Here is a 288,358-nt window from a genome sequence, read left to right as displayed (position 1 = left end):
GAGCATAGCACATAGTTTAAATATTTATTTTTATAAGCTTCTTTCTCTTCTTCATTTTCATCAGAGAGTCCCACGGACTGGCTGGGTATACAGAAACGTTGAGAGGCCGGAGAGTGTATCAGATCACATGTACAGGATGGCAGTTATGGCTCTGGTGACCAAAGACAAACACCTTAACAAAGACCGGTAAGCCGACATGAACTCTGATGCTTGTTAGGATCTCTGGTCTGTGGGTACGCGCCGCTTCCCGTGACTGATGCCTGTATCCAGTTCTTGCAGGTTAGTTTATCTGTCAGGAGAAATTATCTGGTTCAGGCTGTAGAAAGGGGAATTATGTGTGTTGATTGCTTCAAATTGTAAACTTCAATTGCTTCAATTGTAAATTCTGGGTTTTCTCTTGGCAAGTGACAGAGCCTGCCGTGGTCTCAAAAAGATGTAAGTGTGATATCAGGATTTGCAGGGCCTTGACAGTGAATGTGGTATGTCTAAAATCCTGTCATTGCATTAGTACGCTGTGTGCTTTACTCTAGCCCCTTTCATGAAAACTAACACCCATTTGTGGGGTGACGTTTTGGAGGGGTATGTGCGAGATGTAGCTGAGAAAGAGATAGCCTCTCCTTCAGTCAACAGGTGCCTAAAATGCTTTTTGAGCACGGGACAAAGTTTCCTAACAATATTAAGATGGTAAGGAAGTCTCCCATGAATGACACAGGTCCCAACTGGCTTCTATAAAAAGTCCAAAATTAGTGATATTCAAAAGTTAGCAAGATTGGGGCACCTGGCTGGCTCAGTCAGTAGAGCATGTGACTCTTGATCTTGGGGTCAGGAGTTCGAGCCCCACACTGGGTTTAGGGATTACTTTAAAAATAGATAAATAAATAAAAAGCTTAAGAAAAAACTGGCAAAGTATTCTAATAGAAGAGATCACGTGTTCTTGAGTGATCTTAACAGAGGGGGTGGCATGAATCTGAGGTCAGCTCTGAAGAGTTGACTGGGTAGAGAAGTGGAAGGCACAGTGCACAGAGGAGGCCATCACAACCAAAGCCCCAGTGGTAGGAAATGAAAAGTCTATTTTGGAAAAGATAAGTAGATCAATTTGATTGTAGCAAAGGTTCATTAGAGTTGAGAGCTGTTACTCGGTAGCTGATGTGGAAGTGGGATTTTTGGCAAAAAGTACAAGACGAACGCGGTGCGGAGCAGAGATAACAAACTTGAGAGTGGTTGGAGATTTGACCGGGATGTCAGAGACAGGCTGTAGATGGAACACCTGTGAGGAGATTGTTCGGCCTTGTGCTGCCTTGGACATAGTGGGCACGTGACACAGACTGGCCCTTGGGGGCACTTGGATCATGACCTGCCTTCATTATTTTGACAGTGTTTATCCTCATCACTAATAATCATAGCCATTTGCTTAATGACCCACATGTGCCAGGAATACACATGATCAAATTTAGTGTTTATACCAACCTTATGATGTATTGCTGTCCCTTTTTTACAGATGATAAAAGAATCGAGCACTTAAAGAAATTAGGTAACTTGGCAAAGGTCACACAGCTAATAAAAGGTTGCTGGGTTTGGACCCAGATCTGTCCTACTCCACCCATTTCTCTATAATAAAGAGCCTCATTGTGACATCTAACTAGTATATGGGGAAATGATTGTTTCTGAATCTTGTATCAGTAAGTAAATGCTATCACCAGATCATCTCCTCCTGGCTGTCATCTGAAGTTATCAACCTTTTAAAATGATATTTGAAAAACCAGCCATTTAAAAAAAAAATTCATGCTAACAGTTTCCCCTGCATTCATGCATTATTGTGTTGAATATTAACTAGAAGTTTCGAATTGGAACTGTTGGGGGCTAGAAGAATACAATTACTTTAGAAAATACTGCATTAACATACCCTGTGAGGGTGGAGGACAAAAATGCATCTTCAAAATAGTCTAGAGAAGGAACTTGTAGTGAATCTAATTTTGTGTCATTATTCACATTTCTCGCCTGGTCAGATGCGTACGCCTAGCCCTGGTTCACGATATGGCAGAATGCATCGTGGGGGACATAGCGCCAGCAGATAACATCCCCAAAGAAGAAAAACATAGGCGAGAAGAGGTCAGTGTTAACGATTGACTCTACCAGAGACCGCCAGAGACACCTGTTGCAGAAGCAAAGCTAAGTTTCTTGGACCCGTGGCAGTAAGGGAGAGCACCTTGGCAGAATTTGAGCAGTGTCTCAGGCAGGGGAACTCTGGAGAGGGTATTTATAGAGTCTGAGAGCCTGGGCTGGAGGATGGTTGGATGGATCTTACGAGATGGGCCACTAGTTAGATTGCACGAGTGTAGGACAAAATAACCTTGGACTGGTAGGACTGGTGAGGCAGAGTCGTAATGAGAGCCTTGAGGAGTAAGCTGTAAGCGCTTACTCTACTTGGGTGGTTGACGGTCTTATCTTCCAGAAGCAAGGATTTCTTCCTGGCGTAAGCAGCACAGCACACTGGTATTGGTTTTCCTCAACCTTGTTTAACGCAAGATCAGGAAAGTATGCCTGCTCCCAGCCTTGTCTAACACAGGGACAGGAAACTGCTGGGTTTCTGTTCTCATTAGTAGGTGGACATAGACAGTATGGCTTTCATTAGAACAAGAGAAGTAGCTAGAACTGGAAGGAATTCTCCATGCTGGTTAAGCTCTTTGGAGGAAAGTTCTATACAATCACAAGTCTAATCATTATTATAATTACTTGTGAATTTTCAGTTAGTCTTTTAATTTATTGGTTAGAAGTAAAGAAATATATTTGTAATAGTAAGAAACGAACATCAAAAGAATACTAAATCAATATCAATTTGGGCTCTAAATTCAGAACCCAGGGCCAAAGAGGAAGAAGACACATTTGGGGCAGAGATTGGAAAATCCAGGAAGGTTTTGTGTTTTGTTTTTGTTTTGTTTTTTAATGTTGAATAGCTGGTCCTCTCAGGGATTATTGCAAGCTACTTTTATTATAGGAGATCGGTCCTAAATTGCTAGGTGGATGGATCCTTCATAAAAATGCTTTAACAGGACAGGTGGGCTTGAACAGCTGTTCTCAGAGCTGGAGAGACTGGAGTTCAGTAGCCAGAAGTATTTTTATCCGCCCAGAGGCGAGAAGCTCTGGGAATACCAATTTAGGAATTCCAACATTATGGGAACAAGGGAAATTGTGTAAGGAATGTGTTCTTCCTGCCAAAATACAGATCCAGAATATAGGCTCAGCATCATGACAGCCTGTAAAAAGGAAGAAGGTTGAGGCATTGTTCTTCTGTAGGAATCTGTGTATAAAGCGTTCCTAGATTGATTGGCAGAATTAATATGAAAAAAAGCCAATTAGTTCAACATACCAAGTGTTGGAAAAGAATTAGCCCTGACCCAGAGGGTGTCGCGAGACGACATGACATAGAGGAAAGGGATGGGGAGAAAAACACCCTAATTATACAGCTCATTTCAGGATGCAGGGTAGTTTTATCCAAGGGTCAGTCTGGACATTGTGGAGGAGGAATGCTATGTTGAAGTACCAGAGGGTCCTCGGAGACTGTAAAGTGACACAGAGCAAGAAGAAAAGGCAAACTGTCCCCATGAAGGTGCATAATGAATCTGAGGCTTCCTCCACAGAAGAATAAGTCAGAGCCTCTTGGAGAAGAAAGCGTCCACGGGCAGGCTCTCCAGCCACTGGAGGTGAGAGAAGACCGGCTGCTGTCTTGACAGGAGTGAGGCCTGGCCAGTGACACCTTGTGGAGAGTGCCTGGTGGGGCTGAACAGAGCGTGCTTCTGCCCTCCTGGACGCCCTGTCCTGACAACGAGGTGAATTTTTCCGGCCTCATTGTACCTCCTGGCTGCCTCCCACTCCTGTGTTTCCCACGGGCCTCAAGGCCATAATCAGGAGGGACGGGGGAAGCATGTTGAAGAACCAGAGGTTCTTAGACAAGAAACCAAAGGCTTGGAAGAGGGCTGAGGATTTGGGAACAGAGAGGAAGATCTGGAAGGTGAACAATTCTTTATGCAGATGGAGTTTATGAACAAGATTTGGATGTCTGAACCATGCCTTAAGATAATTAAATGAGGGATTCTTGGCTCAAGGTGGAATGCACGTAATGAGAATCAGGCAGCGGGACTCGCCCAGAGGCCAGCCGACTGCCTCAGGAAGGCTTAAACTGGAGTCGGAGGCAGGGAAAATACTCGGTGAACTTGGAAGGCTGCTTGCTTTGGAGGAGAGTAGGTATTAAGATGAAAGGGAAAACGAGGGCATGGAAGAGAAGATTTAGGGCCAAAAGCAATACTTGTTGTCTGATCCCCTTCCTAAATCAGACAAAACAGACTTTACACCGTAACCCGAGTTGGTGAACGAAGCGTCGCAGGGATCATCAGGGACCCGCGGGGCGGAACTCGAGGCTGGGATACAGCAACGGCAGGTTATTCTCTTCTCGAAGAGAAAACCATGCGGTCGGAAGGCTGAGTCATGGTAGGCATGTATCCGCCAGGGTTAAAGTTGCTGAAAGTTGCTGAAGAACCAAGAGGTTAAAAGGAGAAGAACCAAGCTTTATTACGGGAGTGAACCTGGTGAAATTGAGAAACTGAAAAGTATCGTGAACATTTTATAGATTGCTGATCATGTGCCAGATGCCACGAGCTTTGGCGCTGTGACGAGCTTCATCCTCATGACAGCCCCCTCGGGGATGCTTGCCATTACTAACCCCGTTTTACAGATGCGAGACCTGAAGGACAAAGAGGTTAGGCACCTTGCTGAGGGTTCCACAGCCAGTCCTAAGCAAGTCAGGCTCCAGACCCCATTCGAATCTGTAGTTTGCAGTGAGCTCTACACTGCTCAGCCTCCCCAGTGAGGTCTGAAGGATGCGGGATGCTTTCTGGGGGCTTGACGCAAAACTGACCCAAGACGTTTGCTGAAATCTTATTCAGCTCAGGACTTTTGGCAAATTCTTGGCGTGCTTGCTAACGGGAAGAAGCTAGGAATATTCCCACCTTAAATCTGTGTGGACAAGGCGAAACTCCGTATAGAAGTGGGAGCAGCGGGGCTCACCACCGGGAGGACAAGTCTGGCATATGCAGCCGGGTACCCTGCAGTGTAGCGAAGTCGTTTTCGGAGGGTTCATTTAAAAGGTAGGCACAGTTCTGTGGTGTGTGTTGCCAAACAAGGAATATCGACTACCGTAGCAGCCTCAAAGAGCGATCTGATTGTGTAATAACAGATGGTATCAACGAGTGTAGATCCGGAAATTCATTGTTCAATTTTTAAGAAGAGAGCAACAACGCATTTGTTGTGTTTTGTTTTTTTAAAGGACATGATGGTTTTAATCAACAGGGAGTTTATCAGTAAGTCAGTAATTGGATGTGATCTCCAAAAAGCTGATCTCAGTCTTCGGCTACCTTTGCGTAATAGAGTATCTGGCATGACGGAGGCATTGGTTCCGTCCTCTCCAGCCGTGGTCAGACCACTCATCAGTCACTGTGTTCGGTGCTGAGGACATCACCCGAAAGGAAATAAAATAATCTAAAGGTTTAGGTTTTTATATACCTGTAAATACATATTACTTAGTTAGCTTTTTCCAAACAAAAGCAATGGACAGGCTTGTGTTTTTGGAATAATGTAGAGAAAGGCAATCTATTTATAAAGACACCTTTAATTTTTGAAAATGCAGAGATTTTCTCAAGCATTTTACTGCTTTATGAAAAAGAAAGAAAGGCAAATGCAGACACAAAATAGCATAAATTTGATACACTGAGGGTGGTGTGCTACAAACCGTTGGAGGTGGTGATGTTTGTAGACACTGGCACATACGGTTTGCTCTGGAAATGGTGGTATTCCGTGGCATTTTTTCCCTAGCCTCTGCTGGACAAATCATGCAGGTGCCCCTCAAACGGCTGGTCTGAGTCACATGGCCTTCCCGTGGCCCAGAGATTCTGGCCCCACTGGGCCCCTGCCCACCTACTTGATATTGTGTTTGTGGGTGAGGGTGGCACGCTGGGGGGCTGGGGTTGGGCATAGTGGGAGACCTGCACGAACAATTTTCAGCTTGATGTAAGAAAGTATTTTCTGTCCATGCTGCTTAAAGCCCATTTGGGCAGCCTCCTGAGGTGCTGGATTCCCACCCCTGGACATGGTTACAGAGGGAGGGCAAGACGTGATCAGGGATGCTCTTGAATGGTTCAGATAGTACCTGGATGGTGTGGCTAATTATCTTCTTCTTTTTTAAATTTAATTTATTTATTTGTCAGAGAGAGAGAGCGAGCACACAAGCAGGGAGAGCGGCAGGCAGAGGGAGAGGGAGAAGCAGAGAGCCTGATACAGGACTCGATCCCAGGACCCCGGGATCATGACCTGAGCCAAAGGCAGACGCTTAAACCAACTGAGAGCCACCCAGGCGTCCCGCTAATTATCTTTGAATACCCCCTTTCAGCCCGTGTGTGTGTGAGCCTGCAAAATCCTCTCATGCCGTTTCCTGTATGCTAATGACAATAACTGCCCATTTGTGTAGTGCTTTATGTTACACAATAAAAATATTAATAGAAAATGAATTAATAGTATATGAGCAATTTCTTTGAGCTTTGTAATTCAGTGTTACTTTCCTGTTCTTGTTCTCAGGTTTGTTTTGAACTTTTGTATGTTTATGTTTAAAATTCACGTGGCCATCTTGCGATTCATCCATAAGATGTAAAATCCTTGGCCTCACTTCTGATATTTCTGTAATCCTCTCACACCCTCCTCCTTGTCCTTTTTTTGGTGTCTGATGTGCTGCAGACCACAAAACATATGCTCAGCGAAGCCCTGTGAATAAATACACACGTTTCTTTCATGCACACAACTGCCCTCCTTAGAAGCCATAAATATTGCCCAATATTCCACTGCCCTTTGGGGAGCTCTGTGTAAGAGTTTGAGCCCATTATTCGGCTTTCGTAGTTGAGTTGTTAACTAGATAAATGTGATCATGATTAAAATAACTGTTTGATATTTCAGGAAGCTATGAAGCAGCTAACCCAGCTCCTCCCAGAGGATCTCAGAAAGGAGCTCTATGAACTTTGGGAAGTAAGTACATATGATAGGTTGCTTTCTAATGTATTGTGATTGAGTTTATATGGCTCATCAGTGTTTTCGTTGACTTAGATTATTATCACAAGCTGTCTCTAACTTACTACTTTCTGGTTTGTGTCTGTTTCTCACCTCCTGGCTGGTTCAGGAATTTCTCATGGCTGATAAAAATTTTTCTTCCCTCCAATTTCCCCATTTCCCTTGACACCATAATGCCTGGTACAGATCTTGACTCAGAGCCCCCTGGATTTCCTGTTGCATTGCTCTCGTTCCCCCCTACCCTGACAACCCCATGCCCACCCACCCATTTCTGGTCCTTGGAAAGAACGTGGGCCCTCGCCACTTCCTGGCTCCGAACATGGGCGTATTCCCCTCTCTGAGTCTGATGCTCATCTGTGAAACCTTGAAGGGTTGTTCGGGGCTGAGTCTGGTCCAAGTAAAGTGCTGCCATGATGCCCAGCGCAGAGCGGGGACCCTGTGGGTGCTCGTTCCCTTCCCAGTGCTTGACAGCAAGGTGGGAGGCCCGTTGGCCGGAGAGAAAGGGCAGGAAGAGTGGAAAGAGCAAAGAAAGCCATTGTTCTCCTGTTGCTTCCCCCTCCTAGTGCTGGTTTTCATTTGTGAAGGGAAAACAACAGCAAAGAGACCCTCGTCTACTGCAGTTTCTCACTTGCCTCCAGTCCACACTGGCCCTTCCTTGCTTGAGCCCCTGGACCCCCACCGACCTCACACTCTCACTTTTCACGGCTCCTTCAAAGCCCCACCCCCTGCTCCTGCCTTCAGAGGCTGATCTTCCACCTTTTCTCTTACATCTTCAGGCTTCCACCGTGCCTTGCTCTCCCCAGAGCCTCCAAGCTGGCAGAGTTCCCTTCCCACTTCCTAGCGTGCTGGTCAGCTCTTTCCTTGACTGGGGAAGACTGAGGGACAAGTTAGGAAGTGTTGAGGTGTTGTATTCAGGTGTTGAACCCTGAATAAATGTTTCTCCTAAAATTGCCATTTTACTCAGTGGTCAGATTCTGTGGCATGCTGTCATTTCCGTGGGTTAGCTGGATTAGGGGATGAAATACGCATCCCCTCTTGAGGCTGTAGGCTGTGATGCAGAGAGCAGGACTTGCCACCAGGGAGACCTGGGTTTGAATCCCACCTCCCTCGGGTGAGTGGCTTGGCTCTCGTCGGCCTGTTTCTCCCAGAACATGAGACTACAGCTGCATATGCCCTTCACCATAATTAGGAAATCTACAAAGTTCAGGGAGCCAGTTAAAAACAACAACAATAATAACAACAACAAACTGATCTAACTTGACCTCACACAGTAAAATCTTACCTGAATCAACATGAGGCTATTTAGAGCCCCCCCCCCCGTGTGAAAATCAGTGTGCTTTGACATAGAAATATTCATCTGTTTGTCAACTGAGTCGGCCCTAGACCCCCCTAGGGAGTTTCTGTAATATGTACTATACATACCATATTATTTTCTAAATGAAAAATATGCTGAAAACTGAAACAGATTTTAAGGTAAAAGACCGTGGCCCGTTAATACCTGCCTTGCCAAATAATTGTGAAAATTACATCTGGCAAAGTATGCATGGTGTCTAGCTGGAGGCTGGCCCAGGTGGCGTCTGTTACTAGGTGTGACGGGGTTGCTTCAGGGAAAAGAGTCCCTTGTGCCAAAGTACGTACTTGCAAGAGAACTTCTGGAACACTATGAATTGAGGAATGATGGAGTGGAGTTGGGTTGCATTTCATACATAGAAAGAAAAAAAAAATGGCCCTGAGCTTATGAAACTAATCCCATGTCTCTAAGAAGGAAAGACTCCCACAATTTGAAAACCTTTTATAAGAATTGGTACCCTTGTGTCTCCTAGTTATTGTAAACACAGTGGCAGTATCTGTTAAATTATTTTCTCAGTTAGCCATCAGCAACTGACTGAAAAAAGCTTACTGCAAAATATGCTTTAATTACAAAAATTAATTTAAATTTACTGCAAAGTCTCCTTTAAGTAGCTTCCAAACAAAAACATGACAAAAATACTTTGGATTTGGAAAAAATATAAAATAAAGAGCATTAAATGACTTGATAACCCCCAAAATGAGTGACAGTTTTATGATCTTGTAAAAGTCAGTGGTTGAATTAATTAATCTTGTTAAAGATCTCAGGCCAGGTACACAGTTGGCCCCTTGGAATGTGACAGTCCTCCTTGAGAATTGTTGCTGCCGGGCCGGCCAAGAGCTTAAAAGAAGATAGCAAGGATTTAAATTACTTTGTTGGTGAGACTGTGGGATGTTGATCGATGCGGAGGAGAAAAATCGTGAGCTTTTTTACTTGCTGACATGAACATCATCTTTGCATGCTCTGGAAGGGTTGGGAGCTTGTTTTTCTATTAAGAGCCAGAGGAGGGGAAGTGAGGACCATGTCAATAAACAGCAATACGTTTTTCAGACAGAATTATAGGAATTTATTCACAGAGAATAGTATTCATGGGTCTTCAGCTCTCCTTAACCAATTCATACACCCCTATGAGTGAGGTAGCCGCCTCAGGCCAAGAGGTAAGGTCACCAGGGCCCTGCAGGCACAGACTGAGCATACATATAAGTCCCAGTGTTTACTCTCCACGGAAGTGTGAGCATGTGTACGAGGGTCCCAATGCTGGTGGGCACATGTATATTTAAGTTTATTTCGAAATCATGAAAACGGGCGCCTGGGTGGCTCAGTCGTTAAGCGTCTGCCTTCAGCTCAGGGCATGATCCTGGAGACCTGGGATCGAGCGCCGCATCGGGCTCCTCCCCTGGGAGCCTGCTTCTTCCTCTCCCATTCCCCCTGCTTGTGTTCCCTCTCTCGCTGGCTGTCTCTCTCTGTCAAATAAATATATAAAATCTTTAGGGAAAAAAAAAAGAAATCATGAAAACAGAGCAGGAAAATTGACATCCCTAATGTCTAATATCATTTTGGAAAGAAGAGTGTTAAACATTAGAATTGTCCCTAATTTCTTTGACCATTTCTCCCCATCCTATGCCTGTTAAAGCCTGTATTTCAAGAACTGGGGTATCACTTTCCACAATACATGGTTTTCACAGTCCACAGAATCTTTTGGCGAAAAAGCCTAGCTCCCAGCGGTACCTCAGAAGAAGATATCCCTCTCCCCTCTTCTCTTTTGGATATGGATTGAATCGTGTCCCCCTAAAATTCATATGTACCTCTGAATAAGACCTTATTTAAAGATAGGATATCTTTTTTCTTCTCCATTCAATAGTTTATTCTCAATACCTAGTAAAATATAATATACGACATGGGCAATAAATATTTGTTGAATGAATTGACAAGGCTTTTTAGTGATACTGTAAAGGAGGTTTTTTTTTTTAAATAATTATATTTCAAATTTTTATTGTTAATCTTGAAATATAACTATATCATTTCAAGTGTTCTCCAAAGAGGAAATAATAACTGTGGAGAATTTTTTTTTTTTCCTGAGCTAGGATTAAAAAAATTTTTTGGAGATAATATTTTTAGAGGGATAATTGAGTTAAAATGGGGTCATTAGAGTGGGTTCTAATCCAATATGACTGGTGTCCTTATAAGAAGGGGAACTTGGACACAGAGACACATATTGGGGGAGCACCATGTGAACATGAGGGAGGCCATGTGAAGCCAAGGAGAAGGGCCTGCAGCAGACTCTTCCTCACAGCCCTCGGAAAGAACCAGTCCTGCCAATACCTTGATTTCCGAATGTCTGTGCTCCCCACAGCCCACCACGTGACTCAGGCCCCCACGCGGCTCTTGCTGAGGTCACAGACTTGGCTTGGCTGCATCCTGGAGCCCTTCTCTGCCCAAGTGCACCTGACACCTGGGCCACACAGAAGATGGGGCCTCGCGTGGTTCAAGTTCTCTGCTCCCTCACGTCTGTGCCCTTGCTCCCTCCTGAGTTCCTTTGTACCTTTCGGGCTCTTCTTTCGGAGTTTGTTCAGGTGTTCCTCTGGCTTGGCTGACTTGATCAGAGCCGATGTTCCCTTCCCAGGACTGTGTCCTTTCAGGTGTTCTCCTGAAAATCTTCCTCCTAAGCTCCGGACTTGCAAGGCCAGCAGCCTAAAGGACGGCTCCACCTCAACATCCGGCTCAGCCAGGTCCCGGCACCCTCATTTCCTTCAGCCATTGCTACTGTTTTCAAGGCCATCTTATTGAAAAGTAAAACACAGAAAAGGACACAAACACCTGTGTACAGCACAGTTCCAGTAATCCTTACTGGAAGGATAACACCCTTGTGACTACCACCTACATCAAGATTTGGAACTGTGCTGGGCGCCTGGGTGGCTCAGATGGCCAGGCGTCTGCCTTCGCCTCAGGTCATGATCCCAGGGTCCTGGGGGGAGTCCCCTCCTCGGGCTCTCTACTCAGCGGGGAGCCTGCTTCTCCCTCTGCCACTCCCCCTGCTTGTGCTCTCTGTCCGTCAAATAAATGAATAAAATCTTAAAAAAATAAAAAGATTTAGAACTGTGCCACTGCTTCCCCCCAGAAGCCCTTTCTTGTGCCCCAACCAAGCCCAACCACTCCCTTCCTCCAAAAGTGACCACTGCCCTGATTTTCACAAGGATCCCTTGATTTTCTTTATGGTTTTATCCCCTAAGCAGTCATCCTCCAACATTTTAGTTTAATCCTGCCCATTTTTTAAAAAGCTTAATGTATCTTTTAAATCTCCTTTAATCTACACCCCCCTTCCCCCTCAACCCTCATCCTATCTCTTTCTTTTTCTTTCAAATTATCTGTTGAAGAATCCAGACCATCTGGCTTACAGAGTTCTCCGCAGTCTGGGTTTTGCGCACTCATGATGTGGTTCTGGTCTTCTGTTCTGTTTTCTGCACATGGGCCTCTGGATCCAGAGGCTGAATCAGACTCACGTTGGATCTTTGGCAAAACTGTAGATGGTGTTGGATTCTTTCATCATGAGGCACATAATGTCTGGGTTTTCTTGATGATTACATCCCTTCATCCCATTGAGAATTGTAATAAACTAATGTTTTTGTCTTGCTTTCATTTAGTAGCTGAAATAATTGTATTAGCAGAGGCTTTTTCCTCATCTACTCTGGTTGCAGGTCATACAGGCGAGGTGGGGTAAAAACACCTGACTTTGGTTGCTTCCCTGACAGCAGGAATGGCAGGATGGTCCAGCCTCATTCATCTCGAACACGCTTCAGCCAGACCTCCTATTTTGTTTTTTTGTGTTAATAGGCAGTGTTATTTCAAGGCCACAGTATGTGCAGTGGGGTACTTGCTGCTACTGAGTTGGTTATGGTTTTTATGTTTTTTAATGGACAGAGTTAGGATATATATGTGTGTATGCCTCATGGGTTCATGGTGATATTTCCAATTCAAATACAGTACTGCACGGTTTTTACTTAATCTCTTGTATGGTATGTCTTAACCTCTTCTATATTCTTTCTTCCACACAAGGAGTCCTGATTATAAAGGCTTTATCCTTCTCTACTCATGCACCCGTCTCAGAATAACAATTGTATATTCCACCATCATCAATTCCAATCACTGAAAACAGTTTAAAAAATTGTTTTGCCTGTGCTATCTCAATTCCTGTATTTTTTTTTTTTTACAGTTGTACTCTACCTACATTGTTCTCTATCTAGATTGTTATATTACCATGACATTACATTAACCGTAACATACCGTTTCTTACACCTCACCGAACCTTAGTTCTGCAAGTACCTGGTGATACTCACTAGCTGTCCTTCTGTCAGTTTGTCCCGGTCATTTTGGCTGTCTGAAACTTTTTCTCCTGTAGGTTCTTCAAGAAGGGCTCCCAGGAACAATATGCTCTAAATCTTGCCTCTGTGTTCTTTATACTGGAAGGCCACTCTCACTTGATAAAAAGTCCTTGGCTCCCAGTTTCTTTCCTTGAATATCTTAAATACATTGCTCCCATTCTCTTTGGTCATAAAGCAAAGTCTAATAATTATTTTCCTTATATGTCCAATGTTCTTTCTGCATTGGTATCCAAAGGATTTTTTTTAATATACGTGGTAATTTTATCAGAATATGTCTTGGTGTTGGTCCTTCTGGGTTAATATCCTTAGCTACTTAGTGTGTGTTTTCAATATATACTTTCAAATTAAAAAAAATTAATTTCAAGAAAATTTTTTTGAATATAGTTTTACTTTGGTTTCCTTTTTTCCTCCCAAACGCCTACATGTCTGTGTGTTGGTTCTTCTTTGCCTGTTTTTAATATTTGTCGCCTTCCCTCAATTCCTTTATATCATCTTCATTTCTTCTTGACTTTTAAACCTAATTTCCTTTTCAATTTCTGTTTCTCTCAAAGTATTATTTATCATGTTTAAATAGCGCTGTGTTTCTGTTTGCTTAGCCTTCGCTGTGAAAATTACTTTTTCTTTTCTCTCTAATGTTTTTTATATGATTCTTTCATGTCTTACCATTTTCTTAGCATCTTTTAGTTCTTTTTGAAGTAGTTTCTTATAGATTTGATCCTTTAAAAAAAAATAAAGAATGTCTGTCTGATGTGAATTATCTGTAGCGAGGTCCTTCCCTCCTTGCCCTCTTTACCTTCTCGCAGGCTTGTGCGGGATCTGATCTCTGTGCTTTTCCTGTTGCTCATTTTGATACACAAATAGTTTTCCTGAACTTTTGGAAGGAAACTTGATTCAGATAACTTTTTTTTTTAAGATTTATTTATTTATTTATTTATTTGAGAGGGGAAGGCAGGGGCAGAGGGAGAGAGAGGATCTCCTAGCAGACTCCCAGCTGAGTGCGGAGCCCAACGCAGGGCTTGATCACACGACCCTGAGACTGTGACCTGAGCTGAAATCGAGTCAGACGTTTAACCGACTGAGCCACCAACGTGTCCCCAGATAAATTTTTTGAACTTCACAGAGCTACCTCGTCTGTCTTGTGTTATTTTTTAATGTAAGGTTAAAATGTATGGTGGCTTGTGTTCAGAGATTCCTTGGCTTTGTTCTCTTTCCCCACTTTTGTCTGGACTTTTTCTTTCCTTCATCTTGTTATCCTTACCCCACTCAGTTTTGATTCCACCCCCAGCAGTTTCTGTTTCTGGCCCTGTCCTGGGGTAAGCAGGTCAGCCTGGTGAGTTCACCAGGGCTGCGCTTGCATCAGCTGCTACTGGAGGGAGAGGTTCTTCTCTTCTCAGGTCCATCAGATGCCCTGTTGCTCCTGCTGATGGAAAGCAGGGCTTATGGCTGGACGTGATTTGTCCCCGCTTAAAGTATATTCTGTGATTCATGGTAATGTTATGTTCCGTAGTTTTGTTATATGTGTTCATTAGGTTTTGGTTTTGCTGTTTCTTTGCTCTGTCAGTTTTTTGGGTCTGTTTCTCCCCTAGCTCCCTCTTGAGTTACCCGTGCCAGAAACTAGGAAGTCGTTCTCAGCTTTTCCTTTCGTTCACGTTCACGTTCTGGTTCACTTCTTCGTCCTTAGTGTTTTTCAAATCTGCCCACTTGTCCCATCTTCATTGCCACGAGATTAGGCGAGATCAGACTCTCCCAGCTGCTCTGCTGGTGCTGCCACGTCTCAGAGCCTGACTGCTCTGCCTCCGGTCTAGCCATTTTCCACACTCAAGGTAGGATGATCTTTCTAAAATGCAAATCTGATCATGACCCTCCTGGCCTGAAACCTTTCAGTGACGTCCAGTAGCTGCAGGATAAGCAGCAGCCCCTTGTCACAAACCACGAGGCCTTTCAGGGGCTGACCCTTCCTCCCCTCAGCCTCTTCTGTCTCCTCTTCCTCCTGCAATTAATTCTGCATCCTGTCATGAGAAACTGCTTGCAGTAAGTTCCCCAAAGATGCCATGGTGTCTTCTTCTAGAGCTTTCTTGGCTTCACTGTTCTCCTTGCCCTGCCTCATTGTTGGAAAATGAAATTGGGAAATGCCTGTACCATTACTTTTTGAGGAAAAACCCAACAATTTATATTTTTAAAAGAAACATGTAATTTCACCAGAATTTGTTACAAAGTGTGTGGTCATTTCCTAATGGTCTTGAAATCTTTTTTTCTTACTTTCAATAGAGAAAAATCCTGGACTGCTATGCCTCGAGTATATTCCACTTCTTTTTTGTTGAATAATGAACTTGAAATTATTAAATATAAATATATAATTATAAATGTGAACAAGCATTTAAATAAAGGTAATTATTTTTAAGTGCCTTTGAAATAAAACAAAATGTATTTGGTTTTGTATTAAAATGATTTCCCTGTACAATTTCAGCTCTATCAGAATCCAAATAACTGCCTCTGTAAGAATAAGGCATCTAATAAAAACCGAGAAACCTTCAGTGATTCACATCACATCACTCTGCCAAGAAAGCATGACAGGTTCATCATCCAGACACATCTGGGGTGGAATTACAAATGAGAACATTGCAGGGAAACCAGTTGGGAACACTTTGGTCTTAACAGAAAAACGATTCTATATAGTATTAATTGGGGCTTGCGGTCGTGTGACATGTGTCATGCTCTACGAAGCAGCCCTCCCGGAGCTTCTTGTTTCAGGTTTGCGCTGAGGAGGGAGGGACCAGAAGGCAAAATGCTTGCTCCCCGTCCACTGGCTTCAGCACCTCTCTGTCACCAGTACGTGTGCACATGCCATTGCGCCAAGAACCCGCAGATCCTGACAGTGTCCTCCAGAGTCATACCCCAGGGGCCCTGTTTGGAAAGCAAGGACAGAGATTTCCATTGTAAAGGGACAGCCAAAATTCAATGAGAAAGCTAGAAATTCACTTGAAAAGGAAGCCTGACCATTTTTAAATGGGGAGGGAAATAATTTGAGAAGCATGCAATGAAATAGTAGCTTGAAGTTAGAAAGACCTCTGCCACTCCGGTGGGTGAAAGAATAATGACCTTGAAGACAAGGTACCAGACGGGAAGGAGAACGCTTGGAGTGTCGCTGCAAACAGATGAGACTTTGCAGGCATCCGGGGGAATGCGCAGAATCGCGGCACATCTTGCGCGGAGTGCTGAGAGCTAGCGGTGGTTACAGAGGCAGCGGCTCTGCGAAGGGCTTGTGCCCAGTCAAGGGGGCGTGGCCAGTACAGAAGGTGCTTTTACCCGCGAGTCTGATTTCAGTACCAGAATCAAAACTTTCCCGGAATACCCTGCCCCACAGCTCTCATCATGCTGCTTTCGTGGTCCCTTTCCTCAGGAGTATGAGACCCAGTCAAGTGCAGAAGCCAAGTTTGTGAAGCAGCTGGACCAGTGCGAGATGATTCTTCAGGCATCTGAGTATGAAGACCTGGAGAACAGACCTGGGCGGCTGCAGGACTTCTATGATTCCACAGCAGGTACTCCGTGCGATTTTCAGTAAACACCATTTTAGCTGGGCTTACTCCTAGCGGAGTGACTGACGTCGCGTCAGTGAGATCCGCTGTCGTTACCTTCTGATGACGCTTCCATATGGAGCATCTGAAGGGGAAGTGGTGGGCTTCCTGGTGAGAGGCAGCCTGGCGTGGGCGAGCACGCCCCCCTGGGGTCTGAGCAGCAGGCCAGGTTCGCGTTCACACCTGCCTCTGTGCCCCTGGGCAGTGTCCTGGCCTCTCGGTGTCCTCTCTGAAAAAGGGAAAGCATAAAGCTTACCCTACTTGAGCCGTAGGTGGATTTCGAGACTCAAGAGAGAGAATGTCTATGAAAGCGCATTATAATCTGGAAGTGATTTATAGAAGTAAAGTCATGGAAGATGGAGGTAGAAAAAGAGATGTGAAAAGTAGATAACCCTAAACCGTCGAAGTCACCGTTGGCATTACAGTGCTTCATAGCGCGGACCTGGAGTTCAACTGGTTCTAGTTCTGCCACATATAACCCACGTATTGTCCAGCAAATTACTTACCCTAGCTCTGGGCCTTAGTTTCCATATTTTTAAAATAAGGATAATTATAGGGGCGCCTGACTGGCTCAGTCAGTAGAGCATGCAACTCTTGATCTCAGGGTTGTGAGTTTGAGCACCATGGGGTATAGAGATTACTAAAAAAAAAATCTTTAAAATAAGGGTCATTATAGACTCTACTTTGTAGAGTTATTTGAAGATCTAGTGGAGTAGTTCACGTGAAGTGCTTACAATAATACCGGGCGTAAGCCTCGGGTGTCTTCATGGTGACACAGTTTCTGGTGAAGCTCAGTTCGCTGTAGGAGTGCTGGCTGGGGTTCGTGTGGCTCCCCAGAGCACAGCCCTGTCTCTCGTCCCCTGGACTTCCTCAGTCTCCCCTAAGAGCACTGCCAGAGATTGTCTGTCTGAGACGGCTCGGGACGTCCCGTGGCTCCCAGCTCAGGCCGTGCTCTAGAGCGTGATGTGCCTCACCCTGAGGTTGATTCCATCTTCCTTCCCTCTTTCCGGCCCCACTTCTCTGCCTCAGACAAGGCCCTTGTTATTTCTGTATTGGATTCTTGTCATTACCTCCTGACTCTGCCAGCCGGGCTCACCAGCTTATCCTGCAGGTCTCAGTGAGTTTCTTTGTAGTTCCCAGTAGAAGCATTCAGAGGCTGCCTGGTGAGGTTTCCCCTAGCTCTGCCTAATGGGACAGTTCTTTGTCCGATTCTCATCCCTAATGCTTGGTGGCATCCGGGGTGACGGACCATGATCTCCACGTGGTCCCCTCCCTAGGACCTGGAGTTGTGTTCTTCTGCGTTGGAGTGAATCTCAGAGTCGAGCCCCTGAAAAGCCTGGGATCAAGCTGGATCCATTGATGGATTCTCTTGTATCTTCTTCCCTGTCTTCTTGCCTTGCAGGAAAATTCAGTCACCCAGAGATAGTCCAGCTTGTTTCTGAACTTGAGGCAGAAAGAAACGCCAACATAGCTGCTGCCCCCCGTGAGCCAAGCTCCTGACGTGTCCTCTCTGTTGCCGCACTCCTGTGACATTGTGTTTTTCCCTCTGTGGTGCTGTGTTTTGCCACTGTTGCTGTGTTGATTCCCCAGATATGAGTCTGTTTATATTCCATTGCCTGGACTCCAGTAAGAAACGTGTGATACAATCTGGATAATAAAAGAAGCCACAGAACAGGATGTGGTCCTGAAAATGCCCCGGATGAAGACTGGGGGCGGCGAGGGGGAGGAGGGCGGGACGTTTGTATAAACTAAATAAATAAATTTTTAAAACCTTAAGCTTTGGAATATTTATTGGAGATTTTAAATCATTTTATTCTAAGCTAATAACCTACAACCCTGAAGGCCAGATTCATGGAATGATGGAAACTTAAGTTACAGTGACTTTTAAGAACGGATTCTTCAGCTGACTTAGTGACATGGATGCAAGGAAAAGAAGGTATCACGGGGCACTGACGAAATACTGCCTTGTTCAGACTACCACTCCGTGGAGCCACATTGTTTGGCCCTTGATCATAGACTTGTAAACGTGTTAACAGGTTCTGCCTCTCCCCCTCGTCCATCTGGGGATATGAATTCAGGCACACGGTGTCAAATGCCACTTGTCTTCCTCTGTGTAATTTTTCCCCACCTGATTTATAAATATTCAGACCTTGATTTATAAGAACACTGATCACCAGGTAAGAAATCTGTCATCAGAAGAGTATTCCTGGGGTCCTTGCGCCTTACGTAGGGAACACAGACCTGGTTTCTTCCCCTCATTTGCTTTCATTGGGTAAGTAACCTACCCTGCTTGCCTTTAAATGACGCACCACCATTGAATGGTGAGGAAAAGAAGACTAGCCATGCCAAGCTGCCCAGGATTCTGGTGGGAAGCAGTGCCTGTCCCTTTAATTCAAATGTCAGTTTCCACGTGAAGGCCTGTTAGGCTGGTGTGGTAATATTCTAGGCAGCGTTTCTTTGGAAACTCTTTGCGGTATCCATGGATACCCAATCTGCCAGAAGCAAAGAGCATGATCTCTTCAGAAGCAGCGCACGTGTACGTGTAGCTGCTCTGCGCTGAAAAGAGCAATGCCGCTTTGCTTCAGCACGCTGTTGCATCCTACCAGAATTCTGGAGGTTTCTTTCTCCTGGCATGAACATACACCCATAAGATAATTGCAGATAAAAATTCAAATATTTATAACCAATTTCCTGTGGCCCTGAAGTTTTACTTGGGATGTTTTGCCTGCTGTAATTTTCATGAATTCATAGATTAGGAAGCCTCTCCTGGGTCAGGCTTGATACTACTGGTCACCCACCGGTCATCATTACTCACCTGTTTTCCATCTACCTACCAAGTTCACGTGTAGTTCTCAATCCTCCTTCCTGGGGTATTAGGTTTAAGAAGAGAAAGAAAATGTAATGGTGCTATAAATACCATTTAATAATAATGAAGATCAATAGAAAAAGATAGCTGTTGAATTCACCAGCCAAGTCTACAAATACTTGAGCATTATCACTTAAAAAAATTTTTTTTCTCTTGGAAGATACCTGTTACTTGCCTGGAATTGACCTTCTGAATAACAAACCCTACCATTATGATGTGGTACAAAAAGTTATTATTGGGTTGAACTCAACAAAAAAGAATATGTTACCTCCTCGCAATGAGGAAGAAAGACTACCTCATTCAAAAGGAGAGGGTGGAAAGGCAGGGCTGCAGGGGAAGATGGAGGGGGCACAGCTCAGGCCCGTGAGCTGACTGGGGTCAGGGTGGGGGTGTTCTTTTTCAAAACACAGTTCCTTGTTTCTCCCTTGTGGACTGGCATTTCACCAGCTGTTACATAATTCTCAATGCCCTTCTATTTGAAAAATGTCAGTTCTAACAGGATGTCCAACCTGTTCATCTCAGTCTGGCGATGATACGTGCTCTACGATACATGACTGATGATGTGCCGTGTGGAAAAGCATCCTCTGTACCCAGCAGTTTTATTTAAGTAATTTGCCAGTCTTCATACTCAAAGTGGGGTTGGATTCCTGTGGGAGACTTATGATTATCTTATTTTTGGATTGCCTTGATGCATACTCTTTATGGTATGAACTAAAAGATGTGTAGAATAAAGAATGTTACCATTCTTAGAGATTTTCAACAGTTCATAAGATGTTGCCAAATATTATAGTTTGAAATTGTATCTGAACACCAGGTTTGAAGTCGTTTGTTTACATTTCATGTTGAAATCACTTTTTCACCCTACAGCCATTGCTCTTTCCCACATCTGCCCACACCCCAATTTGGTAATGTGACGGGGGAGTGTTGTGGTTCAAATTCACAACCACCTTATGCACCGTTTTGCAGTTGCAACCGCTTTCAGGTCGACAGGTAACTTTGGAACAATGAACAGTGACAGCAGCAGCTTAAACTTCAGTTTTCTTCACACTGACCACTGTAAATGACATGGTCTGTCATTTACATGCAGTTTGTTTCCTATGGTTCAAGAACAGCTTTGTAAGAAATTGTGTAATTCAGAGTAAGAGGCAGATTGCTTTGCTTGACATGACCTACCAACAGTCATAGTCTTCATGAGATGGGAGTTATAAAGTTGTAGGGTGAGTTTATGCTACATCAAGCAACAGTATTTAAAAAGTGGCAAATGGTTACGTGACAGAACTGCTTACTTTTTTTTTTTTAAGCCAGTTTTTTTTTTTTTTAAGATTTTATTTATTTATTCGACAGAGTTAGAGACAGCCAGCGAGAGAGGGAACACAAGCAGGGGGAGTGGGAGAGGAAGAAGCAGGCTCATAGTAGAGGAGCCTGATGTGGGGCTCGATCCCATAACGCCGGGATCACGCCCTGAGCCAAAGGCAGACGCTTAACCGCTGTGCCACCCAGGCGCCCCTAAGCCAGTTTATTTTTTAATCACAATTCACATTGGAATTCTAGGTTATTGAGATTTTTGGGCTTGTGATATAATTTTGTATACATGGTTTTGACCTGAAAACATTTTGATTTTTTAGTCAATGGTTAAGCCCAATGGCATGCAAATAACCTCTGAGCACTGTGGGAACACTTCAAACCACTGCATGTGAACTGCGCCCAGCCGGACATAATAGGGAAACTCCAGGGACAGTCAAGTCAGGAGGAGCTTGCCCGCGCAAAGTAAGGGAGACAAAGGCCACTCTTGAGTGATCAGGCAGGGAGGAAATGAGAGGTCTATGCTACGACTACCCACCTACCCACAACTGGAGTAACGTGACTTATTCACATACTGCATGACGAAATGAAAGACTACTCGTGTCATGGTCCCTTATCTCACCCCGAGATCAGAGTGAAGAATAATCAAAAAACCCTTTCAGTTCATAGACCTGACATGAATATAGTTTTTATAAAACTGATGAAATTCAAAGTTTTGAAGAACGGTTTAAAATAAGAAGCTAAAATGTATTTGAAGCTTTGAGACATTAACACTAATTATCTGGATTGTTTTTCTACCTACTGTTAATACTATGTTTTCAGATTGTAAGGCTGAGACTTATCTGTGCAGAAATCGGCTGGTGAATGAAGGTATTTGTGTATGGCATGGGAACTCTTGCTTTTTCTGATACGGTGTAGTGTGCTGAGTGCAGTCAAAAAGAATGCAGTCAAGAAGTGAGTTTATAAAAGGTGACCATTTCGAACACACCAGGCAACTGCAGACTGAGCACAGACTGACCGCCACATGCAGCAGTGGGGGAGCAAGTCACAAGCCAGCTGGACAGGGTTTGGCTTCAACCAACATGCTGGAAGGTTAAATTAGGGAGACTGCCAATGATCCTACTGGCAGGGCTTCATTGTCCACTGTGGTTCAAGATTATAGCCTCACACCTACCTCTACTAAGATTACAAAGCCTGGTTTTGAACTAGCTTAATTTTCAGTTAGATGTGTGTATTGTCCTGCTCCATTATTTTGAATAGAATTTTTCAGACTGGCTTTATTTTGCTATGTCATATATATATGATGTGATATATATGTATGTGATGGGATATTCTCCACTTCTATCTAACAGTAAATTAAACAATGAATAAATACTAACATTATATAATATATATTGCATGGATAATATAGATATACATATTAAACTGTGCTTTTTTTTAGTTAGGTCAATTCTGTGTTCATTTAAAAATTGTATCTATAGAGAAAAATTGCATCTATAGGCTATGTCTGATACCTAGTAACAAATGTATGGTCCCATTTAGAAGAAAAAAGCATATGATGTGGAAGGTAAAAATTCCTGCAGAAATCTGATTGTATTAATACGATGCTTTTTTCATTCATGTGAGCAATTTGCAAAATGGAAGGGGAAGCAGAACTCTATCTCCCATTTTTCTGGCCACCCCCTTTCAGATCTCCCTTACCCGAGTTTACTACTCTACGTAGATTAGAGAGAATTTTAGAATTGGTAGGGTCGCTGAGGTTATAATTACTCACACATCCTCTTACGTTCACCAAATTAACAGTAGACGTTAATTTAAAATAGCATTGCGTAAGGGGCGGGAGCCCCGCTTCGCTTCAGGCTCCCGGTTCAGCGGCGAGTCTGCTTCTCCTTCTGCCCCTCCCCCAGCTTATGCTCTCTCACTCTCAAATAAAATCTTAAAAAATAAAATAAAATAGCATCTGTAGATTCATAGCTACCACCTTTTAAAGTCATTATCAGCCTCAGAACGTAAAGAAATTAAGAATTCAAAGTCTTCATTAAAACCGATTATTTTAATTGCTTAATCAAACATATATAATTGATGCAAGTGGGGGGATCACAAGCAGTTTGATGAAATTTGCAGTGAGCCCATCCTGTTGCTGGAGAGGGTCAGAAAAAACTCCATCTCGCCCACCCGACTGACTTGGAAGGGGGTGTTCACTCTCAGCCTTCAGAGACATGCACATCATAAAGGAGTCCAAGCGAAAACCAAAGCCGATCATTAATAGTTACATGATTGGAAAATATACGCTGAATTACACAAAGACAAGGGTTATGACCAATTGCATACCTGTTCAAGTGGGGACATTTTAAATTAGGACTATCTACGAATACCGAATGTGATGGTCACGTGGTCCATCATTAACACAAATACAAAACGGAAATCATTTTATTAAACCCCGTGGAGAGGCCATTTGAAGAACAAGGTCAAGGCCTGGGTTTTTCCCAGGGGGATTTCGGCTGGCCCCGAGGACGGTGCGCTGGGCGGGGCCGGGGCTCCGCGGCGGCTGCAGGGGGCGGCCCTAGCACTGTAGCTCCTCCTCCTCGGCCCGCCGGGGCCCGCCCCCCGAGCTCTGCGCGCTGGCGTGCGCGGTGGAGCTGAGCACCTCTTCAAAGCTGCCTCCGCCGTGGTTCGCGCCGCCTACTTTCGTCTGGAAGGGCAGAGACGCAAACGTACAGTTAGTTCCTCAGGTCTGCAATGTTTGTGTAAGACGGACTACTCTCAAGTTCAGAATTACTTTTTTTTCTTGAAAGGGAACGTAAAGGGTGTAGAGAAGTTAGTTTCCTTTGGCAGAGTGCTAGAATGCCATTCATACTTGGGATCTGGGATAGGATCCAAAACTTCAATTCTGTACAATTTTAGCAGGTCTCTTTATCCCTTATATTAAGAAATACGGTTAAAATGTTTTGAAAAATTCCTTATTAAAAAGTCCTTCGAAAGAATAGTTAATGCTGAATGCAAGTCTTATTAATGTCGCATTGGTCTTCCTCTAACCATTAATGTGAAAAAACATGTTGAGGAAAAAATACAGAATAGAAAATGTTGCCATTCCCAAAATGCTGTCTACTCCTCACTGCCACCAAAGAGATCACTCACAGGACCATAAGCCACGCTGGGGGAGGTATCCACTTACTGCCTGGTCTGCCCTTTAAAAAATGTAACCAGGTTTTAAAAGCAGTTTAATCATTGCAACACAAGCACATGCTTTTCTCCAATTGTCACTAAAATCCCTCTCTGCCTCTTTAAATTCAATTCCTAAGTCTAATTTTCCACTCTGCTTGGGATAAGGAAACTCATTCTGGAGAGTGACAGATAATTCATATTTTAAGCTTAGGAATCACATAGTCTCTGTCACAGATACTCAAATCAACCATTGTACAAAGCAGCCAAAAACAACACATAAGTGAATGAGCATGGCTGTGTTTCCAGAAGACTGTAGGTATGGACACTGAAATGTGAATTTCATGTCATTTAATTTTAACATGTCACAAAATAGCATTCTTCCTTTGATTTTTTTCAACCATTAAAAAATATAAAAACCATTCTGAGCTTACTGGTCATTCAAAAATAGGCAACCAGCTGGATCTGGCCCACAGGCCTTAATCTGCAGGCCTCTGGCACTAAGCATTGATTCCTTCTCCACTCTGTCATCTCAGCACTGGGGAGAAGCAGGGGTTGCTTTCAGCTATGTGATTTTTTTTCACTGTGCTTATTTCTTTCCGGAGAGAAACAAGATTAATTCAATGTAATCTACTCTATTAAGAGTTCCTATTCTCCTCTTTATTGTATTTGCATTCTGTTTCGCAATAGAAGTCACACACAGTTTTGAATCAAATGAATACCAATTACTGATGTTTTCTTTTGGGCTTTGTTGCTTTCTCTTCTCCTAGTTCTTGATTTTTCTCAAACCAAAATAGAAAAATAAAGGAGGGAATCATTTTAAAATAAAGCAATTTGGCAAAAAAAGAGCGTGCAATGAAGGGATTTTCTAACCAAGAGGGCTGAGTGGGATAAAGGGGTTTCCTAACCACGTGGGGATGACTGTACCCAGCGATTATCTAGGTAAGGAGTTGCTTCAGCCAAGATGTGAACAATAAACCTCTTCTGGACCCTTCCCTTCATAATGGCTCTTCATTCAAGCATTTGTCACTTTACCCCCAAAACTATGACTGTTGTTTGCATAAAGTTCTATTTGAATTATTGAGTTGGGCTGCCTAATCTCTCATAATAATATGGCTGGTTGAAAAGACACAAAGAAGTAATAAGTATATCTTGTCTTTTTCTTAAGGTTTTAAATCAGGCCATGCAAAGTATTCATCAAAAAGAAGTGCACTAAAAATATGGTCGGCTTGACATGGTTTGAAGAATAATTGGAAGGCTGAATGATAAGCATCATTGGAAGGGATGTAGTTACTCATGATTCACTGGAACATAACAAATATGGTTGGTTCTTGGTGTGCTTGCTTGTTTGTTTTAGAGGAAACAGAAAGTGTGCTCACTGAGCAGATAGGTGAAACCAGCTGAGATATCATCAGTGATGTATTACGAGGATCTAGGCAAATAGGACTAAATTTTATATTTAAATATCATTTCTAAAGAAATGATGATGAAATGGAAAATTTCTCATGGAAAACCAAGCTATCTACAGAACTGGGTATAAAGGAAGAACCATCAGTTGGGTATAAATGCCACACGGTGTGTGACAGATTGTGTGAGAAGATGGCAAGAACGGACCTCTCTTCATAGCAGAACATTATTTCTAATAGACCACAAATATGAACAGGATTTCTTTTGAGCGGTGTTTTAAAAATCAAGCTTAAAGCAGTACGTGTGAGTAGAACCGCAGCACAGAGACCTGCGAGGCATTTCCTTACTGATTCATCCTTACTGATTTGTGAGTCAGCCGGAAACGGCTCCAGGATCCATAATTAAAGAACATTATAGAAATTTCAGAGAAAATTTAGAACACAAAACTATGCGGCAAATGAACTATATAAAGAAGGGTTAAACATCTATTATTTAGTCTGGAGAAAAATGAAGAATGAGAAATTTGCAATGACTGAGTGAGTGGGAAGTTTTATACAAAGCACAATTATTAGCTATTTATTCTCCATTGCCTGGGTGGGCAGAAAAAGAGGAAGTAGGCATGGACTGTGACATAGGAGGTGGGTGGATGTGAGTCTTGTTAAACCCGGGGACAATCATGCAGACACGGAATCCACTTGCAGGAAGTCTGTGTACACAGGCTAGGATCTGGTCGCCTGAGTTAGTTTTGTGCGTGTCTGCGGGAGGAGGCAGGCTCTACACCTTCCATCCCAGTGAAGTGACAACAGGGAGAGGCTCAGAGTGTGGATCAAACACTGAAATCATACGTGAGCTGGGAGCTTACCAGAGCTTCCTAAAAGCAAAGGGAAATAGGTTGTTCTTTATTCTTCTTTTCCTTCTTCGTATCTCCTTCTTCTAAAGAAAACCTAAAAAGTACAACTTCTCCTATGTCAGAACTGGTCTAACAAAAGCAAGAGAATCCATCCTCCTTCCACTGTCTAAGGCTGAGAACCAAATGCTGAGAAATGAACTCCTAGGATTTTCTGAACGCTTAGTTCTGAAATTTGATACCTAGCAAGAGAAATGTTTGAGGCACTGCACGTCCCTCCTTATCAAGTTTTCCCTATGCAAGGGGGGCAATTCAATGGCTCCTACGGGTCCCTAGATACTCGATAAGCAATGATGCTGACAAGCAGCGTCGTGGAATCACATGACTACAAACTGCTGGTAAATGAAAGCAAGGCCTGGGAAGTGCTGAGTAATAATCTCATTCTTGGGCCTGAACCATCTAACCCCAGGTCCGATAAAGCAGAAGTAGGAGACGGTGTGAAAGAGCCTCCCCTAAGAGGAAAGACTCTCAAGGCACCAGCAGTCAGAGCACGCCGGGGCTCCGGTGAGGACTACCTCCCCGCCGCTCGGGCTTATCCGGCAGCACGCAGTGGCAGATGACTCGGAAGCAGCTGGACGATCCGTGTGTGCACACCTGCTTTTGATCTGCTTCGAGATCATCCACGTTCTGCATTTTCCCAGACAGGGAAGTACAGAACTGGCCTGTCTACGAAATAGCCGCAAGAATATCAAGACTACTTAAGGCACTGTTTGGCTGGTATCTTTAAAAAGAATAATCTTAGTCGTTTCAATGATTTTTCCTGTTTTGAAAGTTCTATGCATGTTAGGACTACACTGATTTTATTGGTGCTTTCTTCCTCTGTGGTTGAACTCATCTACAATCAAAGGATAAATTCAATGAAAAATTTTTTAGCACCTCCCATGACACAGGCATATTTTCAGTTTAAAGCTGGGGATCAAATGCGTTATTACAAAAGAATGCGCGTTGTGACTCAGTCTGGTTTTCCCTCCGTGATAATCACGCCGTACTGTGCTGTCTGCGAACGGAGTAACCAAGTCCTGGTGGTTGGGGGCGGGGGGGTGCGCAGTACAATGCTGGGGGCCAAGTTCGTTTTTGCCAGCCCATGTGCAAACCAGAGGGGCTCTGAGCTGTTGGTGACCCCTCACTTACACTCTAAACTCAGAATTCACAGATCCTCGATCCTACCCACAATCCTCTCTCGCATACCAGTTTCCGAGGGGACAGCACTAAGAGTTCTAGCCAATCCCAGTTCATGTTCACAAGTCATCACCCCTGAACGGTTTACGGGAACAACTCTGTGAGGATCCAGCAACACCCTCCAATACTGGTTTTACTGACAGATTTATACGTGAAGACAAAGACGGACTCTGTGCAGGGCTGCCTTCTTGGCGGCACCGAATGCTGGTGGCCCCGCCTTCAGAACCAACATCCCCATGACTAGGCTGTCCTGATTCACGGGACCCCATGACACAAAATTCACTTCATCTGTACCTTAAGGCTTGTGACAGTTGTCTCAACCCTCTCCTCAAATGATTTGAAAGTAGGAGAATTCCTAAAATAACAAAAAAAGAGAGGTCAGCTCCAAAGACCCAGCTGTCTTAGCAACCGAGCTGCCTGGCTTTCTGCTCTTAATTGTAAACATCATCTCTGCACCAGAGCCAGCTGTCGGTTCGCCACCTACGACAAGCATGCTTTAAAGTATGTGTTCGTTTCTGCTAGTTTAGATCCACAAACCATACCCTGACATGGAAATTTTCTAAATAAAATAGTCATATGAAAAACAGGACAGCATTTGTTCACGATGCCGCTGTAATAATTCCAAGGTACACTGGAAATAATCATTTCCAATGAGTCAAAGGAGTGATAGCTTCATTTGTCATTTGCTAATTAACTGTTTCTATCACAGCCCTCCTTTTCCCAGCTCCTTTTTTGTTTTGTTTTGTTTGTTTATTTGTTTGGTAAGCAATGAAAAGTCTATCTGAAGAATGTCATGTTAGAGTTTTTCCACTTGGCATTTTAAAGTTATTTATTTCAGTAAATGTGAGACAAGACAGAAATAACTCAAGGGGGAAAAAAGGTTCATAATTTTTTCTTTTCCGTGACTTAAAAAGTAATCATTTTGTCAATTTCCATGAAGCAGTGTTTCTGAAAGTCAATGCTTTCACTATTTTAAGTCGAAATATACTTACTACTTATCTAATGCTTGATCAAGATAGTGTTATGAACACGTTATTTTTCCTCCTAAAGAGAATATACTTTTGTTCTCTTATCAAACAAAATCTCTGCAGTCTATTGACAATTTATTTGTGACTCATTCGTTCTGTTAAATACTCTGTATACATCATCTTGTTACTTTAAGCATTAGATGCTTCATTTGGTGCTTGTTGGTTTCCTATACTGGATTTGGCCACATGACATGATTTCATGACATAATTACCATTAAAAATGATGTCCCCAGGTCCAACTAAAGGAACACGAACCAAGAAGGAACTAAAAATGTATCTTAAATCTTGTATCCATGTCAGCATTCAGCAACAATGATTGCCATCATTTTCAGGTCAAATAATTCAACTGAATGTTACTATATTTGATAAGCCACCTGTTATTCTTTCTTGAGTGCAGGGGAAATGAAATAGGAGGAATGGCCCAGAGGAATTTATAAAGGAGAATGGCGTAGTAGATGGGCTTCTTTGTATGGTGTGGAATGAAGCATGCTCTAATACTATCAAGAGGAACTAATGCACATAATATGTTTGACTGATTTGGCTTTGTTAGAGATTCTCTCCAGAGACTCTGACACTCCAGGCGGTCAGAAATGTATCTGCAGCTATGCTGTAGGACTTAACGATGGTGAGTTCAGAGAGCCCATGTTATGACATCACATCTTGCAAGCAACGCAAGCATGAGCCAAATTCCTATGAGTAATCCTCCATAATATTGCTGGTTCGTGATGAAATACTAGTGAATTTGTGCCTGAATGACTCAAGGGTATATATTTATTGGCACCTTACTTTCACTGCAGGTTTTATGTGGGCAAGCCAGCTCACATGCCTGCCTATCACTGATAGTTACACAAGCCCCAGTGGCCAGACAGTTCAGCCTAACGGTTCATGGGTAGATGTTAGATGAGTAAAATTTTTTTTGAAGTTAGTTTCAGGCAAGATCACGAGGACTACATTTGACCCATAAGCCACTAGATGGATTCACAAAGCGAAGCTGTGTTAATTTTTTGCAAACTCTTCTTTGGACAACCAGACTTAAAAACTTGACAAACAGGGACACCTGGGTGGCTCAATTGGTTAAGCGTCTGCCTTTGGTTGGGGTTGTAATCTCAGGTCCTCGGATCAAGTCCCACATCAGGCTCCTTGCTCAGTGGGGAGCCTGCTTCTCCCTCTGCCTGCAGCTTCCCCTGCTTGTGTTCTCTCTCTCTGACAAATAAATAAGCAAAGAATCTTTAATAAAAGTAATTAATAAAAGAAAGCTGACAAATAAAGAAGCTCAGAGCTGTAGGCTGCACTACTCAACTTGAGTGTTTTAATGCTAGGGGGTGCAAGTCACTCAAAGATGGACTAAGCAATCTTGAGTCTATACTCCCTATTTACCACCAAATTAGGGAAATCAAATACTGTGTCTAAATTTCCAAAGCAACCATATAACTTCAGTGTGGAAGAAACATCATCAGGATAATAAAACAGACATTCCCCTAATTCAATTACACTAGAATGTGTTGCTGGAGAACAGGGAGAAACTGTTTACTCAGATTTAATCAGATCACATACAACTACAAATGACCCTGGAAAGAATCTGGCTGCAGTGGTCTCAAACTATTTAGAGCAACTGAACCCCCTCTCTAACATATCACACAATACATACTATAAAGCAGGCAGAAGAGGCACAGTTGGACTGAAGTGGGGAAAGGTCTTAGAGGCTCGATGGCTCCCCAAGCATCCCCCACCACGGAAGCCTAGGGCAAGAGCAGCGGGAAGAGCAGTAAATCTGGTTTTAGCCTCTTATTTTAAATGTGATGAAACTGCTATCACTGAGGTGACTTTCCCAAGGCTGCCAAGTTCATTCTGGGCAGAGCTGGGTTACAATCTGCATCTCCTGACCAAGCCCCCCCCCCGGAAATCTGACATTCATTCTTCCATACCCTGTTACTATTAGTGTGCTTTTATCTGATTGCCTCACTAAGCTATGCAAACCGAAGTGGGGAATGTCTTTCTCAGAGGCTGTCATCCAGCTAGTAATTTTAACGACATTTTCATTGCTTAACAGACACCTCACCTTAATATCTACCTTAAAAAATCTTGGTGATATCCATATCCTACAACTGTAGTCCTCACAGTCTGCTATTCTCTTCATTTAACCTTTCTCCCAGGCTTGCGTTTAATTCTGCTGAAATAAGGCACGTATTTCTGCCTTTGCAGGCGTGCTGGCTCCAAGCCCTCTGCTAAGAAAGTGCTTCACACAGGTTACTTTATGTCACACAACCAGTAAGAGAATGGACATCGAGCTACGTAAGTAACTTGTCTCTGGTCACACAAATCAGGAGACACTGGATTTAAACCAGTGGGTTTGGTCAGAAGCCGAAACCCATCATACCCTACTTCGACAGAACTGTCCACCTTTTCTCCTGAAGGCCGTCAGAAAAGATAGTAAGGAAGGTCACTGCATTTGAAAGCATAATGGGGCGGGGGGGGGGGGGGACTCTGCAAAGTAAGTATCAATAAAGTAACACTTCATACACATTCTGCATTGATATTATATGAAGTAATCTATACACACATTACCTCATAGCCGGCATACTTATGGAATGGCGAATGGAGTAGCTTCAGGGCAAAAGCAGATTAAAAGGAAAAAACAAAAAAGAAGATAGCACAACATAAGTATGTGAGAAACTCCCTATTCACAGTTCTAAAACAGCAATTTCAACTGTCTGAAGTATTTCTTGCCCACCCCACCAAGATGACCTTTGCTTTCATAGGGTAGGTCAGCTTTCAAGGGTATAAAGGAGGAGTACACTGTCCAAGTTGGGTGTTATTTTACTTCCTGTGGGCTCCTGTAGGCCAGGAAATCCGAGGACAATGTCTGCTTTCTCCGGGTGCGCCCAGGAGCCCGTGGACATCCTCCCCAGGTCCAACTCCCACTCCCTTCCCTTCTTTCTTCTTTCAGGAAAAGAGGAAGGGCTGTACCTAAGAAGGTACAAAGGCAGGTAAAAGCTAATCGTTCCGTTGTAGAGAAACTCCCCAGAGGAATATATGTTGTTCACAGAAGACATTCAAGGAAACACATACCAGGCAAATACAATCCACACAGCCCAACATGGGGGCAGGGATCTCTGCATCCACTCTGGGACATCTGGTACAAATACATCAACATTTCTGAGAATTCCAAGAATTTCAGCCTCTCACTCTATTGATCCTATGATAGCTGGCTCATCTTTCCTCTGGTGGATCTCCTGTTATTTCTTTGTGAGCTCCACTCAGAAATCAGGCTGGGTGGAGGGAGGAAGCCCTGTGTATGGCGTCCATGTTCCTGGGATAGTGTTCTCCCATCACACTTTCCAACACCATCCCTGCGTCTCTCCTCCCAAGAAGCTAACAGTAAGGGATCAAACTCCTCACCCTTCCCTAACAATATCCACTGAAGTCATCAGTATGGGCAGCACTTCACTAGAACTCAGAAAGAAAAGGCCAAAGAAATTCAGGGAGTACTTATGTTCTCAGACACTCCACTTAGAAAATAGAGACAAATATTTCCCCAGAAATTACATTAAAAAAGGAATTATTAAAAGAAATTCATCAGCATTATCAATCTATTCATCTCTTTAAATACAGGCAGTTTTCTTAGGGAAAAAAATCCACCCCCCCCCAAAATATTTAACAAGATTCCCACTAAAGGAGGGTTTAATTGGACAACTGCACACTTCTGAACATGTGTGTGGTCTTCTGGTAACCTTTCCCCTCTTCAATTTCAGAAGGTACAGAAAGTTGAAGGTAAACCATCCACATAAGAAACAGTTACAAGACGTTCACAAAAACACAATGATCTAGAGAAAACAATTTTCTGCTTCTTGATTTTACTTTTTACAAGTCTCATAAAAACATATAACTCTCACTTTCTGCTTTTCTTTTTTCTTCTTTCAATTCTGAGGACCTCTGCCAATGCAGGCAGGATTGAGAATTTGGGAAGCGATTCTTAAGAGACCGCTCCGGAAGTGAAACTGGTAAAAATGGTTCAGAAATGAGAGAACGATATGCTTAAATAAATTCAAACACATTAGATGCCCTACGCTCTGTAACTCCCTGGTCATGAACCCTCTCAGGAAAAGAGACCCAGTGTTCTGGCTGAGGTGCACCCACGGTGTGAGGGGAGCAGTGGACTCTGGGAAGGAAGGAGCCGCGAGGGGCCGGCAGGGCCCCAGAGACAGCGCTTACCCGATGGAGTGAGATCTGCAGCCCGGGCAGCACAGGAGAGAGCAGGACCAGAGTTAGCATATCAGGACCACAGTGCCCTTGCCCCCTCTTCTCAGGAGCCCCAAAGCAAAGATGGAGAGACTCCATTCATTACTCTTTTGGAGTCTACTTTTTAATGTGTCTTAACAATTACTGTACCAACCTGTTATAAGCTGTGCTTCTAACTATTGTTCTGATGACTATAGAGAGATGGCTGGACTCCAATAAAAGTTCTATGCTTCCTCCAAAGAGCCTCATCTCCACCTGTTCACACGTGGTTTGAACAAATGACTGAGAAGTTCCAAGATGAGGCCAGTATTATTATAATAAAAATGATTCCAAGAGCTTGCATTGCTTCTGAGTACTTTCATAAATGTGTCCTCGTTTTAACTTTGCGGGAAACATTTTAGTTAGGTAGCTGTTAACAATGTTATTTTACAGGTAGAGAAAGAGGGGGCAGTTCCCTGATGGGGCTACAGGGACTCAGTCAACGGCAATCAGGGTAAAATGAGAATCTTAGCTTGAAAAATATGACTTGTTTTTATAAAACACATCAATTTAAATCCTCACAGAGTGCTTTTCATTAACTTATTAAAAGGCCCAAGTTCTAAGTTTTTAAAATCTGTAAGTATTAGCTTGTAATAATTTAAAAGAGAAACTGAGAGGTATCTGAACTTTGCTGGCAATGTTTCTGAACAACTTCAGAAGATTTTTCCCAGAATGCACAAAAGAATTTTATAGTATAAATAACAGGAATATAGGATAATATGATATTTTATACTAAAAAGGGGTTCAAAGTAAAATGTGATACAATTTTTAAATTTCTCTTTCATTTTATAAACTGGCAAATCAATTTAAATGAAAAATAAAACCTTACTTTTTCTCATTTAAAAGTCTTTATTATACAAAATTTAAGTAATTTTCAAATATGACTTTCACATATGTTACTTTGTTCTAGTATAATTTAAAACTGAAAATTTTTTGTAAAACTCGTTGCTTTCACAGGGACTGATCCTTAGTTATATACGTTAAATGTTTTCGTTTGAGAAAAATATAGGTCTGAATTCTGCAAACTCCACAACCTACTACAGGACCATGTTTGACCCTCCAGTGACACAGGCTGTACTTCCCAGTAATTTTAGCCACAGTTTATAATGAAAGTAGTGTATCCTCTATATATAGAAACAATTAATGAAAAGTTTGAAACTTCTGGAAAATAGATCATTCATTACCCTAAAGCAAAGCTACACGGAAACAGAAGAAAAAGAAGTCAACACAGCCTTGATGTTACAACCAATTAGTGTATGAACATGAGTATGTTAACATATTGCATAAGTGAAACAGTCTTCATTCTTTCCCACTTAGGAAAACGAACAAAACCTTTATGAAATACCACAGTGCACTCCTGTTAATGTACACTCCCTCATTGCCATTATGTGGGGTCACCTTGTAACTGAAATGGTCACTGAGTAAGGGTAAAAACCAGCATTTCTTGAGTGCTTAATAAATGGCAGGCTCTCTTCTACAACTTTTCTAATAACCTCATGACGTTGTTACTCGTACCCCATTTCGTAACTGAGAACACCTTGGTACAGGTGAGCTGAGTTACACGTGGCCTCCAGGTAACCTGACCACCCCGCTGAACCACTTAAGGGCGTGTTACAAATGCAGATTCCTAGACTCCACCCAAGACCCACTGAGGCACGATCTCCGAGAGGTGGAATCTGGAATATGTACTTTAAACAGGCTTCAGAGGTGTTTGAAAAGTCTCCTAAATTTGGAGAAATAACACTCTGGTATCATGCTGTGGTCCCAGTGTTCCAGTGAAAGGTTTCAACTAAGTATGTGGAAGACAAGTTTTATAAATGTGGCAAAATATACTTTCTTGGATATAACATGTAAGAGGGTATTTTCAGTTTTGAGAAATTATTTAATTAGTTTAGATAAATGTTTTAATGCCATTGACATGACAGCAAATTTTATTTGTAATAAAATGAGGGTTAATTAATAATCCGGGAGGTTTACCTATTCATCACATGCAGCCTCTGAAAAATTTCAGCTGCTTTTCATTATCGCATTATTCATAAATATGAAGATAAAACAATGTATTCGGATTCAGGTACATGTACTTACCGAACTCTAGCCTCATGAATGCCAACTTGTTAAGAGAGGACAAGGGCACAATCCAGTAATGTATGAAGCCGGAGATTAAGTTAACTTAAACACAACAATATAAATATTCGCCTCTAGGTATCAAAGTTGTAGGGTAATAAAGAAATAGTTTCAGAATCCAGTGAAATTATGTGCAATTTTTTTAAAAAGGAAGAAATTAAAAATGTATACGTCAAAAGTTTTTAAAAAATGAATTTGATTTCTAAAGAGAAAAAATTGATTTGTAAAGAAAAATCTCCTAAGCCTATCACCAAATTCAAAATAAACTATGATAGGTATTTAAACAAGCAAAAAAAAAAAAAAAAAAAGAAAGAAAGTAACAACTCTATTTGAGATAACTTACTAAAACACAATATAAAAAATAAAAATGGTTAAAACTGCACTGTTTTTTCTGGAGCCTATAGTGAGGATATTCGGTTCTCAGTTCAAAATCTTGATGCTCACCCTACCTTTATACATAATGAAATACTGAAAATAACCGAAATGTGCAAGGACTATATACCACGGTACCTTTCTGTGGAATAAAAGAATAAATATGTATGTATCTAGCATAGAAAAAATACCCTAGATGGATGTATACAAAAATGTAACCTAGAATAGCTTATCAGGGCTTATTCCACTGAATGCACATTTTAACTTACTGTTTAAATTTTAATGAATAAAATTCAGTATGTGCTGCATTCTTCTGAAATCCCCCCTTATTACCAGTAATTAAAGGAGCCCTGGATCTTCTATTTTACTAGGTCACGTCCTAGCGGAAAGGGCATGTTTGGGACCAGGCTCCCTAAGCAGACCAGCAGGCAGAAAACTCTTCATTATAAAAATTGACCTCCGTCACCAATCACTATCAGCCGCATAACATGTTAATCCAATTAAAGAGCAACACACGAGGAAGACCAGCCAGGAGAGAAAGCTCCCCTTCCCTCAGAAGGCCAAAGGCCGAGCAGCGTCCCCATGGTTCTCTCCCACAGTACCTCATGTCTCCAAACTTCTTGCTGATGGCTGTCCCAACGTTGCTGAAAGCTGCGGTTGCCTTCTGCCCTGCGTGACTCAGGGTTTCGTGTGTTTTCTTGTAGCTGCAAATAAAACAGAACAGTAGAAACATAGTTCATACGTCACGATCACCCACAGAACATTCACCATCTTTTTCCCTCTTTACTTTGAAAATTCCTTTCCTAAACAGCTTTAGGAAGACGCTGATCCAAAGAAGTCAGTGATTCTATTGTCTGGGATGATGGGTTGGCCGCTGCTCATGGGTGGGAAAGTCAGACCATTAAATCTGAATTCAGGAAAAATATTCATATGCAAGTGTAATGTGCAGATCAGATGCGTACTCACAAACAGAAATGCTCTGAGTGCAGTTATCCTTAAGGAAGTGTGGGTTTTAACACTATGAGGAGACACTCGCAAAGCAACAGTTATCAAAGGTAACACAGAAACTAGAAAATGCGTGTATCAATGGGAAGATTCAGCTTGCACTGTTCAGGGGTAAAATTAACCAGAAAAGGGCAAAATATAACTAGTATTTCGCTTATTTTTCTAATATTTATGGCTGGGAACAAGAAGGGCACACGATCTTAAGAGAATATAGTGACTTTTTTCAAAGCAGTTTTAGGAATATAATAAGGCGATTGTTTGTTTGTCGTCCTATGTTCCCACTAGACTGACTCCTTCAGGACTCGGAGACAAAGTCGAAGTCCATACAACGGGCCTCACGACGATCTTACACAAGTGGGTCCTCTCGCCCTTCTCTTGCCTTCGCTCACGCTGCTCCTGCCACTCAGACCTCCTGGCCGGTCCCCTGACATGCTAGGCCCCACCCTGCCTCAAGTCCTGTGCTCCAGCCGCTCGGCCGCAGGATCCCATCACACCTGGCCAAAAAAAGGGTTTTGTTGTTGTAAATGCCCCACTTTGAAAAATTAAAAAGACCAAAGCGTGCACCCTTAGTAAGACCGTGAAAGCCACCTTTTGCTGTCGATCACGCCCAGAGATCCCTGAGGCCTTGGCCAAGTGGGTGTTAACAGAATAGAGCTGGGCTGGGGTGGGGGGGGCGGGGAACAAAGGTAGAAAAGGGAACCTAGGAAAGGCGAGGGAAGAACGAGCACTGAGCATCCACCCAGCACTGATTCTGTACGGCCTGAAAGGGGCTCAAGGGAAAGTAAAGAAAGACCTTGCAACATCTGTGACCTTTGCGTGAGGCTGGGACCAGAGACTAGATCGAGAATTCTTTCTTGCGTTGCTCCTGCATTTCTACAGGAATTTCCTGCAACTAGAGTAAGTATTTAATTTCCTTGTAGACTGTTCCCTATAGTTGAACTTTATATATTTGAGAATGCTTCAAATTTTGAGACGAGGTGACTTTTGAACACTTGTGTGTATATTCTGAACCGGACGGCTTAATTTCAAAACAGCTAGCCAGGGAGAAGTACATCTAGGAAGCAGTAAGTTGTTCTACATTGTTCTAACCACACTCCTCTAGAACAGTGTATGGTGGGTATACACAGACATCCCACTACTTTAGTGAAGTCTTGGTGACGTTAAGTCCTCACCGTGAAAAATGCAACTCTATACCTATGTGAAATTACAAAGTTTAAAATCAACCATATGGGGTGCTTGAAGAAGTGTGGAAGAGAGATTTTTAGGACTTTTGACTTTATTTTTAAGATTTTATTTATTTGTCAGAGAGAGAGAAAGAAAGCGCACACACAGGGGGAGTGGCAGGCAGAGGGAGAAGCAGGCTCCCTGCTGAGCAAGGAGTCCAACGGGACTCGATCCCAGGGTCCTGGGATCATGACCTGAGCGGAAGGCAGACGCTTAACCGAGTGAGCCCCCCAGGCATTCCAGGACTGCTAACTCTTTATTTCTGAGAATTACATAAGGTTAAATCTGGAAGGCACTAGAGTCCAATTTCTTCAAACTCCAGGTGATGGGACTGAGGCCCAGAAGAACTGTGTGACTTTTATTTTATTTATTTATTTATGTAATTTTTAAAAAAGATTTTATTTATTTATTTGACAGAGAGACAGCCAGCGAGAGAGGGAACACAAGCAGGGGGAGTGGGAGAGGAAGAAGCAGGCTCCCAGCAGAGGAGCCCGATGTGGGGCTCGATTCCAGAACGCTGGGATCACGCCCTGAGCCGAAGGCGGATGCCTAATGACTGAGCCACCCAGGCGCCCCTTGTGTGACTTTTTTAAAGACAGAGACGGGGCTACGACTAGTGTGCCTACCGTCCTGCAGAACGTCATCTTGCCTTGGAGATGACAGACATATGAAGGCGAGTTAGGTCAGCTGTCTACAGCTCCAGTATTTGTGGAGAAAAGTACTAATACTGCATTGTAAGACTTCTAAGCTGTGTCTCTTTCCCCACATTTTTATACTTCTTCTCCCTAGACTAACAACCGCCTTTCTTAAAAACACTTACTAGCCATCCTACATACATTAGAGACCAATAATTGAGGGAAAGAGATTTGGGTGGGGGGGGCAACAAGAGGGTGATATGTGAAGAAGTGGTTTCCCAGAACAAAGGAATGGGGGATCCCGTGAGAACTAGGCTCAGAAGCACTTAAAAGCTCTAAGAAGCGCTACTCACATCAGTGTGAGCCCAGGGTCCCTCCGGAGCTGTGTACCGCACCGACCCTGTAACCTCACACTGCATTCTCACTGGGCTCGATCTCAAAACTGAATGAAGTCACACACACCCTTATCTAGAGGACAGGCGCCCACATCTTGACAAAAGACCCTCCGGACAGGCCAATGGAAACCCTGAAGGATGTCGTGGTATTTACATCTTACTCCCTTTACCGAGCCACGGGATTCTGTATACAGTCCGGACTCCTAATTCTCAAAACTGGTTTTCAGCCCTATCGTATAAAATTACATTCAATAATATTCAAATAATGAACAGCAACTTAAACACCAACCTTCCGATTGACCCGACAACCTCGTAATTTAAATGGAAACGGTATTTAGCATTTTAGATGATGTCTCTTATTTTAAGCTAAATATAAAGTTACACCATTGCTGAGTTACGTCCTTGATGCCTCAGGAGACAACACATTCTCCCAAAACAAACGTCAGCATGTTACTGGACCCACAGCTTGCTGTCAGTTGTGCAGTGGGAGGCCGAAAGATGGGAGCAGGTGCTCCCCAAGTCTGCACTATGTGCCCGTCCTCTGTGTGTCCGTGATCCACTTGGCACAGCTCTTTCTGAACACGTTTCACTCTGCTGCAATGACGGTTTTCCACTGTCTCTGTGACCTGCCTGCACTTCCTGAGGGCGGGGCTGCACCTCTTTCATCATCCCCGTGTCCCCGGGGCCTGAACACGCCAGAGCAAGAGCCACAGGAGGCAGAGGAAGGAAACAGAGCCCAGGCTGCCGGCCAGACTTCAGCTACGGATACCGGATACCGAGTCAGGACTGCGGCGTGCGGCTCCCGACTCTGGAGGAGGGCCCTGGAGAGGGGGCGGGGGAGGGGACTTGGTCCTCCTGGGCTCCAAAGTGATTCCAGCCAACAGCAGCTTCGTAGGAACCCGCGGTTCCCAACAAGCCTGGACTCTGGTCCAGGGCTGAACCTTTTTGTTTGGTAGCAAACAGAAGCTCACACTTATGGCGTATTTATATGCATTAACTCGTTGAAGACTTCTTACTAGGAGATTTTTTATTTAGGGTATAAGAAAACTTTCTAGTTTTCAATGAAAGTCAATGGGAACACAGGCTTTACTTTTCAGAGATCCTTTGGCTACAATGGATAGCCTTTTTTTTCAGCTTTACTGAGGTATGAATGACAAAACTGTAAGATATTTAAAGTGTACACCGTGAAGATCTGATATACATTTACATTGTGAAAGATTCCTCCCACTTAGTTAATTAACACATCCATCACCTCGCATGTTTTTATATATATTTTGGTGAGAACATTTAAGGCCTACTCCCTTTGCAAATTTCAATTACACGACACTGTTATACATTAGATTCTCAGACTTTTATTCATCTTATAACTGGAAATTTGCATTTACCAACCTTCCCCTATTTCCCCCCTCTCCACTGCCCCTAGCAACAACCCTTCTACTCGCTCCTTCTAAGAATTTGACTTTCTTAAAAAAAATTTTCTTTAGATTCCACATATGAGTGATGCCATGCGGTATCTGTCCTTCCCTGACTTACTTCACTTAGCATAATGCCCTTGAGATTTGTCCTTGTTGTCCAAAGGCAGTATTTCCTTCTTCGTCATGGCTGAATGATATTCCATTGTGTATAATACATGCCACATCTTTTTCTTTTCTTTTTTTTTTTTAAGATTTATTTATTTATTTTGAGAGGGAGAGAGAGCACAAGCAGGGGGACAGAAGGAAAAGGAGAGAGAGTCTTAAGCAGACTCCCTGCTGAGCACGGAGCCCAATGCAGGGCTCGATCTCAGGACCCTGAGATCAGGGCCTGAGCCAAGACCCAGAGTTGGATGCTTAACCGAAGGAGCCACCAGGCGCTCCGAGGCCACATGTTCTTTAAGGAATGGATAGCATTTACTGGCCAGAACAGGTGAGCTCTTTGGCCACCACACTGACTAGGGGATGTTCAGTAGGGAGAGGTAAGGTCCTCTGCAAACCAAATAAAAGGCATCCTATTGACTTTTCATGCAGTTCATCTTGTCATGTCTTACTGATCTGAAAGTAGTGTTAATAATCAAAAGAAGAGAGCATGTCTTCTAAAACGTTTTGACTTAAAGCGTTTTTTTTTTTACACACAAATAGAAGAATTAAAAATTCAAAGTCTTTTTACAGGAAGATATTTTATAGCACAAACACATTTTCTGTTATGGGATTTTTAAGAAGATTATTATTTTAATAGTTGCCATGCAGCATGTCAGCAAAGACACAGAAGTATTCAGGTTTATCTTCTTCCGGCGGTTCCCTACATATGTTACCAAAAAAGATTTACCACTTGAACCTGGAAAAGAAGAGTCTGCTTCCTGCTCTGTGTGATCAGATGAAAGGCAAAAGGTAAGCAGAATAAACAGGTGTCTGAGAGATTGACTATGTGTGTCTTTTGAAATTAGGTCTTTAATCTTCACTGGCACTTCCCAAGTCCACGGTGCTGCAACAGGCTCCTCATAAAAACAGGGGTAACAATCATTACTGACTATAATGGTTTGGAAGTCTTAGAAGCAGAAAATCAAAGAGTAAGTAAATCATAAACTAAACTTCAATTTTCAAGCACTGCACATTTTTGTTAACGCTGCATTTTACTCCTCTTGATAAGAATGAAGTTATTAATTGTTCCAAAGGGACGGGATAGTTTAAATTCCTTCCCAAACCTTCTCCCCTTGGCAGGCCTACCATTTGGTCTGTGGTACAGCTCAGAGGGGTTTATTAGTGGAGAAAGGTCATGGGTTAGCGAAGGTTGAACACTTACTAAATGAAGCCTCTCAGTCTGAATAGCCCATGAGAACGTTGCATTTCTCAATTCCTAATCCTTCTACCTACAGAAGATCCTCAATTTCTCCTCCGGTGGCCTCCCTACCTCTAACACTCCAGTCTCCCACCGCCCCCATGCCTATTTAAAGTCTAAAGACAACACAAAAAAGCTGCAAAGAACAAAAACAAAAACCCCTTAGGACAACAACAACAAAAAGGAGGTGGAAGGAATTTTTGGTGTGTGTTCTCAAAGTCTCTCAAATCAAAGCGAGACAAAACTATGACAAAAACAACAGCAACAAACCCCGAATACAGATGATCTTTTGACCCGCTACTGTACGGTTAGCTTTCCATAAAGGAGATAATTTCAGGATGCTGTGTAATTATTTCTACACATTCAGTCCTATTCCTACTTGAATCCTACCACAGGCTAAAATATGCCAAGATCCTTCATTAACATATCATAGATTTTCTTTTCAGTATAAATCAAACTAAATAGGTCATGATTGCTTAATCAGTATGCAAAGTATTGCCTCTGGGAATCACCTTCAATCCTCTGACAGCTAAAATTCTTTTCACTGCTTTGAAATTTAATTCTACCCAACCTAACCCCACCCAGCTCCTCATTCCCTCACATCAAAATTTTCATCCTATGAGGTGTAGATCTTGTCCTAGAATGGGTATCCTGGCGCTAACGGCAGGGATTTAATTAATCAAGGGGGAAACAGATTCTGTAACCAAGCCCCACCACCACCATGTGATGAAGACTTTTCCTCCTCCCTTGGCAGCCAAGAAAAGAGGGTGGGAGGAAGGTGCGCTCCCGAAATCATGTTACTGATATACTTATGCCTCTCTCTTAAGAAAAGGATTGATTCTTCCTTACAAAGAAAGGCTCACTTCATTCCTAAAAGAGTGAGGAATCCATGATCATCCACATTTATTAAATAATCTCCGTGGAACTCTCACGTAGTCCTGTAGCTTCTAATGACATCAAAATGCAGATGACTCCCCATGTTTATTTCCATCCTGACTCTTCCTCCCAGTGGCCCTCTTGACATAGAAACCTGTTTGTCACCAAAACAGAATTCTTGGGTCTCCCCACCAGACTTGTTTTCTAGAACAGCAAACAGGCCTACGAAGTATCAGACACTGTTCTGCCTGCTTTACAAATATTAGCTCATTGAATCCTCACTACGTATGAGAGGTACTAATATGCTCTTATCTCACCAATGCTGGAGACCTAGATTTCAATCCACGCAACCGGAGTCCACAGCCCATGGGCTTGGCCATGACGTGTGTAATGCCCACTGCTCTGAACAGTCCCAATGCTCAACCAGCTGCCCACGTCAAAGACCCAACAGTCACGTTTGATCAGTCTATTGGCCTCCTCTCCCACCCCCAAACCTTTGGGAAATTCCTCTGGCTTGGCCTCGAAGTCCCATCCCCTCTCTGTCCCTCACTATCATCACCAACGTGGACTACTGCAATAGTCTCAGAAATGATTTTCTGGTCTCCACTCCTGCCCCTCCGCATTCTGTATAACACAAAGTAACCAGAGTGATTTTTTTTAAAAAGGTGAATCTGAACAGATTACTTCCCGCTTCAAATCCTCCAGTGGCAGCTGGAGCCCTTGGAATAAGATCCCCAGTCCTCCCCCATGGTCTGGGAGGCCCCTGAGGCCCTGACTTCCACCCTTCTCACTACACTGCAGACACCACCCTTTCTTTGGGCTCCTGACACCTGCAAAACTGCTTCTGGCCTTGGGGTCTTCACAGCAACTTTTGCCTCAACCCCAAAGCTCTCCCCTACATCATCACAAGACGGGATCCTCTTGGTCCTTCTGGTAACCTCCCAGGACAGCACTAGGACAGGATAGCACTAGGACAGGCCTTCCCTGACCGGGACTCTGTCACAGTGGCTTCTGCTCTCTCCTCTAGCCTGTCACCTGTGCTGTTCTCATCCTAATACTTCTGACAGCCTCTCCGTGCGGTTGCTTTGTTATGGGTTTCAAGCTCTTTTCTCTCTCGACTCTCTAAGAAGCTAGGAACTTTGTCCAGCTTGTTAAACCCACACCCCGAGGGCTTCGATTCACTCCTGGGTAGTAACGACTAATAGTAGACACACGTTAAGACATGTTGGGTAAATGAACTGTCACGACCCCTTTAATGGCTTTCTAGTGCCTGTGGAATAAGAATAATGCTATTAACAGATACCATGAGGCCCTGTGCAACCCCCTGACACTTCTCCCTGGCGTCTCCACAACGCTAATGAGCTGGACTGCTCTCCCGGGGGAGAGAGAGCCTTCTCTCCTGCCAGCCACCACCAGGTTGTGCCCCTCCCCAGGAAGCTCCCCCCAGGAGGCTCCCCCTGCCCCTCCTGGCCTGATGAAATTTCCACTCATCCGTCAGAGCTCTGCGGAAGCATCTGTCTCCTGCCTTGAAAACCCTTCCCTGAGACCCCAGGCAAGGTTCAAACTCCTGCTTCATACATAACACTCTTATTTTCCTTCACATCACTCTTCACACTTACCATTTAACTGGTTATTTGGAATAACTTGTAAAATACACAACAAAAAACCAAACTCTGTTTTCCTGACTAGTCTTTCAACTCCGTAACCCTAGGGAATAAATCTATTCATTCGACAAAAAGCTTGATGCTAACTAGACTGCCAGACTATGAAACCAGCTTGTTTTGCAAACATGAGAAACTCAGAGACGATATATTCTCCCGTGTGGGAAGAGGCTACCCACCCTCCGTGAACTTGCTCACTCTAATTCCCTGTGTCTGACTACTGTGACTCTCTCCCCACTCTCTCCCCTCAGACTGAGGGCAAACGTGACGTGCCCTCTGCCCAGATAGGGGCTGCTCCGTCCATCCTTCAGCAAAGGGGGCGCCGGAGTGGTCCTGCCCTCTGTTTGCTTAGCTCACGCCTGCAGTGTGGACAGGGAGGCCAAGCGGAAAGATCTGCCTGGCTCTTACACCCCGGAAGGAAGTTAGATCAGTGTGACAGGAAGTGCCCAGGACCAGGATACCGGAGCTCATTCCGCCTCACTCTGTCAGGGCCATGACGTGGTATAAGCCAGAAGACGGAAGCCAGAACTACGGACAAGGAAGCTCATTTCATAGTGTGGCAATATAAACACCAACGTGCGGACTCTTACTGTCTTCCACAACTGTCACTATCGGGTTGGGGAAGGTTAATTTGCCTCTGGCTCCATCCTGCCCTACTCTGGGCTGTGCTCTGATGCTGTCTTGATGAGCCCTTGGGGGACGCAAGCATAGGAGCAGACAGGACTATGAGGCTGTGATAGAGGGAAAGAACATTCTCCTCTACATGGAATCCAGGGGAAGGAGAGTGGGGAGACGTCAAGTTCCTCTTGGATGGAACTCTTCATACGAAGGGCACCTTCACTGAGATCTTAGGGCTTAGTTTTCAGTAACCAGCAGGCGAAGCTGGCGGCCAGCAAAACCGAAGTCCTTGCTGTCCATCGCTGGTACTTATTCCTACTGCCAGGCTTACCTATGTCTGGGAAAAAAGTACCTGCCAAGAGAAAAATGGATTTCCACTAAAATATTAGGAACGTAATAACTTTACCATCCAATGGATAATGCCGGGGAAGAAAATGCATAACACAAAGACAAAAATTGGGGCTAATGTCAGGGCCAGGGATAGGAACTTTCTCCATCAGCCTCTGCCCCCCCACTCACAAAAAATAAAAATTTACATCATGAGGTGGACACTTTCTTCTCTTGATACAAGAATACCTGGTAAGCAAAATATTCTAAATCATTCGAAAAGCACCACAATAGTTGAATATCTCATGTAACTTAAAAAGTAATCCAATAGAAGTGTGATTCTAGAATACCCCAAGTTATTCTATATCTTGCCTAATATCAGACAAAAAGATAATGGGGAAGCCAAAACCATTTCTGGTGATGGGAGCAGGAAAAACTCATTTTTCCTGTGTCTCCTTTGCTCTCGGGCCGACCACCACACTCACAACACATCTGACACCAGACGCCAAGCAACTCTGTGACACTAGCTGGGTGTCCCAAAATTTAAGACACTGCATACCTGGAGATAGTGTCAGCTCCCACAGGTGAAGGGCTCAATCCTATAAGACCGCCCCCCTCATCCCACTTCAGATGCCAACGGCAAGTCCAGGTTATCCTGTGTGCTTCTGACTGATGGGCAATAAATCGAAGGTTCCCATGACCTCCTTCTCAAGTTTGATTAACTTGCCAGAGTGGTTTACAGAACTCAGGAAAACGGTTTCCTTACTAGATGACCGGTTTATTATAAAAGGATATGACAAAGGATACAGACAGGGCGAAGTATGTGGGGATGGCTGTGGGGCTTCCATGCTCTCTCCTGGTGCGCCCCTCTCCCAGCACCTCCCTGTGCTCATCAGCCCAGAAGCTCTCTGGACACCATGTTTGGGGGATTATTATGGAGGATTCATCATATATGTATGTCCAGTCATTAACTCCATTTCCAGCCCTCTTTCCCTCTCTGGAGGATAGGGCATAGTGCTGCAAGTCCAAGCTTCTAATCATAGCTTGGTCTTTACGGTGACCAGTCTCCCATCCCAGAGCCACAGAGAGTCACCTCATTAGAACAAAGGATGCTGCGAACACCTTGGAAATTCCAAGGGATTTAGGGACTCTGTATCAGGGACAGAGAGCAATACACACACACACACACACACACACACACACACACACACACACCCCACACATTTTTCTAGTATCTCACATGGCCTTAGCCCAGCTCTAAGTATTCTCTAGAGTAGAAGGGATGACAAGCACATCCTCAAAGTATAAGCATTTCTTTTTCAATTAATGGGCAACAAGTCTGTCCTAAAACGGCCAACCATTTGGTATAGAAACTGAAAATCTGTAGTGAATGCCAAGTATTCTGAGGAATAAGCACCTGTCCCTTTAGAATCGTATGAGAAAACATAAAGAAAAAACATCTATTTAACAAATGTTTAAAAATATATAAAACAGAGAAAAATACAAACCCATAAAAGTCATCCAGTGAACAGTTTAATTTCATGAAGCTACTTTTTAGAGTCTGAATCATGCATCATATTTAATGATTATTCATATTATTCATATTTATTTCTAGAGAAAATATTTTTCCTAGCCACAAGTACCAAATCAGCCGTATAGGAAAAAAAAAAAAAAAAAAAAAAAAAACCCAGAAGAGGTGAGAGACAGCAGTAACTGATTTTTTAAAAATTCTGTTGATAGACTTACGCGGTCGTGGTCTGCACGTCGTGCCAGCTTCTGCTGAAATTCTGTTTTAATTCATTCATCAGGTTCATGCCGAGTTTTTGTTTTATCTCAACCAGATGCCTTTCTTTCGCTGATAAAACTTGCCGTAAAGTTGTGATTTCGTCTTCTAGCTACAGATGGGAGGGAACACGGTGTGGGAAGACATGAGTGCAGCTGAGACACACACCTGCAAAGCGCTCGGTGCCCCAAAGCAGCCCTCTGCGCCATCGTGTCACCAGGCCCAGGCTCACCTACTGCTCACGCACCCCACAGAGATGACAGTTGGATACTTTACAACAGCAATAGATTATTTGAGTTTTAATGATTACAAAAGTAATCACTGCTCCTCATAAAAAATTCACTCAAACAGCAAAATATAAACAAGAATGATTACCTATAATCCACTAGGAAATAGCTGCCGCTTAATTTTTTGGCTTCTCATCTTACAAAAAAAATTTTTTTAAACGCAGGGCTTGAACTCACAACCCTGAGATTGAGAACTGAGCTGAGATCAAAAGTCGGATGCTTAAGCAACTGAGCCACCCAGGTGCCCCCCCCACAATGTTTTTTCTAATATTGTACACAGATATAATTTTTAAACAAAAAAATTGGTTTTGTACTGTATGCCTTTCTCCTATAAGCAACTTCAAGTGTCACCGGTCAGTACCGTGTGCTTATTTTTTTCCCATCACACAGAGCTGCACTGCGGAAGGCACAGACTGGGCACACACTGTGGTTTTGCCACACTAGTGCCTCAGGAGGGGACGGACGAGGGAGGAGAGGATGTGTGTAAGAACAGGATTTGCGTGGCTTTTTCTTTTTAGCCATGTATTGACATGGAATTGATGTATGCCCACATTTATTTTTTAATTATTATTCACATATAATGTATTATTTGTTTCAGGGGTACAGTCTGTGATTCATCAGTCTTACACACTACACAGCGCTCACCACAACACATGCCCTCCCCAGTGTCCATCACACAGCCTCCCCCTCCCGCCACCCCCTCCCCTCCAGTTTGTTTCCAGACATTAAACAAACCCTCAGTTTGTTTCCTGAGATTGGTTTGTCATCCTCTCTGGTTTCATTTTGTTTCAGTTTTTTCCTCTTTTCCTCTATGATCCTCTGCCTTGTTTCTTAAATTCCACGTATCAGTGAGATCATATGATAATTGTCTTTCTCTGACTGACTTATTTCACTTAGCATAATACCCTCTAGTTTAAAGTGTATATAGTCTGTAAGTTTTGACATGTGTGCTACTCTTGTGAAGTCATCACCGCAATCAAGAAAGTGAACATATCCGTCACCTCCAAGAGTTTTCTAGGTCCTCTTTGTAATTCCTCCCTCTTTCTTCTCCCTCCTCCCCCAGGTGGCTGCTGATCTTTCTTTCGCTGCACAGCATATACTCATTTTTGTGTGGCTCTTTCACTCAGTCTAATTATTTGAGATTTTGAGACTTATCCATGTCGCTGCACTAACAGGGTTCTTCCCTTTTTATTGAAGAGTAGTATTCCTCATATGGACAGTTTGTTACCTATTCACCTGGTGAAGGGCATTTGGGTTTGGCCAATGCAAATAAAGCTGCTGTGAACACTCAGGTACCAGGTTATCCTATGGACATATTTCCTCTTTCCCCTGGGTTAGCAGAAAAGCAAATCTGTTCAGCTTCATAAAACTGCTCCGCACACTATGTAAAACAGTATGAGGTCCCTCAAAAAATTAAACATAGAACTACCATACCACCCAGCAATTTTCCTATCGGGTATTCATTCAAAGAAAATGAAAACATTAACTCAAAAAGATACACACACCCCCATGTTCACTGCAGCATTATTTACCATAGCCAAGATATGGAAACAGGCTGAGTGTCCCCTGATGGATGAATGGAGAAAGAAAATGTCACACACACACACACACACACACACACACACACACAGCAATATTATTCAGCCATAAAAAAAAGAAGGAAATGTTGCCATTTGTGACATGGACGGACCTTGAGGGGATTATGTTAAGTGAAATGTTTTTGGACAGAGAAAGACAAATACCATATGATTTCATTTATATGTGGAATCTAAAAAAACCCAAAGCAAATGAAAACAAGGTAATAGATACAGGGAAGAGACTGGTGACTGCCAGAGGTGAGGGGTGTGTGTTTGGGGGGGGGGGTGAAATGGGTGAAGAAGGCCAAAAGTTACAAACTTATAGTTATAAAACAAGTAAGTCACACACAAAAAACTGCTCTTGCAAAAGTAATTTCTAACAAAGCAGCTCCGTAAAATGCCCAGAATTTAGAAAGTGTTGCTATAACCTGTGAAAATCAATTTGGAACTCCACAAAGTCTTCGATTCCAATTGTCATATTTTATTCTGTTGGCATATTTTATAATGTATTGCCCTGGTAATATTGCTTAAATTCACATCGTTGTTTTCTGAACAGTATAAATGATAGTGACTTTCTCTGCGAAGCCAGAAGAGAACTATTAGTACTCCCTTAGCATCTCACATGCATACGGGTCATAAAAAGCCTGCCACTTTGACTAGATTTCTTATTTACAAATGTGGCAGCTGTGTCTCACTCCCATTCAGAGTATCGCTCTACTTCTGACCAGAAACCACATTCACACCAACACCATCAGGCATCATGCAAAGGTGCTCCTTGGGTTACCAGAGATGCAGCTGCTAGAAAAGCATCTCAAGAAAGACAAGTACCTTCGCACAGATTAGCCAATTTACTAGTGCGAGGAAGATGTTACCCCCAAGGTGGACGGATCGGAATAGCGTGGTGAAGCTTTATGGACACAAATAATCACTTAAGCAAAATGGGCAAAACTTGAAGTCGGAAGCCTCTTCTATACTACGGTAGAAAAGAACAATCTCTTGGAGTTTTTAATATCAGCAAATGTCCTAGCAATCTAGCATTATTCATTTCTTATGTTTATGGGACAGTTTTCTAATGTTCCCAGAAATCTTTCTAAAATGAATTACACATTCCATAAACATGTTATAGTCAGTAGCACTCTGTCTTTTCTTGATGAGCAGGTCTTCAGTATGCAGAAAGAGACTCGTTCCTGCACAAGGAGGCTACTCGGGGACCTCCGAAGGGGGTCATGCTTTCAGACTCCCCATTAAATGAGAACACATGGTTATTTTAAAACTAAGCCCTCTATTCTTTTGCGATCGTGTCACATCCCACTTTTTCATCTTTGTCAATCTGTCTTCCTGCGTTTATTCTGTGGCCTAGTATTTCTCAAGGTTATATCTCTAGCTCTCTTTCTGTAGCAGCCGTTTATTCTGTAAAAAGACCTTTTCTGCTTTCTTTTGCATAAATAATATGTTTTGAGTGACTGAAATTACTGGGAGTTTTGGGTTTTTTTTAATGCATTGGGTATGACTATGGTTTTCACTGTGTAATAAAAATAATGGGACAATTTTTAACTGGTAGAAAGAACTTGCAGATGTAGAGGAAAGGGGCTTAAACATCAACCTCATATTGATGGGACCCTAGAAATTTATTCAAAATTGGGGGGGGCAGTAGGAGATTCATTAGTTATTTGAGGGAGGTAAGGGATTCATAGTTTTCTAATGAAAACCTTGATTCCCCAAAAGTGAAGTGACCAATTTACTAAACACCAACCTAAAGAAAGAACAATAAAGTTCTACGCATAATATTTTAAACATGGAAGCACACATTAAAAAGCATTTGCAAGGAACAGACTTTTAACGATGGAAATGTGAACTTGGTTACTCAGTTGGGTCTACTCTCAGGTTCTTTAATGAAATTCTCATCATTTCAATGAAACGTTGAGACTCACACTTCTTGAAGCTTTTGGTATATTTATCAGTGATCTAAATGTGTGCCAAGAAACCTACAAGCAAATCCAGAAATTGAAAAAACACACAATCTTAAATTATATTAGCTTGCAAGAATGAAAATGAGGAACACATCTCTTTCCACAGAGCAGAGAGTTCTGCCCATGGCAGAGTCTTTAATCACAAATATTTTAAATGATGCTCATGGTGAGAGTGTACCCCTCGTTGGACTAATGAGATTTTTTGGTCTAGTTACACCAGTGGTTTTCAATTTCAGTTTACATAAAAGTCACTCACAGGGCATATTTAAAATGCAGATTCCAGATGTATGCCCCTTTTAATGCCCTAAGAGTCTGGTGTCTTCAATCTGGTAGGGCCAGGCTACACACATTAACAAGGGCTCCCAGATACTCTGAGGCAGGTGGTATATGGAAACCCGATATCATAAGTATCTCTTTTTGGGATGAAGTGGAGTACACCTACGTCATTAACTGAAGTATTTAATATATCCTTTCCCCTTTAATTTAAATTAGTCATTTCTTTATTATAAACTAATAGTCTGGTTCTTTGGTCTCTTGACTCCCTAGAAGATCTCCTTGTATGACCAATATTTATGCCTGATATTAGATATTTAAACTTGATTATTTAAATATGAATTAACAGGCACATAACAAGTGTCGGTGAGGATGTAGCAGAATCGGAACCCTTGTACACTGCTGGGTAGGAACGGAAAATGGCTCAGCCTCTGTGGAAAGGGAGTCTGGTAGTTTCTTAAAAAGTTAAACACAGAATTACCATATGACCCAACGATTCCACTCTCAGCTATATTCCCCAAAGAATATAAACAAATACATGTATACACACGTTCCTAATAGCACCTTTCACAATAGCCAAATGTGAAAACAGCCAAAATATCCATCAAAGAATGAACAGATAAACAATTGCAGTATACACAAAAAATGGAGTATTATTCAGCCATAAAAAGCAATGAAGGATTGAGACATGCTACAACATGCATGAGCCTCAAAAACAACAGGCTAAGTGAAAGCCAGACATGAAAGGTCATCTATTATATGAAATACACAGAATAGTAAATCCATAGATACAGAATGCAGAAGGGGAAACGGGAAGCAACTGCGTAACGAATGTGGGTTTCTTTCCGGGGTGCTGAAAATAGTTAGGAACTAGAAGTGGTAGTTACACAACCTTTTAAGTATACTAAATGCCGTTGAACTGTTCATTTTAAAACAGTTGATTTTATATTAAAATAGTTAATATTATACCTCAATAAAAATGCAAAAAAAAATAAATTAATCTGAATTAGCTAATGAATTACCTTCAAAATGAAATTTATGTTAGAAGATTGAAAATTTACTTTCCTATTTTATCTGCTAGATTGCATAAAATAGCTAACATATCCGGGCAAAGAAATCTTTCATAAACTATTAAATCATCCGTATGATGCTTAGGAATAAGAGTATTTGGTCTCTTGCATACACTGCTTCAAGACCAGCCTCCTCTCCTGGCTACTCATGACTTTGACTCCTAAGAACTAAGATTAAAATCCAGATAGCACTTGAGAGAGTGCAATGGTTATTTTTAGGTGTCAACTTGACTGGGTCATGGGATGCCCAGCCATTTGGCCAAACATCATGCCTTGTGTGCCCCTGAGGGTGTTTTTGCATAAGATTAACAACTGAATTGGTAGACTGAGTAGAGCAGATTGTCATCCCAAGGTGGGTGGGCCTTGTCAAATCAGTTGCAGGCCTAAATAGAACAGAAAGGCTGACCTTCCTTCAGTTAATAGGGACTCTTCCTGCCTGGCTGCCTTTGAGTTGGGACATTGTTTTTCTTCTTCCTTCAGATTTAAACTGTAATATAAGCTGTTCTTAGGTCTCGAGCCTATGGGCCTTCAGACTGGAGCTATACCATCAGCTCTCCTTGGTCTCTGGCTTGCTGACTGTACATTCTGTGATTGTCAGCCTCCATAATCACATCAACCAATTCCTTGTAAAAATCTATCTATCTATCTATCTATCTATCTATCTATCTATCATCTATCTATCTCCTATTGGCTCTGTTTCTCTGAAGGACTCTACTACAGAAGGGTATTACAATAAGACATTACTGATTATGAACACTTCATTTGTTCACTACTCAGTCCAAAAAGAATGAAGAAGGCCTTGAAGGAAGCAACTAAGAGAGGAAGGCCCAGAGCCTAAGGCACTTCTCTGTAAGTCTATGAGGCAGGTGGCTTGAGGGTACTGTGTTCTTCCTGGGGAGCCACACACCAAAGGAGGGAGAAGGACCCAAAAGGAGATGAAGGGAGCCTGAAAATAGGCTTTGCCTACTTGATCACGTTTCCTGGTGTTTTTCCTACTCCTATTAATGCTTATTTTTCTTGAGTCATTTTTCTAGAGGACAGTGGCAGTATATAATGATGGTTATATAATCATTAATTTACAGTACTAATGCCAACACTTCATCCTTTTCCAAAGCCCAGGCACGTTATGGAATACAAAGCGTAACACGCAGCTTAGCGAAGTAAAAGTGGAATAGGATGGAAGCCGCACAGAAATAGTGGGCAAGTTTATTTAAAGACAGAGAGAGATAGGGGCGCCTGGGTAGCTCAGTCGGTTAAGCATCCGCCTTCAGCTCAGGTCATGATCTCAGGGTCCTGGGAATGAGGCCCATGTCAGGCTCCCTGCTCATCGAGGAGCCTGCTTCTCCCTCTGCCCCTTCCCCAGCTTGTGTTCTCTCTCTCTCTCTCAAATAAAGTCTTAAAAAAAAAAAAGGAAAGAGAGAAAAAAAAAATCCCCAAAGAATAGACGTGTAAAGACCTCAAAGAAGATGACTCAAGAAAAATGACTCAAATAAAAGGGAAAGAGAGGAAAAAAAACCCAAAGAATAGATGTGTAAAGACCTCAAAAAAGACATCAGGAGAACAAATAGCTGAAACAAAACAGTACGTCTTTATACATTGGTACGGTTTGTAAGAAAGCATATTCAGCTTCTGGTATTTAAAAAGGTAAATATTTTGGGGGACCTGATTGGCTCAGACGGGAGAGCATGTGACTCTCGATCTTGGGGTCATGGTTTCAAGCTCCATGTTGGGTGTAGAGGTTACTAAAAAAAACAAACTTAAAAAAAAAGGAAATATTTCTTTAATCTATAAAATAATTCAAGTTCATTATAAATCCTAATTGCGTACCTTCTATACCCAGACCACTGCACCCAGATCAGAGGCGATACTGGCCTCACAATGAAGGAACTTTTAAAAATACAAATACTGCATGATCACAATAATAAACTAAAGACTAAATTGTGTAAATAACAGATTGCTCTTTTAAAATGCAAACTTCATGTCGCCTTTTGGACAATATTGGTTTATTTTAGGTCTTCTGACATAAGGACAGAACTTCTGTGGCCAGTACTTGGTAGCACACAACAATATGTTACAAGCAGAGTTACGAGTTTGCCCGAAGTATCAGGGCATCCTCATGGGCGTATAAACAACAAAACAGAGCAGGATAAAGCAGTCGGCGGACGGGGAGGATCCAGCAGAGTCACGAGACAGTGGGAGAACCTGAGGACATGAGGGAGAGGAGCACACTGAGGAGGAGGTGGGGTTCCCAGAACATTCCAAGACCCCTTGTAAGCAAGAGAGTCAGAGATAAGAAGTCCTCGTACACCAAGCTCTTGCTTTGGGTCATGGCCACCAATGACTGCCTGACTCAAAGGCCATCTACTAGGCTGGCCTGTGAGGTGTCCTGTGACTCAAGTGGCAAATGGATCCAGTAGGATCTTCTCTGAGGCACAGAGAGGGGTTGCTTGCGACCAGGGGCCCAGGAAGAACGTCTGAGGAGAGCTGAGGAAGTTGGGCTCTCTAAAAGATGTCTCTGGTCTTTGGAAGGCCACTGTGGGAAGGCTGAGATTGCTCACTGTGTGTCCTTGTTGTAATGAAACATTAGCATCTGAGCTAATCCGAATGCAGAGTGATCCGAAAGCACCTGGTTTGGGGTGGGTACATGAGTGTGAGTGTGAGTGTGCATGCATATGTGTGCGAACGAGTGTGTGTAACGTGTATGCCACTCTGGCAACACGCAATACTTCTTCATTTCTGAAGAATCCAGAAATAAGAGATAGGAAGCCCTCTAAAGGATGAGAACATGAATCCTGGTAACTTGAACAAAGTAAGAGGGTCTGGCGTTATTTTCAGAAACCAGGCTCTAGAGTCTTCGTAACGAGATGTGGTGGAAGCTTAGTAATGTGGCCAAATGAGACAGGAATTCCTGGAAACACCACTGGTTTTTTATATTATAGGGACACCCACTTAGACCCAAGGCTCACTTTTTCTTGATTAGAAAAGTAATGCATGCTCACTGTTGAACGTTTAGAAAATAAAGAACGCGCACAAAAAATACACTGATACATGTGTGCGTGTATATCCCAGCAGTCCCAGAACCCAGAAAACTCGAGGCATATTCTCAAGTTTGGTTGGCTACAGAGATTTTGTCTGAACCTAAACTTGCACTATCACAGTGAAGGAGTTACATTCTAGCTTAGAATCACTTAGCTTACACCGGTCTGCACAACAGAACTTTCGGACACCACAACTGACAGGAACAAGCTGGTCATGAACCAGAATTCCGGGCCCTAAGAAAACACGGAGCTAGGACATTCTCCTTCATGGCTGACTTCGGACCATGCGTGCCGGCATGTGCGGCCAACCAGAAGTTAACTGGATGGTTCTAGATCAGTGGCCACAGACAGACCCAGCTAAAGAACCAGGCTACCTGATTTGAGGCACTGTGCTTACTGAAATAATGCCTGCTGTACCAGAAGAACAAGCTACTCTTTCATTTTATTTGAAGTTATTTTTGGGCGTGCTTTGCGCAAGCCCCTGAAAAGTCGTTAATATTATTATAAGCTGTCTTACACAAACACCGCCAGAACATTGGGTAAGGGGAAGCTCAAGGCTCTGTCCTCAGCCTGCGACTGAGCCCAGAGCCTTGCTTCCAGCTGGACCAGGAGCTTTCTGCCCTCGGATCCAGGGACGCAGAACGGGCAGGAACATGGGCCTCAGCCCTCTGGCCCTACTGCTTCTTCTACTTGAAAAGCTCCCTTTCTCCAGTGCTTTCCTCCTGCAACGTAAACGCTCGTTAGCAAAGTGTTTGAGGGTTGGTGGGTGCTGCAAACAAATGGCTTTAACCAAAGCTGTATCCCCGAGGAGCCAGGCATCCTCCCCGCCTCTAAGCCCAGAGGCCTGCAGCAACTACCCAAGATTTCAGGAAACCTGAATTCATCACAGCGTTCCTTTCTGCCCCCAGAACTTTATTCTTCTGCAAACGAGTACACAACTTAAGAAATCCAGTTGCTTCTATGACTGACTTCTTCATTACAAAAATAAACCACTTCGAAGTATTTGCTGAGCTAAGTTGCTGACCTAAAGCAAGTCCTGCTATTAAAAAGGAGCTTGTACCTGTACCTATACCAAGGTCTTGGAGGAATTCATCAGGTCTGCAAGTGAGTACTGTTCCCATAATATTGTAAGATTAGAAAGAGTAAGAGGTGCAGGGACGCCTGGGTGGCTCAGTCTTTAAGCATCTGCCCCGCATTGGGCTCCCTGCTCCGCTGGGAGCCTGCTTCTTCCTCTCCCACTCCCCCTGCTTGTGTTCCCTCTCTCACTGGCTGTCTCTCTCTCTCTGTCAAATAAATAAATAAAATCTTAAAAAAAAAAAAAAAAAGAATAAGAGGTGCCTATTTACAGCTACTTGTCGTTGTTGCTTAAGAAACATAACTATACCTTTTTCTACTATAACCAGTGGGTAATGGACAGCTAGCATTACAAAAACACCGTAGAAAAAAAATGAATCACCTTACAATATATCATTTATTAAATTTTATTAAATGAAAGACAACAAGAGCGCGTGGGTGGCCCAGTCGGTGAAGCATCTGACTCCTGATTTCAGCTCAGGTCATGATCTCAGGGTCATGAGATGGAGCCCCACATGGAGTTCTGCGCTGGGTGTGGAGCCTGCTTAAGATTCTCTCTCTCCCCCTCAGCCCTGCCTCCCACCCCTGCCGGCGCTCTCTCAATAAATAAATAAATACATGCAAGACAACATAATTGTAACACGGGACTTATACAAAACTAACAATAACTCCTAAGATCCTGAGACAGAACAGCAATAAGATGACTAAACGTACCTGAACTAATTCTGCCTTCAACTCTTCTCTTTCCTCCTCAGACAGCATGCTAGACAAGTCAGCACGGGCTACTGTGTCTTCATCTCGTCCTTGCAATGGTTCGGTCTCCAACAAACCTTCAAGCAAGATTGATAAAACATAATGCAATTTTTAAAAAATGAATTTAGCCCACTTCTCTTTCCACACTCTGGAGAACTAGATACACTGACAGACCCTCCTGCTAAAAACAATTAAAAATTCCTGGGGCGCCTGGGTGGCTCATCAGTAGGGCATCTGTCTTCGGCTCTGGTCATGATCTCGGGGTCCTGGGATCGAGCCCCATGTCTGGCCCCCTGCTCAGTGGGGAGCGTGCTTCTCCCTCTCCCTCTGCCCCTCCACCCCCCACCCCCAGCCCGTGTGTGTGTGTGTGTGTGTGTGTGTGCGTTTTTTTTTCTCTCTCTCAAATAAATGAATGGAATCTTTAAAAAATAAATACATGAAATAAAAAACAACTAAAAATTCCAGAAAAAAGAAATCTTTCTAAATGTGTAATGAGCTGCCAAGAAAGTAAAGAATACTAAGAAGCCAAAGAGCTAAGTGAAAGTGGGAAGCCAGAGGTGTAAACAAAAGAAGTTCTCATTAGTTTCACATTTTCCACCAGATGAATTCCAGCTTCGGTATTCACTGTCCCCTGGGGTGCAGGGGGCAGAGGACAAAGCCCAGGGCCACCCAAGGAGAGGGGACCTGCATCCCCACAGGGCTGCACCCCGAGAGGAAGGTGAACTGGAAATGAATACCATCCCTCCCCACAGGGACCGTGAGGCCAGCGGCCCTGACACAGCAGTGAATGGACAGCAGAGCGCGCCTCCCTGAGACCCCTCACCCTGAGCGGGGCTGTGTGTGAGCTGGCAACTTGAATGCACCCTACTTGGGTGGTCCACAAGAAGCTGGAGGTAAGACAGCATGTCACTGAGATCGTGTGGATACGAAGCTTGGAGCAGCAGCAGCTGTGAGGAAACATCACAGACAAACTGACGCTGGCGGAGGGAAGCAGGGAAGCGCCTGGCTTCTGGAGGACATCACTGTGCCACACAGTGACCCCACCCCCGAAGAGTACCACTTCTAACTTGTTATGTGAGAAATACGGCTTTTCGTCCAAAAAAATAGACGTTCCCTAGCAGAGGCCCCTGGCATCTGCATAACTCAAACGCATATGTTCTCTGAAGGATCCAGCAAACAGGCCCCCCATATATGGAAGCTTCGTTTAGGACACGAGTTATGACAGAGCTGGCATTTACATACATCTGTGGGGAAAGGAAGATCTTTTAGTACACTGTCTTGTCACAAATAGTTATCCATGTAGAAAAAATACAATTGGACATCTTCACACGATTCAGAAAGATTAAATTACAGGCATTTTAGAAGACAATAAGGTTTGTGAACCTCTAGGTAGAAAGGGACTTCTTAAGACAAAAAAAGGCAAATCATGAAAAAAGGGTGAATAAAATTACAAATGTCTCTTCATCACACACACTATATGGAAAATTAAAAGACAAGCCACTAATTGGAGGAAGGTATCTGCCATATGTATAACGAGCAAAAGATGAATTCCCAGAATAAACAGAATTCTTACAAACCAGGCTACAAAATGGAAATAACCCAGCAGAAACATGGCCCAAAAGACCCAAAACAGACTTGCTATAGGAAGAAATCACATACAGTTACCCAAGAAAATATGCTCAACCTCACCGATGTTCAGGGAAACACAAATTAAATCATTTCACACCCAATGGATTAGTAAAAAGTTCAAAGTCTGACATTATCAAATGTTGATGACAACATGGAGGCTGGAAACTCTCATACTCGGCTGCCAAGAATCTAAAGAGAGACAAATAACTTGGAAAATAACTGAACATGATCTAGTAAGCCCAGACACCCTACCATCCCGCTAGTCTACACCTACGGGTATACCGGAGACACTCCTATGCGAGCACCCGAGGTCATCGCTAAGAACTTTCCTGGAAGCAAACCCTGAGAATACTGCCAAAGTCCATAAACAGGAGAACGCACAAGTACACCATGGAGCACCCACACCAGCACGACCGACAGCAGCACAGTGAGCAAGCTACAGCCATACGCCGCACAGGTGAAACTCAGAAACAAGATACCTGGTGAAAAACACAAGTTGCAGAAGAATAATAAAGTATAATCTCACCCATATGAAGACCAAAAACATGCAAAACTAGATAAAATATTGTGTAGGAATAAAATTATAAAGAAAAGCAAGATTATGATAAAAATAATTCAGGACCCGGGTTTTCTCAGAGATGGGGTGGGTATAGATAGGAACGGGAACTTATAAAGGATCTCTATAGGGCTGATGGTAATGCTCCATTTCTAGGACACTGGATTTCTGTGTGTGAGCATTTTCTACACTTTTAACTTATTTTGCAAATATTCTTTTGTATGTATATTATTATTTGAGAAAACGATTAAAAGTAGAGATTATTTAAAGTCAAAATGAAAAGTAAATAATTATCCTACAATATCAGGACATTTTAGGTAAAGAGAATAAAAATATGAACCAATCTGCAAAGTTTTTCTCAAGCTGGCCCCACTCTTGAGTCCCTTGTACCCACATCCTTTTGTCTGAATCAACAGTGTGCCGTCAGCCCCTTGGGTCACTGCTGATACACCAACACACATCAATGAAAGTGGCACCTCGTTGATCCATGTTCATCGGATTCTTGTCCCATCTATCTACTCCAGAGGCCATTTCAATGCTAAGTAATTTTCTTTTTCATGAGTAATATTTGTTCATTGCAGAAGATAGAAAAATAAAATTATCCCCTATTTATTAAAATTACTGTTAATCACACTACCCAGAAATAATTATCATTTTGGTCCATCCTTTCTATTTCTTTTATGCATATATATACATTTTCTTGTATATATTTATATGCACTTACTGTTGTGAACCTGATTTATTCAACAGGATATCATGAATACCCTTTATGTCTAAAAACACAGCCACATTTACATATTTTTGATGGTTATACAGTATTTTGTCTCATGTATGATTGATAACTTACCCTGTTTACTGGAAAGCCACAGTGAACATCTTCTAGTCAAATCATTAGGCAAAATCTTGATGATTTCCTATACACTCGATACTAGAGTCAAAGGGCATGAACATTTTGAAAACTACTAATTATCCCTCAGGAAGATTGTGTCAGTTTTCTGCAGACATCAGAAACCTATGAGACTATCTACAGACTCAGTAAAATCATGTTAAGTAGGTCACTGAAAGGGGGAAAAACACTGTCATTTATTTCTGCTGGTAAATATGTATGCTTATGTGTGGTCGATGTATTTTCAGTCGAAGTCCTAGAACAACCATCTACATCAAGAAACAGAAGCAGGGGAGTGCCTGGGTGGTGCCGTTGGTTAAGTGACTGACTCTTGGTTTCAGTTCAGGTCGTGATCTCGGGGGTGGTGAGACTGAGCCCTGTGTCGGGCTCCACAGTCAGTGGGGGAGTCTGCTGGAGGTTCTCTCCTGCTGCCCCTCGCCCCACTAGCATGCACTCTCTCTCAAATAAATAAATAAATAAATAAATCTTAAGGCGGGGAGGAACTAGCATCAATTCTAAGCACAGATTTAAGAGATGGGCACAGAAGGTAAACTGACCCCTGCCCTGGGGGTTAGGGTTCAAGAAGAGCCATGGTAGGAACCTCTGATACTCTGGCTCCCTAACTCAGCTGGGCCCAGGAATTGAACAAGTACTGCTTAAACTTAGCCAGTACACAAATTCCCAATCTTACCCTCTCTTGGCAGTGTGAGAGGACATGTACCAGGGAACAGATGGTAGTTCCGGCTACCTAGACTTTTCAAGACATCAGACATCTTTAGTGTCTTCTTATATTCTAGGAGAAAACAATAATTTGAAATCCATTTTAGTTGATAAAAGGTTGAGCTGGAAAACATCTAGCGAATTTAGGGAAAGGCAGAGCCCTGTATCCGGGAGGTAACTTCTTTTCAGGGGAAAGAACATAGACCTCATGAAGTGAGACATGCAGCACTGACCTTGGGCTCAATCTGCCACTGTGTCCCTCCAAGACCACGTTCCTGATCTTTCAAAGTCTCACTCCCAGAAAGCAACCATTCAGGAAATCTGCCTGGAGGCTGGGTTGCTAGTTAGTTCAGGTCTAATTAAACCAGCTTCCTTCGTCATTCTTATTTTTGAAATGAAATGCCAGTTCCCCATCTTCTTTCCCTACTTATGCTTCTGTTTCCCACTGAAGCCTCTTTCGATGGGTGTTCTCAGAGTCACACGGTTCAGCACAAGGTGCCATGTAGACGCAAACAAAATGAAAACAAGGCCTGCTGTTTTCAGCGTAATATGCTCCGTTTACTAGATTAGAGAAGCAGTCATCAAATCATGAGGTCAGAGGGTAATTCTGGAATTAAGGAGTAGATGAAAGAGGAGTTGAATAAAGATGGGATTCACCAGTGAAAGTGAGTCAAAATGGGGAGGAAAAATAAAAGCAAGTGGTAAGAGATGCCAGGTGACAGACGAGAGTGTGAGAGGAGAGCACAATGAGTATAAAATGACCTAGTTACTATGGAAGCAGGTATTAGAGAAGATTAAGTACACAGTTTTCATAAAAGCAATTAGTGAGCAAAATCACTCAAGAAACATAGTTTTTATAGACACCAGTATATTATGAATGTATGCAACTTCATGAATTTGACTCTCTTTCCAGATGTGCAAGCTACGTCCCCATTGTCCGGGAGGCAAGGAAATCTGGGATCCTACCTATCCGTGGTTTTGCCACTGACGACAGAGTGCACTTGATCTCAGGGATCTCATCTGCAAGACCGATACCTTATGAAGTCATCATTAAAATGAAATGATGTTAAATCAGATAAGACATGTGAAAATGTTACAAAAAATTTCAATTCCCATACAAACCAAGGCAGCAATTGGTGAAATTGGGAGTAATCGTTTTAAAAAATATTAACGTGTTGGGGCCCATGGGTGGCGCAGTCGGTTAAGCGGCCAACTCTTGGTTTCCACTCAGGTCGGGATCTTGGGTTCTGAGATCAAGCCCTGCGTCGAGCTCTGTGCTCAGCGCAGAGTCTGCCTGGGACTCTCTCTCCCCTCCCTATGCACCCCCACCACCATGCTCTCTCTGAAATAAATAAATAAATCTTTATAAAAAAATATTAATTTGCTATATTCTCTTTGCCTCTTCAAGAATATGGTATTTCCTAGCTGGTTGAAGGCATCCACCTGTCTGAAGTGAGGCAGAGAAGCAAAAGAAACACACAAGAAAAGATTCATATTTAAATTGTTGGCATTTGAAATTGGATTTGCCAGAGACAAAAGCTTTGCAAAATAGGCAATTTTCTAAGGAGGAGATGTTCTTCGTATTTTTATTTCCCTCTTCATATTATCAGGAGTCAAGCCCAGGACACCCAGGCCAGGGAGTTCCCCTAACACCAGTGTATTAGGATTTACCAAGGACGAATGTGCCTCCTCTTCCTTCCCTGTGGGAGGAGAGAGATGCTACCAGATGCGTATGTTCAATCTTCCTTGTTGGGCTTTGGCCCAGAAAGATGGAGATTCTGTTTGCCCCCTGCAGACCCACACTTTCCTCTTCTCCACTCTGCTCTGCACCCTGCGAGACTAACCTAAGGTTGACATCAGTAGGATTCCCTTGCCCTGCACTGGCCAGTGGGGAGCCCCAGAGGGACACTGAGAGCAGAAGACAGGGGCAGGGACTGCCTCCCTCCTGCCAGGCTGCACTGTCCGTTTCAGCTTTTTCACTACCAAAGCCCTCAACTCCCATTAGGTAGTCCTCTTCCACAGCTCAGCTCTTGTCAAGTTTCTAGAACCTGAGCCTCTCCTCCAGCCTACGGATTGTAGGGACTTCCTGGGGCTGTCATTCTGAGGTGCTTCAACGCCCCCTCCTGGCTTCCCTTAACTCTTCCTTTCTTTCCAATTGTCCCTTCACCAAACTCCCTTGAATGAGGCACCCCTTTTGAGCGCGCCATTCATCTGCTTCTTTCCCGTCCCTGACTGATACAGGAAGCCCGTCACAGTTTCCTTCTTGGGCTCTAGAAAAAATTACCTTCCAGGCTATCGCACACCAACCTGGAGCACAGCCACATCCCTGTGAAGGGACAGAGGCTGGGAGGTTGGCCACCAGCCCTTGGGGTTTAGTTTCCCAATCCACACTTCTGCAGTCAGTTACCCATGCATGAGGTCCAGAACTTCTCACACTTAGGGAGAAACTTTCCACCTTGGTAAGGCGTTGGCTCCCCTACAGCTGGGGCTGGAGCTGCTGGCCTTGACTAGAGGTCTGGGTGGAGGAGGGGAGAGAATCTCCACCAATGAGAACTGAACTGAGACTGAATCAGCTTGGAAGGGCGACTGGGCCCAAACCTAACCGAGGAAGACAAGCTCATGACTAATAACCACAGAAAAATGCCAGCATCAGAGGACATCACGGTCCCAGATGAAGGGCCAGCAGAGAATACAAGACACTACATGGACCCTTCCTGTTTCCACATACCAGATACCTCCTTAGTCAGAACAAGGGAAAGGCGGAGCTGAGAAAGGAGAAATGTGAGCTAGAGCCAGACGGCGATTTAACTGAGGAAATGAATATTATTTAAAGGGGTTTTAAAAATTATTCCATCGGAATGGACTAAATCTATTTTTTTCTCCACTACCCAAAGCCCAAGGGCTCCTACCCAGATCAGGTTAAAAAAAAAAAAAAAAGAGCACACATATGTACACCAAGACATAGTGTGCGGGATGCCTGGGTGGCTCAGTCAGTTAAGCGTCCAACTCTTGATTGTGGCTCAGGCCATGATCTCAGAGTCGTGAGATTGAACCCCATGTCTGGCTCCGCGCTGAGCATGGAGCCTGCTTGGGATTCTGTCTCTCTCTCTGTCCGCCCCCTGCTCCCTCATGCTTGCTCAAAAAACAAAAACAAAAACAAAAACAAAACAAAACAACAAAAAACCAAACATCGTGTGACTACGTTCTGTGATCCTACCATAGGAGTATTTTGCACCTAAAAGACAGCCATTTCACTTTCATTTATATAAAAAAATAGACATTTTAATAAGGGTAAACAAATATCCATAGGTCTGACTGTAAGGCAGGAATTATGCTTCTCCATTGGCCAGGCACATCTTTGGGAAGCAGGCAGGTCCCATTGTCAAATGCTACCATATGCCTGGTTTCACCACATCTATAATTGGCCATGAGGACTCATTCAAGTCCCACTTGTAGGGCTGAACGACACAACATACCGAAGCAGACTCAGCAGAGAAGTGACTGTGGTCCCAGCCTTGTTGAGGGGGATCCTCACTTATGAACCTGGGTTCAGGGTTTGGCTCATTTGCAAACTGTTGGCTTCTAAGGTGGGCTAGTCTGACTCCAGGGCCTATGTCCTTCCCTGTCCTACAACCACATGAAGAAAGGTAAACAAATGTTGGCAAGTACAAATCAAGAAATGAGCTTGGGATTAAAATGCCTCCTTCAGCCTTGAAATGAAATCGCCCATGGGCATCAATATATTTTCTTTCTTTCTTTTTTTTTTTTTAAAGATTTATTCATTTGAAGAGAAAGAGAGAGAGAGTACGCAGGGGGAGGGGCAGAGGGAGAGGACAGACAGTCCCAAGAAGACTCCACAAGGAGAATGGAGCCTAACATGGGGTTCGATCTCAAGACCCTGAGGATTCTGAGATCATGATGACCAAGAGTCAGACATTTAGTCGCCGGTGCCACCCAGGTGTCCCAGGATCAATATATCTACGAAGCGTCTTGTTGAGTTGTCCAATGGATTAGGTCATGGCTTCATGCCCGTGATTAAAACAGTACAGACAGCTAGGAGTTAAAATAATTACAAACCATGACTTCAGATGAACGACCGTATCCTGTGTTGTTGGCAAATATATAAAAGTTGCAGGATTTCTTTTAAATGGTAAAAGAACCTTGCTTTATGTGTGTGTGCACCCATACTTAGGAATTAACGAATAAATATGGCTGTGGAACCAAGCCTAGAAAGAAAAGTTTGTATTTTCAAAAAGGATATAAAATTATTTCAGGACTTAATAAAAAGAAAGAATGCAATAAAATAAATGAAAATCCACCCTGGCTTAAATAATAAATCTAAGACTGTAGTGTTTATTACTTACTTATATTTTCATCATGATGTTTGGTGAAAGTAACTCCAGGCATTCTTTTCACATAAAACTTCAAAATATTTCCATTTATTCTCTCTGGGAAAAACTATTGAGCTACTCTCACTGTTGGATTTATGGTTACCTTAAAGTGCACAAAAAACTAACACGTTAATTCAAGGAGGGTGGAAATTAAAGATATAAATAAAACAAGTTTATTTATTAGAATCCTTTCTGCACATTTACTAAACCTACCACCAAAACCTAAGTATGATTTCTTATGCACCTCCATCTTTGAACTGTTTTCCATTCATTTGCTAGCAACTTGTATCTAGCCTATTATTGAATCACATATCTAGTATATATGGCTTTAAATGTGTTTTTTTCCTGTTGCCCTGGAGTTTCGGCAGTGGCTTCAAATACTAAGAAGAATAATGGGAGCTTTACACCCCCACATCATAAAACCAATGCTTGAACCCTAGTGCATGCCATGCCAATAGATTTTATAATTGATTCTGCCAGGAGTGAGGTCACCTTCCTCTAGCCCCTGAGTCCGGTGAAGAATGGAGCAGGGAGGGCGTGGCATGTAGGAGATTTGCATACACAGACAAGCAATGATGAAAGACAATACTCTCCTCTCCCCAGAGATCACCACTATAAAACCTTCATGTACATCTTTCCAGATCTCTTTCTATATCTGCAGCACATTTTCCTCCACATGTTAACATCTCTGAAAGTGGGATGCCTCTTACAATCAGTGGTGTCTTGCCATTAATTAGCAGCATTTTTCCCATAGTGATATAAAACAATAGGTATCGTAAAATCTTTGACATCTTAGATTTTCAGAATCTGATATATATATACACATAAAATCAAATATATATTATATATGTATTTTTAGATATATCCATATAATTAAAAATGAGATCGGGGCACGTAGCTGGCTCAGTTGGAAGAGCATGCAGCTCTTGATCTTGGGGTCATGAGTTCAAGCCCCATGCTGGGTGTAGAGATTACTTAAATATTTTTTTAAAAAATGAGATTACACTATTTTGCAACTTGATTTTTTTTTTAAGATTTTATTTTTAAGTAATCCCTATACCCAATGTGGGGGCTCAAACCCACAACCCCAGGATCAAGAGTCACATGGTCCACCAACTGAGCCAGGCTGGTGCCCCAGACTTTCTCTTCTCATCTTTTTAAAATCTCATCTGAAACCAGACCATATCAAAGGTCCCCAACTGATCCTATAATGTATCTAGAGCTGGTTTGCCCAAACCCATCTCCAATCCACAGCTGCATACTCACCTTCCTCTAGCTGACTAATGGCTTGTGGAAGAGCCCAGGCTTTGTCTTGGCCAATTCATCCCAGTAGTGATTAATGATTCATCAGGTGATTGCAAAGATATAGTCTATTGGGAAGAGGTCCCAGCTCCACCCTTTTCAACTCTGTGAGTATGATAGTTTGAAACTTGGTCTTTTCATATGTAAAAATGGGGATAATAACGTCTACCCACAAAAGTAGGTTGTCATACAGTTTTGCAAAACACTAGCACAGTGTCTGGTAAATAATAATCGGTTAGCACATGTTAGCACTTAATCTAGTCACATGTGAGTAAATTCGTCCTTGCTTAGATTTATTAAATTCAAGTGCTATGAGAGAAAAAAAATAGAAGCTACTACTCTGTCCTCAAGATGTTAGAAAAATGTCACTGCAGAGACTAGTCACTCACATACATACCTTAAGTAACACCAGTACAGCCAGCACACAATTACACGCAAAGTGAATGCTCTAGAGAAACCTGAACCCTCATGCCATGCCCTGCTTATCCTTCTGCCTGCCCCCTAGAAGGAGCCCTGTGTACACATAGCACTACCTTCCCGGCCATTGCTTCAAGGACCACGATGAACACTGACTGACTCAGATGCAGCCTCTGGATTCTTCTCTCGAGATTTTACACTATGAGACAATGGATGGGTTGGTGGAACAAGGTTAAACCAGGTACTAGCCGAAGTAGTAGAGTGTGGGCCTAAATCTTCCTTACAGCTGCCTTCGGTCCTGTGTTTTATTCATCCTCCATTCGACAAGTATTTATTGAACTACCGAGTGCTGTGCCCGTCTCTGCTTTCACGGAACTTACAAACCTGCCTGTCCTGAGGCCTGTTGTTTGACTTCTGAATTTCCATGAGCTTCCTCCTCATCATTAAAATAAACCTCATTTTCATTTGAGCTAGGCTGAATGTCTCCTTCTCTTTTCCATACACATAAACTCTTGAATTAAACAGAGACTAATATCAAATTCAGGGAAAAGAGAAGTTTTAGCTCCGTGACGTCAATGATTTGCGATCAATGACCTCAAGAAAATTTAATTAAAAGTTTGATAAATCATTTTTGCCCCCAACTTCCTCTAAATCTGAAGTCACTCTGTCATTTGTACAGTCTCTAAGATCTTCTCTATATAAATGGTCGCGGAGGCTAAATTCTGCTAACCCAGAGCCCAGCCCCCTTCACTCTCAGAGGGAGGGGAGGGGGGGGTGCTGCAGTCACTCAGCTACACCCAACCCAGCACTTACGGACCGCGCAGCATTGTTCCAGACAGTAGGATTCTCTGAGACCGATGCAACTGTAACTGGCAATTGTTGGACTAGGGTCTCTATTTGGATTCTGAAAGCAGATCTGGTCCATAAGGTTTGGCTTTTCCACAGTTTATCTAGATACATCCTCATACAGGCCCAGAGAAAAGCACAGGAATCCGGGCCAAACTAGAAGAGTTGGAGACACTTGCAGGAATATAGTGAATATACTGGAGAGGCCAACCAGGAATTTCCTAGAGCTGAGGGTCCATGACTGGATTCCTAGAGTTTCCTGAGTAGTCTACCCCCCAACTGTGGGCTTGTCTTCAGGAGCGTGTTCTCTTTACCTGCCCTGAGAAATGACAGGTGAGTGTTCTCTACTCCAGTGTCTGGGGCCAGGCTCACCATGCCTGGCGCTTCACAGCTAGTGCCTCCTCACAGCACTGGCCAAGTCAGAACCATGGTTCCGTGGTGTTATGTGGCCATGGGTGGTGGTGGGCTTACCAGAGGATAAGCCTAAAGGAAAGTATCTAAAAGAAGTTGGGCTGTTTTCTAAGAAGTCTGACACAGGTAAAGTCCAATCTCAAAGTTCAAGGTTGTGTCTGGGAAATAAGAAAAGCTGGGTCAGAGATGAGGCACAGGGTAGAGAGGAGATTCTGAAAGCCTGGAGGAAGTTCTCAGCCGTGTCCCACTGCAGCTCGGTGCAGGCTCCTATTGGCTTTGAGCTACAGCCAAGGGCCTGCCTGCTCCTTCCTGTCCTCTGGACGTAAAGGCTGTCTGCACTGCACACGGCCATCTTTGGTCAGACTGAAGGGCGTGGAGAGCGGGGTCAGAGTGGACTCCGAAGACCATGAGGGCTCGGGCCCCACTCTCTCCCTTGGCAAGGCTGTCAGCACCGGTCTCGTCACCACACTGCGCCACTCTCAGGCACTCGCTACTATCCCCCTTGTGTAGAGTCCATTCCACTCCATCTTATCTCTTGTACCAGAACGTAAACTGGCGAATGACAGAAAGCCAGTTTTAATGCCAGCCCTGCATTCCTCGCATGATGACGTAAGGGAGGACCACAGCTAAGAGCAAAGTGTACTAGCTGTGATGATAGCCACGGATGAGAGAATGTCTCTCGAAAGACTGACTTAGGATCAATCACCTGAATGTCACTCTCATGTGTGCAAAAGTGACTACAGAAGCTCAAAGGACTGCAAGGGTGATACTCTCTCCTCTGACAATCCCTCTAGGGAACAATTATTCTTACAGGAACAATTTCTTCCATCTTCTCTTTCGGATTCTCTGAGAGACAGCAGTTTCTCTCCTCTTCCCCATGCCCCAACCCCTTTTCCTCCCTCACAGATAACCATCTTAGATGATCCATACTTACCTCTCCTTATCCCAGCTCAATCCTAATAAACTGTATAGAGAACTGCTATCAAGCTGCTCCTGTTGCTTCCTGGGACACCTTGGCCTTGAGAGTAGTGAAGAACACTGGACTCACGACTGTAACCAGGCAGCACACTCATCTTCTTTTCTCAAACTTTTTTTGGGTCCCTCTCACAGAATCACGTCAAAATATATCCTGAGACTACACAGAGGATGTGCCCTGACACTGAAACCGTATTAAAAAGGGACTAAATGCTGCTGTCATGGTGAGAACCTTCTCTCAGCAGCTGGTCAATTACTCTCTCAAGGGAAGAAGTAGAGTAAATGCTTTCTTTTTACCCCCATGGTATATGGCAGGTGTGCTACATAGTGTATCTTGTCTCATCCTCCCCAGAAACACACGAGGCAGGTGGCATCGAGATAAAAGGTCTCAGATTTTATCCAACTCATAATCTAACCAGTGTCTGCTAGTGTCCCAGATGCTGGCAGAAGACCCGAGGCTCCCGATCAGAAGCTTCTAGCACAACAAGCAGCACGAACAGCACCCTCGGGTTTGTGCACTTGCCACTAAGTCCCATGGGGGTGACATGGAAGGGCTTGAATGGAAAATGCTCGCACAGTGGGTTTGCATCCCAGCTAAAGAACCTTGGGAATTCCTCAGGGAATCCAAATCTCTTATAATAAGGCAGTTAGCAAACCTGCCCGACCTTTGCCGTGGAGGGAGACATTATCTTTATCCTACTGGACAGTACGCAAACCTGACTTCTGCTCTGGAGAGAGACACTATCTCTATCTTCCAAGGCTGTTCACTATAAATATCCTTGAAGAGATTGTCCAGAAAAAAGGCCATCAGCATCTCTGCTTGCCAGACAGGCAGAAATGCAAGATATATGGAGAATCGTCTTCTACAGGTGGTATTTTATCATTTTTTCAAATTAAGAAATATTGTTCAGAAAGTTAAATAATTAACCCAATCTCACATGGTTGATGAATGAGGGACTTAAGATCTGAATGTGAGCCTATCAGGTTACAGAGTTCCTGCTTTTTCAACTTGACCACAACACCTCATGCACTAGTGAGAAAGGAACTAAAATGTCTCTCTAATCCCATCCCAGAAAAACCTCCCTAAAAGCTGCTCAGCAAGACTGAGGTTTACCGAAGGCCAAGGTCTGGAGTTTTAAAATATGCAGGCTTCCCACTAGTGAGCACTGGGAAGAGTCCAGGGTAGGGAGTCATCTCCCAAACTCTCTCACACAGGAGTTGTTCAACTAATGGTTGTTGAATCAATCCCGTGGGACAGAAAGTCAACTCTCAAGTCTTCTTGATGCTCCTTCCATATCTTTTCATTATCTGTCATATTTGTCTATCCTTTTAAACTTTCATTGCTGTGACAGTGATTTAGGTTTTTGTCACTATACACTTAGACTACGGCAATCTTAGCCCCATTTTATCACCTTGCTTGCACTCTTTAAACACAACCCAATCTACACAACACTCAAATTAATATTTTGAACACATTACTTTCATCTTGTCAAAACTCAGTTCAAAAAATATTCAGTGGATGGAACTGCTTCCAGCCTAAATTTGAAAATTCTTACGCGAGCATGCAAAACCTCCCATGGCTGGTTCCAACTAGCCTGGCTATGATTTCCCACTAAGGTCTTGAAACCAGCCGGGCTGTCATGTGCAGTGTCCCCCAGTCACACTCTCTTCAGTCCTATGCTTTTGTGCTATTCTTTCACCTTCAAAAGCCTCTCTCCCCTTCGTCCTCAGTTTCCCTTCCAAGAATCCTATCGAGTTGCCAACAACACTAGGAGAACAAGTAACATGTGTGTGCCTTAAACTGATCTAAAATGTTGACTTTTTTGCATTCTATATATATCACTATATTCTTTACTATATATAAATCACTACTAAATATTGTATAGAGTATAAGCGACATCATTACAACTCCACTGTAAATTGCTTTAAGACACATAATACTATATACTATCATAATTACAGTTAAACAATTTGGTAAAGAAAATCTTTCAGACTCTGTCCTGTAAAACTCTGTCCTTCTTAAAATATGAAAAACATATGAGTCACCACTATTAATAGCATTGTTTTCTAAAGCTTTAGTTTCATTTAATAATGTAGCTAAAAAAAGAAGTCATATCTGTAATGCTCAGCCTGAGAGCATACTAACCATAAAGAAAGATTTTATGCTTTTTACCAAGTATTTTATCTGAAGATGCTTCTGAGGTTGTAGTAGCTTAAATTAAATTCTTATACTTCATCCTTCCACGTTTCTTTTAATTTGTTACTTAGTTAACAATGCACATAGTTAGATACTGATTAAAATTGACTCTAATCCCTAAAGAAAAACTTGTGACTACCCAGAACCTAACTTGGGCTCAAGATGGAAGTGATGTGCCATTGCAGGTAGAGATCTACAAACATACGGAATGTTTCCTTCCATTTCTCATTCATCCATATATGCAAGGTCAATGTCTTCTGACTGCAAGAGGAAATACACCACTGACGTAAGAATTTTCAGGTTCACTGTGTATTGATGAGGTCACCAAAATTCAACAGACCACTGAAGATGCGTAAAGTATAAGTACGTGACCCTGAAGGGCAGGCTATCTTCAAGAAAATCAAACCAATGAGGGACATAAACCTGAATTATTGGCTAAGGTCTGACAAGGACTCCTACTCATGTCAGAGAGCCTGAACTGGACCCATTTACCTAAGACTTTCCAGGTCTCATGCCCAACCCAGGCCTTTAAGCTGTTCCTGAAGGCGCCGAGGTCTGTGGGAATTTGGGGCAAGGGACAGAATCTGCTTGTCCTATGGCTACGGTGGCACTGTCCAGGGCCCTGGGAGTAGCCTGCTTCATGGCATCATTTTACTGGGCTAACTACAGAAAATGTCATTGCATTAGGACACACACAGCTTCAATTATTGTGTAAAATCAGCTGGCCATTCAGGCTGGGATTCTTAGGTTGGTTGCACAGTCGAGAGAGGTCATATTCTAAACTGTCATCTGCGGTTTGTTAGGTCCAGAAATTTTATTTCACCAGTTCACATAGTGGTGATAAGCTTCTTAGATGAGTTTCTACTAACAAATCTCCTGGGAGACTGCTTTGCCAAGTAGACCAAATGTCTTATGGCAAATTCAGTACTCGTAACTCACTCAGAACAAAATCTACTCGAGAAACCAAATGAACAGTGAAAGATTATTTGGTGAGCATTGGGAAGAATAAAGAGTTAGATGACTTCAAGATACTGTAGCACTTATGCTGTATGTTAATTGTATGATTCACTGTCTTTCTCCTCCTCTACATGATCAGGTACCTTATGCACTGTTAATACTAGATGCTCAATAATACTTGTGGATAATTTAACTAGCCATCATGACCTTACAGATGTACTATTCAAATGCCTACAAACTAAATCTAATACTCAGCCAGGGGAGCATCTCTCTTTTCGTAGTGTTGAAGATAAAATGACCAAGACTTATAACCAATGCAATGGCCACTGATAGGAGTAGCAAGTAACAGTGACAGAGAAGTAACAATCAGCACACATCCGTACTGGCCTCTCATTCCATTCTGTTACTGCATCTAGTCACTTCGAGGAATACATTAAGCCAAAAGCTAGCCTTCACTTTATCAATGTCCTGCCTGAGTTTAAACCTTTATACTCCCAGATGAAACAAATTCCAAGGCCTTGGAAAGTCTACTTCTAAGTCTACTTCCTTGTAAAAGCTACCGTAAGTTAAGTGAGAGAGATTAAGATGAATTAGGATCTTCAATACGTGATGGGTGATGCCCAAATGTTGTTTGCATTTGGTAACAGACACTAAGAGCAGAATCTTATCCAACATCCTGACAAGTTGACAACTGATATATACCTGGGCCTGCTTGTGGTAGAAAGGTGTCTCTTCATGTCACCAGGACATATAGCTGTGTTATACTTTCCAATCTCCATGTTAACTTACATTGTTTAGAATAGATCAATAAAACTTTTATTAACTGTGGATACTGTAGAAAAAATTTTAGAAATTGTTTTATAAGTAGATCAAGTGCACAAGTATAGAAGACATCAGATTTTCTGAAATGAAAGCCAGAAATAAAGAAGCATAAATTCCTTACAGAAGACGGGGTAGATGTATTCCTCCAGGGGCTGCTTCTGAACTTCACTCCAAGTGGAGCCAACTTGAAGCACAATCAAACGGCAGGCTGCTCAGACCTGAGCTTTTATTCCTCACATGGGGTCACATGGCCTTATCCACACCTATGGCTTCTCCTAGTTACGAGCATCTCAGTGACCACACTCAAAACCACGGAGAAAAAGCACTAAGCCAATTTTCAATTAAAAGATGTAAACCATTTATCACAAATCTCAGCTTCTCCAATCACCTACATTTCAAGTATAAGATTAAGGCACCTGAGATATTCTGCCCATTTCAAACCTTTATTTGCTACTCTTTGAAGGCACAGCTTGACCCACACAAAATAGGTGCACACTGGATAAATCCGGAACTCAGACCAAAACAACCCAAAAATAAAGTCACAGCAGCCACAAACTTGTGAATAAAAAACTAAACAAATAGTTATGAAAAAACAAAACACAGCTGCATTTACAATGGATAGACTCTAGGAACTTCCTTCTTTGAATAAACTCCTATGTTACATGAGGAAAAATAAAACTATTGCAGAAAGGTGTATAGACAAACCAAAAATTGTTAGACCATCTTAACCTTTAAATCATCCTTTTCTCTGTATCCCCACACTCATTTCACCCTCTGTCACCCCATATACATATATTCAAATCTATCCCTCAGGGGACGTGGAAAAGGGAGGCCAAGCTGGACAGAAGATAAACCTCCAAATTTTATACCCAGCCTGAGATTTTTGCCTTGCGCAAGGGAGACAGTCTCCTATTATTATGAGAAAACTCCAGGGTAATAAATTATTCTGAATTCAAACTCATTAACAGAAAGTAACACTCATGTTAAAAAAAAAATAAAGTAGGAAGAAATTTTTTCTCCCTTCCCTCCCTGCTCTTCTTCTTACACCATCAGAAATACTCATTTGCTTGGCAAGTTGTTCTGAGATACTCAGGATACAGTGAGCACTCTGGGACCAGCTTCTCATCTCCTCCAATCCCTGAGGGAGTGAGACAGACACAAGCTGTACATGCAGACAGCTTTGCTAGACAAACTGCAGTCCCATCCTCAGCCATGCCTTGATTGCCCACTAGTCTTTGGAAAGTGCTGGGTTATCTTTTAGGATGAGTTCAGGAAAAATAGTAAAAGAGACATATCTTTGCAATGGAAGACATCTGCTATGAACATGAAGCAGAGCAAAATATAACTTTTATTCCCAAGGCATATTTAAAGAAAAGGAGAGTAAGAAAGTCATCCTCAGACAGATGTTAGCTTTTTAGAGTTCTCTAGTCCTTACACAACATCAAGGCTACTGTGAGGGTTAAGAGGCTGAGGCCGGGGTGTGGCTTGGACCCCCCTGCCTGTTGGTACCTCAGCCATTCTCAGAGCACTGTTCATTATTTTTACTCATCTGTTTTTTATTTATTATTTTTTAATGAAGTATAGCTGACATTCAGTGTTATATTAGTTTTAGGTGTACAATGTAGTAACTCAACAATTGTATACATTAAGCTATGCTCACCACTCTAAATGCAGAATAGAAAACCCAGAAATGGACCCACAACTCTATGGTCTACTGATCTTCAACAAAGCAGGAAAGAATATCCAATGGAGAAAAAGACAGTGTCTTCAACAAATGGTGTTGGGAAAACTGGACAGCAACATGCAGAAGAATGAAACTGGACCATTCTCTTATACCATACACAAAAACAAATTCAAAACAAATGAAAGAGCTAAACGTGGGACAGGAAACCATCAAAATCCTAAAGGAGAACACAGGCAACAACCTCTTTGCCACAGCACTTCTTGCTAGACAGGTCACTGGAATCTGTACCTCTTAATCCCTTTCACCTATTTCACCTATCCCCTTCCCTTCTGGCAACCACCAGTTTGTTCTCTGTATTTATGATTCTGTTTCTTTTTTTTTTTTTTTAAAGATTTTATTTATTTATCTGACAGAGCGATAGAGACAGCCAGCGAGAGAGGGAACACAAGCAGGGGGAGTGGGAGAGGAAGAAGCAGGCTCACAGCAGAGGAGCCCGACGTGGGGCTCGATCCCATAACGTCGGGATCACGCCCCGAGCCGAAGGCAGACGCCCAACCACTGTGCCACCCAGGCGCCCCTATGATTCTGTTTCTGTTTGTTCATTTGTTTTTTAGATTCACATGTAAGTCATATGGTATTTGTCTTTCTCTGTCTGACTTATTTCACTTGGCAAAATACTCTCTAGGTCCATCCATGTTGTCACAAATGGCAAGATCTCATTCTTTTTTACAAATGAATATATACATATATATATATATATACACATTATATATACATTCGTATATATATATACGAATGAATATATATATATACACTTATATATACACACACACACCACATCCTCTTTACCTATTCAACCATCGGTAGATACTTGAGTTGTTTCCATATCTTGGCTACTGTAAATAATATTACAATGAATATAGGTGTGTACACATCTTTTCAAATTAGTGTTTTTGTTTTCTTTGGGTAAATACCCAGTAGTGAAATTACTGGATCATATGGTATTTCTATTTTTAATTTTTTGAGGAAACTCCATATTGTTTTCCACAATGGCTGCACCAATTTACATTCCCACCAACAGGGCACAAGGGCTCCCTTTTCTCCACATTCTTGCCAATATTCATCTTGTCTTTTTGATATTAGCTCTTTGGACAGGTGTGAGGTCATACCTCAGTGTGGTCTTGATTTGCAGTTTTTTGATGATTAGTGATGTTGAGCATTTTTTCATGTGTCTGAGATCTATCTGTCTTCTTTGGGAAAATATCTATTCAGGTCCTCTGCTCATTTTTTAATCAGATTTTTGGAGGGTTTATTTTTGGTATTGAGTAGTGTAAGTTCTTTATAAATTTGAATATTAATCCCTTATCAGAGATATCATTTGCAAATATCCTCTTCCATTCAGTATGTTGCCTTTTTGTTTTGTTCATGGTTTCCTTCACCATGCAAAAGTTTTTTATTTTGGTGTAGTCCCAGTAGTTTATTTTTGCTTTTGTTTCCCTTGCCTGAAGAGACATATCTAGAAAAATGTTGCTAAGGCTGATGTCCAAGAGATTATTGCCTATGTTTTCTTTAGGGAAATTTATGGTTTCAGGTCTCACATTTAGGTCTTTATTTATTTATTTATTTTAAAGATTTTATTTATTTATTTAACAGAGATAGAGACAGCCAGCGAGAGAGGGAACACAGCAGGGGGAGTGGGAGAGGAAGAAGCAGGCTCATAGTGGAGGAGCCTGATGTGGGGCTCGATCCCGTAATGCCGGGATCACGCCCTGAGCCGAAGGCAGACGCTTAACCGCTGTGCCACCCAGACGCCCCACATTTAGGTCTTTAATCCATTTTGAACTTATTTTTTTGTATATCGTGTAAGAAAGCAGTTTAGTTTCATTCTTTTGCATGTGGCTGTCCAGCTTTCCCAGCATTTATTGAAGAGACTGTCTCTTCCCACTGCGCATTCTTGTCAAAAGCCTGGTCATTTAAAAAGCACTGGTCAGAGGTATGGGCATCTCCCCTTTACTTTAAGCAACAGTTCAATAACATGCACATTTCTCCAAGTTCGCTTATCAAATGTTTAACATTTCAAATAGCTGCTACTGACAATGCCCAGGAGAAAATCTCTCTTTCTCCTGAAATCTGGGCAGGAAAATAAATGCTAAAAGGATATAGAAATATGTGTTTCTGAATCACGAAATGTTCAGCAAAAATAAAATATGCAAGAATTAGAAAAATTTAAGGCAAGTCACATACAAGAAAATACAATGGCTAAATAAAATATGAAAAGACAACCTTATCAGTAATGAGGAGAATAAGAAGAATGCAAATTGAAATTGCAAAGATTGCCATTTTTCATCTGAGAAATTGACAAAAATGCAAAAGTTGGATAACAGCCTGCGTTGGCAAGGTTGTGGAGAAATAGGTCCTCTAATTCATCACTGGCTTCTGGAATGTGCAGCTGATTGGAAGAGCCTTTGACCCTACCATTCCACTCTTGAGAATCAATCTTACAGGGGGGAAAAAAGCAGCCTAATTAGATTGGTTTTATAAACTTATACTGCAGCCTTGTTGGTAGTGGTAGCAAACTACAAAAATGTGGATGCCTATCAGAAGGGGAAGAGCTGAAACAAGGACAGAAGACCCACACTGCGTACTGTCTCTCAGTCATTAAAAATAATGAACTGAATGGACATGCACTGACCAGAAGGAATGTTCTTTGCATATTGCTAAATGTGTAAAGCAAGTGGCTTTTGTTTTGTTTACACATGCTACATTTGGGGAGAGCAATAAAAATGGTTGGGAAAGAGTCCCAAGCATGCAGTCTTCAGACCCCGACTTGGCCACGTAAGAACGGGCTTTGAAATACTTGCTTACCAACAGGTAAGAGTCCACTTAGCCAGTCCAGGGCTTACCACCTTGTAGGGGATTATCCTTCCCTATCTTAGGCTCAGTGAGTGCCCTTTGTTCTGCCTAAATTTGCACATCATTGGCCCTCAGGCACACCTCGCTTTCAGTATTTCAGACTCCACAGGGGAGGGGTTGGAGTGTTTCACTTTATTGCTGGTAGTGATGGAAATAAAGAAGAGGATTGCACACAGGCCAAACACCCTGAGTCTGTGGCAGTGGGGTGCCGTTGGGGGGGGGGCTGCTGGCCCTCAGGAAGCAATGCACATTATTGAAACAGGTCCTGCTCCGTCTCTTCTCTCTGTAAGTAAAGTGTTGTTCCATCCACTGCTTGACTGTGTTGTTTTTCCCCCAAACCCAATATCCAGGCGCAATGAAAAGAAATGTTGGAGTCTTTCCCTGATACCAGTACACAGTATTCTGCTCCCTTGGGATTAATAACCAGTACGCAGTGCCGTGCTGACATATAAACATGAACGTCCATGTGTTTGCATGAGCACTGAGAACGGTGAGAAAGATACGTATTGAATTGTTAACTGCTGCTTACTGCAAAAGAGTGAGATTGCATAGGGAAAAGGAGATGAACTCTGTTTTACAGACCTCTATATTACTTGACTGGTTACAGTGAGCATGTGCAATGGACCAAATGTGTTTCATCAAAATTCGTATGTTGAAATCATGATCTCCAACATGATGGTATTTGGAGGTGGGGCCTTTGGGAGGTGATTAAGTCACGAGGGTGGAGCTCTCATGGATGAGATTAATGCCCTTGTAAAAGAAAGCCCACAGAGCTCCCCAGCCCCTTCTGCCAAGTGGGGGCACAGAGAAATGATGGCCCTCTGTGAACCAAGAAGCCCGCTCTCACCAGACATGGCATCTGCCGGTGCCTGGATCTTGGACTTCCCAGCCTCCAGAACTATGAGAAATAAATTGCTGTTTAAACCACGGGGTCTATGGTATTTTTGTTATAGTACCTTAAATGGACTAAGATAGCATGTAACTGTTAAAGTTCTACAACATTTCTATTTTAATTTTAAATATAAACAAAAATGTAAAGGATTACAAAAGCTGAAAATCTCAAGGACAGCCTTAATACTGCCTATCATACTCAATCACGGTTAGAAAGATAGTACTTAAATCCTGGTTGTTTATTTTAAAAATATCTGCAGAATGAGACTATAGGTTCAAGTGCCCCATGGTCACAAATACTGTCTCACAATTGTTATAGTAAGGGAGTCCTCCCTAACATGTAACTCAAATTACCCTCACTACCATCCAAGCAAATGCCTCCTTTCCATTCAGGTCAACCAATATTTACTCTTTTTTTTTTTTTCAGCTGAATTAGTGAAGAAATATACCATATCACTGCTGTGGTATTATTATGCTTTACCCATATTAACTGGGATGTTCAGCAAACCACGCTTAAAACAAATATTGAAGATAAACAACAACAAAAAAGGTGAAATACATTGTATGTCCCAAAAGGGAGGATTATTTATATACTTTCTAAGTCCATACAAGGGAACATTACACATCATAAAAAATCATTTTCCAGAAAAACAATTCATGATAATACTACAAGCTCAAAATATCACATTAACTTAAAAAGATGCAAATACTTAGTTTCAAGTTTTGTATCAAATTTTATATAAAATGCATATTTTTCTATGCATAGAAAAAGACTACAAGGAGAGAAATCCACAAAAATTTTTTAAATGAACATATTTGGCAAATGAATTTACAGGTGATTTTTTTCATTTACTTCTAACAACTCTTCTGTATACTTCAAATCTTCTAAAGTAAACATATTAAGAAAAAAGTGTAGCTCTTTCTGGATTGGGTTCCTCAGGGCCCCTACATCACACCTATCCCACTGAACGATAAGCTGGTCTATCACACCCCAACAGAGCCTCTGACGGCTGTTCACTTGACACAGGGTGAAATATAACCTTCTCAGCACTGCACAGATATTGGCTAGAGCACCTGTGCACAGGGCCCTTCAGCCTTTCTCCATCAAGAAGTCTCCTCACCAGCCACACCAGTTCACCATCATTCTTGAAGCACTGAGGGCTTTCTCTTCCCATTCCTCTACTCACGCTACTCTTTGACAAGTCATGGCTTTTCCTACCACCTTCTTGTATCCAACGTGGCTTCATGCTCAAAGCCCAGATCAGATAGTTCTACATTGTGAAGCTCTTCTCTCAAGGAACTGCCTCCTCATGTGTTTTACCTGTTCTCACTGGTTCTAGCACTTACCATATTGAGTTTAGTGCTGAGGAGGCCTCACCTATGAACGAACCCTTCAAGAGCAGAGACACTATCTTAATCGCGTGGGAATCTCTAGCACTTAGCACAGCTGTGGCATATAATAGGTGCTCAAACCTATCTGATGAATACGTGAATATAGTGTTGAATAAAAATGAAGTACAGTTTTATGTCCTATGAATCACGGAGAATTACTGGACCCTCCGGCCAAATACAAAAAAAAAAAAAAAAAAAAAAACCCAAGAAGGATTGTTAGATCAGTGAGTTCTTTCTGAGCAAGAATATCATAGTTCTGGAAGAGAAACTCTCTTACAAATTGCAATTAAAAATTGAAATCAGAGACCATTTTTTAAAAATCCATATTCAAAAAGATAATTTATATATAAACAAGAGTAGAAGGAATTAGATGAGTGTTTTTAATTCTCAATGTTATCACCAAAGGACAACATGTGTACAATATATGTAAAAAGCATTAATTCATTTCACTTTTAACAGTTTTGGTACAAATGGGAGGCAAATGTACAGTCTTCGAAATCACTAATGATGATTTTATTTCAGATACCGAAGTGAGTGACGTAAACCCAGCAAGCCAGATGCAGGCAAAGTGGGCCCAGATTTTAGAAGGTGGCTCTGGGGACAGTGTGTTTGGTGATCAGCCAGGCAGGGAGCTAGTCCCAAAGTTCCTGCCCTCTGTGTCTCTCAGACAGTGCTCCCATCCCCACTGCAATCAGAAGTCACCGGAAGCTTCTTGACTATCCTACCCTCACGCACACACAGCCTTTGTTCACTCTGGAGATAAAAGGATTACTGAGGAACATTTAAAAATGATGTCATGTTGAATTACTCATGTCATGTTGAGAAACTGTGTCTACCTTTTGTCTCCATTCTATGAAAATATGCCTGATATTTTGAATGCAAAATTTTTCAAAGAAAATATGTATTTAAATCTAGTACAATCTTGTACACATGCAATCTATTTTCAACATATTTTTAACAGATGACTAAAGCTAGGACTATTTTTTAAAAAAACAGAAGATCAAACTCTCTTAAGGATTTATTTTTTTTTTAAGATTTTATTTATTTATTTGACAGAGAGACAGCCAGCGAGAGAGGGAACACAGCAGAGGAGTGGGAGAGGAAAAAGCAGGCTCCCAGCGCTGAGCCGAAGGCAGACGCTTAATGACTGCGCTACCTAGGAGCCCCCTCTCTTAAGGATATATTAATGGAATTTATGGCATGCTACACATAGAAGCAGGAAGGAGCCAGGGTCCTCTTTTAAAATCCTTCCCAGTTGGGAAACAAAACCAAAAAACCAAAGTCTGAAAATAAACAGCGTTTTAATAATAACAGCTGTTACACCTGGCAATGACCGTGGGCTCGCCTGTGTCCCAGGTAGCCCGACCAGGCAGTTAGGGGTAATCCCCCCACCAAGGAGGCTTCATCTAAGAACAGAACAATATAAAAACACAAAAGTCGAGCTTTAAAACCGGCCTTAGACTCCAAAGCATTCTTATACATTAAGCCATTTAAAAATTTTTCTCATCATCTGATTTCTAATGTATCTTGTGACATTAGAGCTCAATTCCTGCACATTTCACTTGTATATTTAAGGCAAGGTAAAGTTAGTATCTTTTCCCTTTAGAGTTCCATTTGAGTTGAAATAAGTCTCTAAACAGAATTTAACACCTGACTTTTGGTTCTAGGTGTCATGCAGACATAATTATTTAGTAAATCATACAAATCTAGCAAAACAGTTTTTAGGCTGTATTATTGGTTACAGTTGAGTGGTTAGAATTGCTTAAAGAAGAAAAACACAAAAAACAAAAACTTTACTTTCCGTTTAGAATTAAGGAGAAGTCTTTTTCCATCAGAATGAGATTAGTTTCACAGCAGGGTCTAGATTCCACAGGCTCTTTGTCTCTAAATGCCAGAGGAGGTCAGTAATGTTAGTAGGATAACATGTTCTTTTTCCTAAGGGTAAAGCCGAACCTATCCCTTTTTGCTATGACTTTCGGGTGGATAGGTCTCTCAACACTGACACTATCTGACATTTTGGGCCAGAGGACTGTGTGCTGCGGGAGACAATCCTGTGCACTGCGGGATGTTTAGTGGTACAAATGGCCTCCGCCAGCTAGATACCAGTAGGACCCTCCCTGCCCCCAGTCATGATTATCAACTGTCTCCAGGGGCATCTGGGTGGCTCAGTCTGTTGAGTGTCTGACTTCAGCTCAGGTCATGATCTCAGGGTCCTGGGATCCAGCCCTGTATTGGAAGGCTCTGTGCTCAGCAGACAGTCGGCTTGTCCCTCTCCCTCTCCCTTTGCCCTTCCCCCTGCTTGTCAGCGCTCTCTGTCAAATAAATAAAATCTTAAAACAAAACACCAAACTGTCTCCAGACATTGTCCAATGTCCCCAGCAAGGCATAACCACATTCAGTTGAGACCTACTGAGGAAGCTCTGCTTGGGCACAGAGACAACGTTCACAATTATGGCTTCTGGAAGGGAGAAGATGCTTGTGTGCATCCTGTGTCAGGCACTGGGCCAGGGGTTTCATGTACATTAACTCATATGGTTAGGTATCACTATTCCTAATGTATATCCCTATACATTGAAGAAAATTGGTATTCACAGAGACAAAGTGGTAAGCTGGGATGCCCTGCTTTTTCTATGTTCAGGCAACCTATCATCTTAGTGTGTCCCTGGACCTCCCAACTTTAGAAGCTGGTCATCTGTTGGTAAACCCCTTTCCCTTATCCCATGCATGCAAGCACATGGGTGCAGGGAGAGCACCAGGGCAGCCGCGGCAAGGGAGCAGAGATGGAATGTAAAGGAGGGGAATTTTGCAACGTTTCCGTCCTTAGTGAAGAACCACTTATCAACCCACCACCACCGGTTTCAAACAGTGTACAACATGCCTGTGAAGACACACAAGCCTCAAATTGCCTTAGATGGTTGAAAGCTCTGGAAGAGCCTCCTAGAGGCTGACAGCGTTCCCTCCACTGGAAACTAACCGCTGATCTTCTGAAGGCAGGTGGGCCTCAGGCTCCTTCTCTCAGGAAGCAAAACAGAGATCGAGATCACCCTCAGATCAGGCAGAGAGCCAGCATCTGGGCTTGAAGCCCTGGGTATAATCCTAGTTCCTGGCAGGCCACTGACAGTGTTGACCTTCCCAGATCCTAGCCCTTAGTTACTGAACTGGAGCCATGAGCCCACTCAGAGGTCGCTGGGCGAACTGATCCCTTGGCCAACCGCACACTGACCTAGAGCCGCAGGGACTCTTTCCAGCCTCAGCAGTGTGGGCGCTGCCAGTGAGCCTGTTAACCTTACCCTGCCGGCACGTTCCTCACCTTTCCCTTTTATCTCCTTTTTTTCTGGACACACCAAGGACTCCAGGGTTTCAAGCAATGGTCACCCAAACGCCTTTTTTAGAGTCTTGTAACTGGATGGCACAACTCTTCCCCTCTGATGTTTAGTGGGCTTCACTTCCCTTGGACTCTCCCACTTCACCAATTATATCTACTTTCGCTTACGCAGTTCCTGCCACCCATCTGAATCCTCAGCACTAGAATAAAGGAAAGGCAACATGGCAAGTGGTTATAATTTTCTGGGGGTACACCTCAGTTCAGAGGAATCACTGAAAGACACTCTTGTTTCTGAAGGGTGGCCTAACTTTTAACAAAATTTTAAATTACATGTTATTTTAGAAATAGCAAGTGTGCATACCTGATTGGAAATTTGTATTATACTCTACTTTGGGAAGGAAATGGACTTGGCTTTAAAAAAATCCCTCCCACTATTCTGCCTCTTAGAGCTTGGAATCTTACACACTCAAAAATCCCTTTACTTTCAGGTCAGGCAGGGAGAGACAGACAGGAGCGTCTCCTGATTTGGGGGACAAACATTTCTCTAAAATTCTCCTTGGTAGAAGAAGAACGTAAAGGAGACATATCAATGAGATGCAGAAAAATAAGGGAAGTTCCATTTCTCGCATTTCTGAACTTGTGAACTTGATTCCCACCGTTCTACACTGAACCAGATCCAGTGGCAAATGTGAGCTGCTCTGAACTATTCAATTAGAGAATATGAAGAGAAAAGACCGACCAAGACGAAAAAGTAAAATGATTCAAGAGTTTGGGAGGTCAGAGTGATAACAGAAACACCGATTTTACTCTGGAGAAGAGACATCTCTAGAGATTGTTCACATCAAGAGGCGTGTTAAAAAGAAAAGGGCAACAGTTTTTGTTGTTTTTCTCAGCAAGCAATAAGAAAGAGGAAATAAAATTTCAGAAAGCATGATTATGAATTTTTTTAGGAAATATTTTCAGGGCATAAAGGAAATGTAGCTCCTTGTGGTCTAGGAAAAGGTTGGGAAAATCTTTTCTGGAGATCGCTGGTTGAAGATCACCATAGGAATGTTCTGATTAAAAGGACTGAACGGGCCAGATTATCTTTGAGAAATAGTTGTAAGGTTGTTGTTTTTATTTTCCTGCCTAATGATTTAGGAATATGACGACACCTTTGATACGAAGGGGGAGGAATTCCAATGCTCGAATCCGCCACCAAATGGAGTGGGCAGCCCTGAGCGAGATTCTTTTTCACTCTCACCTCTGTGTCTGAGGGACAGCATGGCATAAAAGTGTTTAGATACTCTGGTGAGGAGGGAAGTGGAGAGGCTAAGAATAAAGTCTGATATCAAAAACACAAATGTGACAAAAAAAGAAAAATTCTATATTCAGGGAAATCTGTGGTACAGTTTTAAGAGACCCTGATGAGCACCTAAGCAGATATTATAGATAAAATAAGCATGATTTCAAGGTATTCGATGTTATGTACTTATATGAGCTACCAGAAAAATAACCATGTAACATGTAGTCCATTTCTTTAAAATAATCTAGCGATCATTGGTCTTCCAAGGCGACTGAAGCCCAGATGATAATTATTTACATTTCCTTTATTTGTAGGGCAACATCCCCCAACTTGTTTCCATGTTAAAACTATAATTAAGCTCTTACATTACTGAAACCATAATTAAAACTTTGGAACTTCCCCAGAACTTCCTGCGGCTAATATAAGTTCATGTTTGATCTTCTTATTATCTCTCCGTGACAGTCACAAGGATTAAGGGTATGAGATGAGGATTTAAAATAAAATGTAGCAAGTCTTAAAAACAACCACAGCTTTGGAAGCTATAGAAAGTTTATCTTTCCTTGTTTTCCACAGCCTTTGATGATTCATACATTTAGAGCCAAGTTTAAGGGCATCATTCTGGGCCAAATGAGTTGGAATCTTTGAGGTCAACCTTGCACGTCTGTGTTTTTTTTAAGTCCCCCATTGCTGATGGGGCAGCCAATGTTGAAAACCACTCATTTTAAATAAAATAAAAATATGACCTCAGGGGCACCACTAAGAGTCGGGCACCATTCCACATCCCGGAAATACAATGACAGTCAGAGCAGACAGGTCCTCTGCTCTCATGAAGCCTGAGACACATCATGGAAGATCAGCCACTTCCCTGGTTGTGGTAGAGCCTATGGTACACCCAGGGGGCAGGGACTGGAAACAGGGTTTCTGAAGCACCACAAGACCAACAATGGCTCTCTTCAAATAGGTCAGTTGTGCTGACTCCAAGAAACAGCTACCATGTAAAGCTTCAAAAGGAAAGAGATTTCCAGGCAAAGGTAACAGCCAGCTCAAAGCCCTAAGGTTAAACCTACTTACTGTACCAGGATCAAAAAACAAAGGTGTTGATTAGAGCAACTCAGGGTGACAATGCTGATTAATCTGGTATTATCAGGGAATATCCCATAAGTGCCTTTTCCATAGATCTAGAGTTTACTTAATGTTAAACTATGTAAAAATTACTCATTTACTATGACATCTTTCTCTCATGGAAGGGTGAGGCAAAAAAAAATGCATGACATGCTTCTTACTCTCAAAGAACAGAGCAGAGACCCTCAATGTGCCCGATTAACTATAATTCAAGAAAGAATGCACTTTAGCACTTTAGCCAAGGTCTAAACTGTGTAGCATCAGCACAAATAAGAAGTGTTTAATTCCCATAGCGAATCCTGAAGGTCCTCACGGAGATCATGTTTTCTGAGTTCAGTCTTACACAGTAAGAGGATTTTGACGAGAGATGAGAAGGGAGCTCCTGTAGGGACGGATGGTGGCAAAGTATCAGAACCAGGAAAGCTCAGGTATGGTAAGAGAATGAAAAGCTGCTTGACCAGCTGGGAAGAAATGTGCCAAAAAGGACATCTGCTCCAGATCAAGGAGAGCCTTGCGGTCCATGTAAAGTTGACTGAAAGCAATGGAGGAGCACAGAAGGTTTCTGAGCAGGGGAATGACAGGATAAGAGATGTGCTTAAGGAAAAAAACCAGTCCTTTCCTGGTGCTGTGATGTACTTAACAGCTGACTTCAGGGACTGAGTTATAAGGCTTTGTACCCTTCACCAAAAAGCCCCAAATGCCAAGAACGTAGAGTTAGTACTTCTTTTTCTTTTCTTTTCTTTTTTTTTTTTTTTTTTTGGTAACAATTGCCTTCTATTTTTATTTTTATTTATTTATTTTTTTTTATTTATTGATATTTTATTTTTATTTTTTTAATGTTTTTTTTTTATATTATGTTAGTCACCATACAGTACATATCTGGTTTCTGACGCAAAGTTCGATGATTCATTAGTTGCGTATAACACCCAGTGCTTCTTCCAAATCGTTCCCTGCTATCAACGGCCATTTCTAATTGATGGTAAACTAGAAGTCGCTAAGGTACATGAAATAGTCACACTTAATACTAATCCTGTAATTGAGTAAATAACCTGGAATTCCAAAGGTGGTTCCAGTCAGCTCTCAGGGACTAAAAAACATGAAGTCCTGTATTAGCTTTTTTTCCCCCGCAGAACTCTCTGTCTGTCTGAATCATCATGCTCTAAGAGAACTCGTCTACAAATTGAATTGTCAGTGTTATCCTCAAGAAAAACAAAAGCGCTCTGGGTTGTGCACTCCTTGACGGCCGGGCATGGCTTTCATCCCGCCCACTCCCAGCTCACTCTGTAGGGCTCCAGGAAGATCTGCTGCATGGTGAATGTGAAATAGCTTGGCACCCATACTAACACTGCTGCCGGAACTCAGAGAGGAGGAAATATGGACCTAGAGTCTACTATAAATATATTTTTAATACATATTTTCTCATACATGTATATTTTTTTCATGTATGTGTTTTGTATATGTAGGTTTCCATACACATGCATACACGTTTCATGTTTTTTATATACCTCGGTCTTTCACACACACGGGAGCTGTCTTCCACCCTTCTTCTCACTCTGCAGCTATGCGTGCCACCTGAAGTTACACCATCACAGAGAGAACGCCCACACAGGAAGTCACAGAAGAAATGGTCTGGGGATCTGTCAGCCCTCCTTCAGCCCACTGGTTCCCAGCTTACTTTCCCATCACGGTACTCCTGAGGGCGATACCACGCTCCTCCGTTCAGTGACTCAGTATGGCCTTGACCTTCAATGGTGAGGACAGGCAGCCCAGGAAAACATTAACAGAATAAGGAAAAGGAGGGGAGGAGAGAGGGGGAACATGGGAATGGGAAAGGCGAAAATAAACACAAGCAATTGGAGAAAGTTCCCTTAGTCCTTCTGCCCTGCACCACTGGGGGCAGGCCTTGCCCGCATCTCCATCCAGGATCATTTAAGAACATGGTCTCTGGAGTAGGATAGGCCTAAATCTAGTCTTAACAGCGCGATCCTGGCTACCTTATTTAGCTTCCCGAAGCTTCACTTTCATCCTCTGTAAAACAAAGAAAATCATAGAAACTATCTCCAAGAGTTGGTAGGAGGATTAAATGCGATTAAAGTGGGTAAACTGTTGGGTACCTCGTCTGACACCTAAGGATAATGAATAGATGTCAGCAACGATTATTGTAAACACCCGCCAGGCAGCGCTGAACTGCCGTCAGTGCCCTTGGAATGGAATGCTTGCCATGGACCACATGGATGCTAATAAACTCTTTTAAGAAGTTGGGTGGGACACGTGTGACAGACGCAGCTCTCACTGGAGTGGCCACACATGGGCCGCACTGTGTCAGGAGGTATGTGCGTGTGTCGCGGGCAGAGCACCAGGGAGGTGTGCCCCACAGGGGTCAGTGCAGATCGGGCCACGGCAAAGAGCTTGGCTGCTGTTTGGAACCACAACCAGTAGTCTCTTTTCTCTCTGGGTTCTTATGAAAGCTCAGAAAAGTGGACTCAGCCCTAGCTGACCAGTTCACGAAGGTTAAAATAGACGCCTATTTCCTTAGAAGTGAAGATGGGCAGCAGGGAGAGCCACTGTCAGGCGCTGTTGCACAAAAACCAACCCCTTCCTCGTTCCCCATGAAGTGCGAGTGGCGGTCTCCTCCTGGCCAGCAGGGTTTTTTCCATTAAAGGGACAAAGCCTGAATGAGCCACATCACGTTGGCATGTCCGTTTGTCCTCCCCTTAACGGAGCATGTTTTGAGTTAACAGCATGTACGTGCTGGGATCCCGCTGAGGTACTGCCAGGTAAGGGAAAGCAGGATTTTCCTTTTTTCTCGAAATTCTGATTGCTATGGATTAACCCAAGAGAACTTCATGCCGCTAGGATCAGCTGGGTTCTGAAACCCTCGGCGTGAAGGGCAGATGTCAATTTGGCTAGGTGATAGTTACGTGCCTAGAGCTGGGCACCACGTCTGGTGTCCTGAGGGCTAGCCAAGTTCATCAGGAAAACAAAAATTTCCACTTGGAGTCAAAGCCATCTTCAACCCCTCCCCCCATACACACTATTTTCCTACAACAAAAACCCTGAGGCAACATGACCTGAGGAATAGTTTTCTCCTCCAACAACATGTTCCAGAAGTCCTCAGGAAAGCTGGGGGCTACACAGTAGGCTTCATTCACAATTTGCTTTACATCTTTCACAATTCTATATCAATTCTGCCTTAGCGTAGTAAGTGCCATCTGTTATTACACCCTGTGAATATTGGTTCTTTTTTTCCTTGAGTATACCTTGTTAAAAAAAATAGTAATAATTCATTACGACGAGCTCTGCTGTTGTCTAATGAACAGAAGGAGGGAGAAAAAATCAGGTACCTGATATTTCAAGACTACGAAGGACTGAGATGCCCCACAGTTGTTCATTTCTTCCTTTGTTCAGAACTTTCTCTTTCCTCGGAGGACGAGGAGAGAGACATGCTCAGAGCACGTCTGGTCTTACAGTTAGAGTATCTGCGTCCTGTTTCTCTATTTTGACAAATGACATGTGACAACAGCCAGTCAAACGGAAAACACTGCTGTTCTCGGGCACCTCCAACGGTGCTCATGTGAGGCTTGATGGCGGCTTGGTTCCTCCACACTGTCTCAGTTACAAGAAATACTACCATTCACCCCGTATGGAACACATCATGATCCCTTCACCATTTTCTTCTGAAATGAAAGAAAAAGAGTTAAATCCATATTTTGATGGCACCTGGAAATAGACATCTGTTTTCTCTTCTTCATTTAGAAAGGCAGTGTGGGAAAGCTGCCCCTGTGCCCCAGAAACACGGAAACCAAGTGGACAATGGGTGGACGCAAATGTCAAAGGACAATTTGTTCTTCTGCAAAATCGCCCAGTAGGAGTAGTAGTAGGAATAAAGAAATGGAGAAAATAAAACTTGAACAAAATAACCAACCCCCCCCACACACATACCTAAACACATGTCAAGAACAAAAGAGAATACCAAGGTCAGTGAGGACTATTCAATTTTTAAGAAAACGTTCATTATGGTTTAGAAGACAACTGAATTTAAGATCCTATCAAGATTCCATAAAACATCACAGAATGTACTACAAATCCTGAATCAATAAGTAGAATGGAGACAGCAGTAATGGATGGTTCCATATCATTCCCCTGGTACAGTGAAAGAGAATATATTGAGTTCATCATAAAAACCCTAAAGCATGCTGATGTAATGTTGATGGCTCTCAGTCGCCTTGATTTCCTGTCATTAGTTTGTGGCAGTGACCCCCACATGCCAGCTGCTTCAGTACTGTTTTCAGGGAGAATGACCCAGGACTTATTCTGAAGAGGAAGCACCAAGGTAATCGTATGCTTCGCTTGGAACTGCTCCCAAGTTTGGTGTCTACAAACCAAGAGAAGCACATGAATTCTTGCCATTTACAAAGTCACAGCTGGTAGAAAGAGTTCAAATTATGACCAATACAGTTCACAGAAACTAGCACTTTCTGTTACTCTGACATTAACTGTCTTCAGTTATAGAAGAAGTGACCCATGTCTTAGGAGCAGAAAGCTCTATCTACACTTCCTTTCTACCCTAACCCCCACTACTTCAGACTTGGTAGAGACTTCTAGTGAGGAAAGGAAAATGGAAGGGAAATTTTAGGACGACCTACAATGTGACTTTCTCTATCTCAGCATACTCCCCTATTATTAGTATTTTGTCAACTGTAAATTATTGTGGCTGTTGCTTTTACTTTACATTCTTCTTTCTGTGAGGCTTATTAAATAAAAACCAAAAAATGGCACAATTTATCTCAAATTACTCATGTAATAAGGAAATAAAATCAAGTTCCTGCAATACCAGGTGTGCAACTACTTCAGCGTCAAAGGAAATAACACTGACACTGGTGAAAGGAGTCTTGTGGAAAAGTACCAAGAAGAGGCAAGCTGCCAGTCCTCATCTCTGCTCTTTCCCCATGCGATGAGCTATCTTTTGACAGCACCCACAAAATCAAAGGCACCAATGGTAACCACTAGAGAAAAAAATAGTTTAGACTGAAAAATCAAGTTAATGGCAGGATATAACAACAGCCTTTCCTTCTTAATGAAGATCTGATAATGTTTTCTATACACCTCTTAAATTAGGTAAGCTATAAAGGATGCCATAGGCAAAGTCCATTTTCTGCCTTCCTTTTGAAATTCTTTGCTCCCAACCCAGGTAGATATAACACACACCATGTTTCTTTGCAGTGACAGTATGAGTCAGGTTTTACTTTGATACTTTCACTTTAAAAAGCCCACACAGAAGCCACCTCTGTGATCATGGTCACATAAATCCTGCATTTGGAACGGAGGGCACACCTGATCTCTACTGGTCCTAAGAAGAATTAACTTAGCAGTTTGCCCAACTAGGGTAATTACTTTAAAGAACGGAATTATTTGTTGTTGCATTTGCTATGGAAATTCTTTTTTTTCTAACTTGAGCATAGAATTTTAAAGTCTAAGTGGCAAAGATAATCCAAGAATGCTTAAGGCAGAGGTGACATCAACTGATCTGACTTCTATTTATAATAAGATGACCGGCGTTCTCATGAGTTCCAACTGTTGGGGGCAAATCGGTTACCTATGGCAGTTACTGTCACTGCAGTAAAAAAGTCTGTCTCCACTTTAAGCTAATTCTCTGAAAGTATCACAATGCTTTGCCTAGGACTTAAAACTACTTTATGGAATCTATCAGAATGCCTTCTGAATAAGTTAGCCTTAGTGGCATATACAAAATGAAGCGAAGCTTGCCTAGGCATGGGCTGGACTTCACTGAGTTCACTGCCTTACCAGCCCAGTGGAAATATTCTGACCATGGAAGGCCATGCATGCAGTTCTGATAAGAATCCCTTGATGAGGTATTTTTTCCAAACTGCAGGTCACTACACCATTTAGTCACTACGTCAACTTAATGGGTTGTGACCACCATTTTTGAAATGAAACATAATAGATGAGAATAGAGTGAAATTTATTAGGCATGCATATAATAAGGGCAAGTAATGTTTCATGAAATTTTGTTTCAGTTAGTCATTTTATACACACGCACACACACACACTATATATGCACCCCCCCCAACATAACAGAAGGTAATGTAAAATATATTTGTTACTCTGTATGAAGGTTTGAAAAACACTACTAAGAAGGATATTTAATTCTACTGTTTAATACAATAGCCACATTTTCCCACGCTACTGATGTAAGTCCCTCTTTCCATCAAGGTAAGGGTGAGAACAAGCAGGATGAGTGAAGCCTCTTTTGGCTGTACTCAGAACACGGCTGTGAAAGGAAAAATCAGCACCTACCACGGAGAAGACAGATGCGCTGAAGGGTAAAACTGTGCCCTTCCACTTGGATAACAAGTTATGACACAGATAGCTTAACAGAGAGAGGCACTGCGAAGTTTCCACTGGAGTCACTGGTGTTCTCAGCTATCCTAACTCGTTTCAGAACCTAACCAGCTGGGAAGGCTCTGGCAGAACGTACAAGATGGTTGGGTAACTGTGAGATAGATTATTTGATTGGTGATGCCATAAAACCTGGCCACCTTCTCAACAGAAACTTCCCAAACAAGAGCTCATTAATTATTCTTAAATGTGAAATGCTGCCCTTAATCCCCCCTCCAAACCCCAGCTAAAACCCTTTGTTCCTCAACACCACAAAAAGCCCTGGTATATGAGGACGGATAAAAATAAAAGTTCACCTAACAGTTTCTGGATTTCAGATAACACCAGACTTGGTTTATTCTTTGGCAATGTGTGTGTGTATATGCATGTCCATCCACATTTATATAATTACACATACATGTCTACTTTGTGGCCAGTGGTTTCACAAAAATGGCACTGTGTTTATATACTCCTCTGCCTCTTGCTATTCTTTTTTTTTTTAAGATTTTTATTTATTTGAGGGAGAGAGAGAGAGTGAATGAGAGAGAGAGAACACAAGTGGGGAGGGGCAAAGGGAGAGGGAGAAGCAGACTCTGGGCTGAGAGGGGAGCCCGATGCGGGGCTTGATCCCAGGACCCAGAGATCATGACCTGAGCCGAAGGAAGACACTTAACTGACTGACCCCGCATCTTGCTATTCTTACTTAACAATTCATAATGAATATATGTGTCAAATGGTGCAGCTATAAGTCACTCTTTTAAGCAAAGGCTGAGTATTTTATCATGAGCAAATACAGCATGTATTCAAACACTGCCCATGTAATGGACATTTATTTATTTCACTTTTTCTGGATGGGGAGGTGTCTACTAGCATCAGTGCTGCAATGAATGTGTTTGTGCATGGATCAATACATAAGATAGCTTTAATTCCAAAAATTCCAAGAGAAGAACTTAAATTTTAGTAGATGTTGCCTGATTGTTTTCAAAAAGACTGGAACAATTCATGTTTCCCACTAGCAACACGTGAAAGTATTCACTTTTTCCATCCTTTTCAGCAATCTGAGTTACTAACTATACTTTTAACTTTTTGCCTGTCCAATGTGTATAACACAGTATCATATTGTTACTGAAATCTGCATTTCCCTAGCATAATTAATTTAAGCACCTTTTCACATGCTGTTGGCCAACTGGATTTGCTTCTCCATAAAATGAATCCACATTACTTTTTAACCTATTTTTCTATTGGCATATCAAATCATTACATTTTTTCATTTTTTATTGATACTAATCCATTAATTGCTATATGTGATGAAACTCTTTCCTCACCGCCTGTTTGCCTACTGGATTTGATAATATCTTTGGGCATGCAAATATTTTTAAATTTTATATGGGATAAAACGTTTATTATTTTTCTTTTTTTAAAATTATTTTTCTTTTTGACCTTCTGTGTTTCCTCTCTTGGTTAAAACAGTCTCTCTCTAGTTATTACATTGTACATAGTCACCTCATTTTTCTTTTTATACTTGTGCTGTATTATTTTTCTAGTAAAAATTCTGATCTATATAAATTTTGTAAAGCATAGACTAAGCACCAAGCTTTATTTTTTTGAGATAGTCGATTGTACTAGCACTTGTTATTATTAAATAAGGCGTATTTCTCACTGAAATTGCATATATTAAATTCCAGAATATTCTAAGATCCATTCTGGACTCCATTTTGTGGTACTAATATACAGTGCCAATACCATGCTGCTTTGATGAGAGTGATTTTACGGTATATATTAATAATCCATAAGGCAACTCCCACCTCTTCCCAGTTGTCTTTATCATAATGCTTTGTCTAATCTCACATGTTTATTCTTTATAGGCACTCTAAGAGCATTTTATCTACTTCCAAAATATTTTTGTTGGGGCTTTAAATGGATTTACATTAAATACAGTTATTAATTCATCTATTGACGTTTTCAATTCTCCTTAGATTGATTTTGGCAATTCATATATTGCTATACTTCCTCTGGCTCAGGTGTCAGCAAACTATGGCTTGCAGACCAAATCTGGTCCATTGTCTATTTTTTTTAAGATTTTATTTATTTATTTTATTTGAGAGAGAGAGAGAGAGAGAGAAAGATGTGAGCAGGGGGAGGGGCAGAGAGAGAGGGAGAGAATTTCAAGCAGACACCACGCTTAGCAAGGAGCCAGTCACTGGGCTCCATCTGACCACCCTGAGATCACAACCTGAGCAGAAATCAAAAGTTGGATGCTTAACCGACTGAGCCACCCTGGCACCCCCACTCCTATTTTTCATTCCTATTTTCTTTTCATTCCTATTTATTGTATAAGGACTGGTTTCTATTGGAAATTTCTCAAAAAAGGGGAATTGGTCTTTTGGGCTGACCTCATAGTTTTTAACACTATTGGCATGAAGTACTCAAAAATAACATTCCTTGCATGCTTAATCCCCCCAATATATATGTGTGTATTCATATGTGGCATATAAACGCAGGTGCACCCACACAGTGATTGAGTCCTTGGTGCACAACGTGCTTAAACTCTTTCGGCCTCCATTTACTCATCTGGAGGTGGAGACACGGTCACCTACTGTGCAGCTATGTTCTGGAGGAGATTAAATGGGATCTGGTATGGCAATGCTTCCTTAGCCACTGTCCAGGGCCCCAAGGGGAGGAAACTGTAGGGACGATGATGTCTGACAGCCAAGCCAGCGCTCCTCACATCCTCATCCCTCAGCTCTTCTCAGCCAAATTAATTTCATGGTCTTTTTGATGTACCCCAAAAGCAAAGGCTACTTTAAGAAGCAGCCATACCAACACCTGGAATGTCATCACATATCCAGATGGCAGGTTCCCTCCCTTTCTACCTTCAACCAACTCTCAAAAACCACCCCCTCAACAATCTTCTATTACAGAGGGAGCCACTTCTATCCACCTCACCCTCTAAAAATGCAACTCCTACAATACTTCGCTCACGACTCTAGCTCATGACTTCCAAAAAAGGCAGCTTGTACTTATACGTGGCCAAAAGTGACACAGCACTGTGCATTTGCTCGGCGCTTACATACTTCCCCCATGCCTTTATGTGCTTTTGATGTTCGCACATCTGCCTCAGAGAGGTCACAGTTGCTGTTTAAAGTGGTTTGTACAGGGGGCGCCTGGGTGGCACAGCGGTTAAGCGTCTGCCTTCAGCTCAGGGCGTGCTCCCGGTGTTACGGGATCGAGCCCCACATCAGGCTCCTCTGCTATGAGTCTGCTTCTTCCTCTCCCACTCCCCCTGCTTGTGTTCCCTCTCTCGCTGACTGTCTCTATCTCTGTCAAATAAATAAATAAAATCTTTAAAAAAAATAAAATAAAATAAAGTGGTTTGTACAACGCCCAGCCAAGTAACACACATTTGCAAATACTGGCTAAAGAAAGGTCCCTGGCAGTGACTCAGCATCTATGCCTATCTACCTTCCTAGGGATGCTGGTCATTATGCTTAACTGGTTTCTAGAACATACAGCTGCAGAGGAACACTGTCGTACCTCCCTAAACCCAGTACTGTCCGATGCGGGAAACAAAGGCAAAAAGAAAAAGTGAATTTCCTTACTACTCAGAGCCCACTGACAAGGCCTTGAAACAGGCAGAGTGACACTGCTCTAGGAACTCAGCGCCTAGATGGTAATACTTTGCTAAGGGCAAGAGGCAATCTTAGCTTAACATTATCCCAACTCCCCCAAATCCTGTAAGTCTCCTTTAACATACAAAAATTCCTTTGGAAACTTCCTTTATCTCTACCCCCACCCCAAGATATATGTTGGCAATCATCCCCCATGCATGCAACCCACGAATATACATCTGAAGGGTCTCATGACTAAGCTTTTATTTGACAGTAAATAAATGACCTTTTCCTAACAATATCTAGCCCCCTCAGGGTCCTGGAAACCTTGCTCCCAAAATTCCTTAGAGACAATGCTATCCCTAACCCCTTCCCAACTAGAAAGTATGTTATCATCGCTCCTCACAACCCCAGGGCAGCTCTTTCTGCCGACAGGTCCTGTCCCTGTGCTTTAATAAAACCACCTTTTTTGCACCAGCGACATCTCAAGAATTCTTTCTTGGCCGTTAGCTCTGAAACCCAACATCTTTCCTCCATCAGTGTCCTAGAGGCAGCCTCGTCCGTAAGAACTGCCCTGAATGGGTGATCTAGACAAGAGTCACCAGGAGAGAGGCAGTCCAAAGTCAACTTTACAAATGAAGCCCAAGTGCCCCCCAGAATCTTCCTAATGTCCCAGAGATCCTTAGACCCTGGAATCAGTGGACTATCCAATGTTGACTCACTCCAGGTCTCCTGGAAAATCCTGGCCTTTGTCAACTTGGGAGAAGAGAGTCTGTCCTAGTTCATCATATCCCCAGAATCTATACATTGCATAGCACACAGAAGATGTTCACCAAATGTTTGTCAGTAAATAAATATAAAATAACATATGCTTCTAACTAGGTCTGCTCTCGGTGCGAGTATAAACTACCCAAATTCTATAGTGATTCAGAGTTTAATATTTAAATCCCATGATGCTGATTAAGTCTTGGTTTGGTTTCTTCTCCCTCTTTTTTTCTGTAGGAACTAAAGAGCATGTACATAATAAGGTAAAATAGCTCGTTGGCCTCGACACGATTGCTAAACTCCCCAGCTGCCTTAGTTCTTTGTTGTACCCTGACTGAAATGTTTCTTGAGTCTCTTAGACAGGTGTGTTATTTAGTTCTCTTGATTAGTCCTAAGTTTTCCTGAAGAGGTATTTGTATTTTGACCTCTTCGTTTTCCTGAAGTTTGGTCTTGGTATCATTATGTCTGCTAATCATTTAGATCATGTATTATCAGGTTTGCTAATTAATTACTATAAATTAGGGGCACCTGGGTGGCTCAGTCGTTAAGCGTCTTCCTTCGGCTCAGAGCGTGATCCCGGCGGCCTGGGATCAAGCCCCACATCAGGCTCCTCCACTGGGAGCCTGCTTCTTCCTCTCCCACTTCCCCTGCTAGTGTTCCCTCTCTCGCTGGCTGTCTCTCTCTCTCTCTGTCACATGAATAAATAAAATCTTTTAAAAAAAATAATAATTACTATAAATTAATTACTACAGGGTATAAATTTAAAAATTATGTCATCATAGTCATTACTTGGTTCACTGCCATCAGATTCTTCACCTTCTTGGGTCTTCTTTTTAAATATATATATTTTTGGGGGGCACCTGGGTGGCTCAGTTGGTTAAGCGTTTGCCTTCAGCTCAAAGCATGATCCCAGGGTCCTGGGATCAAGCCCTGTATTGGGCTCCCTAATCAGCAGGGAGTCTGCTTTTCCCTCTCCCTCTGCTCATGCTCTCGCTCCCTCTCTCTCTCTCAAATCTAAAATCTTTTAAAAATTTTTAAAAGATTATATATATATATATGTATATATATATACACATATGTAATTTTTAAGTAATCTCTACGCCCAAGGTGGAGCTCAAACTTATAACCTCAAGATCAAGAGCCTCCTCACACTCCACGGACTGAGCTAGCCAGGTGCCCCTCACCTTTCTAGATCGAAAAGAGAAAAACCAACTGTAGACTTGAACCCAACTTCTAAGATTACTCTAAGCCATCATCTTCCCCTTTTCTGGTTCTAGCCTTGTAACTTGCACAAGAACAACACCAGCCTCCTTCACACTACCAGAAAGCTCCATGAATACTCACAATTAGATGTACTGGAAAGCATTCAGCTAATATAAAGGGCTATGCTAATAGCAAGGCATTTGGCTGTGATTCTGTGGGCCCCCACAGTAGAAGCTGGTAGGACTCTGTTGCTTTATTTAAAAGAACTCTGAGCAAGTAAATACAAAACATTCTTGATACCTGAATATATCATTAGAAGGACCAGGAAACAGTGTCTTATGTAGATGCTGAACAGTCTCATTTTGTGTTTTCAATTGTAAGTGGAATTATCCAGAATGTGGTAATTAACACTCTCCTTTATGTTCTCTGATCAAGAAACAACTGAATGGTTATAGCCATATATATATATATATGTAGTTTACTTACTGAAAAATTATGTACCACATTTAATTTGCAAATTCTAATGTGTCAGTAATTTCAGGACCTTCAAAGTTAAAGTAAAATTTTACTCAATTAAAAAAAGTCATAAACCATGCTTGGCACTGTGTCCAATTAACCATAGCAGGCGGTAGGTAATTGTGGAAAAACACTCGCTTGCAAATAAATCTGTCTTTGAAAATGTAATAGTGCAAGCCTGCCTTTCTTCTCCCCTTCCTTCCCTCCTTTCTCCCTTTCCTCCCTAAAGGAGTCAGATTGGCTTACAACATTCAGTATGATGAACGAATAATTAAATAAAAATAAAATAGAGGAGCTGTCCACAGTTATTTTGAAAGGCAGAGGGACACGGAGCCAGTTGATGATTCTCAAAGACTCTGAGCGACACAGTCACCCACATGATAGAGCACGTACCGAGAACAGCAACACCCAGAGCTGTGGGTTCAAAGTGAGGAAAAGGGGGTGTCAGGATGGTATCAGAGTTTCATCCAGTGGTGGATTCAAGTGTGCCCAAACTCCAGGTAGAAGGTGGACTTTCCTTGTTGAAAGGGCTTTCAAACATCCTCCCTTAACCAGACTGTCCATAAGATGCTGCTTCCCAGAGCAACACAGCCCCGGTAAAACCATTTCCAAATATTTCTTAGAATGCTTAGATAACCGTATCATGCATGAGAGCAGAAAAGACTCGCTTTAAATAAGAGTTGCCTTTTCAGCATTTCCGTCATAGGTCTTCAGGGTGGGTAAACTGAAGGAATAGGGAAAAAAAACAAGTTTAGTACCCTAGAGGGAAAAGAAATGAACGGAAGATCATTCTGCTACCCTGAAGCTTTATCCTATGAGAAAGAACTTGTGCCTTAAATATATACCAGGGACGATGAAATCATCAGCACTGTAAAAACAAAAAAGTAGTATAATTCTCATTATTGTAAATAATGAAATAAAGAAAAAAGAAATACAAAGGGAGATGACAGGAATAGAAACAGAAACGGGAAAAGGACGATCTGCTTGTAAATTGCTTTGAGTGATTTTTCAAGTAAGCATTCAAATACTAATATGAAGGAAAACTAGGATTTGTGTAGTGAAGTTGACCAAGTGCGCTGAGGCCTGGGGGCGGGGCAGGGTGACTGAATTTTGATTCACCCTGAGGGAGTCATCTCTGAGCAGCTGCCTGCAACTGGGAAGCAGAGGGGGACAACCCGGGGTCTCTGGGCTGTGCTGTCCTGCCTGAAACCACACATAGTGAGGGTCTTGGGTAGCTCTACAGTGCACGGTGATAAAGGAGAACAAAAGAGAGGTGACACAGTGTTTTGCCTCCGGAATTTCACTGTCTCCTCGAGAGCTCAAATGATCAGGAAAGTGACTGAGGAAGTTGCAACCAACCAATGGGACAAAACCACGAGGGATGCCTGGAATTCACTCAGACATGTCTGTGAAGATGGAGCAGCCTGACGAATATGAAGGAATTCGGGGTTACACCAAAGGTCTCTACAGTTGGGTGGAAAGTCACCTTCCTGTATTGTGAGAGCCAAAAAAAAAAAAAAAAAAAAAAAATCCAATCAAGTGATGTGGGGGCTGCAGGCTTCCCTTGAGAAGTCATGAAGTCATGGAGTTACGGACATGGCAATTATAACCGCAGCAATTACTCACCAGGGTCACCAGTGGGAGTCCAGGCAGCGCCTCAGTACAAATCGCTGGCCTTCCTACAACCTCAAGAGCACTCAGAAAGCCACCCCTCTGCTGGGCAGGGAGGTCAGCTAACCCTAGCGTCTTTGTGCGGAGTATCAATCCCAGAGAATAATCTACAACCACCACTCCACTCCCCCCTCATTTCACAGCCCCCCTTTCCTAATGTATTGTTTTCCAACAATTTGCCATTTACCAACATTCAGTCTATACATCTTTCCTTAATTTGTGTTGCTTATTCATTGCTTCTTCCCAGGAATGTGAACTTCCCGAGAGCAGAAATTTTCATTTTGTTTGCTTATGTTTTTCTAGAGCCTAGAAGAACAATGCCTAGTACACAGATAGTTTAAGTGATTACTGAACGAAGCAATGAATGGATTTAAAAAAATGAATAAAACCCAAACCAAAAAACTAGTGTTTTTGTAAAAGGCATCTGAATATTTGGTATTTTATATCATGTTTGAAAGAATTTGGTCTATTGAGAGACTGTCTGGCTTATAATTACAATTTTAAATGTTTGATTAGGTCACTGATTTAATGTGACTTTTAAGTGGAAATTAGGCTAAGTTTGTAAGTAATTTTGGAACATTTAAGAGAATTCTAGATTTACCATATTTATATATTTGACTTTTAGATTTATAAGGTTTAAGTATTCAGGAAGGCTAGTCAATTAGAAAACTATGAAATCGAGTGTACCAGCTAAATTTGTATACCACTTACAAAGTTCCTTTAAAAGTATTTATTAACATTTTCTAATTTTACCAACAGAGTAAGATTTGCAAGCTGTACTTAAAAGTATGTTTTCTAAATCTGGCTTTAATGGATAAAATGTTAACTTTTAACTTTTAATTTTAATTTTAAAATTTTTAAATTAAAAATAAACTTTCAAAAGAGTCTTTTCAACAGGACAGAGGTCCAAATCACCGCAGTGTGCCGCAGAAGGTGAAAGTCTCACGTGCACACAGAGAATCGCAGAGAACCCAAGTTCCAGTTCTGGTGCCCCCACTTAAAGAAACTAGCCTAGGTCAATCCCCTAATCTCTTGGAGTGCTTTCATCTACAACATGAAATTTCATGAAAGTCCCTGGAATCCTAAATTATGACACTGTTCCTTAAGGACGGAAGACGGATTCAAAATGCTGCGGGGGTGGAGAAAAGGGGGGTTACTTGCACAGGGATTATTATTATTACTTGAACAGAGAAAATCAGGAGTTCATCAGTGGTGAGAGACCTGACAAGTCAAAAAGAGGAGAAAGAGCATTCAAGGCGGATGAAACCATGTGAGCAAACGCTCTCTCATGGGAAAATGGAAAAAGGGGAGTGAATGGAAATCACCCAGTGGTGAGCCAGCCAACAAAGCTGGTCAAGAGAGCACTCCATCACCCCACCAATGTGTTGATGAATCTGTCTCATGGCTTAAAAAGCTAACATATTAGTAGCAACCTTTACCGTATCTGCCAGGATGTCAGAAACAGTTTAATAACACATTGGTAGTATTTACATAGGACCTAAACAAACAATTAGTCACCAAAATTATTATATCCATTTGTATTAAGATTAGATTTTACGAGAAGGATATGTTTTTAAATTAGTAATTTCTTGGCACCTTACTCAAAAATGAGCTACACGACTTTATTCGCCTAAGATGAAGGATGACTCAAGCATTCATCTTATAGAATCCAGCTTCGGTTCTATGAAACTGAAAGAATACCCACATAACCTGATATTTCTGTAGATTTCCTCTGCCCTAAATTCTCGACAAAGCTAAAAATACTCTCCATTGAAAGGTCACTGAAATTTAGAGATGAATGGATTCATATTCATCAATATTTCAAACCCTAGCAGGCTATCAGCAAGGTCCTGGGGGAAGTGGCACATTCAAGGAAGTAAATAAGCGTTTTCCAAGTTTCATTCAGTAACTACTTGCAGCCTGCAGAATGTTTTTAAGCAACACAAGAATACAGACCTATTGTCTCCTAAATCTTTATAAATGAGCTAAGCAAAACAGGCCACGTGTACATTAGAAAAGAAAACGTCACCAAATTATTATAGCTTCTATTTCTATAAAGGAGACTTTCACCTGTCCAGTTAAAATAATCTGAACAGGTGTTGCTGAGCCAAGATTTTCAACTGCACTGAAAACCAGCTGCTCAGGCAAACCAGTCCACATGGGATTGGGCTAAAGCTCTTCTCCTCATCCCCCTTCCCCCTTGTTGGAACCCCCACACCGGGACAGCCAGGAAGACATGGGCACCCAAGCACAGGGTTCATCTGCACATCTCACACTGAGCGTCTCAGTATTTGCTCCTTATTTGTTCAGTGGAGGTTGGGAGAAATGCAATACCCATTTCTTTGTAAAATATACATCAGGCATCCAGTGATCTCTTTTCTTTTGAGCTGTCCCACAACAAAACTCTATTCCCACAGAAAATCTGAATGAGCAATGCAGAATTTACTGACGATATCACAGGGGAAGCTAGGAGGGGATTTATAGCTTTTCCTGGGCCAACATCATTAGAAGTATCTCTTGTTCTAAGTTTCTCCCCCTCCACCCTCAGGCATCTCCTTCTCTCACATTTTTTGTCCTTCCAGGACTCAGTTTCTGTGTGCCCTTTCCACCCCATGCCCCCCTAGTTCCCCTGACCCTCTCCAGATCCCCCTCACTCCCCTTTTCTTAAGACAAGCAACCTAGTTCTATCCCAGCTTCTGTGTTTATGTTGACATAGCCCGACTCCTAAGTTTAATGATCATCTCCAGGATTTCAACATCAGGAATGACACTGAATGACAGTGGAGCCGTGCTGAGAGCTCTTACCATCATCCCAGCACTTCTTCAATTTGGGGAGCTTTGATGAGAAGTTGTAATACAATTTAAAAAAATGAATTTCTTATAAAAGTTGAAATGTCCACACACACACCCCCCATTACACCCTCCCAGGGTCATATATGACATATTTACTCAACATCATTGATTCATCGTTTACATAGTGCTATCCACAAATGAGTCATTTTCTAGACATTGGTGATATGGCCATAAAGGCGACAGTTGAAGTCCCTGACTGCAAGGAGCTTAATGCTCATTGGGAGAAAAGGAAAATAATTATGCATAATATAAAATGCCACAGGGCTACAAAGAAAAATAAGGCAGAGTAAAGGAGATAGTAATGGGTCACGTTTATAAGTGTAATATGTATGTGTGTCTATATATATACACATATATACTAAAAGTTTTCATTTGTGCCATTTTTTTTTTAACATTTAAAATGGCAAGAGCAGAAATCTACGGTTGTCATTAGAAGCTTCTCAGAATACGGAGAAATCTCAAACAGGCTGCTAAGCAACGAACGCCAGGATTTTCAGCCCTGCCATGCAGAACACACACCTATCTCCATGGTTTTGCATTCCTTCAGCACGGCTGCGCGGTAATTATCAGCCTCCAAGCTACGAGAGACCAGAAACAAGATCTGCTAACTGAACAGATTACCTCGGCGGCGTGTTCCCCAATGATTTATCAAATTATTTTGAGAGAAGCGAGAAGCAATGGGAACATAAACAAAAAATTTAACCTGTTCATCCTCAGAATGTGTCCAAACAATAAATGTTGCTTTGTAGGTCTGCTATGCACATCGTTAAGCTTTCATCCAAGTAAATAAAGAAAGACCAAAAGGGCAACCATTTAAAATATTTATTCTCTTTCAGTGCACCCTAGTAGGTACAATTCATGCTTCAGAAAACAACTTTGCACGTGGCCAAGAAGTCCAAAATTCCATCAACTTATATATTTATTTCTATCTTCAGCCTACTCATCTTTCCTTAGCTCCAGCAAGCTATTTTTAACTTTGTGGTAGGTGGTGTACAAAATCCAAAGAATTTTCTGGTAAAAGAATGCATGAAAGATAGTAGCTTGACACCTAACTGCCATAACAAAAATAAGGCGGTAGGCTCACAGAGGAAAGACTTTGGTTCATTCACCTGTTTCCATACCCCCTTGCCCAGCACAGAGGGTGTGCGATGCATATTTCAGGAAGAATTAATAAATGAATCTCACCTTGTCAGAACAGTACCCAGGTGCGGTCACAAGCACCTCACATGCACTGTCTCAGTCGTCACAAAACCCGCAGGGCAGCCGCCATTTTCGCCACTTGGTAGATGAGCTAGTTAACTGAGATGTGAGTAAGGTGAAGACCACGTAGCTGAGAAGTGACTGAAATAGGACATGAATCCAAATCTTTGTGACTACATCCGTGCTCCCCATCACCAGGTGAGAGTCCCTTTGTAGGACAGAACCGTTCTTCTCCTTTCATCTTTTCCCTGGCCTCCCCCAACGGGACCACAGCCTCTCCTCAGCCTGAAGAAATAGCGAGTATATAGTCATTGACTAAATGCGAAGTACCAGCCTCTGGAGTAAAATTTTAGGAATTGCATTTGAAAATAAGAATACCTAATCTGACTGCAAACTTTCCACACTGAAATGGGGGCAAACTTGCTTCAAGGAACAGCAGCTTAATACACGGCTACTTATTTCATCAACCCACAAGAAGAGTCTTGCCTCCAGTATGCTAAAACGGTCTTATTAAAGTAACACCATCAAGGGAGTACCATCCCATCACGTCTGTCATACTCTATTGGTTAGAAGCAAGTCACAGGTCCTGTCCAACATCTAGGGGGAAGGATTATACAAGGGTGTGACTACTAGAAGTCAGAAATGCCTGGGGTCATCTGGGGGTCTGTCCACCACAAGCACAAGTAGGAGCTTTACGCACATGCATGTGGATAACCTCATCCAGGGAGTTAACAACAGAACTGGTAACAAGGTGTGTGCATCAGAATCATCTGGATGGTATGCTAAACACAGATGTCCTACCCCCAAGTTTCTAATTTAGTAGGTCTAGGGTGGGAACTGGCATTTCTAACAAGTCCCCAGGTAAAGCTGATGGTGCTGGTCAAGGCATCACACTTGAAGAACCTGTCCAAGCCACTCCCACTGCCACTTCCCAAAGCAGCCAGCTCTCAGGCCGTCAGGATTAGGACTGTACATAATGGCAGCACGGTCTGCCCATGGAAGGCCCGTGCAAGCCTGGGACACACAGAGGGCTTTTTGGGCAGACAATTCTGGAGTCCCAGGTATCCAGAGTGTGGTCTAGAAGGGGAGGTACACATTCTAGGTGGGTCTATAGACATTCTCAACAAGGCTCAAACAGACAGAGGTTAAAACAGGGCCCTCTAAAATTAATGGCTCAGGACAGGGGTCAAGAACTGTGAAGGGTCAGACTTTACCCCACTTGAAAGCAAGCAAATTAGCCTGTGAGTTTCACAGATCTTGGCAGAAGACACAAGATGCCTGGATCACAGAAAAAAGACACTCAGAGCAGTAACAATAGCCACAGTAACATCATCGCATCAGTTTCTTGAGCCCTAATTCCAAAAGGGTGACACGAGGAGGTGCTGCCAGCTTCCACAGTGGGGTGTGCTTCAGCAAAGTAACACTGAGATTAGGAAGCCCCGATTTCATACGATGGCTGCTAGCAAATCTGCCGACCCCCGGTTCAGAGGGAGACTTGATCTTTATTATCCTGGACAGTAAATCAATCTGCCCCTAAGGGAGACAGTCTGTACTTTCCAGGCTGCCTGAAAAGAGAGTGCAGAGAAAATTACCTGTTAAGGCCTTTGCTCAGAGGACCAGTTGTGCAGAAACTTGAGAAACCCATGGAGAATTGTCTCCTGAAAACAGGGGTCCAGTCTCCAGGCCTCAGGGTAACCCTTACTGGCAAGAAGATGAGGACGCAAGCCAGCCAGGTATCTGAGGAAGTTTCTGCGGCAGAGGGATCAGTAAATTAAAAGGCGCTGAAGACCTAGCAAAGGGAATTAACCAGATTTATTACAGGGTTCCGAAGGGAGGAGTGGCATGGGACCAAATGTTTTGAGAGGATCACTCCGGTTACCGTATTGGGAAGAGACTGAAGATAGGCCAGGGCCAAAACAGGGAGACCGGCTAGGAAACTCTTGCAGAAACCAGGTGAGAGATGGTGGTGGCCTGGGCCAAGGCCGTATCAACAGAAGGGTGGGAAGTTGTTCGACGGGAGATGTATTTTGGAAGTGGAGCTGGCATGACAGACTGGAGATGGAGTGGGATAGGGAAAACCCCGCCCAAGACAAATGCCTCTCACGCTCTGGGCTTCTGCATTTGAAATGGAATTGCCATTAACTGACAAGAGGATAACTTTGGGAGAACGAGCGATGTTTTGGACGAAGGAGATCAGAAGTTCAATGTTAGTCATGTTAAGTCGAGATACTTCTTAGACATTCGTGCAGACATATCAAGTGGGTAGTCTGCAGTTGAGGGGAATCTCAAATTCCGGAGCTGTTAGTGTCTGGGTGGAATTTAAAAGCACGAGTCCTGAGTAGCTCACAAGAGAGGGAGTGCAGATAGAAAGCAAAGGAGACTGAGATGGGTCTTGTGAAGAAGGTGGGGGGAAAAGAGGTCAATGCCCCGGAAACCAAGAGAACAAAGCGCTTCAGGAAGCAGTGAGCATCTCCATAAGTGGTGCTGGTAGGTCAACCAAGATGAGGACTGAGAATTGATCACTGGATTCTTTTTTTAAGAGAGGGAGCTAACTGGGGCACCTGGGTGGCTTAGTCTGTTGAGCGACTCTTGGTTTCAGCTCAGGTCGTGATCTTAGGGTCATGAGATCGAGCCCTGCCTCCAGGTCCAGGATCTTTCCCCTCCATCTTCCTCCCCTCTGCTTCTTCCCCAGCTCACACTGGCAAACACACGTGTGTGTGCTCTCGCTCTCTTTCTCTCAAATAAATCTTTAAAAAAGATAAATCATAAATAATTTTTTAAAAAGAGGGAGAGCTAATTTTCTTTTTCCTCAAATCAACTGGAACCCGAATTCAAAGCTATTATGGGACCATTATGCCTCCACCCAATATCACAGGTCCCATTACATTAATGTAAAATATTTATTTTCCCTCAGCCTTGGAGAAGGGCTAAGCAGAACAGACAAAACTCTGAGAAGGACAGAGTCGGGCACAGGGCATCACTGGAGAGTAGAGGGCACTGAGCCCCTCAGGAATCACACAGAACTCTGGCACCAAGTTCTTTCTTTTCCAGAGGTCAGATCTCTACAGGAAGGTAGTTGTTGTACTTGGATACACTGTAAATTCCTGGCTTTTTGCAGACAAGCATATTTAACTCTAAATTCACAAAATGTGGGATAAAGCCAAATATAAATGGGTTTTTACCCTTATTAAAAAGGAGACGACAGGCCCAAATGAAGTCACTTTTGCTAAGCCCCACATAAGCAAGTCAAGACTTAATACCTAACCTAACGGCAGCCTCAGTCTCTTCCAGCAATGAAACAGTGAGTCTGGAGTCAGAGGTTAGCACGAGGGGGGTAAACCACCTGATGGACCTCTTTCGACCCCCCACGGATGGGGAAGGTGACCTTGCCTGAAACAAATCACTCTTTGCTAGAAATTTCCTTTTTCCTTCCCATCCCCTTCTGTCTATAAAAACCTTCCATTTTATACAGCTCCTCAGAGCCCCTCTCTGCTTGCTAACTAGGATACTGCCCAATTCATGCATTGCTGAAAACAGCCAATTAGATCTTCAAATTTACTCAGTTGAGTTTTGTTTTTATAATAGTCTCCATTAGCAAAGGTCTTCAAAACTTATATCAGCATCTAATTGTAAGATTTGGGATAATGATGTGGAGAACAAAGGCAAAAAGAAAAAAAATTAAATTTTCTTACAACTTACAGCCCACTGACAAGTCCTTGAGGCAGTCAGAGTGACCTTCGTCCCCGAACTTAAGTGCCTCAAGGTTAATACCTTGCTAGAGGTAAAAGACAACCTTAGCTTGACATTAGCCTGACCTCCAAGATCCTGGAAGTCTTCTTTAACATACGAAAATCCCTTTGGAAGCTTCCTTTATCTCTACTCCCTCACCCTTCCCAAGACAGAAGTCAGCAATCACCTTGCAAGCATATGGTCCACTGATACACATCTGAAGGGTCTCACGACCACGAGTTTACTAGACAGTAGTAAATGACCCCTCAAAGTTTTGGAAACCCTGCTTCCAAATTCCTTCGAGACTCACACTACCCCTAACCCTCTCCCAACTTGAAAGTATATAATCAGCCACTCTTCACAACCCCAGCGATCAACTATTTGCTCAGAACGCTTCAAGGAAGGAAGGAGCAACCCCATAACATAACTGATGGGGAGAACAAAGGCAAGCAACTCGCAGCCCACTGATAAACACGTGAGACGGGCTGAGTGACAGTCCTCATGGAACTCACAGCTGCCTTAATGTTTTCACTAGGGACTGGAAGTAACCTCATCTTGACAACAGCCAGACCTCCAGGACCCTAGAACTCTTCTTTAACATGGAGAAATCCCTTTAGAGATGTATGCGATCTCTACCCGCCCCCCAGACTTTAAATCATATAATCATTCACTACTCACAATCACAGTGCAGCACTTTCTGCCCACGTCTTGTCCCCGTGCTAGAGCACTTTTTTGCACCATAAAACATCTGAAGAATTCTTTCTTGACCATTGTGCTCAAGGACCCTGCATCAATAACCAAAAGAATTTAAGCAGGGGAGGGGCGGGCAATACTGCGCCTCCAATACTTTTCAAATGTATATCTGAATCTCTTTCCAGATGTGTTTTGCATCTGTTTAGTTACCCAATCCACCTCACTTTTTTTTTTCTATACAATACTTGCTTTTTAAATGTATTAGATTGTGTATCAGTAAACACAAGGCCTTCCTCTCTGGTGGATGCCAATGCAATTTCTGCCCAGAGGGGCCAAGCTCTTCTCCAAGGTGCAAAAGAACCTATCAAGTGCCAGGAAGGAACCATCTACCTTCTGGGTGGTGGATACTCCCCTCACACCTTCTGCATGCAGATTTCTCAAAATAGCAAGATCACATTTCAAAAAATTTCTGAATGTGTGTTCTTATTTCCACACATTTTCAAAATTGTCCCAGTGGAAAAAATGCAAGCCTTAATCCCCATGATATGCTTCCTTCTTTCAGGGACAGTGTCCATGAGAGCAGGCTCTGGGGACCTGTGGAGCGAGCGTCTCATAAATGACTGGAACCCTGCCTGGTACACAGGAGGCCCGCAATAAAGAAGTATTTTCCTTGCCAGTAATGCAGTCGTTGGACTGGGGGAAATGCAAGAAGCGGTGAGTCCTTGTAAGAGCCTCCCAATCTTTTGAAATAAACTTTGCAGGAAACATGGATATGTTGAAACTTCCAGGTGGGGCCCTGGGATATAAAAAATGGAATAACAGGAGCCAAGACTGCACTTTCCTCCCGGCCTGCCCTGATGCTTTTAAGTAAGGGAACCCATCTTTCCATGATGCCTTCATTGTAGAAATGAATCCACCTTGGAAGCCAAAATGCTGGAAAATTAGACAATTTTCTCTTTAGCTCTCATTATTGCTACTTTCAGTTCATTAAGTGTGCGGGGGGGGGGGGGATCAGAGAAAAAACAAATATCCAACAGCTGGAGACTCGGAAATCAAGAGATTTGAAGAGATCCTCTGCCACCACACGAGCTTTATCTTTTGAATGAATCCCCTAGGCCCCCAAGACCCCTCAAAAGGCTCTTGCCAGTGATTGACAAAAGAAATGTCTAATTATAAGAAAAATGTGTTCTGAAATTTTCAAGGGGCTGGAGGATTCTATACTTTAAATACACCATCAGGGAAATGTAATGTGTAAGGTACAAATAACCACAGATAAGTTTGGAGATGAGACGTCACATGCACATACATTTTCAGCGCCTGGTACCTTATCTGGCTGTAGCACAAATAGCAAAGTGCCAGATTTTTGTCTTTTGAGATGGAAGCAATATGCTGGTGATGAAAAGGGTATTCTTGAAGATTTGTGGTTGTATTTTGGGAATTTCGTCTCCTCTGCATCAAAATGCAACACTTATAAACGACTCACGCTGTGAGAAACTATTTAAAATGTATCTTTCCTTGAGGACCAAAGCTTTCTTTTAGGCAACTCAGATTCATTTAAAATGTTCTGCTGCCTTCCCTGGGGCATTAAGGATGATTCGTAATCTAATACATACATTTTAAATAAATTACGCAGCATCTCTTAAATATCCGCTGAAAGGTAAAACGACAGGCTTGAAAATCCACAGTTTGGGATCATCCTTTCTGTGTTCGTCACTGCATCCTTTCTCAGCAAACTGAAGAGGTAGCTTCACGGTGCGGGGAACAACTCAGACCTGCAGTAGTAGTGAACATGTACGTATATGGAGAGCAAGCCAGGGGGACAGCTGAGGCTGATGCCCTCTTTTATGCCACTTTAGACCACAAAAATTTAACACAGAAATTGCTACAGTAGCTTAAGGACAAATCCACTGACTATTCATTTTTTCCCCTAGGTACCTTGTTAAAGTAGGTATTGTGCTGAGATGTTTGAGAGACAGCTAAATAAATAAAACATATTCACGTTAACTAGTAATTATAATACTCAGGAGACTATAAAGATCTTTCCTTTTTGGGTACTCCTTGAGATTAGTCCTTCCAGCCAGCATCCCGCTTTCAGGAAACAAGCATGCGGATCCTCGTGTCTCCTATTTATTCTACGGTCCTGAGATTACTGGTATGAAGGAACACCAAGTGCAATAACATATCTGGACCATTCCACATTTCGACTGGCTTGTCTGCAGTTAGTAATAACATTCTATACTGGTTCTAAGAATCACATGGCTTGTGACTTACTGAATTCATCTTGCAAACAGAACTAAAACAGCAGGAGCACCCTACCACCCCCTCCCCCCACTCCACCCGGCCCCCAGCTTATAGGGCTTACTCTTGCAGACCTCAGGAATTCTGGTCAAATTCTTTCAGACCTAAACCCTGCCCATATGTGGGATGGACAGTGCAATTAAGTACTGCCCTTTTAAAACGCCCTTGACCGTATGAATATAAAGCAAAGTCTGTTCTTTGTAACTCCGCACACTGACTGCTTATGCATACCAATTTAAAGGGATGGTACAGAACAGTAATTAAAACTCCAATGTATGAAGTCAAACTTCCCGATTTCAAATCCGGGCTCTAACACACCCAAGCTGTAGGAGTTGGAGAAAGTTGGGGAACCACTCTGTCATTCAGTGTCCTCATTTGTAAAATGAAAATAACATTACCTTCCTCAGGATTTCATTGTATTTATTAAACACCACAACTCTGTGGTGTATAACATGGCATCTGGCATTTAAAAAAACCACAAAAGTAGTATTGTTATTGTCACCCTCAATGTGAATTAGTTCTAATCAGCACTCTAGTATTCAAAAACTTCCATTGGGATGGAAATATGTAATCTCATCAGTTCTCTGTGCATTACCCATGGGGATGGCTCTTCTTAGCGATCCTCCCTGGAAAGATGACTCATGTCAAATTCATCTTCATCTTCTGCTGGCATATGCTGTCCCGCACATGACTGTGGGGCAAGTGTAGGGGTGAAGTGGTGAAGCTTAGACTCTGGACTCAGGCAGACCTGCAGTTAACTTCTTAACTTAATTTTTCTGACCTTGAGTTTCCGTGTCTACAAAATGAATAAAAAATAATGGTATCTGGGTGCCTGGGTGGCTCAGTCAGTTAGGCATCTGCCTTCAGCCTAGGTCATGATCCCAGAATCCTGGGATTGAGTCCTGCATCAAGCTCCCTGCTCAGTGGAAAGTTGCTTCTACCTCTCCCTTTGCCCCTGTACCCCGACATGTGCGCACGCACGGGTGCTCTCTCTCTCTCAAATAAATAAATAAAAATCTTAAAAAAAATGTAATGGTATCTATCCCATAGTGTTACTGTAAGAATTCAATAAGATAATGCATGAAAGTTCTTGGTATATGCCATGAAAGGCAACAGCCAACATTTATATAGTGTTTATCATGTGCCGGGAACTGTTTTAAAGCATTTTGCAGGTATTAACTCCTTAAATCCTCAATACAATCCTACGATATAGGTACTATTATTATTCTCACTTTATGTATGGGAACATCAAGGCCCAGAGAGATCAAGTAACTTGTCCAGGGTCATATTAATGGTAAGTGAGAATGACAATTAAAATTCAGGCAGTTTGCTTGGATTCTGGAATCAGAACCACTCTCCCGTTGCCTCTCAGTAGTTAAGTGCTTGCTGGGTATTTGCTATTACTACAGTAATCGATAAATACTTGTTGAAATATGTAACAGATCAATATTTGCCGAAGCACATAATTATGATTATCTCATGAAGCACCAAATCTTGTCACAGGCCACAAAAATGGACACTCTTGCTTACAAGTTTTTGGAAGCAACTTCTTGGATTCTGCCCCAAATATTAAGAAAACAAGAAGTGTATTAGGGCAGACAATTTGAAACAGGCTCCAATATACTAGAATACCTATCATTTGTATGATTCGATTTTATAAGAATTTTAATTAAAATAAGAGTATAAGATTTGCTGCAAACAACTGACTTTAATTATGGATACAACACTACCTATTTTAAAACGTTTGGAGGGAAAATTAAACTACAGGAGGTAGCTTTGAAGGCAGTAAGAACACTCTTAATAAAAAAATTTTAGGGGCGCCTGGGTGGCACAGCGGTTAAGCGTCTGCCTTCTGCTCAGGGCGTGATCCCGGCGTCCTGGGATCGAGCCCCACATCAGGCTCTTCCGCTATGAGCCTGCTTCTTCCTCTCCCACTCCCCCTGCTTGTGTTCCCTCTCTCGCTGGCTATCTCTATCTCTGTCGAATAAATAAATAAAATCTTTAAAAAAAAATAAAAAAAATTTAAAAACCATAAATCAAAATATGTAACCCCTACCTCCCATAGTTTGAGGTTTATGATTATAGTCCCTGAAATATACAAAACAAATCTTTTCCTTGAGTAATCTGATCTCTACAATATAAAAGACTTAACCTGTTGCTATTTGGCATGGAGAAGAGGGATTATTTTATTGTTTTCTAACAAAATAACATACTTTGTTTACAAAGCAAGACTTCGTTTTCCATGCAATATTAAGAAAAAGGATATAACTGTATTCCGTTTTCTACAGCTTCATTTCTGGCTTCATTTTCTGTTCTGATCCTTGTTTATTTTCATTCACCTGTTTCTAATTTACATTATCTTGCTGTGTTTTTTATACATGTCTAACCTGCCGTAAATTCTTCTTGGAACAAGATGGGTATAAATAAACGTCCTGTGAACAAAGTATAATTATAATGGAGGTTATACATGACATTTTCGCTTTAATGGAATTTGGAAACAGGTAAGATTAATCTGACATTTACAACTTTATGTCATTTATAGATTTCTGAGAATCCTACTGAGTAGACTGTCTGAATATAAAAAATAGTTACTGTAGTAGGCTGAATAATGACCCCCAAAGGTATCAGGTCCCAATCCTTGGGACCATCCTTTCTGTGCTCTTCACTGCATCGTTCCTCAGTAAACTGAAGAGGTGGCTGTAAATGTTACTTTATATGGGAAAGGGGTCTCTGCAGATGTGATTATTTAAGGAACTTGGGATATGGAGATGATCCTGGATTATTCAGATGAGCTCTAAATGAAATCACAAGCATTCTTCTAAAAGACAGAGGAGAGATCTGACAGACAGAGAAGGCAATGTGACCCCCAAGGCACAGACTGCAGTGATGTGGCCAAGAAGTGCCAGCAGCCTCCAGAAGCCGGAAGAGGCAAGGAATCAATTCTTAGAGCCTCCAGGGGAGCAAAGCCCTGCAGACAGCTCAACTGTGGTCCCGCCATAGTGATTCTGGACTTCCAGCCTTCTGAACTGTGTGGATACATTTCTATTGTTTTAAGCCACTAAATCTGTAGTAATTTGCTACAGTAGTCATAGGAAACTAACACAATTATTTTATTATTATTATTACTATTATTATTATTATTATTATTTGGGGGGGAGAAGGGGCAGAGGGAGAGAATCTGATGCAGGCTCTGCGCAAAGCATGGAGCCCTCCTCTGGCTCCATCTCCAACCCTGAGATCATGACCTGAGCTGAAATCAAGGTCGGAGGCTAATGCAACTGAGTCACCCAGATGCCCCGAAAATAACACAATTATTCATCCAAATATATACGAGTGTTATTAAGTGGAGAGAAAATTTTCCTTTCAACATTAAAGACACTAAGAAAGACAAAAACAAAGTTATTTCCTAGAGTAATGAAATCTTGAAAGGTAGTTTAAAAAGATCAGGAATTTTTATTTCAAAGGATTGCCATGTTTCAGGAAAATTCTACATTCCTAACCAAAGTCTCTCTCTAATATATCAATTTTACTAATGCAAAATTCTCTAGTACCAGGAAAGCATCTGGGAATGTTGGCCTCCGGTGGGCTTGTCATTCCACACTGTTCTCCAGCTCCTTCCCATGGAATCATTCTGTGCATAATCCCACTTCTAGGTTTTCTGTTCTGTCAGCTTCCCAGAACGTCTTATTTTGCTGGAAGTAATCTATTATTTTGTAAACTCAAGGAATATATTTGCAGAATTTCACTTATGGAAAAGTTTCTGAAAGACCCTGCTGCTGAGTCTCCTGAGCTAGGCATACAAACCATGCTTAAGCACCTGGAGGTCTTATGGAAAGTACAAGGGAACATCCCAGCGGCACTGCCTACTTGATCTCACTCAAGCTTGCCTGTTTCTAGATCAAGGGGAAACAAGACCAGCCATCCCCTCTCGAGATAATTCTAAAATAAACTGTGCTGATGATAGAAACTTGCATTTAGGAAACCACAGGAGTCTCTTAGATTCTAAGAGGCAATTCATTTGTCCAAAAACATGTATCAAGTGGTAAGAAGATTTTCCTATTCACCTTAACTATAAACATTTCGTGAAAAGTTTTCTTAAAGAATTTAATAGGCCTGCTGCTTAAATGACCCAAGAAAGTCTGAAAATGAAGAACTCCAAGTACTGGGACAATGAGGATTTAAGAGGCAAATATCATCCATCTGGTTGTAAAAGTATAGAGTCATCCTTGATACCATCATCCCATATACCCATTTCAAAGTTAGCTGATTTTTCTTCCCAAGTAGTTCTTCAATCTGTTCATTTTTCTCCTCCTGGCTGACCAACATCCTAGTCCAAATCTCCCCAGGACAACTTCACTTGCCCTTGAACTTGGGCTCCCCACCCACTCAGATTTCAACCACTCAGAAGGGGGACAGAAGCGTGGCCAAGGGGGGAGGGGGGAGATAAACGGGGACTTAAGTTTTCTTTTTCCTCTAGAAGTGGCAGGCCTTAAGCGGGGACGGGCACCCCCACTGCATGCACTCCGCTACTCAGCGCCTACTTGATCTTACAAGGAATTCTCGTGTTCTGCTTGTTTCCTTTCTGGAGAACGGGAATGAGAACACCTCCTCATGGGACTGCTGTGAGGAAGTGAGTCAACAAGTGGAAAGCACAAACAGAAACAGGGACACAATAAACAATCTTCACTATTTTGATTATCACCTACTGGGCCAGACTTTCAGGCCCTCACTGGCGCTACGTGGCCCTCTCTTATATCATCAACATCGCTGCGATTTTACACTTTATTTATCAATAACTATCAAATTACGATAAATGTCATGAAGCCAAAATCAAGTCTGTGCTTGCTCCCCCTAGCACAGTATTTGGCAAAAGGAAAGCACTGGAATATTTGTTAAGTCAATCTTGCAAGTAAAGTAAACCAATGACCATGGTGGTGGCTCCGACCTGGAGTTTAGCTGTCTTCAGAAGTCAGATGAGTCTTGTTCTCCAATCTCAATGAATAATCAATTCATTCGGGATTACTTAGGAAGCCTTCAAATACACCCATGTCCAGGACCCAGAGATTCCAATTTGATTGATCTGGGATTGGTCAGTATTTAACACTCTGCAAATAATTCTAGTCTGCAAGGCAGGTTGGAAAGCTCCAGTGCTGTTCCCACCTGCTTCAGGTCAGGAGTGAAGGCCTCCAATCCAATCGCTGCCTTTGAATTGGATCAATAGCCCCCACCCTTGGCTGAATTCTCCTCTCTTATTTAGATAATAGGGAATAAAAAAATCCTGGAAGCAGCAGCTTTATGGGCAGGATCTTGGCTGATGGAACAAACCAGGATGGTTCGTACTGTTCAGATAACTGTAATCCTGGCAGCAAAACTGCTGGGTGGCTCCAGCCCAGGACCAAGCACCCACCAAACAGCTCTCATTCGGAAAAGGGTCTTGAACCTCTTCTTACCTTTATTTTGTTTGTTTTTTAATGGGCATTTATTTATTTTAAAAGCCATCGCCGAATTTCTTGCAGTGTGGAAGAAAGGTAGTGATGATTGTCTTAAAGGCTGAAGAGGGCTGAAGAGGGCTGAACTCCGTCTCCCATCCCTTCTTGGCGTGGTTCCCAAATTAGACTCCACAGTCACAGTCCTTCCTACCAGCCCCCAGCTCCACATCCTCCCACCTCTGCACCCTTCTTCATGTACTCCCATTCTCGCACAGTTCCATACGGATTCCCTATCCCTGGTCCGAGTGTGACCCCAACACACGAGGCTGCCCTCGGTGACGCCGCCGCCGAGGGCTCCTACAGCGGGCGACCCCGGTGGCGAGGAGCGGGGCGGCCAGATCGCGGCCGGGGACCCTGCGCGCCCCGCCCGGGGGAGGCAGAGGTCGCTCCCCGACCTGGGAAACCGGGACACACGCGTCAATTGCTTAGAGATCCCCGGGCGGGTAACGCTCTCCGGCCTCGGAAGGCAAGTCCCCGCGGGGCAAACCCCCGGCGCCGCCGGGAGACCCGGGTCTCCGCGGAGCCAGCACCCCCGCGCGCGCCGCCCAGCCCGAACTTGGGACGGGACGCGAGCCCACAGCTCAGGCCTAGAGGAGCCGCGCTCCCTCCCTGTTCCCCCAGGGGTGCGGAGAACGCCTCGCGGATTCGGGCCCCTGCACAACAGGTCCTTCGGGTAGCCGCGAGGTTGAGAAAGCGCGGGGCGGGGGCGACTGGCTGGGAAAAGAAGTCGCGCACTCTGTGGGCGCATTTCCTGCGGAGAGACCTCCCCACTTAGCATCTCCACTGGCCCCAGCCTCACAGCAAATCCTGAGTTTGGGGAGCAGGGATTATCCCGCAGGCGCGGGTAGGAGCGGAGTTGCGGCCGTGGGCAGATGGTACCCATCTGCTCCGTCCGGAGCAAAGTTACGTGGTGCTGGGAAAGCGCCTCTTTGCGCTCCAGGACGCGACCCTCAGGGCGATCGGCGATCTCTCACCTTGTGCCTGCGCCTCCATGGTGGCCGACTTCGGACTCCGCGCGGCGGAGCTCCCAGGCGCTTCCAGAGAAGCAGGAGGCGGTGCCCGAGCTCTCAACGCAGCTGGCCCCGCCGTCCGCGCCCGCCCTCCCCCTGCGCACTTGTCGCGAGCGCTGCGTGGAAGGGGTGGGAGACCGCGGGCCTCCTGCGCTGCGGCTGCGGTGAGCTCCGCGGCGTCCAGTCCACCTGGCCCGGACCACGCGGTGAAGGAGCCCGCCGCTGGGCGCCACCTGCCGGCCGCTCTGCGCATGGCGCCGAGGCCGCCCACTCCTGGCTCAGGGAGTGCAAGGACTCAGGCCCTGGAAATGCCTGACCCGGTGGAGGTGGGCCCTCTAGCCCGGTGGCCCGGGGCAAATCCCCAGGGAGAGAAGAGGGAGGGAGGATTTGCAATACTGAACCGTAGCTCCCGGTGGAATTGCGGAGTCGGGATCCTGTGATGCTCTACACTCAACATTTTTTATCAAATGACCAATATATAACCTTGTTTTATGTGGGTTTCTGTTTAAAGATACCTCATTTATGTATTGTGGACTCATGAACTTTGAGCTCAGAGCCATCACCATTAAAACTGACACCTGAGGGAAACCTACTAAGTTTATTTAACTGAACAATATTTCACAGGAGCCATTTTAAGTAGCAAATCAGCCCCGTCCCTCCAAAAGCACAAACATGGTGTATCCGTAGTCTGTGAAAAGGGCACTTGTTTGCAGTCTGAGAGTTGAAACCAGGTAGACCTTAGCCTTGTCTGACCTCAGCTGGAAAGGTATGCGTGCCTGCCGGCCCAAGTTTTCTGGGGTTCTGCCCAAGTCTGGAATGACCGTGAAAGCCCTGCATTGATCTTGCTGTCACTAATAAATTTTAATAATGAGGCAAATTCACAGATATGGAGTCCTCAAATCATAAGCATCAACTGTGGGTATATTTGGAACCCATAAGCCATTTATGTAGGTTGATGAAGCAGTCACATTTTCAGAGAAAAGACTAGAAACTGACAGTTTTGTTCTAAGCCTGCCCTGGCAGTGTGACTAGAAAGCATAGCAGAGAAGAAAAATCAGCTCACAGGGCACCTGGGTGGCTCAGTTCTTAAGCGTCTGCCTTCGGCTCGGGTCATGATCCCAGGGTCCTGGGATCCAGCCTCCGGCCCCACATCAGGCTCCCTGCTCAGGGAGAAGCCTGCTTCTCTCTTTCACACTCCCCTTGCTTGTGTTCCCTCTCTTGCTGTCTCTCTCTGTCAAATAAATAAATAAAATCTAAAAAAAAAAAAAAGAAAGAAAGAAAGAAAGAAAAAGAAAAACCAGCTCATGTCTCACCTTTTCATGTCTTTAGCCCTTACACATCTCTGTCTCTTCACATCTACACAATCTCCATCTATAAACTGAGAGATAGTATTTATTTACATTTGCTCTTGAATGGTCTGCCATTATTTTTTTTCAGTTTCTTTTTTTTTTTCTTCCTTAAATAGATGTTAAAGTCTGTCAGGGTCAAGTATGTGTCCCGTATCAACTCCCCCACCCCAACCATTTCTTGCCAAAAAGCCTTATACAAATGTATAGCTCAAAAAAATCTAAAGATTTACTCGGAGGCTCAGGAGGTTAAGCATCTGACTCTTGATTTCAGCTCAGGTCATGATCTCAGGGTTGTGAGACTGAGGCCTGAGTGGGTTCTGTGCTTAGTGTGGAGTCTACTTGAGATCCTCTCTCTCTCCCTCTGCCCCTCCCCCCTTGCTCTCTTGCTCCCTCTCTCACTCTCTCTAAGAAAAAAAAAATTACTGAATAAGTGACTAACCAGTAGGTTCTATTTCAAGTTAACTGTCAAAGTACAGATTCATCAACATTAATAGAGTCTTACATTTTCGTTTGAAAAAAGGTATACCCATGATTTTCATGGCCCATGTATAAACATGTCAGTGTTTTTTGTTATGTTAAAATGCCCCTGATTTGTATTTATTGACATAAAAATTGCTCTACAGAACAACAAGCACCGGGCTTTTATGTGGCTTCTGGTGATAGTGACCATGGATACACCAAGTAATGGAGCAGCATCGCTGATTAAATAATCACTTCCAGAGTCTGTCTGGTTGTTTTGGTCCTCTCTACCCTGGAAATTAAGCACCAGGGTAAGGTTGACTTCCAGCTGTTAAAAGGAGCTAAAAATAGCAAATGACTTTCCAGCTCGGGTCATCTAACCTTCATCTAAGTTATGACTCATTTTCTGATATACAAAATTTTAAGCTACTACCCACTTAATGTCTTTTATCATTTTTATAATAAAATATTGATAGTCATTCAGAAATATTAATTGACTGTGTTCTCTGTGCCAGGGACTGTGCTACAGGCTAAGGAGACAGGTAGAGCACATGATCCTTCTTCCCCAGGAAGTTCATGGTCTGGTGAAAAGGAGAGATAAATAGATACTTTATAAAGCAGTGCTGTGTCAGAGGTAAGCCGGTGTGCTTGTAAGCAATGAGGGAGTTCTCCTAACTCAGACCCATGAGGAGAAAAAGGAAGGTTTCTGTGAGGATGTTTGCCTCCGCAGAGTCTTGAAGGAGGAAAGAATTAATGGGCTAGGCTGTGCTGGCCCCCAAATAATGGCTTAGCGCAGGGAGACTGTGGTTTTTCCTTCCATTTCCTTGTCACTTATGACGGTGATTTTCCTGAACTTCCTGAAAGCTTAGTAAAGCAGCCTTCCTGACCCTCTTCTTCTTCAACTTTCGAAGCTCTTCCACAGGGAGCACGATGGGTGGGTGTTTGATTAAGTTAGTGACGTCCTGGCTTGCCCCTCCAGAATCGATCTTTCTGCTGATGCAGTGGGAATCTTCAATGTCCAAAGGGAAGCTGTATTCAACAGTCCTTGCCCCAACCAGTTCCAGGTCACTTGTTACAGGTGCTCAGGGGGTCTATGAGCAGTGGAAGGGGAAGGAGGAAGAAAGGACAGAGCAGGTGTGCCACTCTGCCTATTAGATCTTTACACTGCAAATTACTAGCTGTGTAACCTGAAGCAAGTTTCTTAGCCTCTCTGTGCCCGGGCTTCTGCATTTTGTGGCAGGCTGCACTATGAGCTATCAATTGCTAGCTTCTTTCCCTCCTAGCCCGCTGGGCACCTGTGTTTTCTGGAGCAGTGGTTCCCAGCCCTCTTATGCATCATGCCACACAAGGGGCTCTTACACTTTTCTAATAGCTAAGCCTGGCTCCCCAGATATTCCGATTTGATTTATTTTTTGGAAAGCTTTCCAGATAATACGAATATGCTTCCAAGATTGAGAATGACCATTTTAGAAAATATCCACCGCAAAGATGAAAGGTACTAAATTCTTAGTTTTAAATTTAAAAAGTTGCCATCTGGATCGATAGAAAATAACGAAAAAGAGATGTGAGCAGGCAGAGCAAGGACTTTTTTTTTTTTCTTTCTTTTTTTTTCTTTTGCCCCTGCTCCCTGCTTCCAGGGGAACTGGGGCGGGAAGAGAAGTTTGATGGAGAGTTTAGACATGGGTCTGTCTATATGGATCTCTCTTACCCTTCCCTTCCGTACCCTCATCAGAGCAAAGAAGACTGGCCTTGACAGTCCCATCGGGAAATCTGACGGCCAGATGGTTTTGAGAATTGTTAGAGACAGAGTGAGTGTCATTTTGAATTCTCCCCCCCTTTCAAGTGGTATAGGAAAATATCTGGGAATGCCCTTGAGTGCCATGTGGGGTGTGGATGTCAGGGGAGAGAGAACCAGCTAGTCAGCCACCATTTCCAGAAGACTGGAGAAAAAGAGGCTCCAGAAGGAAGGAGGCAGTGTAGCAAAATTCCTTCGGAAGGTAAGAGGGCCATCCTGGGGAGAGGCAGGGTCTATGTGGGAGCTGTGCCTGCCAGAGGGCTGCTACCATCCCACACCATGCTACCGAGCAGGGCAAGAGGCAATGAGGAGAGTTGGGTGAAGTATTGTTCACAGAGGGACTGGGACTGCCTTCTCCCCATCTCTACAAACTCCACAGCCTTCAGGAGGACTGGAATGTGGCTCCTATCCCGGTCCACTTGCCAGGGAGTTGGCTGTGGCAGCCACGGGAAATTAATGGGTTGTGGTCTTGCCCAGACCATTGAAGTAGAAAGCCAAGAAGTGAACATCAGAGGAGGGCAGCATGAGGCCATCAGTTGGGGTCCACCGGAGCCTAGGAGAGCCTGAACGTCTCATCCCGTTAAGTCTGAGTCATGTAGTTTTATCTTGCCCTCTCAATCCCCACCCCACACTCCACAAAGAGGAGCTGGTACCTGGAAGACAGGAGGGTAAACAAGTCAGACTAGCTTTTTCTCTGCAACTCCTCAACACAGAGAGAGAGAAAGAGAGAGAGAGAGAGGTTTTCTAAGCAGTGCTGAAAGAGGAGAGAAGACGTCTACTTTGAGACTGAGAAAAGGACTAGATCATATACCAACATAAGAGTGTTCTAATAACCAAAACTAACTGAAATGAGTGATTCAGAACCAGCTGCCTGTAAAGGAGCCATTTCCAAGCCAGCTGAGGGTGAAGTAATTAAAAGGAAAAAAAGAAAAGTACAAATAGTTCATGTTTATCCCTCAAAACCCTGTTACCCTCAATAAATTAGTTACACTCTATAAAATTCTTTGCCAAAACCTATTGGACACATTTTGCTTTTTCTAAGTTCCCCTCTAAAATTTCTAGAGATAGTCCCTGGATCCGTAAAATATTCATGGGTGTGCAGAGGACAAAGCTGCTTCTCTTTCATTATAAAGGGACATATTATTTGTTGTACTCCCAAGTTCCTACACAGATAAATACTAAAGCTTACTCCTTCAGACTTTAAGACAGTAACGTGTATAATCATTTTTAAATAGCAATCTCAATAAAACACATTGAAAATGTATCCGTTTTCTACGCTCTTAAATGCAGGCTTCTCAACCTTGGCACTGCTGACATGTTTTACTCAGGCCTTTTTTGTTGTGTTGGAGCGCCTAGAGGAGAATCCCTGGCCTCTCGTCACTAGATGCCGGCAGCACCTCCTCAGCGGTGACTACCGAAACTGTCTCCAGCCAATGCCAAGTGTCTCCTGGAGGGCAAAGTCACCCCGAGATGGGAACCACGGCTTTCACTATCTCTTGAAGATGCAGAACCATCATGAATAAAAAGTATTACCCTGTGTACTATAGTGTGCTATAAGGATGCCCCCTGAGCCTCATCAGGAAGGGGATTTTTGCCCCTCATTCCTACTTGGAAATGTCTCTTTCCTTCGTCGTCAATCATTCCTAATTTACTGCCTAAACAGGTGCACTGTCCAAGAAAGGACTAAGAGGGGCTTTACCTTATTCCTAAAGAGAAAGGAGAAGAACAAGAGAAGGCGGAATGAATGATGTATACTGTATGAGGAAAGTACTGGAAGCTTTTTCTGTTTTTGAGGTTAAACCAATCCATTACCAGTTCCACCCAAGGATACACTTGACCTTAGAGTGACAGTGTTCTGAGCCCAAACTCTTTTCTTGAGAGAAAGGCATCAAAGAGGATTGGGAAGCCATCACTTAGATGGGCCTTCAGGTTGGAACGAGACCATCAGACACAAGGATTCTGAGATGGTGGAAAGAAGGCAAGGCCTGTACCAGTCATTTCGTGTTTAACATTTGGCTTTCTTAGGTTCCAGAACATGTAGTTTGCAAAATTGGCTCTTTTCACGCTGCTTCCATTTCTTTTGTTTATCTTTTGGTATTTTTTCCTGCTTAGTGTTTATTATGTGTTTCCTTTCAAAAATATTCAACTCTTTCAGTAGCACTAAGGAAAGAAAGAAAAGGCATGCGCTGTCAATAGGGCTAGACCAGCACAGGACATGGCAGGGGTGATGGAAACAAGAGAACTCCAAGAGAGACGCACAAAGGGACAGAATGAAAAGATGAAGGCCTCTACCACGCAGTCAAGTCCCTCACCCCTCGGTTTGCTCATTCTTTAGAGGAGTTTTGACTTATTTCTTCACAGGTGCAATTTCTTTACAGCTTGCTACTGATTAGAGGGTTCTCATGGTTAGAGCTGTGTTTCCAGAGACTGCCCTTGTCAGAGCCTGACCTCTAGATAAATGGGTATTACCATACCATTCTCATACAACAAAACCAGAAAGCCAGGTGTTATCCAATTCTCTTTCAGACACAATGTGCACTTCTGACTTCATGGTTTACTTATGACACTGAAAAATTAGAGAAGGGTTAAGTAGAACATCATAAAGACTATTGATAAAATTGTCAGGGATAGTGCAAGGAGCCAGGAGGCTCATCTGTTTTGATAAGCAGAAGTCTAGGTGGTATCTTGACAGCACACAGCCATTGTCCATGGTTACGGGGTAGATCACCCACAACGCTGCAAAACGCAAAGGACTGTTGTGTGGCCACGACAGTTATTTTCCAAGGCTTCAAAGTGACTTTTACACTCTGAACTAAGCTAAACGGGGTCTCGAATAAATATGATGGCCAATACAAACTGATCATAACAACTGTGCTGGAAGTCAATAACGACCCCCCAATGTAAGCTGTGCTACACCAGCTTACGTCCAATTCAAGGACCTGACTTGGTAAGTACGCATGTCTCAACTAAGCCCCATCAGAAAGCTCTGCAAGGGATGTGAATAAATGACTAATAGTAACATTTGGTTTTGCAATCTAGAACATGAATAAAACAATTTGAATTTGAAAAAAGACACATTGCCCAATATTCCCACATATTTGTGGAAGAAGGAAAAAATAAACCCATAATTAATAATTATTCAAAAGGATTATTTTGGAACACTATAAACATCAATTCCTCATATTCTAATATTTTAATATTTAATATTCCAATATTGAAACTTTTCAGTGAAGGCTAGCAGGGAAAATGCACTTAAAGAATTGTGCAGAGTTGTGCAGAGAAAAATATTTTCATGAGATCTCTCTTAGAAGTTCTCGTTTTTGGTAGTCAGTCCTCCTCATCCGTGAGGCGAAATCCATTTCTGTAAAGAACCTGCAATGAGTTGAAGCAAATTGTATGGGAAAAATTAGTAAATCAAACACATCCCATGGGGTATTAATTCATAACTAACTCAGGAATTATCTACCTTTTACATTTGCTAATTCCAGTCAAACACATATTCTATGTTAAAAAAATCTATAAATTTTATTTTATTGCTCATGTATACAGAGTTGTTATAAGTTAATTACAAAACTGAAAAAAAGTTTTTAAAGCATAAAATAATCATGTTTTATTGTGAAAATCCGTGAAACAGTTTTTAGTACATTTTTTAAAAGTTTTATTTATCTGAGAGATAGAGAGAGCATGAGAGAGAGACCAGGAGAAGAGGGCAGGGTAGAGGGAGAAGCAGACTCCCTGCTGAGCAGGGTACCTGATGCAGGGCTCCATCCCAGCACCCTGGGATCATGACCTGAGCTGAAGGCGGGCGCTTAACCGACTGAGCCACCCAGCCACCTGTTTTTTAGTACATTTTTTAAAGTTCATCTTTAAAATTTTAAAAATCCAAGCATTTTTATCATTTTTTCAAGGTTCTGATTAGGAACTTTGAAAATTTCAACTTATACATTTTTTCCACTTCATGCATCAAAATTAATTCCATGGAAATTAAAATACCAAATATTTTTAAGCAAAGGAAAATGAGAAGAAAATATATTGACTATTCATTAACTTGTGAGGTCTGAGGAGTATTTTCGAAGTTTAGATGTGAAAGAAATTAATTTTAAGGAAAAAGATGAACATATTTGGCTTCAAAAATGAAAACTTCTATCCATCAAAAATAACCCAAATTAGCAAACTGGAAATTAACAACAAAGGTGATAGGAAACGGGATGAAATCTCTAGACTTGAAAAGACCTATACGGCTATAACCTTGTTACCAAAACCCAACAGGACGGCCATTATTACTATCAATGCAAAAGTTCTAAATAAAAGGAAGGCAAATAAAATTCAATGGTGTATTAAGTGTGTGTGTGAGTGAGTGTATAATACTTTATCAGTCAAGATTGAACAAAGATATCCATGGATAATTGAATTTCAGAAAATATAATAATGAAACCAGTGGAGTATTGAAGCTAGCTTGTACTGGCTTGTGAGAGCTGACTCAAGTTTTCAGGAAATAGGAAAGGATGTTATTCAGGAAAAAAGAAAATGGATCAAGATAATAGGTTGGAAACGTAGAATGGAATGAAAAACAAATGGTGGGGGCGTGTGGTGGTTCAGTAGTTAAGTGTCTGCCTTCAGCCCAGGGAGTGATCCCAGGGTTCTGGGATCGAGGCCCGCATCGCATCGGGCTCCCTGCTCCACCGGAAGCCTGCTTCTTCCTCTCCCACTCCCCCTGCCTGTGTTCCCTCTCTTGCAGGCTGTCTCTCTCTCTGTCAAATAAATAAATAAAATCTTTAAAAAACAAAACAAAACAAAAAAATGGTGAATTGGACTAGTAAAGCACAATAAATATTGACCGTATACTATAATTAAAAATAACACTCTGCAGGGGTTAGCAAATATATGGAATTTTAAAATACTGCACAATTGTATGTACATCAGGAGTTTCAACATTCTGAGTTTATTATATTGTCCGAGAAGAAAGTAAATCACCACTGAACATTAGAATTTTGTAAGTCAAGGATGGATGATTTAGTCACCTACAAATCAAGACAAATAGATATTAGCCCAATAAAAATGGGCTAAGATAACAAAAAGGCAGTTGAAGAAGAGCAAATAAAAATGCCCAAGAAATCATTAAAAAAATATTCAAATTCACTGGAAATCAAAGAAACGCAAATTACCATCACAATAGGACATCATGGCACCTACGGCAACTTAAAAAAGGGGGAGGATCCACCACGGGCAGTTGGCAAGAGGAAGGGCAACATGAACTCCCGCCCGTCGTTGGTGTGAGTATGAATTTGTATGGCCGCTTTAGAGAACAGTTTGGTCCTATCTAGTAAAGTTGCTTCAACCCTTCAAATGAAACCTCATAAAGTAAAACATAAGCCTTAATCCACCAAATCCATACCTAGATCTGCACTTTGAACCTGGAAAGAGCCTTGTGCATCTGCATAGATAGACATGCACAGCTGCTCATTGCTGCGTTCCTTGTAATAGCCAAAATTTGTAAACAGCCTTAAAATCCACCAATGAGACAATGAGTAAATAAATGTATATTTGTATGAAATTATATATATGTGTATGTATACATATAAATATTTGGAGCTACAAATACGGTTAAACCTCAAAAATACAACGCTGAGCCAAACAGCAACTTGCCAAGTAGATAACTGTAATCTCTTTCTCTCTCTCTCTTTTTTTTAAAGATAGGCAGACTGAAGAAGAAAAGAAAGAAAGAAAGAAAGAAAGAAAGAAAGAAAGAAAGAAAGAAAGAAAGGAAGGAAGGAAGGAAGGAAGGAAGGAAGGAAGGAAGGAAGAAAGAAAGAAAGAAAGAAAGAAAGAAAGAAAGAAAGAAAGAAAGAAAGAAAGAAAGAAAGAAAGAAAAGAAAGAAAGGCAGAACGCCATATGCAACGCCTCATTTGGACGTGTCTGGAGTCTTGGAAGCTTGATTGCTCTACATTCTCCTACAAGTGGACCTTGAAAGCTTGTTAGGAGGGTCTTGCGGGGGAACGTAGCTACTTGTATACGGTTCACAGCTGATCGGTCCTCCTCTGTCAGGGGAGGTTGTCATCTTCCACCCAGCGGGCAGCTTCGGGAGGGACGCACATGGAGGGGCGAGGAAGAAGGGGACACGCGCCTAACCAGATAGATCAGCCCGATCCACCCTGGCCATCAACAGGTGATAGATGTCACAGCCAGATCGCCCTCACATCCAGTAATCTCTTTTCTCTGAAGTTTGAAAATGTGCAAAACAATGCTCTGTAATATCGATGGATAAGGGCATATTTAAAGGGGTAGAAGAAGTCTAGGAATGAAATGTAGAAAATTCAGGATAACATGGAAGAAGAAAAGGGAAGGGGGTCAGTTAGAGGTACACAGGGCTTCAGTAATTTCTCTAACGTGTTGTTAAAAACATTTGACGCAGCATCGGTAAAAATGTACAAATTTGATAGAACTGGGTGTTAAGCACACGGGATTGATACGATACTTGGCGTTTTTCACTATTATTTTTATGTTTCATAATTAAATACAAGTTTTTGAAAGAGGATGGCAGATCAGATGAGACAAGAGAGTTATTGTGAAAATGGAAAGAAGTGGAGAGAATGAGACGTAGGTAGAAGGTGGAAACAGGAAGATGTGGTATGGAGTTCTGTATGGGGAAGAGGGAAGTGCCAGCATCTCGGCCTCTCTCAGATTTCAGACTTGTGAGACTGTATGGGGGTGGTATCATTCATGCGGACTAGAAGTAACATCAAACCCACAATTTTGTGTTTTCTAACAGTGTGGTCCTGCTTGCTAACCCAATGCCAGCCCTCTGTGAAAAGGGTAATAAATTGGTATAATCCTTTTGATAGTTAACATTGACTTAGTACCTGCTTATGAAAATCTATCATAAAATCCTTTCTAAGCACAGAAACAAGTTTATGCATAAAAATATATTTATGGAAAATTATCATAAAAATTTGCAAAAACCCAACAGCCCCAATTGTGGGATAATTCTTAAATAAATTGATATACTTAGGAAATATTAAATATAATTTAAAAGTATAATTCCAAGGAATAGGTAATAAAATAAAAACTATATAATGCATGGAAAAGAATATGATATGAGGTTCTCAAAATAAAAAATCAAGGTAAGAATTGTAAACAAAAATGTAATCCAACCATGTTTAAAGCTGTGGAACCTATGCTTTTAAACAGCTGAAGGCAATCCATGTGAATCACGATTGTTTGTGTTATGGGACTATGAGTGCTTTGGGGTCTGTGTTTTTTCAGTTCTGCTTTAATGAACGCATATTAGTTTTTCAATGAATAAAATAAGGAAAGGAGCAGGTGTCATATTGCTTGGGTTAAATATACTTTATGTATCCACTTTCCATTCAAATGTCATTTGTTTCCCGTTTTGCTTATCATAAACCAGGGCTACTATGCACATCTTTGTGAACTGATTTTGGTGTAATTCTATAACATTGTTGTTAAAGCGTATACTCAGGAGTAGAAGGACATCAAATATTCAATTTGATGATAAAACTCTAAATTATTTGGGGTGCCTGGATGGCTCAGCAAGTTAAGTGGGGGACTTTGGTTTCAGCTCAGGTGGTGATCTCAGGTTTGTGGGATCCAATCCCAAGTCAGGCTCTGTGGGGGGCGTGGAGCCTACTCAAGATTCTCCCTCTTTTGCTCTGCCCCTCCCCCTTCTTAAAAAAAAAAAAGAAAAAAACCCACCTCTAAATTAATTTGAAAATTGTTTCCACTTCTGCTTATACTCTCTAACAGGGTATATGACTCTTCTTGCTCTGAATCTGTGCCAACATGTAAAAATGCTTTGTAAATTGTAAAGACTCGGTAATAAAATGAGCTAATATGATCAATATTGATCATTATAATTATCTGCACAAACTTCATCAATATTCTTATTTTAATGAATATTCTTTATTTAAATAGAATGTTTCTTTGGTGTTCTCTTTCATTAATTCCTACTATTTCTATGAATGCCTTTCTTCCACATCACTGGGTTATTCTCTGTTATGTTTCTGACTTCTTAACTTGGATGATTAGCCCTTTCATGTTTGCTTTTCTTTTTTCTAACATACACAAATAAGGTGGTGTATTTCCTTCTAAACATCACTATACTGATAGCTCAAAATTTGCTATCTAGTGTTTTTATTATGATTCAGCTCTAAATAATTATAGGTTTTAATTTTTATTCCTTTTTTGACATAAGAATTTTTTCAGAATTACATTTTTCAATTTTATTTTTTTTATTATTATTATTTTTTTAAGATTTTATTTATTTATTTGACAGAGATAGAGAAAGCCAGCGAGAGAGGAAACACAAGCGGGGGGAGTGGGAGAGGGAGAAGCAGGCTCCCAGCGGAAGAGCCTGATGTGGGGCTCGATCCCATAACGCCAGGATCACGCCCTGAGCCGAAGGCAGACACTTAACCGCTGTGCCACCCAGGCGTCCCACGTTTTTCAATTTTAAATATATGGAGTCTTTTAAATTATCTTTTTGTTTTTTATTTCCAATTTAATTATATTGTGTTTAACAAATGTAGTCTTTATGATATTACTCCTTTGAAATTTGTTACATCATACCATATCACCTAATAAATGTATAGTCGATGTTTGTAAATTTTCCATGTATGTTTAAAGGAATGTGTATACTCTCATTCTTAAATATCTACATGTTCTTTAGATCAAACTTGTTCATTATGTTGTGAAAATCTTTTATATTCTTATTGATTCTTTTCTGTACATTCAATTACTGAGTTGTGTGTTAAAGGTTTTCACTATCATGATGTAGTTGGCTAATGTCTCCTATTTCGAGTTGTTATATCCTTTCAGTGAATTTAATGTTTTACCTTGATAAAATGATGTTCTTTATTTTGCCTCAGAAATCTGTTTTAACAAACATTTAAGATAGTTTTACATTTCTTTGGGTTTGTATTTACTTGATGTAACTTTTCCCAACTTTTAGTTTCAACCTTTCTCTGTTGTCTCTTGTGCAAAATATATTGCCAGATGTATTCTTTTTTATAACTGAGAATCTATTCCCTTAACATTGATTGCAATTACTCATATGTTTTAATTTATTTCTGTCATTTTATTGTATACATTTTATCCTTTCTAATTTTTGTTCTGAATCTTCTGTTTCTATTTATTCCATTTACTTCCTCGTCATTTTCAGTATATACACAATGCTTCTATTCTTTTAGAAGTAACTTTTATTCATTATACCTCATATTTTTTTTAAAGATTTTATTTATTTATTTATTTGTCAGAGAGAGAGAGAGAACAAGCAGGGGGAACGGCAGGCAGAGGGAGAAGCAGGATCCCCACTGAGCAAGGAGCCTGATGCAGGTCTCGATTCCAGGACCCTGGGATCATGACCTGAGCCGAAGGCAGATGCTTAACTGACTGAGCCGCCCAGGCACCCCTATCCTTCATGTTTTAACACGCATATTTAAGAAAGTCTAACGTTAGGTAATATCTTTATCCTCCTTGTGCATAATACAGAAAATTCAGAAAGCTTTAACCAATCACTTCTTTCCACTTTGTATCAATTGTACTCCATTATTTTAGCTTTGTCGTGTTATTTATAGCTCTTAGGTTAAACATTATTATCGTTTTATATCATTATTCATTTTTTTAATTTGCTTTTCGGCATCTCGGACCTCACCTCTGCAGTCATGTACATGTTTGGAAGCCCCTTTCTCGGTGGCTTCTGACAGAAAGTCTGTTTTTCAATCCCAGGGTGAGAATTGATTTGTTTCAGCATATGAGAATCTTACGTCACTGTCCTGTGCGTCTCATTGCTGCAAGTGCAAAGTGAGGTACCACGCTAATTTTATTTCTTGGTAAATCACCCCTATTCATATTCTGGCCTCTTTTAAAATAATCTTGGTTTCTTTGGCATTTTGTGCTGAAGTTTCTCAATATTTATTTGTGTTTGCATTGGTTTATATGCTTATGCTTGGATTTGTTAGGCTATTCTTCAATCAAGTCTGGAGAATACTTAGTCATTAATCATCTTTAATACGGATTCTCCGCTATTCTCTCCGGCATTATTATTCTCATTTACAGACATACAAACTGAGTCTTGGATTATTTGACTGGCTGAGGTCAGACAGCTAAGAACGGGGATAGGAACCCAGATTAAATCCCTTAACCTGTGTTCTAAACTCACAGACCAGACAGCCTCTCATTCCTCCTTTTCTTTCTCTCCGTTCCCGGGCACTTAAAACACTGCTATCAAAGTTTCTTCTGTAACAACGGTAGGGAATATTCAGTGAAAGTATAAATTAAAAACCAAATTTAATGGATTAACTTTATTCGAAGTAAGTGTTGCATAATATCAACTGAAGAATTTGAAGGAAAAAAATACGCTGACTTTACATCTGTGCGAAAATTCTTCACTTCCTGTGCGTCGACCAGATTGCTACCTGTTAACCAGTCACCCTTTTCAGAGAAGAAAGAAAAGGGCTGCTGTATTCTCGAGCTGGGTCAACAGCTTAAAGTATTCATTAGGAAAATTAACACAATCTGACAAGCTGCAGGAATTCTCAAGCAATGTGACGTTTCAAACTGGTTCATAAGGAAAACGCGTCATTATTCCCCATAACTGTCAAATGAGTGTAGCAGCCGCTCTAGATGCTGGGGAATAAAATTAATTTGAGAGCAAACAGGATTTGTCGAACTGCTTGAATAATTCAATGTCCTGGAGAAAAAAGATTTTCTTCCCTTTTTACGCCTATATTCAAGGAGTTTGGCTTTCTGCCGTGTTATTCTTTTTCACTCCACCTCCCTGATCTCCCAGCCACTTTTGCCACAACACTACCCCACGCTAACATACCCATAGGCACTCACTCTGGTTCTGATAACTCACAGTGATAAGATTCGCAACTGCATTCCTCTATTTCATAAGCTAAACTGTTCCACCTAGATTTGTCATTTCCAACAAAAGCAGCCAGAGAATTTTGAGTACACAATATAGTTAAGCAAATTCAAAGGAAATAATTTTGTCTATTACCTGTGTGTTGTTGTTAAGCATTTATTATACCTTTTATTCTATCATCATGAGTCTCTATTTGCTGTTACTCAGATTTGCTGACCATTGTACTGATTTCTGCTTTCTACATCCTTCTGAGAAGTCTAGCCTGCCATTCCTTTTTGTCTCCTAGGCTGTGTCATTTCCTCCAATAAGGTCCATTGCTTTATTTAATGAGTATTCTTTTTTTTTTTTAATGGCATGAATTACTGCCTTCAAATTGATAATGCCCTGAAACTGTGTTTAGCTCTCATAGTTTAAAATTCATGACATGCAGTGATGTGTTATGTTTTCTGCACATGGATCGTTGGTGATTCAGCCATATTCTAACTCATTTGGCAGCCTCTAGTTTTTTCTTTTTTCCTTCAAGTCAGTCAACATGCTGTCACCAATGATCTTTCTAAAACACAAATCTAATCATGTTATTACTGTTTTTATTTTTTAAAAAAAGCTCTCCATAACCTAGGGGCATTTCTCAAAATTTATTCTGCCTGATAATACATATATTGGTCCTAAAATAAATAAAAACAAATAAGGGGTTCTTGGCTGGCTCAGTTGGTAGAGCATTGACTCTTGATATCTGGATCGTGAGTTCGAGCATGTTGGGCACGGAGCCTACTTAAAAAACAAACAAACAAACAAATAAATAAAAACAAAGAAGACAAACTACTCCAAGATCGAACATATTGGGAAATCTGCAATATTATAATTCCCTCTTAGAGTTTTACAGTGCTCTGACAATTCCTGCAATTAAAAATGCTGCTTAATTTGGTTTAACTCAGAATTTCCCAAACTTGACACCACCACCACCACCACCCCCTGCCCCTACCACATACATATTTGGGGGTGGTGGTAAAGGAAAGCATTTACTAAAATCTCATGGAACTCTATTCTTGGGAAAATGATGGCTTTACATGAAACAAGTCTGCAGTCTTCTGCATGACACAGGGGGCCTCCTCTGCTATGACCAGGCCCACCTTTCTTCAAGTACTGCCAGTCTGCCTCCAACCAATTACTCACTTGCACTCTGGGTACATTTGTAACATCTTGCAGCTTCCCCAATGACTCAGTGTTCCTATAACTTTGTATCTTTAGTTGTACTTTAATCTGTGTTGGGAAAGTCCTTTGACCTCTTGTCCATCAAACTAATGTCTCTTAATTCTTTGGGATTCTTTTTTTTTTTTTAACTTGTTCCTATCATGAAGCATGTGAAGCAAGCCTTCCTTAATCAATAAATGAAATTTATTGATATAAAATAAGGTTCCCCGAACTGTTGTATGAGATATGATGCTGGTTGGTACTGAGATTGAAGCTTTCTATATTAATGGTTCTATATTTAACATAGTTATATATGTTTAAAAACATACTGGCTTTCCATTTATGATAATAAAAGAAAGATGGTTTTGGAAATATATTGATTTTTTCTTAAGGAATAAATTAGTTTAAATAAAAATATTAAATAAGTTACAGCTCATTTGGTTATGGCAAAATAACATGGAAATTATAATACCTTGAGGAAATACTAATGGAAATTGGTTTAACACCTCCCTATTCAAAGTTGTAGTGCCCAATATGAACACCAGAGGGCTCCAAATCATAAGCACTTTAAAACATAACCATGTAAAAAATGGCCTTATCTCAATGGTAACAAATCAGTGGTGATAATAGTTATCGTTTCTTGATTATCTAGTTTGCTTTAAGCATTTTGCTAGGCAATTTACATACATAAACTCATGTATTCCTCACAATATCCCTTAAAATGAGTTATTATCTCAGCTTTATGGGTAAGATTCAGATAATGACAATGTTTAATTTTTGTGTTTTGATCTGACCTTTGGAATTCAACATTGATTTACGCACTGTGCTAAGACTTTGACATAGATCATCTCAGTTATAATTTAAAGTATCCCTGTGAATTATATTGCATTCTTGTTTGTAGATGAAGAAGCAGGCTTAGAGAGATTAATGTTGCCCAAGATTACGTGGTAAGGCAGTTATTGGGGAGATAAGTTGCTCTGAAGCTAACACCTTCAATTTCACTAAGTCAGGCAACTTCTCAAAGATCTCAGAATAAATTCTTTCCCTTCATCTCTTCATGCTTCTTTTCATGGGCACTGAATATGTACCATTTAACGTTAACTGTGCATGTTGTATAGTGGTGTGGTAAAAACAATCATCGTACACACCGTAACAATGTTGATACAAGTATTGGAAGTTTATCACAATTTCTTCTTTTTTTTTTCCCATTCAAGGTCTTAGTGTAATTTTACAATTTCCATTACAATTTCTTCCTTTTATAGTTCATGTGCTTATAGCTGGTGAGAAAAATTTCCATACTTAAGCATATTTGTCAGAAAAAAAAATAAAGAAGCAAGAGAATGAGCCACTAGACTTAGCAAATTCATCATTGTCCATTCGATGCTTATTTCATGATATAATAAAGTGACTTGTAACAAGGTAAGAATAAGTTCAAACCTAAAGCCATTGTTGGCTACATGACTCTGGGTTATGCTAGAGATGTGAGGATTAAATACCTTTGTATCAAGACCAAGAAAGTGAGTGCCCTATTAAAAAAGAGAGAGAGAAAAAGGAAGAGCTAAAGAGAGATTTCAGGGTAATAACTATAATTATTATGGCTTAATAACGGTCTTGATTCAGCTAATATTTATGCTGGTAAGAGCATTTCCCTAGAACCTAAGACTGTTTGCCACAAAAAAACTTCCATTTAATTTTACATTACAGTGGAAATATCATGCAAGAAATTTAAATTTTAAAATTTTAAATGTGGTCCTACATTAGAATATTTACTTTACTAATAAATAGCCAGGGAAAAACACGAGTAGCATAGCCTTAGTTCTTGACAGCAAAGATAATTATAGAACTGAAGCGTTGGCCTTTGCAGAGGTTTCTCCCATTTGCATGTTCTGGGGCTCCGAACAAATATTTCCCTGTGACAAGCCTTTCTACCTTTGGTAACAGATCGTCCTCTAAATTGTTAAAAATGCGCAGGTCCTGGAAATCACAAGAAGTTATAAGCAATATGATGAATTCAGAAGTTTGAATGTAGGCCCCAATGGTTCTGTTTGAATTGTAAAAGCACACTTGTTTTGTTTTTCCAGTTTTATTGAGATGTAATTGACATACAGCATTGTGTAAGTTTAAGGTGTATGGCATAAGGATTTGAGTTACATATATTGTGAAATGATTACCATAACTTTAGTTAACATCTATCATCTCCTATAGATCATCCCCCTCCACCAAAAATATGTTTTTTCCCTTGTGACAAGAACTCAGGATTTACTCTCTTAACTACTTTCAAATACATCCTGCAGTGATGTTACCTACAGTTATAATGCTGAACATTATCTCCCTAGGACTTATTTATTTTATAACCAGAAGAACTTTGTACTTTTTTTTTTTAAAAGATTTTATTTATTTATTTGACAGAAAGAGAGACAGTCAGCGAGAGAGGGAACACAAGCAGGGGGAGCGGGAGAGGAAGAAGCAGGCTCCCAGCAGAGGAGCCCGATGTGGGGCTCGATCCCAGAATGCTGGGATTATGCCCTGAGCTGAAGGCAGATGCTTAACGACTGCGCCACCCAGGCGCCCCAGAAGAACTTTGTACTTTTGATCACTTTCATCTAACCACTAATTGGATTTCTTTTTCTATGACCTATTTGTTGTTTTAGATTCTGCATGTAAGTGAGATTATACAGTGTTCGTCTTTCTCTGACTTATTTCATTTAACATAATGTTCTCGGGGTCCATTCATGTGGATTTCCTCCTTTTTTATGGTTGAATAACATTCCATTGTACATATATACCACACTCATTTTTCCATCGGTCGGTAGACACTTAGGTTGTTTCCATGTCTTGGCTATTGTAAATAATTCTGGTATACACACGAGAGTACAGATATCTCTTTGACGCAGTGTTTTTGTTTCCTTTGGATATATTCCCAGAAGTGGAATAGCTGGATCAGATGGTAGTTCTATTTTTAATTCTCTAAGGAATCTCCATACTGTTTTCCATAGTAGCTGCACCAATTTACAAGCCTACCAAGAGCTCGCAAGTGTTCCCTTTTCTACACATCTTCACTAATACTTGTTATTTCTTATCTTTTTGATAATAGCCATTCTAACAGGCATGAGCTGATATCTCATTGTGGTTTTGATTTGAATTTCTCTAATGATACACTTGTTTTTTTGTTTTAAGATTATATTTATTTATTTGAGAGAGAAAGAGAAAGAGGAGAGAGAGCACGTGTGTGCATTGGGGGAGGAGCAGAGGGGGAGAGAGAGAATCCCAAGCAGACTCCACGCTGAGCACAGAGCCTAACGTGGGGCTTAATTTCAAGACCCTGAGATCGTGACTGGAGCCTAAATCAAGAGTCAGACACTCAACCGACTGAGCCACCCAGGCACCCATACACTTGTTTTATAATGAGGAACTTTGAAAGGATCAAAGGGCTAGTTGTATTGTGTGGCCCCAAACTTAAAGATAGGGTAAATTTCATGAGCACTGCAGTCAGGCCGCAACAGATGATCTCAGACCTTCCCTCCGGGGCTGCCTGGGGCTTAAGGTCTGCTCCCTGGCCCTGAAGTGCTATCCCTGCCTTGATTGTCAAGGCAGACTTGGACAGGAGTAGTTTATTAGGGTGGGAACCGCTCCCATGACAAAGAACCACTGACTGGCTCCAAGAACAGAAATTTATTTTCTCACGGTTTTGGAGGCCAAAAGTCTGAGATCAAGGTATTGGCAGGACTGGTTTCTACTGAGACCTTTCTTCTCGGCTTGCAGAGGACCCTGTTCTCTCTGTGTCTTCATGTGGTCTTCCCTCTGTGTATATCTGTGTCCTAATCTCCTCTTCTTCTAAGGACACCAGTCATGTTGGATTAGGGCCCATCCTAATGGCCTCATTTTAACTTACTCACCTATTAAAGGCCCTGTATCCAAATACAGTCATACTCTGAGATACTGGGGGTTCGGACTTCAACATATGAATTTCAGAGGAATACAATTCATCCCATAATAAGGGGTAAGAGTTATGACTATTATCTGAGCTAATGTTCTTTTTCTCCTTTCTTATTTAATCTGTGGGTTCGTAGGGGGTGGCATTAACATTTTACCCATATTTTCAAGTCTATTTCTTCACAGAAATGTTCCTATGGCTAGTTTCTATTATAGAACCAATAAACTATATTTTTAAAAAATTAATTTGTTTTTATTATTTTATTAAATGCAATTTACCAATAAGTTGTATCTTTTTCATGTGAGTCTATGTGTAATGCACACACACACACACACACAGTAGTGGTGTGCTATTAAACCAGCTCTCTACACCCCCCCCCAAAAACCCCAAAATGCTCTGGTTTGCAAAGTTTGCCGATTTCTGTAATATAAACACTCCTATCTTTGCTGATTTCAACTGACAACTTGATGCTACTGAACATGGAGCTTGGAAGAGGTGAAAATAATTGGCTCCCCAAGCGGATGGAAGCCAGCTCCAGAACACACACACACACACACACACACACACACACACACACACACACACGAGTTGTGTTGATGGCTAGTCTAGTTTTTCTTGCCTAAAATGTCTAAGAAATTGTCTTCTTTCCCTTCTTTGTTGGTCTATTTATCCCCACAACTCTGTATTGACGTCTCTTTTGTTCCCACATCTCCTCAGCCTGTCCTTTCACCTCCACCACAGAAAGGCAATCAGCCCCTGGCAAGTGTAACCTGATTTCCATGTTGGGAGTTCTCTTGGGAGCCTCTATTACTTGGGATGCTCTGTGGAGACTCCTGAGCCCTTGAGATTCATGTACAAACATGAAAGTGTGAGGAAGTTATTGTCCCAGAGAGCAACCCTTGACAAATGGGGATCAGAGCAAGTGAATAAGGATCTCCTCTTCCATTGTTGGGTGGGCAATTCTGCAGCTCATCCTACATGGCTCCTCAGAGGGTCCTGTGGGATGGAGCACAGGGCCCGCAGAGGCAACCATCTTGACAACACAGCTTGTGGATAGGCTTTCTTTTCTGTGTTATTCCCCCAGCTGCTCACTTCTGTTTCTGGGATTTTTATCCCAAAGTAAACTACTACTGTCGAGCAAGATCTAATCTTGGGCTCTGCTTTCTTCAAGGCCCACCCAGAGAAACTAGGCTTATTGCTAAAACTACATGATGATGGTGATTTGATGAATTACCAACAACACTGACGAGGCCATTAAATTTTTGTCTCTAAAATATTTAATTTGCTTCTTTTTAGTTTAATGGCAAATGAAGATTATTTGGTTAGATTGTAGCTTCTAATAAAGAAAAAGATAAAATCCAAATGGGCCCTGTAAGAAAGAGAAAATACTTGTGATACGAGGTATATAAAATTAACTGCCTTCGGCTTCTCCTATTTAAGGTTTATATGATATCAAATTATCAAAGCAAATAAAATTACGCTTAATCAGTAAGGTATGTATTTCTCCCACCCAATCCATAAAACATGAGTTCTCATTGTTACAGACTGGAAGTAGTATGTTTAAGAACACACACAAAACATTTTTTTTAAAGATTTTATTTATTTATTTGAGAGAGAGAGAGCGAGCAAGACAGGGAAGGGTCAGACTCCTTGCTGAATGTGGAGCCCGACGCAGGACTCAATCTCATGATGCTGACATCATGACCTGAGCTGAAATCAAGAGTCGGATGCTTAATTGACTGAACCACCCAGGTGCCCCAACACACAAAAAAATTCTTAGTGTTTTAAATGTTTATGGAAACTATTGTCATTATAATAGCAAAATATTTTGATTAAGCTGATTTTTGCATATGCAAGTAAAAAAGAAAACACTGTAATGATGAACTCAGAAGATAATTTTCCCCGGTATTCATTCTGAGTTATAGATTGGACTACATAATTTTTGACTTAGGTTTGAACTATTTAAGTATATATTATGACAGTTAATACTGACTGATGTATTTTTGTATTTTTTCTTCTCTCTCAGACAGTCAGGAATCAAAAACTTAATACTACAGCGTGCTAACTCAAATAAAATAAAAAAGCAATACTTAAACCACACAAAATAAAGAAGACAAATATAAAATTCAAATCTTTAAACTTTTGATGGAAAATACCCAAATACATAACCAGATGAGTAATAAAATATTTAAGTTACTTATATAGAACAAAGTAATTTTAATTTTTCCCAATTTTAAAACATAGAATTTGAAGCAAAAGAAAGACATTTCTTTTTTTACAGGTGTATGTAAATTGAAAACCTTTTATCAATTTCACTCACACACAACTGACCTTAAACTCTTATATTTAAGTATAAAGTATACAAGTGAATGACTTTCCACATATGTATCAATCATTACCACTGAGTTAATTAACATTTTCCAAAAAGTTTCATCCAGTTCCTTTGCGATCTCTTCTCTCTGTCTGGAATTCCAAGCACACATACATTAGAACTTTTATATTGCCCCACAGATCCTGAAGATTCAATTCATTTTTCTTCAATCTTTTTTCTTTCTGTTCTTCAGATAAAGGAATATTTATTAATTTATCCTTAAGTTTACTGACCTCTTGCTATTTCCATTATACTCTTGAACTTATCCGGTGAGTTTTTCCAGGTATTGTGTTTTTCAATGCTGAAATTTTCATTTGGTTCTGTTTTTAACAATTCCTATTTCTCTGCTGAGATTTTCTCTTTTCATTCATTTCTTCTTTTCCAGTTTTCTCCCCTCCATAGCTCCCCTCTTGCTCATTTGTTCAGCTTCAAAGCAATTTTTGGTTAAAGATTTGAGGCCTTTGGGGGTTTATTTAAGAGTAATAGCACGAAGTTAAGTGGAAATGGCCCTCTAGAAATAGGTTTCAGGTTGTCATTTGGTTGCCCTTGATACTTCTCCATGCTCCTGGATGTATGTCTAATGAATTGGATTACTGTAATTTTCCAGACCTATATCAATTCATTTGTACGGAATATAAGCAATAAGAATAGTGTTCTTAAGGGCTCTTAACAAAGATATGAGAGACGTTTGGAGCTGTGTCCTAAAGACCTGATAATTTTTAGCAACAATGTGTGAAGTGTTTCAATAGAAACCTCTTACTGACTCCAGTGGCCTTACAAAAATCAGATTCTGGGGACGGCCGTGTGGCTCGGTCGTAAGTGTAAGCATCTGACTTCCGCTCAGGTCATGATCTCAGGGTCCTGGGATGGAGCTTGGAGTCAAGCTCCTCTGCCTGTCCCTCTCCCTCTGCACCCTCCCCCTTGTGTGCTTTCTCTCAAATAAATAAATAAAATCTTAAAAAAAAAACAAACAAACTCTGATTCTGCTTTCTATTTTCATAATTATTAATTAGCCTAACACTGAGCAAAGTTTAAATACCAAGTCATGAAAGGTGAGAACTGGCCCAATCCTTTTTTTTTTTAATTTATTTATTTTTTAGTAGTCTCTAAACTCAACGTAGGGCTTGAACTTACGACCCCAAGATCAAGAGTCGTTTGCTCTTCTGACTGAGCCAGCCAGGCCCCCCTTCAATCAATTCTTTTTAAAATGTTTTTCATCAAACAAAATGGCATCAGTATTTAGGGGTGCAGTGGGTATTTAATAAATAGTCATAACGAAGCCACTCCAAGAATAATGGAGTGATTCAGAGTGCCTCTGGTGGTCTCAGGAAATTTCACAGTGAGGTGTGGGGTTTAGTTCACAGATTTCCTTGGAGTAGGACTGAATGGTTCTAGCAAAGAGCTCGCAACATGACTGCGAAAGTTCTTTGAGCGGCCTTTATTCTGTTGCTCAGGCTTCGGCTTTCGGCCTCCTGGAGTTAATTGCAGCCGCCAGCCTTTCCTGCAGGGCCAGCTGCTTTTTATGGTCAGAGGAGATAAACAGAGGCTCCATAGGGGATCTATTTCTGGCCCTTGAAAGGGCCTCTGTGCTGCTGGGCAAGGGGAAATCATCCAACCTCCTCCGTGGAATGCCTGGATGATTTCTTGGGGCTGTCCTCTGCATACTGGCACTTCCTGTCCCCAGTTTAAATACTAGATCAGCTAAGAGAAACTAGCTTTAAAATGTCTGAAGGTATGCGATCATGTCTAACTTGGCAAACCAAAATTCTAATTTGGCAAGCCAATATGTGTGAATTCGATGTTGAATTACTGGTCAGGATAAGAAGCATATTAATTTAGGGTCACAATTACAACTCAGGGATGGTTAATAACATTCTCTGGGTCAGGAGTGATTTGCTTGAGGGAAAGGAGAAGGGAGTTTCCATTCATTGAACACTCCTTTAGGCCTCCTGTAAGAACAGTATCCGCAGTATATTTATTTCCATTGTGCAGTTGTTAAAGCAAAGTTTATAAAATTGTGGAGGAGGTTTTTAACTGCTGTTGTTGGATTTTATTACCTGTTACTATTCATATAACATGTTACTATGCTAGATATCTGGTTCCCCATATTCAAGGAAGGGAACTTGGCACAGAGAGGTTGACTGCTGGTTCAAGGCCACAGCACCCACAAACAGGTAGTAGAATCCAAGCTTCTTTACACTACCCAGACCATCATCTATATGTGATGTGAGTTTCTAGGTTAGAAATGCAAGTCAAATACAAAACTAGTGGTTGCAAAAGAAGCATTAAGAAAAAAATATCATCTCCGTGCACCTGGGTAGCTTAGTTGGTTAAGCGTCTGCCTTCCGTTCAGGTCATGATCCCAGCGTCCTGGGATCGAGTCCCATGCCAGGCTCCCTGCTTAGTGGGGAGTCTGCTTCTCCCTCTCCCTCTGCCCCTCCCCCTACTCTCTCTGGCTCGCTCGCTCTCTCTCTCTCAAATAAATAAGTAAATAAAATCTTTAAAAAGAAAAGGAAAACTATCTTCTCATTTACAATGAATTTTATTTCTGCAAAGAAACAGCCTTGGGTCCATAAATAGTACATCTTTAAGGTATTTTTCACTATTATCAATTGATTACATAAAAATGTGTACTGTAAAAGGAGACAGAAAAATTTGATCCCAGCTCTAAGTAATAAATGTGCCACTCCAACGATCTTTTGAAAGAGATGGGGTCTACCTGTATTGCTCTTTAACTGCTTCGACTCATTTAAATTGCACAGGATCACCTCCACAAGTAGAAGGGTACAGCAGGTGGCATCAGGCTCTGAAAGGTTAGGTGACTTTCCAGTTTTAATGTAAAATGTTGCTGCCATTGGACTATGACAAGCAATTCACATTTTCTAGAAGGAGAACAGTGCTTGTATCAAAGGGGTTGTTCATCTTAGAGAAGAATCCCCTGCATCCTAGAACTAGGTTTTTCTGGGGAAGAGAGGAGGTGGAGTGAGTTTTCCAAATGGAAGCCTGGGGTACTTCATAGACTGCCCTGTGCCCTAGCTAAGGATCTGTCTTAGGGCTGACCAGAGACTGTCTCGGGTTTCCAGAGAATTCCATATAGGAAAGGGGAAAGTGTTTTCTCACTCCTTCAAAATTATTTGTTGAGCCATTGATCTCTGTGTATCAGACAGTGTTCTAGCACTGTGGTACCACAAACCAGGCCTTCTAATCCTGCAACAACCCTTCCAGGTACGTATATTCTAATTTTACAGATGCCGAATTTGAGGTGCAAAGAGGTTAAGTAACTTCTCCTAGTTCCCTGAGCTAAAAAGCAGAGCCTAAATTTGTAACTTGTCTCTCTGGGTCCAATGTCTGTCTATGTTCTCTTATGCCTGACATGCATATTTATTTCATATATATATCCTATAAATCACATATATAGCCTATAAATAAAATTTTTGAGACATATTTGTACTAAAAGTAAAGGTAGTTTATCTAAAACTAAAATTTAATTGAGTGTCTTGCATTCTGTCTGATAACTGTTGGCTGGTAGTCTCCTCATGGCCGGCAAGGAGGCAACAAGACATCATCATGTTGCTCTAATTTTATTTCATGTTCGATTAGGATCTGCCCATATGATTTCATTTTACCTTAATTACCTCATTAAAGGCCCTATCTCCAAAGATGGTCTCATTCTGAGGTGCTAGGGATTAGGAATTCAATGTGTGAATTCTGGGGGACACAATTCAGCCCATAGAAAGGTCACACTAGACAAGAGTGAGCCCTAAATCCAATGGCTGAAGTGAAGATACCACAGTAAAGGAATGCCAAGGATTGCTGACAACCACCAGACGCCAGGGAGGGGCACGAAACAGTCTTCCTCAGGGCCTCCAGAAGGAACCAACCCTGCCCATGCTTTAATGTTGAACTTCAGTCTCCAGAAATGTGAGAGAATACATTTCTGTTGTTTTATGGCATCCAGCTTGTGGTACTTTGTTATGTCAGTCCTGGGAAACAAATACAAAGTGCCTTGTTCAGGAGTGGTTTGCAAAGAATGCTCAACAGAGGCGGCATGGTGATGTGTCCCATGTGGTATGGCCAGGATGGTATTCTGCGGGAGAAGACGCTGGGCCTGAGGACCATGGAGGAGGAGTAGTTCGGTGGAACAGGAGAAGGTAGGAGACCAGCCTGTGTGAAGGCACGGGGGCTTGACATGCCTGTCCGGGTTGGAGAAATGCTAGAACTGAATAATTTGAGCTAACTTTATTTATTTATTTATTTTTAAAGATTTTACTTATTTATTTGACAGAGAGAGAGAGAGCCAGCGAGAGAGGGAACACAGGCAGGGGGAGTGGGAGAGGAAGAAACAGGCTCCCAGCGGAGAAGCCTGATGCAGGACTTGATCCCGGGGCCTGGGATCATGCCCTGAGCCAAAGGCAGATGCTTGAGGACTGAGCCACCCAGGTGCCCCTGAACTAACTTTAAAAATAGGTTGCACGGATCCGAATTTAATTGCCAAAAGAGACCTTAGAGAGCGTCACCTCACTAGTTATTTTAGACTGACGTCTGGATAGGTATGTGGTTAACCTAATATCACCAACCAAATTAGTCAAAGAATTCAAGGTAGGAATCCATTGCTGAAAACCTTGCCTGGCCCTGTCTCCACTAGACCAGTGCTGGAGCCTGGCCTTCTCCTAAATGCATGTGCAGTGTATTTTTATAACACAGTAGGGGCTCAATACATGTTTGCTGAAAAAATAATTAACTGAATAAAGACTATTGAATGGATTTTCAGTGAATGAATAAGTCAGAGAGAAATTAACTGGCATTCTACCGTGTGATTGCAGATACACTGTTTTCATCGGAATGTTCTTACTGATCTTCCGTATTCTGTGAGGTTCCCCCAAAACTTGCCACAGCAGCACAAGAGAATCCGCTTTCCATAAAACATACCCACGAATTTCTGTTCCCTCCTGTTTCTCTGGTCTTAGAATCTCATGCAGAAATGACTTCAATAAATCTTCTCAGATGTACTTATGTTCATGTAATTGTGCTACTGTCAAATTTTACCTCTTCATTTCTTTAAATTCCAAGTGCACTGACAAAAAGACAAGAGTCTTCTCTTTTAAAAACTTTTATTAAGCATTGCTAGATGACGATGCATGATGATTCACACGCATCATGCGAGTAAACAGCACTCCACAGGAATCCATACACCAGCTCATACAGTGACAATAAAAATCGTTGATTCCCATTACAGTTTTCATCCAAGTAGAGTGTCATTATATCCTTCCGTGAGATCTGATCTCAAGATTACCCTTCCATCCTAAAACAACCAACCATAAACATTAAAAAAAAAAAAAAAAAAGAAAAGAAAGAAAAAACCCAACCACAACACAAGGCCATAGGGACATACCGAAAGTCCAGAATTGGACTCCAGAATACCACAAGGTAGCCATCTTTTGAAAGATTTGCCCCTAAAATTTGTGTGATCTGACACTTGGGTTGTTTGTACTGCCAGCAGCAAGTGAGATTGTATTTGCTAACAAGGAGCAGTACACTGACACGTATCCACTGACAATTCTTGAGGTAATAGATTTTTAAATTTTACTGCTTAAAAAAAAAATCTGTTAATTTCCAGGTCCTGTCCAGCAGGACCTCTCTGTTGGCAGGAAGATTCTTTTCCTCTTTTTTCTTTGTCAAATATGTACACATATTTTCATATACAACCTGTGTCTTTGTCTTTTCTAAGCACATGATTTATTTTAATTATTCATCATACATTCATCAGGAAAAGTTGAGTTATATACTATGGTACATAAAGAATACAACACACCCAGCTTTTTATATAAAGCTAACACAAAAGGCAAAAACCAAGAAGAGCAAAATAACATTATACGAAGTATCTTGGTATGATAAACCCACTGTGAGTGAATAATTACCGTACATATCAAACACCATGGTGCTTCAGCATCTGTGTGGAAGCGGATTGCAAATAACATATCGCCAAAGACGAGTTGTAGGAAACAGATCAAATTCCTGAAGTTCCATTTATTTACTTTTATTTTTAATGCTTTTTGTAAAGTAATTTTGTCCTCATTGGAGCTATGAAGACTGACAGCCATTCCAACTTCTGTTTCAAATTTTAATAATCAGCATTCTTTTTTTTTTTTTTTGCAGTTTAAAAGTACATTTCTATAATAACGGCTTCAAATTATGGTGTTCAATATCTTTTTTTTTAATTCTTTAGCTTAAAAATAAACACTGAATTTAAGAAAAAAATATTGGCGAATATGCAGAGATAATACAATAGGTTAAGGTAGCAAATGCAGCCTCTATACACCTCTAAAGTTACACTGTCTCATCAGCACTTTAAATAGAGGGGCCAAGGAACACTCACAAAAAATATATGGCTCTTTAGGTAAGAAATAAAGTCAAGTGAAAAAAATAAGGCACTAATAACATATATAAATGTTATATGCTCTCATCACACAAAGCACCATATGGAAGGTCAAAGAAGTATACGTTAGTGCTACTGGAAAATGGGAATAAACCCAGTTTCCCTGACTTTTATTCCCCAATTCCTTCCTTTCTTTTCAATAACTAGTGTATAAACACTAAAATGGTAGGGGAGGTTATTTATTATACTAAAAGCACAACTCATGGAACCAACAGCATGAACTAATCATTCGGAAATAAGTTGATTACTCTAATGTAAGAAATTAAAGTCTTCGAATACTCCCTATTTTCCAACATCTTCACCTCAACGGAATTTGTTTCTTCCAATTTTCTTTCAGGGATTTCTGCATAATATTATCATCTATTTTTTAATTTTATTTCTACTGCCTCTTTTTAAAAATATATTCAAAATAGTTTCCTCCACTTAGTTTTATGAATACCAAAGTTAATAGCATGGCCAATGAAATGTACAAAAAGTTAAAAAATAAAATCGCATACATATTTTCCAATATAATTGAAAAGAAAATCTTTTCAGCTAGGCTCATTTTAAACGTGAGAAATACTGTAATTTATATTACCTGGAAATTGGTTACAAATTTTACAGAAAACAAAAAATACACAGTATAATGAAATGAAGGACAAGATCAGATACAAACCACTAAGGAGAGTCATTCACTTTAAAATTAAGAAATTTCTTCTCCTTTGCTATTGCTCATGAGAATATAACTAAAATGGGACATATTCTGATAATTCATATAGGAAATGAAAATTATACATTAGAATTGTAATTTCTGAATATACAGTGATAACAGATTAAAGACTCAAATGTATTTCTTTTTAGCATTTTATACTCTGTGAAATAAAAGAGAATGTGAATAATTTAATTGTCCCGTAGTCTTGCAATAGGTATACATATATATAAATATTTTTGTTTCATGAATATATCTTATGCCCAATTTTGTTTAAAATAAAAACAAAACAACTATCCGTTGTGGTTTCTTTATAATGTGTTAACAACATTTTAATTACACTGTTTTTGTGTTCCTTCTACACAAAATTATTTCTGTGATCTCTCAGAATTTACTGCTTATTAATAATTAATTTCAAATAAGCAACAGGATTGTAAATTTTTACATTAAAAATGTGTAAGAAGTTGTTCTTGTAAATGGCAGTGTATATATATATAAACCAATTACTGTTCTAGGTGTCATAAGAAATATAAGGTTGGTTTACTCTTTTCAATGCCATATACAGAATTTTAATTATGATGAAAATGATCAAATAACAAAATTAGGGTATTGCCATATGGAACTTGAAAAAAAAGGCCTTAGGGAAGGGGCTTGTAGTCAGCTGATAAAAACTCATGATACTTTATCTAGAATTTTCTTTATAAAGCATGCTGATTTTCTATAAACTAAAAATATTCAAATATATTATGTAAAATATTTAGATAGTGTTTATGTGAAAGAATCAGTAAAAGTGTATTTGGACATAGAGGAAGTAATATGTTAATGAAGAAATATTTTTTTTAAGAATTCGACTGGGTTATTGAGACTATTTCCCTACCTGGGACATGAGGTGAACACCTAACAGCTTTCCAAGAAACTGATGACCAACAGCACATCTGGAAAAATATGAGGAAATCTGGAAAAATCTGAAATGGCATTATTTCAGCAATTTCTGGTGCCCTTTAACACCCAAGTTTGACTTTCCCTTGGATTTTCCCATATCATATGCCAAACCTATGCTAAATATATCTTGAGTGTACTTATACCTAAGTCATATCGTTGAAAATGTTAAACATTTGCAAATGACAAATGGTTTCTCTAGAATAAGGCTAATGTCAGTTACATTCAACATTACTACTTTATATTACCAAATGTCTAATAATGTTCACAGAGTATGAATCCATGGTCAAATCTTATATACAAATGCTACACTACATAAATCCAGGACCAAGTCCAAGCTGTAGAACTTTTTGCGGACACAAAGACCCAAAACCAGACATGCGGCCATTTTGGATGAATCGTGAATGGCTCGGGATCATGTTAGATGAATACCCACATGTGCTTTCTGTCCAACTAATATGCAAACACAACACTGACTTTACAATACTCATGAAGCAATTTCTGAAGGTTGGTCTTAGAGTATTATTAGGCTCTCTGATCCAACTGACATCTTCTCATTCATTTTATTTCTTGTCAGAGGGACTGGGCTGGGTTCTCCAACTCCTATCAAGAAGAGGGGCAGTGTTCCAGGTACTCCTCACACACTTCAACTTACAAAGTAAGCCAAGGTAAATTATGTTCATGACCAGAGCCAAATTATGGAGTCTGATTCAGTATTTGAGTTTCATTTCATTAGTCAAGAGTTAATGGTGAGATGGAATTTAATCCACCGTTGGCCAAGACGGGAAGGGGACAGAAGAGGGAAAAAACAAGGTAACTAAGAAATCTAAAGAAAACAGGAACTGGTTGTTGAAGTACATGAACATTACTTCAAAAATGGGAAGAAAGTCATTTAATATTAATGACAACATAGTGACAAAAATGTGGGATAAACTTGAAAAATGAAATCTTTTCTATGCCAATAAGTCTGTATAATCTAAGTAATGCGGAGTTAAATATACCTAATGAAATTTCTTTTATAAGCTAAAAGAAAATGGCCAAAAAGGCAGTAGCAATGTTTTGTATATTTAAAAAAATAATTTTTTGCCTTGTAAGTCATACTGTCATTCTCAAAACAGTCACTTTTTTAGCTAAAAAAAAAAAAAGAATCTAGTTCGTGATACACATAATTACATGTTTCTGCAGTGGGCACTACGTGCGGGGATCTAAAAGTTCTGTGACTGATATATGACAGTTTCAGCTAATGCTCCAGACAATTAATGCAAGTCTCACACTATATGACTCTCTGCTTCTTGGATTTGGATAAAGTCAGCTGAAGTACTACTCTCAGAACAGGGATGTGCAGTAACAGTCCCACATAACAGTTGGCTATGAAATGAGTATTAGCCCTATCCTCAAAACCAGAGTTATAAAGGAGCTCTACCACATTTCTCCTTTAAAGATTTGCGTCATTGGTTTGCACTGAAAAGGTAACATTTCACAATCCTGAAGACTCCCCAGTTTTTAGAACTCTGATTTTGTTCAGACCATGTATTAATGCTTCTCTAAAGTTATTTCAGTTTTATTACATAATTGTAGATGTGCATATTAAAAATGGCATTTTGCAACTTATTTTCCAGAGGAAGAAGAAAAGATCATAATTAAATTACAACAATTTTTAAAAATAATGCTCAGACTGGTTGTAGGTGATAGTTTTGATTCACTATGTTTCTAGCCAGGGGAATTCCTTTTATAGATTTCATGAAAAATGAAAATACAGTTAAAATGCAGTAGAAATCAATATTTTAAACAAACATTCCAGCTAGGTTATTAGGTAACATTTATTAACTACTTATTATGTTTGAGCTCCTGATATCAATTTTTAGAATTACTATAATTTCAGAAGCTCAGCTACATTTTTTTTCAGGTATGTTTTACTTTTCCGCTCTGATTTCCACCCTCCTCTCCCCCCCCACCCCAAATTTAGAGGTGACATATATTTACTAATACTGTTATTCTACTGTCTCCATCAAAATATACGTAACCCCTTCTTTAATTCTGTCGAATTACTTAAATGGCACAAGTATTTTAAAGTGCATTATTGAATTTTAAGGCTCTATTTATAACAGACACTAACACAAAACAATAAAGCTGACCACAAGAAAAATTACTTTCAATAACTGGGATAGACTTCAGCTACAGATATGAAAAGATAAGCACGTAATCCAATGTGAAGACTCACATTAAGGCATATGTGCAGTTTGCTCCTAAAATTCAAAAATAAAATGGCTTTTGGCATGATTGAAAAAATTCACACTTAATGAAGTATACCAATTAATCTCAGTTAGGCCACTAGCTTTTCCTGTAATTATGAATTTAACAGGCAGCATAAAGTCTAATGTTACAAACAATTGCAACGTTTGACAAGGGAGAAGCTGGATCAAGGTCTTGGCGGGTATACCTGAACTTGACAAAGCTCAGGAAGGAATACCGATGCTTTGCACATGCCAGAGTGAGCTTTTCCCCAGTCCAGTTCCTCCTCCTCTTTTGCAGTGATGAGGAGCCAATTAAGAGTTATCAGAGGAGTGGAGAAAAACCAGGTTGGGGAGAGTCAGCAGGGACTGGACGAGATGACAGGGGTTTGATATTTTAGGGGAGCCAGAGGTCATTTGGGTGGTAGGATTGAATGATTAAGGCTCAGCTGGGGGCTTGGGCCTCAAGAGACGGTGGTCGGCACAGGACAGGGAATTTCCAGATAGGCACAGCCGAGCAAGCACAATGAAAGAGAACACGTTGTGATCAGACTGTGTTTAATAATCGTTGATTGTTTTCCTGTCAGTTCTACCTTTAGGATAAATAGCACCTAGCAGAAGACCAAGCTGGTGGCAACAGGTTGTTGCTTGTACCAAAAGGTTCGACTCCTCTCCTCTTCTCAGATCCACATTCAGAAGGTCTTAGGGAACTTCTGGGACTTGTCATAAAATAAATGTTTCACGTGATTCCAAATTTATAAGCATCCCAACAAACTACCAAACCTTACAAATAGTCAAATTTATTTTTTGTAGATAATTGTGGTCATCCATAATTTCCAACATATTGTTTCCTACTTTTCACAATGGTATAATTAAGTTCCTTTGTGGTGCAACATGCATGAACATGGATAGTGTTTTAAAAAAATGTGACAAACATTATCAGTTTAGCTATTTGCTGTAAATCCCTACAATTTTAAAACGAGGCAATCCAAATATCAGTGTATCTTGCAGACATCTTGTAGACATCTCACATTATCTTATAAACATCTCATTGCATTTTTTTTTATTGGAATAAGATAGACTTTCCATTATACGTTTTGGCCACATATTTATTTGGCTAATCAAACAGGGGGAAATTATCCTGCAAAAGATGCTTTTCTTTAAAAACTCCTACATAAAACGCCTACATAATCTTTCTTTTTCTCCAAGAAAAATGTCTCAAATATAGTATCTTTATGATCTCATTCACTGAAAACACGTTAAAATTCTATTACAAATATCTTATAAAAAACAAATTTTAAAAGTTATGGAAATGTGTACATAAAGTGATAAAAATATATGTAAAAATCTTCACTGATGCTTTGTAATAGAGAAGTAAAAACAATCCCGATGTCCATTCAATAGGGACTCATTAAGTAAAGTATAGCCCCACAATGGAATATGTAGTAATTTACAAAAGAATGAGGTAAATCTATTTAAACACTTACGGAAAGGTGTCTACTAATGTATAATAAAATGAAAAATAGTCACAGGACATTAAGACTACTGTTCTATTTGTATAAAACTAATACACACGGACATATACAAATACACTTGCATATTTGCACAAAGTTTCTGGAAGGACGTATTTCAAAACATTAACAGTGGTTACCCCTGGAAAATAAAGGGTGGGGTAGAGCAGATGAACTTGTATTTTATAATTCTATATGCTTTGATTTTTTTAAAGGAGTATATATTACATTTACAATAAAAAAAATGACAAACTTTGGATAGAATGATATTTATGTGTACGCTTCTTTTTCTAAAGTAGCTTTTAGAATTTATCCCAAAAGTTACTACTGTTTTACTTTCAATGTTGGCACTAACATATAAATAATCCTTATTTTCTTCTTTCTTTTTAAGATCTTGATGACACTTAGTAAAAACATTCACAGATTTTTACTTTAAATCACTATCCGGGAAAGGCCTAATATATACCAACTTTGAAAGAGAAAATTGTATACATTAATTTTAAAAATCTATGCAATAGAAAAATGAAAATCCTGTGCAACACTGGGTACAGTATCTCAAGCATTGATGAAAGAGCCTTCACTGATGACAGACATCACGTTGTAATCGGAAAACCGAACATTTCTAAATAATAAAAAATTATCTCCAAAGGATAACTTATTCAAAGGAAGGAATAAAAATCCCTGAGTAGGTCAAAGACAAGAAATACAATAACCTAAGAAAACAGATTATCTAAGACCAGAGAGTATATTATTTAGCCAGTTGGTATATATGTATGTGGCATTTGTATTTATATACAGTTATGGAAATATTAGGTATGTGTATATACACATACCATACATTAACATAGCCACTAGATTTAGAATTCATGGCATTCACATATCGTCGAACTAACACCTAAGTCCAAAAAACATTGAATTTACAAAAATTAAGCACTCTAATGACAGAATTACATGGATTTAGGATAGAAATTTTCATTCTCGTGTTTTAATACTAGAGCACATAGAATAGGCACTCAAAACTATTTGTTGGCTGGCTGGCTGAATGGTAAAGATGAATTTGTGAAATTACAGCATCACTTTTCCTTGCATCGTGTTCTGTTTAGAAATATGTCATTGTAGAATCATAAATGGCACACCCTCCTCTAACTGAATGTAGACTAGTCCAGAAACTGCAGTCCAGCTATTCTGAGTGTTATTCAGAAAGAACGGAAGTGTGCGAGCTCACTGTCCATGCAAGTAAACTTCACTATCATGGACTTTCTAGGTCTGATAAAAATGATCAATGTTTTTCTACTTTGGAGCCCAACAAGACAAACTATCCATGTTAATGCATGTTTTATCACAGAATTTATTACCATTCAGATAAGGTTGCTGACAAATAAATGCTACATCTATGCAGATAGCTAATTTTAAGAATTTGGAGACAAGTGGAAACTTCAGGCTTCTTAGCGGTCTTTACTTGCATTCTGCTGATGAACTTCCATGATGAAAACAAAGGAATAACACAGTTTAGTTGCTTGTCCTTTTCTTATTGTTAAAGACGTCTCAGTTTGGTAAAACTTCCTGAAGATATTTCCTTCATTTTTCCAAAACCTCTTTCTATGTTAGATAAACCCATGAACACAAAAAGCTTTGTTTTCACATTACCCCATCCATAAGATGAGATCAACACATTTGATAGTATTTGAGCAGTAAACATAAGAAAAACCCTTCAAAACTGTATTTTTTTTATGCAAATCTTGAGAACAGATAAGAGAAAAAAAGAGAGAAGAGGTAAGAAGGTGGGTTTTCCAATACTATCACAACTTGACCTGAAGCAGAATTATCTCTAATTACAAGTGGATTAAAAAAATTAGCAGAACAGTGATTTGTTTAAGGGCTTAAGCAGTTCTCGCTACAGCAAATTTGTTTTTTAAATTAACTAATCCTGTCTGAAGGACTTGTTCATTTAGTAAAGCATGTATGCCAAAATATAAAAAATCTGAAAAGACTGAACGTTCTGGTCTTGAGAATTTCCTAAAAGCAACCTATCAGTTTCGTCAGTTAAAAAAGTTTGATGATCCTCGAGGTGACATTGCACACATTTCTGGTGTGTGTGCATGTATGTGAGACAGAGAGAGAGAGCAAGGAATAGAAAGGGTCAACATCAAAATAGCCTGTTGTCTACATCGACTTTAATTCAGTACATTACCAAAATATGCCCAGAAAAGAACGATCATCTTTAAATATGTCTATGAAAATATGGAAAAATAGCGTAGAGGCACAGAACTTGACAAGTACAAGGTTACTGGACCTAATTTTAATACAGATACTTACATACACACACTCACACCCCTGCACAGATACACTTCAGTAACTCATGATTCTTCTCGTTAATTTTGTTTCACTAGTTCCCTTTTGGGCACTGAGATTTTTAACAATTCTAGCATCTGAAGGATGAAGGAATTATACTGCTTGGGCCACAGATCAAAACAGGTGCATATGGTGAGCCTTTACCTTCTGCGAAGCGGCTTTGCTGGTTTGTACAGGTGGGATGGTTTCAGCTAGTCACACCGTCTCAGAAGAGGGCCTGGAAGGAGGTGCAGGTACAAAGCCCGTCCAAACAACGCTCAGGAGAGGCATGCTCAGACAATTCTGAGGATAACTGGTTCTTAATGAAAATAGTTTCTTCCAAGAACCAGTAAGAAGGTCAGAGTTATGATACAGATGTTTATAGTCTATGAAAGTGACCATTTTTTAAAAGCAGCAAACTGTATAAGGAAAGGAATCAGGATACCATGTAGGGAATGCACCGGAGCGAGAGCCACTGTGGCCTGCAGACAACCACAGGGGGACGGGACGCAGTGTTTTTCAAGACGTGAGTCTCAGATGAGTGGGCCATTCTGTGTGGCTCCTACCCGGACCGGCTTTGTTGCATGAAATCATCCGCATTTTACCAGTGCATTCCTGTCCGTGATCGCTTTCTCTGTTTTTTACAAAGGCAATAGATAGGAAATACAAATAAACCTGGGGATAAAAAAACATTAAAGCTAATTAGGAGGAGAGACATTTAGGTTTATATATTTGAAAAGTTTACACTTTCCATTTTGCAGTCATTTATTTAATTGCTATTTAGCAATGCCTGCAGATGAAGGGGGGGAGGCGCCTACGTGATGAAATGTATTTACTTCTATAAGATTTCATTCCGTGTTAGTTTTCTGTAGTTCTCTCCCCCTTTGAACAACCTCTGTGACACCAGTTTGAATATGGACTCATGTTTTCTATTCAAATATCTAATCTTAGGTTTGTCTTCCTTATTATCCCTAGTCATATCATCTGGACCCTGATAGGACACTTCAGTCCTGGGCAGGGCAGCACATTACTTAAGAACATGGGCTATAGAGCCAAATGCCAGGTTTGATTCCCAGTTCGACCACATATGAGGTCCCAGTACGCCTGATTTCCTTCAGAGTAAAATGCAAATATAACAGTATCTACTTCCTAAAGTCCTTCCTAAATTGTAAGAACTTAAATGTCAGTTACTTTATAATTTTATCTGTCCTGTACATGTAAATTACTTTCTAAATAGAAATTTACATATGAAAATTTATTCTTTTCAGAAAAGAAAAAAGAAATCCCACCTACTGTGTGGAACAGTCATCAAAGCAATCTTTATCTACAGTGTTTAATTTAAAATTCTCTAAAGCAATGGTTCTCAAAGTGTGGTCCCTGGACCGGCAGCAACTTCTCAGAACTAGAAACCCATGGGCCCTGCCCCAATATGGAATCAGAAACTGAGGGTAGTAACCAGCAATGCGTGTTTTAACCAGTCCCCAAGGTTATTCTACAGCATGCTAGAGTGTGAGAACCACTGCTTTAAAGCACATATTTCAGTATACTCGTATGAATGAAACTATACAAATCACTCATACGTTTTCTGTTTGTCAGTGCTGAAATATATGTTGGGTGTATGTTCACATTGAAGGTATCTTTTTTACTCGGGGTATCCTTTTACTAGAACAAACCAGTTATACCAGGGTACACCGGAGCCTTTTTCCTGGATGCTCCAACCTAAACTCAGAATTGGAAAATGTCTAGTCCATTAGACTCTTGCATTAAAATACTAGTTGTATTAACTTTGGTATTAAAAGGGCATTAAGAAAGTTTTATAAAACACATGAATCAAAGCCTTTATAGACTGCAGAAGCGTCACACAATACATCCTATATGAAACACACTCCTCTGAATCTATGTCGTACGCTGATTGCTTATCTAAAGCAAGCATGGAACAGGTATGTCCACTTAATAACTGACCCATATTATTACATTTACACTTGTATTCTCTCTATGGCACTCAGAAAATTCTAAGCTCAGATATGTTAAGTGTTTCTTACCGATTACAACTGCTATGGCCCCTAGTGCTAATCCCAAGACCAGGATTAGAGGTGCAACGAATAATTTTCCAGCTGGAAAACAAAAGACAAAACCACTTAGAGTCTTAAAACTAATTTATCAAACAATTTCAGCAATGCTTTTTAATACCACAGTGTATATTGTTTTTTAAGAAGTCTAATTATAATTAAGGCAATATTTCTCTTAGGAAATGGATCAGGTATAGAACAAACATACTTATGTAAATTCGTTAGTCCCACAGAAGTCCTGGGCACATTAGTCAAACATCTCATAAATCATTTAGACTTTATAACCAAAAAAATTCCAAAGTTACGGGTTCACTTTATTCTACCAGGACCATTCATCTTTGTGCTTTTCCTTTAGGTCTCTTTCATTTTTCAAGATTCTGAAAGATTAACAAAGGAGTGACACATTCTGAGTTGGCAGGAGAAAATCTAATTAGCTCACAAAATGGAAAGCTAGTAGGTGCTACAGGGGGCTTATATCTAAGCCCACATCTGAAAAAGTGATTTACTTACTTCCTGGGTCCAGAGAAAAGTAATAATATGAACACCTAGTGGACTGAACTACAGTTGGGATGTTTAAATATTGTTAGAGGGGTGCGTGGATGGCTCAGTCAGTTAAGCATCCGACTCTTGGTTTCAGCTCAGGTCGTGATCTCAGGGTCCTGGGATTGAGCCCTGCATCCTGCTCTGCGCTCAGCAAGGAATCTGCTTGAGGATTCTCTCTCTCCTACTTCTCCCCCTGTTCATGCTCTCTCTCTCTCAAATAAATAAATAATATCTTTAAAACCAGAAATAAATATTGTTAGAGAGAATTACTAATTACCAGTAAACATACAGTATATTTAAGGTTATTCAAATGAATCACTTTAATAAATTCAGAGAAAAAAAAAAAAAACTGATGTTGCCAGAAGGGAAGGGGGAGGTGGGATGGGCAAAATAGGCAAAGGGGAGAGGGCAAGACAGGTTTCTAGTTATGGGATGAATTAAGTCACAGCGATGAAAGGCACAGCATGGGGAAGAGAGTCAGTGGTACTGTAATAGCATCGTATGGTGGCAGACGCTAGCTATACTTGTGATGAACACAGCATAAGGTACAGAGAGAAACTGAGTCACAGTGTTGTACACCTGAAGCTAATTTAACATTGCGTGTCAACTACTGTAAAAAACATTTTTAAAATGTAAACTGGGAGGTCTGCATTGGTCTCATGGAAAAGATAAAATGTGAGAAAAATAAAAGGGAGCACTTATAATAAAGCTAAGTGCTGGTCAGGTTGCCAAAGGATGGCATCAACCAGCACTTTTTTTCCTAAATAAATAGCTGGGCAGTGATTATAGTAAGTGCTGGTTTCATGCAAACAGGGCACAGAGTTCCCTGAATCCCGCTCACTTTGAAAGGCCCTAGCACACATGGGAAGAGGACAGTAGTGAGTATCTTGTTGGTGTACAGTAACCTCGCCCTTAAGGCATGTGACACAGCAGGACAGCCGCACGACCCCAGCACAACAAGAGATGAGAAGGCATGGAGGGGCTTTGCCGGTTAAGGATAAACCAGCAATACTACTCTACAAATTAAGGACAGTAATTTGGAAAAAGCAGTTACATAAAAAAAAATAGAGACATAATGCTGCCATTTGTTGGAAAATTGTCAGAAAAATATTAACTTCTTTATGTGTAAGGAATGGTCTTTGGAACCATGACCAGATGGATAGAAAATACAGTCTTTAATATCTAATTTAAAAAGATGACTATTTAATGGACACAATGTCTAACCATGGCTTTTATTTATATTTTTTGCCAGTGACAAAATCCAATTAAGTAATATGAAATCTTATTGAACAATGCCATTTGATACATTCTAAAAGCTATGCTTAAGAGTTTAGAATATATTGGCCTGCATATTTTACTTTTAAAAAATATTTATTTATTTATTTATTTATTTATTTATTTATTTGAGAGAGAGAGAGCGGGGGGAGGGGCAGAGATAGAGAAAGACAAGCAGACTCCCTGCTGAGTGGGGAGCCCACCTCGGGGCTCAAACCCAGGACCCTGAGATCAGGACCTGAGCCGAAACCAAGAGTTGGACGCTTAAACCGACTGAGCCACCCAGGTGCCCCTGGCCTGAATATTTTAAAAGAATCTTTTTTCCTGTACCCATGGCTCAGTATATTCATTCATGTTTCCTTTTTAAATAATTAATATATTTTCAGAATAACAGTGAAACATGATTGCAAATTAACAGCACCGATTTTTTCCCCCCAAATATCACAGAACTCGAAGAGCCAATGTGCTCTTTCTTTGGGAAGTAAAAAACTTATTTCAACCACGTAATCAATGCTTAATAAATGTTTAATTTTACTTCTGAAACTGTTTTGAGGAATTAAGCACATCCTCTCTTATTCCTAGATTATTAACAATTCATTTAAAATACTATTCTCAATAGCTGAAATAAGATTCTATTATATCTGTATATATCTGACTTAAATATTCATGTACCTAACTTTCTATTCCTTTTTTTTGCTATTTTAAAATATACCTGCAAATAAACCACATCTGCAAATAAATCAGCTTAGATTTATCATATTTTAAAATGTCCTAGGGGTGCCTGGGTGGCACAGCGGTTAAGCGTCTGCCTTCAGCTCAGGGCGTGATCCCGGCGTTATGGGATCCGGCCCCACATCAGGCTCCTCCGCTATGAGCCTGCTTCTTCCTCTCCCACTCCCCCTGCTTGTGTTCCCTCTCTCGCTGGCTGTCTCTATCTCTGTCAAATAAATAAATAAAATCTTTAAAAAAAAATAAAAAATAAAATGTCCTTTACGTTACTATCCAATTTCCTCGCAAAAGAATTGCACAAAATTTCTAATTCATTCAGCAGGGTATGAAAGTCCAGCGCTGAGTATTAACAAAAAATTTTGCTAATCAATTGTTCAAAAAAAACCCTCTTTTTAATTTACATTTCTCTGCCTACTAATAGCATTGAATATTTTAAAAAATGTTTATTGGCTACTTGTATTTCTTCAATTCTAGTTCCAGTCTTCATCTTTTTTTAAAAAACTGGATATTGATTTTTGAAGGTTCTATTGCTTTTGTTCGTATAAATTATCTGCCAACTAAAAATCAGTTAAAGATCTATATTTTCTTTACTATTATACACTTTAACTTAATACTTTGAGCATTTCTATGTAATGATATGAGAATTCAGTACTTTTTCTCAGTCACTTTTATTCCCTATGCCATTCATTGAGTAATCTCCCTACTCCAACTAGGGAGATGCCCCATGTCAGGGGCTGCTAAACTCATCCTCAAATCTCTGTTCTCTCTTATTCTTTAGGAGCAGAACCGCAGATCCATAGCTGGGCACACGGTCACATGGAATGCAAACCATGTTGCCATCCTCCCCAGCTGTGAGAGCAGAACAGGCCCTTCCTCTGCCTCTGTCCAGGGACATCTGGAGGCTGCAGCCCCAAACCGACGGAGCAAACTGGATTACATAGCACAGAGACAAAGGGTGGGAGGGCTTTGCTATAATCCACCTTCTCTCTTATACGGCAGGGAGAAGCTAGGTTTGTGACTTACAGAGTCATTCCTTTTCCAGCCTTTTGTGTGGCTGGGAGAGGTGTGGACCCCCTGTTTGGAGTTATGGCCCAACATCAGTTAGAGGCCGCTGTACTAGAGGTGGGAAAGCAGGGGTGGGAGGGAGAGCTTCTCTGAAAGCCAGCTGCTCCCTACTTTGTCAGGTCGGCCCCGACACACAGGTACGTGCACACACAGTAGAAAACAGGCCCCAAAGAAAACCATTGACAGAAAGCTGACCATAAAATTTTTAAATAAAAATGGAAAAGACTGTGCAGAGAGGATATTTCTCTGCTGACACTGTTCACTGGCTGTGCATTGTACAAGCTGTTAAATAACTCAATTCTATTTTATGACCCGAGAAGAAGATTCGAGTGGCCTCTAGGCAAATCAGAGGACCCAAAGGGAGTGCATCCAAAATATTACTGGGCAAATAGGGCAAGAAATAACTTCCCTTATTTAAGAATGATTAAACCAAATTAAAAAAAGGAAAAAATGATGGTCAAATAAAAGATTATTTAAAGTAAAAAATGGAAGGAAAGATCTTGCCGCAAAATGTCGTTGAAGTAGGAAAAAAAAAAAGAACAAGTAATACAGAGAATAAAAGAATTTTGTGTTTGTTGGTTGCTCTCAATATATCCAGACTTACAAATAGGTTACAGCTCAAAACTTAATTTGCAATTTAGTATTTTCATGGGAGTAATTTTATAAATGTTATAAATTCCGTAGCTATCCCACCAAAGTCTGTTTAACTAATAAGTAAATATTGGGTATACAATTATAATATATCCACCAAATAAACAGCAAATATATATATTACAAGCAAGTAAACAGGAAAACATTGAAAATAACTAAAACCAATCTTGACTATATTGAATGTTATTGGTTGTGAACAATTACATTTAATTAAAGCTCAATAAAGATATTTTTTATAGAGATCACACAAGATTTTAGAAAATTATGGCACTGGTTTCCATAAGTTAAAATGAATTATACAATATATGCCCTATCTTTTACCTAACAGAAATGCAGCATCAGCACCAGCTTTGTTCTGATTAGCCATCATATGATTCTAGTAAGGTGAGCAATTTACAATAGTAATAAAGTGATGGAGGCTAAAGAGAGATAAAAAGATTTTCATGAAGTCACTAGGCAAAAGTAGATAGAAAAGGGGAAATGTGGAAGATGTTAAAAAGTATTGCACATACATGAGAAAGACTCTTAGAGGAGGAAATATAGAAGTTTTGTGTAAAGAAAAAGAGAGGAAGAAACCTCACAGTGGATACATTCCAGAGAACTAGGGAGCTATTGGAAGAAGCAGTATCAGGTCAGAAGAACGCCGTATCACAAAGGTGGTGGCATCAGGCCAGAGCAGGAATCTGGGTTTATGTTTGCATATTTGTATGAGACCGTGTGTTGTTGAGGACAAAGAAGGGGGTAAAAACTCAATCCAAAAAGGCATTGCATTTGGATATTTAAACTTGGGTTTGCACGCAATGAGGGCATTTGATACTCATTTCATTAACTGTTAGCTATTAATATTAACTAAAAATACAACAGAACATACATACAATGGCATCAACCGTATAGATACAATAAGACTCCGGTACAGGCCTCTGAAACATAGGAATTTTTATTTATTTTAGTTTTAAATTTTATTTGTTTGTTTATTGGCAGGGGGTGGGGGTGGGGAGAGACCACATGTGCTAGAGAGCAGGGAGCGGGGAGAAGAGGGAGAGGGAGAGAGAGAATCCTAAGCAGGCTCCATCTCACCACCTTGAGGTCATGACCTGAGCCAAAATCAAGAGCCTGAGGCTTAACCGACTGAGCTGCCCAGATGCCCCATAGGGATTTTCAAAACTGTATTAAAAGTCCTCCATGAAGGAATAGAGTATATGTGTACAACCTGTTGCTAGGTACTGTCAACAGAAAAATAAATGTGACGTTGTCCTCTCATCAAGTGGCTTACAATAAGACTTCATTAAAAGATTAATTTACATTTCTGCAGTATAATTAATACTTTGTTTTCCAAACAAAACCTGTTTACTCATGTAAGTTGTGTCCTGTTAACAAAGTTAAATTCCCATTTTTCTAAACTCAAAGGTAGAGAAAATATCTTCCTCCTGTTTTTGGGTAAAGTCCCCACTGGTATACCTGACAGATGCTCAGAATTATCTTGGCTATTACATTTAAGTTCTCTTATCATTGTTTATTTCCCAGAAAGCATTCCTATAAATCATGTCCGATACTCACCACAGACCGACCCTCGCACTAATCTCCTTAGATGAGGTCTCTCTGGGAGGTAGCGATATTTGCAGCCAAATATACTGAGGTTTGATGTGTGGTCTCCAAAGAAACGGAGCTGGCGGTATCTCTCCCCACATCGATAACAAAAATTAGTGTTACATTGTGAGCAGGTCATATGGTCACATCCTTCAGTTCTCTGGATGTGGATCTGTATCAGGGACAGAGGAAAAGGCAAGGAAAAGTTATTACAATTTTTTAAAAGTGAAATCTGGCAAGTGTTATCGAACAAACAAGTTTCACCAAAACAAAAGCCTTGCTTAGCATTCTTGAGGCTGTCAGTTTACTTATAATCACACTGTCCAAGGCTGTGCTTGTGTCAAATAGTTAACATGCGCGAATCTCAATAACATTTCAGGTACTCAAGCTGTTGAGAAAACTCACTTATCCCTCTAGACATACACCTAACTCAATGGCCAGGAGGCAATTTAAAATGCTGCGAAAGTATATTTTGTTTATGCTATGATCAGCAAGAATGAGGTGATGTGAGGAATGAGAAGAGATGAAGAATATTCCTTAAAAGAAAGGATTATGTAAAACTCTGCGTGCATAAATAGAAAGGCACAGAACTCTTTCTTTTCTTTTCTTTTTTTTTTCTTTTCTTTTCTTTTTAAAGATTTTATTTTTAAGTAAATTGTACACCCAGCATGGGGCTCAAACTCACAACCCTGAGATCAAGAGTCACATGCTCTATGGACTGAACCAGCCAGTCACCCGGAGCAGGAGTCTTCCTTTGAGGAAGGAAATGATAGCAGCTGTAAGTGTATTCACAATACCATTTCAGTTTCCAACTCTAATGTCATTTGCAAGTATGTTTCCAGGACTGTTTATACAACATCAGCTGTTAAACTCAGCCTCTTCCTCTATTGTTTCAGTCAAGTTACATGTAAATACAGCTTCGCCCATAAAGTAACAAGGATTGCACTCATAGTCTACCAGGTACCCAGCATGAGGGTCACTGTCTCAAGCACTGAGGCCATGTTGCAATAAAGATACTATTCCTTGAGATATAATTGGATACTTGGCTCAGAATCCTTATGGACACAGTATATAAATTGGAGCCATCTTTCATTCAAGTATATGCACCCTTTGTTAGGTGAATAACCATGAAAGAGAACTTAACATTACTTCATAAAAAAAGACAAAGATTTGGTTACACTGTCTACCCCTTATGTGGTTAAAACAGGATCACCAGAAATAATCTTCCCATTTCACTACAGAGTAGGCACTGGCTACATTCAAGTTACATCCCACTCATTCTTGTTTATTTATATATTTATATATTAGTTCTTTGCTTAGAAAATTTATTTACTATGTCCCCAGTACCCTTCTGACTATTTTAAGTTTCTACCCCTGACTTTGTTTTGGGATGAGCGTGTCAGTGAGTGTTTTAATGTAATTGGGAACTTCACAATTAACATGTGAGTCAAACCTTTTCAGTGAAGCTGGGGCTGCAGTTCACAACTTTATCCAGTTTTTTTTTTTTTTTTTTAAGATTTTATTTATTTATTTGACAGAGAGAGAGAGACAGCCAGCGAGAGAGGGAACACCAGCAGGGGGAGTGGGAGAGGAAGAAGCAGGCTTCCAGTGGAGCAGGGAGCCTGATGCAGGGCTCGATACGGGGCTCGATCCCAGAGCCCTGGGATCTCGCCCTGAGCTGAAGGCAGATGCCTAATGACTGAGCCACCCATGTGCCCTACAACTTTACCCAGTTTTTTAAAAGTAAATTCTACACCCAGCATGGGGCCTAAACTCATGCCCCTGAGATCAAGAGTTACATGCTCTACCACCTGAGCCAGCCAGACGCCTCAACCTTACACATTTCATTTGAAATCCTACTCTCCTTCCCTTGATACCCAACTACTTCCCTGAACCTCTGCAGCAGTACAGTTATAGATTTATATTTTTCAGAAACTTCTCAACCATTATGGAAATGAGATAAAATCATCCAGGAGAAAGAGAAGATATTTAATGTGAAAAGAAAAATTTAGAAGTTGGGAGGTAAAGAAAGTTATCCATTACAATATATAACCTTATTTCATAGTTTTTGAAAACAAAAATTATGAAATTTCCAACTCCAAATCATATGCAAGTTTTAGTGATTCAATAACCAAAATTTTGAACTTCAATTTAAAAGAACAATATGAATTTTTAGAAGGATTTCTGAGGGTGCTTTTAAAATAACAATACATAGTAATCATAGTAATGGTGAAAGTTTCATTTGATAATACACATATTTGTGAATCTATCCTCTATCCATCCATCCACCTACCTACCTACCATCCATCTATCCATCTACATATCTACCCACCATCCATCTATCCATCTACCTATCTACCTACCTACCTACCATCCGTCCGTCCATCCATCCATCCATCCATCCATCCATCCATCCATCCACCCATCCATCTACTTACTTACCTACCTACCATTCATCCATCTACCTACTTACCTACCTACCATCATTCCATCCACCTACTTACCTATCTACCTACTGCAGAGTGTCTAGCCGACAATGACAAGTTTGAAGAAGTAATAACTAAATGAAGGGCAGCACATTGTAGGCAGCACAATGACTGGCACATAGTCCGCACTTACTAAATGACAACTGAATGAACTGAGAAAGAAAAGTGTACTAAGTGGTTGGCAGGACATTTGGTAATGAAAATCATTAGGCTGATTATAGATTAAATGTTCATTCCCTGCCAGTGATTAATTCTTGGCAGGTAAGCCTTAGCTCATAAGGAGGTTGAAAAAATCTGGGCTTTGGCTTCACGAAGCCCTGTGTTTGAATTCTGGCTCCACAAGCTGTATAAAAAGAGGTTACTTCTTGCTTCAATTTAGATAATATTACTCACATGAGTATAAAAATTTTGATAATATATATACGATGCCTAACCCATTGTTTGGCACATACTGAGTCAGATCAATATAATATTGATTCTATCTATTCCTTTCCCTTTACCCACCTAAAATGTGAGAAATCAAATGCCTGATCAATGTAACCGCACACCCTCTGATTGCTGGGTGGTCCCCGTCCTTATGTTTTCATAATTCTTAGGTTGATGCTAAACTAGAGAGTACCTTCCTGGATAGGCAAGGACTAGTTTATTGTCAGGTGCATATGGGCATCTCTGGTCCAAGGTTACTAACAAATCCTCATTGGTCAATAGAAGCAAAACCTCCTTTTCCTGCTGTTGGCCACTTCATCTTTTTAAATTTTACTATTTTTTTTTCTTTTACCTGACAGTCCAGTAAGAGTGAATCCATATTTCATGGGACCTGAAGATTATCTAATTTGAGGGGTCCTCTTAAAAGAAAAGAATTTAAATTACAAATACGGTTGACCCTTGAAGAACATGAGGGTTAGGGGCACTGTCACCCCTGCAGTAAAAAATCTGCCTATAACTTTTGACTCCCCCCAAATTTACTAATAGCCTACTGTTGACCCAAAGCTTTACTGATAGCATAGTTGATTAACACGTATTTTGTATATTTTATGTATTATATGCTGTATTCTTACAATAAAGTAAGCTACAGAAAAGAAAATGTTATTAAGAAAAATCATAAGGAAAGGAAAATTTATTTATGGTGAATCTGCACAATTCAAACCTATGGTGTTCAAGAGCCAGCTGCACAAATTAGATACAAGGCCAAAGAAGGGACTTGTACAGGTGAGGTCTCTAAGGCTTAAGCTCTTTAGTTCCCTGATAATTTCTCCCCTAGTCCAGAACTTCCTCTCTGATGTGCCTGCTTCTGTGAACAATTCAGAAGAACGATTCCTGTGACCACAACCATTTCAAATTCATGGCATTTGGGAATAATAGAGGCCGAAGGTTCTGGTGGGCCCTTGAACTACTTCTGATCCTTCTTTAAACTCCTGAGCACTAGGAGAAACCATGTTCAAAGACAACTGCTGAGCGCCTAAAATAAAGGTTACTTCATTGTCTAGTCAACTTTTGACTATATATTGTATTTGATCTTTATTTTTTAATTTTTTCGGTTTATCTTTTTTTCCCCTCTATTTGATCTTTAAATGGAAAAAAGAACACTTAACATATTTCCTGGTCACATAGCATAGTGCTGTATGTGACTTATAAAGGGAAAAGGACTAATACTTGTTAGAGCCCATTATGTGCCAAGCATTGTACATAGATTAGCACCTTTAAGCCTCATAACCGCACCATGAGACTGGCATTCTAATTCATAACCTGATCTTGGAAAAGTAATTTGCTTGAGTGAATGGAGAAAGGATTTTGATTCATGTCTGTTTCTTTGTTAGCTAAGCAGCCTCTTATTATCAACTTAAAGATAAAAACAGGGGGTCAATAGTATCCTTTGCTAACTGACAGCACAACCTTTGCGCTAGTCAAACAAACGTGTGTGCTCTCACACACAAGCCATATCGTGAGTCTTTCTGCTTGTTTTAGCTGCTCTCTGGGCCAATTTACATTCTTCCTGTAACACAATATCAAAACTTTTTCTGACAGGAGACGTACTAAAAAGTTAAGCTTGTCACTGATGTTCACTAGGCTCAAAATTTCACATATAACTGTCACTGCCATTTTATATCTGCTTGTACCATTGCTTCATTGGGTTCTAAAATCTTTATGTGGCATATTTATTATTTCATTTAAATAGTAAAGACTGTAATTTCTAGTGTCCTGGAGTAGTCTTTCTTTCTTTCTTTCTCTCTCTCTCTCTCCCTCTCTCTTTTTAAAGATTATATTGTTAAGTAATCTCTACACCCAACATTGGGCTTGACCTCACAACCCCAAGATCAAGAGTCACACGTTCTACTGACTGAGCCAGCCAGGCACCCCTTTCTTTATTGCTAAAATAATATCTGAACAGAACAGGCAACTAAAATATTGTTAGTCAAATAACCTTTCTGCACAGGGAGTGATAAAATTCTAAACTCTATAGTAACCTTGTACATTGCAGGATTATATGGTCCTAAAGATTAATTTGAATATCTTACACAAGACAGGCAATGATTTAATTATGAAAAAAGTGGTTTCATAATTTACCAACCTTCAAGTACACAGTGCTTCCTTTAATACTATTGTAACTATCTCTTGATTATATATATTTTACAATTTGATAATTACAGAGAAATGAACTGACACAATGCAAATTAATGTTCAATAAGAGACATTACTTTTCACATGTGCTGAGCAAGTTGTAATTTTGAACTCCTAACACTCAGGGCATAATAAATTTCATGTGCTAAATGAATGCCCTAACTATATCATTAAAGGTCATGCTTTGACAACACCATCTTTGTTTTTAGAACATAAAGCCGGAAACATGCTTTAAATTATATTTATATAAAGTACATTTTATTTCTCAATGAAGCTGTTTTTACTCGGTATTACAGCTTCAAAACATTCATCATTTTATCTCTGCTACAAACAAATTAACTTAGCATCAAGATTCTGGTTTTACTTAAGAGAAGGAGACAAAGTATGACAGACAAGAAATTCTTCAATCTATTAGATCAAACTGACTACTCATAAACCACAGCTGTCATTTGATTTGTTATTACTCACAGGGTTTCTTCTCTCCAGCTATAATAAGTAAGAGTGGCTGATACTTAAAAGTTGAATATTTAAACATTAAATGTTGCTAAACCTCTCTAGACTTAATAAGTCATGAGATGAAATGCTCAAAATATACCAGATACTTCTTTAAAAAGAGCTTGAGGGGTGCCTGGGTGGCTCCGTCAGTTAAGCATCTGTCTTCGGCTCAGGTCGTGACCTCAAGATCCTGGAATTGAGCCCAGCATAGGTGGGCTCCCTGCTCAGCCAGGAGTCTGCTTCTCCCTCTCCCTCTGCCCCTCCCCGAGCCAGCCCTACCCCCACTCATGCTCTTGCTCTCAAATAAATAATCTTAAAAAAAGTAAAAAGAGTTTGATATTAAGTCCACTTTAGAGTTGTTCAGAAATGACAACACGGACCTTTTTGGAGTCTATGACATTCCTCATAGGGCATATTAACACCTGTAGTAAAATATTAATTATACAAACATACATATATATATTTAGTATCTGCTGTCCCCAAGTTGTTTGTATTTTGTTTAGTAAAATGCCCACAAAGTATCTAAAAAATAGAAGTAGAATACTGCCATTAATTTTCATACAGATTCTACTTACTCATAAGGTGGAAGAATAACAATAAATGAACTGCTAAATATCTAACCTATTTCATAATTAAATCAGTACACATCCCCAGGGCACCTGGGTGGCTTAGTCTGCTGAGTATCTGACTCTTGGTTTCGGCTCAGGTCATGATCTCATGGGTCCTGGGGTGGAGCCCCGCATTGGGCTCTGTGCTCAGCGGGGAGTCCACGTGGGGGTTCTCTCCTTCGGTCCCTCCCCCCACTCATGCACACAAATTCTCTCTCTAAAATAAAATAAAAGAGATCTTAAAAAAATTCAGTACACATCTGCCTATAAGTATTTATCTCTACTTTCACCAAGAAATGAAGGCTTTTTTATTCCTTAAGCAGGAAATGATGACTAAATTAACTATTACCTATTATTGTCACCAACAAATAATTTACTCTATTTATGTTTAAAAGTATTTTTATATATATGTGTTTGCCTTACTGGCTTTTGATATCTGGAAGAATTAATTAGAGGCAACAATCATAAGGAAAGTTAAAAAACAATCCCATAAGTAATGCTCGGTTCATTACTTAGCTCACTGTACCAATTCTCCATAAAATAGGAAATTAAAAAAAATAAAATAAAATAGGAAATTTAAAAAAGCAAACATATATACATAGCCTTCAAAGATCTGATAAAAATATTATGAACCTCGAGTTCTTATCCAACTATAAAATAAATAATAGATGAGGGCAGAAATGAAAGATTTCCAGAGATGCTAAGACTCCTCTGTACCTTCTCTGGGACCACCACTTAAGGAAGCACTTTAGTCAGTGAATGAATGTGAAATTCAAGAAAAGGCCATTTAAGAACATACAAAAAATGCTATAAGAAATCTCAGAGAAAAAGCTGGAAAGCAATCAGTCCAGTTTAGAATAGGATGTCAGTTGGTTTCAAGAACATCTCCAAAAAACAATGGAATATATACCAAGCACTAAAATTCCTGAGGAGCTAAATATTAAATAACATGGTAATTAAAGTGGGCATTTCTACTCTCAATAGAGGAAAAGAAAAAACAATGAGAACTTTCAGGAAAAACAAAACAAAGGCACGTAAGTTCCAAATATGAGGTGTAACAAAATACGGCGCAATTGAGTAATTGACAGTGAGCAAGGACATAGAGGCATTTTTCCTAGAAGCTGTGAACTCATAGAAGACAATGTAATCTTAATTCCATAATTACATGTTCTTGATTGTGGAAACACCCAATTGGTTTTTAAATGTTAGAATCATCCTTTAGAAAAAACAGAGGTATTAAATATTATATTAGAATAGAATGTGAATGTTATTAAATTTAACAATTTTAAAACCAAGTTATAGCTTATAGAGAATGGGAAATAAGGAAGAAGTAGAAAGAACTATAGGAGGGCTATATCCACACATATCATCTAAAGTTGTTTGACTATTGAACAGATGTTTGAGTACATTATTTAAAGGTAAAAGATAATCAAAAGAAGAACTAAAGTAATAACTGCCAAAAATTGGAAGGAGAAGAAAGGAAGGGGATACATAGGTGAAATGGGTCCTCATTTCTCATATCAAACTAAAAGTGGTCACCTCTATGGTAGTAGACTACATTGCAAAAACAAGTAAGACGTTGACTGCAAAATTGTGTCTCCTGCTCTGTTAGCTTTTTGAAGCCAGTACTCTGATAACTTCAGTTGTCTCCCAATGCTCTGGTATTCTTTGTTATACAGATTTTCATATATATTTCAAGTTAAATCTTATGACTGACTCTTGATGACAAAGTCTTTTTTTATTTTTAAGACTTAATTTGAGAGAGAGAGAGAGAGCACGAGTAGGGGGAGGGGCAGCAGGAGAAGGAGAAGCAGACTCCCTGCTAAGCGTGGAGCCCAACTCTATGGGGCTCGATCCCAGGACCCTGAGATCATGACCTGAGCTGAAACCAAGAGTCTGCAGCCCAACTGACTGAGCTACCCAGGTGCACCAATAAACATATTTTAAATTCTTATGGTATCTCTCAGTGGCATTTAACTGATCACTACTTCCTTCTGACCTTTGATATACTCTTCCTTCAATGCCACCTTTTTTCCAGGTTCTCTTTTCTCTCTCAGATTCCCATTTCTTCACTTATCCCTTAATTCTACCCACGACTCACCACTTTGCACATACTCTTTGGGGGGTCTTTTCCATATTCAAATGGTTCCAACTTCGCTCCCCTGGATCTCATTTCTTTGCTTACAGTGTGTACCTGGGTCGTGAGCTGTAGACTCATGTAACAACTGTTTGTGGGTCATATATAACTATACGCCTTACAGCCATTACAAAGTCAAATAAGCAAAACCAAACTCATCATCATTTCATGGCCCCCTATCCCAACAACAACAAAATAAAACTAGGTTGAGCTCCTTAGGTTATCTTAGTTTATGGTATCACCATCCAGTTAGACCAAACTAAATATTTGGTGGTTATTCTCTTCTTACATCTCACATCCACATATAATCATCAAGGTCAGACAGGTTTAGCCACAAGATATTTATCTAACCCTTCTCTTCTTCTCCAGCCTCTTGACCACTAGCTTAGCTCATAGTCATCCCTTCCTTCTAGATGTCTACAACTACCCTCATAGAATCAATTGCAACCAACCTAAAATATAAATCGGACACCATCTCCCTGCCTACAACTTTTCAGTCTGGAGGCTAAAATCCAAGCCTCTTAACTTTGCATGCAAAACCCAGACTTCTGTTTGCTTCTACAGCCCCACCTTTCACCACTTCCTTCTGTGAACTTTACTCTCAGGGAACCACAAGGTGCTTGTGGCGTCTGCACAGAGTACACATTTCCTGGCTCTGTGCCCTTGTACTTTTCATTGTAATAATCTCACTCCTGGATACCTTTTTACCATGCCCAAGTCCATCCAATAATCCTCAACAACCTAGCTCTCCCTGGATTCTTCAAGATGAATGAATGAGCTATCCCTTTAACCATGAACCTTCTGATAATACTCTATGCAAAGCCCTACTGGAGTGCAACAGTGTTGGATCATTGTCAGTGTCATGGCTGTGTCTCCCCTTCTGTGAGTTTCATCAGAAAAAGGACCATGTTTTGCAGAGCACGTAATGGACTCTCACTAAAAGTCCTTATGAGGAGGGAAGAAAAATGGCATTTACTCACTCAACAATTTTCTATTTTGGTTGCAAAATATATCCACTATTTTATTATATTTTTTAAAAAATTTTATTTAAATTCAATTTAATTAACATATGGTATGTTATTAGTTTCAGAGATAGAATTTAGTGATTCATCAGTGCTCATAGCAATGAGTGCCCTCCTTAATGCCCATCACCCAATTACCCCATCCCCCCATCCATCTCCCCTCCAGCAACCTTCAGTTTGTTTCCTATAGTTACAAGGAGTCTCTTATGACTTGCCTCCCCCTCTGTTTTCATCTTTTCATATTTTTCCTTTCCTTCCCCTATGTTCATCTGTTTTGTTTCTTAAATTCCAGAACACAAAAAAATATAAAAGGCATCCAAATTGGCAAAGAAGAAGTCAAACTTTCACTTTTCGCAGACAACATGATACTCTGTGTAGAAAACCCAAAAGACTCCACCAAAAACTGCTAGAACTGATACAGGAATTCAGCAAAGTCACAGGATATAAATCAATGCACAGAAGTTAGTTGCATTTTTATACACTAACAATGAGGCAGAAGATAAAGAAATCAAGGCATCTATCCCATTCACAAGTGCACCAAAAACTGTAAGATACCGGGAATAATCCAAACTGAAGAGTTAAAGGATCTGTATCCACTATTTTACATAGTGACAAGTAATATGGTGCGACGGAGAAAAAATAAAGCATTTAAAGGGGACAAATTACCTATTGAGATAGGGGAAGGTAGTTACTGAGAAGCTGAATTTTGCTGGAAGACATGAAGGGAGAGAACAGGCCATGCAGATAGCTGGGGAAAGAATATTTCAGAACAAAGGATAGAACAAGTATGGAGACCCTGAGAGGGAAACATGCTTGATGCTTCTGAAGGAGAGCAAGGACGGCAATGTGGCCAGAGGAAGATGAATGAAGTAGAAGGTGAGGTCAGAGCAATAACGGGGTAGAAGTGTGTCCAGAATGTGACAAGTCGTATGGTCATCATAAGCTTTTGTGCTGTGTGAGATGGGAGCCATGAAGAAGATATTTTATTTTCTGAATGAGGCACGGTTTGAAAGCCTCTGCACGTGTATTTGTAGGGGTGTGTGAAATGCTAGAGAACTGCAGGATTACCTATGAGAGCCAACATTAATACTCCAAATTCTTTCTTCAGCAACCACAGGACCACATAGCTACAGTTCAGATATTCGAGTCTACAGACATAGTTTTTGAGCTAATTTAATGTGAATGGGAGCAAATTAATAATTTTCTCTGAATCAATACATTCTTGCCTATAGCGTCCTATTATAAGATTTAAGAGAATAAAATATTTGAAGGGAAATATCATGATAAGTAAATTCCCTTAATTTCAAATTCACAATAAATTATGAATGAGCATAACTCACTTTCCCCTGCCTGCTTTTTGGTCCAGTTACTCAACCTCACTGAAACAGTTTTTACATCTTGAAATGGTGGTAATTACCCCTTTGGAGATTTAAACCAGACAACAAATGTAACTTACATACTACTGAGCCTATCATTTTATTATTATTGTGTCATACCTTAAAGTTTTATCAAAAGGCATTTAATAATTAAGATCTGGATGGCACACTGAAATCTATCATCCTCGTATCATATCTAGGGAGGATTTGATGAAACAATGTACGTATAAAACTACAATGGAGATTGACATGTAGTAAATACCATTATTATTATTATTATTATAACTGTGCCGATACCAAGGCATTTTTATGAATAAAATACAGATGGCATATCAGGATTCAGCACATCCTGTTAATAGTCTGGCATTTTTTTTTAAAAAAGAGAAGTTACTGGGGGTGCCTGGGTGGCTCAGTTGGTTAAGCATCTGCCTTTGGCTCACGTCATGATCTCAGGGTCCTGGGATCAGCTCTGCATTGAGCTCCCTGCTCAGCAGGGAGCCTGTTTGTCCCTTTCCCTCTGCCCTTCTTCCCCCTAGTAACCCCCCCCAATGCTCATGCTCTCTCTCTCTCAAATAAATAAATAAAATCTTCACGCACACACACAAAAAAAAAAAGAAAAGAAAAGTGACTGTCCTGTCACCTAGATAAAGGGAGTGTGTTAACCCTGGAATAAAATAAATGACTTATTTACCCATTAATCATAAATCACATTATATATTAGCCTATGAAAATGTATAATTTCCCAATTATCTTTATTCAATGTCTTGTAAAGCATCCTAAACAGAGATGTGAGATTATTTACAAAAGAGGAAAATCAAGGTGGTCAGCTGCATGTAATCTAGTTTGTACCCACATTACACAAATGTTTATTTAAATATTTCTCTTCTCTGACATTAATTGAGAAGGTAATTTGGGGGAGGGATGTTTGAAGAATTCTCCTTCTATTTTCCAAGTTAATAAAAAGCTGACCGGGGCTCCTGGGTTGCTCAGTGGGTTAAGCGTCTGACTCTGGACTCTTGACTCTTAACTGTCTGTGTGCTTGGGCAAGCCCCCCCCCGCCCCTCCCCCCCCAGGCTCTCTCTCTCCTTCTCAAATAAGTAAATAAATCTTAAAAAAAGCTGACCATTTTGAGAAATATTAACACTAATTTAGCTTTAGAAAGCCCAGTATGCTGAGCAACATTTAACTTTTAACCGAGGGAGGGAAAAAAATGTAACAGGCAAATCCTTAGAGGTTGTGTAGGCAAATAGAGATGGCTGAATGGCTCCAAAAAGCTATGACGTAATCGTCCTTCAGTTCGCTTGTCAGATATCCCTTAGTTTTAACCACAAACTATTCCAAACATTTTAAAAACTAAAGTTAATAATGTAACAGGTATACATGGATTCAGCATCCACATGTAATAATGTTAACATAGTATAATATTTGCTTCAGAAATATTTTTGAAGAGATAACACTTCCTTTACATATGCTGCTTTCTTTATACAATTGTTTAACTTCCTGCTTGCTTTAAACTGGCCTGCCACAAATTATTGGGTAAAAGGGTCTGAAGGTGTGTCTACCTCTCTTTTGAAAGTACATTTGTGGGGCTCAGTCCGTTAAGCATCTGCCTTTGTCTCAGGTCATGATCCCTGGATCCTGGGATTGAGCCCCGCATTGGGCTCCCTGCTCTGTGAGGAGCCTGCTTCTCCCTCTCCCTCTGCCTGCTTCTCCTTTTGCTTGTGCTCTCTCTCTGTCAAATAAATAAATAAAATCTTAAAAAAAAAACAAAACCAGAAAATACATTTGTTAAAAAAATATATACTCAGAAGGCAGAAAACTGGCCTTTGGAAAAATGGAATTTTAACAAGTCAACACTTCACAAAGGAAAAACATGATATGGCTAACAGTCAAAATCTGGTTAAGACAAGTAATACTAATTGACTAATATTGAACCTTTTGGGAGTAACCAGAAGACTAGATCATTAATCATTTTTGCAAAGTTTTCATCCACATTCTTGAAGTCTTCATAATTGTTATCTATAATGAAGCTTATTAAAATATTAGACAATATTAGAGATTTCTAATTCTTCTTTTAAAATCTACAATTCTTCATGTCTTTAGATACATCCAAAGGGTTTTGCTATCACCTGACAACGCATTTATTAATAAATTAAATATTTTAAAATTTTCTAAAATAAACAGATTTTTTTTTTACAGTATGTATTCAGCAATAAAATTGTATGTCGTAACCACTTTCTGGAAAAAAGGAAACAATAAAATAGATTACCTTATCTTTTTTTAAAATTTAGTTAGTGCTATATTACTCTACCATTAAAGAACTATAATGATATATACTTTAGAATAGTTAAAATATTTTAAGCTTTTAAATGAAAACATTAAAAAAACACCATTTACACTTAAAAATGGTTACGATAGTAAATTTTTGTTTTCACCACAATACAAACAGCGCCATTTGACTCAATATTGTTTCCAAAATACTTCATTACAACTTAAATCTAAAGTATGTATGTGAAACTGCCTATAAAATGTTTACTCATTTGTTTTGTATTGTATAATCTTATGTTTCTTAATTTTTAGGTGTGCATCTCACTTTTCATTTTCTTTGGATTAGCAATTCTTTTTCTTATTAACTCAGAGTTTAATATGTAATCTGTGCTGTAAGACATAGTCTCAAATGAAATTTTACATGAAATTGAACAAATATTTTAATACCTTCAACAAAACTGAAATCCCCTACTTGTTTCAAATTTAAACTAAAAATTATCATAAACCAGACTTAGTTTTGTAGTAACTATATTCAAGAAAGACATTTTAAAATTAGCATATATTTTCTATAGGCTAAGGATTTATATAAGACAGAAAACATGTTTTTTTTAAAAAATATTTTATTTATTTATTTGACAGAGAGAGAGACAGCCAGCAAGAGAGGGAACACAAGCAAGGGGAGTGGGAGAGGAAGAAGTAGGCTCCCAGTGGTGAAGCCTGATGTGGGGCTCGATCCCAGAATGGGGATTACGCCCTGTGCTGAAGACAGATGCTCAACGACTGAGCCACCCAGGCGCCCCAGAAAACACATTTTTAAGATAAAAAATAGTGTTCACTTCAGCAGCATATATACTAAAATTTAAGATAAAAAATAGCATTGAGATGCCTGGGTGGCTCAGTTGGTTAAGTGTCTGACTCTTGATTTTGGCTCAGGTTATGGTCTCAAGGTCATGAGATTCAGCCCTAGTCAGACTCCCCATACTATGGGGAGTCTGCTCGCCTTTCCCTCGCCCTCTGCCCCTCCTTCCGCTCTGGCGCACGTGCACGTGCACATGCATACTGCCACATGCACTCTCTCTCTCTCGAATAAATAAATACATTTTTAGAAAAAGATAAAAAATAGTGTCTCATAAGTGGAGAATAGTATGAATTAAGAAGCAATGAGGTTTAAATAAAAATGGCTAGGTAAGGTTAACCTTACTATGCTATTAATTTTTATAAAAATGTCTTATAAGTAAATAACTTCCAGAAACATTTGTATATTTTTACCTTACTATAAAAAAAAACCCACTATGAATAAGCATTGTCATCATACATGGAAGAAAACTATTTCAATACTAATTCTGGTCCTCTGTCAAAGTTCAATCATAAATAATAATTTTGACTTCTCAGCATAAGTCAAATCTTTTCATAATATTATACCATATATTAAACTGTCTTTCCACTTGAGCAAACGGCATTATGGGAGACATAACATTTAAAAGCGAAACTGTTTTATTTAGAATGCTAACTAAAATAATGAATTTATAGATTATCAAACCATGTTTGGATGGGTACTGTTTACAAAAGCACAGTCATTTAACACCAATATAGACACAGAATTTTCTTGAAAAACTAGCAACAACAAGATTAGGGAGTTCAGAAGAGACTTTTTTTATGTTTCAAGTTTTTATCTAAATTCTAATTAGTTAACATATAGTGTAATATTAGTTTCAGGAGTAGAATTTAGTGATTCATCACTTACATACAACATCCGATGCTCAACACAAGGGCCCTCCTTATTACAGCCCATCCCCCCATCTACCTCTTCTCCATCACCCCTCAGTTTGTTCTCTACAGTTAGAGTTTGTTTTATGGTTTGCTTCCATCTCTCTTTTTTTCTTTCCCCTAAGTTCATCTGTTTTGTTTCTTAAATTCCACATATGAGTGAAAGCATATGGTATTGTCTTAGAAGAGAGACTTTTACATATATTAATTTAACATAAGGTTAGAGAAAAATTACAAATCAATGGGTAAGAGGAGAATTATATAATAAATAATTAGGTTAGATGGTCTTAATTTGGAAAAAATTCATATAGGTATTCAATGCATGGTAAACATCAAAATAAGTTATGGTTAGATTAAAGAGTTAAAATATTTAGAAATTAAATAGTTAAAAAAAGGAAGAAAAAGAACTGTTTTATCAAACTCCTGGTTGATAGATAACTTTCTAAGCCTAGGAACAAAATATTTACAAAAGGTATGTAAATATATAAAATATGTGTATAAACATGATGTGTGTTTGTGAATCCACCCCAAAAGAAAAAGAATGGTATATTAACTAAAAATTTTAAAAATACACACACAGTTAAAAAAAAAAAAGTAAAAAAAGGAACCAACCTAAACTATCATTGATATAAAAAGAAAGTAACAGAAGATAGGAGAGAGAAGTTCCAGAAAAGGAGTTAATACTTAACAAAGAGCTCCTATAATCTGATGCAAAAAATATGCCCTAACCTGATCCATACAAATGGGCAAAGAATATACACAGAAAACTCAAAAGGGGCATTACAAACTAAAAAGTACATGAATTTATATTCGATGTAAAAGCAAACAAGGAGATTCAAAATATAAGGACACAATATTTTTGAACTACTAAAATAGCATTTTATTAAAAATACTTGAAATGTAATCAGAAATGCTTATATAGAAACAGGTTCTCAAATTTTTCTGGTAGAATTATAAATTGTTTCAATCTTTTAGAAAGCAAATTGGTAATATGTACCAAATGGTAAAAACATGGATATCCTTTAACCAGTGTTTCTATCTTTAGAAATATAAGCTTTTAAAGATCCAAAATTGGGGGAAAAAAGATATATTCAAGATGAATACCATCAACTCTTTACTTAGAAAACATATTTAGAATATATATATTTATAAATTTTATTTTATTTTATTTTTTTTGAGTTGAAAAGTAATCATTTAATGTACATATTTTCACTTCGATTTCTACTATACATGGATAGCCATTTGGTTTAACTTGCTTCATATTTATTTATTTTCCAACATGCTATATTTATACATTTAAAGGATTATTTATGAAAGCAAAGTCTTGGAGTCATATCTAAGTCTTTGAGGAATATCTCCTCATGGATTTCTAAGAATAGAAACATTTCATGGAGGAGAAGTAATTTTAAGGTCCAACAACAACAACAACAACAACAACAACAACAACAACAAAATCACAGTTAAGAAAATGCAAAGATATAAAGTCGTATGCGTGAAAGAAAAGGGAAACTGAACCATTTGTATTCAAAACAAGCCCTAAAATATAACTTAAATTGACATAAAGTGTATGGAAGCAGAATCTCCCCAGAAAGTAGATTCTCTACTACACACCAGTCATGTAAACTGATTCCATGGTTCCTTGGCTCCTTTCTTTTTAGCTGTTTAAAAGTGAATTCCTTTTCAAGACCCAACATTTTAGCAATTACTTCAAAAAGCAACCAGCATGTATGCTTTCTCTTAACTGTTTATCCGCATTTGTTAAAACTGTGGGAAGTTGTTAGCGCATTTGGAAAACTCCTTACAGTTGGCTGCTTTTTCTTTCTATATATCGGAATCCATTTAATGTTAGATTGAAGGATTACAATAGCCCACGTATGTTTTTATGTATTACCTCCATTCATTCAGAATTTCCCCCATGTATAATGCTGCATTGCTCATTCAGCATACAGTCTTAGAGCCAGGCTAACTGGTAATTGTTTTCACAGCATTCTAGAGAAATATAAAGTATACTTTCAAGTAAAGTGCTAACTAGAATGACTTAACAGCACTCCTAAATTCCTTCTGGTCTTTATTTAGTTGAAACTGAGTAGCAGCTTTGAATAAACTGGAAAGGCAAGAGCAAGGGGGAAAGGCCGCATTTTCTCATTGTTCTTCAATGGATGAAAAATAAAAGTGTACTGAGCAATTGATGCAATGATCTGGAAGGACCCTAAAATCAAAAGGATAATTGTGGATGAATTTGCCTTCCACGGGGAAAACAAAGAAAGCTTTAGCTCAAAGTTCTTTAGACATCGCTTTTAAGAGAGCCAGGTCATCAAAACTATTTCAAAAATTTTTTCAACTGCTAAGAATGCAACATGTTCTTTCAGGCAATACTTTTACTTACTATATGTATAAACTTGTACGTGAACCTAATATAGTGAATCTGTGCATTATATTTATGCTTATTAATAGGCTTCAGAATATACTATACTACTTCAAGTTAGGTTTACAATGATTAATTTTTAACCCTTTTTTGAAAACTCAAAATTTATTTATCTGGTGCTGAGTCTCCAGAAAGGAATTGCAGAATTGTTCTTAGGCCCAATCTAAACTGATTTCTAAAGATTAATCTGGCAAAAGTGGAATGTGTGGTAGAGTGCACATATATATATACACACATATAGTTTTCAAAAGTGAGCATTGAGAAAAAAAACTCTAAATTTCAACAATCGCTATCCTGCAAGTATCAAATCTACAGTTTTCTGGCTGGAATTACTTGCTGATTTCTCCGTAGGTGAGTCTTCCCTGGCTGTTTGCGTGGCTGACTTTCAACATCTAAATCTCAGCTCAAATACCTGTTAACTCTTGGATTTCCTGCATGATAATCAAGAGAAAAATGAAAAATGGGATTTATAAAATCCCCAAGTTCTGACTTCAGCTATTAGCTTCTACAATTTACAAAAAGCAAATGCTCAGCTTAATGTAATCCTAAAGTGATAAGCAATGAAAGGGGGAAAGAAAAGCAAAGGATCGCAAGGATTCAGGGCCTGCCTAATTGAGAAGTGATTATAGTGCATTGGCAAACTAGAAATAATACTTTTACATCATTTCCATGCTGGCTTTTCCCTGTATACACATCTCCATTTTTAAATGGAACATAAAAACTTTGAAGTTTAAAATCAGTAATGATATGTAGCCTCCTTAAATTTTGAAGTATAATGAAAATAAGAAGAACATACATTGTTTATATATAAATCTTCCATTTAGTTAGACAATATAATCACTCTTCTAAAATGAAGCAGCAAATATTCTTTTTCTCCAAACCTGCATTAAGAAAGTCATGCATGTCGGGGTGCCTGGGTGGTTCAGTTGGTTAAGCCACCGACTCTTGATTTCACCTCAGGTCATGATCTCAGGGTCATGAGATAGAGCCCCAGGCTGGGCTCCATGCACAGTGGGGAGTCTGCCTGAGATTCTCTCTCCCTCTCCCTTTGTCCCTCTTGCCTGCTTGCACACATGCTCTCTCGCTCTCTCTCAAATAAATTTTAAAAAAGAAAGTTATGCATGTAATTCACTTCAATATTGTAAATATTACTGTTCAATAATATCCAGATGCACACGTTTCTTTTCTTTCATAAAGGTTAGTTATCTCACCTTGCACTTTGGACACTTCTGGGCATTTCTCTGTCCATGCTCAATTTCGCTGGCCCAGTGACGCAGTAATTTGTCCCCTTTTTTGTACTCCTTGCAGTTAACACCTTCATGCCAAGGAGAGTGGCACTTAAAACACCAGACGAATTGGCAAGTGGGGCACTGGATCTGTGTAAGGAAAAGTAATATTAAGCACTAGTAGACATATTGAGAATGTTTAAAAGGATAAGAATGGTGATGCTTGAGGAAGTTCGCGAACAGGTTATAATTTGTCCAGATTTAAAATATTGCTCCCTCTACAAGATTAAACTATAAGAAGATGTGACTATTACATTATTAAAGGAGGAAAGAACTGCTTTGGTATGGATGATAAGGCTGTTTGTACACTATACTGGAATTAAACACTAGGCTATTCTGGAAATCATTTTGGCCTTATGAAAATCTTCTAGATTGAAGCACAGAGTAAAACCTGAAGGCTCACAATGCCCCTCATCTACACACTCAGGCTGCTGCCCTTAAATTCACCTTTCCTTTGAATCAATTTCCCAGGCATTTCCATTGCTCTTCTTACCAATGGTTTCATTCACTTTCATAAAATCAAAGCATCTTAGATGCTCCATCAAATGAAAAACACACTGACAAACAAACTACTGTGCCAGCATTTGCTAGGAGGTACCATTTCAAATCAAGGACATGCCTCGTTTCCTGTTAATCTAAGGGGAGTTCATTATAAAATCAATACAAAGGATCCTATTAGACATATATGCGTATGGGGATCCTCTGGCCTGTACCTAGGAAACCATCAAAAAGTCTTTGTATTTTCACTAGGTGAGAGTGTGTGTTTATGTTCATTGAAAATATCTGTCTCCCACTCGACATGGAAGACATTTTGTCTGACTTCCCTTACGTTGAATGACAGTGAAGAATCCCATTCTCATACAATATTTCTGGTCATCACTCTCTAAGACCATATGGGCATAATTTGACTTTCTCAGCCCTGTTTGATTAAAGCGAATGAATAAAATGTCTCACTATGAACAATATGCTTCTGTATATTATTTCACACTGTGTGAATGAATTTACTGACTACGTTTCGAAGATTCTTTAGAATTTCTTTTGGTAAACTGTTGACAATATCACTACTTACTTTTTCGGAAAATCACCTTTTTGACAACAAAGATTCCAGTATATAGATTAACCAAGAAGCAATTATAATCACAGCTCTTATGCTTATAACTCAAAGCAGCACAGTTTTCACTGATGTCAAGAATAGGTAATGTTCTTCCTACGTAAATATGAAGTAACAAAAGTACTTTTGCTTTTAATTTATATCAAAACAAAATAGTATTTTGTCATAAAATTTTAAACATCATGTCTATTTATTGAAATTCTGTCATGTGTAATGTTTATACTGCTGTATGACACGCAGTATTGATTTTTACCCACAAAATAATGCTACAAAGTAGGTGCAATCACAAGTTTACAAGATAAGAAAACTAAGACTCACAGAGATTAAATAACTTGACCAAAGTAACATAGTAAGCTTGTGTTAAGAAGAAATTTAAATATAAGTTTGTCTGGCTCCAAAGCCAGCATTCTTTTCACTTTGCCAAACACTCCCTCATACTAAACAGTATTCTTTCTTTAGCAATTGAAAAAAAAAATGTAGACATCAAACGTCATGTGGTTAAGCTACTCAGTAAGTCAAAATTCTGTATGACTACCAACATATGGTAACTTTTGAAAATCCTTTTCAAAATTTTACTTACATAAATTAGGAGAGTCTTTTGTTAAAAAAAAAAGAGGCATGTTACTATTTAGTCATTTAAAATAAACATTTTTGCCTTCTCTGATCATTAAAGTTAAAATAAGTCATTTTAAAGTAAGAACAGTAGGTTGAAGTGGGTAAACTCCAGATAATAAAATGATATAAAGTGATCATTCCCTCATGTCCTTGAACAATGAGGAATAAATGTAAATCCACATGGGGACTCTGCGAATGTAATTTTCAGATGTAATAAATGAAATGGGGAAGAAGTCAGAAAGACTTGCTTTTCCTCACATACCTGCCACTATCTCAGAAGGGCTTGAATATTTAAGTTCTCATCTATTCATTATTAGTAATTCTAAGTCACTGACTTCTAGCACTGTCAAATAAAAAAAACCTCTTTGTTTTTTAATCAGTCAGTCAGATTGTATTTATGAAATGACTAGAAGAGTGAATGAAACAGCACTTTGCGCTGTTAACTCTGTGGATACTGGACATCACAATGGTTTGAGGATCTTTGCGACCAAGTGCTAAACTATCACCCCTATGGATCCCTAATGAAGATAGTTAGAAATGTGTGACTCTCCTAACGTAGCAGAATGATATGGAATCTGATACTTGGGTGTCTATACCAGGGACTCTGGCTCCCAACTCTGTGCAATCAACAGCTAAGTCCCACAGCAGGTCCTACAGCCAATCTTCACCAACAACACGGACCCCGTGGCAAACTGTGAAAAAAGTTTTGCAGCAAGCTCTCAAGTGAACATCAATAATTTAAATTCAGACCCAACTGCTTACTGTCTGTCACTGATAACATTAAAATAACTATTTCCTTGCTCTGGATTAAGATAATAAAAGGACTAACAGGCAACCCCAACAGCCCTGTTGTTCTGAATGGTCTAAACTCTAACTTTCTGGTGTGAAGATGCCTTATTCCATTGTGGCCTTAATCATATTCAAAACTGGCCTTATATAAAAACACATATCGACACCAAAGCTGCATCTTCCTCCACTCCTTTTTTAATACTTATTTCTCCACATGAAACACTGTCTCACAACCACAGACCTCCCACACAGACTCCCTGCCTTCTGAGTAATTATATTCACGAAGAGGTCACTACGTTCTATCCTTGTTACTCAAAGTGTGGTCCGAGGGGCAGCAACGTTGGCATCAGCTGGGAGTTCGCTGGAAACAAAAAAAATCATGTCATAGCCCACACCTACTGAATCAGTCTGCATTTTCACAAGGTCTCCTGGTGATTCATATGCATGCTGAAGTTTGAGAAGGTCTGTTCTTTACCATGTGACCCCGTCTCCCTGGCCTCAGCTGATTCCACCAGGAATGAGTCCCGAAGCAAAAGCATGTATCCTCTGGCTGGCAAGCAGCCTGTGAGGTGGCTGGTCTGACCTTTGTGCAGTAGGCTCCTCATGGTTGAATAGAGGTTAGGCAAGACAGATTTTTTTTTCTTTTAAGGAGTGAAATGGGGATACACATACACTTTACCCCTGTTTTGGAGACAAAGATAAGAAAAGCTGAGTGACCACAGTGCAGATTACAAGAGAAGGGAATAATAGACTTTCACATCTAGTGACACAACAGAGGGGCTGGCTGTCATGCTACTAGAGACAGTGTCCAATTCTCTGTGAAGCCTGCCTCAGTGACTGCTGAGGTTGCTTTCCTGCCCTTCCTTCTTCCTGTGGAGACTTGCAGTAAATCTCATGAACTGAGGTAGCTTGAGAGAAATTACATCTCTGCCTTTTGTAATTGGAGAAAGTCCAATTAACCCAATCTGTCTATTGAAATCTTCTCCAGATCAAATGCTACTTGCTTCAAGATGTCTTCCCTATTCCTCCCAGATTCAGTATCTTTCTTAAAGAGCTCACATTCGACATGTAGATGTCTAATCTAACAGGATCCAAGCTCACGGAGGTTACAAAAGCTGTCTCAGGTATCCTGTATTTCCTGAGATAAGTAACATAAGAACTTCTGGCTTATGGTAGGCCCTCAAAGTTATTCGTAAAATGAATTATTTTGCACACAGCAAGTCCAACAAATGGGCTAACATCAAATGAATTCAAAGAAAAACCAACATATCTAATTTATGAGCAATGGCTGAGATGGTATATTATTTCTTCAATTTCCAGATGATGTTTGCTAAATATTTTATCCACATGACATTTCACTGAGCATCACGATCATAATCAAACACTTCTACAAGAGACAGGGCTGCAAGTGTTTCAAGAATGAAGTTATCAGAGTTACAAATCTTGATTAACTTGTCCCAGCATCCAAGAAAAATTAAAAAAAAATTTACAGTACATTTTAAACTCCCGAATTCCTTTAGTTTTTCCAGCAATCTGGGCTACCATGACACTCAGATGACAAGTTAAACCCACCGACTTGCCCTAAGTAAAGAGTATTTTCTCTTGACAGTTCAAGGCAAATAAAAAAATAACCCACAAAATAAAAACAGAGTTTCAAACCAAAGAGGACCCCAGAAATGTCTTTTTTTTTTGCCTAAATTCTACACACTCCTACAAACATAATTATTTTAAACAAATCACAAAATCATTACTTATCAAACAAAAGATTAGACAATATCTATGTTTAAATGCAGCATTGCAAATATGAGCTAACTCAGTTTTCCAAGAAGAATTTGCTTTATTAGAACTACAGGGTAAGACAGATATGCAATAATGAAACATTCATCAATTCATTTGCCCATTCAACAGATATTTATTGAGCACCTTGAAGTAGCAGGTACTGAGTGTACTGATTTTAGGCACATAAAAGAGAATGAAAATACTTATCCCCAAAGAATTTATTGAAGACAGACAGATACAAACCCAGAGAGCTATGAAACCATGTAATAACCATGTCCAACCGAAGCTTGGACAAGTAGGTACCATGGGAAAGGTGGTTTAGGGAAGACTGGAAGGCTAATGTTCAGAGAGAAGGTGGCCTTGAAAAGTTGAGTGGAATGTCACTGGGGCCAGTGATGGGGTAACACCTCCGGCAGAGGGCCCAGCCTAAGCTACTACAGAGGCCTGAAAGCAGCTAGAGCACTGGGGAGACAGCAATGTTCTCGTGGGGCCCAAACAGAGATGTCACTACAGCTAGTTCAGTCCTGAGCCTTGCTGAAGTGTCCAATAAACAGGGTTCAACTGGTCTTATATTTATGTTCTTATACTCCTTTTTTAAAATAATTTTTATTTTGTTATATTTTTCACCATACAGTACATCCCCAGTTTTTGATGCAATGTTCCATGATTCATTATTTGCATATAACACCCAGTGCACCATGCAATACATGCCCTCCTTAATACCCATCACCGGCCTATCCCAATCCCCCACCCACCTCCCTCTAAAGCCCTCAGTTTGTTTCCCAGAGTCCACAGTCTCTCATGGTTCATTCCCCCTTCTGTTTACCCCCCCTTCATTCTTCCCTTCCTTCTCCTACTGATCTTCCTATTTCTTATGTTCCATAAATGAGTGAAACCATATGATAATTGTCTTTCTCTGCTTGACTTATTTCACTTAACATAATCTCCTCCAGTCCCTTCCATGTTGCTGCAAATGTTGTTTAATCGTTCTTTCTGATGGCTGAGTAATATTCCATTGTATATATGGACCACATCTTCTTAATCCAGTAATCTGTTGAAGGGCATCTCGGCTCCTTCCACAATTTAGCTATTGTGGACAATGCTGCTATGAACATTGGGGTGCATATGGCCCTTCTCTTCACTATGTCTGTATTATCAAGATAAAAAGCTTCTGCACAGCCAAGGAAATGGTCAAAAAACCTAAGAGGCAGCCCACGGAATGGGAGAAGATATTTGCAAATGACATTACAGATAAAAGACTAGTACCCAAGATCTACAAAGAACTCAAAATACATGTGAAACAAATAAATAAAAAAATGGGCAGAAGATATGAACAGACACTTTTCCAATGAAGACATACAAAAGGCTAACAGACACATGAAAAAAAGTTCAAAATCATTAGCTATCAGGGAAATTCAAATCAAAACCACCTTGAGATACCACCTTACATCAGTTAGAATGGCAAAAATTGACAAGGCAGGAAACAACAAATGTTGGAGAGGATGTGGAGAAAGGGGATCCCTTTTACACTGTTGGTGGGAATGCAAGTTGGTACAGCCACTTTGGAAAACAGTGTGGAGGTCCCTTAAAAAGTTAAAAATTAAGCTACCCTAGGATCCAGGAATTGCACTACTGGGTACGTTCCTATACTCTTCATGTGTTTCTCAAAATACACTGTGGTCCAGAAACTTCTTACATGAAACATATAAAACTTATGGCTGTTAAACTAGGTTGTGTCCTAAGGAAACAGATCAATACATAAATAATAGGGAACTCTCATGGTTATAAACAGTTTTGTAACAACTCCAGATGGCTTTCTTGAAGACAAGAAGACTGGGAAGAAGTACTGGTCATCACAGAGAGGCGGAAAGTCGTCTTTGATGCATCTCCTCAAGTACCTCCAAGGAAGCACCATGTGCTCCCTTATCAGATCAAATCCTAAAGCAAGAGTGGCAGTGGAGGGAGGTTCTCCACATGGGAAAACATGGGCTTGACTTCTGCCTCGATTCTTAGACCCTAAGATTAGTCCCTTAGTCCCCTCCTACTTGGGGATATCTCCTGAATAGAGTGCCAGTAACACGCAGGCTTCATACGGCACTGCTCCCTGAACACAGTCCAAACATGGCCCAGTGACCCTTGCCTTAATTTCTCACAGCATAGCTGAAACTAAGACAGAAAATGAAAGGGAAACTTTCCTAAAGGTCGGGGATCAAATGAGGACAACAAACAAACAAACAGCCCAAAAAACAGTTAACACACGACAAGATAACCTATATGGAGTTGTAGTGGTTATTCATACAAATAGCCTTACCATCATCCCTCATATTGGTTTCTAGGCTCCTTTTACATATGCAACACACTACTGCACAATACATTCACTTTAGTACCAGCTTTCATTTTCAACTGAGAGGCATATTCTTCCAGGGGTTTTGTCCTTCAAAAAGAGTCCTCTCTCCCTAATTTGAAAACCATTGTTTCATACCAATCTATTTTGCTTCTGCCACCTGGAAACAAACACCGTTAAGCATTTATAGACTCTTCCTTTACACCTAGAAAGCGAGGCCCAGAGAAGTATCTGTTTGAATTTATTTCTTGTCTGAGGACCTACCTCTTCATAGATGAATATAAATGGTACTGGAAGATTCTGCCCTAATTTGTGTAGTCCAAACTGACTAGCCAGAGCAGTATGGCATCATTCCATGCTCAACAAGACATCTATTTTGAACACAACACGGTAAAGCTAACATCTCACAGAGATAACCCACCTAAAGTAGCAGGAGGGCCATCTACTCATATAGTGTACCTGAGGAAATGCGAGTATTGTCTGTACCAACAGGTGAAAGCAAGAGATAGATTTCAGCCTGAAGGTAACAATGAATTCTTTCAAAATGGAAGGGAATGATTCTCTAAGCAGAAAGCTTCTTAAAAATGGAAGTGTTTGATCAGTGTCTGAATGTCCACCTGCAGGTATTTTGTAGAGAAGACTTATATACATGTAGACTGTTGCATTGGGTTCCTGTACAGATCTGAGAGGGTAAATACAGCAAAGTAGGAATGCAGAGTACGGAAGGTGAGAAATACATAGCCCTAACACCTTCCAGACCATTTCATAATGAGCACCAGACTTGGCTTACTTTTACCCATTCTTCAGCATGTCATTAGGGAGAAATGATTCTTCAACTTTTCTCGTGTGCTGAAGACCCAAGGGATGATGTGGTGAAGCAAAAAAAACCAACAGTTTTCAATCCCATTGTAGGTGAATTTTTGATAGCTATGAGCCTTGATTATTACAATTATTGTAGTGTTTTTTTTAAACGTCAGATGTAGGTTAAGATACTAAATGAATTCTATTACTTGGTCTTTGTTGTTAGAAGTTCAAGTAAAGACTCCATAAAATATTATGGCTAATTTATGCGTCAGTAAAGGAAACAAAGAACAACTTTAGCAAAGCACATCATTAGTAACTAGAGAGACAGATGCATCCTAATAAAACTTAGTAGATCTGCATCATAGCTGGGTATTACACATTTTTTCAAAGTTAGCGTATATAACACACCCTTTGTTTAAGCTGGCTTCTTTAAACCAGGCTAGACAACTTCATCTTTATCTCCCTCCCAAATCTATGCTAGCAACAATCACTTTAGAAGCTACACTTGTTTTCTATAGCCTCTAACATTAATGATGCATTAATGCCAAGAGAAATTGGTGTGTGTCATAGGATGAACTGATCTTGCAGGGCTCATGCAATCTGATTTTCAATTTGTAAACACTGTCAACTTAGATGATGTCAGGGATAAACCAAAGAGCAATGCAGCATGCTAGCCACACTTTCATAGGAAACCACTAAACATTTTACACATGGGAAAAAATTCTCAAATTATTTTTACCAAAAGAAAGCTTAGGCATATTGATTGATTGATTGATATAAATGAAAATTGTTTACTGGAGGCACAACTGAAGATGTGCATCTGGGATCTGAACAAAGGATTGGCGGGGCCCCAGAAGCAGAAATAGTGGGAAGCCACTGTCACTCTTAGGGCCAAAGAGACAAAGGAGGAAAGAGGTTTTTGCAGCCCAGTGAGAATTAGAAATATGGGGGAGGTACCTCCTACCTAGCGGGAGGTACAGTCCTAAAGGGAAACAGCTACTGCCTGAGTTTTGTACTGAATTAGGAAGGGAGTGAGGAAGTAATGCATCTACTATTCTCTCCTTGCACCCTTTTGCCTCCTGCCAATGGCAACAGCTGGCTGAACCCAAATAGGAATCGAGACGGAAGGGAGTCTGGAAAAGCAGTTCAAAGAGGCAACTTTCTGGAGTACAGGACAGGTCAGAGAGGATTGAGTAATAGACACAGGAAGGGGGTAAATTGAGTATTACCAGAATTCCAGCCTTCCACTTAAGCACATTTTAAAGTACATTAATTAGGAACAAGAAATCCATTGATTTGATTTTAAAGACCTTAGAAAAGTTCTCTTATCACACAAGGAAATAATGTATTTGCAGTTTTATCAAATGTGATTTCTACCCAGAGGGTTTAATAATTAAGAGAGGGGGGAAAAAACCTGCTAACTATATAAGGTAAGAACATAGAGGGAGTTTCCCCAGGACATTTTACTGGTTTTTTTCTTCACCTTACAATGAATCAAAGCACCATTCTGTGAATTTTCAAGGCTCTGTTTATTATTTGTGGGGAGAGTGGGGTTTATATTAGTTTCGCCTCAAGGAAACCATAAAGAAAATGACCTCTAACACATTCCCTGCGTTTATTTATGCATGACCTTCAACTTAGTCCAAAACAGTATGAAAATGGGGACCCTTTCTTGTTCTATACTGGGAAACAGGAAGGAAACCAAGAACTGCCCCATCTCAGTACAACTCCTAAGGCATAAAATGACTACATTTTATCATTTGTAATTCTCTCCTCCTTTTCATGAAAAACTATCACTTTCTTTACCTCTCAGAACATGGCTTATCCATTTCCATGAATTCAGTCACCCTCCCCTGCTTCAGTCTCCTCAAATATTAATGCTTGCCATCAGATCCCTCCTCATAAGATCCACTTTTTAGAGATCTCTTTGAAGCCCCAAAGGGTCTTCGAACTTAACATCATCAATACATTTCAAACCATTTTTTTTTCACTCCCCAAGCCTGTTCTTGAAGACATAGTCAATAACATCCCTCCTTTGTTCCCACCATCCATCAGTCACCCAATCTTTTATTCCACCTGTCTTGTTCTTTTTTTTTTTTTTTAAAAGATTTTATTTATTTATTCGACAGAGAGAGAGACAGCCAGCGAGAGAGGGAACACAAGCAGGGGGAGTGGGAGAGGAAGAAGCAGGCTCATAGAGGAGGAGCCTGAAGTGGGGCTCGATCCCGTAACGCCGGGATCGTGCCCTGAGCCGAAGGCAGATGCTTAACCGCTGTGCCACCCAGGAGCCCCCCGCCCCCGTCTTGTTCTTGACTCCTCTATCTCCTTCCCCATAACCCAGGGTTGCTCATTCTATGGCCCCTGCCTAATAATGAGAACAAACATAATAATTTCTAGCAAGTGTTGAGCACTTAGGATGTGTCAGACATGCTAAGTACTTTACATGTGTGGCCCTGTTTAATCCTTACTCTGCCTTTCTGACAGTCACTATTACTAACCCCAGTAAAACATGTGAAAACTGTACTTACAGGGGCAGAGCTCATATTTGGCAGACTGAGTTTAAATATAGTTGGAAGCCAGTGCTCTGACCCACCTTTTCCAGCTTGGCAAATTGAACATTTCAAAGCTTAGTTTACTCTTATTGAAGCCTTTCCAATCTCTCCTGTCCTTTCTTCTCCCAGTGCTCTCAGCATTTTCTGCCCGCATTTACTACAGTACACATTATTATTATATATGCATTGACCCATTTATTAGTTCCTCCAACAAATACAATTTGAGAGCGCAGTCTATCAGACACAGAGCTTGACACAGCTTCTCAGCAGTGAGCAAGCCTGGACCTGGCCTCCTAGAGACCAGTGGGAGAGACTTTAAGCAAATAACCAGACAATAACACCATAAAATCCCAGATGATAGTTGCTATGGAGAAAAACTCAGGTGCTGGGGATGTGTCTGTCACCAGGCATCACACAAGCACCATTAAAGCCACAACTTTAGCATTTTCATTTTCCCATTGCTAATGTGTTCTCTGTACTGATATGCAGTTGGATTAATACATTCTAGGGACTGTTTTGGTTAGAAATTAGATTTTTTATCGTATTTGAAATTAATGTTGAAGAAATGGAATGGTAAAATATTTTGGCCTCATGACAAGAGTTGCAGGAACGAGGAGACAAATACTTCTGAGAAAGACTGGATTTGCACAAAGGGAAGGTTGTCTCAATGTAAATCTCTCCATTCAGGAATATACTAGTTCTATTTGATACAGTAGTAGTTTAATGGAGTTCAGAACATAATGAAAAGCTCTGGGTACTCAAACTTCTGTCAGAAGGGAGATCAGCTGAGTGAGGGCTTGGAAGGATGTACTGGCACCTAGGAGTTCTTCTTCCTGCTTGTTGATATATTCTGTTTACCCCCTTTTCACTTGCAAAATACAAAAACAAATTAACAAGTGATAGTTACAAACCTATTTAAATGAAATCCCCACATATGATATTTTAGATTTCCAATTTCATGTGAGATGTATCCAAAGGTATTTCCTGCTATAAAACAACAATTTTAACCTTCTATTTAAGTGCTTCTGAATTGACAGAAATCATAATAAGCATTCAAGGAGTGGTATCTTGGATCACAACATTATAATTCAATGACACAAAAAGAGTAATATTGAAATATACATTACAAGGGTTTCATCAATAGATACAAAACCCATTTAGGCTGTAAACAATATTATAAAGAGATTTTAAATTGCTCAGACACGTAAGACATTAGTAGTAATCTTTTTTGTTTGTTTGTTTCTATTGTGTTATGACTCAATTCATTACATTCAAATACTTCAATTCAATACTCTTAAAGTTATGATGAACTACACCATTTGGAAGTGGGTTCTGTTATTGGGGAAACAGAATTTTTAAAAATAGAGCAAACCTGAGAAACAGCCATTGATTTACCACAAAGAACAAAGATCATAGTCTCAATGTAGGGTGCTATACTATAATCATGAAAGTCACAGTTGGTTTGCTGAAGCAGCCATGTCTGAGCTCTCCTTACTTATAATATTCAGACAGGTATGGACACGTAAATCAAGCAGTTAATGTTAACATAAGAGCTTAGAGTTTAATGATGAAAAATGCTATATAAACATTATATTAAAGAGTAAAAATCTTTGCTTCAAGAATTGTGTGAATTATCCCTAGAACTTTGTACTATATAAAACAGGGGGACTATTTACCTTTTCTGTTAGAGATCTTCTCTTTTATAAGAATAAAGATGAGTAATAACAGTAATCATCCCCAAATTTTGTGGTAATTATATTTTTCTTGAAAGCTGTTTAATAGTTTTACTCTATATTGAGATTTTCATCCCTCACCCATTACCAAGGATTTCAACTGTTTATGATCAACAACGTTTATTTTGTGTTGAATTTCTCCTGTCCCCAAAGCAAATTTCCCTCTCCTTTGCTCATCAGAAGTAAAAAACTGAACTTACTAGGTTTGAGGTTTTGATCCATTTGCCCCCTACATCTCTTCTTACCTACAACCCAACTGATGGACATTGGAGGAAGCCTGACATTGGGAAATGTTATCAGGGTGCCCTTGGTTCAATCAAAATTATATAAATATAGGATCTTATATTTTTTAATTTTTATATATTTTACATACTCTCAATACATGTGCATTCTGATAAATAAAGCTCATCGCCAATGATTTGGTGATTTGGGATGAAATGAAGTTTATAAAATTTTACTACAGCTATAATTGCACCTTAAATTACACCTTTTAACCCATTTCACAAGAACAATATATTTTTGAATGATTTCCACTCTGACTCAATTATGCGTACATGTTTTAAATACCAAAATTCCTAAATAGTACAGTCTGAGTTTATATATACATATATTTTATAAATGTGTATTAATTGTATCTATCTATCTATATATATTATAAACAAATAAATCATATAAATGATTCCAAACATAATTTAGAAAAAAAATAAAATAGGCTGTTATGGGATAAGTATCCTTCTAAAACTAGTCATTTCTGATCACATCAACAACACAAAATTGGAATAAAAATAACTTAACCTAAGAATATAGAGAGTCAAATAAAATTATGCTATTGCTATTAAGTCAGTATTCAAAATCACTGTGAGTGTATTATTTTAGTTATACAGTTTGGCAACCTCCAAAATGTATTTTTAGAGAAGAAAAAAAAAGGTTTCCTGCTAGTTACGAGCCTATAGCCTTCACAAAGACGGTAAATAAAATAATTAACTATGAGAGTCAAGCAATTTCAAAGCCCAGTTATTCATTAAGAGGCTTTGACTAACCCACCCTAGCTCAGCATTGCAACCCGCGGACGGAAGTACTTGCTAAACCACAGTCCCTCAAAGCTACAGAACGAATACCATAGCCACCACTGCTTCCAAGACCGGAACATGGGCAAAGACTTACCTTAAATGGAGAGGACTTCAAACAGCCTTTGAAACCACCTCCTCCTGCCATTCTGCTATAATGACAAGGATGAAAAACTACCGCCACGGCGGGCCTCATCATCTTCCCGCTTCCCAGTTCCGCTGCACACCAGCATCACCCAGGGACGCTCAAACATGTGCCAGACAGTTGTCGAGGGGCGGGCCCGGGGCACCAGTGATGGTGATGGACAGCCGGTGCTGTGAATCAGGGATTAGCTCCCGCACTTGCTGCCCTCATTGCCCCGCCTTCAGTCTGGCCCTCCTGTGACTTCCTCTACTCATGCTGCAAGAATGACCTTTCTGTAATGCCTACAGAGTTAAATTCAAACTTCTGAGCCCAGTGTAAGACTCAACACGATCTGCTTTTAAATACCTGCCCGCCGCTCTCCTTGGCTTTCTCCCCACCAGCCCATCAAGCATTTGTTTCCAGCACGCCTGCCTCAGCCTCAGGGCCTGCGCACTTAACTCATTCCTTGCTCTGACGTGTTCTCCAATGTTTATCTGTTATCTGCCTGGAGAACTGCATCTTCTCCAAGAAGTCTTTCCTCACATCCTAGCCTCTTCTCCTCCATCAGTGTTCTCAAAGCACAAGTGTAGTGGGGTTCTTCTTGTTTGTTTGTTTGACTAATCATATTGAACTGTCATTTTAGAACAGATATCTCTCTCACCTTCGTTAGACATTTTTGGAGCAAGGACTATGTCACATTTGCCTCCGAACCCCCCAAACTTAGCATACTGTCTAGCTTATACTGGCATTTTGTACATGAATGAATAGCATTTTATACTATTTTCACTTATTATAGACGGAACCGGAGGAGATTCACATTGGGTCCACCAAAAAAAGCCAAGCTTACACTAAAAAGGATCAGTATTTACTTAACATTTAGTAATAGCAGTGCCAGTTACTTGAAAAGATTAGTCATTCAATTAGGCTGCTAAATGATTTTTAAACATGGTTAAAGTCAAAGAAAAACTTTAATTAAATCCTCAAGAGTGCTCTCTGATCATCAGCCTCCCCAAACCACATATTTTCGGTATCACAGCCAATATATACTCACCTTAGACTTCGGTAAGGGAAGGAAGCCCACTTAATGCCCACCACAAGTTGGCCTAATTTGGCATCATGTGACATCTAACCCACAACTCTGGTGAACATGCTTACTTTGTATTTGCTTTCTGATCTGGAAGGGGTGGGGATATGTCCTTTTCTCTTGAAGGTTGTAAAGTGCTTGCACTGCGGACATGGCTTGGTGCTGGAATCAATACGGCCAAGTTCCAAGAAGTACTTATATTTGATGGAATCTTCATGTGTTAAATTAAAGACAATTGTTCTTTCTTCCAGGAATTCAAAACATTCTGTGATAGGGCATTTGATTTCTACTTGGCCAAGTTGTACCTGTGTGAAAGAGCACATGGGAGACAAAAAAAAAAAAAAAAAAAAAAAGCGCTGGTTAACTTTCTCTTCTTTCTTTCTTTTTTTTTTCATATATTATTGCTTATTTCATGATTACAGTAAAGGATTACCCGTCACTTTTCAGGATTTCTAACATAATAAATGGTAATCACTTTGGTACCTACATTAGGCAGGACCAAGATAATTCACCACTATATAAAGTCTCCGAAATGATTCACAGCATATTTAAGCATTCTCTGTCATCATATTTGTGAATTTATATGGACCTAAGCCATAGGCTCACCAAAGAAGCAAATTATCATCCCATCCTTTTGGAAAACGAAGGGTAAGACAGCATTCAGACAATGTGCCAGCCAAAGGAACCACTAGGACGAAAAGGTGATTCAGATTTTTCAACCTTACTACAGAGTACCTCAGCACCTTTACTTTAAAGGAAAAAAAGGGTTTGAAAGTGTGTGCGTGTGTGTGTGTGTATGTATATATATATATATATACATATATATATATCACCTACTAGTTTAAAAATATTGCAATGATAACCTCAGTTTCCCTTACTCTTTCATGCAATGAACGTATAATAGTTTTTTATGTCATCAGAATCACAGGAACAAGTAAGAAAATTACACCAATCACATTGGTTTTTTAAAAAAATCCATATGAGACCTGGCTACATCTGAGGTCATTTATAAAATGAATTTCTTCCCAGGACCACAGAGTTAGGTTAGGACAGAGGAGAAGGATGTACTAGAATGCTACATTTAGCATTTGGTCTGGGATTCTAGATAAGGTTAGCATTAAAGATTATAGCATAAGATTAAAGCACAAAATGTGGACACAACTAAATTTTAAAAGATGAAGAAAATAAACTACTTTGAATTAAGGAGTTTCATAAATGTTTTCCACAAGTTGTGAATAAGAAGTGTTTATCGTATTTATATATCATGGCATCATAATCTCTTTTTGCATATCCTAATACACAAAGGAAGGCAGTGAAAGTTCCAAATGGCAAACAATGCTAAACGTTTCTTTTTCACTTGGGTGAACCTGACATTCTGAGAGGGCAAAACACACTGACCTTAATGAGAAAAAGCCCCCGTGAAAACTGAGGGGGAAATGGGGAAAAGCTATGCTGTCTGGGAAAAGAAAAACATCACCACAAAGAGCAATTTAACACACAACTGACATCATAGTAACTTTTAACTTTGCTGTTTATCTGGCGTAGACTTGAGGATAGGTAGTTAAGAAGCCACAGGCTGAAGGATGCATGGGATGATACATTTAATACGAGCAAAGGACATGAGCCAGACTGATAATGAAATGAAGAAGTCTGGCTTTAGATAAAGCTCCTTCTTAGGATCAAACCTGCGGAAAGTGTCAATTGCTGCATAATTTCATACTATTATTGTACAAACACAGTCTAGGGAGGCTTTTCAAATATCAGCCCAAAATAATTTTTCTACTTTTATGATGTCTGCTTATAGCTGCCATCAGATTTTATTATTACACTTGTTAGAGTTATGAAATGTTATTATAAACCCAATTAAGTTTTATAATACATTGTTTTCAGTTATAGCTCAAGACATAAATCCACAGAAGATTTAAACAGGCAGAAAGAACATGTGTGGCATTATTAGAAACTGGGTTACTGAAGCATTTGCAACTTTTTAAAAATTAATAAATGTTTCCTTTTTAAATATTCTGTCAACATTTACCAAGCCTCTTTTAACATTCTGATCCAGGTGGGTTAAGCACTGAAGCTTTGCAGGGCCCATCAGTAAAGAAGTAATCATGATACAGAGTGTGAGTCTGCCTGACAGGCAAGAGCAGGGTGTCAAGAGAGGATATGGGGGAGGCTTGGTAACCTCACATTTCGAGGTTCAGAGGAGGCTTCTTGGAAGAAGTGAGGTTTCAAGTGAGATCTTAAGATTAGTAGGACTGAGCCAAACAAGGGTAAGGTGTTTCAAGCAGACAGAAGATACAACATGAACAAAGGCTTGGAAGTAAGAGAATAAGGCACACGACAGCAGGGGTGCTCCGTATTTTCTCCACCTCCTAGTTGGATCAAATGTATACTGCCCTAAGGTACATGCATCCTAACCAAAAGATGACAGCCTTAGAGGGACTGAGAGATTACCAGGAGGACTGGACCACAAAGCCAGACTATAGGAAGATAAGGGCATACAGATGAACTGGGATCAGAGCATGAGGGCAGAGCAGGAAGCCATCCTAAAAGTCTGGATGTTTTCATAAAAAACAAAACAAAACAAAAAAAAACAACACTCCAGTTTTCAGCAAGTGAAAAACAATTTCTTTTCATTCCACATAGAAGGAGCTCCCTTGGGCCATTTCAAATGATTCTTGTTTATTGGGGTGCGGCATACTTTAGGGGATAAGAGCCAAATTTTTTGCTACCAGGTCAATGTTTTAACCTGGCCTCCTTCCCCTATAAATTTATTTTAACCATACAAATGATAACAATGGAAGCAGTAAGTTCAGAGCCACCCAGGGATAGTCAGGTCTTATAGAAATGGAATGTAGTTTAGGGACCAGAACAATCCAAAGCAGCTCAAGGGAGCAAGTTCTCTTGTTACTCCTTCAGCAGCGAGTGTTCATTACCACACCACAGTGGGTATTACCTACCATCTAACATCCAACCACAGGACCTTGTCTTCCTCAGTGTTTTTCAAATCTGCCCACATACCTATCCATTTCCATAGAACACACAATTTCTTCACGCTCTCTAACTCTGCATTTTGCCCACTCCATACCTTGTCTTCTTTTGGAAAGCTCCAAAATCTCTACCCCACCACACTGAACCAAATGATCTCTATTTTATTAAGCAGAGAGAAGCAATATGATCATAGTTCCTCATCTTCCCACTACCAACTCTCTCCCAATCTATGACTGTCCCCATCTTTTCTGTCATCCTTCCTTTTCAAGTATAGGGTCTCAATCTACCTCCAGGACAACTGCTTGAGTCTCTTAAAGGGTTTGCTGAGAATTATGGCCCACTCAGGACCTACAAAATTTGAATCATTGCTGGTAAGCTAGTAATTGGCAGTTTGGAAAAATTACTCATACAGTTCTTTGAATTACTCATAGTTCTTCATACTAACAATATCTCCTTTTTCATAATAAAACGCTACTCATGACCTCTACAACCTCTTGGCCTCTGCATATCTTTCTTTCTCAGAATAAGTTCCTCAAAAAAATCACCACCAAATAAATAATCATGATTAAGCAGAGCACATTCATTTATTTATTCAACAAGGCATGTACTTCACCGATTCAAGGACATAGGCTTTCAGCATTTTAATATCTCAAAAGTCAGGATTGTCTTATTATCTTTAGCAGTGTCCCATAGTTTAATTTGCAGTTTTTATTTTCTTGGTGGCACATAAAGTAATACTGCATCTTACAATTGATCATGTCTTACATTTCAATGAAATGTGGTTTTTACAAGTTAGGCACCATAGTGGACTCTGGAGAAACGAGGGGAGAGGGACACAGAGCTTCTTTGCAGGAAATGTGTGACAAGTAAATAAGCCAGGCAGATTCTAGTCAGTGCTAGAGGGAACCACACATCAGGGAAGGGATCTCTGAGGAGGTGTGAACTTGAACGGGGAACTAAAGTGCCCACCATGCAGAGAAACTGGGGAAGAGACGCCAGGCAACAGAAGCAAGGACATGGCCCCAGGGCACAAAGTGTCTGATGGGCTTGTGTTCACAGAACAGAACTGAGTGACTGAGACGCACACCAGGTGAGCCAGAGCACAAAGGCCTTGTTGGCTGTGACAGGAAGTTATGGATTGTATTCTAAATTCAACAAGAATCACTGACTCGTTTTATGAGGTGGAGTGACATACCTTGATTGATATTAAAAACATCACTCAGGCTCTTCCTGGAGAATGGACTGTAGAAGGACAAAAGTGGAGACTGAGAGAATGACAGGACCAGGATTGTACTTTCTTCTTACCAGTAGCCTCTGACTGTTTCAGCCCTCTAGACAGTCGATGAAGGATGATGAACTAGGTGATAGGAGTAGCCAGATATGGGGCACATTTTGGAAGTGGAACCTATGTGGTTTGGTGATAGACCAGACATTGAAAATGAAGTAAAGGAAGGAAGCAAAGATAACTCTAGGATCTTGGCTTGAATAATCCAATGATGAGCCAATGTTACTCACTGAGAAGCGTCTAATAAAATACAGTTTACATGGATATGTGATATTTGCTGAAAAGGATTCACTACAAATTTATTATAGCAACAAGAATAAAGTCCATTAATTCATCCAAAAACCATACATTTAGCTTCTATAATATTACAAGTACAAGATACAGGTCACGATATAAAGTAGCCTAAGCTATGAATCTTGCCTTTGTGGAACTTCAGAATATAGCAATCAAATTTGTGTTGATAGCCTCTTCTAGCACCTCATGATTTGATGATATGAATTCATTTAATATCTTACCCACTGTTTAAAACATATTTTATTAGAGTAATCATAAACATATGCAAAAGTAAACAGACTGATATTATGAATCCTTAAGTACCCATTCTCCAGTATCAACACTCATTAACTCTTGGCCAATCTTGTTTCTTCTGTGCACTGACCCATATGGTCCTCCCATATTATTTTGAAACAAATAGCAAACATCATGCCATTTCATTCATGAATATTTCAGTATGGATCTAAAGAAAATCAGTCCTTTAAAATACATAAACATGATACCAAATATCTCCTCAAATGACAATAATTCTTTGATATCAATTTAATAGTTCAAATAACATGTCATCAAACTTCTGTTTCAAGGCTTTTATGTGCTTAATATACTTAAAACAAAGATATTTTATTTTTTGAAAAACTATTTATTTATTGAGAGAGAGAGTAGGGGAGGAGCAGAGAGGGAGGGGGAGGAAGGGGTAAAGAATCTCAAGCAGATCTGCACTGAGCACAGAGCCCAACATGGGGCTCGATCTCAAGACCCCAAGATCATGACCTGAGCCGAAATCAAGAGTCAGATGCTTAATCAACTGCACCACCCAGGTGCCCCCAAACAAAGATATTTTAAATTTATGTTGTGTTCAATGCTAATACCAGTATTTATATCACTGAAAAATATGCTCTCCAATTCTTCTGTACAAAAACATGTCTATTTTTGTAAGACAAAATTACTTAACGCTAAAACAATCTCCAAGTGTCTCCAAGCAACACTACTATTCACTTAACATTCAAGCTAAAAGGCTAATTTGCCACTTGGGACAACTCAAAAGTAATTCAGTGACACAGGTGAGAAGGAGCCTCTGAAAAAGTGTCAGATTAATTAAATCATCCAAAGAAAAGGACAGAGAATGTTTAAAACTGGACTTCAAAGCTCGATTTATCAAAGGTATGGCTAATGACTTTGATCTTGGTTTTAAGTGTTGGTCATAATAGTTTACAGGGTGCCCCCTACTTCTGTTCACTTGATATCAATTTCCTCTTTCCTTAAAAATGGAATGTGTTAATATGATAAAGGAGAAGAGACTACCACAATAAAAGCAGTCAATCATGAGATGAACATAGCTCCTCCTATGTGCCAAACACCATTCTTTTTTTTTTTTTAAGATTTTACTTTTTTTAAGTAATCTCTACAGTCAACATGGAACTCGAACTTATAACCCTGAGAGCAAGAGTCCCATGCTCTACCTACTGAGCTAACCAGGCGTCCCACCAAGCACTGTTCTAAGCATTTTCTGTGCATTAATGACTTTGTGGAGCACCATAGAAGCAGATTCATTTTCAGGTTCATGGATTTCTGCATGACTTTATCATCAGTGATTATAGGAAAGTGGCTGCTTTACTGATAAATATGCTTTTCTGTTTACTCAACAGCGAACTACAGAGCATTGTGCTAGATGTCTTTGAATTAAAAAAAAAAAGTAATGAAAAACATCAAGCCAAATATCCCAGAAGTTCTCTCAACCCCAAGCAAGATAAATACAAAGAAAAACACACTTAGGCACACTAAGTACAAGTGCCAAGTACCAAACACAAAAAAGTATCTTAAAAGCAACAGAGGAGAGGCATGCCTGGGTGGCTCAGTTGGTTAAGCGTCTGCCTTCAGCTCAGGTCATGATTCTAGGGTTCTGGAATCAAGCCTCACATCAGGCTCCCTGCTTCTTTCTGCTCTCCTCCCCTTCTCCTACTGCCCCTCTCCCCGCTTGTGCTCTCTCTCTCTCAAATAAATAAATAAAATCTTAAAAAAAAAAAAAAAAGGAGCAGAGAAAGATACTCCTACACAGAAAACTTCAGTCCCATGTGCCTTGCTGGTAAATTCTACTGAGAATTTAAGGATGAAATAATACCAACATTACACAACTACTCTTAGAGTACGGGGAAACAGGTGTGGGGGGAGGGGTCACTGCTCAACTTGTTTTATTAGGTCAGCATAATCCTGATACCAAAACCTGATAAAGACATTGCAAGAAAGGAAAATTACTGACCAATCTCTTCATAAACATAGATGCAAAAATCCTAAACAAAATATTAGTAAACCAAACTGAACAATACAAGAAAAAGGTAATATATCCTGATCAAAGAAGGTTTATTGTAAGAATACAAGTTTAGTTTAACATTCAAAAATCAATTGGTATAAGGGCGCCTGGGTGGCGCAGTCGTTGAGCTTCTGCCTTCAGCTCAGGGCGTGATCCCGGCGTTCTGGGATCGAGCCCCACATCAGGCTTCTCCACTAGGAGCCTGCTTCTTCCTCTCCCACTCCCCCTGCTTGTGTTCCCTCTCTCGCTGGCTGTCTCTCTCTGTCAAATAAATAAATAAAATCTTAAAAAAAAAAATCAATTGGTATAACTCACATTAATAAGGGAGAAAAATCATATGATTATCTCCATAGAAAGAGGAAAGTATTTGACAAATTCAACATTCATTCATGTTAAAATCTTGGCAAACTGGGAAGAGATGAAAACTCTTCATTAAAATGATAAAGAGTGTTTATTTTAAAAACCTACAATAAACATCACACTCAATAGTGAAATACTGAAAACTTTCCTCTTGAGATTGGAAATGGATCAAGTATGCACTGCCACCATTATTCAGCATTGACTAGAGCTCATAACCAATGCAAAAGAGAAGAGAAGTGATAATAAAACAATCAGAAATGAAGATCTAAAATCCTCCATTTCTTGCAGATTGCATAATTACATATGCAGAAAACCCAAAATAATCTACAGATAAACTATTAGGATTAAAAAGTGAATTTAGCAAATTTGCTGAATAGGTCAACTACACAAAAAACAAATGTATTTCTATAACTGGTAACAAGTGATGTGAAAATAATATTTAAGAAATATCATTTATAGCAATATAAAAAACATGAAATATTAATAAACCCAACAAAAGATGATTAATACTACCCCACAGATATATTTGAAACATTTTTGAGAAAATAAAAAGAAGTAAATGAATGGAGGGATATATCAGGGTCTTGAATTGGAAGTTCCAATACGGTAGAAATGTAAATTCAGTCATTTTTATCTATAAAATTTCCCGCAGTTTTCTTTCTCTTTTTTTTGAGGAAAAAGTTCAAAATTACAAGCTGACTGTAAAATACTTATGGGTGGTCATGATACACCCCCCCCTTTTTTTTTTAAGATTTTATTTATTTATTTGAGAGAGAGAGAGAGAGAGAGAGAGTGAGCAAGGGGAGGGGCAGTGGGAGAAGCAGACTCGCCGCTGAGCAGGGAGCCCAATGTGGGACTCCATCCCAGCCTCCTGGGATCACGACCTGAGCTGAAGGCAGGCACTTAACTCACTGAGCCACCCCGGTGCCCCGGTCATGATACTCCTGATTAAGAAAAACAAAGTCGTAGAACTTGTTTTACCAGATATAAGATGAATCACCAGGTACAGTAACTGCAATAGTTTCACACTAGCACCAAGATCGATAAGGATGGATAATGAAAAATAATAGAACACAAGAGTCCTGAAGAGAAGGACTCGCATATGGACAATAAAGGCATTGACATTACAGAGCAATGTGGAGGATAATTTCTTTCAATAAATTGTTCTGGGTCACTGAAATATCCTTTAAAAAATATGTCTTGACTTCTACCTCAAACCCAGTGGACTGTAGCTATAATTATAAAAGACTAAACAATAAAACTTCTAAAGATGATCAAGAAAAATATCTTCATGATCTCAGGAAAGGGAAACATCTCTTACATGTGACACGAAAAATACTCACCACAAAAAATTGATAAATTGGATTAAATAAAATTTAAACCTCTGTTCACCAACAGATACTGTGGAGGGAGTGAGACTGTAAATTAGAATGGGAGAAGATATTTGCAATATGCAAAGACAAGGTTTTGTTCATCCAGAATATATAAAGAACCTCTCCAAGTCAATAAGAAAAAGGAAGACAACCAACCAAACAGAAAAGTAGTCAAGGCACTTCACAAAGGAGGATGTTCAATGGCCAACAAACATGAAAGTGTGTTCAACTTCATGAGTTATCAGGGGAATGAACATTAACACCACAATGACATGTAATTTTAAAGGAATTAATTGAGTTCTCATAGCACTTACAGAGTCAGTAAAATAATGTTTGAACAGTTAAAATTGTAACTACAATCATGCAGCAGTGTTTTTCTATACACCATCACCTGTTTATGTTAAACTTCTTTCCTCTTTTTTTCTCACCCAAATTTTCCTGCTCCCTTACTAATTTAAGAAAAACTTTTAAATTTTAATTCAGCTTTTTAAATATACGGTCAGAAATTCTCATAACTCAAAAACCAAAAAATATAAAGTAAATAAAAATTAGCAAGTCTCTCTCTTTTAACTGTACTTTCTTTCTATCCATCCCACCAAATGGTTTCTGTTTCCCTCAAGAAATGTTTTAGCACATATAAGAAACGCAAATATATGTATTTTGTCCCTTTTTTACCTAAATGTTAGCAAATAACAATCACCTTGTTTTCTTCACTTGACAATATATTGTGGAAATATTTTCATATCACATAGGAAGGGCTTCCTTGGTTTTTGTTTTTAATTAACTTCCTAGATTTCCACTGTAGTATAACCAGCCCTATTTCTCATATTGTTGAACATTTAGATTATTTTTTAGGATATATTTTGCTATGGCAAATAATGCCACAATGAATACCCTTAGATGTAAATTATTCACAAGTGGGCAAGTATATCAGTAAGATAAATCTTAAAGATAGATTCTTTAAGAGGATAACTTTCAAATTTTAATCAGTCTGTAATAAATATTAATATGAAGGGATTTTTCAAAACAACGTACTGATGAACTAATTAGACTGCTGAACTATTTAGACTGAAGGAAAAATGTATATGTAATATGTGCTCAGATGAACAGAACAAGTTCACAAATCATATATTCATTTAACTATGACAAAATTTACTTTTTGAAAGGCAGAAATTTTGGAATAGACTAGATATTTAGTCACACTATTAGAGAGGGAAATACTTCTAAAAGAAAAATTTTGAGTTTTCTTTGTTTACATGTTATCCACTCTGATTTCCCCATCATTATGTTAATCTAATTAAGATATTCCGATTTCTAACAATCAGAATATAAAGATACTAAGCAGGTAATTTACAAAAAGGACCCCCCACATGGAAATCAGTGGCAAGATTCTGCTGCTGTTTATGTAGCTGAGTGTCCTTGAGTTTCAGGGGCACACACAATCGACTCTTGGAAACAGACTAATTCACCTTTAGGGTTCCCTGCTGTCTCTAAAATTGTGTAAGTATAAGGCAGGCTCTAACTTACAAAAAGACAGACAGTACACTTAAGCTTTCCAAAGCTTTAGCTCTACCTTAAAAAATCAGTAGAATGTAGTAGTTAAAAGCGCAGATTCCAGACTCAGATTGGCTCTGTGCCTCACCACTAGTCCCTTACTCTCTCCCTCATCCAGCATTTGCATCCGTAAAACCGGGATGGTAATATACCAACTGAACCATGGTGTTTAGAGGACTGTATGAGTTAATTAGTGCAAAATACCTGGAACAGTACCTGACAGGGAAAACTCAATAAAAATTGGCTAATATCTATCTACCTTGATATTTAGAAAACAATATTTCACAAAATTCATTTAAGAAATTAAAAACTCTTACGATGCTTATTTCTTGAGAACATTTCAAATCCTGCAATCATTCATAATTCATAATTCAGTATTCTCATTTATAATTCAGTGTTCTTCCTCCAAAAGTATATATTTAAAGGAAGATAAATAAAGTACAAATTACATGAATATATTGTATTCCAATAAAAAGGACTGAATGCTGAGGTACATAAGAAACACAGATATAGATTTATACCAAAAGTGTGGAAATACAGACACATAGATATGGAAATATGGATATACAGTTCATAGTAATAAACAGGAAATGGCATTTTTAGTTGATCTAGTTCCAGAGTAATAATTAGCAATCCTGTGGTGGGGAAGGTAAGACTTAATTTATTTTTTTACCCAGAGGTTTAATTTCAGTAAAAAGAACCAAGTGAAAATTTCAGAGACTAGAAACAACTTTAAGCTTTAAAACATTTACAGAATCCACAAGTAACCCTTTATAACTTCTATCTCTCCCTCCTCATTGGTTTCTTTCTCTTGACCTTCAAAATATGCTTAAATATCTTAAAGTGCCGAAAGCAAGTAAAAGCAAAAGCCATTGGTGGTCCAGTTATGGAAAACTATTTTGCCCTTCCATAAATCATAGTAAATTCTCTTAACAACTCTGAGAAGTGAATAAGAAAGCAAAAACTGCAAGTATAGGTGATTTTGAGGATTTAGGAGTAGGCAGAGTAGTGCCATTGACTCAAATCTTGGGCATATTTAAGCTAATAGGTTCAGGGAAAATTACGCAAAGTAGCAATGTAGTAGTTCCCCAAAATTGTTCCCTGAACACAAGATATTTTTAATTTTCTCCTAGGTCTTATAGGAGGTATTTACCTACTCTTCTGGGTAAGAGGTCTTCAAACACTTGAAGACAGCTATCATATCTCTTCAGCTGTTTCTCTCAGGGAAACATCCCCTCTTCTCTAACTGTTCCTCATATAACGTTTGAAATCTTTTCTTCTTCCTAGCTTTCTCAGTTAAAGTATACCACCCAGAAACCAAAGCCATCATTCAGGTGTGGTCTGGCCCCTGGGGAAACAGGATTATCCTCAACCACAGTAAAACCTGAAAGAAAGGAAACGAAAAAAAAACCTCTCAGGCATTATAAGTTACCAAAATTTAGCCAAGAAGAAGTTGAAAATTTGAACAGGCCAATTACAATAGAGGACCTAATTTAGGGTATGTCTTCTAGGAAAGTGTTTATTCCCCAGGTTTCCCCTCTGCTGCAACAGAATATTCTCTGTTCTCCCTCTTTCTCTCTGTGATTTTCTCTCTTTTCTCAACTCATCTGTTCTTCTCACCTTTTTCTTTCTTGTCTACTTTTACTTTCTTTGATCCTTAAATTGGGCTCCTAAAAGAATTAATCTTGTATTTCTTAAAGTAACCAGCTCTTGGGCTTATCCTATATATGTATATATATATTTTTCCCTCTTTCTTTTCCTTCTTTTGGGTTTTTATGTTTAGGACTATCCTCTTTATGCTTTTATTTGGTTCATTTTGCTATTCTTTTCCTAGTTTCTTTTTTTTTTTTTAAGATTTTATTTATTTATTTGACAGAGAGAGACACAGCCAGCGAGAGAGGGAACACAAGCAGGGGGAGTGGAAGAGGAAGAAGCAGGCTCCCAGCAGAGCAGGGAGTCCAATGCGGGGCTCGATCCCAGAACCCTGGAATCATGACCTGGGCAGATACTCAACAACTGAGCCACCCAGGAGCCCCCTTTTCCTAGTTTCTTAAGATGATTCCTTAGTCCCTTGTTTCCTGCTTTTATACCTTAGTAATGAATAGTTTTTACCATGTTCTAAAAATTTTGGAATGAAATGTTCTCTCTTCATTTTTTTTCTAGGCAGTGTATTAACTGTTTTCACTTCCTCTTTAAGTGTTACTTAATTTCTATGCAGCTAAAATTTTTTGGTAACTTATTTTCTACTATTTTTCACCTTCACTTAATTACAAATAAAGTAAGTGGTCTGTAAAATCTACATTTTAAAAATATTAAGGTTTTATTTCTAGCCAATTACATAATTTAAAAAAGTGTTTCTGGGACATTAGCGTCATTTACTCTAATCTAGAGATGTAAGATTCTATACAGATTTCTAGTAAGTCCCAGTTTGAATGGTTTATGTTAATTCCTCTATTCCTCTATGGGCTCATTAATTTATTTATGTACTCAATTTGATTCTGAAAGAGGAGTATTAAAGTTGTTTACTATGTATTTTTTCAAATTATCTATGTACTTCTCATCGATTTACATATTTAACTGCCGTGTTTCTTGGTGCATACAAGCTTATGACGTTATCTTCGTAAACAGTCTTCTCCCTATTTGGCGTTTTTATATTTAAATTCTACCTCTACCTCATCAGAAATTAGTACTGCCACTTCCTTCTTTTTATAGGCATAAAACTTCTATGGTTTTGCTCATTTCTTCTCATTTCAACTTCTTGGTAAAACACTTTGCTCTAAATGACTCTGTGGATTAGTTTCAACTCAATACCCGATTATTTATTCAGCGCCTACCATGGGCAAGGCACTCTACTACCTCCTGGAGAGAATTTATAGACTTATAAACTGCTACCCTCAAGTAGCTTCCCGCTTATAAGGGGAGATAAACATAGGCATAAATGACCACTGTTTAGGCACAGAAGCAAAAAGGAGAACTGGCTTTGACTGTTCATGGAAAAGGAGGTATTTTAGTTAAACTATGAAGAATAAAAAGGATCTCAATGAGTAGCTGTGGTTGTATTATTTCTTAAATAGAAAAAAATGTGAAAAATATTTTAAAAGATAATTGATACTGTTGGATAAGGAAGCATTAAAATTGTATTTAGATAAGTATGTAAAAGTATACATGAAAAAATATGAAGTGAGGGAGACGAAAGAATCATTCAAAATTGATTTTTCATGCTGTGGAATTATTTTTTTATTTAATGCTCTAGTATTTTTGTTAAAATTTTGATTGTACAGAAAATTTTTATGCATAAGTAGATCCAGAATTGATAGCAAAACCAGTAACCAAAACTTCGGGTTGGTCTTGAAAACAAGACAGGATCTTGAGAATTATGGGTAAATTCAAAACTGAATTAATGAACGTTAAGTTTATCTTGGTAGTCTTAGTTTAAATCCTACCCCACTGCATAATGAATTCTGGGCTTTGCCCCTAACCCTCTGCAGGGTGCAGTGGAGAAGACAGCCATTTCCTATGTAAACTAAACCCTTTGGGTATCCCGCCCACATAGTGCTGCTGTCATTGAAGCTAATTCACAGAAAGCCATGTTCCTTTCCTGGAGCTGATGTCAAAATAGTTATGTGTTTTTTTTTAATCCAAAAACCTTTCTTCTTGAAAACTGTTCAACAAATAGAACAACAAAATCACTCCTTACAATACCACTTGTAAACTTGAAGATAGTCCAAGTTTGACACTTTTAAAAAATACATGTTCTGTATTTTTACTGACAACCATTTAATTTTTTTTTCCTACAGGTTTTGGTCTTTCAGTATTGGCAAGCATCAATACTTTCCTAGACGTTAAACCAAGTTCACATAGTTCTTTAACTTAAAAAGAGCAATTTTTAACAGAGCCTTTTCATGCCAAAACAAAGTATCTTTGTGCACCGTCCACCCAGTTCTAGGAATAGCATGTTCATTACCTGGAGTTTTTAGATTCAATAAAGAAAAATATAATTCCTTCTTCCTGGCTTCTATTCATTATTTCCACATATAAAACACTGTTTAGTGCAGACTAACCAAATTTTCCTTTATATTTCCCAGAAACAAAGTTAAAGTATATTTGAATATGAAAAGAGAAAAGAATATATATGTTTTCAAAAAACTGTCTGCTCTTTTGATGTATGAATTTTAATACTTCCAAAGTAGGGAGGGATCTTATTCTAGGAGTAAAGCAATCTCTTTTAAAAATATGAGTGGATATGGGTGCCTGGCTGGCTCAGTTGGTTGAGCATGTGACTTTTGATCTTGGGGTTGTGCATCTGAGCCCCACGTTGGGTGGAGAGATTACTTAAAAATAAAATGTTTTAGGAGCACCTGGGTGGCTCAGTCAGGTAAGTGTCTGGTTCTTGGTTTCGGCTCAGGTCATGATTTCATGGGTCGTGGGACTGAGCCCTGAGTCAAGCTCTGTGCTCAGCAGGGAGTCTGCTTGAAGATTCTCTCCCTCTGCTCCTCCCCCTGCTCTCTCTCTCAAATAAATAAATAAATACATAAATCTTTTAAAATAAATAAATAAATAATGTTAGCTATCATCTAAGCTTTTAGCGACTCATAATCTTTTTGCTGGTGGAGGTCTTATTTCGATATTGATGGCGGCTGACTGATCAGTGTGGTGGTGTTTGTGGCCAGGGTGGCTATGGCAATTTCTTAAAACAACAATGAAGTTTGACACATTGATGGGCTCTTTCTTTCACAAATGGTTTCTCTAGAGTATGTATGCTGTTTGATCTCAGTAGAACTTCTTTGAAAATTAGAGTCAGTCCTCTCAAACCCTGCCTCTGCCTAATCAACCAAGTTGATGGAATATTCTAAATCCTTTGTTGTTATTCCAACAGTCTGCACAGTATCTCCATCGGGAGTAGATTCCATCTCAAGAAACCACTTTCTTTGCAATTCAGTAAGAAGCAGCTCTTTAACTGTTCAAGTTTGATCATGAGCTTGCAACAATTCAGTCCCATCTTCGGGCTCCACTTCCAGTTCTAGTTCTCTTGATATTTCCATCACATCTGCAGTTACTTCCTCCTCTGCAGTCTTGAATCTCTCAAAGTCATCCATGAGGGTTGGAGTCAACTTCTTCAAAATTCCTGTTGATGCTGACATTTTGACCTCTTCTCATGAATCACAAATGTTCTTAATGGTATCTAGAATGGCGACTCCTTTTTAGGTTTTCAATGTACTTTTCTCAGATCCATCAGAGGAATCACTATCTATGGCAGCCATAGACTTAGGAAATGTATTTCTTAAATAATAAGACTTGAAAGTCAAAATGACTGACTCCTTGAACCATGGGCTACAGAATGGATGTTGTATTGGCAAGCATAAAAACAACATGAATCTTTGTCTCCATCTTGAGCTCTTGAGTGACCAGGTGCATTGTCAATGAGGAGTAATATTTTAAAAGGAATCTTTATTTTTCTGAGCAATAGCTCTCAGAAGAAGGCTCAAAATACTCAGTAAGCCACGTTGTAAACAGATGTGGTGTCATCCAGTCGTTGTTGTTCCCTTTATAGAACATAGGCAAATAGATTCAGCATCATTCTTAAGGGCCTCAGGATTTCTGGAATGGTAAATGAGAATTGGCTTCAGCCAAAAGTCACCAGCTGCATTAGCCCCTAACACGAGAGTCCACTCGTCCTTTGAAGCTTTGAAGCTAAGCATTGACTTCTCTCCTATAGCTATGAACGTCTTAGACGGCATTTTCTTCCTATATAAAGCTGTTTCATTCACATGGGAAATCTGTTGTTTAGTATAGCCACCTTCATTCATTATCTTTGCTAGATCTTCTGGATAACTTGCTGCAAGCTTCTACATCAGCATTTGCAGCCTTACACTTTATGTTATGGAGATGGCTTCTTTCCTTAAACCTCATGAACCAACCTCGGCTAGCTTCAAACTTTGTTCTGCAACTTCACTTCTTTCAGCCTTCATGGAATTGAAGAGAGTTTGAGCCTTGCTCTGGACTAGGTTTTGGCTTAAAGGAATGCTGTGGCTGGTTTGATCTATCCAGATCACTTCCAGACCTACAGTAAAAGTTTAAAGTGTAAGCTTTCTAGAAACTTCTGGTATTGTCACAGTGAACTTCATGATGATGATGATGATGATGATAGCAGCAGCTAACATTTATTGAATGTGTAATAGCCAGGTACTGTAGTAAACACTTTCTATCAATTACCTCATTTTTTCCTGATAAAGATCCTACCAGGATCCCAAAGCATAGAAGAGTAAGTCATTTGCCCAAGGTCACACAGAAAGAAAACACTGAAGCTTTAATTCAAACCTTATCACTACCAGAGTCTGGACACATGGTCACTATGCCCCTGTAGATGCCTACCTAGACTTGGCAAAACTAGCTACTTGAATAATAATGCCATGTTGCTAATGGCCACTGAGAATTCTTAAATGCTTCATCAGAATCAGTAAATGCCTTTCTAAACATGATACTTTCATGAACAGAAGCAGTCTAACCTTGACCTGCCTCCTCCAGGTGCAGTGCTGTAAACAAGCAGATGGTCTCCAAGCCCGTCAGTGCTGTCATCATTGAGCAGCAGCCCTTCTCTGGGTGGCTCTGGGTCACCTCACCTATGAACCATTTCTAATTTTCACTCCTCAAGGCCTCACCCTCAACCTTCCCTTTCAGCTGGCTGATACACATGCAGTCAATAACCTCACCTCCCACTTGACAGGGCAAAAGCTGATGTGTTCAGATGAGAACCCTTCAACTTTTTGTTCCCCACACATCAGGGGTGCATTTTCTTCCATCTTTTCTTCCTCTTTGGTAGAAAGCAGAACCTCTCAAGCTTCTCAAGAGGAATATTTCTACATGCTTTGTCAGGGACCTCAGCTTTCTCTGGTAACTTCAGACAATCAAGCATATAAACATGCTCAAGTCTCTCTCATCATAAAAGCAGAACGAAATAAAAAGTCACTAGCACTCCATGTCCCTTAGTCTCTGCGTCTTATTCTCCTTCCATTTTCAGCCAAGTTAATTGAAAGGATATTTAATGTTCTTTTCTCTGTGTCCACATTTAAAAACCCACGACTATCTGTCTCACAGCTCTACTCCAAGTCTCTCTCTACAAAATTACCAATGACTTTCTTGTTACTAAATGCCTTTGTGAATCCTTATCTTACTAGCCTCCTCTGCATTACTGACACTATTGACCTCTGCTTCCTTTCTGACCCCTAGTGTATCACCCTCTCTTGTTTCTTGATACTTTTCTTCTTTCCACTTTGTAGATTCTTCCTATGTCTATCCATTAGAGCTTCTTGAGTCTCCAAGGTTTTGTTTATAACAGATTATTCTCATTGATCTGAGTGTTCTTCCTCCACCACCATGGTTTCAAGTCTACCCATATGCTGAGGCTTCCCCATGTAAACCAGCCCACATCTCTCTACCGAGCTTCTGATACCTACATGCAATTCCCATGTCTCCAGTCAAATACCTCAAACTCAGTCTAAAAGAAATCTCCATCTCCCCGTCTTCCCCTGACAGCCCACATTACTTCATGTTCCTTATCACAGGGAAAGGCACAGTAACCAGAAAACAAAATATTTCTTCCTGATTTTTCTTCTGCATCATCTCTACCTCAACCAATCAATTAACAAAATTCTACTTTATTCACATTTCAGAGAATTGTTTACCTCTCTTGATTTCCACTGCCACTAAGTCCAGGCTTGGGAGTACTCTTTCTAAAACACAAATCTGCTCATGATAATCCACTAGTTAAAATACTTCAATAATACCCTGGTGCTCGGGATAAAATGAAAACTCCCTAGTATGTGAAATAAAGCCCCAATTCATGTTTGACTACTTTTCTGGATTTCCGATTGCCATTCCCTGCCATTGCAGACTAAACCCCAGTCACACTCTATTTGCCTCTGGAACATGCTGTTCCTTCTATCTGGGACATTCTTCACACACACTTCTCTTGCTAAAACACTGCAGGTCTTAGCTTTGGTGTCAAACTCTTTTGTAAAACTTTCCTAATCCTTCCAAACCACATCATATGATTCTTAATCACCTGTAGCTAGCCTGTGCTAGCAGCCATTTTACTTATCCCATTCCGGAGTAACTGTTTGCTTTTCCCATTATTCTATAAACTCTTTGAGGGCAGGAATTTCACCTTATTTATTTGTACATCTCAAATAACTCCCCCACCACCTGACACAGAGTAGGTACTTAATAAGCATTTGTTGAAATTAAAAAGAGGTGAATATAGCTAGTGCTGGTTTTCTAGGTGATGAGTCTCCAGCCACAGAAGGCTAAGGGTCAAGCAGGAAGCAGAAATACAGATGAATATGGGGAACCTGGGGCCATTAGTCCAAATATAGCATCTATTATAGGGGAGGAAATGTGATTTTTGTTTTGCCTAGTGTATAAAGTGGCCTTTAGTTAGAATAACTGATGTCCTGTTCTGGACTATTTTTTAAGGGGTTCTGGGAGTGGGAGAGGAGTGACAGCCTAATTGGTCTTTATCAGTAGTTCCAAGAAGATAGAAATGATCAATGATAACTACCAGGGTAGAGACCTCACACAGGCCAGAATCCCAGCCTCCCTTATGGGGAACAGCCACATTCTTTGCTGCTACACCTCAGCTTTGTATCCAACGTGTTAACTGAAAGAGAAGGGCTGGGATATAGGGAAAGAAGTGCTTCTGGCTCTTTTGATTAGTCAACCCATTCCTCCTAGTCCAAGTCCTTCAAAGTGTTCCTCAGCTGCTCCCATTCAAGAGCACTGATTTATTTTTATTTTTTTTAATTATTTAATTATTTTTTAAATGCACCAGTTGTCAAAAGTGTTACTGGTTGACCAAAATTTCACTGGATCCCTGGTATATAGAGTGGAACTATATAAATTTTATCTGTTGTATCATCTTAGAAATAAGTTTTTCCTCTCTAAACCAAGTATATCTGGTTTGGGGTCTCACTTGCTAAAACTAGAAGAACAGGTGTCAGTCATACTGGGGGCCTGGAGTGTGGGGAGGCATCTCATGGCAGTCTCAGAGGGCAACTGAGTTTGTGTAGCTATACACGATTTTGTAAAGGAAATTTGGAAAACAGAAAAAGGGAAAATATCAGACTTTGTCTTATCCAAATATGACCAATATTAACATACTCATGTATTTCCTTCTAGAATATGCTATACCTATTCTACATCACTCTAAATTCAATTTGGTATCTTGCCTCTCCACATAATATAACAAGGGCATTTTCCATGTTATTGTCATCTAATCATTGTTTCTGAATATTGTATGATATTTCAGAAAGTGGGGGAGTCACAGGTAACCTGTGGAAGCTGTTTCTAATTTTAGGTTATCATAAATAATGTGGTGATGAATGAGTTTCTGCATAAAGCTTTTTTCCGTGGTTCAGATTATTTCCTTAGGATAGAGTCCCAGAATTGAAATTACTGGATCAAAGTGTGTGATTATTATAAGATGCTTGACACATACTGCCAAACTGCTTTCCGAAAGCTGTATTTACTTACAGTGCATGATAGTAACCATTTTACCACACCTTGCTCTGATAAGCACCGTCATTAAAAAAAAAAACCAACTAAAACAACACAAAAAACCTCCAAAACTTTTGCCTTTAATGTGATAAGCAAAAATGGCAATTTTATTTTTTTAAAGCATGTGGTATAAAATTTATTTTTACTAATTGTAGGCTTTAATATATATTGGTTCATTCACTTGTTGTTTTCTCCTTTTATGTAAGTCTTCTAGTCATGTACTGACCTGTGATAGCTTGGTGCTCTATACATACTATGCAATATTTATAGAGATTATACAATACTCCATGTGAAGTAAGAACAGTTTCCAGCAAGCTCAGCCAAAGCAACAAGCCTGGATCCAGAATCCAACCTTGAACAGATGTTTGCTTGGCAGCCTAGTTGCAATAATTAACATCAGAAAGCAGGGCAATTAAAAAAAAAAATACAACCAGATCTCACATCTATGAATCATGGTTCTGTAAATGTCCCAAACCATCTGGATGACTGGGCTTCAATCCTCCATTTTAATAAAGAGCTGCATGATAGCACTAAAAAGCCAAGGGACCTCTGAATACCAGAAGCTCATGGGATATTGTTTGTCTGCCTCTTAAATCACTTCTCATTCTCTACCTTTTAATAATAGATATTGATGTAGCTGTCTCAAGCCCTCTTTCCCTGAAATATATACTTCTCATAGGCACATACCACATTTTATTTATCTTGGTATCCTAGGGAGTACCAGGACCCTGCCCTGCATACAGTAAGCACTCAGTATTTGTTTGTTGAAATAAATTGAAATAGAATAATCAAAGCCTTGGCAGACTTTGCCCCCAGGCCAGAGGGTGTCTCTTAATTGCTCTGGTAGCTGTTTATCCTCATGATAAACAGCTCTGTCTGAAGTACTGCTGATGGCGGGAAGTCTGGCACAGGAAACGTACCGGCAGCAGCCTGTGAAGAGCAACAGAAAGAGGACAGTACTCAGCTTCTGAGGCAGGCGGAGTGCCTTCACGACACGTATGGTCCTTGTCCAGGTTTACTGTGCAGTTCTCATAAAGCTGGCTGAGCCAAGAAGCAAGCTGAGACTTTAATCTGATATGCAAAATGGCAATGTATTATTATTTTAATGTATATTATTTTAGCAGAGGATTTCTTTTTCTTTTTCCAATAAACAGATGGTAACAGGCAATTCTCAAAGGAAAAGAAAGGGGCATCCACCCGAAATAGCAACCTACAGAGATTTTCATTTTGGTATCTCAGTACTATTGGATTGCATATTTTCACAACATTTAACTGAGACCTATGCCACATCGTAGGAAACATGCTGATTGCCTTGAATTCTCACCATTTCTTTTGCAAAATCAAAACCTTCACTAGGTTCCTGTATTGGCAAAGAATTTACTAAAGCACTTTTTTTTTTTTTAAAGAATGCATGGCATAATTTATCCCTCAAATTATTTCTTCTCAGCTTTCAATTTTGAAATATCTCAAATTTCTCTACACCTCCTCCTCTCTCTCTTCTTCTTTCTCTCTCTCTTACACACACCTTATTTTTTTTTCCTTAACCATTTAAGAAAATAGCGACATTCTTTCACTTAATCACAATCTAATCATTGTTATCAGGAAACTTAGCATACATAAACTATTTCTACCTAATATACATCCTATATTCATATTTCCCCAAGTGTCCTTAAAATAGTATTCCTAACTGATTTTTAAAAATTACTCAGTATCCAACCAAGGATTCATACTGTTCATTTGACTATCCCTTCTCTTTCATCTATTTTAATCCTTCAACTTTCAGAAAACTAATTTGTCACTAGCATTTTAAGAAATTCAGGCCAGTTGTTTTGTAGAATGCCCCGCCATCTAGAATTATTCATTATTTCCCTCAAATCAATCTGGGTTAAACATTTTTGAAGATGTTTACTTCCCATGGTGTCGAATCAAGAACCGCATACTTCCTATTTACACATGATTGGTAATGACAAGTTTCATCATTTGGTTAGGCTGATGTCTTCCAGATCTCCCTATTGGAAAAGTACATTTTCCTTTTATAACTACTATGTAACCTGTAATTGACACTTGCCCGTATGACTATATTTTGTTCCCCAACAACACTTTATTGAAAGGTTGCACCGTCCACTGATGATGCTTCCATCAATAAGACATTGCATTGGGGTTGCAAAATGGTGGTACTTCTAGTTCTATGATTCCTCCTATATTTATTAGCTAGCATTCTTCTTTTTATTAAGGGAAAGAAGGATTTTTTTTTTTTACTGATTTTTTAAAGTTGAGGTATAATTGACATATAACATTATATATATTAGTTTCAGGTGTACAACATAATGATTCAATATTTGTATACACTGTGAAATGATCACCACAGTCAAGTCCAGTTACCATCCTACAAAGTGATGCTTTTTTTGTCTTGTGATGAGAACTTTGAGGATTTACTCTCTTGACAACTTTCAAATATGCTCTGTAGTATTATTGATTATGCTATACATTACACCCCCAAGACTTACTTCTTTTCTAAGTGGAAGTTTGTACCTCTTGACCCCCTTCAACTATTTTGTCAGCCCCCAACCTCCCTGCCCTCTAGCAACCACTGTTCTGTTCTCTACATCTATGAGTTTTATTTGTTTTTTAGATTCCACATATAAGTGAAATCATATAGTATTTATCTTTTTCTGTCTGACTTAGCATATTTCCTTCAAGGTCTATCCTTCTTGTCCTAAATGACAAGATTTCATTCTTTTTTATGGCTGAGTAATATCACCAGTGTGTGTGTGTGTGTGTGTATGTGTGTGTGTGTGTGTGTATCACATTTTCTTTGTTCATTCTTCCATCACTGGACACCTAGGTTGCTTCCATATCTTGGCTATTAAAAATAATGCTGCAGTGAACGAAGGGGTGCACGTATCTTTGAATTAGTGTTTTCATTTTCTTCAAATACCAAGTAGTGGAATTACTGGATCCTATGGTATTTCTATTTTTAACTTTGTGAGGAATGTCCATCCTGTTTTCCATAGTGGCTATAGAAATTTACATTCCCATCAACACTGCACAAGGGTTCCCTTTCTCCACATCCTCACCAACATGTGTTATTTCTTGTCTTTTTGATAATAGACATTTTAACAGATGTGTGGTGAAATCTCATTGTGGTTTTGATTTGCATTTCCTTGATGATTAATGATACCCTGTATCTTTTCAAGTGACTTCTTTGGAAAAATGTCTATTCAGATTCTTTGCCCACTTTTTTAAAATTTGAACTACAAGTTGGGGTGTCTGGCTGGCTCAGCTGGTGAGTGTGTGACTCTAGCCTCAGGGTCATGGGTTTGAGTCCCACATCGGGGCTTCTCCGTCTCCTTTTGCCTGCCACTCCCCCTGCTCGTAGTCTCCTCTGTCAAATAAATAATTTAATTTAATCTTTTTAAAAAAGGATAAAAAAAAAAGAAACACAACTTTGTTCTGATTCTAAGTGAAAAGGAATAGGAATGACCATGACAAATGAGATTTCACCACTGGGTATTGTGATGTGACTAGAGCAGTCTCATATTTGAAACTCAGGAAGGAAACAATTGAGTTCCAAACCAGCTCGATATGCAGGTCCAAAAAATGAAGGTACTTTTTAAACTGCCACATTCACTCCAAAGCCCATTCGTCTCCTTCAGCATCCCAAAGATTAAGCACGTGTTCTGCTCAGCTATATAATAAAGCCTTTACTCACTTTTTAATGGAATTGTTTGGTTTTTTTGCTCTTGAGTTACATGAATTCTTTATATATTAAGGATAATAGTCCCTTATCAAATACTTGATGTGGAGATATTTTCTCCCATTCTATAAGTTGAGTTGGAGAAGGATAGGTATTAAATCTTCTTTGAATGGTTTGTAGAATTCACCAGTGAAGCCATCTGGTCCTGGGTTTTTGGCTGTTGGGAGGCTTTTCATTATCAGTTCTAACTCCTTACTGGTAACCAGTCTATCCAGTTTTACTATTTTCTCATGATTCAGTTTTAGAAGACTGCATTTTCTAGGAATTCACCCAATTGCTTCTCGCGGATGTCTAATTGTTCATAGCAGTCTCTGTGATCCTTTGTATTTCTGTGGTATCAGTTGTAACTATTTCTCCTTCATTTCCAATTTTATTGAGTCCTCCCTTTTTTTCTTTGTGAGTCTAGCTAAAGATTTGTCAATTTTGTTTATCTTTTCAAAAAAACCAGCTCTTAGTTTCACTTATCTTTTCTTTTGTCTTTTTAGTCTCTATTTCATTTATTTCTGCTCTGATCTTTACTATTTCCTTCCTTCTAATAACTTCAGGCTTCACTTGTGCTTTTTCTAGTTCCTTTAGGTGTAAAAATTTATTTGAGATTTCTCTTGTTTCTTGAGGTAGGCCTGTACTGTTATGAACATTCCTCTTAGAACTTTTGCTGCATATCATTGATCTTGGTATGTCATATTTCTGCTTTCATTTGTCTCTAGGTATTTTCGGATTTCTCCTTTGATTTCTTCTATAACCCCGGAGCTGTTCAGTAACATGTTGTTATGCACAAAGATGTGATCCCCTGGCCTATGTTCCCTGAGAGATCTCAGTATCCTCTAGATGTGGAGCAAACCTGAAGCCTGCTTCTCAGGCTGAAGCTCCAGGACAAGTAAATAGGCCTTTTTCAGAGGAAGACACGGAGTGTGTTTCAGTCTGCTATGTGTGAGGTGTCCTGTGGGTGGGAGCCTGCCAAAAACTGTCTCTCCAATTGTGACAGTCCCTTAGGACTCAGGAACACAAGCTTCCCTGGCTATCATAGCCAGGTGATCAAGGAAAGTCCCCTGTGTCGTGTGCACATGCCCACCAGCTTTAGTGAGGCCGCTGGATAGTGCAGGGGCAGGACACACCCACCAGCTTTAATAGGGCAGCAGAAGACTGCAAGCATATGGAGGAAAGGGAGGTGTTTTGCACTGTTGGTAGAAATGTAAACTGGTACAGCAACTATGGGAAACAATACAGAGGTGCCTCAAAATATTAAATACATAATATTTAATTAATAGTAATATCTAATAAATAGTAATACGGTCCAGCAATTCTACATCTGGGTATTTATCCCAAGGAAACAAAAACACAACTAGAAAAGATATATGTATCCTTATGTTCGTTTCAGCATTATTTACAATAGCCAAGACATGGAAGCAACCTAAATGTCCACTGATGGATGAATAGACAAAGAAAACATGGTGTGTATGCACATGCACACACACACACACACACACACACACACACACACAGAGGAATATTACTCAGCCATAAAAGAGGAAGAAATCTTGCCATTTGGGACAACAAAGATGGGTCTTGAGGGAACTATGCTAAGTGAGATAAGCCAGACAGAGAAAGACAAATACTGTATGATTTCACTTACACTGGAATCCTAAAACAAGCAAACAAACAAATAAAAAACTCATACAGAGAACAGATTGGTGGTTGTCAGAGGCAGGGTGTGGGTGGTAGGTGAAATGGATGAAAGTTGTCAAAAGGTACGAACTTCTAAGTATAAAATAAATAAGTCCTGGGATATAATGTACAGCATGGTGACTAGAGTTAACAATATTGTATTGTACTTTGGAGGTTGCTAAGAGACTAAATCGTAAAAGTTCTCATCACAAGAAAAAATTTGTAACTATGTGAGGTGACAGATGTTAACGAGACTAATTGTGGTCCTTATTTCACAATATATACAAATATCAAATCATTATGTTGTACACCTGAAACTACTATAGTGTTGCATAACAATTACATCCTAAAAAAATGCAAGGCAGAATATCGGTGACAAAAGTAGTCCAGAAAATGGATGTATTAGTACTAAATGTTCTGGTGGTCTTCCATACATCTGTAAGAGGTATTCAGAGACAGATACTGACAATCAGATTAATTATGCACAGAATTTAAAAAGCCATAAACACCCAATGTTTTGTATTACCAAACACATAAAACACAATTAGAACAGAGTTTCCAAAATTAGGTAAAGTAAGTTGTAGTTATTATGAGCATTTATTCTTAACCATCAAATAAGCACTAACAATGTGCTGTGCACTTGACAGGAAGGAAGAGTCATCATTAAACATAAGAGACACTGGAAATCATGAAAATACACCTTAGAATTAAATTTTTTAAATGTTTAACAATAGAAGTAGATGCAAGCAAAATATAATAGAGTATTCAAGCTAATACTTCACTTTAGAATAGAAAACTTGGGATGCTTGGGTGGCTCAGTCGGTTAAGCAACTGCTTTCGGCTCAGGTCATGATCTCAGGGTCCTGGGAGCCAGCCCACCTACGGGCTCCTTGCTCAGCGGGGAGTCTGCTTCTCCCTCTTCCTCTCCTCCTCCCCTAACCCCAACTCTGGCTCGTGTGTGCGAGCACACATGCTCTCTCTCTCTAAGTAAATAAATAAAATCTTTAAATAATAAATAAAATAGAAAACTTAAAACAAAAAGTTCTAATGCATAACTCTCCTGGCCTTAGAAGTAAAAATGTTATTAGTGATATGACCTCTAGCTGGAAATTGATTAAATATCCAGACATGATCACTTCTGGCTTTAAAGGTAATAATGCCAAAGTGCTATCCAAATGTTACCTGATTTCCCATAGCCTATCAAAACCTTAGTAAGTTAGAAAGCCAAACACATTTGTAAGAACATATTAAAATAGTATTAATAATACCCAACACTGAAAATACGTACCAAGCACTACATCAAGTGTTTGTATGCATCATTTTCTTTTCATAACATTCCTATGAGGTTATTTTTATTGTTATAATTATTGTCATTATCCCCACTTTGAAAGTGATGAAACTAAGGCTTTTCAAAAGTAAAGTAACTTTCCCAGGGTCACAGAACAATATCATCTATCTAGACAACTTAAAAATTACTTAGGCCAGTCACTATGGGATCTTCCACTCTATTTTTATCAATATTGTACATATATGTTATTTTCATATTTATTTTTTAAAAGTTTATTTATCTGAGAGAGAGCACATGTATGCGCAAGCATGGGGGGAAGGGGCAGAGAGAGAGAGAGAGAGAGAGAGAGAAGCTCAAGCAGACTCTACACTGAGCAAGGAGCCCAATTTGGGGCTTAATCCCACGACCGTGAGATCATGACCCGAGCCAAAATCAAGAGTCAGCTGCTTAACCAACTGTGCCACCCAGGCACTCCCTTGTATGTTATTTTTAAAAGTCAAATGATTCTTACAAGGTAAGTAATAAAAACAGACATCCAACAGTAACCCCTATTCCTGAAAGGCAAACAGTTTTCGATTCTTAGCTGCCTCTTTTGTTACTGCCTTTATGATTCTAATGAATATGCTTGTGCTCCAATATTGAAGATTATCTGTTGATTTCCTCAATAGAAGATGAGAATGGAGAACACTCATACTCTTCCCACCATTTTACTTATTTCCATCCTCCCAAAAGAGTTATAGCACAAGTTTTTGTTCATTAATAATACGTATTTAGAATATTGTGACTACATAAGTAATATTTAGTATTTGCTGCAGGGCCTAATAATACATTATGAAGACATTTCTTAGATAACTATTGTGTTCCTAGGACTTTACTTTTTCCTCATTTTTATTTTAAATTGAAGTATAGTTGACATACAACGTTATATAATTTCAGGTGTACAATGCAGTGATTGGAAGCTTTATACATTACCCAATGCTCACCAAAAAAGTATGCTTATCATCAGTCTCCAAAGTTACTACAGTATTGTTGACTATATTCCACATTCTGTACTTTTCACCACTATGACATACTTATTTTATAACTGGAGGTATGAACCTCTTAATCCCTTTCATCTAGTTTGCCCATCCCTCCACCCCTTTTTAAATTTTAAAATTAAAATCCCTGTTACTAATATTTGTTATAACACTCCAGTTGAATTATAAACTTCCCCTGAAGACATAATCAGATGAATCAGTTTATCAAGTTCTATTTCTCCTTAGAGCATACTTTCTAGGGCCTTCTGTTCATCGTGAACCAGCGCTAGCTAGGCCTGCTGCTTCTCTCCTACGCTGCAGTCCACGGCTTCCCGGATTCCGTCTTACTCACTATCTTGGTTCATTTACTTCCCCTGTTTAGATGGAGAACATCCTTGTGGCAGTGTCCTGCCATCCCTATTTCAGAGTGAAGCAGTAAGAAGTGGGCTGGGAGGTCTGCGAGCCAGCCTCACTTGTTGGCTGTATCGCCTCAATCAGGTGGCAAGCTAGCCTTTTTGCTGGGAAATCACCAAGTGTCGGTAACCTTAGGTGCTATACACTTTCTCCAGAGAAGAACCCTCCAGGGTTATGCCTGGGCGGGGCGGTCCTGCCCTGCAGCCAGTGCTGGGACATGTGGCCAAATGGGGTTTGGGCATTCATCACCCTTTATGTGGACTTAGCCACAGATCCCCAAGGACAGACCCTTATGCAGTGCTTCTGCCTCATCACACCAAGCCTGCAACATCCCTGCTAAACCTCTAGTCTCCGTTACTCTGGGAGAAAGAGTCATCACCTTGCTGAGTATAACTGGGAAAGGTGAGGGTGGGGCTCCTCTTCCTTAGTCAGATTTTCAACTTATCCCCATATTTCCTGGCCCACAGCTCACCACCATCTTCTAAATATTCTGGTGCCTCCTATTCTAATGACTGAGATTCACTGTTATAGACTAACCTCTGACCTTTTTGTAATCACCTAAGTTCCAAATAGCTCTGTGAAGTCAGTTATCCCTCCCTGTATATACTCATTCTAAAAATGGGTCCGGATTTTTGATCCATTGTTGTCTTTTCCCTTGTTCTCATTGTCCTTGTGACTCAAAATCCAAGTTTTATGAATGCTAATGTGTTTGACAAACCTTCAACTAAAGCAAAGATACTATGTTTTCAATGAAAATTGTTGTACTCAAAAAGATTTGTCCTTGAAATAATACAATGAGCTCATTCTGTTGTATCAAAATGAAGTATGAACTAAGCTGAGTTCTGAAAAATAAATTGCAAATAATTCTAATTTTTTACTCAATACCAGGTGCCCCCTAGATTTCCAACAAGTTACTTAATCTTATAAAAAGAAAGATGATCATAACTTTCCTCAAATGTGAGGCGGAAGGCCTAAGAAATTAATGAAAATACTGTACTATATATATATATATATATATATATATATATATAAAGCAGCTTTTTCTTGGTTCTGTACTTAATTGATGTGAATGTCAAAGAAAGGAGACCCCTTATCATGCCTACACGAACAATACAAAACTTTTCTTAAATACTTACATGTTAGTCTACTATAATTCTCGAACAGCCAGTAGAAATGACTAGTGGTTATACTTATAAAGACTCTAATTCTATTGATTGTGTACTACTAGAAGTTTAGGTGTAACCAAAAATAGTTTAAACACATCAGAAAATCTGATTAAGGGAAATATATGGTAATCTCTTTTGTAAAATGAATAAATGCTTCTCTGTGTCACTGGTTTGAAACTCTATGTTTTATTTTAACCTTTCGCCACTAAATGTGTTAATTCATTATGATGCTTTGTTTGTGCCAAAATAACTACTGAACACAACTTGAATAGAAGATTAAAGTGATCGGAGCCCACACTGTAAAAATATATATTCAGTTAAAATTGAATAGTAATTCCCAAAAAAGTTCATGGCATTAAATATACATAATTAAGGAAGGAATTTAATCCCTATTTTATTCATGGAATTATACATACTTGAGCTTAAAGGCCTCTAAAATACATGATCCTTTTTCTATACCTAACTTCTAATTCCACAGAACTCTAATGTAGCTTATGATAAGACAGACAAATACAATAAAACTGCAAACAAAGGCAGTAGAATACTTGCCAGTTCATCGAAGAGCTAATATTGTTGATTTAAAGCACATGATAAGGACAACTCCAATTAATCCCCAAATTTAACTGTGTTTACCAGTGTACACACAAGTCGAAAAAAAAATGGGGTAAATAGCTGTTCTTGTCCAATAAAGAAACGCATACCAACTCATTCAGAGAGAGAAAACCATTTTTCCCAATATGAAATTCTAAGAAAATTTGTATGACTCTTCATCTAAAACATATTAAATACCATGAAAGGCAGTGTCGCCAAAAGTAGTTTTCAAAAGATGTTTTCACATGGCTATTTTTTTTTCTTTTTAATTGTACTCAGAGCTAAGATTTATTATGGCAAAAGGGAAAATATGCAAAGGGAAAAGGTATATGGAGCAAAGTCCAGAGCAAACCAGGTGCTAGTTTCCAAGGGTCCTCTCCAGGTAAAGTCACACAGAATGTAAATAATCCCTCCAGCAACTGACAATGCTTGTGAAGTACTATAGTTCACTAGACACTCAGGGCCCAAGGTTTTTACTGAGAAATGCTCATTCAAACTCTCCCTGCCTAACACGTACCAAAATTCCAGACTCCAAGAAGAAAAGGTTTTCAGAATTGTCTACACAAACAATTTAGGCTCAGTGACCCATTCTTTTTATGTAGGGGAAGTTTTTCACCAGTGTGGCCTCCCACTCATATTCTCCTATGTTAGCCAAGGGTCCAACTTGCAAGTAGGGTTTTCTAAGTAGAGCAGCCTCAAGCCTGCTATGTCAATTTAACTCTTTTCTGCACAGATTCCATGAACATAATGCACTAACAACCCACTAAGTTGATTTCACAACCCATGAAAGGGTCATGACTCAGTCAGAAAACACGACTTTAATGTATCCCATCTTAAACAAACAAACAAATGACACCATACTTCCCCTAAAGCCTCTGATTGTTTTCTCTGCTGTCTTTCACTGTAAAATTTGTCAGGATGCTCTATATTTTACCTTTACTTTCACATTTCTAATTCAGTGTTTAATTTTTTTGAGAGATTTTTTTTAAATCTAGGAAAGTATAAAGAATTATCAAAGAAACATATGCCTGCTATCTAGTAATAATAACTATTAAGTTCTTATATTTGCTTAGACTTTCATTTGTGTATGAATTTATATTTTTATTTCTTTTAAGAAACAAAAACAGCACAAATACTGAAGTCCCCTTTATTTTTTTAATAAAATTTTTAAAGATATTATTTATTTATTTGACAGAGAGAGAGCGAGAGCATGAACAGGGGGAGAGACAGACAGAGGGAGAGGGAGAAGCAGGCTCCCAGCTGAGCAAGGAGACTGCCGCAGGGTTCCACCCCAGCACCCTGGATCACGACCTGAGTCGCTTAATCGACTGAGCCACCCAGGCACCCCCTGAAGTCCCCTTTAATCAGCCCTGCCACTTTCATTTTCTTATTTCTTCTTCCAGCGGCATTCATTGTCATTAGGTGTGCAGGCCTCCTTATAGCACTCTTTACACTTATGTACAAATGTAGCCACTCAAATATATAGTTGGCCTATTGTTTTGTATAGTGCCTTTTTTCATTGAGCCTTTTTTTGGGATCTACTTATGTTGGTAGATAAAGATTTAATTTTTTGGTTGAAATGCTATATAATATTCCATCATATGAATATATCATATGTTTATTAATCCAATCTGGTTTTGGTGGACTTCGAGGTTGTTTCTAAATCTTAGTTCTTAGAAATAGTATAGCAATGAATATCTTTACACATGTTACATTATGTGTGAATAAGTATCTCCAGAAGTAAAAGTATTGAGTCTTGGGGGAACCATGTCTCTTTTTACATTGCTATTTTCTTTAAGATGATGTGAAAATATCAAAAATATGGAAAATATAACAATATAAATGTTCTGCATATATGGATGTCCCATTCATTTAACCAACATCTACCATTCACCAAAATTTTCCATGTTTTCTCTATTATTTATATAGTGATGAACATCCTAGTGAGGAGTATTTATGTGTGTGCATGTGTGATCATTTTTTTAGGAAACTCGTAAACTTGCTGACTTTGAAAGTATGACCATGTGATGCATCTAAAATATGGCTATTTTAAAAATTGACACCGTAATTCTATGAAGAGATTTTTGTTACAAGGATATAAAGTAATGAAGTTCAGGTTTGTAGCTTTCTGAACACATGACCTCAGACAGGGCGCTTCATGTGCCCCTCTGCTTCCTTTTTTTGGAATATCAACAATTATTGTTGACCTAATAAAAATCAAATAACATATATGTTTATATCAAGAAAACTGCTAAGCGGATGCTAAGTTTAGCTGAAAGTCTGTATGTTTCAGACACTAGGTATTTAAATGGCAACGTTGGTGGCTTTCTGTGAAAATAAAAATACATGACGAAGTATGGTCACAGGACCAGTTCATCAGGGCACAGGTGGCCTGAACAATATCAGGAGCAAGGTCAACATGGTTCATCAGCAAGGAGTTCTGGATTTGCTCAAAAGTTCAAACAAGCAAATGACTAAGTCCCCATCAATACTATACTATAAAATATGAAAGAGATAACCTTGACCTGGAATAGTATTAATTTTTAATTAAAAAAGTAATTTCCCTTCATTACGAAAATGGATTCTTCACAAAATTGTACCCCAGTGAAATGAATGAGTCACTGGAGGAATGGAAATCTTTATTACTGTCCATGAGAATGCTAAGCATTTAACCAACATGAAAAGTGTGGTTTTGGTATGTTTGATTTTTAAACCCTTCTCACAATAATTGACAGAAAGATTCAGTTATCTGTGGAGGCTGATTATTCTATCTACAGTTGGATAATATAATCAGTATAGAGAGGAATTCATATCCTACTTCCATCATCAGTCGTTGAAGCATGGACTCTTGATTCCAGCTCAGGTCATAATCTCAGGGTTATGAGATCCAGCCCCACATTGTCGTGTCAGGTCGTGCTCTGTGCTCTGCTTGAGATTCTCTCTCTTGTGTGTGCTTGAGATTCTCTCTCTCCCTTTGCCCCTCCATCTGTGCTTGAGATTCTCTCTCTGCTTGAGATTCTCTCTCTGCTTGAGATTCTCTCTCTCCCTTTGCCCCTCCATCTGTGCGTGCTTTCTCTCTCTCTCTCAAATAAATAAATCTTTAAAAAAAAAAGAGAGAGAGAGAGAGGGCACCTGGGTGGCTCAGTCAGTTAAGCAAATGCCTTCGGTTCAGGTAATGATCCTGGGGTCCTGGGATCAAGAGTCCCGCATCGGGCTCCTTGCTCAGTGGGGAGTCTGCTTCTCCCTCTACCTCTACCCCCTGCTTGTGCTTTCACTCTCTCTTGTGCTCCCTCTCTCTCAAATAAATAAAATCTTAAAAAAAAAAGAAAACAGCTTTATACCAATTATAATTTGATTTTTCTATCTCTACCTTGGTTTCATCATTTATACGTACCTCATAGAGTTTTTCCAAGGATTTAGTGAGCTGCGAGGCATTTAGTGAATTAATTCATGCGAGGCCTTTAGAGCCTGAAATGCAGTACAAACTCAATTAATTGTTAGTTATTACTATCATTATTATTCAAAATCTCTTTCTATCTACTCTACAGTGGTGTTTTGGTAAAAGCACAGAAGAGATTCCAGTGTATTCCAGGATCACCTAGTTTAGCGAGGGCCATCCACTCCACCTAAGGCAGGGAACACAACGTGAGTACCCACGGTTGCCTCTGCAGTAGTGTCACATAGTAGCCCCAATCTGATACACACACAGTCCCCATTTAGAGAATGACAAGCTGATGAGTAAAAATCTCAAATATAATTCTTTTTGTAAATAGAAATTGCCTGACTTAGTGCAACTTACTTAAGCAGCCTGGAGGGCACTATATTTCTAGGATTTATACTAACTCACTTCACAAATTAATTTTCTATCTTATATCACTAAATAATAGCTGCTTTTACTTACTGGTGCTTTTATGTCATTTACCTTATAAACATTATCCAGTGGGTAAATAATGGCCAAGCAGGGATTTGGACCTTGATCTCTCAGACAAAAAATCTTGTGCTCTTTCCAGCTGCCACTCAGTGAGATGATCCATTAAATGATTTAAATACAATGAATATACACGGAGTATTCTTGTTATATCCCTTCTCTCAGCATTCATATACTTTTACTATAGTATTTAGTATGAGTTAGATATGTCAGGTGAATAAGAATTGTGCAATGAATAAATCTGCATTAACAAACAGCCGAAGCTTTTGGACTCTTAAGCCCAAGCACACTCTGACCTCAGCACTTTTGTAATGATCCTTCTCCCTAGAAGCTCTTCCTCCCAATGTTCCCATGCTCATTCCCTTGCTTGGCTCAGGTCTCTTCTGAACCATCCCATCAACCACGAAGCCTTCCACGATCACACTCTCAGAAACCCCACTCAGACACACGTCCATGCATCTACCTTACCTATCACTTCCCTTCCTCTTACCTTGGTTTTGTTTTTCTGGCAATAACCATTATCACCACTGTCCTGTTTCATATATTTGCTTATTACCTATTTTTTCCCCACTAGAATGTAAGGTCTGAAATTTGAGCAGGGATTCATTTTGGTTAACTGCTACATCCCCAGAACCATGAACAGTTTATGTTATATATAGAAGGTACTTAATAAATATATGTTAAATCAACAAAAAGCTAAAACTTAGATATCAATTATTCTAGACATTCTTCTATCCTTTTTTCATATGGGCCTTCAAAAAAAATCTTTCAGAAATGCTAACTTTTAGGAAACAAACATTTACTATTCTTTATCTGAAAAACCTCGATAACAAATGGATGTACTGTTCACAGATATTTTGCTCAAAGCTCTGAAAGGATACCTTAAATTTAAGGCATTATGAACTAGGCATTTACAAGGGAAATTGAATATAATCATCAAAATATCATGCACATGTATGAGAAATTAAAGATAATCACAGATCTGCCAATGAAGCCAAAAATCAAATTAAACCAAATCATTACCTTTAATTTATTTGAAAACTGTATTAATAACACAAGCATATCATAAAATTAAATATAACTTTAACTCAAACAGGCTGTCTGCTGCCATATTATGCTAAGGAAAAACATGGGAGTTTTTGGAAATTTGGAAATTTTGGAAAAAAAATTCTTGGAAATTTCTGAATAGAATACATTTCTGTAAAACACAAAATTAATGCTTTCTAGGAATATGTAAAATACCCTGGTTATATCCACCTTTATTAATGAAGCTCAGGTTAAATTATAGTCATTATCAAAATTTTTAAAATTCTTTTAAAGATTTTTTTTTTTTTATCCTAAAGAGAAAGAGATACCATGAGCAGGAGGGGCAGCGGGAGAGGGAGAGAGAATCCTAGGCAGATCCCATGATGAGCGCACACGACCCTCCACAGGGTTCAATCCCAGGACCCCAAGATCATGACCTGAGCCCAAACCAAGAGTCAGATGCCCAACCAACTGCACCACCCAGGGGCCCAAACTATATTTTAAATAGAGGCCCAAAGGCAGTATATGCAATTGTGAATCACTACCCATAATGGATATATGCAGTGTTAATAAAATTAATTTATAAAAACACGCAGTAGAAATGAAAGGATACATTTAAATACATCATCGTATGTAGTTATATTCATCAGTGAATGTTAGCTTGCAAAAACTTCCCAATTCTGTCAGGTAAGCTACTCAAACTTAATAATTTTCATTTTGTTATGCTTAGCAGGATAGGTGTTCATAATGCTTCCTATTTTAGTATTCACATATATTTAAATATATTTCAAATATTTGGAAACATTTGGAATGCCTCACTTCCTTTTTATTCCTTGGAAGTTTCTTGTTGCTTCCTTTTAAGTATATTTTCTCTTTTAAAGAGGTAGATATCAAAATATGCCTGATTATCTCTTTTATTTAATCTAGGCCTTTAATAAAATTCAATGTATATTTGCTCAATGAGCATCCTTTTATTTTTTTATTTTTATTATTTTCAAATATTTTATTTTTAAGTAATCTCCATATCCAACGTGGGCCTTGAACTTACAACCCCAAGATCAAGAGTTGTGTGTTCAACCATCTGAGCCAGCCAGCCACCCCCAATGAGTGTCCTTTTTAAAAGAAGAAAGGGGCTTTTGATTTTAAAATGACACCTGACCAGCATCTCCGGATGCAGCAACTCCCACTGAAATAAATATGAAGACAGAAGAAAAAGATAAGAACTCAGCACCAAGAACTAGAGCTGGCAGTTAATATCCCACCAGCGAGAATGTCTTCAAATCCCATAGCTGATGAAAACGGATCCAGAGGAGGAAGAGTAAAAGGAAAGAAACAAAACAAAACACAATGGCAAACAGAGGACTCTACGGAAGAATACCATGAAAGAAGTAATACGCGGTTCCTATTAAGCAATCATTTTTAAACTGAGGGTGATTTTTCAGACTCTTACCTTTCCTTGTTCACTCATGCAGAACCTTTGGGTCTGATTCAATGACGGATGCCTCCACACTAATGAACGTCAGTAGATGCTTTCAGATATTACCTCGCCAGGTGATTTTTGAGTAATTTCATAAAGAAAACTTCACAAACTTAAAATAATCAGACCAAGAACCTGAAGCGCATGCACAATGGCACCTGACTGAGGCGCCGTAGATACTCAGTGAACGGCGGCTGCCATTAGAACCTGTGTCTTGAAGGGACAGCCCATTTACTCTCAGTACTGGCTTTGGGTCTTCAGCTTTCTACTGTCCCGAAGTTTACAATTTTTGCGGCATAAACCCTGAACAAAACGTTAAAATGAGAAAAATTTGTTTTTGGTGTTCTGCTTCCTTTCTTGTTAATGCACCCATCTCATTTCTTGAATTCTTGGTTCCCTTTATCGCCACCAATCCACCTTCAGAATGATTGCTTTCCAAAGTGACTTAAATCTAAAGGGTCTGTGTTAATGTGGCTGGCATGCCAATCGCTTCGTGTGTTAACCTCCCTAGGTTATCATTCAATTTCACCCTGTCTTTTGGAGACACATCTTAGTTGAAATCACAAATCTAACAGAATTTTAGGTACCATGGCAGACCAGGAAGGGTTGAACACTGTAGCTGGCAGATCGTAAATCATTTCTCATATCTCTAGTCTATTGCACCCAAGCATAGCAGCATCAGGGAAACAACTGAAGGCCTTTGAACCCCGGAGTCCCTGGTCTAACCTGTGATGTAATGGGGTAGCTAGGAACAAAAAAGCACTCTTTCTGTAAATTTTGCTGAAGGCATTAAGTAGCTGGGTCTAAGAGTCAATATGTTTTTAAGCAAAAGCAGTTGCTTTTTTCCTTAAATTCTAAAAGGGCCAACGAACTATTTACACAGTAAACTATTTTTACTGAATCAAGAAAAACCCCCAAAAGAAGCATTTTTGAAAAAAAATTTCCTAGAGATTCAATATGAAATAGTTTTCATCAGAACAGAAATTGGTAGAGGCGTTCAAATGTGCAAAATGCAACGCTCCCTTGAACCACTTCATGAACTCCTTATTTAGAAGATAATTACAGCAATGCAGATATTTACTGTTGTTATATTATAATTTTTTATATCAAGTCAGTTCATACATTACTTAATTAGCACATTACAATAAGAAATCTCAATTGAAACTAAAGTTGAACGTATTTGATCTCTAATAAACCAAGAATAAAACAAGAACATGATAAACCATTACGTTCTGGAAATTCCCATCTTAAGAGGAATTAATTTCTAGTCACACTGACAGCTTTGTATCTGCTACTGAATAATACTCAAAGAGAATAACTGAAGGAAACACTGTTGATTTCAATTATGTGGGATGGGTGAGATTCAGAGAAGACAAACAGGACACCCTAAGCGTGGCCCGCCAACTGCTATCCTTTCTTCTTTTCTCTATGAAGGCTAAACCTACCAGTCTGAAACCCTGTCTGACCCTTTGATTTTGTTAAAAAGAATGCTGAGCTGTCTTTGCATCAGCAAAAGGTGGAGGTACACGAGCATGAACCAAAAACACTATTTACTGAAACAAGCTAAATTAACTGAAGCAATAGGGGAATCTGAATATTTTAAAAGATTCTATAACATAGCATAGGTAAGGTCAGCTGGAAATAAAATTGCAAGGATATAAATTATTGTAGAAATTCCTCCTAATGAATGTGCATGGAGAGAGACGCAGCTTGTCAGCTGTTTATCTCTGATACTAGTTAGGATGGTAAAGCCTTTGATATTTGTCTATGTCTTTTAGAAAAATAATACAATAGAAGTGATAGAAAGGGAAGAAGGGGTGAGGGAAGGAAAGAAGGAAGAAAAAAAGAAAAGGAGGAAGGAAAGAAGGAAGAAAAGAAAAAGAAGAAATAAAAGGCAGAAAGTCTATATCTAATTATAATGCCAGTAGAATAGTCAGGGGCCAAGAGCCAAAGTCCTGTGGCATCATGATGTATTATTACACATAGATATAGCTCTCCATGGTATATATTTCCTTTCTCCTCCTCTCTTTCTTCCTCCCTCCCTCCCTTCCCTCCTTTCTCTCTCTCTCTCTCATTTCCTTACTATTGTTCCTAGAAAGAGATGGCATCATCTGAAAGAGATTACTTCTGCTTCTAAGAAAGTGAAAAAAATTTGTCCAGGTGCCATGTCTGTGAGAGGGCCTGACAGAGGTGTTTTGAAGAAATTACAAGGACACCCTCAGCACAAATAAATGTGCTCTCTTTATCTACATAGACTCCCTTCATCTTTTTCTTGAAGTAGTTTGTGAGTGTGGATGAGAAAAGAAAACCAGTTTTACAACAGCTTGACTGGTCTGAAACTGATTAATGCTTAACTTCTCTGTAAGTATGGTTCTCTAACCTGGAGCACAAGGGATGTCTGTGGAAAATGATCCCAGTAAAGAAGCCTATAACTGGAAGAAAGTGTAAGGTTAATGCAAGAAACATTAGTCACCACAAACAAGAGATTTCTTCCAAGCACTGCAGACAGCTGAACAAATGAAAAAGGACTTTATAATAAGTAGGTTTAAAATGTTCAAACTGATAAAGGATAGAACAGAAACCATTAAGAAAGAATAGGGCCACTGCATTAAAAAAGAGAAAAAGAGCTAAAAACAAAGATATAAATTCTAGAAGAAAAACGGTTATTGGGGTAATTTAATCAACAAGTTGATTTATGGGCGCAACAGAGTTGAAGACAAATTAGAGAACTAGATGATAGATCTCAGAAAATTAGAATTTGTTTTTTTTGTAATTGTTGATATATATTGAATATATACACATATTGAAATAATTGTATTTATTCAAACAGAACAAATTTAAAATGTTGAGAAAGTATATATACAAAGATGTTCATCATCAAATTCGATTTTAATAATAAAAATCAAAGCTCAGGAATAATTTTAACATACACTGATAGACTATTATAAAGTTGTTATATATTCATTTAGCGGAATGGCTTGCTTCTGTTAAAATTAATTATAAAGTCTGTGGAGCAAGTTGGGAAATGCATAAAATAAATCAAAGTGAAAAAAGAATAGAAATTTCTATGCAATAATTATTCCTATATAACATATATAGAAAAATAATAAATACAGTAAAACAATGTCATACTAGTGACTGTACTAGGGAAGTCAAGTTACATTCCTCTATCTTTTTTGTGGCCCTATAGTTAGAAGTTAAGTATTATTAACCACCTGTATCAAATAACTCCTCTCCCTGAAATTTCTCAACTCCATATCACAGTTACAATGTAAATTTTGGAATCTCAAGAAAAAAATTCAGGCATCTCTTCTCTTCATTAAATACAATTTAAGCAGCTCCACCATAAAGGGATACTTTACTTCTATGCTCCATTCTTCATTCATACTTCACATGACACCCATTGTTAGCACTCTCAAATAAGCAGGAGTTCCTTGGGAAGAGTTCTCAGGCCTCTGGTCTTTGCAGGAGCTACCAGAGATGATAGACTTTGACAGCACTTTCCTAGGCCTGGCAGTGTGCCTAAAGAAATATCTATTGAATTAATAGTCCATTACGGGGTCCTTATAATGGACACCTTCTCTCACCTATTCCTCAAGGCTCTAGCACACACGGTATGAATCATCTTACTTGCATTTTAAACACTACTCTTAGAAAGTGTGCTCAAACCTAAATTTGTTGCATAAATAATAATAATTTCCTATGATTCCTGATTATGCGCGAATACCTTATGTTCTGTAGAAAACCATATTTAATTAATAAGCAATCTATACTTGAAAGCCTTCTACTGCATATGATTCAGTCAAAGAGGATAACAATTCAATCATGTTTAGAATGTAATACGGTATATGAATTTCTAGCATTACACCTTAAAAATTCTTTAAGTGTTTCTTCAAGATTTCAAAGATCTGGATTTAAGAAAAGAATTACTTGAAAAGATTTTTAAAGGAGGCTTTGAGCTGTTATAGGCAGCTTACGTAATGACTACCTGATGACTGAAAACCCAATTCAGATACCTGCTTTTATCATAAAAGATTTTCCTGCAGAGATCAAGTTTCTCATTCTGTTGCCTGCAAAAAAAAAAAGTCTTTCTGCTTTCTCATCATCATTGGGGAGTTTCACCTTATACCCTTATGTTATGCAAGGTGTATCTGTCTTTAAATTGCAGAGTCAACATTTTTGTATGGAATGTTTTATCCTTTTGATGTCTCAATATGCTGATATTTCAATGTCAAGAAGCTTCAGACACTTCCCTGAACGACCTGAGGCATTAAGTTAGAGGCTGAGTTTACAGAATCAGTCCTTTCCATTGTAGCTGCATATCCTACCTACACGCTTTTAGAATATATACCCTTTGGCTTTCCCTTTTGTCAACTATTGAAAAAAACCCTGAATGCTTGTGTAACTATAAAGTCATGAGACTAACTTTCTAAGAAACAAATCCAAATTAACATTTCAACATGAGTTGTAGCCCTTGTCCTTTGTGTATGTATCTATGCATTTATATTTTTACCTCTCATTTTCCACAAAAAGCTTGAATGAACACAATAGAGGATTGTTAAAAAACATTCAAAACCTCAAAGACCTCACTGAAGCTTCTTGCTCACCTTCCAACAAACGATGCTATCATGGCTCAGAACATTTCTGTACCTGCCTTTGGGGATAATTTCCTAGCCAGGCAAGAAAATCATTTCTCATTATCTTGAATGCCCCAGACATTTATTCTCCCTAGGGCCAGGGCCTTCTCTGCTCTGCTTATCTCCCCTCAACTTTCACCCCCCGTCCCTCTTACCATATGATTCATCATCCACAGGAAAACTATCCTGGCTGGAAGCTGGCGGGTGCGGTTTGAGGGTGAGGGCAGAGGAAAAAGCACTTAGCCAGAGCTGGAAAGCTAGGATGCAGGAGGGAGGGACCTCTGTGTGAGGGCAGCCATTCTTGCATCAGCCCCCTGCCTACTCTTAGGTCCACGCCTAGCCTGTGTCTCAGTAACAGAGTGACAATTGGATGTGGGCCCTGAGTCGAAAGAGATGTTTTGTCATTGGTATGCCTTGTTTCTTTTAATAAGTGGTTTTGGATCTGTTATTTATATATATACCTAAAGCTTTCCTATTTAATTTTTTCCAACACACCTCTGAGAAAGGTAACCTCATTTGCTGAATTTTAAAGAAAAAAAACCTTGAACTAATCAATTAAGAAAGATCAGAAGCCAAAATCTAATTTAAAAACATGCATTTCAAGTGCAGAGTTTTGCAGACCTAGACATTATTTGGCTGCTAAATAATGAAACTAAAACACAGATGTTGGGATCGATTAGTTCTGAATTCCTATCACAGACTTTCCTTAACTCCTCTGAATCTCAATTTCTTCTCCAAAAACCATTTACCAAGGAGATTTTGAGGACTAAACATAGCATCAATGAAAGGACAAAGTACGAGATCTGACTATAGCCACTCAGAGACACTCAACACTACTTGGTTTTTCCTTTGCTCCAATAACCCTTTGATGATGAGGAGGAGGAGGACGAGGAGGAGGATAACGTGGCTATCCATCAATTGCTGTGTTTATTATGTACTAGTTACTGTATCTCCATTAAAACATGAGGACTCTGAGGCTTGGGGAAGTTAAATAACTTTGCCAAGGTCACAAGCCAATGAGCAGCAGTGTTGGGAGTTTAATCCATATCTGTTTGACTCCAGGGCCAGTGCTGTTTTCCACTATGATAGGCCTATTCCCTTCTCTTATCGGTTATTGTAGAAACATGTGGCCTCTCCATTCTGCTTCTTACTGACATGAACTGGAATAAACCTATCATATGTAACAATGTATTTTAGATTGATTAAAAAAAAAAACCAAATCCTAGATTGCCAATCACAGCTATATACATCACACTTTGGTAATAAATACAGAAACATATTCAGGTGAGAGGAAAAGATGAAAAATGAGAATTCAGTTTCATTCCAATCAAGGAATTCTAGACTTAATAACAATGCTAATCATTAAATAATACGATTTCAGCACTGAAAGTCAAGACTCATTATATCAAACCTCATCTACTATACCCACATATCTGATTTTTAGCTACCTTTACGTGTTTGAACATGAATGTGTGTGTGTACATGGAGAGAGAGAGACAAAGACAGGGAGAGAGAGGCCAGAAAGCTCACTACTTACTACGGTAGGCCACTCAATCTTGGCTACCACTATTGCTAAATCAATCATTCCAATATACGACCAATTTTCTCACTTTCTCCTTATCCTACAACAGGGTTTCCAGACTCCGTAGAATCCTGTTTGCTCTAATTTATCTGTTATTCCTGCCATCCACTGTGGACCCAGAACTATTACAATATAACAAGTTGGCAAGATTCTCTCTTTCATCTACATGTAATAGAACCACACAGTTTCCACGATATACATTAAGTCTTAGTTACAAAAATAACCCGATAGGGACGATTCCACTCTGACGAGGGCTCTAAAGTTTCATAAGCCAGCACAAAAGTCATGTGGACACTGGCAGAAAGCAGAGCAGAGGGGGAAGGGGGCAGAAAGGCTTCCCACAGGAAAGCCCCGGGCCAGAGCTAAGCTGACATTGGAAAGCAACAGAGGAAAATAGGGTGGCAGTGGGAGGAGTAAATAATAGAGTCAAAAGAAATAATAACTTTTGGGATGAAAGTCAGGGAAGGTATCCAGGCTGGAAGTAAATCAGAAAATGAAACCAAAGCAGAGCACGGAGAAGCAAGCAGATCTTCTGAGTCCCCGTGTGAGGTGTGGCCAAGAGGGCTTTTAGGTATTGAGATGGAAGCGAAAGTGGGACAGTAATTCAAAGCGCCCTGAGCCTGTTAGAGACCATGAAGCCTGTGATGAGCAGGATTACGAGACGAGGTCATGGTTTACTTCACCCACAAATGAGCACATTGTTCCAGTGCCTGGAAAGTGGCAACTCAATTCCTCGGCAGCCAAACGAGCTTCCCCGTGCTCAATAGCAACACACCAGACAGAAAGACACTTCATTTAGAAGCTAACGACTAGACAAAGATGTCCCGATTGGGATAATCAAAGTAGGCCACTTCGGGGATTATTATTCTTTCCAGTACTTCTTCGCTCTCTAACGACACCAACATAATTCAATGTGTGCCATCCGTGAAGGCTTTGGAGTTTGTAAACATTTCTGTAACAGAAGATATTATTTCATGTTCAGAATATAGAAACACTTAAGACATACCTGCAAAAATGATTTGAGTACGCCCTGCCTAGATGGAAACACAGTAATTCTAGAGGTCGGCCTCGGAGTACTCCCTCATCTGTCAGGGATAATTGATGGGAGTAACATTTGTTCTTCAGCTGCTGTGCATTTTTTCACTTATCGTTGCTTTGAATCACACCACTCAGCATTAAAAGATAATCATTTTGTTTCCCTCTCTCAGCACAAATATACAAAATCCATGCAGTGAGGCGTGGAGGATTCCATTACAATGTATTCCTATCACACAAGGGAGAAATCCTATACTCCGTTCAGAACTGTAAAATTAAAGAAGAAAACCAAGACGAGTGTGTGAATTCTGGACCAGTAAGCAATAATCCCTGATTTTAACGACTGTGATTAAAATGTTGACTTTATATTTTAACACTAAATGGGTGTATATATAATTAGGAAGAAATTTATTTATTTCTATTTATTTCAATTGCCATTTTAAAAATTACTAGCTAACAAAACACATTATTACATCTTTATCTACCGTAATATAAGATACAATGGGTGATACCATTCCTATAGGATTCTATGTGCCTTAGCCTTCACTAGATGGTTCAACCTCTTGTTCTCAAATTAAGTCCAATGAACCTAAAAGCACAATTCCATTTGTCACTGACCCCAAAGGCATAGCCTCTCAAAATAAATGGTAACAGGAGTGGAATACAGGGGAGAATAAACACAGAGAAAGACTGATAACAAGAAAAAAACACATTAAGGATACAAGAAAAGTAATTAAAAGCTTCATATAAATATTGAATTCAGCATTCCCTAACAGAACTCTAATTCTTAGAATATTTTCCCCCTTTTTTATTTCCCTCGTGAGAAAAATCTCATAAAACAGCAGTAGGTGAAAATTTATCAATAGGGAAATCAAAGGACAATTTAAAAACTAATATTCTGCAAAATGTCAAAATCCCAAAGGACAGTTTAAAAATGAATATTCTGGGGCACCTGGGTGGCACAGCGGTTAAGCGTCTGCCTTCGGCTCAGGGCGTGATCCCGGCGTTATGGGATCGAGCCCCACATCAGGCTCTTCCGCTATGAGCCTGCTTCTTCCTCTCCCACTCCCCCTGCTTGTGTTCCCTCTCTCGCTGGCTGTCTCTATATCTGTCAAATAAATAAATAAAATCTTTAAAAAAAAATGAATATTCTGCAAAATGCCAAATCAATAAAAGGCAATCTTTGAGTGACTGATTGAAAATCTGACACTCTATATTCCAAGGTCATTTTGGAATTTTTAAATTATGTGCTAATTGAAAGATTCATTATACCTCTATGCATTATACTTTATAGCATTAAAAATTAAAAAAAAAAAAAAAAGAACAGGGGTGCCTTGGTGGCTCAGTTGGTTGGGCGTCTGACTCTTGGTTTCGGCTCAGGTTATGGTCTCAGGGTCGTGGGATCAAGCCCCGTGTGGGCCTCTGTGCTGGGTGTGGAGCCTGCTTAGGATTCTCTCTCCCTCTCCCTCTGCCCTTCCCTCCCCCACCTTCACCCTACCACCTTCTCTCTCTAGCTCTCTTAAAAAAAAAATGCTTGAAATAAGTATGTTATTCTTCAAACCTAAGATTTAAGCTAACTGTATTTTATTAAAATCTTTTTTTTACTACATCAGGACATCTCTTCGCATTAATGAAGCATGCTGCCGGACTATAAAGCATGATTCAAACAGGAACACGGAAAACCTCCTCAAAAAGTATTGGGTCACAAAATTATTTCCATTCCCTTTAAAACATGCAGATACTCCCATATTTCAGTTAATATATTTGGATAAAATATATTCTAGAGGACGTATTTCTTTTATTTGCATACAAATAAAAAAAGGCACCATGTTTTCCTTGAATATTTGATTAATGTAAGGATCAAAATTTCCTCAGGAAATCAAGAAAGAATAATATTTTAAAATGAAAGAATCAACAGTTGTATTTTTCAAAAATGATAAAAAGTTCTCTTTACAGCATTTACATTCATATAAAAGTGACAGTGAACAAATTACAACCACTGCCTGACATCTCTAATACCCCCCTTGCATTTCTATATTATGTGTCATACATAACACATCATATTTTAACACATTACATGTTAGTGTTTCTCAAACTGGAATCCAGTATACAGTGACCACCACTGCACTCAGAGTTGTTTTTTTTTAAAAACATTTTTAAAGACTAAACTCCTTTATAAGTGATTATTCATGTCTTATACTATTTAAATAAAATGTTTTTGGCTTCTAAATTTTTAAATATATTAAAACACTGATTTAAGACCAAAATGATGACACAATGTGACAAGGTTTTGTACTGTTGATTGCCAAAGGCTAAAGGGAAAGGAACAGAGGTGGAAATGCAGAAAGTAAATATTATCTGATGAGACCCTATTATTTAAGGCAGGGTTTGACAGCAGTCCAGATGGAGAAAGGCTTGAGAGAACTGAGTCATCACATAACCAATTCCTCTGCACTGACTTAGTTTCAGGAAAAAAAAAAAATGTTCAGTACGCTACACTGATCTTGTAGTTAAGCTATACGTTATGTAAGTGTGTTGGTGATATTTTGTTTGATAGCTATGTGGTAATGCGTTTCAGTTTTCTATCTGGAGAGCAGCGTGAGAAGTATGACGGATGTTTGTGTGTATTATAGTGTCAAGTCAACAGCAGGGAGTCCACGACAAGTTTTTTCCTTTAAAGGTGGTGTGAATCTTGCTCAATTTTAAGAAATACTGCTCCATACTTTCCAAAGCCAGATCCTCCGAACGGCCGTACGGGGCTCACCTCCATTTTCAAGATGAGGCCTACGAGGCACGGTTAGGTTGTCTGTCCTGCTGTAGTTCTACTTCAGACGCTAGCAAAGTGCAGTGCTTTTTCTATAACACCTCGCTAAACCTATCAGTGAGCCTGGCCTGCAACTGGAAACCTTTGGAGAAGACAAAGGAAGACCATTGGATTTTCTATTTGTCTAAAAGAGGTGGGCAGGATGAGAGAAGAGCTACACCTGTAGGTATTCACCAGACAGAAGGCATCCAGCGAGGCTGGGGAAGAGATCTGCTGGGCCTCTCCGCCGAGGAAGCGAAGAAGCCCTGCCAGCACCAGGGCCAGCCTCCCCCACACACCTGCGGTTAGCCACTGATGTCGCGAGAGGGCTAAAAATGGAATGGCATTCCTGCAAGAGGAAATTTGAAATGAAATATCCCAGACCTACCAGTCTGAGGACTAGAGTAGGAGACTTAGAACCAGAGCTAACAAGAGCCAGCAGGCCCCGTCTGTCTTCATCATAATACACAGCGTTTCTCCTTGTGCGTTCACTGGAGGATCTAAGTCACCCTGAGCCATGAAGTTGTGTTTGATATCAAACATTGCCATAAATCAACTGCTAGTTCTAGACTATATGTAAAGCTATAAACAGATATACTTGAAAACAAAAACTGGCAACAAAAAGCACTTTTGAAGAACTCGGTTCAACATGTATTTATTCAGTGCCTTTTATATGTAAGGTCTCGCTCTTGACCAAAATGAGAAGATAGATTCATTGCCAACTACAAGTTTATAATCTTTAGGTACTTATAATCCTACATTGACAAATAATTACTGTAAGTTTGATAAAGGCTATGACTAATATAAAAACAATGTGTATGAAAAATGGTATATAGAGAATCCTGCGTTTGGGGATATTGGACAAAGAAAGCTTATGAATTTACATCAGCGTTTAAGAAAACCGCAGTTGAATTCGTCTTCACTCTCCCTTGTCCTTGCCCTATGGCAATTTGTGCCTATTAGAGAGTCTGAAACAGGGCAAAGGAACTGAGGGGAAAAGGCAGATGGGAGTGACGCATCAGGGGTCATCACTAAGGCTGGGATAACGATGGAGGCCAAAAGGGGGGGAGTATGGAAAAATGAGGTTATACTCAGAGATGACTCAGATTTGAGGTTAAGCAACTAGGAGGATGGAGATGACAGTGAGAAAGGAACATAGGAGGATGAAGTGGTGAATGTTCTAGGGAAAATATAGGAACTTTCCTTCTGGACATATTTCATTTGAGGTATGTGAGGAAGAATGTCTCTTAGGAGATGCTCTCAGTTCACTATCAGAAAAGGGACTCTGGAGCTTGCAAGACTGATCAGGGCTAAACACAGAAATTCTAGAGTCATCCCTACATAAGGGTAGCTGAAGTGATGGGATCAATGAAGTCAAAGCAATATTTACAGGGTGGAAAAATAGAAGTCTGAAAGCATTCATGGAGAACTACATTAATTGAGAAGATGGGGCCAGGAGAAGTCATCAAGGACAAGACAGTAACAAAGCGAAGGGTGACAAGGATTAAAGAAAGCTAGCCAGGACAGGAATGTTGAGGGTATGGAGAGGGTGAGCAGATGGAAGACGGGGTATTACCCTGAAATCAATGTCAGGGCCAGGCTTCCTTCAAGGTCCTAGAAGTATATTCATATGGTCCTATGCTTTTGCAGAAATAAGGTATTTTAACTGCAATTGGTTAAGAGTACTGTCACCTTCCACTTTGACCCCCCCCATCACTGTGTCTGCTGTCACTATTCCTGCTACAAGTGAGCATTTTTCAAGTTTGCCTAAGGAGAATTTGATTTGAGAACATAATAAGTCCGAGTTTTGAGGATATAGCTATGTGATTTATAATCACTTCTGAATATAGTTCACTAATGGGTATGGCTGCAGGATAGAAATGACATCCAGGAATATCTTACTTCCTTCTGTACTGACTCACCTGGAGTCATGACATTAAGGTATAAGGATTGTATTACAACAAGGATCATGTCCCTACAGGGTGGGAAGTATGTGCCTAGTGAGGAGAAACAAGGTTTGTAATATACGAAGCCATAAATTTATCTGTACAAAACTCCTAATCATCATAGACAAAAGATTTCAGAGATTTTGTTCTCCATAGCTAGGTCACAACAGAACTTCAATCAGTTTAACAGAAACACACCCTACTTTTTCCTCTTTTTTGATAGAAATGATATGAAATAGAATTTATCAGCAAATTTATGGTACTACAGATAACAAGTCTGTCTGAGGAGGTACATAGTTTATGCATTCCAGCTATTAATAGTATAAACATATTACAATTAACTACTTGAGAAAAATGTTGATCATCTTTATATTCTGTCTTCCAAAATTATAAATTTTTTTGTCATACAAAGGTAATCAAGGTGAATGCAGTAAAAAAAGAGAAAGTCATATGAACATGTAAGAGGCAGTTAATATGAAAATTATGATTTAAAATTATGTGACTTTGTAGAATTTGTCAGCTTTAATTGTAATTTGATTTATTTTTCATTCAAGCCATTTTCTTTTGCATCTAATTTTATGTTCACAACTTAGGAGTCTTTGTCTAAAGAGTATATCCACACTGTATAAGCTTCAGATTCTGCAAAACCTCGGTCTACCTGACTGTAGATCTACCTTCGCGACAGCAGTTATCAGTAGGATGTTGGGGGCAGAACTGAGATTGCAGAGAATTAAAGAGAATTAAAACTCTTCCTAAAAAAAAATCATGAAAAGTATAGAAAACGAAAACCACAAACTGGGAGAAGATATTTGCAACACACGAAACTAACAAAGGATTGGTAATTGAAGTATAAACATAGAACTTCTATAAATCAATAAGGAAAGAGACAATCCAAGGGACAAACAGAAAAATGTGCTAAAGACATGAAAAAGAAAACATGAATGAACCATCATCGTCCAAAAAAAGGAAAAAAAGAAAGCTCAATATCACTGTAAATGGGTGAAATGCATACATCGAACCATGAATTTTTTTTTCATACCCACCAGGTTTGCAAAAACACTTAAAATCTGATCCCACAAAGTACTGTTGAGGTTATGGAGCAACATGGACTTGCATCAGCTGCAAGAGCAAGTATAAACTGGCACAACCCCTCTGAAAAACAATTTGGCAATGCCACACTGAGCTAAAGATGCAAATGTCTGTGAAGCACCAATAGCTTTCCCAAACATAAACCCTGGAGAAATTCCTGTACTTGTGCATTTTCTGTAACAGAAATAGCAAACAACAACAATAGAAACAATTCAAGTGTTCGTCGATGGTATAATGTCTAAGTAAATTGGGGCATTCATACAAGGAACTACAAAATAGCAATGAGAATGATCCAACGGCTGTCCTAGACTTCCATGTCAATGAATCTCAGAAATTTAACTTTGAATTAAAAATGCCCACCATAAAAGAATATCTATGTTTTCATTTATAAAGATGAAATTAGGCAAAACTAAACAATGCTGCTTAGAGATGCACACGTTTGTGATGAAACCATATCAATAAATGATTCAATACAATCCAGGACATTGACTACCTCTGAAGCAAAGAGTCCAGAATGTGTTCTGGATGGGCACCGTGATGAACTGAACAGGACAGCGGTTTGTTCTATTTCTTATGTATAGTGGTGACTATATGAGCATTCATTTTAGTATTGTTTATTAAACTCTAACCATGTATTATATACATTCCACTATATGAAAGATATTTTACAAAATTTGTAAGAGATTAGAGAAAGGCAATAAAAGTACACTACCTTCTAAAAAATTGTGACTCGAGAAGTAAAATTACATATAACAAGCCACAAACACCTCCCTATTCAGGATTACAAGTACAACCAAGAAATAGCAATACTCTTGTTTCATTTCTTTTTTAGTGGAAATTTATGTTTTCCTTAAGTAACATTTGAGTACTTAACATCCCCTTTATCGCATAGTACTAGCAGCCCAGATTTACAAATGATATTGTATATTCCCGGCTCATCCAAAATTCCCGTACTACATCCTTGACTATCTCAATGCTATTTTTCAGATAGTGAGCACCAGATTGCTGAAGCTGACAACAGCCACAGAGCTATAAAATTCAAGTACCAGGTGTACAGTTTTCCAAGTATAATTCTTCCTCCTTACAAGATGAAAGCATAATTGGAAATAAAATGTCATACTAAGCCTATTGTAGCTTACTAGCATTGAAGAAAAAAGTGGGCAGTTTGGAATACATTCGTTTCAGGATACATTTAAAAGTAGATTGTAGAAACTTTTGTTTCCTACCTAAGTCATTCTAGTAACTAACTTTTTTCTTCAAATTGGAAGCAAAAGATGCAATTAAGTGAGAGAGAAGACTTGCAGATTTGGTGTCAGAAGTTTGGACAATCTTGGTTATTTCACCTACAAGTCTGTGTGTGGCATTTATAAGGCAACTGAAATCTGAACAATGATATTAAGAAATCATTGCTAATTGGGGCGCCTGGGTGGCACAGCAGTTAAGCGTCTGCCTTTGGCTCAGGGAATGAGCCCGGTGTTATGGGATCAAGCCCCACATCAGGCTCTTCAGCTATGAGCCTGCTTCTTCCTCTCCCACTCCCCCTGCTTGTGTTCCCTCTCTCTCTGGCTGTCTCTATCCTGTCAAATAAATAAATAAAACCTTCAAAAAAAAAAAAAAGAAATCATTGCTAATTGTTTAAGTGTGATAATATATTATGGTTATGTTAAAGAGAAAGAGTTCTTACTTTACAGAGGTATATATTGAAATATTTGTATCCACTTGTGTCCAGAATTTGCTTCAAAATCATAAAGGGAGGGGAAGTGAGTGGGAATAGAGATGGAACAAAACTGGTCATGAGTCATTGGTTATTGTAGTTGAATGATGGGCACATGGGGATTACACTAATCTGTCCATTTTTTATATGTTTGAAAATTTCCATATTAAAAAGCATATACTCATTCATAACACACACACACACACACACACACACACACACACACACACACAGATACACACACATCCCTTTATATTTTTTCTCTAGGCTTCCATTTTACAATGACCGTTTCTTTCTGCCTTGCTTTTTCCTCCTTCTCCCATCATGACTTCCTCCCTTTCTTCAATCCCTTCTCCACAGTCCAGGGACAATGACTTGTTTTCTAAAATGCACCAACACCTACCTATCCATCCTGTGTGCAACCCCAGCACCTGCACCCACCCCTAATATGTAGCACCTACCCCACCGCAAGGCAAATGCTTTTACTTACATGCCTACCTGTGTAGTTTGTAATTCCTTGACTTAAAAATATGGCATGTTCGCCTTTGCATCTCCAAAACCTGGAATAGTAAGTACCCGGAGCATCTAGAAAGCACTAAGTGAATATTTGTGTGTAACTAGAGAATAATCGTATTCTCTCGTATTTCTTCAGCTTTTTCATTAAAAAAAACAAGAACTAAACACATGGTGGTCAACAGATGGGCTAATAATAATTTTAATACTACTACTACCAACAGGAAGTAGAGAAAAGAGAGGAAAAGAGCTAATATTTATTACTGCTTTATTTTTTTAAAGATTTTATTGGGGCACCTGGGTGGCTCAGTCTGTTAAGCGTCTGCCTTCAGTTCAGATCATGATCTCAGGGTCCTGGGATTGACCCCATTGACCCCATGTCAATGTCCCAAGCAGGGAGCCTGCTTTTCCCTCTCCTTCTTCTCCCTCTTCTCCCCACTCATCCTCTCTCTCACTATTTCTGTCTCTTTCTCTCTCAAATAAATATAGTTTTAAGAAAAGATTTTATTTATTTATTTATTTATTTATTTATTTATTTATTTATTGAGAAAGATGAGGAGAAAGGAGAGGCAGAGGGAGAGGGAGAAAGCAAATCCCAAGCAGACTCAGTGCTCAACACAGAGCCTAACCCTGAGATCATGACCTGAGCCAAAATCAAGAGTCAGACGCTTAACCAACTGAGCCACCCAGGTGCCCCTATTAGTGCTTTATAAAATAAATTTATTCTAAGCACTCTATATTAATTCATTCACCAGAAAACCCAAGACACTTGTTAAAAATACAGATTCCTGGGCACCATCCCAGAGTTACTGAATCAGAATTTCTTTGGGCAGGGCCCAGGAATCTATTTTTAATAGGTCCCTCACACATGTCTACGTTAAGTCAACTTTAGGAATAACTGGCCTACCAGTACAGAGCAGAAGAAAGTTCATATGATAGCACACACATTTTTCATTTTGAAGATCATTGTTACTTCATATTTATTATTCCATGATGTTCTATAAATTTGCAAATAATCCTAGTGTAGAGCAGGGCCAATGATATTGGTTTCTCAGCCTTATAAAATGCACAAATATTCTGTTAAATTGGAGAATTCAGAAGGCTTCACAACAATGTCTTTTACTGATACCTACTATGACATCATCGAAGAAACAAACTGTTCGAGGTAAAAGAAGCTGATCAGCTTTATTAGCAAGCAAGGGTAAGTTCACTAAACTTCCAAGTACTTTAAAGTCAGAATTTGACCACAAATGATATTACAACAAATCATAATATCCTGCTGAATAATTATTTTTTACAAAGATTTGGAAAAGAAATCCCCAATGAAATTTTATCATTCAAAAGTTAATTTCATACTTTTCCAAAACCAAATCCAAATTCTGAACAATAAAAACCCAGTTTCAACTAGGAAAACCTCCCCCACCCCGACACTATTCTAAACTTTCATTATACAAACCCAAGAGAGCTAACATAATCTGTTACTTTGCTCTAGGAATCAGCAGAGTGGCTCTTACCTAACATCACATCTACACACCACTGGAAATACAAAGCGTCACAAAGCATCCTATGTCAGGTACATTCTTAAAATGAATGTTCTACAGCGTCTCAGTTTCTTGCTTTCTCCTGCTTGACTATGTATTATTTATGAAGCTTTCATCTGAGAATAGGGAGCATGCTTTACTCTATGTAGCTGTGTGTGAGGCCAGTATTAAAGATACCAGCTAGTTTTATTTAGGAAACATTATCCTAACAATAAAAGTATATATTTGTGATAAAAATGAATAGATTTTCTACTAAAATAATATTGAAAGGGATTATTTCTTGACATTGGCAACGTGCTCTCCAGCCTCACTACTCCAGGTGTGATTTCCAGACCAGCCGTACTGGCATCACCTTGGAGCTTGGAAGAAATGCAGAACTTGAGTCTCATCCCAGACCCACTGAATCAGAATCTGCAATGTGAACAAGATCCCTAGGGCCATCATATGAGAAGCACGCTTTGTAATTTTCCTAAATCATTTGGGTCCCTTGGATTCAGTCCCAATTCTGGACTAATGACCTATATGACCGTAGGAAATCTACCTGGCTCCAAGGGCCCAGAGCCATACTGTCCAATAGAACTTTTTGTGATAATGGAAAAGTTCCATACCCGTGCTGTCAAACATTGTAGCCACTGGTCATAGGAGCACTTGAAATGTTGCTATGGAGACTGGAGGAACTGAATCTTTTATTTAATTTTAATTAATTTAAATTTATAGTTAAATAGCACCGTGTCATTATCAGACAGCATAGGTCTAGAGACTATTGATAAATAAAATCTCTTCCAGCTTATAATCTTCTAAAATCTTATAATTCTAGAGCCAGAAAAATAATTTAGAAAATCATATTCAAGGCTACATTTAAAACAAACATCTGTTGAGTATCTACTATGTGTCAAGTACTCAAGCCTCATCAAACAAACAAAATGAACACAACAAAACAAAATCCTTAGCCTCATGGCTTATAATCTTGCAGGGAGAGAAAGACAATAAAAATAAATACAATAAGTAAGTAAAATGTACATTATTAGGAAGGAATAAGGGTATGGAAAAATAGAGCAGATTAAGAGAGGATTTAGAATGCTCGTGTGGGCATGAGGGTAAGCATTTTTAAATGGGGAGCTGGGAGGAGGCCACCAGGAGAAGTTGACATTTGACCAAGGACGGGAAGCAGAGAGAAGTTAGTCATGTAAGTATCAGGGAAAGAATGCATCTAGTGAGAGTAAACAGCCACTGCAAGGTCCTAACGTAAGCAAGAGCTTGATGTGAATGAGGAACAGCCCAGTCCCAGGAAGCTGGATCTTGAGTAAGCCATGCCAGGAGGAATGGGAGAAGGAGTTAGAGAAGTCAAAAGGGAAACCAGAGGGATCCGAGGGTCACAGATCATGGAGGGTCTTCAGGACTTTGAGGAACCATAGTAAAGGAGTAACATGTCAGATCTTACATTTTTAAAAGATTCCTGTGGCTTCATTCTTGAGATCATTTTACAAAGGTGCAAGGGGAAAAGCAGGGGGAATAGTTAAGATATTACTGCTGGATACCCAGCTAGAAATTACAGTGGTTTGGTTCACAGTGGTAGCAGTGAAAATGGTGAGAAGTGTCTGGATTCTCACATAGACTTTAAAGGTAGAGCTAATAGTACTGTGTGAAATAGAAGAATGTAATGTGAGAAAAAGAGAAGAGTCTAAATTGATTCCAAAGTTTTTGTCTAAGCAACTGGAAAAGTGCAATGGCCATCAAGTGAAATGGGGGGCATTCCGGGTGGAACAGGTGTAGAGGGAAATCTAAAGAGCTGAGTTTTTCACATGCTAAATTTGAGGTGCCTATGGCACATCCAAGTAGAGATGTATCACACAGATGGACGACGCAGTCTGGAGTTCAGTGGAACAGCCCGAGCTGGAGATACAGATTAGAGAATCAATGGCATATTTGCCAGAAACTGGATAAGATGATAAGAGCAGTGAGCAGAAACAGAGGAGAGAAGAGGACCACTGACTGTTAAGAGTTCAAAGTTAAGAAGTAACTCAGAAAGGGAGGAATTAACAAAGAATCATAAAGGAAATATCTAGTGTGGAAGGAAGACAATCAAGAGACTATGGTATCCTTGAAGCAACATGAAGAAAGTGTTGCAAAGGGAGGAAGTGATCGATTATGTCAAATACCATTGAGAAATCAAGTACAAAATGTAAGAGTGAAAAAAATAACGATTAGATTAAGCAATATAAAGGTCAATGGTGACCTTTACAAGAGTAGTTACAGGGGAGAGGTAGAAGCAAAGCTTGATTAAAGTGTGTCCAAGAGACAATGGAAAGAAGGGAAAGAAGGGCTAGGGGTATAAGCTTTTGCAAAGAATTGGACTATAGGGAGAGCAAAGAAAGGAATACTAGCTACAAGGGAAAATGTGGCCATACAAGGGTTTTTATTTCTTTTTATTTTGTTCCTTTTCTTTTCTTTTCTCTTCTTTCCTTTCCTTTTTTTTTTTTTTTTTAAAGAAAGTAGCAATGGGGCACCTAGTTTGCTCAGTCAGTAGAGCATGTGACTCTAGATCCAGAAATTGTAAATTTCAGTCCCACGTTTTGTGTAGAGATTACTTACAAATAAAATCTTTAAAAAAATAAAAAAAGAAATAAGAAAATAGCAATAACAGCTGGCTTATAGGCTTCTGAAAAAGATTCAATAAAGGGAAGAATCAATGATATGGGACAGAGTTCAGCAAAGGCCAAATCTGGCCTGGTAACTGTTTTATACAGCCCAAGAGCTGTAAGTGAGCTACATTTCTAAGCGACTGAAATGACTGAATGATCTAAATGATTGAAATGATCTAAATATTGAAAATAAATATCAAAAGAAGAATAATACATCACAACATAGGAAAATTATATCAAATTCATATTTCAGTGTCCACAAATAAAGCTTTATTGGAACACAGCCATGCTCATCATTTATGCATTGTCTATGGCCACTTTTGTTCAACAATGGCGGAGCTGAATTGTGATAAGAGATCACATGTGACATTTTAATTGATTCCTACTGCTGCTCAGTGCACTATGAATCACAGTGATAGTTATAACTTGACAGCATTTCAAGTGCCCTGGGTGGTGTTGTAATGTGACATTTTATTATTTATTACCAATGTACATGTCAAAAGAAGATAAAATGGACTTCAAATGTCATGCTTAGAAAGCACGGTAGAGCGTGGATTATTTTGTTACTGAATGAGGTGACAAAGCATTTTGTTTGTCCTGCACTACCACCACACCTATTCTAAAAGGATACGATATTTGTCAACATTACCAGCCCAAGGACTCATCAAAATATTTCCAACTCAGAGGAACACGATGGTTAGAAAACTTAGAAAATATAAAACAGAATTATCACATCACAGCAGAATGTCTTCACAAAACATGAAAACTAAAATCGCTGTAGCCAAAGCCGAAGTTTTCAAATGGCATGAGATTTTTCTGAATGAAAAGAATCATTTTTAACCATCTTTGGAATCCACTTTTGCTGAAAACTTTACAATAGTTATTAATGAATTCAACCTAAAGTCACAGGAACTATAGCACTTATATGCAGAAGGTATACTGCAGCAAAATCATTTTGACAACTAACATTTGGGTCACAAGTAATGTCAAATGGCTTTATAAATTTCTCATACTATCAAAACTTAAAACAAGAAAATTGCCATTCCCACACAAATTTACAGAAGATATATTTTCTGAACTCAAACTATAATTCCAACACCATTTTTTGCATCTTGATGCGGTGCAATGGAAATTTTCACATTTCAAGTCAATCACAAAAAACCACATATTGTATGATTCTGTTTATATGGTTTCTTGGGACAGGGGGCATGGATAGGAGGGGACAGAGAGTGACTGTTAATGGGTATGAGGTTTCTCTAAGAATGAACTAAAATGTTCGAAAATTAGACAGTGGTAATGGTCTCACAAGCCTGTGATACTAAATAACATTTAATTATACACTTGAAATAGGTGTACTGTATGACATATGAAATACATTTCCATAAGGATGTTTTTAAAAATACATTGAACTGTGCAATTTGAGGAGCTTCCCCCTACCCTTAAGTTGGAAATAATTAATTTGTCATGCGACATCCTAAAAGGTAAATTATCAAGAGAAAAATTTAATAGAATTCTATAAAGGACTACCAAATAATGAATATGTATACGTGCGAGAGGGATGCTATCAATGTTTGGCAATACTTATCTGTGTAAAAAGATATCTTAAAGATGAAATATGTAAAATCTCAGTACAGATATGCTGTAACAGATGAATATTTACAATTAATACTGATGACGGGGAATATTATGAATCCCAATTAAGCAAAAATCTTATCCCAAAAGAAGGAATTTTATTCCTCTTCATAGTAGATCTGTATTACAAATATAAGAAAAGCTATTATTATGTTTTCAGTTTTGTCAATAAAAACATATGTGGAATTTTGTTTTTTTCTCTTATAAGTTCTTATATAATATGTTTGATTTTGCTTCTTGGCCTGCAAAACCTAAAATATTTACTATCTGGCTCTTTACTGAAAATGTTTGCCAACCCATGATATAGAAGAGAGAAGGAACTGATGTTGGAAAATTGTTTTCAGTAAGCAAGACAAAGAAGCTCTTGCACAAATGGAGAGATTGGTTTAATTCAGACTTAAAAAAAAATCTATTTGAAATGATTAGGCCCAATTACAGCAATGACACACAATAATCAAAACAGATTAAAGTAAAGGCTGAGGACAACTGGGGAAAAGGGATCAATGATGGAAACCATGCATACACTATCTTTGTAAAAATCCAGAAGATACTTGAGATCAGTTTTTGAAAATAACATCAAAGGAAGTCTTGCCTAATGGTTGTCCTCCCCTTCCTCTGACCACAAAATGGCATCCTTCCCAATGTGGAAAAAAAAAAAAAAAAAAGGCCAACATGGCAATAACCAAAAACAAAGTCATAAAAGAAGGGAAGGCATTTGGGACACCTGGGTGGCTCAGTTGGTTAAGCCTCTGACTCTTGGTTTTGGCTCAGGTTATGATCTCAGGGTTGTGAAATAGAGCTGCGAGTTGGGCTCTGTGCTAGGCATGGAGCCTGCTTAAGATTCTCTGTCTCCCTCTCCCTCTGCCCCTCTCCTGTCCCTCCCCCGCCCTCTCTCTCTCCATCTCTAAAAAAAAATAAAAACAGAGGACAATCTTGAAGAATATAGTGCTCATTATCCCTGATTTTATAAGGATAGCTCAGTGTTTAAAATGAACTTTAAAAATTAAAAATATTTATTTTCTAAAAATCAAATAAATACTAAAAAAAAGGTTAATGTAACATACACATGTTCACAATACCCATTATTAGCAAATGTTAACATTTTATCATTCTGCTTCCTATTTTTATATAAAAAAATAAAACAGCATAGATAAAAAATACAATTCCTTGCCATCCCTGTCTTCTTCCTTAGACCCTCTAATAAATCTGCTTTATGTTGTTTTTATACTACACTAAACACATATCTCTGAACAACGTATCATGACTTTCTCTGTGTTTTAAAATTTCACTGCCTTGAAACAGTTTAAATTCAGATACATGGTTGTTTTTTACATAACATTGTATTTTCAATATATATATTTATGTTAATATATATATTTACTTAACTTTAAGTGCAGTTGAATATTTTACTTTGTGAATATGTGAAAATTCACTCATCCATTTCCTAATGATGGAAATTCATTTCCAATTTTTCACCATTACAAATAATGTTGCAATACATAGCCTTTCACATACCTCTCACACATGTGCAGGAGTTTCCTAGAAACCGGCAGTTCCTGAACAGCCCGTTTTCCCTGTATCCTAACCAGCACTTGGTTTGTATTAGACTTTTTGATCTTGCCACTCTTAAGCACAAAGCATTATCTCATTTTGTTGTTGTTAACTTGTTTCCCTCAATAGTATGAATCATATTCAGTCCTAATAATGAGTATGAACTTTTTTGGTATGTGTTATTGGCCACTTACTAAACTTTGCATTTTTCCATTGAATGATCTTTTTCTCATTGATTTGAAGAAGTTTCTATATACAAGGATAATAATCCTTTATGACATATATATGTCATAATATATATATGATTATATATGTCATTATATATATATTATATATTTTAAAACTATTTTCCCAAGATGTGACTTATCCTTTATCTTACTTGAAAGTATTATTTTCTTCCCTCAGAGATTTTTCACTGAGCTGAAATAAGTCATTTTCTTTTAAAGTTGTATTTCTTGGTGCTACCTAAGAAATCTTTTCTTATATCAAGGTTACAAAGACATCTGAAAATCTACTCCACTAATAGATTTAAAATTTGACTTATACAGAGAGGACTTTAATATATCTGGGCTTCATTTCTCTATATGTTGAGATCACCTTATTTAATTTTTACATGGAAAGCCTAATCATCCTTGCACATTTACTGAAATGAAATGTCCACTCTATCCTCATTGATATATGTAAAAATCTCCATTATGTCCCAAGACCCTGTATACAACTGGGTCTCATTCTTAGCTCTTTTTTCTGTTCCACTGATTTATGTACATCTATGAAAATACTACAGTATTAATTAACTTATGTTTTTTTAAGATTTTATTTATTTTTTTGTCAGAGAGAGAGGAGAGCGCACAAGCAGGGGGAGCAGCAGGCAGAGGCAGAGGGAGAAGCAGACTCCCCCCTGAGCAAGGAGCCCAATTGTGGACTCCATTCCTGAACCCTGGGATCATGAACTGAGCCGAAGGCAGACGCTTAACCAACTGAGCCACCCAGATGTCCCATAATTAACTTATTTTTAAAACATCTTGATATATAGGTGGGCAAATTTTCCCTCCCTATTTATTCAAAATTTCTTTGTTAATCCCAAACCTTTCTTTTCTTTTTTTTTTTTTTTAATTCATTTGAGAGAGAGAGAGAGCCCAAGCCAAGGGACAGAGGGAAACGGAGAAGCAGACTCCCCACTGAGCAGGGAGCTCGACACAGGGCTCGATCCCGGGACACGGAGATTATGATCTGAGCCAAGGGCAGAGGCTTAAACTACTGAGCACCCCCCAAAACTTTATTTTCAATACATGAATCTGTTGATATACATTAAATGTATAGGTTAACCAGGAAAACTGACATCTTTAGACATTGCATCTTTCCACTCAATGGGACCAATCTCTCCATTAATTCAGATCTTCTTTTATTTCCCTCAATGAGTAATATTTTCTGTGTAAAGATCATGCATGTCTTTAGATTTACTTCTAGGAACCTGTATGAATGTAATTTCTGTTTCTTCTTGGTTCTGGCTGGTGAATAGTACACCAAGATTTCTGTGAACTGCTCCTGTAGTTAGTAAATCTACAAAACTCTCTTATTGGTTCTAATAGTTTATCTCTGCATTGTCGTGGATATTCTACTTAGGTAATCTTATCCTCTAAAAATAAAGACTATTTATTCTCTTCCTTTCCAAACTATATGTCTGTCTTTCTTTCTTCTATTGCATTGGCTAAGGTATCCACAATAAAGCTACACAGTAACAGTGATAGCAAGAATCATTAACTTTTTCTGCTTCTAAGGTTTCACCACTAAGTTTGATATTTAGTATAAGCTTTTGATATATCCATAAAAGCCTAACAAACATGTTGGTTTTTTATTTGAATGAATGCTATTTCTTCATCTACTAAAATTACTATATGGTTTCTCTCCAAACTATAAATATGATAAACAATATGAAATAGATTTGTTGATGTTAAGTAAATCATATCAGCATTCCTAAGATAAATTCTCATTGATCATCATGTAAAAGTGGCTTTTTAAAAACGCATCTGCTGAATTTTATTTGCTAGCATTTTATTTAGGATTTTAAAAATTAGTATTAATGAGGGACATGGAACTACAATATCCTTTCTCTTGTTTTTGTATTCTGCAAGTCTGCCTTTATGAAACCAATACAGCTTCATAATATAAACACCTTGTGCAATGTGCAAGCTTTCTTATACACCAACCCATTAAATGTCTTTTCCAGGACTTATATGGTTATTATATGGCAAAAACTGAAACTCAAATCTCCTAACTCCAAGCCTCTTGTTACTGGTCCAGTAAGTAAGCACTGCATTTGAAAAAGGTCCACAAGGCACTGGAGGAAACTAATTAATTAATTTTACTAGGAACGAAAGATCACTATTATGCACCTCCCCCTTACAAAAGTGAAGGTTATCATGAAGATGGACTAGAATGACCAGTATTAGTATTAATATTTCTTACTGGTCATCTCTGCTCAGGTAAATGTGTGATTGGAAAGAAGGTAGCTTGGATACATTGACATCTACCTCGAATTAGATGACCTCCAAGGTCCTTTCCAGCACTGAGAGTGCAGGACGTAAATCCGCTAAACCACTACTCAGGCTCCAAATTTACATTTGTCCTGGCCATATTTCATCTGCTATCTCAATCTTCTACTTTTTGTGCCTTCCTCTCAATACTAAATAGATGTGACTATTCAGAGCTCTAGCCCAATACCTTGATTATCATGAGAAGCAAATAACCACCAGAATTGGACTGACTCTAGCTCCCAAGACATAAAAACCATTCAAAGTTAGCGGCTCTAAACCTTTTTTTGGGTAATGGCATGAAGACTCAACAAATATTATGGAGCTACTTACAACAGAAAGGATTTTGCCTAAGATTTAGGGCATTTATAACCATTCTGAAGACAACTTAGGAACTGATAAGACTACCAAGTAAAGAACTCCTATTTGGCAGGAGCAAGGAGGCTGAAGCGGTGAACAGGAAATATACAGAAAGCATTTTTTTTTTCCTTTAAAACAAAGTACTCTAAAAAGTGGACCTTCTACTATGACAGTTACATCTACTTCTTCCCTTTTCTCACTGACAGCAACTTGCTAGCCAAGGAAAGATGAATGACTTCCCTTCACAGTTCTTCAATCTCACTCAAAGATAACATCCAAGTAATGCAAACCCATTTTCATTCTTCTTATCAGAAACTGAGTAAATTACTTCCACATACCCTATAATGGCATCAACTTATGACATTCTTTTCTGTATAAATATATCAATGATGTATCCAAGGTCACTTGGGAAACAAGTGTTTGCATATCATATAGAAAAATTTTAAAGGTTTTAGAATGAAGGTACCTAAGTAAAACAGTTGTTTGTTTCCAGGTAGGACCTACTACAGGATCATATGTAAATATATTATTAGGGATAAATAGTTTACAAAATGATAATGGCTATAAATTATTACATAAATGTGTTATTTATACAAAATGCAATGCAGGAATACTTTTTTGGGTGGTTGAGGATGGGGTTTAGACTGTGAAATTTTTCCATAAAATGGGTATCAACCACATTTTTGCTACAGAAAATATTAAAGTGTCTATAAAGTGAAATAAACATTGGAAAATATTTTGTATTACCTTATGAACTAGCGTCTCTTTTTCAATGAAATAAGTACTCCTGAGAAAAAAATGTTAAAGTGCTGAGATCCCAAAATCAAATCCTATTCATATTTATAGAAGAAAAATACTTAATTCACTTTGAAGTGATTTGATTCTTGAAGATTAATACAGGGTGGGGGGAATAGTTAAATTCTTTGCAAAGAATTGAAATAAGGCATTATAAACTTACTGAATATTCTAAACATAAAATATAAAGTCTATTTTTTAAATTACTTTACTTTTTCTCAAATTGTTTCATAAACATTAAACTACTCATACACACCACCCAGTATGACTATTCACCCTACCTAATTTGAAAATATTTTAAATTTAGTAAAGACTACTGTTCCATACATTACTTTTATCCAGTGGTAAGAGTTTATGAAGAGACAACTGAAAAACCTGTCATGATACAAATGTATAGGGTTTATATTTTTCTAAAATCTAGGCAACCTGCAAGAAAGAAATCAAATCTATCTTAAAGATAAATACTTGAGGTATTCTCATAATTTTTTAATAAAATCACATCGACATTTTATTACTTCAACTGAAATATTTCTGGTTTTATGATCAATAATAAGAGTGTCATTAGAGAAAACACTTCAAGATGCTCTGAAATAAACAAATGAAAATATAGGCTGAGGGGAAACTCAGCTACTCAGCATAAAACCAACAAAGCCAATCTTTGCGTAAGTAGTTGCTTTCTCAGTGGACTCTTACTAAAAACAAGGAAAGGAGAGCCACAATCAAAATAAAACAGCCATTGCATGGGTAAGCCCTGACCCTAGGCCTTTCCCACTAAAGGTAGAGGAAGTGGAACTGACACCGAAAGGGAACTGTTACGAAAACAAGAATTAGAAGAGATGAGCATGTGCAATAAGATAGGAATTGACTGAGGAAGCACATGACAGTCATTCAAAATAATTTTTAAAAGTAAGGACAAGAACTAAGTAGAATTACCAAAGAATTCTAATAACTTCCTCTTAGAATTGAAGGTTGACCAGTAAGACCTATGGGAAAGTAGGGTATGAGTTCCTATTTGTTTTAAATAATGATGAAAGCAAACTGTTGAGCATAAATTGAGGAAGGATTAAAAAGAGCAAAGTGCAAAAAATGAGCGGAGGACAACTCAATTTCCTTGATAAATTGATTCTAACAATCAGTAAAATAACAACTATGGACATCTATTCAACAGATATTTTCATATTTTTTGACTGGGGACTTTTTACATGGTGTCTTTGGAACCAAACAATTAGGACCAACCAACCAAACACACAAACAAATCCATCCCAGACAGGTAAAACGTGAGAAGGAATCAAGTTGAACAGAGGTTAATCCAATGCTGCTTGAAAGATAAAGACTGTAGCTGATGGATGGAGTTGTACATCTTGGGACTTCTGAATAGAAAGGCTGCAAGGACAGGCATGACATTCTGTTGTGCCAAAGGCAATGCATTCCCAAACCTTGTGAAGGCAAAGCCTGAAAAGCGATAGGACAGGAGACAGAACCACCTCCAATGTTGGCACACTTGTTCAAACCACTGTCATCTCTGCTCTGGACGCCTGCACCTGCCTCCAATCCACGTCCCTGATGCTCTCCTTATCACCCCACCCCTCAAACACAATTCATTCCCCACACAGAAGCCAGAATGTTTTTAAAGCATTGTCATTTTACAGTTTTACCAAATGGTCCAGTGACTATTCCCATCACACTTGGAATAACGCACCAATTCCATAGCAGGGCAACACAACTCTACATGATCTAGCCTGCATCTACCTCTGTGAGCCATTTCCAACCAGGCTCCCCTTGGTTCTCTGTTCTTGAAACAGAAGGATGCTGGGACCCTCTGCCTGTGGTGCTCAGCTCTGTGCTGAGGTCTTTGTTCTGCTGACTCTTGCTCACCATTCAGCTCTCATTGCTCCACCTTATTTGCCATACTATCCACCTGAGCTTCTCTCTCTAGTCATGGTGGCTTGCACACCCTCCCTATTTCCACAGCTGTGTTTCTGAGTGTATACGTGTGCTTGCTCACTCCACCTTACTTGGAGAGATGCCCTATCCCTAACCCCCTTCTCCTCTCCCTATGCACCATAAACTATTTTTTAAACAATAGCCAAGTTCAAACTTTTTCTAGTCCCATAAACACAGCTTTCCTTCCTAGAACCACATAAGTCAACAATCAGCATCACACAATTTAGTCATAAACATTCCTTAATCTTTGCCCAGAGAGCTTATTTTTCACCTACTGAATTTCTAAACTTGCCCCAAGGACAGATCACAGACTACTTATGGGGATACATTGTCACTTCTCATATTCTGTGTTCTGTAAATATTTTTAATAGAATAAGGGTACTCTGGCTCCCTCCTCCCCTTTGATTCCTTTAAACCCAACTGAATACTGGAGAACAGGTCTTTATAGCTTGACCACAGCGAAAGAAAATCTTGGCCAGTGGAGAAGATTTCTCAATGTAAACATCTCTGTAACTCACTGATTATCTATTGGAACATGTGCTTCAAGTTGTTTTTCCAGAAGTGGTGATGAGATAAATAGCAATTCTTCCTTCTTGTTTCAGCCAGTCTTATGTTCAGAAGCAGTCAATTTATGATATGACTGTGCAGAGTTAAGGTAGTTTAGGGCCACAGATCAGGATATCATTAACCAGTCTGTGAGGAGACTGCCTGCTTGGTCTTGGCCTCATTAGCACCCTGAGCAAACCAATAGGGCGCTGTCCAACACATCTAGATTACAACAAGCCAAAAGGATATTTGAACAAAATAATCCAAAAGTTCCAATGAATTTTTTTAGCATCTTCATTTTATTTTTTAGTTAATGATATAAAATATCTTACTATTACTAATAAAAATATTAATAATTGTGAAAGGAATACGTCAGAACTAGCTTCCTTATTTGTAGATCTTCATTCAGCATTTGGTGATACTGATGCTCTAAGGTCTGTGTTCAATTTATTTTGATACATTGTCTAATGACTGTCAGAACTGAAAAAACACCTTCACGTGGGCATAGAGACGCAAAAAGTGGAGTTGCCTGTACTTACTAAATCATTATACTTGTTTTTGTGTCTCATCTACCAATTACACAAAGAATGGTGCTGAAATTCAGCTAATATATTTACATCTTCCCTAGTATCAATTAACTATTCTTACAACTAATCAGAAAATGATAATTTTTTTAAAAAATGGGTTAAAAACTCTGAAACAATTCACTTGGATGATTTTTAAGTAGGATAGAAAACTGTTTCCAAGTTTTTAAAGTTTGTAGATATACTTTTTAAAGAAAAAAACCTATCTGAACAAACAGTATTTTCTAAAAATCCTGAAATCTAAAAAAAAAAAAAAGTATTGGGAAAAATTACTATTCTTCCAAGTGTTTTCTTTCCCAGCATACCTTCTAAGTTCTCCCTTCATATTTTTTTAAGATTTTATTTATTTATTTGACAGAGAGACAGAGATAGCGAAAGAGAGAGAGAGAGAGAGAGCAGGAGTGGGGAGGAGAGGGAGAAGCAGGCTCCCCGCTGAGTAGGGAGCCCAATAAGGGACTCCATCCCAGGACCCTGTAATCATGACTTGAGCGGAAGGCAGACACTTAACCAACTGAGCCACCCAGGGGCCCCAAAGCTCTCCCTTCATCTTAAGGGTGAAGCCTCAATGACTCACTAGGTGGCATTAAAAACTAACAACTAAAAAGGTAAACCCAAGGGATGTCTGTTTTGGTTGATTCAAATTACACCTGAAATACATGAATTTACCTGCAAATGACTACACTTAGATTTTTACAAATCAAGATAAGCAAATAATCCTCTTATGATACATCAATAAACAATCTTGAGACCTTCACACATACACATGCAATTTTAGCATAAAGCACCAACACATCGGACACAGAATATTTTTCCTTATTTTTAGAAGTCTATTCTTTTCAAAGCGTATCTTTCACAACCACAAGGAGCAAAAGTGATAACATAAGAAAACAAAAAAAATACACTGAAGTTAAGGGTAAAACTAGTCAAAAGCAGGATTCAGTAAGAACTCTTGGGATTGCACCTGTCATTTCCCACCATGGGCATCTCTGGCTGGAGAATTTTTAAAAACAGAACAGAACAAAACAAAACCTACTCTGTACAGAACCATGTGAAGAAATTCACTTTCCTCACCCAGGTCAGATGTTTACAAAAAAGAGGTGCACTAGGAGCAGGCCATATCAAAATCACTTCTGATTTGATCCCACAGTTCTACTTAGACATCAACTGATTAACCAAACAGGGAACATCAGAAAAAAAATGGTGTTGTCAAAGGAAACAAAATGCTGGTAAAATACTATGAGCAATTGTTTTATTTTACCTGTTTAAATTGTTAAGCAACCAGAGGAAAAGGCTGCAGTGATTTTACTTGCCACCTACCATTCAGAGCTAAGAGCTTCAGGAGCACTGAGTATGGCCAATAATCATGTGAGGAAATAAGGCAAGAATGGACACCACAAAAAGGGAAGTAATTTGCTAGGTGGCCTATAATTAGCCTCTGAATCTTACAGTAGAGAATATTATTGAGGCAAATAGCTTAGGAAGATTTAAAAAGGGATTAGTCATTCACATGAATGAATAAGCCCAGAATTTAGTTACCTGAGCCAGAGGGGGAAAAAAGGCACATCATAAAAGCTATCTAAACCCTCTGTTTCAGGGTATGCAGAACCTCAATCCAGGAGAGATTTCGGAGAAAAATATATATGCTACTGGAAATTTAGAAATCATTAACCAAATGATAAAATTACCCAATCAAACTAGAATATCACAAACAATAAATATCCAACGGTGGGCCAACTTAACAAAGATTTACTAGGGTGGTCAATTCTAAGGTGTCATTAGAAATAATATTATTTCTGTATAGGAAGAGCCTGACCTACAAAAAATATGTTACAATATATTACATCAACTGTCTTTACTCAGAAAGATACTTAACTTTTTCAAATAATAATTTAACCATTCCTGAAGCTAAAATTTTGATACAATGGAAAGGAAATTATATTATATAGGATAATTTTAACTGGGGTTAATAATCAGAATAAGTTGAAACTGATCCTGATCTTGAGATATTTCCATTACAATGGAATTATCTAAAACATTTAATTTTAAAAGAGAATGTCTTCTACGCAAGTTTTGCTTAAAACGAAATAAAGCTTTATTATTAAGTTATTCAAGAATAAAGCATGAAATCACAACACCAAAACATATTAATCAAAACAATGATATGAGTTGGAAATATTTAATGAAATGATAGATAAGACATTAAATCTTTTTTAAAAAAACAAATTAAACTTCAGGCTTAAAAGATTTACTACCTAAATTAACAACATTTTTGATTTTTGTTTGAAGCAAGGTGATGGTTTAAAAATTCTTTGACACTTGCACAAAAAAAGCTGGGGGTCTAAGTTCTTTCCTCTCGAATCTGGGTAGGCCTGTGACTGCTTTGCCAAGTGACACGGAGTGACTTCCAGAGTTAGCGCAGAAAAGACCATGCAGCTTGCTCCCAGCTGCCTTGAGACACGGGCTCCAGGGGATGCCAGCCTCCACGTCGGAAGCCTGCTGCCCTGAGACTAGCATGTTGGCAAGGCCACGTGTAGACACTCCCGTAGATAGCCCCAGCTGAGCTCCCTGACAGCGGCCAGCTTCAGTGGCCAGCCACGTGAGTGAGCTGACATCTGCCTACAACTGCACGAGAATCCCCAAGTGTGAACTGACCAGCTGAGCCCTTCACAAATTTCTGACTGATATATCATGATCAAAATAAAATGGTTGTCTTCAGTCCCTAGGTTCTGGAGGAATTTGTTAAGCAGGGGACATAGAAACCAGAAAAGGATCTGTAATTAAAGAAGTACCTCTGTGATAGATGGGATGTCAGGATAGACTCAGGCCATAGCATGCCACTGCACTCAAAGTTTAAACATACCATGGAGTAAGATACCAAAAATTCAGGTTCAAATAGTTACCTTATTTTTCCACCAACCCACATATATTATAATTTACTTTCAATCATTCATTCAGCCTTTTAACAAATATTTATTGAGCACCCACTGTATCCTGGGCTCTGTGCTAAGTGCTAGTTGTAAACATAGCTCACAGAATAGGGGTGTTGGGGGCAGAAAATTAACCAAACATCAAATCATCACTTATACATATAATTACAAAAGGGGATTAAAATACAATGGCAGCAGAGGGAAAAGGACTCTAAAAGCATTAACAGCAGACTGATTCAGTCTGGAGATTTAAGGAAGGCTGAGCTCTGAAGGACAAGGAGAAATTCACTCACTGCAGGGAGAAGGGGAGGGGGGAGCTGGAAGGGAGAAGACACTTGATGGGCAGAGCAGAGGCAAAACCTCAGCAGCAGTGTTATGAACTGGAAGAGCAATGGGAAGGAAGCTCTTCCAGGTTTTTAAGCAAGATAATGAAATACCGAGAGTTCATTTTAAAATATCATTTTAGCTATCTATTGCAATATTTCATATATTGACACAAACCTCCAGTGTATTAATTATTTATGGAGTAAATAAATAAGTCCACTCCACAGATATTCATTTCATGCCTCCAACATGCCAAGATCTAAGAAATTAATCAGCAAAAAAGACTACATACATCAAGCTTTACAGTCTAATGGAACATAGAACAGGAAATGGGCAATTTAAATGCAGTAAAATAAGAATCTTACCATAAGTACAGAGGGTTGTCAAATATTGAAACGATGCTTAATCCAGATAGAAGGAGTCCAGAAGAATTCCCAAAGGAAGAGATGTCTAAGCTGAGACTAGAAGAATCAGTAAGTGTGAAAGGTAAACAGAATTGGGGGAATAAGGAAAAAAGTGGATCCCCCCTAAGACAGAATCTCATGTCATTAAAGGTAAAGGCTCATAATTAAGAGAGTCACAGAGTGTTCAAGGAACAAAACGAAGTTTTACATGGGTGTAGGCTTAGGGGGGACTGGTAAACAGGAGTTTAAGCACTCAAGGCACATGTAAACTCTGTTTAGATTCTGTTCTAAAAGCAAGAGGCAGGCACTGAAAGGCTAACAAGGGGAGTGCCAAGACCAGTAGCACATCTTATAAAAACCCTCTGGCTATAGTGTGGAGAACAGATTGGAAGCAGTCAAGATTGGAGCACTGGGACCAAGTGAGAAGCTTCTACTGGAATCCAGGACAGAAGTGGTGGAGGCCTCAGCAGAGAAATGTCAGGAGAAATGGAGAAAAGTAGAAAAAAGGATAAAAATATTTTTAGGAAGTAAAATTGAGAGGACTTGATGATTAATTAGGCGTGAGAGGTGAGGGAGAGGAAGAACTCAATGATGCTCCCAAGTTTCTGACCTGGTACAACTGATGGAAAAGGGGAACCCTGAAGGAGGAGCAGGGTTTCCAGGGTGAGGGAAGGAAGATGAGAAAAGGGAGACGTAGTTTTGAGAAGTTTAAGGTGGCCGTGGGTGGGACATGCAAGTGGAAATGTGCAGGAGAGAGACGGCTATATGGTGCTGAAGGTGAGTAGACTGATCCGGGCTAGAGCCGGGCTAGATTTGGAAATCAAGAGCACACAGGTGTTACTTGAAAGAGTGGATGAGCTCATTCGACTAAGAGTAGATAGTGTGACAGAGAGGGGTTAGGATAGGATGAGGCAGACACCAACATTAAAAGATGGTAATACAAGAGAAAGCTCAAATGGAAGCAAAAGGAATGGCCAGAGAGCTAGGAAGAAAACAGGTGAGTATGTTGCCGTTAAGACTTGACAGTAAGTCAAATTACAGCTTTTCTTAACTCAATTTCTCTTGATTTTCTTACATGAACATAAGACTAGGTTTGGTAGGAATCCATCTCTGGACCTGGGCAAGAGTCCTCCACTTCCTCAAAACATGTAATTAAGTTTCTTCCCCTTCTTGGACTAGAAGCCTTGTGATTTTGTACAATACAGATATAAATTTAAAGGAAAAATAAAGCAAATACATTTAGGTTACAAATAAGATAATAAACGTAAATAATGTAAAAAGGTCATGGGTTGTAGAGCCAAATGGACCTGAATTTAAATCCCACTTCCACCATTTCTCAGCTATGTGATTTAAGGCAAGTTATTCAATCTCTCTAACCTTGAGTTTTACTGTATAGCATTCCACTACCTGCAGCAGAGAAATGGAGCTGTTCCTATTTTCTCAAACACACTCTAATCAGAAAGCCAACCCCACCAGGGCCAATGAAAACAGTACTGTTCATGGTTGCAAATAACCTCCTTGTCGGGGAAATCAGTGGTCAATTTCAACCCTCATCCTGCTGAAATTATCAGAAGCATTAGACAAAGATGATGACTCCTTCCTTTTTAAAGCACCATATTGGTTTGCTTCTGGGTAACCACTCTACCTTGGTTCTCTTCTTGCCCAACTGGCCCACTCCCTTTTAGAATCCTTCCTGGTTCTTTCACATGTCTGGGGTTTCATATCAGTCTGTGCCCAGACTCAGCCCTCCTTCTCTATCTACTATCACTCCCCAGGTGACCTCATCTAGTCTCATGGCTTTAAATATCATCTACATGCCCCGAATGTTCAAATGTATATCTTTTGCTCAGATCTCTCCTCTGAATTCCAGACGCCAAATGCGTACTCAACACCCCTTCATGAATGTCTAAACAGCTTTTCAAACTTAGCAAGAACTCCTAATTCTCCCTAAACCTAGTCTTCCTACAGTATTCCTCATTGTATTAAATGGCAACCCCATTCTTCTAATTGCTTTGGCTCAAAACCTGAGTCATCCTTGGCTCTTTTTCTCTCGTCCCACACTCAATCATCAGCAAATTCTATCAGCTCTATTTTCACAATATATTCAAAATTCAACCAGCTCCAGTCATATTCACCTCTATCACCCTACTCTGAACTATACCATCTCTCTGGATTACTACCATAGTCTTCTGACTTTTTAACTTCCACTCTTGACTCCTATAGAATATTCCCTACAAGAGCCACGGTAAATCTCTTTAAAAGGTTAAGTTATACGTGGTTAGCTCAAAATCTTCTTAGAGAGTCTTATCTCACTCAAAGGAAAGGCAAATTCTCTATGGTCTGACCAGCTATCCCACTTCTGCTGTTTTTTCTTATCACTCCCATCCCATTCCCTATGCTTCAGCCACATGGACCCCTTTCCCATTCCTGAACCACCCCCAAGCATGTCCCGGTCTCTGGAACTTTATACTATTTCCTCAAATATCCTCATGGTTTGTTCCCTTACTGCCATCATGAAGATCTCTACTCAGAGGCCACCTTGTAAAACTCTCCCTAACGACTATCCCCCCCAATTGTAAATATATGAAGAACGAACTCCTCCCCACTATTTCTTATCACCCTTCTATTGTCTCTTTCCCCATAGCCCTTATTATCCCCTAATATACTAAATTATTTATTTTATTGTCTCTCTCCCCCAGCCTAGTTTATAAAGTCCATGAAGCCAGGAACTTTATCTGTTTTAGTTCTCTGAATCCCCATCACCTACAACAGTGCCTGGTATATAATAGGTATTCAACATATAAGTGACTTAAAATTAAATAATAAAATATGTATAAGGTACTTAAAACACAGATGTTCAATAAATGGTTGTTCTTATTATTTGTGGAAACTTAAAAACTCAAGGGTAATTACCCCAAAATTGATGTGGCAAATAGTACTGATAAAGCGGAAAGAGAATGACATACTTCAGGAATTATTTCCTGTAGGCACTGAATTTTTATTTTAAGACATAATTTGATTTGGGAATGTTCATTTAGTTTATCATGTGAAACTCCTCTGACAAAGTGAATGTGAACAAAATAAAGGAATTTTAAAATATTATAAATTTAAAGATTTGCCATAATGTCATGGATGATCCAAATTATGTTTTCTTTTAAGTAAAGGTAATAAATATTTTGGAAGGAGCAAGCTATTTCCAACAATTAGAGCTCTAAGAAATATGTATATTAAGAAATAAATAATGGATGAATTTATTACTCTAGATTAAACATAATAGGAGGAATTATAATGTGTTTACTAAATGGTAAGCAGGTGTTCCAGAATTGGTTTAATAAAATCCAAAAAGTAAGAAGAGAAAAAGGGACCCACAGTCATCTGGAAACTTAAAAGCTTATTTATACCACCAGATAAAGCTGGGAAAAAATACTGCGCATAATTTAAAAGTCTCTAAGATGGCTCCTTGAGGGAATTTAATGCATTTATAGAGTATCTCATGGCCTACTGGTACCCAAGAGATGTTTGTTATATGCATAAATGGTACACTAATACATGAATACATTAATTATAAGAAATTACCACTCAGGTGTCTGTCGACAGTGCCCATGACGAACTCTTAATAAAAAGCTGGGAGCTTAAGTCCTAATGCTCTTCTTTTTCTCTCTCTCACATCAGCAATAAGGAAGAGCCTTCCAGTATAAAAGCTGAGCTCTACTCTAGAAAGTAAAAAATAAATAAATAAATAAATAAATAAATAAATAAATAAATAAATAAATAAAAAATCACCACTCTAAAGGTTTCAACTGACGCCTTGGGTAAGTAGTACTACCCGTCATGTTATTTGAGATCTCTGAGGCAGTGGAGGACAATGCCGGTGTCTCTTCACAGCCTCGTCCCCAGACAGCTGGAAGAGACGGGAAGGGAAACACCCAGGCAGCACACAGACTAGGCCCTGCTGGCGCACGGCGCAGGCTCAACAGGATATTCCTCTGCAGAAGGCAAATGCCAGTTACAACCAGATTTTGAAAGGTAAAAGAAAAAAGAGATTACTACAGAGAAATGAAGACGTTATTAGAGACATATTATTAAGGAGAAGAGAGAAATAAGAAGCAAGGTGTAAAAGCAAATGTGATCGTACCCTTCGAATCCACGTGTGAGCACACACACACAAATTCTGCGAACAAAAACCCGAGTTTACATAGGCCTCAACCCCCACTTTTTGAATGTGTAGAGTGAGTTAACAGATTTCAGTCTCATTATTCTTCACATTTTCAGGACTATCAAAATCACACCTGGCATCACAGGATCTGTAAATTCACCTGTGTGAAGGTGGCTGCGTTCAAACTCCATCTTGAACACGTTAGTTTCTAAAAATATACAGGTTGGTTTAAGATTTAAAGGGAAAAAAGTAGGTTACACTTGTAACCGTAAAGGTCTGCATGACTCAGAGTTTAATAATAGGATACATAAGATGTCACCCTTAGGTCACTGATTCTAGGGTGACTATAGTCGACTGCCATTTTAAGACATTACCATCTAGCAGCTGTTTTGTTCACAATCTGTAGAAGAAATGTGTTGCTTGTCTCTATTAATACTCATTTGACAGGTGTATACATTCCAACTTACATGCATCTGCCAGCTGGGAGCACTTTGAAGCAGAGTGATGAAAGTCACGACAGCTGGTACCTTTAGACAGTCCCTTGTATGCCCAATCCTCTCCATTATCTAAAGAGCTGATTATTAATACTTCATATTATAACAGATTTTCCTGTCTAAAACCCAAATCACAGAGGAAAGATATCAATGGAGGATTTCTGAAATAAGCACCATACCATTCTCTGAAACAAAGAAGGCAAGAATCTTTCCTCCTAGGAAGATGTGGTAGAGGCCAAACCAGCTGAGAAGGTCAATATTTACAATGGCTCAGTGACCTGCAGGAGACTACAGGCATCCCCGGGACTGTGTGCTTTAGCCAGAGGTCACTGGGAAATACTGCGAAAATGTGTGTGTCGACAATTCACGTACCCAGGCAATATAGAGTACTGTAGCTTCCACTCTGTCCTAGTGCTCTCGAGACTCTGAGTCAACACCTACGTAGTGCCAAAGATTATAATTCATCAGCTCACCCCTTCACCATGGCAAGTGAAAAGTGGATGGTACATACAGCACATTAAAGTCATTCCACTAAGCAGGGTTTCCGGCAGCCGCGATGACTGGAGAAGAATTATGTTTTGAAAATTAAAACTATTATTTCTAAAGCACAGTAGGGAGGTATTTAAGTCACAGGCTAATCTGCTTTTTCCGTACTGAAATAGTGCCCACATCTACCCATCGGCCTTTGTTACATATTCAGCCCATGGTGGCACTCACGGAAATAAGACATCATCTAAAAATCAGTGTTCTTACCTTCCAAGCTCGTGCCTCCCTTCAAGGAACTCAGCATCTCCTTTTAGAAGAACATTAATTTAACCAGGCAATAGTCCAACTCAGATTTAGTATGAATTTTTAATGTTTGTATAAAATGCTTAATAGAGGCTCTCCTTTATTTTCTTAAATGACACAAATTCAAAAAAATGGTGGAAAATGTCACTAATAACTTTTTATTTCAAGTATATCATTTTATTTTTAAAGGCCTTATGAACCTTGCAAGCTCAGGCTTAACAGATTTTAGCCTGTCAAACCAGAGAAAGCTTATAAAATGGGAAGAAAAGCACTCACGTGCCCTTTTGATCTGGCTCAGTAAGGCAACGAAACAACTCTGTAGTTTGATTTTGTTTGTTAGAACTGGTATGTCATTGCAGATCATGGCCTGCAACTCTATTTCACTGATGAGGAAATGAAGGCATAGAGAGGTTAAGTGACCTTGGAAACACAGACCCTTTGAGTAGAAGGATCTTAGAATTAATATAGACCAGAAATATTACAACCACAGTCCTGCATTATTCATCTGAGGGAAAAAAAATGCCATTTTCATATAAGCTAAAAGTTTGTCTAAAAATATCTTTAATTCTAAGTTTAATAACAAACTTAGCAGACCTATTCTTTTTGTCTGTTTTAAGACTTTGCCTTTTATCTTAAACATGAAGAAGCTCAGAGTAGAATTTAATGCCCAAGCAGACTACCACTGTCTGGCCATGGTTACCAGGGATAATCTCATCCTCTCTGTCACTCAGCTCTTCCTAAATTCGATAACTACTAGTTCAGCATCTGTTCTATATCCAACAGCATTCTAGGTGGTAAAGATATAGCAGTGAATAAATCATGTGAAAATTCCTGTCTTCAGGGAAATAAATTTTTTAAGTATAATAGAGTATGTTAACACTATGAAGAAAATAAAAAGCAGAAAAGGAGATCGGAGTGTGGAGTGAGGCTAAACTTTAAAAAGAGTGGTCAGTAAAGGCCATTTGGATGACATTTGCATAGAGATCCAAAGAGAGAAGGGGGAGGAGTTAGCAAGCAAAGGGAATGGTATCTTGGGGGATATTCCAGGCACAAGGAACAACAAATACAAAAGCCCTGAGGTAGGAGTATGCCTGGCCTGCATGACTCATATTTTTCTTGTTTATTATTTTTAATAAAGTATGTTTTTCTTTATTGAAAGTTCTGTCCAATACTTTGGAAAAAAATCAGGGTCATTCATACAATATAATTACTACAGACAAACTTCAGACTCACTTCAGAGGAGTTTTTAGTGGTTATGTATTATGATGACACCGCAAGCACCCTGCCACCCTCTACTCCCCATTCCTTCTCTTTTCCACTAGAGACCCAAATATTGACTTTCCAAAACTAACTTATGGAGATTAAAAAAAAAAAAATCTGCTTTGGGGAAAGGGCCTACCTCAAGGAAATCAAACTGCAACGCAGAATACCCCGACCCATAGGGACTGCCTCCCTTGAACTTCTAAACCCACTGCATTTGTACCCAGCCTTTAAGGATTGGGACTCTATTGACATCTCATTACATGCTACCTTGTATTGTTCTTGGGTACACATCTCCTCTCCTAGTGACTTCCTTGGAGCAGGGCCCATATTTTGGGAATGTCTGAATCCCACCACAGGGATCTGCACACAGACGACACTAATATCTGTTTGCCGGTGATGTCATAGAAACTACCACAATGAGAGCAGACATTCCTCCTGTTTTAAGTATCTGTTTGTGGATAAAGCATAAAAGAGACATCAGTCTCTTACAGGCGTTTGGATAATCTCAACCATCTTGGCCAAGTTACTGTTTGTGTAACATTCCATTCTGTCGAAGTTTCCCTCTGCATTTTCGGTCGGGCGCAGTACACACTTTCAGTCTAGACACCAGCATGGATTACCCACCAAACACAGAGGAACCGCACCGTGTGGCATCCCGTTCAGTTCACTTCAGCCAATGTTACGGGAAAGGGACTGGACAGAAAACTATGAAACACCAGCCACTGCCCATACAGTCTGGCGAAACAAACAGATACATCAGGAACAACTTCCGTGCATGCAAGACATGCAGAAGTATTTGGAAAGTATATAAGCAGTGTGGCCCGGAGGGTGAGATAAGACTTTACAAAAAAAAAAAATGCTGACACCTGAACAGCCAGGGTTTTGAAAGATGAATAGGCCTAGGACAGTCAAACACCAGATCAAAGGGCATTCTAGATTGTGCACAACACTGACAGAAACGTAAGAGACTGCAAACGCTGGAGGAACTCATTCACCATCAGTGAAGGAAAGCTGATCTGTTGCACTCCTAAGCTTTCCAAGAAAAAAACAAGCTTTCAAATAGGAGCTGAGGAAGAAAGTTTCACCACTGCTTGTTTTGTTAAACCTCTTAGCCTTGCTTTGCTTTGTTTTGCTCTGTTTTGTTCCCTCTTAAAGAAATAAAGTAGTGTGCTGGCATAAAACTTCAGTGAGGAAAAGCACTTCAACTTTACTGTGGAAGAAGAAAACTGCTAAGTGGGCAAGGGCCAAGGAATGAATAAATGAATGAATGAATAAATGAATGAATGAAAACATAAATAAAACCTTTCTGGAATATATAAATGGAGCAAAATTAAACATTCAGTCATCATGGACCTGAAATATTAATTCCAACCCTTCTCCTCACCAACTCAATAGGAATTTACAGTATTTGGTGCCCACTATTTGTTAGTTTCCAGAAGACAGGCTCACGAGGCGCTCTCATTGGCCTCCTTTTTGAGCAAGCTCTTGCTTGCAGTTCAGTAAAAGAAAGAAGCAGAGGACAATTCACTGCAGCCCGTTCCCTCCACGGGTTGCCCACTAAAGCCTGAAGCTCGTGCAGAGTTAAATTCCAGTCAAGTTAGCCAGTGAGGTCAACACGCTTAAATAATATTACAACGACAAACAACTGTGAGATGTGAGAAACTGTCGGACAGAGGCCCTTGGTAAGAGTGTCTCATCACCTCTTCCTGTGAGCTGGGAGCGGGCGAGCTGGACTGCCTCGCCAGGGATTTGAAACGCTGAATGGGGAACGAAAGAGGGGGCAGAAGGGGGAAAGTTACCTGGGAGCTCAGGTAGACTTTGAGGCACTCCTCGCACACGGCCTTCTTGCAGCAGGGCAAGGGCTTGATGGGCTTGTCTTCCAGGCACACCCGGCACATCAGCACCATGAGGGGCACATAGGGATCCCCTACCCCACCCAGATCAGAGTAGGGTGGAGCTCCCAACAGGCTGGGCACGGAGAACGGCTCGGGCGCCAGGTAGAACTCCAGCTCGATGCTGCCGCCATCGGGGGACAGGGGGTCTGTTGGGAGGGACAGCCGGGGGCTGGGGAAGGAGGAGGGGGTGCTGGGAGCGTTCGTCACCGGCGGAGCCCGAGGTGAAGACACGGGGGGCGAGAGCTGCTCCGCGGTGGGGGCCTCGGGCAGGTCATTCTCCACGCAGAACACGGAGCAAAAAACTTGCCTCTTGGCGGGGATTGGGCGCCGCTGACCCAGCACGTCCAGGACCAGTTCGTCCGCGGCCCCGACGCGGGTCCTGGGCTCCGGCTCCTCGCCTGGGGACGCGTCCTGCCGTTCATCCCCTCCCTCGTTTCGGTCCCCAGCTTCCTCCTCCTCTTCCAGCTGCTGCTGCAAAGTCTGTGGGTTGAGGGGCCCGGTAAGTGCCAGTCCCGCGGGCTGCCCGGGCGCTCGGCTCCTCCCGTCCGGGCCCCACCGGCTCCTCTCGGGCTCCGGGGCGCTCGTGTCCGCGCAGCCCGAGTCGCTTCCGCAGCCACCGCCGCTCGGCTCCGCGGGGGCGGCGCGCGGCCCGGGATCCCCGGCGCTGTCCCCCCGCGGCCTCGGGGGCTCGGGGTGGCCCGTGGCGCCGCCAGCGGGGGCCCGCGCCTCCTGGGGCCCGCCGCCGCTCACCGTGCTCTGCTCCTCGCCCATAGCCGCCCGCGGCCCGCGCCGCCGCTGCCCATCCAGCCGCCGGGACCCCCACCCGGCGCCGGCGGGCAGCGGGGGCAGCGGCTCGGCTCGACTCGCGGCTCCGCTTCTGCTTCCGGGTCCCTCCTCCGGGGCTGGGACTCCCCGAGCTCCCTCCGGGGAGCCCGTGCTCCCGGGCCGCGGCAGGCGGGGAGCCCGGCCCGGTCCGCTGCTCCTCCTCCTCGTCCTCCGGCGCGGCCGGGGATCGCCTCGGGGGCGCCGAGGGCCGCTCGCTCCGGGCGCGGGCGCGCCCGCCCCTCATGCAGGTCGGGGCGGTGCCGGGGCCCCCGCGAGCCCCCGGGCGGGGCAGAGGGTCCGGCGAGGGGAGGCGGCCGTCAGTCCCGTGCCATAGCCGGTCCCGGCTGAGGGCCGCGCGGGACGGGCGGCCGGAGGGCGCTGGTCGAAGGGTCCAGGGGCCTGTGGCGCCGCCGCGGCGCGCACCGGGAGGTGCAGCCGGAGCGCGAGCGAGCCACCGGGGCCCCTGGGGGAGAGGCCGGAGCGGGCGACCTCCCTCTGCTCCGGCTTCACCTAGAGCCCTCCTCGCTCCCCCTCACCCCACCCCCTTGGCGCACACCTCCCCACACGTACACACGCGCGCAGGCACCCGCGCACTCACTCACACGCACACCCGAGTGGGTGTGATCTAAGAGCCGAGATGCGCTCTCGCGCCCAGAGTTCACACTCGGCCTCAACAAAACCCTCCAGAGCAGGCAGGCTGCCTTTCAGGCTACGCACGAAGTGGAACTTCCTACAAAATCACTGTATACTCAGAGCAGAAACTAGAAAACACTGGCCGCTTAGGATTTTGGTTTCTCTTGGAGCCATCGAATTTTAAATCTTCCAAAGAGGGAGTTCAGAGAAATAACGCCAGGAATTATTCGTTAAAAATGTTGGATATGCTAACTCTGTTTTCTACCTATTGTGGTGGGAAGGATCTTTGGAACTCACAGATGAGCCCAAGGTACTTTTAACCTACTCCTCCAACGGGAATCCTTTTGAGAGCTGACAAATAACTAATTTAAGATTTATCCCTTTTCCCTCCTCTTCAGTGTTCTGTTAGGAACTTTTTTTTTTAACCCTTTAAATAATACAAAATAGATAACAGGAGGTAGTAAGATGGCCTGGTCTAACGACTAAACTAGATCCTTGGTGGGAATCATGAGGAGTTAGTTCCATTAGCATAACCGTATTTATCCCCCAAACTGTTTCCAAGACAACAATTACATTTCAGCCAGAATTTAATTATGTGTTGATCTATCTTTATTTTACAGGAAGTATTAGTCACCCAGACTGGTGTGTTTTAGTTCCCTAAAGCCAATGAAAACATTTTGGGGAAGCCAACCCTTGTTTTTGCATCTTTAAAGGGAATTCAATTTACACGTTCGTATAATAGGAAGGAGTTGTGAAGTGTGTAGCATTTTTTATCTTGAAGTTGTTATTGGTTTGTTCTAAAATATTTTCCCAATCAGTTACAAATACTAGAAAGGCAACTGACTGTGCAATACTAAGAAAGCAGGGCAACATCCAAGCACATTTCTATCCTTTGTGTCTGAAGCTCAGCGGCACCCTGGAGGGATGAATCCAATCAATCAGTCGAAATGCCACCTCATTTATCAGTCTGACCCAAGAATGAAGAATTCTTATTTGGAAGAATAATGTTACTCAAGGATTCCCCCCCACCCACCCCATTTTGGCTAATTAGTTTCTTGTGAACTGCTCTCTTCTCCAAATGATACCTCTAGTGTTTAATGTTCTAAAGACAGGGACAAGAAGCCTACCTGTACTGTGCCTTTTGTGTTTGCCATCTGATAACTACTCCTCTGTTCTTTCAAAAGAGATACGAAACTAATCTGTGCTTTCCAGGTGACAACAGTAAGACTACAGTAACAATAACCAATATGAAAAAGTATAACTCCGCAGTGTCTATAGAAATCAAATACCTTAAGGTCCTCGCATAGTTTTGGGACCCCCACCCCCACACATATTTGTCATAGGTGTTCCAAGAACTTGTTCTTGCAGTGTCCACGACCTTGTTCCTTATCCCCCAGACTTCTGTCCACTGACGGTGGCTTTCCTTGCCACTGAACCAACTAGAAGTCACTTCTAGAAATCCTGAAGTCTCCCCAGAACTCTCAGCCCTTCTCCTTGCCATGACTTCACTTCTATGGGATTCATCCATCTTTGTGAAGAGAGAACCATGGCATGTTGTATCTTCACCCTCCAGACAGACTCAGACTTGCCTAAATCCTGGGCTCAGCCTCCCTGGTGTTCAATCTGGGACACTGGCAGCATGAAAATGAGTTAAAATGCAAAGTTAAAATTCCAGTCAGACCATCAATTTCCCCTGAAATGAAATGCATGAAGCACCTATAATGATTGTGATGACAGGATTCACTCTTTAAAAAGGATTGGTTGAAAACATACTTACCATAGCATAAATTTCACTTATCTACCACAAGCTTCATATTCTCAAAACTCAGACCGTCTGCTTCGCATTAGGCTGTATACAGTTGTTCGTACAACATAAGCACTGTCTGCCACTACCAGTGTGAACTCTCAATATTTTCTAACCTGCAACGAGCTGTGCACCTTCCCTAAAACCAAGACTAACATTTGGAGACAATGTCAAGTTTGAGAATTGACATAGTCAGCTGCTTTAGATCATTATTAAACATTTTTTTCTATTGCCACTTTTCTTATCCTGGCCTTTAAACGTGACTTATTTTTGGTGCCCTTGAAGATTTTTATTCAGACATTAATTCGAACATTAAAAAGCCTAGATTTATTAACTTATTAGAAAAATGTTATGAGATATCAGAAAAGCTGTGAATCGTTTTAATTTTACACATTAAAGGCAAAAGTGATTTCTTCTTGCCTGTTGTGGAGAAGAAATGCTTAACATTTAAATACCACAAAATAATTATACAGCAAATACCTGACTTGTTTTTCTGCCAGTCTTTCAAATATCCAAACAGGCAAAAAGAAATAGAAATCTTTTAAGTTTTAAAACAAATTCATTTCCTGGGGGTCTGAGTGGCACAGTGAGTTAAGCACCCAAGTCTCTGTTTTGGCTCCGATGGTGATCTCAGTGTCCTGAGATCAAGCCGCCTTTCCCATGTGACTCTGCACTCAGCGTGAAGTCAGCCTAGACTCTCTCTCCCTCTCCCTCTGCCCCTCACACCCGCTTGCTCTCTCTCATTCTCTCTCAAATATATAAATAATTCTTTAAAAACAGAACAAAACAAATTCATTTCCTGAAGAGCAATGAACAGGATGGAATAGTCTTCTAGGTCTGCTTTTGAAAGACACAGTGGAATGTTGGTCCTCACTTTCCTGTTCTCTCCTCTTCAACCATGGAGGAAGTGAACCTGGAACATGAAGGGAGAGGCCATCAAGAAGAAAAGAAAGGGACACAGTTGTTTCTCTTTCTTTTTCCACCCTAAATTCCCTAAATCCAAATAGCAGGCTTTTATAAGATGAAGTTAAACATAAAACAAAACAGTGTATTCCTTCAACTTATAAAATAAAAGCCTAAATGCTTGGAATACAGAGAAAATCAAGAATAAAAAGGAGGACAAGGAGGGTGGGGAAAGGAGGAAAGGGAGGAAACAAAGAAGGAAAGAAGAAAAGGAAGAAAGGAAGGAGGGAGGAAGGGAAGGCAGGGAGCAAGAAATAAGGGGAAGCACTTTAGCTATTACTACCCAAAATAAAACCTTACACTACTCTCCTGTATTGAGATATTTCGTTCTAGTGTTTGCATCCGTGTGTATAAAAATAACTAAATGATAAATTCTCTTTTTCTGCTTTTTCTTCACTTTGTAATATATTCTGAATATTTTCTTTTTTTTTTTAAGATTTTATTTATTTATTTTTCAGAGAGAGAGAGAGCACAAGCAGGGAGAAGGGCAGGCAGAGGGAGAAGCGGGTTCCCTGCTGAGCAAGGAGCTCAATGCAAGGCTTCATCCCAGGATCCTGGGATCGTGACTTGAGCTGAAGGCAGACGCTTAACCAACTGAGCCACCCAGGTACCCCTGAATATTTCCATATAATTAAAACATCTGTACATCATCATGATTCATGACCATATAGAATTTTACTACATACCTGCATCATAATGTATTTAATCAATTCTATTTTATTTTTAAAATTAGATTATTTATGACTTTAAGATAAATAACACTTGGGGGTGCCTGGGTGGCTCAGACAGTTAAGCGACCATCTCTTGATTTCAGCTCAGGTCATGATCTCTGGATCCCTGCATCAGTCAGGCTCACCACTTGGCAGACAGTCTGCTTCTCTCCCTATTCCTCTGCCCCTCCCCCTGGTCACAAGCTCTCGCTCTCTAAAATAAATAAATAAATCTTTAAAAAAAATTTTTAAAGCTATATAACACTTAATATATGTTAATATTTCTTATTTCTATTAACATATAAACTCTGTTACATTCCTAATATACCATAGCATGAAGTCTCAAAAAATTAAATTGCTGCAGAAAAGGGTAGATGTACTTTTGGGGCTCTTGGCGCATATTATCACAGAAACTTAGCACCAATTTATAGTCCCATCAATAATGACGCTATGAGAGAATCTACTCTCCTATCTATTCTAAGGAGATTTTTTAAAATTCAAAATGCTATAAATAATATCTTGCTTGTTAATTAATGAGTACATTCCTTTAAATAAAAAAGGGTGAGATCAAATATTAACTGTTGATTCCCCTTTAGATATTTACAATTTAGCAGTACATCGATATGATTCTCTATTCCTGAAGTTATGGTTCTGACAGCTTCCTTTCCTCATCTTATTTTTGAATTTCCTCTTTGCCTCTTCCAGTGACAACAGTGGTCTAAAAATGTTCAAGATAAACTCAGCCATAATTAATACCTCTAAATCCATCATGCCAATCCCTCATTTCCAAAACACAGGTTCATTTACTTGAGTGCAGAAACTCATTCCCAAATGAGTACTGTGCCAAGGAAATCCCATCTCTCAACCCATGCCATGGAAGCTCTTTAAATTAAGACAAAAAGAGGTCCACTAACAACTTGACCCTTCCCGGACAGAGAACCAGTTCCCTCCTCACTGAAGGAGTCACCAAGACTTTGAGGTTTAAAGGCAACTCAAAGTTTCCACTATTATGGCTTTGGTTTACCAGAAAGATGTCAGCCTAGGCTCTGCATATAGAAATCCCCAATCTCCTCTTCCCAAGGCACATAGTGACATGAATAGAGAGGCACGTTCTCTCTTTTCCCCAGCTTCTCTTTCTAAAAAGGGTGTCAAGTCACAGCCTTCCCCGGACAGGCTTTGTTTATAACAGAAGTCAAAAAAATTTACAGCCTGGCTCCTCCCTGGCCCTGAGACTGGAATGCTTCATTGGTTCGGTAAGCAAGAGCAAGATAAATCTCTTTCTTCCAGTACCATCGTTGCTAGGTAATTCACAGTGAAGGAAATAATTTTGTTCAAACTAAAGGATAATCAAGCATCAAAGTAACAGAGCCAAAGATGCACTCGTACAAAGCAACACTTCAGTTCTGAAGAGTAGAGATTTTCTTAGCAAGAGGAAATCTCTTCCAAATTAGGGAAGAAGTAAAAGGTAATTCAGAGAAGGTTTGTTTAGAACAATGAGAAGTGCTTACAAAACTATGTTAAGTGAAAGAAAAATGTAATGTGTGATACGGTTACAACTAGGTAGGCATGCATATTATACAATAAGGACAAAAATAATGGAAGTTATGTATAAGGTTGATGTTATAATTCTCCTCCTCCTGAAATTTCCAAAATATTGTTGCTTTTAGATTGGACAAGAGAGAAAAAGAAGATTTTTTTTTTAAAGTGTGAAATTGTTTCATCCTAATGAACAGAGGAATAAGCTTGGTATTAACAGATGTTATTTGCACGTACACTTGTGACAGGTAAGGTAAGCAAGTTTTCCTATTCGTGTTACAATTCAATTTAAGAAACATTTTTTGAATGTCTGTTAGACCCTATGTCAAACTCTGGAAAATTCAGTTTACTAATTTGTTCAATGGAGAAAATAATCCTTTCCCCAAATTTTCCTTCATTATTAACTTTAAGACATCTGTGAAACACTTGAAACTGTCCAGAGCATATATTGCCTGTCTATGGAAGTCCAGTTGCTAGTATTCGACACATATTTACTTTTCAACCAAGCATCTTTAAAGGACAGAAACAATGTCCGAATAGTCTTCTGTAGTGACTTAAGCATGATGTGGAACTATGGTTCTGAAATTATGTGCCAAGTGGCCCTGAGGCACAGCGGCAACCTCCTAGGGGCACCGTGGAATTTTAAAATTCTTGGGGCGCCTGGCTGGCTCAGTTGGTGGAGCATGTGACTCTGATCCCAGGGCCATGAGTTCGAGCCCCACATTGGGGGTAGAGATTACTTTAAAAAAACAAAGTAAAATAAAATTCTTCAGGGAATCACAGCATCGTCTCTTGGACACCATGCAACGTACTACTGTTAAGTTGTTTGGCCCTAATTACTATTAGGGATTTCTTTGTGCCTAAAGAACACCACGAAAAAGTACTGAGACACCCTGGTGTCATTGAGAAAGCTTGGAAGCTCAGATGGAAAACCTTAGGCAGGAGCGGAAAACAACAGGATAAGCACCTTAAGCTCTTAGAAACTTAAACTTTAAATTTACAAGAAACACTTACGTAGTAAAGGATTAACCTTGCCTAAAGAATGGTCCCTGCCCCAGCTCCTAGGAGTAACCTTCCTGTGCTGTCTGCAGGAAATGAGTCTCTTTGTTTACCTGGAGTCCTTAGGTCATGCCACACAGTCTATGTGAATGGTGTTATTTATGGTGGGGGCCTTGGGTCATGTGATAGCAATTTGACCTCTGGAGGGGCTGGGAACTAAGGTTAATCACATGGGTGGTTAGCCATGTGTACATTGCTGACTTCCAATAAAAACCCTGGACACCAAGGCTTGGTGAGCTTTTGTGGTTGGCAGTATTCCATTTACGTCGTCACACATGGTTGCTGGGAGAAGTAAGCACGGGTCACACAATCCCCCTGGGAGAGGACAGCTGGTGCCTTCATGCCTGGTCTCGCCTAAGTGTGCCTTGTATAGGTTTGCCTCTTGCTGATTAATAAACCTTTACTGTGAGTAGACATGTTTGCTGGGTTTTGAAAGTCCTTCTAGAGAATCAGTGAAACGAAGGTGGTCTTGGGAACTTCCTGAACTACACCACAACAAAAATGGAAGTTCATTAACTTTTACAGGTTTTCATTTTCCTTGTTTTCTCAAGCAGAAAGATGTCATTGAGCAGGCATAGTATCAATTAATGCACAAATAAGACAAGTTTAATTTAAGAAAAGAGAAATTGGGGTGCCTGAGTGGTTCAGTTGGTTAAGCATCTGGCTTCAGCTCAGGTCAAGATCTTGTCCTGGGATCGAGCCCCACGTAAGGCCCTGCACTCCCTGGGGAGTCCGCTTCTCCATTTCCTTCTGCCCCTCTCCCTTCTCCCCCCTCCTCACTTGTGCTCTCTCTCTCTCAGATAAGTAAAATCTTTAATAAAAAGAAAGATTTATAAAAACAGAGAAATGTATTACCTTGTTCTTGTCACACAAGAAAGTTGATTTCCTTAGATAATAGAGATAAGTAATGAGCCCTTTTGATTTGCGGCCTGGTTGAAATTGGCTTTGACATTTTGGTTACAAAATCTAGGAAAGGATGAAATGATTCTGAAATTTTTTAAGCAGACAGCTTAAGCTCTTCAGTTATATTTACTTTTAAATTGTAGAAAATAATTATCTATTTATTTCTTAACACACTTGCTCCCACGTTGGAATGGGAGAACCCAGCTGCCTTTGGGGGTCGCTAAATATCGCAAGCTGTTTCTCAAACATTGTGGAATCAATAAAGCTCAAAATATTTCCTCAAATACTTTTTAAAAATTTCTCAATATGCAAGTATCTTAAAAAGCTTTTCATTCACATGTTGCTAAATCATTTACATTTTACTTTTTCTTATCTTTACAAGACTTTGGAGTTGTGGTTACGAGCTTTATGAGAATGATGGCTTTATTCCATGATTATATAATGGGAAAGCTCCAGACTGAGCAAATTTATATTTGTATCCTAGTCCTACTTTGCCATTAATTGTCTGTTTCTAGGCCTCAGTTTTTACTTCTGTGAAATGGGCAGATTGAACTGGTTGGCTCTAAATTTCATTTCAATACTAAAATTATCATTTTCAACTTAACCAATAAATATGAATCCCCACTTTGTGCACATTGTTGTGAAATATCGAGGTGAACAGTTATAAATGATGACTATAACTCAATCCATGCCCTGAGGAATCTCTCAATTGAAAAGAGAAGACAGATGTCTAACTACGACACCAGACAGATTTTGGTGGGTGTGATTGTAGAACTGTAAATTCAGGAATATTGGAGCTGCAGTGCAGGGAGTTTCTGCCTCGGTGGATCACAAAACGCTTCATGGAGGGCCTGGAAGATGAGTTATATTTTACAGTTGGAGAAGGTGGTAAGGATAGTAAATGTTTCAGTAGAAGGAACTATCTGAGCAGACACATGATGGTACAACACATGAGGGTACCTTGAGTGGCAGCTGGTGGTCCTGGTGTCTGATCCTATGTGGCATGTAGAAGCAGGACAGGAGACGAGGCAGGAAAGATAAGCTGTCCCAAAATTTTTAGCGACTTTGCATTGGATAGTTCTACCTGTCCTTTTAACTCCCCTTCTGCTTTTGTGTACTCTCTGCCCCTGGTGGCTGACGCATAGGGACACATATCAGTGGCCTCAATTGTCCTCTGCCTTCCAATAAAGTTCAACCAAGGGGAGACACTGGCAGGTGATCAGAGGGTTGGAGTGTTTATTCTTCTGGCTCTCAATCCGCCAGGTCCCTGTAGGTCTGCAGCTCTCCATCGAACGTGATAAGTGCTATCCTCTCTGGGTTCTGAGAGTTTCTCCCTTCAGGCCAAACGGAGATGTATTAGTTTCATAGGGCCGCTGTAACAAAGTACAGGAAACCGGGTGGCTTAAAGTAACAAACATTTATTGTCTTAAGTTCTGGAGGCTAGAGGTCTGAAATCAAGGTGTCAGCAGGGCCATGCTCCCCCTGAAATCTGTAAGGGAGACTCCTCCCTTGCCTCTTCTAGCTTTGTGTATTTGCAAGCAATCACTGACTTTCCTTGGCTTGTAGAAGCATCGCTTCAATCTTTGTCTCTGTTGTCACATGGCCATCTTCTCGCTGTGTGTCTCTCTCTATGTCTCTTCTCTTCTTCCTAGAGGGACATCAGTCATAATGGATTATGGGCCCATCCCACTCCAGTCTGTCCTTATATTAACTAATTACATCTGCAATGATCCTGTTTCCAAACACAACATTCTGAAGAACTGGGGGTTAGGACTTCACATATCTATTTGGGGGATACAATTCAACGAATCCTGAGATGTAAGGCTCTCCGCAGCTGCTAATCCCAGGGTACTGTGCTATCTCTTATGCAAGTCCTACACTCTGTCCACACCTTTGTAATTGGTTCCATTACTAAGCCCTCCTCACGTTACCCAGTTTGTGCCATCCGTTTTCTTTAGAGATTCTGATTACGGAGATTAGATTGTCTTGACAATGGTTTGATTAGGTATTGTGTTTTGTTTTAGATAGTGGGATATATTTAATAGGAGAGTAATGATCAGTTCTAGGTTTAAGAAAAATAGATAATGTGGCAAAGTAAAATATGCATTTGAAGAAAGAGACCCAGGAGGTGAGACATGAAGTAGAAGCCTCTTGTTACACTGTCATGTTGAGATATGATGAGGTCTAAAGTGGGAAGGAACACTGGTGGCTTCCTATATTCCGGAGTAAAATCTAAAGTCTTCCTTAAGGCCACTCATATGACTCCCCCTTTTCTCATACCACCCCTGCCTCACATCTCCCCCTCACTCACTATACAAATTCTCACTGGCCCTTTGCTCTTCCTCAAATGTCCCACTCATACTCTTACCCCATGGCCTTGATCCATGTTCCGTCTGCTGGGGATGTTCTTGCTCCTTGTCATATGCTCGGCCCCTCTCACTTTCTTCTGGTCTTTGCTCAAAATGTTCCTCTGTCACTGAGGCCTTCCTTAACCAGCCTCAAAACCATACCACCACCTTCAGATACTACGTCCCCAGTCACCTCTTGCTCTTTACTCTGTTACATACTCTGTATGAGTACTCATAGTACTTGTCAAGTGACATAGTATATATTGATTTCCTTATTTCTTTTTTTTTTTTAAGATTTTATTTATTTATTTGACAGAGAGAGAGACAGCCAGCGAGAGAGTGAACACAAGCAGGGGGAGAGGGAGAGGAAGAAGCAGGCTCATAGTGGAGGAGCCTGATGTGGGGCTCAATCCCATAACCCCGGAATCATGCCCTGAGCCGAAGGCAGACGCTTAACTGCTGTGCCACTCAGGTTCCCCTGATTTCCTTATTTCTTAATTGTAGCCCCCCTTTTCTTAGATTTTAAGTTCCATGATGACAGAGTATTTCTTTTTCTATGTGTCTGCTATTCTGCCCCAGGGGATAGAGCTGTGCCTGGTACATAGTAGGTGCTCATTGTTTATTACATGGTAGTGACCCTTAGAGATAGAATCTGTGGGATATGGCAAAAGATATAATGTGCTGAAAGGGGACAAAAAAGGATTAAATATGGCTCCAGGTGTTTTTTATTTTTGGGTTCTTTCCCCCTGATTTCCTACAGGTAATTTTGTGCCTTTCTAAAACAGGAAGATTTGGTAGCCTAATTTAGTTATTTTTGCATTTTACATTTCAAAGAAAAAGTTAATCTTTCATTTTCAATGTCATTTTAAAAGTCCTAATGTTGGTCATAGAAATCAGTAATTCCTATGAGAAATGTGAATAGGCTCTGACTCATAAATACATTTTTAAGATGGTGTTTCTCTGACTTGTATTCTGTTATTCTATCAGCAGATTCTATTGATACTATTCTGGCTGGGGTTGTGGCTGGAAATTCTAGTGCTTTTTTCCCCCTTTCCCTTGACTTCATATAACTTATGATGCCTATGCCTCATCAGTTGACTCAGTGCTTCCTTTTATACATCAAATAGTTAAGTTAGAGAATTAGTCAATGCGTTTAACATCATTATCCCTCTTGTTCTGTGATGCATGATATTTGTTATTTAATTACTTGCTTCCAATTTTAGACATGACTAAAAGGTAATGTGAAATTACGACTCAACAATGGTCGATGGCACAGGCTTTCCAGTACCTAAGAAACCGTCCAGCGTCGTGCCGGCACTTCTCAAAATGACGTCTGTGGATGAAATTCTACAGGCATATGGGGACAGAAACTGCTGACCTCTCGTTGTCAGAGTGAGTCATGGATTTGCAAAACCTCTCAGACCCTGTGCTTCAGAGAGGATTTATGTTATTATTTTAAGAATAGAATAATCCTTTTACATTCATATGGAAAATGAAGTAATAAAATTAGGATGATTTTTAATGTTACCAGTGAATAAGTAACTGTCAATGAACTTGAATCAAACAAGACTTGACTCTTGGGAAACTACTTTCTTTGTTTCCCCCAGAAAATATGATTAGTAAAGTATTTGAAGTCTAGATGTAATTGTTACTATATACGTTCTTTAAAATGCAACAGGGAACACAGAGAGTGTATGATGATTCGTTTTATTTACAATACTCACTTGAAAGACTATTCAATGAATGTTAAAAATAGGAACTTAGAAATTCAATTGTTTATTTAAAAATGATGTTAAAATTAAATTATTTTTAAAAAGTCAAATTATGGCACATTCCTTGTTAGGGAGGATTATGGCTGTTGGTTTCATGCCATTTTTCTCTAATTCCAAAGCAGCCAGATTAGTTTTGCTAAGGTTAGCTTTGGAAAAGTATTATGAAGTAGACAGTCTGTGCGTTGGTGTTTCCTCTATCTTGCCCTGCTCCATGGTATCATTGCTGGGATCTTATGCTGGTACTTGGAAAACAGTGTCGCCCATATATTAATATGGCTCAGAACTTTCCTCCATTATTCCCTCTATCAAAGCTTACATTACCTATATCCAATTCCGTTAGGCCTTTGTGCTGCCCTCCAAATGACAATGGGCAATTATTGTCATTAATAATAATACCACACATATCTGTAGCATGAATTAGTGTGTTTTCATGTGTATCATGCCATATAATTCTTCAACATTAGACAATAGAATGTCTAATGTACAGAAGTCAGCATTCTACAGCCCACCACTTGCTTTTTTTACAGGTCCCAAGCTAAGAATAGCTTTTATATTTTTTAAGAAGCTATTTTAAAAAAGGAAAATATGAAACAGAATGCAGCCCACAAAATCTAAAATGTTTACTATCTGCCACTTCATAAAGTTTTCCTATCCCTGAATTAGTGTTATAATCTTTATTAAAAGATGATTAAACAGAGGCAAAGCTACATAGAGGTGAAGAGCTAGAAGCCCTTTGACTTTAAATCTATTTTTAACTAGTGCTCTTGCTTGTGTGCTCTCTCTCTCTATTTCTTTTGCTTAGAAAGGAGTGAGAACAGTTACTCCCTTCTCACTAACCGTAGCCTGAGATTCTGCTGACCTCACCCTGCTTACTTACCTGTCTCTTTGAAGCTGTATTAGCGAGAAGGCAATGAAATAGATAAACAAGACAAGGGGACAAGAAAGGATGAGACTATGAGAGAGTTGCTCTAATTTTTGGAAATCAGCATTTCCAAAAAAGAATAGGAGTGATACTTCCCCTTGCTTTCCCTGAATTCAAATGTATCTTGAAAGTATAAGCAATTAAAATAAGAAAGATGAGAAGTAGGAAGAAGATGAAGAATGAGTACTTACTGGATGCTAACTTTGTACCAAGAACTCTGTGATGTGCTTTCATAAATACTATCTAATTCAATTTTCAATTTATATCAGTATTGTCCTATGCATATCAACTACTCAGAAACCCTCTGTGATTCTTAGCAGCTTATGAAATAATATGGTCCTAAAGATATCCAAGAGAAAGAGTGGATAGAATTATTAGTATGTAGTGATATACTACAGAAGTAAAATCATTAAGATATGGTACAAATAACTCTTTTTAAAGTTTTATTTATGTAAGTAATCTCTACACCCCACATGGAACTTGAACTCATGACCCAGAGATCAAGAGTCACATGCTCTTCCAAATGAGCGAGCCAGGCGCCCCTGATCCAAATAGCTCTTCTTGGACATGCAACATTAGGAAACTTTGTTTAGGGCACCTGGGTGGCTCAGTCTTTAAGCGTCTGCCTTCGGCTTAGGTCATGATCCCAGCCTCCTGGGATCGAGCCCCACATTGGGCTCCCTGCTCAGCAGGGAGCCTGCTTCTTCCTCTCCCACTCCCCCAGCTTGTGTTCCCTCTTTCACTGTCTCTCTCTGTCAAATAAATAAATATAATCTTAAAAAAAAAAAGAAAAGGAAACTTTGTTTAATTCCCATCTGTGTTAATATTTAAATCACATAATCATTTGGTCTTTATTTTCTCATTTGCATAATTAGAGGGTTTACCTGGATCACTTGAATTTATTCCATCTCTAAGGGCTATAAATTTGAAATACTACCACTGCCTAAACTATAGATAATTACATCTTTTCATGCCCAAAACCTACCAATAGTTAAGACAGTAAAATGCGACCGGGGGGTGGGGGGGGTGGGGGTGGGTTTAGGACGTTGACTCTCCTGAAGGCAGTGAAAGTGAACTGAAATTAAGTTCAATAGAAAATACAACTGTTTGAAATACTTATCCACTTTCCTTGACATGGTAGGCACTATACATGAACTATTTCTCTTAGAGACTTAAGAGTTCTATGTGTTTTTTGGGGCGCCTGGGTGGCACAGCGGTTAGGCGTCTGCCTTCGGCTCAGGGCATGATCCCGGCATTGTGGGATCGAGCCCCACATCAGGCTCTTCTGCTATGAGCCTGCTTCTTCCTCTCCCACTCCCCCTGCTTGTGTTCCCTCTCTCGCTGGCTGTCTCTATCTCTGTCGAATAAATAAATAAAATATTAAAAAAAAAAAAGAGTTCTTATGTGTTTTTAAAATTTCAAAAACTTACAACCAAGTTTTGCTTCTATAGTCATGTGAGTTCCTAGTGGAGTGACCCTTTCTTATATAATAGCTGTAAACTCTAAATTAAAAACAAAACCAAAACAAGCTACAACATAAAGACCAAAAAAAAAAAAAGTACCTACCTGAAGTCTCTGGACTATCAGCCAAATCAGGTGATTCTGGAAGAGAGTTGACATTGAAAGAAGGAACTGGCTCATGATGAATCTCCTGTTTCTATGTCTTGGGCCTAAGGACAGACCCTTGTCTATGCTGTACAAGGTGGCAGAAAATCTGTTAGAAAACTCAGAGGTTTGAATGACCAGAGGACTGTTGAGTGCAGCATCAGCTGGCAGAAAGTGAAGGGGAAATCTCATAAGGAGACAGCCAGAAGGGTAAGTCACAAATTCCATGTAATCATTCCTCCAAAATCTGGAAAACCCTGAAACACAGATGCATGGGGCAGACACTGAGCAGCCAAGCTAAGGATAAAATAATTAAACTGAGATGGAAGCTCTTACAAAGTGCTGCATTTATAGTTTTAATCCAGCCAAGTTAATTACCTGTTAAAACAAAACCAACAAGCAATTAATAAATATCCAAATCCAAATATCTCTAAATACCAACAATTTGGAATAATATAAAGAATTGAGAATTTCTGCATCATTCCCAATATTCAGGATGCAATACAAAATTACTTGACATGAACAACAAGGAAAATACGACCCATTTCAGAAGATGAAACAATCAATACAGACCAAACACAAGATAATGCAGATGTTAGAATTGGCAGACAATGACTTTAAAGTAGATACTACACTTAAGCTCAATGGGATAAAGAAAAATCTTCTCCTAATGAATTTAGAAAACTAAGTAAGAGTACAGAAACTACAAAACAGAACCAAATGAAAATTCTAGCTGAAAAAATATAATATCTGAAATTTTAAAGTTCACTGTATTGGCATAACAACAGAATGGAGATGACAGAGAAAAGAATCAGTAAAACTTAAAGATAGATAACTAAAATTTATTTAATCTGTAAAAGAGGGGAAAAATTGAATAGCAAAAGCCTCAGGTACTTGTGGGACAATAGCAAAATATCTAATTTGCAAGTAACTGAAGTCTCAGGAGAGGAGAAAGTCTTAGAGATGAAAAATATTTAAGGAAATAATGTCAAAAAATCCCCCTAATTTAGCAATCAAATATTTCAGCAAACCTTCAGCAAGATAAATAAGAAACTATGCTCATCATAGTAAAATTGCTGAAAAGCAAATATAAGAGAAAAATTGTAATCAGAGAAAAATGATATGTTACACACAGGGGAACACAGTTTCAAATAATCACTGACTTATCTGAAACTGTGGAAGCCAAAAGGTATTGGAACAACATCTTAAAGTGTTAAAACAACAATATGAAACTGTCAATCCAGAATTGTATAGCCAGTGAAAATATCCTTCAGGATAAAGCTTAGGGGTGCCTGGTTGGATCAGTCCATGGAGCATGTGACTCTTCATCTTGGGGTTGTGAGTTTGAGCCTCACATTCGGTGGAGAGTTTACTCAAAAATTTTAAAAATCTTTTCAAAAAAAAAAAAGAAGAAGAAGAAAAAAAAAATAAAGGTTAAATCAGAACATTTCAGATAACAGAAAAAAAAGAGAAATTACTACCAGGAAACCTACAATACTATAAGTGATCATAAAGAAAGTTCTTCAGGCTGAAGAGAAATGATACTAGAAATCAATCCCTAAGCTGATGAAGGCATTAAGAACTTCAGACATGTGAAGTGTTATATCATTTAAGATAAAATATTTTTTCTTTTTATTTCTTTTAAACTCATAGGAGTGTTTAAAGCAAAATTACAATATTGCTTTCTGGAAAATATCTTTTATTCTGAGTTTATTCTCTTTTTCATTTTTAGTTTTAAAGTGTCCTAGCTTATAAGACAAGAGTGTCCACCTTCACCATTTCTGTTCATTATTATATAGGAAGTGTTAGCTAGTTCAATAAGAAAAGGAAGAACTATCAGGGGAAAAGAAGTTAGTTAGTCTTTATCCACAAATAACACAATTGTTTACAAAGAAAATCCTACAAAATCTACAAAGAACCTTTTAGAAGTAATGAGCATATATAACAATATCATAGGATCCAAAATTACTATGTAAAAGTCTATTGTGTTTTTATGTATTAGCAGCAATTAGAAAATGAAATTAAAAAATACTTTTAAATAGTGTTAAAAACATAAAATACTTGGTAGGAAACTTAACAAAAAATGTCAAAGACCACTACATTGAAAATTACAAAATATTGCTGAGGCAAATTAAAGAAAAACTAAGTAAATGGAGAGATATACCATGTTCATGGATTCTAACATGCTGTATTTTTGAGGATTTAATTCTCAATGGATTTAATACAATTTTTAATTTAATACAATTTTAATCATAACCCACATTTACTACAATTTTAATCATAACCCAATGGCTTTTTTGGTTTTTGGTAAAAATTAACAGAATGATTTAAAAAGTCATATGGAAATGCAAAGGACCTGAATATGCAAAGCAATATTGGGAAAAAAAAAAACAAAAACAAAGATGAAGGACACATATTACCTGATTTCATGACTCACATAACTACATGATTCTTA

General features: G+C 39.7%; 3 protein-coding genes and 1 long non-coding RNA gene across 9 annotated transcripts in view; 2 read left to right on the top strand and 2 right to left on the bottom strand.

Moving 5' to 3' along the window:
- Nucleotides 1-18,144, top strand: part of HDDC2 (HD domain containing 2) — a 19,386-nt gene extending 1,242 nt beyond the window's left edge. Inside the window, exons 2-6 of the mRNA XM_045805617.2 lie at nucleotides 65-186; nucleotides 2,007-2,109; nucleotides 6,997-7,065; nucleotides 16,235-16,373; nucleotides 17,812-18,144. Of these exons, the coding sequence (XP_045661573.1) occupies nucleotides 65-186; nucleotides 2,007-2,109; nucleotides 6,997-7,065; nucleotides 16,235-16,373; nucleotides 17,812-17,909 (531 nt within the window). The 3' untranslated portion in view covers nucleotides 17,910-18,144. The remainder of the gene's footprint in view (nucleotides 1-64; nucleotides 187-2,006; nucleotides 2,110-6,996; nucleotides 7,066-16,234; nucleotides 16,374-17,811) is intronic.
- A 4,467-nt stretch (nucleotides 18,145-22,611) lies between these two features.
- TPD52L1 (TPD52 like 1) lies at nucleotides 22,612-116,774 on the bottom strand. 6 transcript variants are annotated; one of them, XM_087865458.1, is made up of 9 exons: nucleotides 116,533-116,774; nucleotides 56,376-56,491; nucleotides 46,336-46,484; nucleotides 35,637-35,738; nucleotides 32,473-32,487; nucleotides 30,826-30,864; nucleotides 27,527-27,587; nucleotides 26,009-26,090; nucleotides 23,132-23,269 (listed from the first exon to the last, which is right to left on the bottom strand). In XM_087865458.1, exons 1-8 carry the CDS (start codon nucleotides 116,549-116,551, stop codon nucleotides 26,046-26,048), a joined length of 546 nt encoding a protein of 181 aa, XP_087721584.1. In that variant the 5' UTR covers nucleotides 116,552-116,774; the 3' UTR covers nucleotides 23,132-23,269; nucleotides 26,009-26,045. The 6 variants fall into 6 exon arrangements, with proteins under 6 accessions (XP_087721581.1, XP_087721585.1, XP_087721582.1 ...); XM_087865455.1 differs by lacking the exon at nucleotides 26,009-26,090 and having other exon boundaries at nucleotides 22,612-23,269; XM_087865459.1 differs by lacking the exons at nucleotides 26,009-26,090; nucleotides 116,533-116,774 and adding an exon at nucleotides 109,385-109,536 and having other exon boundaries at nucleotides 22,612-23,269.
- Nucleotides 116,775-144,687: 27,913 nt separating this feature from the next.
- Nucleotides 144,688-271,682, bottom strand: RNF217 (ring finger protein 217). The gene is made up of 6 exons (XM_045798597.2): nucleotides 270,728-271,682; nucleotides 193,171-193,404; nucleotides 179,023-179,187; nucleotides 160,579-160,780; nucleotides 154,732-154,803; nucleotides 144,688-153,364 (listed from the first exon to the last, which is right to left on the bottom strand). Exons 1-6 carry the CDS (start codon nucleotides 271,592-271,594, stop codon nucleotides 153,291-153,293), a joined length of 1,614 nt encoding a protein of 537 aa, XP_045654553.1. The 5' UTR covers nucleotides 271,595-271,682; the 3' UTR covers nucleotides 144,688-153,290.
- Nucleotides 271,192-288,156, top strand: LOC148109269 (uncharacterized). Its single transcript, XR_015726100.1, has 4 exons — nucleotides 271,192-271,322; nucleotides 275,507-275,655; nucleotides 277,426-277,542; nucleotides 282,828-288,156. It is a non-coding gene; the product is annotated as an uncharacterized LOC148109269 (long non-coding RNA).
- The last annotated feature ends 202 nt before the right edge of the window (nucleotides 288,157-288,358 follow it).

This window comes from Ursus americanus, chromosome 11 (genome assembly GCF_024610735.1).
Source record: "Ursus americanus isolate L20-20 chromosome 11, mUrsAme1.1.p, whole genome shotgun sequence".
NCBI classification, from domain to species: domain Eukaryota; kingdom Metazoa; phylum Chordata; class Mammalia; order Carnivora; family Ursidae; genus Ursus; species Ursus americanus.
The sequence above is the reverse complement of the archived record's forward strand: the minus strand, read 5'-3'. Positions and strand labels throughout refer to the sequence as shown.

Excerpts from the sequence above, each read along its gene's own strand:
- TPD52L1 (XM_087865455.1), bottom strand. Across the intron at positions 27,588-30,825 it reads ATAAGTATGCCGGCTATGAG|GAATTCTCCTACTTTCAAAT; the intron begins GTAATGTGTGTA and ends TTGTTATTTTAG. Across the intron at positions 23,270-27,526 it reads CAACTGTCACAAGCCTTAAG|ACGAAAGTAGGCGGCGCGAA; the intron begins GTACAGATGAAG and ends CTGCCCTTCCAG.
- RNF217 (XM_045798597.2), bottom strand. The coding sequence starts at position 271,594 with ATGGGCGAGGAGCAGAGCACGGTGAGCGGCGGCGGGCCCCAGGAGGCG. Across the intron at positions 160,781-179,022 it reads AGAAGTGTCCAAAGTGCAAG|ATCCACATCCAGAGAACTGA; the intron begins GTGAGATAACTA and ends TCCCTGATACAG. Across the intron at positions 154,804-160,578 it reads AGTGCGAGGGTCGGTCTGTG|CTGGAAAATTATTCGTTGCA; the intron begins GTGAGTATCGGA and ends TTTGTTTTCCAG.